The sequence below is a fragment of the Phyllobates terribilis genome, unplaced genomic scaffold (assembly GCF_046119375.1).
Source record: "Phyllobates terribilis strain yellow unplaced genomic scaffold, ASM4611937v1 Scaffold_5__5_contigs__length_657084704, whole genome shotgun sequence".
Lineage (NCBI taxonomy): Eukaryota > Metazoa > Chordata > Amphibia > Anura > Dendrobatidae > Phyllobates > Phyllobates terribilis.
In genome coordinates this window covers 106,141,391-106,424,733 of record NW_027362765.1, presented here as the reverse complement: position 1 = coordinate 106,424,733, position 283,343 = coordinate 106,141,391, and the positions used below count along the sequence as shown (strand labels likewise).

At 46.1% G+C, this 283,343-nt stretch overlaps 1 protein-coding gene across 2 annotated transcripts; it reads left to right on the top strand.

Moving 5' to 3' along the window:
• The first annotated feature begins 163,330 nt into the window (after positions 1–163,330).
• KCNG1 (potassium voltage-gated channel modifier subfamily G member 1) lies at positions 163,331–281,848 on the top strand. Of its 2 annotated transcripts, none has more exons than XM_073682729.1 (3): positions 163,331–163,505; positions 264,593–265,400; positions 280,112–281,848. In XM_073682729.1, exons 2-3 carry the CDS (start codon positions 264,639–264,641, stop codon positions 280,868–280,870), a joined length of 1,521 nt encoding a protein of 506 aa, XP_073538830.1. In that variant the 5' UTR covers positions 163,331–163,505; positions 264,593–264,638; the 3' UTR covers positions 280,871–281,848. The 2 variants fall into 2 exon arrangements, with proteins under 2 accessions (XP_073538830.1, XP_073538829.1); XM_073682728.1 differs by lacking the exon at positions 163,331–163,505 and adding an exon at positions 169,625–169,643.
• Positions 281,849–283,343: the final 1,495 nt, after the last annotated feature.

Below are 283,343 nucleotides of genomic sequence, written 5' to 3'. Positions count from 1 at the left end.
GCGTCTACTTTTGTAACCAAAAATCAAACTTCCCAAAATTTCAAAGCAGAGATGGACTGCAAGTCGAAACACGTAGGTCAAGACAGCTGTGATTATTGTGTTCACTAAGGCTGTGCGCCACGATGCAGAAATGAAGCGGAAAATTTCCGTTTCATTTCTGCATGTCCTTGCCTGGAAAAACGCATGCGGAATTTCACACGCGTTTTTTGTGTGTTTTTGAAGCGTTTTGGACATGCGGAATTGCCTTGCGTTTTTCTAATGCATTGAAGAAGGCAATTCCGCATGCGTAAACGCACAAATAATGGACATGCTGCGGATTCTTCCGCACATCAAAAACGCTGCGGAAAATTCCGCAGCATGGGCATTGAACTTGCGGAATGTCATTGGGGACCATGGGGGACGGATTACCAAGCGTTTTACAAGCGTTTACGCTGCGCAAATTCCGCAGCAAAAACGCTTGAAAAATGCATCTTGGGCACATACCCTAAGACTTATTATGGTGGTAGCAGCATTTTTTAATGACTCAATAAAAGATATGTTTTATTCAAGTTTATAGCCTGATACGCTGGATCATTCCTTTTATTTTCTGATTGTTAACTTTAAGCCTTTCAGAGATCATTTCATCTTCAACTTGCTTAAAGGGGTTTTCCCACTAACAAAGTTTAATTTTAATCAATAGATCTTGGAGTAATAATAAATTACACAATTGGATGTGTTTAAATAAAATGTCCGTGTGCTGAGATAATCTTATAAATGTGTCCCTGCTGTGTACTGTGTAATGGCTGTGTCTTACCGTACAGGAACATGGTCTGATCATACCACAGCTCCTGGGCAGGGAGGACGCAAAAGAGTATACAGACATTACAGGATAGGATCACAAATTATTTTCTTTCTTTCAGGTAAAACATAGTTTAAAAACAGGCAGTGAGAAATGTTTTGTCTCACAAAAAGAATCAGCTACGATCCCCTGCTGTAATGTCTGTATACTCTTCTGCTTCCCCTCTGCCCAGGAGCTGTGGTATGATCAGACCATGTCCCTGCACTGTCAGACACAGCCATTACACAGTACACAGCAGGGGCACATTTATAAGATTATCTCAGCACAGGAACATTTTTTTAACATATCCAATTGTGGAAGTTATTATATTATTCCAAGATCTGTTGATTAAAATTTACTTTTGTTCATGGGAAAACCCCTTTAACTGATCACTATTATATAACAGTCATTTTGACCAGGGGTGTCCAACCTTTTACATACCACTGTACTGAGTATTGTCTATACTGGATAAATATCCCTCAATTATTAGCATAGAAATAAGAATGTATCCATTCACTTACAGCAACAATGATGATTAATAAGAAAAATAAACAAACTAGATTTTAGGTATTCAGAACTTTTCATTATACTATGATTATGGGGTATAGTCAGCTGCACATATACAGTGGGTACGGAAAGTATTCAGACCCCTTTAAAATTTTCACTCTTTGTTTCATTGCAGCCATTTGGTAAATTGTAAAAAGTTCATTTTTTCTGTCATTAAAGTACACTCTGCACCCCATTTTGACTGAAAAAAAAACGGAAATGTAGAAATTTTTGCAAATTTATTAAAAAAGAAAAACTGAAATATCACATGGTCGTAAGTATTCAGATCCTTTGCTCAGTATTGACTAGAAGCACCCTTTTGAGCTAGTACAGCCTTGAGTCTTCTTGGGAATGATGCAACAAGTTTTTCACACCTGGATTTGGGGATCCTCTGCCATTCTTCCTTGCAGATCCTCTCCAGTTCCGTCAGGTTGAATGGTGAACGTTGGTGGACAGCCATTTTCAGGTCTCTCTAGAGATGCTCAATTGGGTTTAGGGCTTTGGCTGGACCAGTCAAGAATGGACAAAGAGTTATTCTGAAGCCACTCCTTTGTTATTTTAGCTGTGTGCTTAGGGTCATTGGTTTGTTGGAAGGTGAACCTTCGGCCAAGTCTGAGGTCCAGAGCACTCTGGAAGAGGTTTTCATCCAGAATATCTCTGTACTTGGCCGCATTCATGTTTCCTTCAATTGCAACCAGTCATCTTGTCCCTCTAGCTGAAAAACACCCCATAGCATGATACTGCCACCACCTTGTTTCACTGTTGGGATTGTATTGGGCAGGTGATGAGCAGTGCCTGGTTTTCTCCACACATACCGCTTAGAATTATCACCAAAAAGTTCTATCTTCATCTCATCAGACCAGAGAATTTTATTTCTCATAGTCTGGGAGTCCTTCATGTGTTTTTGAGCAAACTCTATGCGGGCTTTCATATGTCTTGCACTGAGGAGAGGCTTCCGTCGGGCCACTCTGCCATAAAGGCCCCATTGGTGGAGGGCTGCAGTGATAGTTGACTTTGTAGAACTTTCTCCCATCTCCCTACTGCATCTCTGGAGCTCAGCCACAGTGATCTTGGGGTTCTTCTTTACCTCTCTCACCAAGGCTCTTCTCCCACGATTGCTCAGTTTGGCTGGACGGCCAGGTCTAGGAAGACTTCTGGTGGTCCCAAACTTCTTCCATTTAAGGATTATGGAGGCCACTGTGCTCTTAGGAACCTTGAGTAATGCAGAAATTCTTTTGTAACCTTGGCCAGATCTGTGCCTTGCCACAATTCTTTCTCTGAGCTCCTTAGGCAGTTCCTTTGAGCTCATGATTCTCATTTGGTCTGACATGCACTGTGAACTGTGAGGTCTTATATATACAGGTGTGTGCATTTCCAAATAAAGTCCTATCAGTCTAATTAAACAGCTGGACTCCAATGAAGGAGTAGAACCATCTCAAGGAAGATCACAAAGAAATGGACAGCATGTGACTTAAATATGAGTGTCTGAGCAAAGGGTCTGAATACTTATGACCATGTGATATTTCAGTTTTTCTTTTTTAAGAAATTTGCCAAAAATTCTACTTTTCTGTTTTTTTTCCATCAAGATGGGGTGCAGGGTGTACTTTAATGAGAAAAAAAATGAACTTTTTAGAATTTACCAAATGGCTGCAATGAAACAAAGAGTGAAAAATTTAAAGGGGTCTGAATACTTTCCGTACTCACTGTAGGCTTAATCTGCAGGTAATATAGCGTTAAAATCATGTTTACCTGCCGTACTGCAAAAGAAGCTACAGGGAGAAAATGAACTTATATCCTACCTGTGGCTGCTCACTTCCCGTCATAGCAGGGGTGTACGGAGCATTTAACGCCGTAATCACAACCCGGGACTTTCATTGGCAGCCTACCCTTCAAATACACGTTGAACACACATACTGCTGAGCTGGCTATTGAAGTCCCAGGGAGTGATTGTGGAGTGCTCATTTTATAGTGAACGATGACTGTAATGGCTCTCTGTACCTCCCCTATGACTGGAAACAAGCAACTGCTGAGAGGATATAAATTATTTTCTCCCTGTAGCCACTGATTTTATCACTACTTACATGCAGATTAATCCCATATCTGCAGGTAATTAGCATTTTTGTTCCCTTCAAAGTTATCACCTATCCACAGGATACGTTGCTGATCACGAGGAGTGTGACCACTAGGACTCGCACAAATCACAAAAGCAGGACTCTGCAGGTTGCGAGGTGGTCAAGCATGTGCATCACCACTCTATTTACTGTCAATGGGACTGCCAAAGGTAGGTGGTAACTTTGAATGTTGGTACAAAACCTAAAAAAAACTGGATGGATCTTAAAAAGTAAACCTACATGTTTATTGGTTCTTTGCAAATTAACTCTTCTCCAGAAGAGGGCAAAGGGGCATCTTCTAGGCGTAGAGAAAATAAGGTTTAATCATCACCACAGACGGCGATTCTTTTCTGTGCGATCAGGGAGGCAATGGAACTCTTTAATGGAGTAATGGATGATTCACTAAAAAAGTTCAAGAAGGGCATTGAAGCCTTTCTTGAAAATTATAATATGAGGAGTCAGGAAGGAATTTTTCTTCTATTATGGGGCAATTAGTATCTGCTTCATGGGGTTTTTGCCTTTCTCTAGATCAATATGCTAGGTTATAGGTTGAACTCGATGGACTTGTGTCTTCTTTCAATCTTAAAAATATATGAGAAGGAAGAAAACAGCTTCTTTAGTTCTACGCGTAGTTGACAAATTCCAACTCATTAAAGAAAAAATGACTTGGGATACCAAACCATAGACATTCTTCTACAGACAGCAATGTTTAATAGTTATGGCTCATTTTCAGTACGGAGAAGAGTGATGGCTGGCCAGATGAAATGCTTTTCATGCAGCGTTTGAGAGGTACTGGTTCTACAGTCATGGCCAAAAGTATTGAGAATGAGACAAATAGTAATTTTTCCAAAGTTTACTGCTTCATTTTTTGTAATGGCAATTTGCATATACTCCTGAATGTCAAAGAGTGATCAGCTTAACAGCAATTACTGTACTTGCAAAGTCAATATTTGCCCAGAAAATGAACTTTAACCCCCAAAACACATTTCAACATCATTGCAGTCCTGCCTTAAAAGGAGCAGCTAACATCGTTTTAGTGATTGATCCATTAACACAGGTGTTGGTGCTGATGAGGACAGGGCTGGCGATCAATCAGTCATGATTAAGTAAGAATGATATCACTGGACACTTTAAAAGGAGGCTGGTTCTTGGTATCATTGTTTCTCTTCAGTTAACCATGGTTATCTCTAAAGAAACACGTGCAGCCATCATTGCACTGCACAAAAATGGCCTAACAGGGAAGAGTATCGCAGCTACAAAGATTGCACCTCAGTCAACAATCTATCGCATCATCAAGAACTTCAAGGAGAGAGCTTCCATTGTTGTCAAAAAGGCTCCAGGGCGCCCAAGAAAGACCAGCAAGCGCTAGGACCGTATCTTAAAACTGTTTCAGCTGCGGGATCAAACTACCAGCAGTGCCGAGCTTGCTCAGGAATGGCAGCTGGCTGGTGTGAGTGCTTCTGCACGCACTGTGAGGCGGAGACTCTTTGAGCAAGGGCTGGTTTCAAGGAGGGCAGCAAAGAAGCCACTTCTCTCCAGAAAAAACATCAGGGACCGACTGATATTCTGCAAAAGGTACAGGGAGTGGACTGCTGAGGACTGGGGCAAAGTCATTTTCTCTGATGAATCCCCTTTTCGATTGTTTGGGACATCTGGAAAACAGCTTATTCGGAGAAGAAGAGGTGAGCGCTACCACCAGTCTTGTCTCATGCCAACTGTAAAGCATCCTGAAACCATTCCTGTGTGGGGTTGCTTCTCAGCCAAGGGAATCGGCTCACTCACAGTCTTGCCTAAAAACACAGCCATGAATAAAGAATGGTACCAGAATGTCCTCCAAGAGCAACTTCTCCCAACCGTCCAAGAGCAGTTTGGCGCCCAACAATGCCTTTTCCAGCATGATGGAGCACCTTGCCATAAAGCAAAGGTGATAACTAAATGGCTCATGGAACAAAACATAGAGATTTTGGGTCCATGGCCTGGAAACTCCCCAGATCTTAATCCCATTGAGAACTTGTGGTCAATCATCAAGAGACGGGTGGACAAACAAAAACCAACAAATTCTGGCAAAATGCTAGCATTGATTATGCAAGAATGGACTGCTATCAGTCAGGATTTGGTCCAAAAGTTGATTGAGAGCATGCCAGGGAGAATTACAGAGGTCTTGAAGAAGAAGGGGCAACACTGCAAATATTGACTTGCTGCATTAACTCATTCTAACTGTCAATATAACCTATTGGTACTCATAATATGATTGCAATTATATTTCTGTATGTGATATAAACATCAGACAAACACTAATAAAAACCAGAGGCCAGCAGATCATGTGAAAATATAATTTTGGTGTCATTCTCAAAACTTTTGGCCATGACTGTAGATGGTGTAAGGAGTTGTACAGGCAACGCTGAAGGCAAAATGTGAGCAAATTAGATTTTCCTTCTAGACATTAATGGTGTGTTCACACTGAGTTTTTTTCAGGAGTATTTGTAGCAGAAACTGAGCGGAAAATCTCCAAATCCTCCTTCAATTCTCAAAATACAAAAGATAAATCCTGCTCCAAATCTCAGCATACCCCCAAAAAGTGTAATTTAGAGTAATGTGGCTAGGCTATCCTTTATCTTTGACTGCATTCAACTTGTGAGGTAAAATGCAGCTCTATATGACTTGAATTCAGATTTGTCCTATCACCTTGTGTTACTTTTGAAGACGCCAGCGCCACCACACATTTTATTTATGCTAAACACAAAAGTATTTCTTTCTTAATGCTGTCAGCAATTGAATCTCACTGTCCTGGATGCTTTGTGAACCATTTCACGTAGATCAGAATTTCCTTTTAAGAACTAATCATCAGATTAGCGGGATATGCCAAGTACAGAATATCTATCTGCCAGCTCGACAAATTCTGAAAGCCTCATCACTGTGGAAATGAATGGAAAATGTCACTTTGCGCTAAGTTAACTTCCTGCAGAAGCCTCTTCTATTTCATCAGCATAAAATACTGACAAGCTCAGAGTGTGTCTACTACAGCAGATCTACAGTAAAAGAGGGATGCGATCAGGAGTGATGGACAGCTACTCCTCTACAGGTAGAATCTTTACTGTGTGATATATGTCTTGTGCTATGTTCAGACTAGGCATTTTTTCAGAGTTTTTTTTCTGCAGCAAAACCTGCTCTCTTGGCAGGAAAGAAGCAGCATCAAAAACACAGGTTTTGATGCGTTTTTGGTGCATTTTTGGTGCGTTTTTGGTGCGTTTTTCAGAATCCCAAAGTTCACAGGTCACCAATGCAAGACATATGTTCATGAAAAAAAACACATTACAAATGTAAGCGGGGGGAGGTCAATTGTTCAGGAATAGTTTACCCAAGACATTAGCAGTGCATTGAGTTTGTAGGACACAGTTTACTTTCACACTTTGGTCTGCTATTGAGTTGCTCAGGCATTGTTCAATCTCACACCTTAGTCAGCCAATGTTTACTTTTACTCAACACTAATTTAAACTGTAGTAATCCAAACTACCATCTCAGATGACCAAGACAAGCTTGTTACTGCAAATCCGCCTCCCATTCAGTTGAATAGGAGGTGGATGTGCAGTACCCCGCGGCGGCCACTACAACTTGATGGCCAAGCACCACAGGTAAGCACTTCAGGCCGGCGGCAGCCGCCGGCACCAGTGACAGCTGATCGGCGGTACCCTGGCCGATCATACATTGATGCCCTATCCCATGGATAGGGCATCAATGTCAAAGTAGTGGACAACTTCTTTAACTTCATTGTCTGGAACCTGGAAGAGGAGGAGCTGCAGCAGAGAACAGGACTGATTGGCTGACCAAGCTGGGTAAGAAGGGAGGAGGAGATGAAACCAGGGAACATGAGGTCTATAAGCTATTACTGAGAGGAGACAAGAGGAAAACAGAAACAGAGAATTGCTACATTAAAGAGTGAGTAGCTCGCTGGGATTTGTGGTTCCACTGGGGACAAGTGTTTAATAACTTTCTATAAGGGAGCATTGCTGAGACTTGTGGCTCAACACACTTGAAGTTATAATAGGACTAGCTGTGAAGGAGATCTTGTTTCTATGGCATTATATGCACCAAAAAACTCTTCAAGAGCTCCATCACCCACGGCATCCGGGCCCCAACATTGAACTTTGTTGTTTTCCCTGGCTGAAGCCCTTTATTGTTTAAGCAGTATTAGTTAGGAGTGTGCTTGTTGATATTTAAAAGGGAAGTGTTATCCCTAACATTCAGGATAACTGCAAAGCCTTAAATGTTTTTGTACTTGTAGATTGTGAATATTGTTTGTTTTATTGTTACTTGCCATTCCCTTTACCATATTCACCATTTACCTCTTTCCACAATAAACCTGTTCATTTTTCAACCTCATCTCTTGTGAGTGTGTATGGAGTGCGGACAGGGGCTTTCCAAGTCGACCTCTGGCATTAGAGGAAGACCCTGCTGCATCCCACTACAAACTCCCAGCAAGATGCGGGTGGAGGCACTGGGCTATACTGAGGTGAGAACTACCGAACACCCTGCCTACGGAGGCGGCTTAAAGTGGTGTTACATAAGCAATCATTTGATTTTGCAGAACAGCTGTTTCACATTCAAAACGACATGGCTATTCAGCCCAAACTGTCAAGACAACTTCTTCCATCCATAACATGTCTCTGCTGAATGTAACACACAGACATCTTTGGATCATCACTTTTCCAGTCCAATGCCCACTTTTCCAAACCTCAATGCATACGCCATACTGCTATAACCATTGTAAGGTGTCTACTCACTAGGGTGCATCGTGAGGCAAACAGGAAGCGTTTTCATTTAAATGTCCATGCGATTAAAAGGAAAACAAACATCCTTTACTGCAGGCAAAACACAGTATATAGTCCTTTAGACAAAGTCTCTGTGGACACACAGGTTGGATAGCATCCAGTACATGGGCTCTGTCTGGAGACAACAACACACAGAAGGCCTTCTCCCTCCAAACACAGACTATGTGCCAAACAACGGTCTCCATTTTAACTGGTTAACTACACCCAGAGATGAGGTATGTGGGAAACAAGACCCGCCCGTGTCTCAAGTTGCCCATAAAACCTGGACCCGGATACACCAAACAATCCTCTTAGTGCTTATGTGCACTAGAGCAACATTCCAGGATTACATCAGAGAGGGCAACCATCTCTGTGATACATACCTCCCATTGATTATGTGTCTGTGAGCTATCTTACACCATCCATAGAGCCATAGCCCATGATAACGACCCCTCCTAGTGCCCCAGACAGTAATACTGCCCCCTTTGTTCAGCCACACAGCAATTTTGCTCATCTCAATGCCTCATTATATTATAAGTGCCACCTGTGTGCTTCTGCGTGGTAATAAAACTCTATTGTGCCTCCATATAGTAATAGTGACCTCCACTGTGCTTCTACTGGTGAACCCTTCCTACATACAATTGTTTCCCCTCTTCAAATCCTACATGGCCTTGGCAATATAAAAAAATACACTGAAGCTTATCCCACCCACTCCCATGACCAATGTTTGTGGCCTACTCTTTCTAATCTGCATTCTGCAACCCGGCACTGACTTTGCGATGAAGTGATGTAATTATTACACCGCTTGACGCCACTGGGCAAATACAACCTCTTCTAAGCTGCAGGCTTCAACGTACCTGTGGTTTGCCAGAGTGAGTGGAGAATCGGGGAGCTAATAGCTCTCCGCTTCGCCACAGGTTTGTTATGGTTTCTATATCCTGAGTGAGGCAGTGACCGGGTTCGTATACAAGGGACGTTATATATCCCCCAGAATGTGTAGAGACCTATTAAATCCATTGGAGTGCATTGCAGTCACAAACTCACCTGCGGCTGCAATGCAGGAATGAAAGTGAGCATTGACCTGGTCAGGCTATCTGGCTAAGGCAGATTAGTAAAACCGGGCAGGGCCTTCATTTCTTAGAGGAGGCTACAGGAAGGCAGTGGGGCAGCCTCCTCCCTCCAACCCAGGTTTTCCAGTGGCTCTTGCCACAGGTCCTTTAAAAACCCTGCATTAAGGATTAGTGTTGTTCAGTGTTGGGACCTGCTAGGAACATAGCAGGAAATCTTGGCAGGTCTTGTGTAGCTGAACCCATGCCTGGGAAGGCTCTGCACCCGTCAGGCTCTGAGCGGCCCGGCGTGGCCGTTGCCCCCGGCAACCGTTGTTATGGACTTGTGTTAACCCGGCTGCGAACCGGAGGACTTTCTGTTTTACACGTGAGTGCTGAATAAAAGCTGCTTATGTTGGACTTGCTTGGGTCACTGCACGTTGTGAACACTGCCGCCTTACAGTTTGGTGGAGAATGCGGGCATTGTGACTGAGGCATACCCCACCGGCAGCTGCATGACCACAATCTGGCCGGCCACCTTTCAGCCCAAACCCGTGGACAAATGGAGGAGCTGTTAAGGCAATTGGTCCTCATGCAGCGGCAGCAACAGGAGCAGTTAAAGCAGCTGCAGGACACCAATGAGCTGATCGTGCAGCAGCTCATCGCCCTGCGGGAGACGTCGATGGCACCAGCCCCGGAACGTCGAGAGGCCCGGGACAAGGTTCGCTAAGCATTCAGGAAGATGGGACCGGAGGACGACATGGAAGCCTTCCTGTTCATCTACGAACATACAGCAGAGCGGGAAAACCTACCAGAGAGCCAGTGAGCGGAAGTGGTGGCTCCGTTTTTGGTCGGCGATGCCCAGAAGGCCTACTTCGACCTTAGTCGGGAGGACGCCCAGGACTACAAGAGGCTCAAAGGTGAGATCCTTGCCCGATTGGGGGTCAATACATACGTGCAGTCTCAGCGCGTATTTTCATGGGCCTATGTGGAGACCCGCCCGGTCTCAGGCTTATGACCTTTTGCAGCTGGTAAAGAGGTGGCTCCAGCCTGAGTCTTTGACTCCAGCCCAGATGGTGGTGAGGGTGGTGGTCGACCGGCTAGTGAGTACTCTGCCAGCTGGGCAGATGGGTAGGGCAAGTGGACCCCGGCACCTTCGACCAGGTGGTCAGCCTGATCGAGCGCTACTCAGCCACTCAGGACTCTGCCCCCTCGCGGCTGTCACGCCGATCCCTGCCAACCCAGGAATCGGGAAAGGGGTCGCGTCCCTCTGCTGAGGACAGTCAGCACCGTACCCGTGCTGAAGAGGTACCTCCGAGTGAGAGTGGCAGGAGACCGGTTCCCTCCCAAATGGTCATAAGACCTAACAGTACCTCCACCATTAGGTGCTGGCGGTGTCAGGGGCCGGGACATGTGGTTGCTACAGGGAACCCATGGACTGCGGGTATAACCGCCGGGTCTCAATGTACGCCCAGATCGTCTGCACTGCGAATGCCGACCCCTCGGACAGTGAACCTCAACTGTGCCAGGTACTGGTTAATGAGTACTCCACGGAGGTCCTCCTAGACTCGGGGAGCCTAGTGACTTTGGTACAAGGGTCGCTGGTGGCAGGAAACAACTCCAGTGGACGGACAGTCGGGGTTGTGTGCATCCATGGGGACCTCCGAGGGTACCAGTGCCGTAACTACAACCGGGGCAGCCGGGGCACTGCCCCGGGGCCCCAACCACCCAAGGGGCCCCAAACTGATGGTAAAAAATTGTATTTTAATACTTTAATTTCTCATAAAATACCCAGCTCCTATATTCCTGTCAGACAATGTCACCCGGAGGACAGGAGAGACTATAATTTCAATAATTTCCAGGAGTTCTGCCAGCTGTCAATGAATGGAAACCTGCACTGGCCTGGAGAGTCTCATAGCACAAGATTTGTAACAATATGTTAGTCTGGAGATCACAGAGAGTTGGCAAGACAGGCACAGTACACACTGACTGTAACAAACTCTCAGCATCATTGAGAGGAGACAGTCTCAGCAGACACAAATATCTCTGTGACAAACTGTGAGAAGCCCTGCTATTTAATAAACATATACAGTTATTTGAAAATTGTGCAATATTTGGAATTATTCACCTTATTAATTTTCCAAACATATTCACTGAATATTTAACTTCTAAAACTTGCATCATAAACAACAAAATTTATTAAAGGTCTTGCGGAACGTGGTGAAGCCTGTGTGTTGTATACAACAATGCGTAGCAGGCTTCACCACGTTCCGCACAACCTCTAGTGATTGAAATGTTGAGGGGCCGCACTATGAAGTTTTGCCCCAGGGCCCCGAAGTTTATAGTTACGGCACTGGAGGGTACCCAACCACAGAGTTAGTTTTGTCCACGCCATATGGCGACATAAAACATGTGGTGGGGGTGGTAAAAACTCTTCCCTATGGGACTGTGTTGGGAAGAGACTTGCCCCTGTTCTGGACTCTGTGGAAAAACAAAATACACTCTCCCCCGGTAAATTAGTTACAGGCGCTGTACCCGACGAACCCGAGTCAGGGGTACCTGCCGTAGGGGTGTCCAACCTAGGGACAGAGTGTGACCCCGATAGGTCTCCCCTAGAGGTGCTGGCAGGTGAGGTCGAGGAGACCCCATCGATCCCCGAACTGGAAGCGTCCCGGGACACATTTGGGACAGCTCAGCTACAGGATCCCACCCTGACTCGGGCGTGGGAAAGGGTGTTAGAGGTAAATGGCATAGCTCAACAGCCCGGTGCAGATACTACAGTCATGGCCAAAAGTATTGAGAATGACACCAAAATTATATTTTCACATGATCTGCTGGCCTCTGGTTTTTATTAGTGTTTGTCTGATGTTTATATCACATACAGAAATATAATTGCAATCATATTATGAGTACCAATAGGTTATATTGACAGTTAGAATGAGTTAATGCAGCAAGTCAATATTTGCAGTGTTGCCCCTTCTTCTTCAAGACCTCGTAATTCTCCCTGGCATGCTCTCAATCAACTTTTGGACCAAATCCTGACTGATAGCAGTCCATTCTTGCATAATCAATGCTTGCATTTTGCCAGAATTTGTTGGTTTTTGTTTGTCCACCCGTCTCTTGATGATTGACCACAAGTTCTCAATGGGATTAAGATCTGGGGAGTTTCCAGGCCATGGACCCAAAATCTCTATGTTTTGTTCCATGAGCCATTTAGTTATCACCTTTGCTTTATGGCAAGGTGCTCCATCATGCTGGAAAAGGCATTGTTGGGCGCCAAACTGCTCTTGGACGATTGGGAGAAGTTGCTCTTGGAGGACATTCTAGTACCATTCTTTATTCATGGCTGTGTTTTTAGGCAAGACTGTGAGTGAGCCGATTCCCTTGGCTGAGAAGCAACCCCACACATGAATGGTTTCAGGATGCTTTACAGTTGGCATGAGACAAGACTGGTGGTAGCGCTCACCTCTTCTTCTCCAAATAAGCTGTTTTCCAGATGTCCCAAACAATCGAAAAGGGGATTCATCAGAGAAAATGACTTTGCCCCAGTCCTCAGCAGTCCACTCCCTGTACCTTTTGCAGAATATCAGTCGGTCCCTGATGTTTTTTCTGGAGAGAAGTGGCTTCTTTGCTGCCCTCCTTGAAACCAGCCCTTGCTCAAAGAGTCTCCGCCTCACAGTGCGTGCAGAAGCACTCACACCAGCCTGCTGCCATTCCTGAGCAAGCTCGGCACTGCTGGTAGTCCGATCCCGCAGCTGAAACAGTTTTAAGATACGGTCCTGGCGCTTGCTGGTCTTTCTTGGGCGCCCTGGAGCCTTTTTGACAACAATGGAAGCTCTCTCCTTGAAGTTCTTGATGATGCGATAGATTGTTGACTGAGGTGCAATCTTTGTAGCTGCGATACTCTTCCCTGTTAGGCCATTTTTGTGCAGTGCAATGATGGCTGCACGTGTTTCTTTAGAGATAAGCATGGTTAACTGAAGAGAAACAATGATACCAAGAATCAGCCTCCTTTTAAGTAAGAATGACATCACTGGACACTTTAATCATGACTGATTGATCGCCAGCCCTGTCCTCATCAACACCCACACCTGTGTTAATGGATCAATCACTAAAACGATGTTAGCTGCTCCTTTTAAGGCAGGACTGCAATGATGTTGAAATGTGTTTTGGGGGTTAAAGTTCATTTTCTGGGCAAATATTGACTTTACAAGTACAGTAATTGCTGTTAAGCTGATCACTCTTTGACATTCAGGAGTATATGCAAATTGCCATTACAAAAAATGAAGCAGTAAACTTTGGAAAAATTACTATTTGTCTCATTCTCAATACTTTTGGCCATGACTGTATATTTCCACGCATGGTAGTCCACGGTGAGTTGCTCTATAGGGTAGACAAAATCAGGGATGAGGTCATGGAACAGTTAGTGGTACCCCAGTTGTACCGTCGGGTGGTTCTTGAGATGGCACACACACCTGCTGGATGGACACTTAGGGGTTAAAAAGACGCAAGAACGTATCTTGCAGCAGTTCTTTGGCTGGGGATTTACACGGAAGTCCAAAAGTACTGCAAATCCTGCCCCGAATGTCAACTGACCACACCCACCGCCAGTTTCTTTTGAACGGATTGCAATGGACTTGGTAGGGCCCATTGTAAAATCCGCTCGTGGCCACCAACAAATACTTGTGGTGGTCGACTATGCCACCCGGTACCCGGAGGCTGTAACGCTACACCACACCTCGGCGAAACTGATTGCACGGGAGCTGTTTGCCATGTACTGTCACCTTGGGCTACATAAGGAGATCCTGACGGATCAAGGGACCCCTTTTATGTCCAAGGTGACGAGGGAACTGTGCAAACTGCTAAAAATAAAACAATTGCGCACCTTGGTGCACCACCCTCAAACCAACGGGCTAGTAGAACGGTTCAATAAAACCCTCAAGTCCATGTTAAAAAAGGTGGTTTCTAAGGACGGAAGGAATTGTGACATGTTGCTACCCTATTTGATGTTCGCCGTCCATGTGGTACCCCAGGCTTCCACAGGGTTCTCTCCCTTTGAGTTATTGTATGGCAGACACCCTAGTGGTCTGTTGGACGTAGCCAAAGAGATGTGGGAACAAGGCCAACTCCACATAGGAGTATACTTGAACACATGGCTAGTATGCAGGACCGGATCGCGGCGGTCATGCCCATCGTGAAAGAACATCTGTTAGATGCCCAGGCAGCACAGAAGCGTACATATAATAAAAGAGCCACGGTCAGGTCTTTTAACAAGGGCGATCGGGTGTTAGTACTGGTACCCACAGCGGAGAGTAAGCTCATGGCCAAGTGGCAAGGGCCATATGAGGTTCGAGAAAAGGTGGGGGAGGTAAATTACCGGGTATGTCAGCCCGGAAGGAGGAAACCTGTGCAGCTTTATCATGTAAACCTGCTAAAACCTTGGAAAGATCGAGAGTGTTTAGTTACAGACGTCACTCTGGTCATATCGCCAGAGAGTTCTCTACCTTCAGCCAGGGATGCGTCCGGGGAAGAGGTCAGGATAAGTGATGCTCTCACTAAACACCAGCGATGGGAGGCTCGCTCGCTGGTGCAGCAGAATACCGACGTGTTCTCAGAGCTACCGGGTAGGACTACGGTTCTCCAAAATGACATTGTCACCGAACCTGGGGTAAGGGTACGAATGAGACCGTACCAGGCACCCGAAGCCCGGAGGCAAGCCATCACAGCTGAGGTAAAACAAATGCTCCAGTTAGGTGTCATCGAGGAATTATGGAGTGAGTGGGCTAGCCCCATTGTACTGATTCCGAAACCAGACGGATCATTACGCTTCTGTAAAGATTTCCGGAAATTAAATGAAGTGTCGAAATTTGATCTTTATCCAATGCTCAGGGTGGATGAGCTGATTGAGAGACTGGGGCAGGCCCAGTACTTTACCACGCTTGATCTCACCAAGGGTTACTGGCAGGTACCTCTCACGAAATCGGCAAAGGAAAAGACCGCCTTCATAACTCCGGAGGGTCTATATCACTATGTGGTCTTACCTTTTCGGTTACATGGGGCCCCGGCTACATTCCACAGGCTGATGGACATAGTGCTCAAGCCTCATCAGGAGTACGCGTCCACGTACCTAGATCATATTATCATCTTTTTTTTTAAGTCAGATACATTTTTATTAAACATAACAAAACTTGGAACAGATATTACATGACAATATGCGTTTTACAATATTACAGTAAGTTCCCCCCCTTCCCTTACCCCTCCACCCCCCCATGGAGACCTTTCTCTTTTTTTTTTTTTAAATTTATTCCCTCCCTTCCTTCCTTTCCTTTTCTTCCATTCTTTACTCCTTTTCTTTCCTTCCCCCTATTCCCTTTCCTTCTCTTCCCCTTTTCTTCTTTCCTTCTTTCCTCTCCACTCCGCCATGCAGTTTACCAAGAGTTTTACTCTACAGTAGTATATATAGGTGTACTTTAATTAATAGTATCCAACCATGGCTGCCATAATTTATTCTACGCTGTGATTTTAGTGCGCAGTCTTTGTAATAAAGGGCATGTATTAAGCTCCTCAAATGTTGTCAATGGAAGAGCTATATGAATCCCTAAGTACTTAAATTGTTGGACCACCTTTAATTTGGTGAATAGTTCCACCTCCCCGTTACAGTCACCCTTTCCATCTATCGGCAAAATACACGACTTATCCCAGTTAATGAATAGTCCCGATATCTGTCCAAATCCCTCAATTAGTGTCACTACATTTCTCAAGGCTTCCTCAGGATTTTCCAAAAATAGTAGAATATTGTCGGCATATAAAGCTATCTTCTCCTCTGTTTTCCCATATACAAACCCCTTCACCTCCTGCGATCTTCTTATTTTGGCAGCTAATGGCTCCACAGCTAGGGCAAATAGCCGCAGGGACAACGGACACCCCTGTCTCATACCTCTAAACAGAGGGAAGCTTTCCAACAGTTTGCTATTCACTTTAATTCTGGCTGTTGGAGAGGAGTACAGCAGTTTTACCCATGAGGTAAACACTGGCCCGAACCCAAAGCTACTCAGCACCGACCACAGGTAGTTCCATTCCACACTGTCAAAGGCTTTATGTGCATCTAGAGATACCACCACTCTCTGACCTGCATATTCAACTGGAATTTGCATGTTTAAGTACAGCCTCCTTAAATTGACAGCAGTGGATTTATTTGGCATGAAGCCATATTGGTCCGAGTGGACTACCTTGTCTATTACCCGGATTAGTCTGTTCGCCACAGCCTTGGCCAGTATTTTGATATCTGCATGCTGTCCCCGCATCATCCCTGCAGTAACAAACCTACAACTCCCAGCAGGCCCTGAAGGATTAAATCTGACAGTGCATGCTGGGAGTGGTACATATCAGAGGGTAAACCACTCAAATGATTATTATTTTACATCTTATTTTAGCAGTGCGGTGTGTATATACAGATACTGAGAATTACACCCAGTATACAGGACAGGAGAATTGGTTCTATCCGGTGTATATACAGAATAATACATACACAGAGAATTACACCCAGTATACAGGACAGAAGAATTGGTTCTATCCGGTGTATATACGGTATATACAGAATAATACATACACACAGAAATACACCCAGTATACAGGACAGGAGAATTGGTTCTATCCAGTGTATATACGGTATATACAGAATAATACATACACACAGAAATACACCCAGTATACAGGACAGGAGAATTGGTTCTATCCAGTGTATATACTGTATATACAGAATAATACATACACACAGAAATACACCCAGTATACAGGACAGGAGAATTGGTTCTATCCAGTGTATATACTGTATATACAGAATAATACATACACAGGGAATTACACTCAGTATACAGGACAGGAGAATTGGTTCTATCCGGTGTATATACTGTATATACAGAATGATACATACACAGAGAATTACACCCAGTATACAGGACAGGAGAATTGGTTCTATCCGGTGTATATACAGAATAATACATACACACAGAAATACACCCAGTATACAGGACAGGAGAATTGGTTCTATACGGTGTATATACTGTATATACAGAATAATACATACACTGAGAATTACACCCAGTATACAGGACAGGAGAATTGGTTCTATCCGGTGTATATACAGTATATATAGAATAATACATACACAGGGAATTACACCCAGTATACAGGACAGGAGAATTGGTTCTATCCAGTGTATATACAGAATAATACATACACAGAGAATTACACCCAGTATACAGGACAGGAGAATTGGTTCTATCCGGTGTATATACTGTATATACAGAATAATACATACACAGGGAATTACACCCAGTATACAGGACAGGAGAATTGGTTCTATACGGTGTATATACTGTATATACAGAATAATACATACACAGGGAATTACACCCAGTATACAGGACAGGAGAATTGGTTCTATCCAGTGTATATACTGTATATACAGAATAATACATACACACAGAATTACACCCAGTATACAGGACAGGAGAATTGGTTCTATACGGTGTATATACTGTATATACAGAATAATACATACACTGAGAATTACACCCAGTATACAGGACAGGAGAATTGGTTCTATCCGGTGTATATACAGTATATATAGAATAATACATACACAGGGAATTACACCCAGTATACAGGACAGGAGAATTGGTTCTATCCAGTGTATATACTGTATATACAGAATAATACATACACAGAGAATTACACCCAGTATACAGGACAGGAGAATTGGTTCTATCCGGTGTATATACTGTATATACAGAATAATACATACACAGGGAATTACACCCAGTATACAGGACAGGAGAATTGGTTCTATCCGGTGTATATACTGTATATACAGAATAATACATACACTGAGAATTGCACCCAGTATACAGGACAGGAGAATTGGCTCTATCCAGTGTATATACTGTATATACAGAATAATACATACACAGAGAATTACACCCAGTATACAGGACAGGAGAATTGGTTCTATCCGGTGTATATACTGTATATACAGAATAATACATACACTGAGAATTGCACCCAGTATACAGGACAGGAGAATTGGCTCTATCCAGTGTATATACTGTATATACAGAATAATACATACACAGAGAATTACACCCAGTATACAGGACAGGAGAATAGGTTCTATCCGGTGTATATACTGTATATACAGAATAATACATACACACAGAAATACACCCAGTATACAGGACAGGAGAATTGGTTCTATCCAGTGTATATACGGTATATACAGAATAATACATACACAGAGAATTACACCCAGTATACAGGACAGGAGAATTGGTTCTATCCGGTGTATATACTGTATATACAGAATGATACATACACAGAGAATTACACCCAGTATACAGGACAGGAGAATTGGTTCTATCCGGTGTATATACTGTATATACAGAATAATACATACACACAGAATTACACCCAGTATACAGGACAGGAGAATTGGTTCTATCCGGTGTATATACTGTATATACAGAATAATACATACACTGAGAATTGCACCCAGTATACAGGACAGGAGAATTGGCTCTATCCAGTGTATATACTGTATATACAGAATAATACATACACAGAGAATTACACCCAGTATACAGGACAGGAGAATAGGTTCTATCCGGTGTATATACTGTATATACAGAATAATACATACACAGAGAATTACACCCAGTATACAGGACAGGAGAATTGGTTCTATCCAGTGTATATACTGTATATACAGAATAATACATACACAGAGAATTACACCCAGTATACAGGACAGGAGAATTGGTTCTATCCGGTGTATATACTGTATATACAGAATAATACATACACAGAGAATTACACCCAGTATACAGGACAGGGGAATTGGTTCTATCCAGTGTATATACTGTATATACAGAATAATACATACACACAGAATTACACCCAGTATACAGGACAGGAGAATTGGTTCTATCCAGTGTATATACTGTATATACAGAATAATACATACACAGGGAATTACTCCCAGTATACAGGACAGGAGAATTGGTTCTATCCAGTGTATATACTGTATATACAGAATAATACATACACAGAATTACACCCAGTATACAGGACAGGAGAATTGGTTCTATCCGGTGTATATACTGTATATACAGAATAATGCATACACACAGAGAATTACACCCAGTATACAGGACAGGAGAATTGGTTCTATCCAGTGTATATACTGTATATACAGAATAATACATACACACAGAATTACACCCAGTATACAGGACAGGAGAATTGGTTCTATCCGGTGTATATACTGTATATACAGAATAATACATACACAGAGAATTACACCCAGTATACAGGACAGGAGAATTGGTTCTATCCAGTGTATATACTGTATATACAGAATAATACATACACAGAGAATTACACCCAGTATACAGGACAGGAGAATTGGTTCTATCCAGTGTATATACTGTATATACAGAATAATACATACACAGGGAATTACACCCAGTATACAGGACAGGAGAATTGGTTCTATCCGGTGTATATACTGTATATACAGAATAGTACATACACAGAGAATTACACCCAGTATACAGGACAGGAGAATTGGTTCTATCCAGTGTATATACTGTATATACAGAATAATACATACACAGAATTACACCCAGTATACAGGACAGGAGAATTGGTTCTATCTGGTGTATATACTGTATATACAGAATAATACATACACAGAAAATTACACCCAGTATACAGGACAGGAGAATTGGTTCTATCCGGTGTATATACTGTATATATAGAATAATACATACACAGGGAATTACACCCAGTATACAGGACAGGAGAATTGGTTCTATCCGGTGTATATACTGTACATACAGAATAATACATACACAGAGAATTACACCCAGTATACAGGACAAGAGAATTGGTTCTATCCAGTGTATATACTGTATATACAGAATAATACATACACAGGGAATTACACCCAGTATACAGGACAGGAGAATTGGTTCTATCCGGTGTATATACGGTATATACAGAATAATACATACACAGAGAATTACACCCAGTATACAGGACAGGAGAAATGGTTCTATCCGGTGTATATACTGTATATACAGAATAATACATACACAGAGAATTACACCCAGTATACAGGACAAGAGAATTGGTTCTATCCAGTGTATATACTGTATATACAGAATAATACATACACAGGGAATTACACCCAGTATACAGGACAGGAGAATTGGTTGTATCCGGTGTATATACGGTATATACAGAATAATACATACACAGAGAATTACACCCAGTATACAGGACAGGAGAATTGGTTCTATCGAGTGTATATACTGTATATACAGAATAATACATACACAGGGAATTACATCCAGTATACAGGACAAGAGAATTGGTTCTATCCGGTGTATATACTGTATATACAGAATAATACATACGCTGAGAATTACACCCAGTATACAGGACAGGAGAATTGGTTCTATCCAGTGTATATACTGTATATACAGAATAATACATACACTGAGAATTACACCCAGTATACAGGACAGGAGAATTGGTTCTATCCAGTGTATATACTGTATATACAGAATAATACATACACAGGGAATTACACCCAGTATACAGGACAGGAGAATTGGTTCTATCCAGGGTATATACTGTATATACAGAATAATACATACACAGAGAATTACACCCAGTATACAGGACAGGAGAATTGGTTCTATCCGGTGTATATACTGTATATAAAGAATAATACATACACAGGGAATTACACCCAGTATACAGGACAGGAGAATTGGTTCTATCCGGTGTATATACTGTATATACAGAATAATACATACACAGAGAATTACACCCAGTATACAGGACAGGAGAATTGGTTCTATCCGGTGTATATACGGTATATACAGAATAATACATACACAGAGAATTACACCCAGTATACAGGACAGGAGAATTGGTTCTATCCAGTGTATATACTGTATATACAGAATAATACATACACAGGGAATTACACCCAGTATACAGGACAGGAGAATTGGTTCTATCCGGTGTATATACGGTATATACAGAATAATACATACACACAGAAATACACCCAGTATACAGGACAGGAGAATTGGTTCTATCCAGTGTATATACTGTATATACAGAATAATACATACACAGAGAATTACACCCAGTATACAGGACAGGAGAATTGGTTCTATCCGGTGTATATACGGTATATACAGAATAATACATACACACAGAAATACACCCAGTATACAGGACAGGAGAATTGGTTCTATCCAGTGTATATACTGTATATACAGAATAATACATACACACAGAAATACACCCAGTATACAGGACAGGAGAATTGGTTCTATCCAGTGTATATACTGTATATACAGAATAATACATACACAGGGAATTACACCCAGTATACAGGACAGGAGAATTGGTTCTATCCGGTGTATATACTGTATATACAGAATAATACATACACAGAGAATTACACCCAGTATACAGGACAGGAGAATTGGTTCTATCCAGTGTATATACTGTATATACAGAATAATACATACACAGAGAATTACACCCAGTATACAGGACAGGAGAATTGGTTCTATCCGGTGTATATACTGTATATACAGAATAATGCATACACACAGAAATACACCCAGTATACAGGACAGGAGAATTGGTTCTATCCAGTGTATATACTGTATATACAGAATAATACATACACAGGGAATTACACCCAGTATACAGGACAGGAGAATTGGTTCTATCCAGTGTATATACTGTATATACAGAATAATACATACACAGAGAATTACACCCAGTATACAGGACAGGAGAATTGGTTCTATCCGGTGTATATACTGTATATACAGAATAATGCATACACAGGGAATTACACCCAGTATACAGGACAGGAGAATTGGTTCTATCCGGTGTATATACTGTATATACAGAATAATACATACACAGAGAATTACACCCAGTATACAGGACAGGAGAATTGGTTCTATCCAGTGTATATACTGTATATACAGAATAATACATACACAGGGAATTACACCCAGTATACAGGACAGGAGAATTGGTTCTATCCGGTGTATATACGGTATATACAGAATAATACATACACAGAGAATTGCACCCAGTATACAGGACAGGAGAATTGGTTCTATCCGGTGTATATACTGTATATACAGAATAATACATACACAGAGAATTACACCCAGTATACAGGACAGGAGAATTGGTTCTATCCGGTGTATATACTGTATATATAGAATAATACATACACAGGGAATTACACCCAGTATACAGGACAGGAGAATTGGTTCTATCCAGTGTATATACTGTATATACAGAATAATACATACACAGGGAATTATACCCAGTATACAGGACAGGAGAATTGGTTCTATCCGGTGTATATACGGTATATACAGAATAATACATACACACAGAAATACACCCAGTATACAGGACAGGAGAATTGGTTCTATCCAGTGTATATACTGTATATACAGAATAATACATACACAGAGAATTACACCCAGTATACAGGACAGGAGAATTGGTTCTATCCGGTGTATATACTGTATATACAGAATAATGCATACACACAGAAATACACCCAGTATACAGGACAGGAGAATTGGTTCTATCCAGTGTATATACTGTATATACAGAATAATACATACACAGGGAATTACACCCAGTATACAGGACAGGAGAATTGGTTCTATCCAGTGTATATACTGTATATACAGAATAATACATACACAGAGAATTACACCCAGTATACAGGACAAGAGAATTGGTTCTATGCAGTGTGTATACTGTATATACAGAATAATACATACACAGAGAATTACACCCAGTATACAGGACAGGAGAATTGGTTCTATCCGGTGTATATACTGTATATACAGAATGATACATACACAGAGAATTACACCCAGTATACAGGACAGGAGAATTGGTTCTATCCGGTGTATATACTGTATATACAGAATAATACATACACAGAGAATTACACCCAGTATACAGGACAGGAGAATTGGTTCTATCCAGTGTATATACAGTATATACAGAATAATACATACACAGAGAATTACACCCAGTATACAGGACAGGAGAATTGGTTCTATCCGGTGTATATACTGTATATACAGAATAATACATACACAGAGAATTACACCCAGTATACAGGACAGGAGAATTGGTTCTATCCGGTGTATATACGGTATATACAGAATAATACATACACACAGAAATACACCCAGTATACAGGACAGGAGAATTGGTTCTATCCAGTGTATATACGGTATATACAGAATAATACATACACAGAGAATTACACCCAGTATACAGGACAGGAGAATTGGTTCTATCCGGTGTATATACTGTATATACAGAATGATACATACACAGAGAATTACACCCAGTATACAGGACAGGAGAATTGGTTCTATCCGGTGTATATACAGAATAATACATACACACAGAAATACACCCAGTATACAGGACAGGAGAATTGGTTCTATCCGGTGTATATACTGTATATACAGAATAATACATACACAGAATTACGCCCAGTATAGAGGACAGAAGTGGTACTCTGCAATATGTATATATTATATATACAGACACACACATTATACAGTATATACATATACACTGTGTTCAGGAATATAGAGTGGAGCAGTGTATATACTATATAATGTATAGATATGGCAGTGAATAGAATGTGGATTCCACACTATATACGCAGCACCATACTATCTAACCGTCTGTACACTATATACTGCATATAGTAGCATATATAGACCCTTGTAGCATCTGTGTGCACACCCTCCATGCACTTAATAGGCCTCTGTGTCCATACACATACTGGCTGGTGACCGGTTCATGCAGCGTTATGTGCAGACCCTATTTAGTGTATAATGACTGTATCATACAATATATGCACATTTTATCATTTACCTGTCATGTCTCCCTATTTCCTCATAGATTGTAGCTTGCAAGCAGCAGGGCCCTCCCTCCTCTTGGTATCTGAGTTATGTTTATTCTGTAATGTCTTTATTGTCTGTACAAGTCCCCTCTGTAATGTAAAGTGCTTTTTTAATAAATTTGCAAAAATTTCTACATTTCTGGGTTTTTTTCAGTCAAGATGGGGTGCAGATTGTACTTTAATGAGAAAAAAAATGAACTTTTTAGAATTTACCAAATGGCTGCAATGAAATATAGGAGGCCAAATTCATTGTATATGTCATATAGGAGGCAGAGAGTGCGGTCTGTTTGTCATATATGAGGTAGAAAGTGCGATCTATACATCATATAGGAGGTATGAAAAAGACAGCACTAACCAATGGATGCCAAAAAAAGATCCTTTTATTTCAGATTCAGCATACAGACGTTGCGGCTGGTTCAGGGGTGCGGGGGTGAACCATACTGGACCCTTGGTGGTGCTGTTTGTAAGCGAAACAGCCGTCGTCCTTTTTTCACCCCCGAACCCCTAAACCAGCCACAATGTCTCTATGCTGAATCTGAAATAAAAGGATCTTTTTTTGGCATCCATTGGCGAGTGCTGTCTTTTTCATACTTCCTTGGACATTTGATTAGCACTGCTTATTTAGACATTGCACCTACTGATGGGGATAGCCGAGGGCTAAAAAAACAGTCATAGAGGTTTTTTGACTAAACAGGCAAGATTTGGGAACTGATGCTGGCATACTTCACTTCTATCATCATATAGGCCCCACACATGACATATATCGCACTCTCAGCCTCCTATATGATGTACAGACCGCACTTTTGGTCTCTTATAATATATACTTTATATATCAGGCTGAGTGTTTTGTATACGTCATATAGGCCCGCACTCTCAGCCTCCTATATGACATACACTGTATATGTCATAAGAGGCCAAGAGTGTGATCTATATTTCACATAGGAGGTAGAGAGTGTGATCTATTATGTCATATAGGCCCCATATATAACGTATACCGAACTTTTGGTCTCCTATGTGACATACTGACTCTCGGCCTCCTATATGGCATAGGGCTCTTTCACACATCCGGATATTTCCGGTACTAGAAAAAACAGTACCGGAGATATCCGTGTCTGTGTGGCATACTTGTGCTGCATCAGGATCACACATACCATACCGGCGCCTGGGAATCAGCAGTACAGTTTGTGCTGTTCCCAGGCACCGGGTGCTGAAGGAATCGCTCATCACTGTCCCCTGCCGGCGCTGCAATCAGTGTTAGCAAGGGACAATGAAGAGACAATGTTGAGAGTAGTATTCACCCTCAAATGTCTCCAAAACCTGTAAAAATAATACTAAAATAAAAAAAAACATTATACTCACCTGGCTTGAAGTGACCACACACGCTGAGGAGCGGAGGAGAATGACTTGCTGCAGCGAGCGGGCCCCCGACCTGTGCTGAGCTCAGTGAGCGATGTCCTGTCACTCAGTGAGCTTAGCGTAGGGGCCAGCTCGCTGCAGGGAGTCATTCTCCTCAGCGTGTGTGGTCGCCTCAAGCCAGGTGAGTATGTTTTCTTTATTATATTTACAGGTTTTGGCGACATCGGGAGGTGAACCTACTACTCTCAACATTGTCCCTTGCTAGCACTGATGGCAGCGCCGGCAAGGGACAATGATGAGTGATTCCTTAAGCACCTGGGAACAGCATGAACTGTACTGCTGATTCCCACGAGCCGGTATGTGTCACACGGACGACACACGCATGTCATCTGTGTGTCATCAGTGTGCTCGTGTGTGGGACATTTTTTGGCCTGTGCAGTGTATAAAAAAAACTGACATGTCAGCATGTTTTGCCCATGGACACACGGTCCGTGGAAACACTGACATGTGCACAGACCCATTCATTTGAATGTGTCTATGTGTATATGTGTTTCCAGTGTGGAAACTGTCACCACATGAACTAGAAACACAGATGTGTTAAAGACCCTTTATAGACTATATATGTCTTATAAGAGGCCAAGAGTGTGATCTATATTTCATATAGGAGCTAGAGAGTGTGATATATAGATCATATAGGCGGTGACTCCATAAATGACTTATACTGCACTCTCTGCCTCCTATAGTCTATACTTTACTTTATATAGGAGGCCGAGTGTGTTGTACATCATGTAGGCCCGCACTTTAGGCCTCATATAAAACGTATACCGCACTTTCAGCCTCCTATAGTCTATACTTTATATAGGAGGCTGAGTGCGTTGTACATCATGTAGGCCCGCAGTCTAGGCCTCATATAAAATGTATACCGCACTCTCAGCCTCCTATATGGCATATAGACTGATATGTCATAACGAGGCCAAGAGTATGATCCACATTTCATATAGGAGGCCTAGAGTGCTGCATAATGTAAATTGTATTATTGTTGGCCAATGCTGAGAACACTCACCCATAAAATCTTTATTGAATATCTGGCACAGCGCACTTGACTTGAAAGTGAAGCAGTGAGAGCTGTAGGCCTGCAGCCTTGTTTCCAATTCCAGGCCTGGTTGGAGAGTTGAACTGTAGAGTGCTGCAGGTCACCGTCCACATATCCAGCCCCGGAGCAGGTATAAAAAAGCCGAGTCAGAGCAGGAGAGAAGAGGGCGGTGCGCCGGTGCCGCCACCCGGTCCGGAGGGGAGCCGGAGTTGGAAGCAGGCCAGGGCAGGCAAGGAGCCGGGATGGGACTGTATAAGAAGCCCGGGAGCAGGGAGAGCAGAGCGAGACTTCTGCTTCGGTGGCGCCGGTGTATCAGAGGCCGGCCCTGGAGCAGAGAGAGAGCACTGCAGAGCGCGGCCGCTGCGTATCAAAGGCCAGGAGAGAGCGGCGTCAGCGTCAGTGTCACCTGACACCACACCAGTCTGCCTGCCAGCGGGAAAGCAGAGCGCGGTGCGTGTCACCGCCCAGAAAGAACTTCCGTCCTCTCAGTGTCACGGACTCACGTGGTAAGTATGCGGCATGCACGTCACTGCAGTCCCGCTGTCACCAATGAATGTGCCGTGCGCACGATGCTACATTTGCTTCAGCCGCACTTTTAAAGGGCCAGCACTTTTAAAGGGCCCCCGCCACCAATTCTCTCACTCTCATATCGGGGCCCACCGGGAAATTTCCCGCCAGGCCAGACCGACCCTGGATGCGGGTAACACTTCCCTCTTAAACGCTTTATCAAATACCCCTAACAATTTAGTTATTATTTCCTCTTTGAGGTTTTTGTATACTTCAGCTGGGATGCCGTCTGCCCCCGGTGCCCTGTCCCCCGCCATGGATGCCAAAGCCTCTCCCAATTCCTCCGCTGAAAGCGGTTCGTTTAGCTGTTCTCTGTCTTCGTTGCTTAACTTAGGTAGGTGAGCCTCCCCTAGGAAAGCATCAATCTCGCCTTCCACCTGCTGCGACTGCGAGGAGTATAACTTCCAGTAAAATCCCCTAAAGGCTTCCAAAATTTGCTCCCGCTGAGTAACTACACTGCCATTCTCTTGTTTTAATGCATATACATGTGCTGAGTCCCGCTGCGCAGAAGCCACCACTGAGAGCAGATGTCCAACTTTTTCACCCTCTGCATAGAAAGCTTCTTTTTGAAATGCCCTCAACCTTTCTGCCTTGTGCAAATGTAGTTTATTTACCTCTTCCTGAGCAGCCTTCATAAGGTTCTGGTTACTCAGCGCTCCCTCCGCTGCCCTCAATTCTTCCATTACTGCTATATCCTTGTTCTGGATGTAGTCTTATGCCTTGATATGTCTCTGAACAAAATCCCCCTTAAATATGCCTTCATAGTGTCCCAAACAATGTGTTGCTCTGCACTACCCTCGTTAAGCCTAAAAAATTCAGCGACCTCATCACCAATCTTCGCCATGTCTAGGAGTTGCAGCCAAAAAGGATGAATCTTCCATCCCTACCCCGATTTACTCCCCTGGTCCTCAATTTGTAGTAGCACCACTAGCGGACTGTGGTCCAACACCACTCTTGGTAAATACTCCACATCCTGTACCAAATTATCCATCCATTCATTTCCTAGGGCTACGTCTATATGGGACAAAGAGCCATATGCGGCCGAGTAGCAGGAGTAGCAGTACGTATCCACATTTCGTACCCACGATAGATCTGTCAAGGCTACTTCCTTTAAATAGTTACCAAACGCTGTCTCATTCCCCTCATTCCTCAACAAGGCATGTCTTCCTTTATCCAAGTGGTCATTGACAATATTGTGTACATCACCCACTATAAGCATAGGAACCCCTACCCATCTACCCGATATTTCTAGAATTTCCTGCATCTTTTTCCCCGAGTATGGCGGAGGGATATATACAGACACAATGCATAATAGTCTATTGAAAATCTTACACACTACAAATACATATTGACCATCTTTGTCTATCGACACCTCTACCTCTACAAACGGCGTGCTTGAGTGTACCAGTATTGACACCTCTCTAGCGTAGGCTGTTATTGTCGAGTGATATGCCTTCCTCACCCATCTCTTCTGTAGCACAGCTATTTTTTCACTAACCAGATGTGTTTCCTGAAGGCATATCACCGAGGGCCTCTGTTGCATAATATATTGCAGTATTGCTGTTTGTCTCGTGTTGTTAGATACGCCTCTAACATTCCAGCTCAAAATTTTAACTCTTCCTCCCATCATAGTCAGTGATATCAGTATTACCCCCCCCATTGGTCTCCACCCCCCCAGTACCCTCCCTTCTCTAACACCTACCTCCCCCCGATTCCCCATTTCAAAACTCAACTCAAACTACCCCTCGAACTTCCCCAACCCTTTCCCCACTGGAACTTTATCAACCTTTTGTTTTAATACCTATACCGCACTCTCTATACGAGAAAGGATAACGCCTTTCCACAACCTAGCAATTATTAGGGTTTGAGATTTCGGACACTTTACTACTCTTCTAGTTAACTCTCCACCCCTTCGTCTCTCCCGCCCACCAATGACAGAATAAAATGCCTGTTGTGCTGCCGAACACAACCATTATAAACATTTTCGTCCCGCAGTACCAAAGGACAATTATTCTATAACCATTCAAATTTTACAATCTTAATAACAGTTAACCCTCGAACAACCAGAGCCTTCTTCAACGGGCCCCATCAGCTCTGATACGTGTGCCATTCTGATCTAGCCAAATTGTCACCTCCTCAGGGGTCTGAAAAAAGTGTACCCCTCCCAGAGCCACCACCCTTAATTTGGCCGGATATAGCATTGAGTATGCCAAACCAAGTCCCCATAGTCTCCTCTTGACCTCTCCGAATTTCATTCTGAGCTTTTGAACTGCCGCGGAATAGTCTGGGTATATAGATATCCAGTTGCCATCAATAGTTAAGTCTACCATGTCTCTGGCCCTTCTTAGTAGGAGATCGCGGTCCCGGTAGTTTAGGATTTTTGCCAGGATAGATCTCGGGGCTGACCCTATGGGTAAGGGTCTTGATGATACTCAATGAGCCCTCTCCACTGCGAACAATTTTGTAAGGCTGTCTCCTCCCACTTTGGTTTTCAGCCATAATTCAAAATAATCTGTGGGGTTGTTCCCTTCTACCTTTTCAGGCACTCCAATTATTCTTAGATTGTTCCTACGGGAACGGTTTTCAAGATCGTCTGTTTTAAATTCCAGCTCCGAAATGCGCTGGACATATTTTTTCTCCCTTTTTAACAGTTCAGCAATCTGATCTTCAGCACTGCCTACACGCTCCTCCACTGCCTCCGTCCTCTCCTCAGCTTTCTGCATGGCAGTATGGAAATTAGACATTTCACCCTTTAAGCCATCAACCTGCAGGGTCAGGGCTGTGAGTGCAGATTTGCAAAATGTCACTACTGAGAATACATCCTTCAGTGTTGGTTCATTCACAGATGCTTCACATGAGTCTACAGGCTGTTCACTGTGTGCAGGGGCTTGTGAGGTTGCTGCAGTGGGGGATGTGTCACACTTATCCTTTGAATTATCAGCATGCATGGGGATCTGCTGAGTAATGGGGCTGTACTGTGCCTGGGACTGCTCTGTGTTCAACTCCCCTGTGTCCTCTACACCTCCAGCCTCCTCACCTCCAGCTCCCTGCGGCTGCCTCTCTGCTCCCTCCGCTCTGGCAAACTTCTCCAGCCTGGAGATCACTTCCATCTTCCTCCTGTATGCAGCACTTGCCTTGGCCGCCTCCTCCTCTGCTGATCCAGCTCCATCTTGGGTCCGGGTACTCCCCTCTGTCCCCGGCTATTTCTGCCTCCTGCGAGTCATCTGGATCTCGGATGTAGCCTCCGGCGGGTTCCTCAAGCTCACCGCAATCTCGGGAACCAGAGCAGCTATCTCAGGCGTTCGGCGGCGCCTCCGTTCAGCCCTGTATTCGGTATGTGCAGCGGGAGAGCTCCAACACACGTCCTCTCACATGCCCTGCTAGGCCACGCCCCCATATAATCATCTTTAGCACCGAGTGGCAGATACACCTATCCCATGTACAAGCAGTGCTGCATTCTCTCAGAGCCACGGGGTTAACGGCAAACCCAAAAAAATGTGCGATAGGGCTAGAAGAAGCTCGATATTTGGGGTATGTGATTGGCCGAGGAGTTATCAAGCCCCAAATCAACCATTAAGTACAAAACAGGTGAGGGCGTTCCTTGGCATCCTTTAGTATTACCATCAGTTTATACCTAATTTTGCGGGGAGAACGGCGGCCCTGACTGATCTCTTGAAAGGAAAAAAATCGGTAATGGTTCGGTGGAACCCTCAGGCAGAAGAAGCTTTTCAGTCCATGAAATTGGTCCTGTGTGGACAGCCGGTCCTCATCAGTCCCAACTTCAAGGAAACCTTCATTGTACAGACAGATGCCTCGGAGGTAGGCCTCGGGGCGGTATTGTCACAAAAAGTGAATGGTGAAGAGCACATGGTCACCTACTTGAGTAGAAAACTTATCCCGGCAGAGAAAAACTATAGCGTGGTAGCGAAGGAATGTTTGGCTATTAAGTGGGCCTTGGAATCGCTATGTTATTATTTACTCGGGCATCAGTTCCGCTTGGTGACGGACCACTCACTCTTGGTATGGATAAGGAACGCCAAGGAGAGGAATGTGCGAGTCACCGGGTGGTTTCTGTCACTGCAAAATTTCAGTTTCTCTGTAGAACATCGCCATGAGAAGTCACAGGCAAACGCGGATGCCCTGTCCCGGGCACCCTGTATGGTGACAAATGTTCAACCACACAAGTTTGAACAGAAGGGGGGGGATATGTGAGGCAGTGACCAGGATCGTATACGAGGGACGTTATATATCTCCCAGAATGCGTACAGAGATCTATTAAATCCATTGGAGTGCATTGCAGTCACAAACTCACCTGCGGCTGCAATGCAGTAATGAAGGTGAGCATTGACCTGGTCAGGCTATCTGGCTAAGGCAGATTAGTAAAAGCCGGCAGGGCCTTCATTTCTTAGAGGAGGCTACAGGAAGGCAGTGGGACAGCCTCCTCCCTCCAACCTGGGTTTTCCAGTGGCTCTTGCCACAGGTCCTTTAAAAACCCTGCATTAAGGATTAGTGTTGTTCAGTGTTGGGACCGGCTAGGAACATAGCAGGAAAGCTTGGTGGGCCTGTGTGTAGCTGAACCTAAGCCTGGGAAGGCTCTGCACCCGTTGGGCTCTGAGCGGCCCGGCGCGGCCATTGCCCACAACCGTTGTTATGGACTGATGTTAACTCGGCTGCGAACCAGAGGACTTTCTGTTTTACCCGTGAGTGTTGAATAAAAGCTGCCTATGTTGGACTTGCTTGGGTCACTGCCTCAGTTACTGCATGGTGTGAACACCGCTACCTTCTACCTGAAAATATAAAGTGATATAGATCTAAGCGGCTCACTGCCGGTACAAGTTGGGCAGTCCAACCCTGTTGTCTCCCTCTTCTTCTGCTGACTACATGGCACCAAGGGCAGATGCCAAAATGCCCCCATCTAGGTTAGCCGCTGGTTGGGAGGTCTCTGCTCTGGTTGCTGTGCTGTCGGAGGGTTGGGGTAAATACTTGGCGGGACCCATTAAAAAATTAGATTGGAAAACAAAGGCCTTCCCTTCTGCATTGAAAAAAAGTTGTGATATATTTTAATGACTAAACATCTTTAGGTTAAGAATTTCTTATGTGAATAGTAACAATTTCATATTTCTGGGATTATTGCAAGATGTAATAAGAAGCCTGACATTAGGAGCCATCTTTCAGAAAAGTAGCACATCAAAATAAAATGTGCATGCTTTTCTGCTGTAAAATGAACACGATATTTCACACTTTACGACTTTCCACATTTAAGATATTTTTAATGTGAAAAATAAAATGTTTTCAATGACTTTTCCATGCTGTAATCACCATAAAAGGCTCCCAGCTCTGTACTTTATTCTAATCATTATCATCTCTAAAAACAATATTGTCTTAGCACAGTAAAGCAAGCAAAGTCATGTCTGGAAATAATAGGAGTCCCATGTTTCCCACCTTTCCGGCTGCATTCTGAAAGTATTATACAGATCTTTAGAAATCCTATCAGCAGGATCCCGTGGGAGAGGGATCAGGGGTTAATTAGACACCCCTCGTCAGTCAGGCAGTGGATGTTTGGTTCCATAAAAATGTACAAGGAAACCTGTGCAAGTACACCGTTTACCATCGCCAGAGTCATCGGAATATTCATCTGTTTCTGGCATAGGATCATTCATATAGAGGAAAGTGAGAACATCGTTGGCAAAACCATCAAGAGTGACCAATACAACACAGGAAATCTGCCGGCTACTCTGTGGAAATGAAAGATGAATTAAAGGGGTATTCCCATCTCCAAGATCCTATCCCAATATGTAGTAGGTGTAATAATAATAATAATATTAGCAAATACCTCCAATTAGAAATGTATAGTTTTTCTGATTCGCTATGTCTCTTTCCTTATGTGCAGGCATTGCAGGACCTTATGTATCCATGGTTACGACTACTGATATAGTGACAGTTAGTTAGCTAGTTGCTAGTGGTCGTAACCATGGATACCTAAGGTCCTGCAATGCCTGAACATGAGGAAAGAGACATAGCGAAAGAGAATGCTTTCTCTTCTGAAATCTCATAGACTTTGCTGGTACTGTAAAAATTTTAACAGCAACAGTATCCGACTTGGAAATTGGAACTAAGCTAAATTTATTCCATCTGTCAGTGTCTCTGAACTTGAGGAAATTGGCCCAGAATTTATCCAGATTAGACACGAGCTTAAAACTGACATCATAGCCCTGTTTATCTGGTAGATTAATTACTTCCATGATGTATACTAGCACAAAAACCTCTCTGGTAGCCCAGAAGTTCTCGGACAATAAACCTCCAGACTCCGGTTGTTGGGGCAGCTGAAGCAGTGTTTCCATCCTCTTCAAAACAATCACTTGCTGTTTGCAGCACTGGTCTTATCCACTCCCCAGACCCATCTTGCACAATGTCTGACTCATTCATCATCAGAGGATTTGGATTCTAAATCAAAGTTCTATCTGTATGTAATGAAGCATTCCTGGTTTCGAATCCCAACCACTCGGTTACGAATCCCAACCACTCAACGACCGTCTTTTTCACCACTTAATAATTTTTGCTATTGGGTTTCATTACAAATGTTGCACCATGTGGCTTTTACACACTCTTCATTCCCCTGCACATTCAGCTTTGATGTAGTGTGTGGTCATAAATCAGCTGAGAGGAGTTCAGAAAAAGACAGACAAAAAAAAAGTTAAAAACTTTTCTGTTAGACTGTCAAAATTAGTTCACTGACGTATTCTCAGGTAAAGTGGTCTGCCACTTTTTCTTGTTAGTGCAGCTTTTCTTACAAGCTGACCAGCACTTCTGTCCATACAATGGCTGCTGGTGGAGGAGCATGTGACCAGACCTGTCCATCAGACTCCGCCAATGAAAAGTAGCTTTGCCATATGATGTGTTTTGCATTTGGAGTTCATTTAAATGCTGCTGTCAATATCTGACCGAGGAATTTAAATGACATCAATGATGCACCATCTCTCTTTGCTATTATTATCCCCATATATATAGGGACATTTTCTGAGCATTAGTACATTACTCCCGAGGAAGCCACTTTGTTAGTGGCGATACAAGTGGGGTGTTTGTCTACCCAGCACATGTTTTAGCCTTCTCCATGATTTTTACTTACTCCACATCTAATGGTCACCATTATTTTCTCTTTAGCACTCAGGTTGTACACTTGCAGAATTGTTTCGAGAACACGTACTCTATTATATCTAAATCAACTCTCTTATATACAGTGGGGAAAATAAGTATTTGATACACTGCCGATTTTGCAAGTTTTCCCACCTACAAAGAATGGAGAGGTCTGTAATTTTTATCGTAGGTACACTTCAACTGTGAGACAGAATCTAAAAAAAAATCCAGAAAATCACATTGTATGATTTTACATAACTCATTGTCACTTTATTGCATGAAAAAAGTATTTGATACAATAGAAAAACAGAACTTAATATTTGGTACAGAAACCTTTGTTTGCAATTACAGAGGTCAGAAGTTTCCTGTAGTTCTTGACCAAGTTTGCACACACTGTAGCAGGGATTTTGGCCCACTCCTCCATACAGATCTTCTCAAAATCTTTCAGGTCTCAGGGCTGTTGCTGGGCAACATTGAGTTTCAACTCCCTCCAAAAAATTTATTTTGGGTTCATATCTGCAGACTGGCTAGGCCACTGCAGGACCTTGAAATGCTTCTTACGAAGACCCTCCTTAGTTGCCCTGTGTGTTTTGGGTCATTGTCATGCTGGAAGACCCAGCCACAATCCATCTTCAATGATCTTACTGAGGGAAGGAGGTTGATGGCCAAAATCTCACGATACATGACACATCCATCCTTCCTTCAATACGATGCAATCGTCCTGTCCCCTTTGCAGAAAAACACTCCCAAAGTATGATGTTTCACCCACAAAATCCATGGCTGGGACGGTGTTCTTGGAGTTGTACTCAACCTGCTTCTTCCTCTTAACATGGCGAGTGGAGTTGATACCAAAAAGTTCTATTTTGGTCTTCTCTGACCACATAACCTTCTCCTATGCCTCCTCTGGATAATCCAGATGGTCACTGGCGAACTTCAAACGGGCCTGGACATGTGCTGGCGTGAGCAGGGGGACCTTGCGTGCGCGGCAGGATTTTAATCCATGGCGGCGTAGTGTGTTACTAATGGTAATGTTTGAGACTATAGTCCCAGCTCTCTTCAGGCCATTGACTAGGTCCTCCTGTGTAGTTCTGGGCTGATTTCTGACTTTTAGCAGAATCATCCTTACCCCATGAGGCGAGACCTTGCATGGAGCCCCAGACTGCGGAAGATTGACAGTTATCTTGTGTTTCTTCCATTTTCTAATAATTGTGAAAACAGTGGTTGCCTTCTCACCAAATTGCTTGCCTATTGTCCTGTAGCCCATCCCAGCCTTGTGCAGGTCTACAGTTTTGTCCCTGGTGTCCTTGGACAGCCCTTTGGTCTTGGCCATGGTGGAGAGGTTGGAGTGTGATTGATTGATTGAGTGTGTGGACAGTTGTCTTTTATACAGGTAACGAGTTCAAACATGTGCAATTAATACAGGTAGTGAGTGCAGAGTAGGAGGGCTTCTTCAAGTAAAACTAATAGGTCTGTGATAACCAGAATTCTTGCTGGTTGGTAGATGATCAAATACTTATTTCATGCAATAAAATGCAATTTAAGTATTTAAAAATCATACAATGTGATTTTCTGATTTTTAGTTTTAGATTCTGTCTCTCAAAGTTGAAGTGTACCCACGATAAAAATGATAGATCTCTCCATTCTTTCTAGGTGGGAAAACTTGCAAATTCGGCAGTGTATCAAATACTTATTTTCCCCACTGTATTTTTTGCCCACTTTTAAAGCTTGCCTACACTGGCATATATCCAATGTTTTATCAGATAGCACTCGGCCCAATGTTATACTGATGTTGTGAGAATCCGATCCCACTCAAATGACACACTCAGATAATTAGCATAATCGGCCCCGATTCTCTTGTATGAGAGAATCTACACTAGTGTAAGAGTACCCTTATAGTGGTGCCTTTTTGCACTATCACTGTATTTTTTACTTTATCCATAATATTTTGTATTTCTCTTTTTAAGGTGAATCACATATATTTTACTATTGTTCTGATATATTAGCGCTGGTTTCTCAATTCTTGCATATTATAAATCCTGCACTTTATTCCTTATGCACATATATTAAGGTTAGTATAACTTTATAATAAATACATGCAAAGTAATAATTCCATATAGTTAATACTAACTTTAGCACATTTAGCGTTTTAGTAAATTTACCTAAGAATTTAGGCACTGTATTGTAATGCAGAGCAGGAGGAAGTGTTCGCTCATTCCAGGGGACCCTGGTTAGAACTAGTCAGTTGTGACTTTTTACATGTTTTTAATTGTTTCTTTGTCTTGGGATGCTTAATAAATACTATGTTTTTACTGGTGATCCTTCCTGTTAGTGTACTGCTTTTTCTTCATTTTTGCTTGATTTTTTGAGTTGATCCCATTTTCTCATTTATTATTCTTCAGGTGGGGCCAGCCCTTTAGCATTTTGCATCAGTTCTCATTCTCCCCTTACCACAAAGTGATCAAGAAGGATCGATGGGATACTATAGTAGCCAAAGGCCTGTGAAGACCCCTGTTACTGTCATGTTAGTCCTCCTATGAAGCTTAGCCATAGGCTAGATTTTGCTTTATACTGTAATATATTATATTGCAGTATATAGTATTAGCAAACTAAGGATCACTGGTTCAAGTCCCCTAAAGAGACTAAAAAATGAAAAATGAAAAAAACAAAAACAAAGCCCTTTACACCCTTAAAAAATGAAAACATTTTTAAGAAACAAACATATTTGGTATCAGTATGGTATGATTTGTCAAAATATAAAATTATTTAAACGGTATGTTACAATCTGAAAAGGAAAAAAATTTGAACTCCAGAACTACCACTTTTTTGGTGGCTGCACTTGTCCCCAAATATTCAATAAAAAGCAATCAAAACTTAATACATACCCCAAAATTGTATCAACCAAAAAAAAACATGAGCTCAGAGTGCAAAAAACAAGCCCTCATCTAGCTTCATGGAAGAAAAAATAAAGAAGTTACAGGTCTCGAGAAAATGGCGACACAAACTTTTTTTTTTTTTTTCAAACGTCAACATTTTTTTTTACCACTAAAATAAGGAAAAAACTGGTTTGTTATCGCCAGACTCATACTAACGTGTTGAATAATATTGCCAGGTCATTTTTACTAAATAAAAAAGGCTGTAAAAATAAAGCCCAAAAAAAACAATTTTTTTTTTTTTAAATTCCACTGGAATTGGATTTTTTTCTTAGAGGAAGATTGGCCAGGGGTGATACTGATGCAATCTGTGTTCTGGGTAACAACAAAATAACTTTCTGTAATGTCTTGGTTGATATGCTTAGAATTAGTGCGCTGTATGGCTGTAACATTTCTCTGGTTTACTTGTTTGCAAATGTATTCTAATGCTCTGACCATTGCGATTTCACATGCATAGATATATGGTTACTATGACTTTGGGTTGTCTGCACACAGAACAATGATCATATCAAAATTGATATAGAATGATTATTTTCTTTGAACAAATTTCATATTTTCTAAACATATTGATCTTTGTCATGTGTGCAGTATACATCAGGGAGATATTCCAACACCTCTCAGCATTTAATTTTGTCTGTCAAGTAGATTATTTTTCTGCTGCATGTTGCACTTTTGCTACTGGCACCTTTTATGAATCTACCTCATCATGTTGATCTATGCACTTTATATTTATTTACCCCATCTATAATGAGGATTATAACTTACATCGTATTTACTATAATGTATGTTTAAAAACTTTATTCAGTTATTTGCTATGACTATCTTTGTATTCTACGGGTGCAGATAATTTCAATCCTGACTGTTATATATATATATATAGGCACTTTAGTAACATGAGATCATTCTCCTTGGTTCCCATATATATACTTTTACAGTACTAAGTAAAATTGGCCATACTAATTAATCCCAGACACATTTCTGTTCACTTTTTCATTTTTGTCTACCGTATTGGCATCTCCTTATTTTATGTTTTTTTATCAAAATCTTTCTGTGTCAATAAAATTTATTCATTTAACCTTGATGGTTGTTGGAGGAATTTTTGTCTTTGTAGGCTGTTGTGTTGTTATTCGGCCTTCGTACTATTGCCAAGAGCTTCATGGATGCCGATACAGTTAAAAGCAATGATGAAGGAGGAAGCTGCCATCTGACGCTCCCTCCACCATCATTCTCCCTGTGCGTCTGACGTCTCAGCGCAGCGGGTGCATTTAAGTCACTACAACGCGCCCGCCGTGCCGAGTAGTGTAGAGATTCAGAGAGCTCGCTGCCGAGACCGGAGCAATAAATGACGGGGAGATGTGAGTATTTTTTTTTTATTTGGCACCATTATACTGTATGGAAGGCAATGCAGGACCCATTATACTGTATGGAGGACTATGTGGGGCAATTATACTGCATGGAGGACTATGTGGGGCGATTTTATTGTAAGGAGCACTATGTGGGGCCATTATACTGTATGGAGGACTATATGGGCCTATTATACTATATGGAAGGCAATGCTGCGCCCATTATACTGTATGGTGGACTATGTGGGGCCATTATACTGCATGGAGGACTATGTGGGGCGATTGTACTGTATGGAGGACTATGTCGGGCCCATTATACTGTAAAGAGCACTATGTGGGGCCATTATACTGTATGGTGGACTATGTCTGGCCCATTATACTGTATGGAGGACTATGTGACGCCAATTATATTGTATGGAGGACCATCTGGGTCCCATTACACGTGTAGAGGAAGGACTATGTGGGGCCATTATACTGTATGGAAGGCAATGCAGGGACCATTATACTGTATGGAGGACTTTGTAGGGCCACTATACTGTATGGAAGGCAATGCAGGATCCATTATACTGTATGGAGGACTATGTGGGGCCATTGTATGGTATAGAAGGCTGTGGAGAATATGGGGGGGATTTAATGTCATGCCCATCAACTGTATCATATCCGGTTCGAGATTACAACCCTCCTTCAAAATGTGAAGCTGAAACATGACACCTGGCTCAGCATGTGGTCCAGCCTTGAGAGCTTCAAAAGGAAAAACTCACACCCCACCAGTTTAGCCAGTACCCAGCTTTCTTGACAGGATGACCCCCTGCCACACGCTGTGTAACTGCTTTAATCAAATTCCCCAGTCAGATGGGAATTACATGAGATTATGGAGTTATTGTACATCCTAGCTGTATAACGGTTACGTTTTCGAGATCTTTGAAACGGGCCAAAAGCCTGCCTTGGTCTCGATCCGTTCTAGCCCCCATGGATGGGGAGATATGGATAGTAGAAGCCAGGTAGCAAAGCTGTGTTTGGTCTCCAAGTGTAACGGGGGCCCGGCTGGATCCGATGGCGCCAAAACAGTCACCCTATGACCTTCAGTTGAGAAGTTATGACCCATCATAGGTTTTGGAGTTTCAGCTGCCAGAACCCAGGGGTGGGGGGGACTAGGACCTTCCTGGGGGCAGGAAAGGGAGTGACCAACCAAGGGGTTAAATGCTTGGGTGAGGCCGTGTGGCTCTCACTCTTTCTTACTGTTCTCTTCTGAGGGGGGTCACGATGGGCATCATGTTGGAAAGAACCAGAAATAGCTGGCACCCCACACCACCCTCACAAGGCCGAACATCAAGCCAGTAACTGACATGTTTCTTTTGCTTATACCTTTTGTACTACCACCTGTATTTGTACATCTGACCATTGTATGTGTATATCCATTGTGTATATAGTGTTTTGTCTAGTGTGTACTTAGGCAATTCAATATCTAATTTAACCTTGGGCTGCTCTTTTATCTCGATCCACGAATCCACTAGTGAGTCCGTGTTCTTGGCTTAACTTCACATGCTACCGGGCCTGGTTTCTGGCCCAATATAATTCCGTTAACAGACCGGGCTTATATCTATCGAGGAACTGGCAAGGCTCTGTTTCATTGTGCTAGTGAAAGGGGCCTGTCAAGGTTGTGAGCGAGTGTTGTGCCTCTCCAGCAGCTGCATGGGCCACCCTCTCTCACTCCCCTTGCCTCCCTGCGCCCGTGTGGACAGGGAGTGTCTGTGTAAAACTGTGCCAAGCTGACTTTACATGTGTCCAGGGGGTGTGGAACGTCTCGTTGGTGAAAGTAAGGAGATGGCTCACAGAAAAGGACATGAATTCAAAAAACATCACAGAAAAAAAAGCAGCTTTACCAACACCAGATCAGATTACCAATGCACTAGCAGGATGCAGCAGACCCTCGTGATAAAGGTGGGGCAAGCGCAGGTGCAAAATACTGAAGTGACAGCCACCCCCTCCATGAATTGGCATATATGTGAGTGAGTGTGTAGTATTACAAATGAACTCAGATGGGGCTTGCATAGGACGCCAGTTACACAGATACATGTGATGCACAGTGTCTGGCTTACAGCCTATTAATGACGATCATAATTTTAAATCAAGCGGGCTGTCCAGCACTATATACGTGCACACACCAGACAGATGCCCCAATTCACCCAACCAACACTAAAGGGCCTGGCTGCATCCAGCAAAAAATGGAAAACGTGCAATAAAAAATAATGTATAAGATGTATACATTGCATGAGGTATATATATGTATGTATATATATATATATATATATATATATATATATATATATATATATATATATATATATATATATATATATATATATACACTGCTCAAAAAAATAAAGGGAACACTCAAATAACACATCCTAGATCTGAATGAATGAAATATTCTCATTGAATACTTTGTTCTGTACAAAGTTGAATGTGCTGACAACAAAAGCACACAAAAATCATCAATGGAAATCAGATTTATTAACCAATGGAGGCCTGGATTTGGAGTCACCCCCAAAATGAAAGTGGAAAAGCACACTACAGGCTGATACAACTTTGATGTAATTGTGTCACCCTGGCCTGGATGCCACAAGTGTAATTAAAGCTGTGTCTGAGAGCAAGGGGGAGGTCGTCTAGTCAGGGGAACATTAGCATGCAATGCCTCCTGTCTCAGGCCAGTAGGGGGAGCAGGCTGCCCCTATAAAAGCTGGTACTGGGGGCTGGGTTAGGGAGAACTTGATGGCCTGTCTCAGCACTGAGACTTGTCCCAGAGCAGAGCAGGGACAGACAGTTGCACTGCACCTAAGAGGAAGTGTGGCAGGAGGAGAGCCACAAGCCAGAGACAAGCCTGTCTTGGCAGATAAGAGACTGACTTTACCAGACTTTGGTGTCTGAGGCTGGGAGGATTCTACATCCTCCAGCCGATAACCAGTTCGCAGGGGACTGTATATTCCTTGGCCTAAGAAGCCTGGAGGCCCTGCCACAACCGAAGGGACCAGTAAAGCCGTACAAGGCTGGGAGCAGAAAGGAACCCACGTCGCAGGCCATACAGGCGAGAATACACGGAAAGCTCGGAAACGTGGGCTGTTACCCTATAACGAGGAAAGAGCCAGAAGGAGCGCAGAAAGCACGGTAGGCCTACACCCTCACCCTGACCAGGGCCAATTTCCCCGTTGCTCTCAGACATCCAGGTCCCCTCCTAGCTGGGACTGTTTATGGGTCAGTTTACCTATTTCAGTAAAGACCCTGGACTGCAGCCTATTGTCTGTGTGTTCCTTTGCGCCTCCAGCACTACCGGTACTGGGACTCTCACCACCATCACTCCCACCATCCACTACACTGCCCTGGGGCCGCACTCTTCCCGTGGTGAGTCACACCATCCCAGCTGCACACCTCATCAGCCCCAGCGGTCTGCCTTGCAGCGGCGGTACCTAATGACCGCAAATCCACGGGTGGCGTAGTCGGACATAATCAATAGCACTTAACGGACTACCACTGGCCTGACCACCCTGAGCCATGGAACCGGGTTGCCACTACTACTTCCATCGTTCCCTATTGCCCGGATCCGAGTGCCCCACGGCCCAGGGGGCGAGTCAGCTTTGGCGTAGTCGGCAGGATTTCGTGCCCGCAACCACCGGGTACTGCGTGCCTGAAAAAGACTTTTGTAACTTACCTGTGGCGAAGTTTCCCGCCGTCCGGAGTCGTTTCCCGCCATCCGGAGCCGATTCCCGCCATCAGACGCCATCTTGGACCATTTCCCGCCGTCTTCTGCCGTCTTCCCGCCATCCGCAGCTGCTTCCCGCCATCGGACTCCATCTTCAGGACGCCGCGCGGGAAGAAGAGGGGCGTGGACGTCAAAACCGCGCGAGATCCGAAGCTCCGCCCCACGCACCGACGCTGCGCAAGGTCCTGGAAGGGAGAGAGAGCAACGCTGTCATCATCAGGACGCGACGCAAGGTCCTCGTCAAGAGCAGCAGCAGCGGAGCCGCGGCCTACAGAAGAGGATCGTCGGAAGGTAGGCCACGCTTGACTAGGGGGGAGGAAGATGTCGGACACAGAGGCCCCCACTACCACCAACGCAGCTGCAGCAGCGGTGATGCCCTTTTCCCTGCCCTACATCCCTGGAGCGGCCTGGCTGCCCAAGTACTCAGGGGAGCCCCATGCCCTAACTGACTTTAAGGAAAGGCTGTACAGTTTGTTCCAGGTTTACCCCCTGACAGAGGAACAGAAGGTCAGCATATTAACAGGGCAGTTAACTGACGCAGCCCAGAGGGAGGTAAAATCATGGGCCACTGAGGAGAAAAGGACTGTGAAGGGTATTCTGGCCCGGCTGCGGGGTACCTTTGACACACGCACCTCCGCTGAAATTAAAATGAGGTTCTATGGATGTAAGCAGTGGGCACAGGACAGCATCAGAGACTATGCCCTAAATCTGCAGGAAGCCCTGAGGGCTATTCAACAAACTGACCCTGGCAGTGTGCAGGAAACGGATAAGCTGCTAACAGAACAATTCATAGAAGGTCTGCTGTCTAGCGCCCACAGGGCCCAACTGCGCCTCATGTTCTTTCAGAACCCCGACCTGACCTTTGCCCAATTTAAGGACAGGGCCATAAGGGTGCTCCGTGAATCTGCAACTAGTGGCGCTATAAACCCCCGGCGCCCTGCTCTCACCAACCACCAGGAGGCGGCGCCCTCCTCTATGGATCCCGTGGGGGCTGATGCACAGGCCCTGAACCAAGCCCCGTCGAAAGACCTGCACCACCAAGTCCAGGAGCTGACCAGGAGCGTCGCAGCATTGACCAGGACCGTCCAGGCGTTGCAAGTGGACCCGTCAAGACCCATCGAGCTGGCTTCAAGTCCGGAGGATGTCCCGTGGCGTCGACAGAGGAGGATCCCGTCGTTCCGAGGGAGGCCCACAGACCGCTACGCAGAGGATGGAAAGCCCATTTGCCGTCGATGCTACCAGCCCGGACACATTTCCAGGTACTGTAATTTAAACGGGTCCAACCTTGGGCAGAGGGCCAAAACCCAGGCATAAGATCACCAGGCCCTTACAATTGGCATAATAAGTACGTTGGGGGCGCCCGGTTTTACCCGTGGTGCTGGACGTTATCCCCATGAGCGCCTTGCTGGATACTGGGTCACAAGTAACCACTATCCCTTATGTACTTTTTAAGCAGTATTGGACTGATGCTGATATCACACGGTATCCAGACAGTAACTTGAGCATCATCGCCAGTAATGGCTTACCCGTGCCGCAGATGGGGTTCAATGAGATGACCATTAAAATTGGTAAAGTTGAACTACCGGCACAGGGAGTGATTATTGTGGACAGTGACCGTCGTGAAAGTCACCCTAAAATAACTGTGGGTACTAACGTAATTGAAAATTGTCTTTCAGAGGTAATTGTAATCTTACAACAGGTGGCGGTGAATGCTAGTTCCAGCCAACAGAGAGTCCTCAACAAGGAGATAAAAGCCCTGATGAGACGGCAGCAGGTAGAACTGTCTGGTGGTGAGATCGGTAGCGTAAGACTGAGTGACCCATTCCCCATTTCCATGCCTCCCAAAAGTGAAATGATGATCTGGTGTCGGACTGCAATCGGGTTGAGAGGTAGAGACTACCAAGCCATGGTAGAACCCGTGTACTCAGACAGCAGGCCCACCATTTTGACAGCCAGGGGGGTGGTTGATGTCCGTCATGGGAGGGTGCCCGTCCGCATCCTCAACATTGGGGAGAGGGAAGTACACTTACCCAGGTACGCTACACTCGCCAAACTGTTTGTTGTCGAACACAAAGCTATCAGGGCCGTGGAACCCTTGCCTCCATCTCCTCAGGCGGAGGGTAATGGCTCCCAGAAACAAAAGGAGGACTGGTGCCAGAAATTCCATGTGGGTGCTGACTCCACTCCCCTGCACCAAAAACAAGGAGTCTACCGGGTGGTACAGGAGTACGAGAGAGTCTTTAGTAAGCACCCGCTAGACTTCGGCAGAGTAAAAGGGATAGAACACCACATCCCCACAGGGAGCCACCCACCAATAAAAGAGAGGCACAGACCTGTACCCCCTGCACATTATCAGAACGCAAAGGGCATGCTAAGAGAGGTGAAAGAAGCTGGGGTCATTAGAGACAGCTGTAGCCCCTGGGCAGCCCCCTTGGTTCTGGTGAAAAAGAAAGACGGTACCATGAGAATGTGCGTGGACTATAGACAAATCAACCGTATCACCCACAAAGACGCATATCCGCTGCCTAGAATAGAGGAGTCTTTAGCCGCACTAAAATCTGCTAACTTCTTTTCTACTTTGGACCTTACTAGCGGGTACTGGCAGGTTCCTGTGGCAGAGGCTGACAAGGAGAAGACCGCCTTCAGCACCCCGATGGGACTGAGTGAGTTCAACTGTATGCCTTTCGGGCTCTGCAACGCACCAGGGACCTTCCAGCGGCTGATGGAATGCTGTCTAGGGCACCGAAACTTCGAGACGGTCCTCCTTTACCTGGACGACGTGATCGTCTATTCGAAGACCTACGAGGACCACCTAAAGCACCTGGCCGAGGTGTTCGAAGCCCTGGCAGGCTATGGCCTGAAGGTAAAACCATCGAAGTGTCACCTGCTGAAACCAAAGGTCCAGTACCTAGGGCACGTGGTAAGCGCGGAAGGAGTGGCCCCCGACCCTGACAAGGTCACGGCAATCAAGAGCTGGCCAAGCCCCTCGAACATCAAAGAGGTGAGACAGTTTCTCGGGTTGGTAGGCTACTACCGAAGGTTCATCCCCGGGTTCACTAAGATGGCAGCTCCTATGCAGGACCTCCTGATCGGACAGTCTAAGTCCAGAAGTCAAAAGCCACCCTTCAAGTGGGATAAACCGGAAGAGGAGTCCTTCCGCCAGCTAAAGATGGCCCTCACGGGGGATGAGATCCTGGCCTGCCCTGATTATGGCCAGCCTTTCATTCTCCACACAGACGCCAGTAATGTGGGACTGGGAGCCGTACTGTCCCAAAACCAACAGGGCAGAGAACGGGTGATCGCATACGCCAGCTGGAAGCTGAGGCCCACCGAGAGGAACCCGGAGAATTACAGCTCCTTCAAGCTAGAATTCTTGGCAGTGGTGTGAGCCGTGACGGAACGCTTCAAGCATTACCTGGCCTCCGCAAAGTTCACCGTGTACACGGACAACAACCCGTTGACACACCTGGACAATGCAAGACTGGGTGCCCTGGAACAGCGGTGGATGGCCCGCCTCTCCAACTATGACTTCGTGATCAAGTACCGGGCCGGCAAAACCAATGCCAACGCTGACGCCCTATCGAGGATGCCTCACTTACCTGAAGGTGACGAAGACCCAGAAGAGCTGGAGGAGGTAGAACTCCCCGCGTTTCACCGGTATGGAGCCGCTCAATACTCCCACCGCGTGAAGGAGGAGGATCTAACAACCGTGATGATCAATCCCCTACCTCACCACAGCTGGGCCGAGACCCAAGATAGTGACCCTGCAATCCGCCTGGTGAAAGATCTGCTGACCCGGGAAGACGCCCGCTTAGATCCAGATGCCCCAGAGGAAGCCAAGCAGCTATGGAAGGAGAAGAGCAAGCTGTTCCTCTACGAAGGCAAGTTGTGCAGAAGGACCTGGCAAGTCGTGGTCCCAAGGCGAGATGCAGCTATGGTCCTAGGGGCTTACCATGACAGAGCGGGACACTTCAGTTGGAAGAAACTGGAGTTCCTACTAAGAGGAAGGTTCTTTTGGGTCGGCATGAGAGGAGCTGTAGAAAAGTGGTGCAGAGACTGTGGCCCTTGTCACCTGAGGAGGAAGGACCGCACCAGCCAGAAGACACCCTTGAGGCCCATCGTCACCACGCAGCCTCTTGAGATGGTAGCTCTGGACCACGTCAAATTGGCTCCAAGCCGGTCTGGATACATCTATGCCCTGACAATCGTGGACCACTATTCCCGTTTTCTAGTGGTGGTCCCGGTAAAGGACTTGACAGCCCAAACAGCGGCCAGAGCCTTCCAGCAATATTTCTGCCGTCCACACGGGTATCCGGAACAGGTCCTGACAGACCAGGGTCCAGCGTTCGAGGCTGAAATCTTCCAGGAGTTCTGCAACCTCTATGGCTGTAAGAAGATTCGGACAACGCCTTACCATCCACAAACCAACGGGATGTGTGAGAAGATGAACAATATAGTCATTGATCTCCTGAAGACGTTGCCCCTGGAGGAACGCAGCCTGTGGCCAGAAAAACTGCCGGACCTGATAGACCTATACAACAATATCCCGGTGAATGCTACAAACTGCACCCCGGCTTACCTGATGCGAGCTAGACCAGGTAAGCTGTCCGTAGACCTGGAGATGGGAGTCCTAATACCTGAGGACACCTCCCCGGATGCGGACTGGGATACGGAAAGGCAACTGCAGTACAAGAAGGTACAGGAGAGTGTGGAGAGGAGCTTGGCCCAGGTGAGAGAGAGGCAAGAAAAACTCTTCAATCAACACGCCCCTGCTGGTCCCCTAGAACCTGGTGAGCAAGTCCTAAAGCGAAAAAGAAGGCTACACAAGCTGGACCACCAGTGGGAAAGGGAACCCTACACCGTACTGCAGTCTGACCACGACAACCCAAAGGTGTGCGTAATCACCAAGGACGGAGGAGAAACCACTAGCACCGTCTCCAGAGACCACCTCAAAAGGTGCCCCGAGCAACTCCGTAGTGCAGAAGAGGATCAGAGTGACCTTGAACCCGCAGAGGACAAGGAAGAAATGATCAGCACCGTTCTCGGAGAGTTCCCTCAGTCCTGGACTCGCATAAATGATGCCATAGTGGTACCCGTCCTGCATTTCCTGCAACCGGCACAGCAACAACCAACACCAGAGGCGGAAAGTGAAGAGGAGCAAGCGGTTCCAGAGGCAGAAGAGCCTGTACCAGCAGCCCAGGAGAGTCAACCCTCTGCTGACAGTGAGCCTGCCATGCCTGCGGTAAGCCAAAGGACCCGCAGACAGCTGCCTGCCCTACCTTTACACCCAGCTGGTAGCTGTACCCCTAACGCTAGTGGGGAAAGCCAGGTTGGTCCACCACCAGACAGTGGGTTAAGGAGGTCAACCAGGAGCACAAAGGGGCAGATACCCGCTCGCTGGAGAATATAGGGTGCACTAAGATTGCAAATGACCCTGTTGCCAAATGTTGAATTGTTTGCCAAGTTACATGCTTGTTTGGTAATTCTGTGTTTCAGTTTCTTGCAGCTACCGTAAGGACTCAAAGGTTATGTACTTTTTATAACTGGGACCTTGTATGGACTGCGTTCGGAGCCTAACCCAGGAATGAACTAAGACTGTGAAGGACTTGGGGTAGGACAGACCCCCACCTGGTTAAGGCTCCCCGTTGTGCTGGTGATATGGACACCCGGTCACAGGCCACACTGTGACCTTAAGAACTCAAGCTGTGCGTCGTCTGTCTGTTATTGTTTTATGGTTATGCATATTGTCTTTGTTTATTGTTTAGTCCCGGAGTACTAAATTTCACTAGGGGGGAATGTGTCACCCTGGCCTGGATGCCACAAGTGTAATTAAAGCTGTGTCTGAGAGCAAGGGGGAGGTTCTCTAGTCAGGGGAACATTAGCATGCAATGCCTCCTGTCTCAGGCCAGTAGGGGGAGCAGGCTGCCCCTATAAAAGCTGGTACTGGGGGCAGGGTTAGGGAGAACTTGATGGCCTGTCTCAGCACTGAGACTTGTCCCAGAGCAGAGCAGGGACAGACAGTTGCACTGCACCTAAGAGGAAGTGTGGCAGGAGGAGAGCCACAAGCCAGAGACAAGAGGCGAAGCAAGCCTGTCTTGGCAGATAAGAGACTGACTTTACCAGACTTTGGTGTCTGAGGCTGGGAGGATTCTACATCCTCCAGCCGATAACCAGTTCGCAGGGGACTGTATATTCCTTGGCCTGAGAAGCCTGGAGGCCCTGCCACAACCGAAGGGACCAGTAAAGCCGTACAAGGCTGGGAGCAGAAAGGAACCCACGTCGCAGGCCATACAGGCGAGAATACACGGAAAGCTCGGAAACGTGGGCTGTTACCCTATAACGAGGAGATAGCCAGAAGGAGCGCAGAAAGCACGGTAGGCCTACACCCTCACCCTGACCAGGGCCAATTTCCCCGTTGCTCTCAGACATCCAGGTCCCCTCCTAGCTGGGACTGTTTATGGGTCAGTTTACCTGTTTCAGTAAAGACCCTGGACTGCAGCCTATTGTCTGTGTGCTCCTTCGCGCCACCAGCACTACTGGTACTGGGACTCTCACCACCATCACTCCCACCATCCACTACACTGCCCTGGGGCCGCACTCTTCCCGTGGGGAGTCACACCATCCCAGCTGCACACCTCATCAGCCCCAGCGGTCTGCCTTGCAGCGGCGGTACCTAATGACCGCAAATCCACGGGTGGCGTAGTCGGACATAATCAATAGCACATAACGGACTACAACTGGCCTGACCACCCTGAGCCACGGAACCGGGTTGCCACTACTACTCAAATCGTTCCCTATTGCCCGGATCCGAGTGCCCCACTGCCCAGGGGGCGAGTCAGCTTGTCCTTAAAACAAGTCAAAATGAGGTTCAGTATTGTGTGTGTCTTCCACGTGCCTGTATGACCTCCCTACAACGCCTGGGCATGCTGCTAATGAGGTTGCGGATGGTCTCCTGTGGGATCTCCTCCCAGACCTGGAATAAATCATCCGCCAACTCCTGGACAATCTGTGGTGCAACGTGACGTAGATGGATGGAGCGAGACATTATGTCCCAGATGTGCTCAATCAGATTCAGGTCTGGGGAACGGGCGGGCCGGTCCATAGCTTCAATGCCTTCATCTTGCAGGAACTGCTGACACACTCCAGCCACATGAGGTCTGGCATTGTCCTGCATTAGGAGGAATCCAGGGCCAACTGCACCAGCATATGGTCTCACAAGGGGTCTGAGGATCTCATCTCGGTACATAATGGCAGTCAGGCTACCTCTGGCGAGCACATGGAGGGCTGTGTGGCCCTCCAAAGAAATGCCACCCCACACCATTACTGACCCACTGCCAAACCAGTCATGCGGAAGGATGTTGCAGGCAGCAGATCACTCTCCACCGCGTCTCCAGACTCTGTCACGTCTGTCACATGTGCTCAGTGTGAACCTGCTTTCATCTGTGAAGAGCACAGGGTGCCAGTGGCGACTTTGCCAATCCTGGTGTTCTGTGGCAAATGCCAAGCGTCCTGCACGGTGATGGACTGTGAGCACAACCCCAATCTGTGGATGTCGGGCCCTCATACCAACCTCATGGAGTCGGTTTCTAACCGTTTGTGCAGACACATGCACATTTGTGGCCTGCTGGAGGTCATTTTGCAGGGCTCTGGCAGTGCTCCTCCTGTTCCTCCTTGCACAAAGGCGGAGGAAGCTGTCCTGCTGCTGGGTTGTTGCCCTCCTACGGCCCCTCCACATCTACTGGTGTACTGGCCTGTCTCCTGGTAGCGCCTCCAGCCTCTGGACATTACACTGACAAACACAGCAAACCTTCTTGCCACAGCTCGCATTGATGTGCCATTCTGGATGAGCTGCACTACCTGAGCAACTTCTGTGGGTTGAAGAGTCCGTCTCATGCTACCACGAGTGTGAAATCACAGCCAACATTCAAAAGTGACCAAAACATCAGCCAGAAAGCATTGGTACTGAGATGTGGTCTGTGGTCCCCACCTGCAGAACCACTCCTTTATTGAGGGTGTCTTGATAATTGCCAATAATTTCCATCTATTGTCTATTTCATTTGCACAACAGCATGTGAAATTGATAGTCAATCAGTGTTGCTTCCTAAGTGGACAGTTTGATTTCACAGAAGTTTGATTTACTTGGAGTGATATTCTGTCGTTTAAGTGTTCCCTTTATTTTTTTGAGCAGTGTACATATACAGTACAGACCAAAAGTTTGGACACACCTTCTCATTTAAAGATTTTTCTGTATTTTCATGACTATGAAAATTGTACATTCACACTGAAGGCATCAAAACTATGAATTAACACATGTGGAATTATATACTTAACAAAAAAGTGTGAAACAACTGAAAATATGTCTTATATTCTAGGTTCTTCAAACTCGCCACCTTTTGCTTTGATGACTGCTTTGCACACTCTTGGCATTCTCTTGATGAGCTTCAAGAGGTAGTCACCGGAAAGGAACACACCAGGCAGGTCAGAGATATTGTTGTGGCGAAGTTTAAAGCCGGATTTGGATACAAAAAGATTTTCCAAGTTTTAAACATCTCAAGGAGCACTGTGCAAGCGATCATATTGAAATGAAAGGAGTATTAGTCTACCAAGACCCGGCCGTCCCTCTAAACTTTCATCTCGAACAAGGAGAAGACTGATCAGAGATGCTGAGGTGGAAGAATCTGTCCATAGGACAACAATCAGTCGTACACTGTACAAATCTGGCCTTTATGGAAGAGTGGCAAGAAGAAAGCCATTTCTCAAAGATATCCATAAAAAGTTTTGTTTGAAGTTTGCCACAAGCCACCTGGGAGACACACCAAACATGTGGAATAAGGCGCTCTGGTCAGATCAAACCAAAATCGAACTTTTTGGCCACAATGCAAAACGATATGTTTGGCGTAAAAGCAACACAGCTCATCACCCTCAAAACACCATCCCACCTGTCAAACATGGTGGTGGCAGCATCATGGTTTGGGATTGCTTTTCTTCAGCAGGGACAGGGAAGATGGTTAAAATTGATGGGAAGATGGACGGAGCCAAATACAGGACCATTCTGGAAGAAAATCTGTTGGAGTCTGCAAAAGACCTGAGACTGGGACGGAGATTTATCTTCCAACAAGACAATGATCCCAAACATAAAGCAAAATCTACAATGGAATGGTTCAAAAATAAACATATCCAGGTGTTAGAATGACCAAGTCAAAGTCCAGACCTGAATCCAATCGAGAATCTGTGGAAAGAGCTGAAAACTGCAGTTCACAAACGCCTCCATCCAACCTCAATGAGCTTGAGCTGTTTTGCATGGAAGAATGGGCAAGAATTTCAGCCTCTCGGAGTGCAAAACTGATAGAGACATACCCCAAGCGACTTGCAGCTGTAATTGCAGAAAAATGTGGCGCCACAAAGTATTAACTCAAGGGGTCAGAAAATATTGCATGCCCCACTTTTCATTTTTTTAAAAAAGTTTAAAATATCCAATAAATTTCGTTCCACTTCACGATTGTGTCCCACTTGTTGTTGATTCTTCCCAAAAAAATTAGAATTTTATATCTTTATGTTTGAAGCCAGAAATGTGGCAAAAGGTAGAACAGTTCAAGGGGGCCAAATACTTTCTCAATGCACTGTATATATACATATATGTGTATATATATATATATATATATATATATATATATACTGTATATACACTAGCTATTGAAGCAGTTCTATGCTGGATGGCGAGCATTTTTATTGGTATATGGACCCCCATCCTGGTCCATGCTCCCCCATCCTGTTATGTGCTGCCCCCATCCTGCTTCCTCATCCTGGTATGTGCACCCCCATCCTGTTATGTGCTCCCCAATCTTGTTATGTGCTCCCCCATCCTGGTATACGCTTCCCCATCCTGTTAAGTGCGCCCCCATCCTGTTATGTGCTGCCACCATCCTGTTATGTGCTGCCCCCATCCTGTTATGTGCTCCACCCATCCAGTTTTGTGCCACCCATCCTGTACCCCGTCCTGTTTAGTGCGCCCCCATCCTGTGCCTCCATCCTGTTTTGTGCACACCCATCCTGCTCCCCCATCCTGTTTTGTGTGCATCCATCCTGTTTTGTGCACACCCATCCTGTTTTGTGCGCACCCATCCTGTTTTGTGCACACCCATCCTGTTTTGTGCACACCCATCCTGTTTTGTGCGCCCACATCCTGTTTTGTGACGAAACAGGTAACAGTATTATAGTAGTTATATTCTTGTATATAGGATGCAGTATTAAAGTACTTTATTTTTGTACATAGGGACAGTATTATAATAGCTATAGTCTTGCAAATATAAAGCAGCATTATAGCAGTTATGTGCAAGAATATAGAGAGCAATACATAAGGATAAGTCTGAAAGAGAATAGGGAGCAGGGATTATGAATTTCAATGGATGACTAAATAGATACATAGCTGCCAAATATGGCTGATGTCACATAGCTAAATCCTGTTCCCAGTTACAAGAGAAGGAAGAGGTCAGAAACAGATCTGTCTGTCAAGACACAGTTTCCATTGATAAAATAAAAAGAGATTTCAGTGCAATTTTGTTTTGAGTTTTAAGTAAAGATGTGCATCAAGGATTTTATGAAACACTTTCATGAGTCTTCAACTTTAATACTTCACATCTTCAGCATATGCCAATCATCTTGAAGTGTTGTGCATGATGCCTCTTCATTTAAACACCATTATACATAATTAGCTTAAATACAGTAACAAACCCCGGTAATAGAAAGATCAAATCTAAATGGAACATATCATTTTCAGACTTCCTAAAATATACTAAATTACAGATTAGAGAAAAAACATTTTACCAAGAATATTTAGGGAGAAAGATACATCACTGCCATGCGCAGACTAAAAATGGTGGCATTTGGAGGGAGGAAAAACCGATTATAATGGGGGTTTTTTGTAGGGATTGAGAGGTGTAAGTGAGATACAAATGAAAGTCATTGAAACTTCAGGCCGCTTTAGATACGTATTTACTAGTTAGTGCAGTTTTAAAAATGACAAAAAGCATGATGAACAGTCAACATTCAGAACAAGATTTTTTTTATGCATTTACATAAGTAATTGTTAACATTTTTTTCTCCAGATGGTAGTGTCCCTTTGTCTTCCATGAAACAGCTTTTGACTTTATTTTTTATATCGACCATAAAAGTACTTATAAAAGACAATCATTTCTTCTCAAGACTAAATAAATCTATTTCCTTTCATTTTTAATCAAAAGATCCTCAATGCCCTTATCAGTCAGCTTTTTGGCTTTTTCTAACTATAGGGCAAGGGTGGGGAACCTTTTTTCCGCCAAGGGCCATTTGGATATATATACCATCATTCAAGGGCCAAACAAAATCATCAACTTAAAAATTATCCCACTATATTTAGTCAAACATTTAATTAACTCACCTTTAATGTGATGGCTGCTTTATCTGGTTTGTGTTGTTCTTTTGAAAAGAACTCGCAGAAGTAAGTTGTTTCAAATACAGATGCATAATTCACTGCATGTCTCCTAAAAGTGGGAAATTCATAACTGGTCATGTAACATTTATAGAACTCAAGAAGTCTGCACTATACATCATATCAGAGACAAAAAGACTGCTGTGTACATCACATAGGAGATACCGCGACTGCAGTATGCATTACATAAAAAACACTGAGACTGCTGTATATAAATTACATATGATACACTAAGATCCTGCTGTATATATCATATAAGGGACACTGAAGCTACTTATAACATAGGAGACACTGATACTGCTGTATATACTGTACATCACATAGGAGAGGCCAAGACTGCTGTATTTACATCACCTGGGAGACACTGAGATGGCTGTATATATATCACACTAGATGGTGGCCCGATTCTAACGCATCGGGTATTCTAGAAGCAATCAGCAGAGCGGTGTTTAAATTTGGCGCCAATATCGCTGATTGGTCGCGGCCGGGACTTATCAGCAGACCGTGTTAGTGAGGACCGGAGAGCGTGTTTATATTTGGCGTCAAAATCGCTGATTGGTCAGCGACGGCGACCAATCAGCAGAGCGGTGATTAAAGTTGGCGCCAATATCGCTGATTGGTCGGCGACCGCGACCAGTCAGCAAAGCGGTGTTTAAATTTGGCGGCAATATCGCTGATTGGTCGCGGCCGCCAGCCGCGACCAATCAGCGAACCGTGTTGGTGAGGACCGGAGAGCGTGTTTAAATTTGGCGCCAAAATCGCTGATTGGTCTCGGCCGGCGACCACGACCAATCAGCAAAGCGGTGTTTAAATTTGGCGCCAATATCACTGATTGGTGAGGACCGGAGAGCGGCACTGTCTGTGCGGGTACTTCCGCTGCGAGCAGCCGGGAGATGAGCTTCTGCTCGCAGCAGAAGTATCCCGACCGGCGGCGCCGCTCCCCGGTCCTCCCTTCACACTTGCCGTCGGGAGATCAGCGGCCCTAGCCGCTGATCTCCCGACGATAGCCGCATGGAGGTCAGCGGCACCGCCGGTCGGGGTACTTCTGCTGCGAGCATCTCCCAGCTGCATCGCCGCTGACCTCCGTGCGGCAGATAAGCCGCTAACGGCCGCCATCTTTTTCTGAAATCCCGAGTCGCTGATTGGCCGCGGCCGGACCAATCAGCGACGCGGGATTTCCTGGACAGAAGCACAAAATTTCCAGCGGGTATGAATCACAAAAGTGATTTATATTATATATATTAGTTTCTTTGCACGATCTCCAGGGAATCAATTTTACATAGGAAAAAAGTAAATGCTAGTTCTGATAACCAGAAAAATCTCATTACTTTCAGTACTGCATACAGTAGGCAATTTCATGAGATTAAAAAGATTGTTTTCAAATACCTCCCTATCATAAATCAAGATCCTATACATAGAGAAATCTTCCGGGGGGGGGGGGGTGTAACTTTGTGGCCAGAAAAGGTAACACTTTAGGAAGCTTACTATTGACACCGAGCTATCAAAATCACTTGGATTTCCACCACAGGTTTTTATAGATGCTCAGCCTCCAGTTGTAATATGTGCAAGTTTACAGAGGATAAAAAGAAAAAAGTGTTATTATCAGATGGTTCAGATTTTTGCTTGCATTCTTTTATGAACTGTAATTCTCACCACATAGTGTACTGTGTGGAATGTCAGGCTTGCAATGTGAAATATTTAGGGTGCACAATACGGAAAGTAAAAAAAAGTTTGTCCGAACATATTAAAAACATTAAGGACAAAAATGCTTCTTATTCAGGGTGTGCAAAACACTTTGTGAATATACATAATGGGGATGTGACCAATTTAAAAATGTTTGCAATAGTGAAGGTATTTTGCCCTGTTCGTGGAGGGGATTGGCATAAAAAGCTTTTGTTGCGAGAAGCCTTTTGGATCCTGAAATTGGGCACAAAATTTCCAGCGGGTATGAATCACAAAAGTGATTTATATTATATATATTAGTTTCTTTGCACGCCTGCCCTTTGTTACCGGTCACCTGTGGTGATTTTTAACTGCAAGATATGTATTAGGAATATATGATATGACAACCTTAATGATTATTTCAGATTTCTCCTGTTTTATATATGTCTTTGTGATGTGATACTGGTTCATTGATTAAGTCCATCTCGATACATATTTTATTTGTTTATGATATAGGGAAAATATATATTCTTGTACCGTGTTAGCCAGTAGATAGAAAAATATTTAGATTTGAGAGTCCTCAGTGGTTGATACCTTTTAATGGCTAACTGAAAAGATGGTAACAAATTGCAAGCTTTCGAGACTACGCAGGTCTCTTCATCAGGCTAATTTACCACAAAATCTGAAGAGTCACATATTTATACACAATAAGACACACAAAAATGCAATAGGTAAGACAGGTGATGGAAAGCAGAGTTATTATGGCCTCTGGCCTACTATCGTTTCATTGACAATATTTTAATCATCTGGACGGGGTCTGAGCAACTGCTGAAGACGTTCCATGAACACTTTAATAGATTTCATCCCACCATCAACCTAACACTCCACTACTCCTGTACTGAAATTAACTTTTTGGACACCTTCATTAAGCTACAGAACAATGAAATAGAGACATCCTTGTACCGGAAAACAATCGACCGTCCTACATACCTTAAATGGGACAGTTTCCATCCAAAACACATAAAAAACTCTATTGTTTACAGCCAAGCCATCAGATACAATTGGATATGTTCCAACCCTATGGATAGAGACAAACACCTTGATGGCCTTAGAAAGACCTTTTTGAAATAGGGCTACCATCCAAGAACAATTGAGAACCAGATTATAAGAGCCACCAGAATATCAAGGAATCATCTTCTACATTACAAAACCAAACAAGAAAACAACCAGGTGCCTCTAGTAGTCATGTGACGCCCATCTACGCTTGGTATCACAGATCCTAGAAGTGTGTATTGATGGATTCCTCCACAAGAGGCCCCCATAACCATTCACATATCTCCACCTTCCACCTCAGACCACCAGAGGGAGCCCGTTAGGGATAGATAAATAGGGAAGGTGGAGCCAGGCAGCAGTTAGTCTAGATTGGAGTCGACAGAGAGCCAAACCTGTTGAGAGAGTTCCTGCAGTCAAGAAGCCTGAGAGAGGTCAGTCTGCAGTGGAGCAGAGTCTAGACTCAGTGTAGCTCAGAGAAGTGAGCTTTAGGTGTGCCGGCGCCATAAGATCGGTGAAGCGCAGCAAGCTGCCGTTAGTGTGAGTAGCCTAGTGAGGGCCCGAGTAGGCCGAAGGCGAGTGGAGAGTTAGTACATAGGGGGCAGAGGAGCCTAACTTGCTCACCCCGAAGCATTTACCGGACACCGGGTCCGAAGTTTACCGGGATCTCTATGACCCAGTAAGATATAACCGGAATCCCTGGGGAACTACAAGTCCCGGGATAGCTAAAGTGCTGATACATAACAGAGCCAGGAGACACATAGGCCCCGCAAGCTGAGGAGCGTGTACTCCAAGGAAAGGCCCCACCACAAGGTCAGCCAGCGCAGGACAGAGACAAAGTTAGGCCTAGCTCCAGGCAGGTCAGAAACTTACTACGCAGAGGCAAGAAACAGGAGGCCCAAAAACCCGCTCATTGGGGAGGATCCTGACATGCACCCTTCACCCTACAGTGCTCCGGGACGTGCCTGAATTTCCATGAGTAAAAGGTACTGAAGTGACTATCGTGTCTGTCCCTGTTCTTGCTCTGACCCGGCTCGGTCTCGCCTGTCCTGCATTCCCCGTCATACACTGCCCTGAGGCCTAGCTCCACCTGTGGGGAGCTATACCATCGAGTTGCCTTATCATCGGCCTCAGTGGACTGCGCAGCGCTGGTGATCCTCACCAGAAGCCACAGGTGGCGTCACGAACTCTTTAATAAATTAAACAACCATAAACGCTTTTAAGGAGCAACCCCCAGGGTAAGGGCCCGGGAGCCGACCACAGCGACATCCCTAAAAGGCCAGGCTAAAGGCCCGGGTACCGAGTCATCCCCATTCCCCTGGGCGAGTCAGTCACCTACAATCCAAATCTGGAGGCGATAAGAAGAGCTGCACGTAAACTACAACCCTTACTACAAAAAGATGCCCGATTAGAATCCATATTTCCCGACCCCCCACTTCTGTGTTTCAGGCAGCCCCCAAATCTAAGAAACATCATTGTCAGAAGCTCCCTGTCATCTCCTCCAGCTACAGGTACCATTCCTTGCAACCAGAAAAAATGTAAAACCTGTCCGTTTATAACGACCACAGACAAGATAAAGATCCCCAATTCACATCAGGACTATAAGATCCCAGGTACTTTCAGCTGTATCACATCTAATGTAGTGTACTTAATTATATGTACCAAATGTCCAGCTGGGGGTCTTTATGTAGGGGAGACAGGGCAAAAACTTAGAACAAGGATGAATCATCATCGCCACACAATAAAATAAAAAAGAATAGATCTGCCTGTAGCCAAGCATTTTTGTTCCCCTGATCACAGCATAAAAGACATGAAATTACTGGTATTAAAAGGTAACTTCAAATCTCAAAGAGAAAGAAGAATCTCAGAATATAAACTGATGGTGACCTTTAACACTTTCAGAGCAGGAATGAATGTGTCGCATGGATTTATGTCATTCTACATCAACTAAGGAATGTGCCCTCAGACTTGTGAGGCCATCATAACCCTGGACCTAGTCACAGGACAATAAAACCTTCACACTCCTTATCTATTAACTGCTAAAATATTTATAGCCAGAACTGTTTATCTCTTCCATAATAACTCTGCTTTTCATCACCTGTCTTACCTATTGCAGTTTTTGTATATCTTATTGTGTATAAATATGTGACTCTTCAGATTTTGTGGTATATTAGCCTGATGAAGAGACCTGCGTCGTCTCGAAAGCTTGCAATTTGTTACCATCTTTTCAGTTAGCAATTAAAAGGTATCAACCACTAAGGACTCGCAAATCTAAATATTTTTCTATTTGTTTAAGAAAATATATGCATGACTTGTACTATATTAAACTTCAGCTTTCACAGGTATAATATAAATAATTAATGAATTGTTCCTCCTCCCCTTTAAGGGTTGGGATTGCCATGTCATGGATTTTAAATCTCACTTGAGCACTGTTCACCTTTATGCTATGATTAAGGGCGCCGCTGCGCCAGAAACGTCAGTTGTTTGTAACATGTGGCTGTATTCCATTATCTAGTCATGGATTAATAAACAAGCACTTTGGAATTTTATTGACTGGTATGAAGTGCCGTCTTTTCCTATTTATATATTTTTTCTTCAGAGGAAATTTAGATTGTGAGCCCCAATGGGGACAGTGATAATAATATATGTAAAGTGCTGCAGAATATGATGGTGCTATATAAGAAAAGCATAATAAATAAAATACCAATACTGCTGTTCATATATTACATATGTGGCACCCCAGGGGTCTGGTTTCCACAGTAACAAGCAATGTTATGTCTGAGAGCAGGTGGGAGGTCTCTTGGCCAGGGATCCTGTGCATGCCACACCTCCTGCCCAGTCTTGGGAGGGGAAGACCTTCCCCTATATAAACCCGGGGCGGAAGCAGGGTTAGTCAGTCAAGGAGAGTAGAGACAAGAAACAGTCACAGGAAGAAACAGCAGAAGCTCAGTGGGAGCAATACTACTACAAGTCAGGGGCTGGCAGCTGCAGAGCTCGCCCTGACTGAGAAGCTTTCTTACCGGACCCGGCGTCCGAGGCTGTGGGGACTAACTCTTACCCAGCAGCAGAAGCCGACCGGCAGGGGATTTCAGGTCCTCAGGCCCAGAAACCCGAAGGCACGGTCACACGCGTGGGACCAGCGCCGCCATCGTGGAGCGGAAGCCATTAGAAGGCCCCGAGTCACCGGCCATACGGGTGAGCACCACACGGTACACTCAGGGACGTGGGCTACTTATATCCGCTTCTAGCAAGGTAGCCAGAAGAGTACAGTCAGTTTGGGAGGCCTACAACTCCGCCTGGCCAGGGGAGATCCCATCTGCTCAAGGACTGACCAGGCCCCGTTCGCTAGCAAGTACTCCGGGAGGGTCTATCGTTGTTACCAGTAAAGACCCTGAATTACACCGCACCGTCTCTGAGTGGTTCCTGCTACCCTCATCTTCCACGTCGGCTGCCCTGAGGCCATACCCCTCCCGTTGGGGGTTATACTATCACGCTGCACAATTCTACACCGGCCTCAGCGGTCTGCCCTGCAGCGGCAGCTCCATAGCTGCAAATCAACGGGTGGCGTAGTCGACACTCAAATAACATCTATCAAGACTGCCACACACTGAGTTGACTCCCTGGGCACGGACCGGGTCCCCGCCACTCGGAGACTACAACCCTCATCTGATCCGGTTCCGGGTAAGCCCCCGTGCGCGAGACGCTGCGCGACACAGCAGGCCCAGGGGCGCGTCAACTTTGGCGTAGTCGGCAGGATTTCGTGCCCGCAACCACCGGGTACTGCGTGCCTGAAAAAGAGACTTTTAAAACTTACCATCCGTGAAGTTTTCCCGCCATCGGTGAAGATTCCCGCCATCCGGCGCCATTTTCAGCCTTCTTCCCGCCATCTGTGAAGATTCCCGCCATCCGGCGCCATCTTCAGCCTTCTTCCCGCCATCCGTGGAGTTTTCCCGCCGTTGGACGCCATCTTGAGGACGCCGCGCGGGAAGAAGAGGGGCGTGGACTCCGAAAGCGCGCGAGAACTGAAGCCCCGCCTCACGTCCGGACGTTGCGTAAGGTCCTGGAAGGAGCCCAGCAGACGCTGACGTCACCGGAGCGCGACGGAAGGTCCTCAACCCTGACGATCTACTGCAGAGCCGCGGCCTACGGAACAGGATCATCGCAAGGTAGGCCACGGTCCACTAGGGGGGAGGAAGATGTCGGATGCGGAGGAGAGCTTCATTGCCTCAACCCCCGCCAGCGCCACCGCTGCTGCAGTTATGCCCTTCACCATGCCCTATATCCCGGGAGCAGCTTGGCTACCCCAGTACTCAGGGGAGTCACATACCCTGCATGACTTTAGAGAAAAGCTGGATAGCCTCTTCCAGGTGTACCCCCTCACAGAAGAGCAAAAAGTGAGCATCCTGGTGGCCCAACTAACCGGGGCAGCCAAAAGGGAAGTAAAATCCTGGCCACCTGGGAGGAAGACTGTCGCAGGGATACTAACCTGGCTGAAGGATACCTTTGATACCCGCACCTCAGCCGAGATTAAGCTTAGATTCTACGGGTGCAAGCAGCGAGCGCATGAGAGTATAAGGGACTATGCACTAAACCTACAAGAGGCCCTGAGGGCCATTAAGCAGACCGACCCTGATGGAGTGGGAAACGAGGACAGGCTGTTGACCGAACAATTTATAGAGGGACTATATTGTAATGCCCACCGAACCCAGTTGCGGGCGATGGCCTTACAGGATCCCCATCTGGGCTTTGCACAGTTCAAGGACAGAGCCATCCGGGTGCTCCGAGAACCGGCACCGGGTGGCGTTGTGACCCACAGGCGCCCAGCTATCACTTACCACCAGGAGGCGGCGCCCTTGTCGGCAGGGCCTGTGGGAGCTGATGCGCAGGCTTTGGACAATGACCCGGCTCCAGACCTACACCATCAGGTCCAAGAGCTAGCTAAGAGCGTTGCTGCGCTAACCCGAACTGTGCAGTCTTTACAGGTTTCCACCCCAGGGAAGATCCAGCTGGCATCCGGACCGGAGGACATCCCGTGGCGTCGACCAAGGAGGACCCCACCGGCCAGAGGAAGACCGAGTGACCGATACAGCGAAGACGGACGACCCATCTGCCGCCGCTGCAATCAACCCGGACATATGGCAAGGTACTGTTCTTTAAACGGGCACAACCTGGGGTAGAGGGCCAACCCCCAGGAAAAAGATCACCAGGCCCATCGAACTGGCGCGACAGATATGTGGGAGGACGTCCAGTCTTGCCTGTGGTACTGGATGGCATTCCCATGAGTGCCCTACTGGACACCGGGTCACAGGTCACCACCATCCCGTACGTGCTCTTTAAGCAGTACTGGAATGACTCGGATATTACCCGCTACCCTGACGACGACTTGAGTATCATCGCCAGCAATGGCCAGCCCGTGCCACAGATCGGATTTAAAGAGGTGACCATCAAAATCGGTAGAGTCGAACTGGCAGCACAGGGACTGATCATTGTAGATATTGACAAACATGAGAGTCACCCAAAAATAACTCTAGGAACTAATGTAATTGAAAATTGTCTTGCAGAGGTGATTTTCCTTTTACAGCAGGTTGCCAAGAACGCCAGCTCCGGCGAGCAGCGGGTGCTCCAGAAAGAGATCCGGGCACTGATGCGACGGCAACAGGTGGAACTCTCCGGCGGTGAGATTGGTAGCGTAAGAATGTGTGACCCTTTTCCTATTGCCATGCCCCCAAAAAGTGAAATGATGATTTGGTGCCGGGCAGCTATTGGTCTGAGAGGTAGAGATTACCAGGCAATGGTAGAACCAGTTTACTCAGACAGTAGGCCCACCATCTTGACAGCACGGGGGGTGGTTAATGTACGCCATGGGAGGGTGCCCGCTCGCATAATCAATATCGGGAAGAGGGAAGTGTACCTGCCCCGGTATGCCACGCTAGCCAAATTATATACCATTAGCCAAAATGCTATACAATCTGTGGAACCCTTGCCTCCATCTCACCCGGAGGAAGGTAACGGCTCTAAGAAAACAATGGAGGACTGGTGTCAGCAACTACATTTGGGTACTGACTCCACTCCCTCACATCAGAAACAGGGAGTCTATCGGGTGGTTCAAGAGTACGAGAGAGTGTTTAGTAAACACCCGTTAGACTTCGGGCGAGTCAAGGGGGTAGAACACCACATCCCCACGGGAGACCATCCTCCCATAAAAGAGAGGTATCGACCCGTACCCCCTGCACACTACCAACACGCCAAGGGGATGCTTAGAGACATGAAGGAGGCTGGGGTGATCAGGGATAGCTGTAGCCCCTGGGCAGCTCCACTAGTCTTAGTCAGAAAAAAGGACAACACCATGAGGATGTGTGTAGATTACCGAAAAATCAACCGTATCACACACAAGGATGCGTACCCCTTACCAAGGATAGAGGAGTCATTGGCTGCTTTAAGATCTGCTAACTTCTTCTCTACCTTGGATCTCACTAGCGGGTACTGGCAGGTTCCTGTAGCAGAGGCGGACCGGGAGAAGACCGCATTCACCACCCCGATGGGACTTAGCGAGTTCACCTGCATGCCGTTCGGACTCTGCAACGCACCAGGAACCTTCCAACGACTAATGGAGTGTTGTCTGGGCCACAGAAACTTCGAGACGGTCCTGTTGTACCTGGACGATGTCATCGTATATTCCAAGACGTATGAGGACCACCTGAAGCACCTGGCGGAAGTGTTCGAAGCTCTGGCGAGTTACGGCCTAAAGGTGAAACCCTCCAAGTGTCACCTCCTGAAACCAAAGGTGCAGTACCTGGGACACGTGGTGAGCGCTGACGGAGTGGCTCCCGACCCTGATAAGATCACCGCAATTAAGGAATGGCCAAGCCCCTCCAGCGTAAAAGAAGTGCGGCAGTTCCTCGGGTTGGTAGGCTACTACCGAAGGTTTATTCCCGGTTTCACCAAAAAGGCAGCACCTATGCAGGACCTCCTGATAGGCCAGTCCCGGAAGGCCAAGAACCAGAAGCCGCCCTTCAAATGGGAGGAGCTGGAAGAAGAGTCCTTCCGCCAGCTGAAGATGGCCCTCACGGGGGACGAAATCCTGGCGTACCCGGATTATAGCCAGCCCTTTATCCTCTACACCGACGCCAGTAACATCGGGCTAGGAGCCGTACTGTCCCAGATCCAGCAGGGGAAGGAACGAGTAATTGCCTACGCCAGCCAAAAGCTGCGACCCACCGAAAGGAACCCCGAGAATTACAGCTCATTTAAGCTAGAGTTCCTGGCCGTAGTATGGGCAGTCACCGAGCGCTTTAAGCATTACCTCGCTTCTTCCCGGTTCACCGTGTACACGGATAACAACCCGTTGACACACCTGGACACGGCAAGACTCGGTGCCCTGGAGCAGAGGTGGATGGCCCGTCTGTCCAACTACGAGTTCACAATCAAATACCGGGCCGGACGCTCCAATACCAACGCGGACGCCCTGTCCAGGATGCCCAACCTGCCGGACGAAGGAGAAGATCCGGAGGGACTGGAAGAAGTTGAACTCCCTGCGTTCCACCATCATGGGACTATCCAGTACTCCCACCGGGTAAGGAGTAAGCAGGCTGCTACGTTGAACCCCTTACCTCACTACAACTGGGCGGAAACGCAAGACAGCGACCCTGCCGTCCGACTGGTGAAGGAGATGCTGACTCGCCCGGAGGCTTGCCTTGAACCAGACGCTCCGGAGGAAGCCAAACAACTATGGGCAGAGAGGAGTCGACTGTTCCTTTACAAGGGGAAGTTGTGCCGCAGAATGGTTAACTCCCGGACGCATGAACTACTCTGGCAAGTAGTGGTGCCACGAAGAGACGCAGCCATGGTGATGGAGGCATACCACGACGGAGCTGGACACTTCGGGTGGAAGAAGCTGGAGTTCCTGCTGCGCGAGCGATTCCACTGGGTAGGCATGAGGGGAACCATTGAGAAGTGGTGCAGAGACTGTGGCCCGTGCAACCTAAGAAGGAAGGACCGTGCCAGCCAGAAGACTCCCCTGCAGTCCATCGTCACCCGGCAGCCGTTGGAACTGGTAGCCTTGGATCATGTAAAACTGACCCCAAGCAGAAGTGGCTACGTCTACGCACTAACCATCGTGGATCACTACTCCCGGTTCTTGGTTGTCGTCCCCGTCAAGGACTTAACAGCTCGAACAGCAGCGAGAGCCTTCCAGCAGCATTTCTGCCGTCCACACGGGTACCCGGACCAAGTGTTGACAGACCAGGGACCTGCCTTTGAAGCGGAGGTCTTCCAAGAATTCTGCACTCTGTATGGCTGCCGGAAGATAAGGACGACACCCTATCATCCGCAAACTAATGGACTTTGTGAGAAAATGAACCAGGTGGTAATGGATCTTCTGAAAACGTTGCCCCTGGAAGAACGCAGTCTGTGGCCTGAGAAGCTGCCCGATCTGGTGGACCTATACAACCACATCCCGGTAGGTTCCACCAACTGTACCCCGGCTTACCTAATGAGGGCAAGACCTGGTAAGTTACCTGTTGACCTGGAAATGGGAGTCCTGACACCCGAGGACACTTCACCAGAAGCAGACTGGGACACAGAGAGGCAGCAGCAGTACCGGAGAGTACAGGAGAGCGTGGAGCGAAGTCTCTGTCAGGCTAGGGAAAGACAAGAGAAAACTTACAACCAGTATGCTCCCGCTGTTCCCCTGGTACCCGGAGAGCAGGTCTTGAAGAGGAAGAGACGGCTCCACAAGTTGGACGACCAGTGGGAGAAGGACCCGTACACCGTACTGCCCTCAAGCCACGAGAACCCGAAGGTTTGTACCATCAGTAAAGACGGAGGGGAAACTACAGCCATTGTATCCCGGGACCACCTGAAGAAGTGTCCCGAACAACTGAGGAACCCTGAAGAGGAACAAGAAGACCATCGACCCGTAGAGGAAAGGGAAGATATGGTTAGTACTGTGCTCGGGGACTTCCCTCGGTCTTGGACTCAAGTCGATGGTGCAGTTGTGGTACCCATACTCACCTTCCTCCAACCAGCATCCCAAGCACCTACGGAGCAACAGGTAGAGCTGGAAGAACAGCCGGTCCAGGAGGCTGAAGACCCCACACCCGCAGACCAGGAGGATCAACCCTCTGCTTGCAGTGAGCCTGCCATATCCCTAGTGAGTCAAAGAGCCGGTAGACAGCTGCCCAATTTACCCTTGACAGCTCCTACACCCTGTAGTTCAGGGCTAGACAGTCAGCTCCGTAGGTCCACTAGGGCCACTAGAGGCCAGTTACCCGCACGCTGGAGGATTTAAAGTGCATAAATTGTTTTATTTATGTTTACCTGTGTATTGTTGCTTGTGTATAATTTTGTGTTTCTAGTTATTTTTAGGAATCCTTGGTGGATCTACCGGGAATCCTTGTACAATTAGTTGGAGCGTAACCCAGGATGGACTAGAGACTGTTAAGGACTCGGGGTAGGACAGACCCCTACATGGTTACGTCTCCCTGTTTTGGTGAAATGGACACCTTTGTTTCTTCAAAGACTGCACCCGGTTACGGACATGCCGTGACCACCTTTATGTGTTTCTTTATTGTATTGTTATTGTTATATCTTGTTATGTTTTTCTAAAATATGTTTAGTCCCGGAGTACTAAATTTCACTAGGGGGGAATGTGGCACCCCAGGGGTCTGGTTTCCACAGTAACAAGCAATGTTATGTCTGAGAGCAGGTGGGAGGTCTCTTGGCCAGGGATCCTGTGCATGCCACACCTCCTGCCCAGTCTTGGGAGGGGAAGACCTTCCCCTATATAAACCCGGGGCTGAAGCAGGGTTAGTCAGTCAAGGAGAGTAGAGACAAGAAACAGTCACAGGAAGAAACAGCAGAAGCTCAGTGGGAGCAATACTACTACAAGTCAGGGGCTGGCAGCTGCAGAGCTCGCCCTGACTGAGAAGCTTTCTTACCGGACCCGGCGTCCGAGGCTGTGGGGACTAACTCTTACCCAGCAGCAGAAGCCGACCGGCAGGGGATTTCAGGTCCTCAGGCCCAGAAACCCGAAGGCACGGTCACACGCGTGGGACCAGCGCCGCCATCGTGGAGCGGAAGCCATTAGAAGGCCCCGAGTCACCGGCCATACGGGTGAGCACCACACGGTACACTCAGTGACGTGGGCTACTTATATCCGCTTCTAGCAAGGTAGCCAGAAGAGTACAGTCAGTTTGGGAGGCCTACAACTCCGCCTGGCCAGGGGAGATCCCATCTGCTCAAGGACTGACCAGGCCCCGTTCGCTAGCAAGTTCTCCGGGAGGGTCTATCGTTGTTACCAGTAAAGACCCTGAATTACACCGCACCGTCTCTGAGTGGTTCCTGCTACCCTCATCTTCCACGTCGGCTGCCCTGAGGCCATACCCCTCCCGTTGGGGGTTATACTATCACGCTGCACAATTCTACACCGGCCTCAGCGGTCTGCCCTGCAGCGGCAGCTCCATAGCTGCAAATCAACGGGTGGCGTAGTCGACACTCAAATAACATCTATCAAGACTGCCACACACTGAGTTGACTCCCTGGGCACGGACCGGGTCCCCGCCACTCGGAGACTACAACCCTCATCTGATCCGGTTCCGGGTAAGCCCCCATGCGCGAGACGCTGCGCGACACAGCAGGCCCAGGGGCGCGTCACATACAGCAGGAGACACCAACACTGCTCTACTACATTTCATAGGAGATACCGAGACTGCTGCATACACATCACATAGGAGTCACTGAGACTTTTTTTCTTCATCGGTTCTACAATAGCTGAGCTATACCAGCAGGAATTGGCATCCATTCATCAACTTTCCAGTGTATCGCGAACAACATTGGGGTGGCGAACTTCTTTTTTTCTACAAGACTGCTGCATATACACCACAAAGGAGACACTGAGGCTGCTGTGTGCACATCACATAGCAGACACTTAGACTTATATATACATCTCATAGGAGATACTCCGACATTACTGTATATAAATCACATGAGAGACACTGAGACTTCTGTATATACAGTACAGACCAAAAGTTTGGACACACCTTCTCATAGTCCAGAGGGAGACCCAGCCATGTAACACGCACCACATACGGACAGGAGAGGACCTAGTGGGAAAGTCTAGGAACACTCTGGTGCAGGGGGTCCTGATTGATGCGCCCGAACTACCCGGAGTGTGCTGAACCCCTTTCTGGTGGCCGCAGCGCACCTTGAGGAGCAAGGAGAAGCCTTGCAGCTGACACCTAACAACGTGAGTAAAGCTTGGAAGACTGCATCCACTGCCTCCTGTTCCTTATTCCAGCACGGCACCACACTTCACCACACCACCCACTACTACTCCCCTGATCCGTCTTCTCTGCCCTGAGGCCCTGCTCCGCCTGTGGGGAGTAGTATCATCTTCTGCTGCCACTACATCCCGCCTCAGAGGACTGCCGCAGCGCTGGTGGAAGATCACCAGAAACCACAGGTGGCATAGTCATTTAATCCACTCGATTAACACCAACCCTGAAAGCCCATTAAACCTTTTATGTGACGGCCCTGGGCACGGAACGGGTCCAGGCCACGGCTGCAACCCCCCAAACATCTGACCCGGCTCCGAGTACCCCCATCTCCCAGGGAGGGCTGCGAGCGTCACACTTTGATGACTGCTTTGCACACTCTTGGCATTCTCTTGATGAGCTTCAAGAGGTAGTCACCGGAAATGGTCTTCCAACAATCTTGAAGGAGTTCCCAGAGATATTTAGAACTTGTTGGCCCTTTTGCCTTCACTCTACGGTCCAGCTCACCCCAAACCATCTCGATTGGGTTCAGGTCTGGTGACTGTGGAGGCCAGATCAATTGGCGTAGCACCCCATCACTCTCCCTCTTGGACAAATAGCCCTTACACAGCCTGGAGGTGTGTTTGGGGTCATCGTCCTGTTGAAAAATAAATGATGGTCCAACTAAACGCAAACCGGATGGAATAGCATGCCGCTGCAAGATGCTGTGGTAGCCATGCTGGTTCAGTATGCCTTCAATTTTGAATAAATTCCCAACAGTGTCACCAGCAAAGCACCCCCACACCATCACACCTCCTCCTCCATGCTTCACGGTGGGAACCAGGCATGTAGAGTCCATCCGTTCACCTTTTCTGCGTCGCACAAAGATACGGTGGTTGGAACCAAAGATCTCAAATTTGGACTCATCAGACCAAAGCACAGATTTCCACTGTTCTAATGTCCATTCCTTGTGTTCTTTAGCCTAAACAAGTCTCTTCTGCTTGTTGCCTGTCCTTAGCAGTGGTTTCCTAGCAGCTATTTTACCATGAAGGCCTGCTGCACAAAGTCTCCTCTTAACAGTTGTTGTAGAGATGTGTCTGCTGCTAGAACTCTGTGTGGCATTGACCTGGTCTCTAATCTGAACTGCAGTTAACCTGCGATTTCTGAGGCTGGTGACTCGGATAAACTTATCCTCAGAAGCAGAGGTGACTCTTGGTCTTCCTTTCCTGGGGCAGTCATCATGTGAGCCAGTTTCTTTGTAGCACTTGATGGTTTTTGCAACTGCACTTGGGGACACTTTCAAAGTTTGCCCAATTTTTCGGACTGACTGACCTTCATTTCTTAAAGTAATGATGGCCACTCGTTTTTCTTTACTTAGAATTTGTATTATGGCAAGAAAAAAGCAGCTAACAGTCTATTCAGTAGGACTATCAGCTGTGTATCCACCTGACTTCTGCACAATACAACTGATGGTCCCAACCCCATTTATAAGGCAAGAAATCCCACTTATTAAATCTGACAGGGCACACCTGTGAAGTGAAAACCATTTCCGGTGACTACCTCTTGAAGCTCATCAAGAGAATGCCAAGAGTGTGCAAAGCAGTCATCAAAGCAAAAGGTGGCTACTTTGAAGAACCTAGAATATAAGACATATTTTCAGTTGTTTCACACTTTTTTGTTAAGTATATAATTCCACATGTGTTAATTCATAGTTTTGATGCCTTCAGTGTGAATGTACAATTTTCATAGTCATGAAAATACAGAAAAATCTTTAAATGAGAAGGTGTGTCCAAACTTTTGGTCTGTACTGTACATCACATAGGAAATGCTGAGGCTGCTGTATATACATCACATAGGAGACACTGAGGCTGCTGTATAGACATCACATAAGCTACACTGAGGCTGCTGTGTATACCACACATAAGCTACACTGAGACTGCTATATATACATCACATAGCATACACCGAGACTGCTGTCTATATACCACATAGGATACACGGACACTCCTGTGAACACATCACTAAGGATACACTAACACTACTGTACTGTATATACATCACATTTAAAACACAGACTACTGTATACATCACATAGGAAACACTGAGACTGCTGTAAATAGATCACATGAGAGACACTGAGACTGCTGTATATCCATCACACTGGAGACACAGACTGCTGCATGCATCACATAGGAGACAATGTGACTGCTTCAACAGAGGCAGGAGTGGGACAGGAGTGCAGAGCATGCTAACTCTGCTTACAAAGAACGTCCTGATGTTAGCACTGGCCAATGTCAGGACGTAATCCAGCATTGCGTGCACTACAGCAGTACTCATTAGTGAATACTGCGGGCATGTGCGCTAAACAGAAAAATGAAAGGGTGGTGGCCAGAAAAATGCATTTGGTCCACCATGGATCTCCCCAAGGGTCAGACCAAATGTCATTCTGGACTGTAAACAGCCTGTGGGGTAGTGGTTCCCCACCCATTCTCTAGAGCACTTATCAGCAAGTAGTTGATAATTACCCACCTGTTCTGTTGTGTGCCGATCACTCCCATCTCAGAGTGGTCACAGAACTGGTCCTGGTGGTGATTCTCCCACTTCCTGTGACATTATCCTAACAGGGCCATTCCTTTTTTTTTCACTCTGGTCTGTCGATGGGGCGTCACTACCAGGGTCATGTTGGTCGTCAGCTGGCTCCTCACTGTCAATCTCAGCATAGGTGTTCTGTGTTAGGCCACGTCCCCATCTTCAGTATTTGGACAGTATTTCACATCAGTATTTGCAAGCCAGGAGTGGAAAAATCAAAGGAAAAGTATACTAGAAACAAGTCACTCACCACTTCTACATTTTTCACCCACTCCTGGTTTTGGCTTACAAATACTGATGTGAAATACTGACCAAATACTGAGGTGGCCTTAGTGTGATTTACATTTCTGGAGCTGGCACATCAAAAGTGCAAAGAACTCCAGTGCCTACATTGGGTATCAGTGTTACTAGCAAACTTATCCCACTAAACTGCTCATACACCAGCTCATGCAATGCAAATCACACTAACTCAGCGCAAGGTGACGATTGTCAATCAACATGATGTCTCCAGTGAAGCTAAATCTACAGAGCAGAATGGAAGAGAAGGAACTTCTCTGTCAACAAGTTGTCACAGGAAAAGGGAAAATCACTACCAGGAGTGATTCTGTGACCACTCTGAGCCGGGAGAAATTGATGCATAGCAGAACAGGCAGGTAGTTAGCAAACTACCTGCTAATAACTGCTTAATCCCATAGTAAAAATAGAAAAAAAGTTCCAGATAATCTCTTTAACTATCTCTGTGTATCGATCCTATGATTTCCATAATAATTTCTATAATTACATAATAATTATAACAGTAGATACTTTAAAGTGAGTCCGTAAAGTGGAACAGGAAAGTGAACAATCCCCAGTCCTCAGTACTATAATAGTATTAGGACACATACAGAGACTAATGTTATTATAACACTAATAACATACTATGGAATTATTATTTAACCCCTTTATCCCCGAGGGTGGTTTGCACGTTAATGACCAGGCCAATTTTTACAATTCTGACCACTGTCACTTTATGAGGTAATTACTCTGGAACGCTTCAACGGATTCCCCTGATTCTGAGATTGTTTTTTCGTGACATATTGTACTTCATGATAGTGGTAAAATTTCTTCGATATCACTTGCGTTTATTTGTGAAAAAATCGGAAATTTGGCGAAAATTTTGAATATTTCGCAATTTTCAAAATTTGTATTTTTATGCTCTTAAATCAGAGAGATACACTACCGTTCAAAAGTTTGGGGTCACCCAGACAATTTTGTGTTTTCATGAAAACTCATACTTTTATTTTTCAAATGAGTTGCAAAATGAATAGAAAATATAGTCCAGACACTGACAAGGTTAGAAATAATGATTTTTATTTGAAAGAATAATTTTCTCCTTCAAACTTTGCTTTCGTCAAAGAATGCTCCCTTTGCAGCAATTACAGCATTGCAGAACTTTGGCATTCTAGCTGTTAATTTGCTGAGGTAATCTTGAGAAATTTCATCGAAAGCTTCCTGAAGCCCCTCCCACAAGTTGGATTGGCTTGATGGGCACTTTTTCCGTACCATACGGTCAAGCTGCTCCCACAACAGCTCAATGGGGTTGAGAGCTGGTGACTGCCCAGGCCACTTCATTACAGATAGAATACCAGCTGCCTGCTTGTTCCCTAAATAGTTCATGCATAATTTGGAGGTGTACTTTGGGTCATTGTCCTATTGTAGGGTGAAACTGGCTCCAATCAAGCGCCGTCCACAGGGTATGGCATGGCATTGCAAAATGGAGTGATAGCTTTCCTTATTCAAAATCCCATTTACCTTGTACAAATTTCCCACTTTACCAGCACCAAAGTAACCCCAGACCATCACATTACCTCCACCATGCTTGACAGATTGCGTCAGGCACTCTACCAACATCTTTTCAGTTGTTCTGCATCTCACAAATGTTCTTCTGTGTGATCCAAACACCTCAAACTTTGATTCGCCTGTCCATAAAACTTTTTTCCAATCTTCTTCTGTCCAATGTCTGTGTTCTTTTGCCCATATTAATCTATTCCTTTTATTAGCCAGTCTCAGATATGGATTTTTCTTTGCCACTTTGCCCTGAAGGCCAGCATCCTGGAGTCACCTCTTCACTGCAGACGTTGACACTGGTATTTTGCATGTACTATTTAATGAAGCTGCCAGTTGAGGAGCTGTGAGGCGTCGATTTCTCAAACTAGAGACTCTAATGTACTTGTCTTGTTGCTCAGTTGTGCAGCGGGGCCTCCCACTTCTCTTTCTACTCTGGTTAGAGCCTGTTTGTGCTCTCCTCTGAAGGGACTAGTACACACCGTTGTAGGAAATCTTCAGTTTCTTGGCAATTTCTCGCATGGAATAGCCTTCATTTCTAAGAACAAGAATAGACAGATGAGTTTCACATGAAAGTTCTCTTTTTCTGGACATTTTGAGAGTTTCATAAAACAAACAAATGTAATGCTCCAGATTCTCAACTAGCTCAAAGGAAGGTCAATTTTATAGCTTCTCAAATCAGCCAAACCGTTTTCAGCTGGGCTAACATACTTGTGCAATGGTTTTCTAGGGTTTTCTAAACATCCATTAGCCTTCTTACACAGTTAGCAAACACAATGTACCATTAAAACACTGGAGTGGTGGTTGTTGGAAATGGGCTTCTATTCACCTATGTAGATATTGCAATAAAAACAAAGACGTTTGCAGCTAGAATAGTCATTTACCACATTAACAATGTATAGAGTGTATTTCTGATTCATTTAATGCTAGCTTCATTGAAAAAATAATGAAATTTCTAAATGACCCCAAACTTTTGAACGGTAGTGTATGTTACACAAAATAGTTAATAAATAACATTTCCCACGTGTCTACTTTACATCAGCACAATTTTGGAACCAAAATTTTTTTTTAGTAGGGAGCTATAAGGGTTAAAAGTTGACCAGCGATTTCTCATTTTTCCAACAAAATTTACAAAACCATTTTTTTAGAGACCACATCACATTTGACGTGACTTTGAGGGGCCTTTATGACAGAAAATTCCCAAAAGTGACACCATTCTAAAAACTGCACCCCTCAAGGTGCTCAAAACCACATTCAAGAAGTTTATTAACTCTTCAGGTGCTTCACAGGAATTTTTGGAATGTGGAAGAAAAAAATGAACATTTAACTTTTTTCACAAAAATGTTACTTTAGACCCAATTTTTTTTATTTTTGCAGGGCTAACAGGAAAAAATGGACCCCAAAATTTGTTGTGCAATTTCCCCTGAGCACGCAGATACCCCATATTTGAGGAAAAAACACTGTTTGGGCGCACGGCAGGGCTCGGAAGGGAAGGAGCGCCATTTGACTTTTTGAGTGTAAAATTTGCTTCAATAATTAGCGGACGCCATGTTGTGTTTGGGGAGCCCCTGATGTGCAGGAAACAGTGGAAACCCCCACACATGACACCATTTAGGAAAATAGACCCCCCAAGGAACTTATCTAGATGGGTGGTGAGCACCTTGAACCCCCAGGTGCTTCACAGAAGTTTATAATATTGAGCCGCAAAAATAAAATGTTCACATTTTTCCAACAGAAATGTTTTTCAGCCCGCAATATTTCATTTTCACAAGGGTATCAGGAGAAATTGCACCATTCAATTTGTTGTGTAATTTCTCCTTAGTAAGCTGATACCCCATATATGGGGGAAAACCACTGTTTGGGCACATGGCAGGGTTCGGACGGGAAGGAGCGCCATTTGACTTTTTGAATGTAAAATTTGCTTGAATAATTAGCGGATGCCATGTTGCGTTTGGGGAGCCCCTGATGTGCCTAAACAGTGGAAACCCCCCACAAGTGACACCATTTTGGAAACTAGACCCCTTAGGGAACTTATCTAGATGTGTGGTGAGCACCCTGAACCCCCAGATGCTTCACAGAAGTTTATAACATTGAACTGTAAAAATAAAATTTTAAAATTTTTTCAACAGAAATGTTTTTCAGCCCCCAATTTTGCATTTTCATAAGGGTAACAGGAGAAATTGCACCATGCAATTTGTTGTGTAATTTCTCCTGAGTAAGCCGATACCCCATATGTGGTGGAAAACCACTGTTTGGGCGCACGGCAGGGTTCAGAAGGGAAGGAGCGCCATTTGACTTTTTGAATGTAAAATTTGCTTGAATAATAGCGGACGCCATGTTGTGTTTGGGGAGTCCCTGATGTGCCTAAACAGTGGAAACCCCCCACAAGTGACACCATTTTGGAAACTAGACCCCTTAGGGAACTTATCTAGATGTGTGGTGAGCACCCTTAACCCCCAGATGCTTCACAGAAGTTTATAACATTGAACTGTAAAAATAAAATTTTCTAATTTTTTCAACAAAAATGTTTTTCAGCCCCCAATTTTGCATTTTCATAAGGGTAACAGGAGAAATTGCACCATGCAATTTGTTGTGTAATTTCTCCTGAGTAAGCCGATACCCCATATGTGGGGGAAAATCACAGGGTTCAGAAGGGAAGGAGCGCCATTTGACTTTTTGAATGTAAAATTTGCTTGAATAATTAGCTGACGCCATGTTGTGTTTGGGGAGTCCCTGATGTGCCTAAATAGTGGAAACCACCCCCCTCCCCCCAGTGACTCCATTTTGGAAACTACACCCCTCCAGGATTTTATCAAGGGGTATAGTGAACATTTTGAACCCAGAGGTACGACACAGTATTTGATAACATTAGGTCATCATATTGAATAAGTTGTCATTAGTCTTGAGTGCAAGTGCTCGCTATTTGAGTTTGCATTGGGTGCTCGGGTATGCACCAAGTATCGCGGGTGCTCAAGTGACATGCTCGAGTCCCTGCCCCACATGTTTCAAGGTTATTAGACACCCAAAAAAAACATGTGGGGATCGCTCATGCATGGCAGGCAATCCCCGCAAGGTTTTTTTGGCTGTATAATAGCTGTAAAACATTTGGGGTGGAGACTCAAGCATGTCACTTGAGCACCCGCTATACTCGGTGCATACCCGAGCACCCGATGCAAACTCAAGTAGCGAGGACTTGCGCTCAACATTAGTCGCCATATCGACCTTAGCCCAACCCTAACCCTAGCCCAACCCTTGCCCAATTCTAACCCTAGCCTAACCCTAACCTAACCCTAACCTTAGCCTAACCCTAGCCTAGCCCTAACCCTAGCACAACCCTAACCCTAGCCCAACCCTAACCCTAGCCCAACCCTAACCATACCCTAACCCTAGCCCAACCCTAACCCTACCCTAACCCTAGCACAACCCTAACCCTAGCCCAACCCTAGCCCAACCCTAACGCTAGCCTAACCCTAACCCTAGCCCAACCCTAACCCTAGCTCGACCCTAACCCTAGCTCGACCCTAATCCTAGCACAACCCTAATCCTAGCACAACCCTAACCCTAGCACAACCCTAACCCTAGTACAACCCTAACGCAAACCATAGCACAACCCTAACCCTAGCAAAACCCTATCCCTAACCTTAGCACAACCATAACCCCTTTTTGCAAAGACTAGTTTTTGCATCGCCATATTTTGAGAGCTATAATTTTTCCATATTTCGATTGACAGAGTCATGTAACGGCTTGTTTTTTGCGGGACAATTTGACGTTTTTATGTGTACCATTTTCGAGCACGTGACTTTTTTGATCACTTTCTATTCTGATTTTTAGAAGGCAGAATAAACAAAAACAAACAATTCAGGAATTGTTTTTTTGGTTTCTTTTATGCCGTTCTGCATGTGGTAAAATTGATAAGGCAGCTTTATTCTTCGGGTCAGTACGTTAACAGTGGTACCACAATTATATTTTTTTTAGATTTTGGGGCTTTTACACAATAAAAACTATTTTATAGAAAAAAGAATTGTTTTTGAATCGCTTTATTCTGAGAGCTATAACTTTTTTATTTTTCAGTTGTTGGAGCTGTATGGATGACGTTTTCAGCGGTACCATTTTTATTTACATTCGTCTTTTTGATCGCGTTTTATTCCATTTTTTGTTTGGCGGTATGATGATAAAACATCGTTTTATGTTTCGTTTTTTAATTATTTTTTTTACCGTGTTCACTAAAGGGGTTAACTAACAAGACAGTTTTATAGGTCAGGTCGTTCTGGACGTGGCAATACCAAATATGTGTACTTTTATTGGTTTATTTTTTTTCATAAGATTATTTATTTATGGGTACAATATATTTTTATTTATTTTTTTATTATTTTTTTTAAATATTTTTACAATTTTTTCTTTTAAATTTTTTTTCATTTTCTGACATTTTTATTACTTTTACACTTTGTCCCACTATGGGACTTTCACTTTTGCAGCCTGATCCACTGCATAGCACAGGAATGCAGCACCATCCCTGTGCTATGCAGCCTGTCAGCGCTGCACAGGGAGAAGTTACTTTGGTCATGCACTGCGCATGACCAAAACAACTTCCTGCCTCCAGGTGACCCGGATGTTGTCATGATGACATCGGATCACCATGGCAACATCCGGGACCGGACTCAGACGCCGCGGGACGCCGGCAGAGAAGGTAAGTATAGCGCTTACCTCCTCTTGCCACCGGAATGCTGCGATCGATTTCGATCGTAGCATTTCGGGAGTTGATGTGCAGCGAGCGGTACAGGACCGCTCCCTGCTCATAGCACCGGGTGTCAGCTGTAACAATCAACCCGGCCCAGTTGTGTGCGGGCGAAATCGCCAGGGCGTACTAATAAGTATCAGGCCCATAAGGCCCAGGGCACAGATACGTATTAGTACGCCCTGGGCCAGAAATGGGTTAAGCAGTTGTATTACATGTTTCTCTTAAGTTTCATAGAGACTAGAGACTAGAAGCAACAACTGTCCGATCGCCTCTGCTACATAGAGGTGATCAGCAGATCACCTCTATGTAGCAGAAATGCTCCTGTACTATGAGCGCCGACCACTAGGTGGCGCTCATAGTAATCTTTACATGACAACCACTGGAGTCTGCTGCAGACCCAGGGTTGTCATGACCACCTATCGTGACCCGCGATCACGTGACGGCGTCACTGATGGGCGGGGCAAATGCCGCGCTTCCTGCGCGGCGATGTTAAATGCCGCTGTCAGAGATTGACAGCAGCATTTAACATGTTAACAGCCGCAGGTGGATCGCAATTCTACCCGCGGCTGTTGTGGGCACATGTCAGCTGTAATAATCAGCTGACATGTGCTCGGTTCAGTGCGGGGCTCAGCGCAGGAGCCCTCACTGAACCGGGGGTGATGGAATGGGGCGTACTAATACGCCCTGGGCCAGTAAGGGGTTAAAGCTGCAATGCTCCTGTGGGAAATATGCAAATTGTCTCTTCAGAGAGGAAGAGGACCAAAACTCTCTTAAATTTGACAAAACTTACCTTAAACTTTATATGAACTTTTTATAACTTTTAGACCATTATTAATGCTTCACTTTTATCATAGCTTTTTTTAATCACAGCTTTTATCATACATTGGTCTTTTTATTTATAGAAACAAGAAAAAAAGTTAAAGGCAGGACAATTAGTCTTACTGATTATTATGTAACCTTGAAAGTCCTAAAGGTCCCTCTCCTAAAAACATTTGACTTCTAATAATGAGATGAGTTGATCCAGTCACAGGCTGCACTAATAGTGTAATTAATCTGCGTGAGCGGCTTGTTGTACAGTAGTCAGTGCTTCAGTCACCAGGGGCCATACAGGTTCTGCCATCATTAGCACGTTCAGAGAAATTCTATGTAACCCCAGAGGATAGTTTCTTTCTGGAGAAATGACACATAAGGTGCGAGGGTAATCTCCCAGCACGGCACAGGCTGTTCCACTGACTGTTAATAATTCAGAGAGAAATTCCCTTGTACATTAACAAGACGTGAGACAGATGGAAACAAAATATCTTTACTTAAGAAGATCTCAGCTTGGAAGGAAGCAAGAAAAGCAATTACAATAAATATCAAAAATCATTTTATCCCTTGGATGTGGGGGCTAGTCCCACAGCAGATATTACGGTGCTAAAATGTAGCAGAAGTACATTCTGCACAATAGAACCAAAAACACAGATTATGAGGTCATCCCATCTCAATGTCATTTTTTAATAATAACATTTATCACTGTTCACACTTTACTGATCTGCTCAAAATAGCTATAGGAGTGGTGGAGGCAATAGTCTGCTTCCTGACACTCTGAAGGGTTAAAGTTGTGTTTCTGTAGGTAGAACCCTCTGGGGCTGCAGCTTAGCCTGGGTAGGGTTATCTGTAACGGCTGGCCCAGTTGAGGGAGAGGGGGATCTGAGCGTTAGTGTGAAGTTCAGGAAGTGACAGTCAGTGAGTGAGTAGAGAGAGGTGACAAGCAGCAGGCTTGATTCAAGGGCTGCTAGGGACAATGTGGGCCTAAAATCCCGGGAAGTGGATTGCCTGAAAATCACTCCGTACAAGTCCCCTTGCCGGCCTGGGAACCTCGAGGCCTGGGGGCACATTTTGTCTGCGAAGCTGCAGAACATATCGGCCTCAATCTCTCAGAGGTGGAGTGAGATGGAATCAAAATATACAGCCAGTGGTGGAGAAGAAGCCCTAGGGCTAGAGAAGTTAGCAAGAGGGATGTTCCACCTAGATCGGGAACCAGGGCTGAAGCTGTATCCGGTACCTGTGGGAAAGGTGACAACCCGTTGTGCCTTATCCTTTACACCTGCCTGTAAATACTGTAAATACTGCCAGTCACCAAGTAAAAGTTCAGTTGTTTTTATAAATCTTGTGTCCCCTGGATTGATTGCTGCCCTGGTTCCAGAAGAGGAATTCCTGGTGTCAGGAGAGGCCTGCCGGACAGAAGTAAGTGGGAAACACCACATACATAGCAGCACACCTGGATGGGCACACACTTTGTCTGTCGAGCAGAAGTGACAGCACGCCCACGACTACCTCGCTTGGGCACCTTACATAGCCACCACAGGTATGTGAGATGTCAACCCTAGGAACAGAAATCAGCACAGGACTGGTGGTAGGAATAGTGAGAAAATGATAAGGTGGTAACGAATTTGATAATGTTTGCACTTTTAAGCCCAAAAACAAAATTACAACAAAACTTTTCATCTGCATAAAAATTTTAATAATTGCGTAATAAAAAGTTCTCCAAATTTTAATATACATTGGGCCTGATTGATTATTGCACTCACGCCTGTTTTAGTGTTTTGCGCCTTTTTTTGTTTGTGCCTTATTCATATTTCAATCTTATTCAACTTTCACATTTTTAAAGTTACTTTTTATGTGGTTGTTTGGGGTTTTTTATGTTTGCCACTTCAGACGGAATGTAGGATTTCCAGATTTTTTCCCTTGTTTCATCATTTGCGACTTGTAAAAAAATTGCTAGATTTGTTGCCACCCCCAACTGGAGTGATTTTATGCACGTCCGAAATTTTGGCACAAATTTTGCAACACTTACCGGAGTCTGACTTGTTGTGCTAAAAAGATGTAAAACAGGTTAAAAACAGAAGTAAAATAGCATTTTTTTATTTTGTGCTAAATTCATGAACTGAAAGCGCCATTTTCATTAAATTGGTGCAAAAAAAAATAGCACACTATGAATAAAGCATTTATGTTAAATTTTTTTTACAGTTTTGAGGGTCTTGGTGCCATGAATAAGAACATTTATGATTTATTTCCAGAAGCTCACAACTGTGCCTGTTTCCCAGCTGTAGTTTGTTTTTAAAAAAACAAGCTGTACTTTACTCACCCTCCCCAGGTCTGAGTATTCGCTACTGCTTCTGGTGTCTGTTATTGCCTGCAGCTCCTTCATCACGACTAAATCACTGCAGCCAATCAGTGAGCTCAGTGGGTCGACCTATCAACTTGTCTGAATGAGGCCTTAGAGGAGAAAGTGAATGACATGTGTCAATACAGGCAGGACCCTGGTGAACGCCATCATTTTTTACACTGCTAGCTGCATACAGACAACTGGAAGATGTATAATAAAAATAAGGTTAATATTAGAAAGCGACCAAATAGAAAAGTTTAGATTCCCTTTTGACATGTATTCTGGTTTCAGGAAACAAATATATATATACATAAAGTACACTGGAATATTGTACAACTTTTCATGATATAAATGTGAACTATTACTTGCCAATTCCCTTTACAGATAGGCTGCTGTCTCTTCACTAATTAAAATGCAGTATATGGTAGGTATGTTCATTACAGGATCTTCTGAAGTCCAGCTGAGCCCCCTGGTGATTGGACAGCTTTGCTTTGATCATTTTAAGTCAATGGCACATGTAAAGTCTTATACTTTAATTCTCAAAGGATCTTCGAGCTTCAACTTTAAAGGGGTTGCCCAGGACTATTTTATTTTTTTTAATATGGGCCTAAAAACTAACAGGTAGGTAGATGATAGATTTGAGAGGCAACAGAGGCAACTACCAGCCTGTTGTACCAGGCGTTGACTAAGAGTGGTCACTGACCGCTCCTGTCGATGATTCAGCCAGCCACCTTCAAATACAGCGCTAATGATGTGCCGACACAGGAAATGTTTGGAGCAGCCGTACCAGAAACTGAGGCTACAAGGCAAAGATGAAGATATCATTGATATAAACGTACTGTATGTTCTTTGGAATCCTAACACGCACACATCTACAAGTACTTTCTTGTTAGTAGACAATCCCATTAGGCCATAGGTTAACAGACATTTTGGTACAGACATTTAACATCCCAGAGATAAGTTGGAGACATGTTGACCCTTAGAAGACAGGTGTAAAGTTGTAGCATGCAAGATTCATAACCAGTCTATGATCCGACCTCTGCTCTGTACATGTCCTCCATACAAGAAAACTGAAGTATTGATGAGAAATTGGGCGGGTTTGTTTCACAATGAATAAGAACGAGCAGGTTTCCTTGACAGATTCACCCCCGAGCATCTTATCTCCCATTCAAATAACAGAATACATAGAAGGAGCGATTCTCAGGAGGACAAGAAAATAAAGATGGGATTAAGCCTTCTCTTCCAGTCGAGCGAATCCTTAGGAAGAAAATCAATACCGGCGATTGCTATAATTTCCACTCATTAAAAGAGCAGTTTCTTTATCTAAAAGACAAACCTATGGGTAGGATTACTACATGAAAGCCCAGTGCTGGGCATTGTTTGCATTCAATTAAACACAGATTAGCAAAATGACATCCTGCAATGACTTCTCAGCTACAAATCAATAACAATTCCTAAAGATCAAGGTGACCGGAGGATGTAAGAAAGTTAACAGGTATTTGTGATCTTTTTTGAGAAAATAGGAGTTATTACATGGTGCCCATTCAAATGTTGCATGCAGTGGCTTTTCGCTCTGAAAAATGAGAGGGGGTTCACAAGTGAAAGACACTCACTTTATCACATCAATGTACCCCAATAGAGCATTTAAACAGTTGTCATACTTGAAATGTCTGTGTGAAGCCAACTTTCTTTAAAGAAACTTGTCTGATAAAACATGCTACCTCTGTTAAGATCATTGCCCCGTGATGAAGTGTGGCGAAACGTACATAGTGGTATTCCGCCACCAGAATGTCTGTATGGATATCCTATCACTATGACACATTTCTGATTATTTTGCTATCATCAACCATCTTCAGTGGTGGGTTCATCTGGTATACTGTTTAGTATCTGATAAGATGGGGGTTACTATTTACATTATAGTGCATTAGGCCGGTTATTTGTAAGCTTTATTCTTTATAGTATCCTACCCTAGTGCTTATTAATGCACATACTACTGTATGTTTTCTAGTGGTCAGTTGTGGTTTACAATATTATTTAATCTTCTGTATTTGTACTATGTATCCTATGCAGCCCTTTGGTGGTTCCCTTGGGGTCTAATTCTCCCAATTTTATATCATGTTTTTTTATTATTATTATTCAAAAATACCGATGAGATCAATGCATATATAGTGGGTACGGAAAGTATTCAGACCCCTTTAAAATTTTCACTCTTTGTTTCATTGCAGCCATTTGGTAAATTCGAAAAAGTTCATTTTTTTCTCATTAAAGTACACTCTGCACCCCATCTTGACTGAAAAAAAAAACAGAAATGTAGACATTTTTGCAAATTTACTAAAAAAAGAAAAACTGAAATATCACATGATCATAAGTATTCAGACCCTTTGCTCAGTATTGAGTAGAAGCACCCTTTTGAGCTAGTACAGCCATGAGTCTTCTTGGGAATGATGCAACAAGTTTTTCACACTTGGGGATTTGGGGATCCTCTGCCATTCTTCCTTGCAGATCCTCTCCAGTTCCGTCAGGTTGGATAGTGAACGTTGGTGGACAGCCATTTTCAGGTCTCTCCAGAGATGCTCAATTGGGTTTAGGTCAGGGCTCTGGTTGGTCCAGTCAAGAATAGTCACAGAGTTGTTCTGAAGCCACTCCTTTGTTATTTTAGCTGTGTGCTTAGGGTCACTGTCTTGTTGGAAGGTGAACCTTCGGCCAAGTCTGAGGTCCAGAGCACTCTGGAAGAGGTTTTCATCCAGGAAATCTCTGTACTTGGCCGCATTCATGTTTCCTTCAATTGCAACCAGTCATCCTGTCCCCGCAGCTGAAAAACACCCCCATAGCATGATGCTGCCACCACCATGTTTCACTGTTGGGATTGTATTGGGCAGGTGATGAGCAGTCCCTGGTTTTCTCCACACATACCGCTTATAATTATCACCAAAAAGTTCTATCTTCATCTCATCAGACCAGAGAATCTTATTTCTCATAGTCTGGGAGTCCTTCATGTGTTTTTGAGCAAACTCTATGAGGACTTTCATATGTCTTGCACTGAGGAGAGGCTTCCATCAGGCCACTCTGCCATAAAGGCCTGACTGCTGGAGGGCTGCAGTGAAAGTTGACTATGTAGAACTTCCTCCCATCTCCCTACTGCATCTCTGGAGCTCAGCCACAGTGATCTTGGGGTTCTTCTTTACCTCTCTCACCAAGGCTCTTCTCCCACGATTGCTCAGTTTGGCTGGACAGCCAGGTCTAGGAAGACTTCTGGTGGTCCCAAACTTCTTCCATTTAAGGATTATGGAGGCCATTGTGCTCATACTAACCTTGAGTAATGCAGAAATTCTTTTGTAACCTTGGCCAGATCTGTGCCTTGCCACAATTCTGTCTCTGAGCTCCTTGGGCAGTTCCTTCGAGCTCATGATTCTCATTTGGTCTGACATGCACTGTGAGGTCTTATATAGACAGGTGTGTGCCTTTCCAAATCAAGTCCTATCAGTTTAATTAAACACAGCTGGACTCCAATGAAGGAGTAGAACCATCTCAAGGAGGATCACAAGGAAATGGACAGCATGTGACTTAAATGTGAGTGTCTGAGCAAAGGGTCTGAATACTTATGACCATGTGATATTTCAGTTTTTCTTTTTTAATTTGCAAAAAATTCTATATTTCTGTTTTTTTCCGTCAAGATGGGGTGCAGAGTGTACTTTAATGAGAAAAAAATGAACTTTTTAGAATTTACCAAATGGCTGCAATGAAACAAAGAGTGAAAAATGTAAAACTTTTTGACAGTTAGGGTGATCAATGAGTGGAACAGGCTGCCACGAGAGGTGGTGAGTTCTCCTTCAATGGACGTCTTCAAACAGAGGCTGGACAGACATCTGTCTGAGATGATTTAGTGAATCCTGCTTTGAGCAGGGGGTTGGACCAGATGACCGAGGAGGTCCCTTCCAACTCTACCATTCTATGATTCTTAAAGGGGTCTGAATACTTTCCGTACCCACTGTATACTTTTGTGATCCTAATTGTTTTTTGACTTACTCTCTTGAGACCAGTCTCACACATTTGTATTTCACGGTCCAAATATGGACTACAAAGCTGTTGGGTTTATATCAGGAGACACTAAAGTGGCAGCATATAATCAGCAGAAAAGTGTCATCATTCTGTATATGAATTGTGGGAAATATGCACTAATACAATTACTTTAGTTCTAGTACAAACACTTTTAAGCACTTTTAATCCATGGTTAAGGACAAATTCAGACGTGAGTGAAACATGGCCCGAGGATGGACTGCAATGTATAGACTGGTCGCCAGTCTCATGACCAGAATTCGACAGGCGTGCCATAAAAAGTTGCAAATTATTAGTTGTAAACATCTGGAAACCGTAAACCCCGCCCACAGTGCAAACATAAAAAAAAAGAAAAAGAAAACAAAGGCATATAACATAGGCTTAAAAAAAGGTGTAAATGGAAAGATAAATAAATAAATGAATGAATGAGTCAGGCCCTTGTGTTTCTCTTCGAATCGCTTTTAGAATTAGCAGTCTTGTGTCCCTGGGTGTTATGGCAAATGTGGGAATGTTTTTTGTAAAATGATAAATAAAGATTATTGGTGAAAAAAAAGTCCAATCTGTGCTCATGTCTAGCTCTTTGTAGCACATAAGGGCCTTATGTACAGTTGTGCTCAAAAGTTTAAATACATCGGCAGAATTTTTCCTTTCTTGGCCTTGTTTCAGAGAATATGAATGATAACAAAAAAACGTTTTCTCCACTCATGGTTATTGGTTGGGTGAAGCCATTTATTGTCAAACTACTGTGTTTTCTCTTTTTAAATCTTAATGACAACCAAAAACATCCAAATGACCCTGATCAAAAGTTCACATACCCCAGTTCTTAATACCGTGTATTGCCCCCTCTAACATCAATGACAGCTTGAAGTCTTTTGTGGTAGTTGTGGATGAGGTTCTTTATTTTCTCAGATGGTAAAGCTGCCCATTCTTCTTGGCAAAAATCCTCTAGTTTCTGTAAATTCCTGGGCTGTCTAGCATGAACTGCGCGCTTGAGATCTCCCCAGAGTGGCTCAATGATATTGAGGTCACAAGACTGAGATGGCCACTCCAGAACCTTCACATTGTTCTGCTGTAGCCAATGACAGGTCGACTTGGCCTTGTGTTTTGGATCGTTGTCATGTTTGAACGTCCAAGTACGTTTCATGCACAGCTTCCGGGATGATGAGGGCAAATTTGCCTCCAGTATTTGCTGATAACGTGCTGCATTCATCTTTCCTTCAACTTTTACCAAGTTTCCTGTGCTTTTGTAGCTCACACATCCCCAAAACATCAGCGATCCACCTTCGTGCTTTACAGTAGGAATGGTGTTCCTTTCATCATAGGCCTTTTTGACCTCTCTTCAAATGTAACGTTTATGGTTGTGGCCAAAAAGTTCAATTTTGGTCTCATCACTCCAAATTACCTTGTTCCAGAGGTTTTGAGGCTTGTCTCTGTGCTGTTTGGCGTATTATAAGTAGATACTTTGTGGCACTTGAGCAGTAATGGCTTTCTTCTGCCGACTCGACCATGCAGCCAATTTTTTTTCAAGTGCCTCCTTATTGTGCATTTTGAAACAGCCACAACGCTAGTTTTCAAAGAGTCCTGAATTTCAGCTGATGATTTTTCTTTGCATCCTGAACAATTGTCCTGGCAGTTGTGGCCGAAATGTTTGTTGGTTTACCTGACCGTGGTTTGGTTTTTTATAGAGCCCCTGATTTTCCATTTGGTAATCAGAGTTTGAACGCTGCTGACTGGCATTATCAATTCCTTGGATATCTTTTTGTATCCCTTTCCTGTGTTATACAGTTCAGCTACCTTTTCCTGTAGATCCGTTGACTTTTGCTTTCCTCATTACTCACAATCCAGAAACGTCAGTGGCTGGATGAAATATGCAAGAGTCTGTCTGGATCCCAGAAACTCACTTAGCTTTTATGCACACACACTGATTACAAGCAAACAGGTCATAGGTGAGGATGTTACCTTTAGTAGCCATTCAAACCCATTTGCGTCAAATTCTGTGCATTTTATCAGGCCAAAATCACCAGGGTATGTGAACTTTTGATCAGAGTCATTTGGATGTTTTTTGTTGTCATTAAGATTTAAAAAAAGAAAACACAGTAGTTTGACAATAAATTGCTTCACCCAACCAATAACCATGAGTGATGAAAAAGTTTTTTTGTTATCATTCATATTCTCTGAAACAAGGCCAAGAAAGCAAAAATTCTGCCGGGGTATGTAAACTTTTGAGCACAACTGTACATGACTGTATGACAGCTCTAAGAAGGCCAGGCCATTGATGTGCATGGTGAATTGTAGGATGCTCCATCCCCAAAAAATATTTCAGGAGGGGAGGAGTAGTATATTTACCCAATATGGTGTCCCATAGAGGATCCATACTGCAGCACACAGAGTTCCTATGGCTCAGTAAGTTGAAACTAGGGATTCTCTGGGCTGCTGTATAGATGACAATGCACAATAGGTCATAGGAGCCATTTCTTCAGGAACCACCAATTATAAAATTTCAGCATCCTCAGGAAACAGCTACGTTATATAATGAAAACCTCAACCAGGCTTCTTTGTTTCAGCTACTGCTCTTAATGTGGTATTACATGGCGTCCATTTAGGTGATGGACCATGCATGGAATACATTTGAGTTCACCAGAACGGGATTTTCTTGTAAGGCAAACTTTTATCGATCGGTGGTCGTTTGAATGCCTGTTTACACAGACAGACTAAAGTAATCAATGCATACTGAGCGATCTATACTAGATAACTCAGTGTGCATAGGCTGCCATAGTTCTCGGCAGTGTGAGTCCTGTTTTCACAGGATGATGCGCCACTGAGAACGATGATCTTTTATGCTGCATAAATGATCATTTCACCAGATGTACAAGTGTTTTGCTTGTTCATCAAGTGATCGGCAGACTGTTCATACGGAAAGATAATTGTGAAACGAGCAGTTATAACAACGCTTGTTCATCATTGCCTTGCTGTATAAATGCCCCTTAACTAAACTTTTGATCATTTTTTAATATCTGCTTGCAATAAAATAACAAAAAAAAAAATATATAGAAAATTTTAGCAAAGGTTTAGTCACTCTTTAATGACAAACATCTATTTTCATTTTTTTCATCAACCCATTACAGGGGCCATCATTTTTTGTTCATTTTCTTCATCGATGAAGGTGTATGATGGTTTTGACACTTACAGGATGAGTTGAATTTGTCAGTGACAACAATTTCGGGTACTTATTACTTATTAATTAACTTATTAACTTTTTATAGGGAATGATGAAAAAACAGCAATTATTATGGTTTTTCAAACTTTTATTTTTTTGCGCTATTTATCATGCTGCATAAATAAATTGTGAACTTTATACTGGGGTCAGTAAGATTATGTCAATGCCAATTTTAGAGTGATACAAAAGATTCAGTTTGAAAATGAATCATTTTTTTTCGTGTTGCCATTGTGATATTGCCTTTTTTTTTACACCTTTCACTTTGTGGGATTCATAATGATAAAGTTCTATAGTATGCGTCGATACAATTATGGAGATTCCTAAGTTATGTAGTTTTTTCTGTTTTATTACTTTTGAAAAAAAAATCACTTATCATATATATTGTCAAATCCTGAGACTTGTAACTTTTTTTTTGCTTTCAGAACTGTGCCAGGGCTTGTTTTTTGCATAATGAGCTGTGCTACTATTTGAAGCTTTGGAATACATATAACTTCATCACTTTTTTTTTTATTATTTTCTGTGAGGCAGGTAGAACAAAACAGCAATTCTGGTACAGTTTGTCTAAATAGGTTTTGCTGTGTTCACCAGGCTGGATAAATAATCATATAGTTTCATAGTAGCAAAAATGGAACCTTTTCCTCCATTCACGGGGCAGCAGCAGCTTTTCATGCATTTATAGGCGTTGTGCTACAATCGGACTATGGACTATTTGATACTAAATAAATGTCTTTTTTGGGGTGTTTGTCATTTCAGATTAAACAATGCTTTATTGGGAAAATGGGAATTTTTCTTTTATGCAATATTTAGTAGCTTCACAAGGGTTCTTAAACATGCTTTCCATTGCTCTCATAAGCAATACAATGCACTACTCAAGTAGTGCAGTGTGTTATCCCAGCCTCAGTAGCGTAGCTACCGGGGGGGGGGGCAGAGGGGGCGGTGGCCCTGGGCCCCGCGCTCTCAGAGGCTCATCCGGAGCTAAGCTAGTGCAACTGTATGGGTGTGCGCAGCACGCTGATACAGCTACACTCTGGGGCAAAGCAGGGACACTCAATGTCCCTGCACTGCCAGGCGGCTGCTATGGGGCCTTTGAGCAGGAATAGGGGGCCCCCCGGTGCCATAATCTGGCCCCCAGCCAGTCACCCCAAGTTCAATGATGAGAGAGGGAGCAAGACCCCTCTCACATCAGTCTCCTGATGCAGACACTGTCCGGGCGCGATGACGTCATCACTTGGCGCCCGCTGTCCTGAGATGTGCGGGAGCTCGGACAAGAGCGGGAAACGAGGAGGAGAGGTGAGTATTGTATTTATTTTTTTTTTTATGGGGGTGCATTATACTATATACTCTGCCTATGGGGGTGCATAATACTGTAGACTCTGCCTATCAGGGTGCATTAAACTACATACTCGGCCTATGGGGATGCATTATACTATAGACTGTGCCTATGGGGGTGCATTATACTATAGACTGCCTATTGGGGTGCATTATACTATAGATTCTGCCTATGGGGATGCATTATACTATATACACTGCCTATGGGGGTGTATTATACTATATACTCTGCCTATTGGGGTGCATGATACTATAGACTCTGCCTATGGGGATGCATTATACTATAGACACTGCCTATGGGGGGTGCATCATACTATATACTCTGCCTATGGGGGTGCATCATACTATATAGACTGCATATGGGGGTGCATCATACTATATAGACTGCCTATGGGGGTACATTTTACTATAGACTCTGCCTATGGAGGAACATTATACTATATGGAGGCCTATGGGGGTGCATTATACTATAGAGGCCTATGGGGTACTCAGCTAAGAATTATACCAGAATTGAACCAGAAGGTAACTGAAGGTGACTGGATACTTAGTCACAGTAAACAATGTTCCTGTTTGTTTTCACTCTCTCCTCTGTAGTCCTTCACTTTCTACTAACCCTTCTAATCCCTACTTCTACTAAGGAACTGGTCATCTCTCCCTCCATTCTCCCCATCCATCTCACCTCCTCCTCAGAACTGTTCCTCAACATGCAATCCTTTGTCTTAAAACACAGACAGCCACCTCATGCTCTCTCCTGCTCCCACCTGATAAACACTTTCTCTGCTCCTCCTCACTGCCGGCGATACATCTCCAAATCCCGCCCCTCCCCACCACATCCCCACAGTCACGTCTACCTCTCAACCTAGATCTATCACACATTTCAGCAACCTTTCTAACCTTATACCCATCCGCCCAGCCCCGCTTCCCCAGTCCCACTAACAGGAGCTCTATGGAAAGCTTGCTCCGTCTGCAACAAACTTTCCTACATCTATGATCTTTTCATTACCAGCAAACTTTCCTTCCTCGCCATCACCGAAACCTGGCTCACCCCCTCTGACACAGCCTCTCCAGCTGCACTCTTGTTGGCGTATTCAACCTCTCCCACACCCCCCACCCCAGCAGCAAGCATGGCGGAGGAGTTGGCTTTCTTCTGTCAGATAGCTGCTCCTTCTCAAATATCCCATTGCCACCCTCCATTACCCCTCCCTTTTTTGAGGTGCACTGTGCACGCATCTACTCCCCCTCCAACTGGCTGTCATTTATCGCCCCCCAGGGCCAGCTACCACCTTCTTATACCACTTCACCACCTGGCTACTCCATTTCGTTTCCGCTGACATCCCCACTATCATCTTGGGTGACTTCAATATCCCCATTGACACTTCCCACTCATCTGTCTCTAAGCTTCTATCCCTCACTTCCTCCTTCGGCCTCACTCAGTGGTCTTCCGCAGCCACTCACACAGATGGACGCACACTGGACCTCATCTTCACCTGCCTCTGTTTCCTATCCAACTTCTCTAACTCACCTCTCCCTTTTTCTGACCACAACTTACTCTCATTCTCTTCCCTCTCCTCTCCAGGTCCGCAATCCCCTATCCAGAAACTTGCACATCCTCGCAGAAATCTCAAACACCTTGACCTACACTCACGCTCTGAATCCCTTCTCCCTCTTACAGACATAAATTCCTTACACAATGCAGATGCTGCTGCTTTATATAACACCACAACAGCTGCAGCCCTCAATTTAGTGGCCCCCCTCACACTTACCAAAGCTCACACAATCAACAGGTAACCCTGGCACACCAGCCTGACTAAAGAACTGAGACGGGCTTCCAGAGTTGCTGAACGGAGATAGAAAAGGTCCCACTCCAATGAGCACTTCATCGCATTCAAACAGTCCCTCACTACTTTCAAGTCTACACTAACTGCAGCAAAACAAACCTGCTTCTCATCGTTCATATCCTCCCTGTCTCACAACCCTAAACAGCTATTCAATACTTTCAATTCTTTCCTCCGTCACCCAGCTCTCCCTCCCTTCCCACTCATCTCAGCTGAAGACTTTGCCTCATTCTTCAAGTAGAAGATTGACCACATAAGGCAAAGCTTAGGCCATAAGTCCCTACAGCCCCTTCTCATAACTACTCAACTCTCCTCCTCCAAAACCAGCTTCTCCACCATCACGGAAGATCAACTTTCCTCTTTACTCTCCAAGTCACATCTCATCACCTGTCAACTTGACCCAATCCCATCCCACCTCATCCCAAACCTCAACGCAGTCTTCATCCCAACCCTAACTCACCTCTTCAACCTGTCACTAACAACTGACGTCTTCCCCTCATGCTTCAAACATGCCTCAATCACACCCATCCTCAAAAAGCCATCCCTTGACCTATCCTCTCTGTTTAGCTATCGCCCCACATCACTTCTCCCCTATGCCTTAAAACTACTGGAACAACACATCCATTTTGAACTGTCCTCCCACCTCTCCTCCTGCTCCCTCTTTGACCGCTTACAATCTGGCTTCCGACCGCATCACTCCACTGAAACTGCCCTGGCTAAAGTCACCAACGACCTACTGACCGCTAAATCCAAGTGACACTACTCTGTCCTCCTCCTCCTGGATTTGTCCTCTGCCTTTGGCACAGTGGACCATTCCCTCTTACTACAGACCCTTGGCCCTATCTTGGATCTCCTCATACCTAACAGAATGGACATTCAGCGTCTCCCACTCACACACCACCCCCTCATCTCGCCCCCTATCTGTCGGTGTCCCCCAAGGTTCAGTTCTAGGACCCCTGCTCTTCTCCATCTACACCTTTGGCCTGGGACAGCTCATAGAGTCTCACGGCTTCCAGTATCACCTCTATGCTGATGACACACAGATCTACCTCTCTGGACCTGATATTACCTCCTTACTAACCAGAATCCCACAATGTCTGTTTGGTATTTCATCTTTCTTCTCTGCTAGATTCCTAAAACTTAATATGGATAAAACCGAATTCATCATCTTTCCACCATCTCACTCAACTCCCCCACCTGACCTATCTATCAAAGTCAATTGCTGTCCACTCTCCCCAATCCCGCAAGCTCGCTGCCTCAGGGTAACCCTTAACTCTGATCTCTCATTCAAACCTCATATCCAAGCCCTTTCCACTTCATGCCGACTCAAAAATATTTCCTGGATCCGTACATTCCTCAACCATTAATCTGCAAAAACACTAGTGCATGCCCTCATCATCTCTTGCCTTGACTACTGCAACCTCCTCCTCTGTGGCCTCCCTTCTACCACTCTCGCACCCCTGCAATCTATCCTAAACTCTGCTGCCCGACTAATCCACCTGTCCCCCTGCTATTTCTCTGCCTCTCCCCTCTGCCAATCCCTGCACTGGCTCCCCATTGCCCAGAGACTCAAGTTCAAGACTTTAACCTTGGCATACAAAGCCATCCACAACCTGTCTCCTCCATACATCTGTGATCTAGTCTCCCGGTACCTACCTGAATGCAACCTCCGATCCTCACAGGACCTCCTTCTCTACTCCCCTCTGATCTCCTCTTCCCACAATCGCATACAAGATTTCTCCCGTGCATCCCCCCTACTCTGGAACTCTCTACCCCAACACGTAAGACTCTCGCCTACAGTGGAAACCTTCAAAAGGAACCTGAAGACCTACCTTTTCCGACAAGCCTACAACCTGCCGTAAACCTCGCTGCACGACCAGCTGTGCCCTCAACTACTGTATCCTCACCCCCCCTTCTAGATTGTGAGCCCTCCTGTACCAGTGGGTGACTTGTTTTTGTTAAAACTATTGTACTTGTTGTCTGCTATGTATACCCCTTTTTCACATGTAAAGCGCGATGGAATTAATGGCGCTATAATAATAAATAATAATAATAATTTTACTATACAGAGTCTGCCTATGGGGGTGCATTATACACTATATGGAGGCCTATGGGGGTGCATTATACTATATAGAGTTTGCCTATGGGTAGTGCATTATACTATAGAGGCCTACGGGTAGTGCATTATACTATATTGGGGACTATCTGGTGTATTATACTATATGTAAGCTATTTAGGGGGCCATCATACAGTGTGGGAGATAATGTGGGGTCTTAGTATAGTGTGGGGGCCATCATACAGTGTTGGTGCCATCAGTTTGGAGGCTACTAAGGGGTCAGTATACTGTGTGGGGGGTACTATACAGTGAGGGGGCATTATACTATGTATAGGACAGCATCATACTGTGTAGAGGGGAGCTGTACATGGGGGGAGACTCAGGACATTATTAAATGTTAAGTGGGCACTTATCGTTATAGCGGAACTCAGGTTATTATGACTGTCAAAGGGGTAAACAGAGGGCACTATTACTTTCTCGGGGGCAAAATGTGAGCTTTGTTTTTTAGGGCATTTCTATAGTCTAGAGGTTTGTTTTACCATTTAGAGGGCACACAGTACCACACAGCAGGTGCAGTAATAGGGACACAGCAGCAGTGGCTCAGTATTGGGGTATAGCAGGATGTGGAGTTTGTGCAGGTTGGGAATAGATGGGGACGGTGCCTGAAATGTAAGGAGTCAAATGTGTCTTTGCTGTAATCTCTGTAGACGAGTCCTTGATAGAGAAGTTGTCGTGTCAGTCTGGGCCAGATGGAAAAGACGGGAAAACTGAACGATTTCATCAGAAAGAACGTCACCTGTAAGGTACTACATATAACTGTACTGTAATCTCTATAGTATTCTGCAGGACTGGTATCTACCACTATATGGTCACAGTATAGCGATAATATCAATGTTGGTCTTTGTATAGAGATTTTTTTTAAGTAACAGTGCAGTCATCTGCTGAGGTTCTCCTACATCCACTATCCCTTTAATACTGATGAAAATCACCTATTCACTATAATATCATATTTTTGGACTGTAAGACCCACTTTTTAGCAAGAAAAAATCTTGCTAAAAAGTTTGTGCATCTTACAGTCTGGAGACTGTTTCCTCTGATCGAAAAGAAAGCTAACACAGCGTCAATCCCAATCACAAAGAGAACTGTTCTCTCTCCTCCTGCCCCACACTGATATATCTGCACATCCTGAGTAGCTGAAGATGTGGTAATGTATATGACTCGCCCCCTGGGCCGTGGGGCACTCGGATCCAGGCAATAGGGGAACGATGGGGGGTAGTAGTGGCTAACCGGTTCCGTGGCTCAGGGTGGTCAGACCAATGGTAGTCTGGGACGCGCTGTTGGTGTGTCCGACTACGCCACCCGTGGATTGCGGTCAGTGCGGACCGCCGCTGCCAGGTAGACCGCTGGGGCTGATGATCTATGCAGCTGGGATAGTGTGATTCCCCACGGGAAGAGTGCGGCCCCAGGGCAGTATAATGGAAGATGGGGGTGATGGTGTAGGGCGTCCCAGTACCGTTAGTGCTGGAGGAGCAAGGAGCACACAGACAACAGGTTGCAGTCCAGGCTCTTTACTAGAACAGGTGAACTGACCCACAAACAGTCCCAGCTAGGAGGGGACCTGGATGTCTGAGAGCAATTGGGAAATTGGCCCTGGTCAGGGTGAGGGTGAAGGCCTACCGTGCTCTCTGCGCTCCTTCTGGCTATCTCCTCCTGGTAGGGTAACAGCCCACGGTCCCGAGCTCACCATGTCCTCTCGCCCGTATGGTTTGCAACGTGGGTTCCTTTCTACTCCCGGCCTGGTACGGCTTTGCTGGTCCCTTCTGGTGTGGCGGAACCTCCGGGCTTCTTAGGCCAAGGAACATACAGTCCCCTGCGGACTGGTTATCTGCTGTAGGACGTGGAATCCTCACAGCCTCAGACACCAAAGTCTGGTAAATTTGGTTCTTTATCTGCCAGGACAGGCGCACTTCACCTCTTGTCCCTGGCTTGTGGCTCTCCTACTGCCACACGTCCTCTTAGGGTGCAATACAACTGTCCCTCTCTGCTCTGGGACACCTCTCAATCCAGAGACAGGTCGTCCAGTTCTCCCTAACCCTGCCCCCAGTTCCAGCTTTTATAGGGGCAGCCTGCTCCCCCTACTGGCCTGAGACAGGAGGTATTGCATGCTAATGTTCCCCTGACCAGAGAACCTCCCCCTTGCTCTCAGACACAGCTTTATTATATTTGTTGCATCCAGGCCAGGGTGACACATTCCTCCCTAGTAGAATTTAGTACTCCGGGACTAAACAAGAAACAAGAACAATATGCATAACCATAAAACATTAATAGACAAACGACGCACAGGTTGAGTTCTTAAGGTCACAGTGTGGTCTGTGACCGGGTGTCCATCTCACCAACACAACGGGGAGCCTTAACCAGGTGGGGGTCTGTCCTACCCCAAGTCCTTTACAGTCTTAGTTCATTCCTTGGTTAAGCTCCGAACGCAGTCCATACAAAGTCCCGGTTATTAAAAGTCCATAACCTTTGAGTCCGTACGGTAACTGTAAGAAACTGAAACACAGAATTACCAATCTTGCATGTAACTTTGCAAACATTTCAACACTTGGCAACAGGGTTATTTACAGTTTTAGTGCACCCTATATTCTCCAGCGAGCGGGTATCTGCCCCTTTGTGCTCCTGGTTGACCTCCTTAACCCACTGTCTGGTGGTGGACCGACCTGGCTTTCCCCACTAGCGTTAGGGGTACAGCTACCAGCTGGACTTACAGACAGGGCAGGCAGCTGTCTGCGGGTCCTTTGGCTTACCGCAGGCATGGCAGGCTCACTGTCAGCAGAGGGTTGATTCTCCTGGGCTGCTGGTACAGGCTCTTCTGCCTCTGGAACTGCTTGCTCTTCTTCACCTTCAGGCTCTGGTGTAGGTTGTTGCTGAGCCGTTTGCAGGAAATGCAGGACGGGCACCACTATGGCATCGTTTATTCGGGTCCAGGACTGAGGGAACTCTCCGAGAACGGTGCTGATCATTTCTTCCTTGTCCTCTGCGGGTTCAAGGTCACTTTGATCCTCTTCTGCACTACGGAGTTGCTCGGGGCATCTTTTGAGGTGGTCTCTGGAGACGGTACTAGTGGTTTCTCCTCCGTCCTTGGTGATCACGCACACCTTCGAGTTGTCGTGATCAGACTGCAGTACGGTGTAGGGTTCCCTTTCCCACTGGTCGTCCAACTTATGTAGCCTTCTCTTTCGCTTCCGGACCTGCTCACCAGGTTCTAGGGGACCAGCAGGGGCGTGTTGGTTGAAGAGTCTTTCTTGCCTTTCTCTCACCTGGGCCAGGCTCTTCTCCACACTCTCCTGTACCTTCTTGTACTGCAGTCGCCTCTCCGTATCCCAGTCCGCATCCAGGGAGGTGTCCTCAGGTGTTAGGACTCCCATCTCCAGATCTACGGGCAGCTTACCTGGTCTAGCTCGCATCAGGTAAGCCGGGGTGCAGTTTGTAGCATTCACCGGGATATTGTTGTATAAGTCTATTAGATCCGGTAGTTTTTCTGGCCACAGGCTGTGTTCCTCCAGGGGCAACGTTTTCAGGAGATCAATGACTATATTGTTCATTTTCTCACACATCCCATTGGTTTGTGGGTGGTAAGGCGTTGTCCGAATCTTCTTACAGCCATAGAGGTTGCAGAATTCTTGGAAGATTTCAGCTTCGAACGCTGGACCCTGGTCCGACAGGACCTGTTCCGGATACCCGTGTGGACGGCAGAAGTATTGCTGGAAGGCTCTGGCCGCCGTTTGGGCGGTCAAGTCTTTTACCGGGACCACCACTAGAAAACGGGAATAGTGGTCCACGATTGTCAGGGCGTAGATGTATCCTGACCGGCTTGGAGCCAATTTGACGTGGTCCAGGGCTACCAGCTCAAGAGGCTGCTGGGTGACAATGGGCTTCAAGGGTGACTTCTGGCTGGTGCGGTCATTTCTCCTTATGTTACAAGGGCCACAGTCCCTGCACCACTTCTCTACAGCCCCTCTCATGCCGACCCATAAGAACCGTCCTCTTAGCAGGAACTCCAGTTTCTTCCAACCTAAGTGCCCCGCTCTGTCATGGAAAGCCCCCAGGACCATAGCTGCATCCCGCCTTGGGACCACGACTTGCCAGGTCAGCTCGTGTGTCCGGTGGTTGACAAGTCGTCTGCACAGCTTGCCTTCATAGAGGAACAGCTTGCTCTTCTCTTTCCATAGCTGCTTGGCTTCCTCTGGAGCATCCGGACCTAAGCGGGCGTCTTCCTGGGTCAGCAGATCTTTCACCAGGCAGATTGCAGGGTCACTATCTTGGGTCTCGGCCCAGCTGTGGTGAGGTAGGGGATTGATTATAACGGTTGTTAAATCCTCCTCCTTCACATGGTGGGAGTAATGAGCGGCTCCATACCGGTGAAACGCGGGGAGTTCTACCTCCTCCAGCTCTTCCGGGTCTTCGTCACCTTCAGGTAAGTGAGGCATTGTCGATAGGGCGTCAGCGTTGGCATTGGTTTTGCCTGCCCGGTACTTGATCACGAAGTCATAATTGGAGAAACGGGCCATCCACCGCTGTTCCAGGGCACCAAGTCTTGCACTGTCTAGGTGTGTTAACGGGTTATTGTCCGTGTACACAGTGAACTTTGCGGAGGCCAGGTAATGCTTGAAGCGTTCCGTTACGGCCCACACCACCGCCAAGAATTCTAGCTTGAAGGAGCTCTAATTCTCCGGGTTCCTCTCGGTGGGCCTCAGCTTCCGGCTGGCGTACGCGATCACCCTTTCTCTGCCCTGTTGGTTTTGTGACAGTACGGCTCCCAGTCCCACATTACTGGCGTCTGTGTGGAGAATAAAAGGCTGGTCATAATCAGGGTAGGCCAGGATCTCATCCCCTGTGAGGGCCATCTTCAACTGGCGGAAGGACTCCTCTTTCGGTTTATCCCACTTGAAGGGTGGCTTTTGGCTTCTGGACTTAGACTGTCCTATCAGGAGGTCCTGCATAGGAGCTGCCATCTTAGTGAACCCGGGGATGAACCTTCGGTAGTAGCCTACCAACCCGAGGAATTGCCTCACTTCCTTGATGTTCGAAGGGCTTGGCCAGCTCTTGATTGCCGTGACCTTGTCAGGGTCGGGGGCTACTCCTTCCGCACTTACCACGTGCCCTAGGTACTGAACCTTTGGTTTCAACAGGTGACACTTCGATGGTTTCACCTTCAGGCCATAGCCTGCCAGGGCTTCGAACACCTCGGCCAGGTGCTTTAGATGGTCCTCGTAAGTCTTCGAATAGACGATCACGTCATCCAGGTAAAGGAGGTCCGTCTCGAAGTTTTGGTGCCCTAGACAGCATTCCATCAGCCTCTGGAAGGTCCCTGGTGCGTTGCAGAGCCCGAAGGACATACAGTTGAACTCACTCAGTCCCATCGGGGTGGTGAAGACGGTCTTCTCCTTGTCAGCCTCTGCCACAGGAACCTGCCAGTACCCGCTAGTAAGGTCCAAAGTAGAAAAGAAGTTAGCTGATTTTAGTGCGGCTAAAGACTCCTCTATGATAGGCAGCAGATATGCGTCTTTGTGGGTGATACGGTTGATTTGTCTATAGTCCACGCACATTCTCCTGGTGCCGTCTTTCTTTTTTACCAGAACCAGGGGGGCTGCCCAGGGGCTACAGCTATCTCTAATGATCCCAGCTTCTTTCATTTCCCTTAACATGCCCTTGGCATTCTGATAATGTGCAGGGGGTACAGGCCTGTGTCTCTCTTTTATTGGTGGGTGGCTCCCCGTGGGGATATGGTGTTCTATCCTTTTTACTCTGCCGAAGTCTAGCGGGTGCTTACTAAAGACTCTCTCGTACTTGTGTACCACCCAGTAGACTCCTTGTTTTTGGTGCAGGGGAGTGGAGTCAGCACCCACATGGAGTTTCTGGCACCAGTCCTCCTTTTGTTTCTGGGAGCCGTTACCCTCCGCCTGTGGAGATGGAGGCAAAGGCTCCATGGCCCTGATAGCTTTGTGTTCGACAACAAACAGTTTGGCAAGTGTAGCGTACCTGGGTAAGTGTACCTCTCTCTCCCCAATGTTGAGAATGCGAACGGGCACCCTCCCATGACGGACATCAACCACTCCCCGGGCTGTCAAAATGGTGGGCCTGCTGTCCGAGTACATGGGTTCTACCATGGTTTGGTAGTCTCTACCTCTCAACCCGATTGCAGTCCGACACCAGATCATCATTTCACTTTTGGGAGGCATGGAAATGGGGAATGGGTCACTCAGCCTTACGCTACCGATCTCACCACCAGACAGTTCTACCTGCTGCCGTCTCATCAGGGCTTTTATCTCCTTGTTGAGGACTCTCTGTTGGCTGGAACTAGCATTCACCGCCACCTGTTGTAGAAGTACAATTACCTCTGAAAGACAATTTTCAATCACGTTAGTACCCACAGTTATTTTAGGGTGACTTTCACGATGGTCAATGTCCACAATAATTACTCCCTGTGCCGGTAGTTCAACTTTACCAATTTTAATGGTCATCTCCTTGAACCCCATCTGCGGCAAGGGCAAGCCATTACTGGCGATGATGCTCAAGTCACTGTCTGGATACCGTGTTATACCAGCATCAGTCCAATACTGCTTAAAAAGTACATAAGGGATAGTGGTTACTTGCGACCCGGTATCCAGCAAGGCGCTCATGGGGATACCGTCCAGCACCACGGGTAAAACCGGGCGCCCTCCAACGTACTTATTACGCCAATTGTAAGGGCCTGGTGATCTTATGCCTGGGTTTTGGCCCTCTGCCCCAGGTTGGACCCGTTTAAATTACAGTACCTGGAAATGTGTCCGGGCTGGTTGCATTGACGGCAAATGAGCTGTCCATCCTCTGCGTAGCGGTCTGTGGGCCTACCTCGGAACGACGGGATCCTCCTCTGTCGACGCCACGGGACATCCTCCGGACTTAAAGCCAGCTCGATGGGTCTCGACGGGTCCACTTGTAACGCCTGGACGGTCCTGGTCAACGCCGCGATGCTCCTGGTCAGCTCCTGGACTTGGTGATGCAGATCTTTCGACGGGGCTTGGTTCAGGGCCTGTGCCTCGGCCCCCACAGAGTCCATAGAGGAGGGCGCCGCCTCCTGGTGGTAGGTGAGAGCAGGGCGCCGGGGGTTTATAGCGCCTCTTGTTGCGGGTTCACGGAGCACCCTTATGGCCCTGTCCTTAAATTGGGCAAAGGTCAGATCAGGGTTCTGAAAGAACATGAGGCGCAGCTGGGTCCTGTGGGCGCTAGACAGCAGACCCTCTATAAACTGTTCTGTTAGTAGCTTATCCGTATCCTGCACGCTGCCAGGGTCAGCTTGTTGGATGGCCCTCAAGGCTTCCTGCAAATATAGGGCATAGTCTCTGATGCTGTCCTGTGTCCGCTGCTTACATCCATAGAGCCTCATTTTAATTTCAGCGGAGGTACGTGTGTCAAAGGTACCCCGCAGCCGGGCCAGAATACCCTTCACAGTTCTTTTCTCCTCAGCGGGCCATGACTTTACCTCCCGCTGGGCTGCGCCAGTTAACTGCCCTGTCAGTATGCTAATCTTCTGTTCCTCTGTCAGGGGGTAAACTTGGAATAAACTGTACAGCCTTTCCTTAAAGTCAGTTAGGGCATGGGACTCCCCTGAATACTTAGGCAGCCAGGCCGCTCCAGGGATGTAGGGCAGGGAAAATGGCATCACCGCTGCTGCAGCTGCGCTGGTGGTAGTGGGCGCCTCCGTGTCCGACATCTTCCTCCCCCCTAGTTAAGCGTGGCCTACCTTCCGACGATCCTCTTCTGTAGGCCGCGGCTCCGTTGGTGCTGCTCTGAACGAGGACCTCGCGTCGCGTCCTGGTGACGTCAGCGTCGCTCTCTCTCCCTTCCAGGACCTTGCGCAGCGTCAGTGCGTGGGGCGGAGCTTCGGGTCTTGCGCGGTTTGGATGTCCACGCCCCTCTTCTTCCCGCGCGGCGTCCTGAAGATGGCGTCCGATGGCGGGAAAACGGCTGAAGATGGCGGGAACCGACAGAAGATGGCGGGAGACGGCTGAAAATGGCGGGAAACGGCTCCGGATGGCGGGAAACCTCTTTTCAGGTGCGTGTACAGTCTCTTTCAGGCACGCAATACCCGTTTGTGGCGGGTTGGTTACTATCCTGCCGACTACGCCAAAGCTGACTCGCCCCCTGGGCCGTGGGGCATTCGGATCCGGGCAATAGGGGAACGATGGGGGTAGTAGTGGCTACCCGGTTCCGTGGCTCAGGGTGGTGAGACCAATGGTAGTCTGCGATGCGCTGTTGGTGTGTCCGACTGCGCCACCCGTGGATTGCGGTCAGTGCGGACCGCCGCTGCCAGGTAGACCGCTGGGGCTGATGATGTATGCAGCTGGGATAGTGTGACTCCCCACGCGAAGAGTGCGGCCCCAGGGCAGTATAATGGAAGATGGGGGTGATGGTGTAGGGCGTCCCAGTACCGTTAGTGCTGGAGGAGCAAGAAGCACACAGACAACAGGTTGCAGTCCAGGCTCTTTACTAGAACAGGTGAACTGACCCACAAACAGTCCCGGCTAGGAGGGGACCTGGACGTCTGAGAGCAATTGGGAAATTGGCCCTGGTCAGGGTGAGGGTGTAGGCCTACCGTGCTCTCTGCGCTCCTTCTGGCTATCTCTTCCTGGTAGGGTAACAGCCCACGGTCCCGAGCTCACCGTGTCCTCTCGCCTGTATGGTTTGCAACGTGGGTTCCTTTCTACTCCCCGCCTGGTACGGCTTTGCTGGTCCCTTCTGGTGTGGCGGAACCTCCGGGCTTCTTAGGCCAAGGAACATACAGTCCCCTGCAGACTGGTTATCTGCTGTAGGACGTGGAATCCTCACAGCCTCAGACACCAAAGTCTGGTAAATTTGGTTCTTTATCTGCCAGGACAGGCGCACTTCACCTCTTGTCCCTGGCTTGTAGCTCTCCTACTGCCACACGTCCTCTTAGGGTGCAATACAACTGTCCCTATCTGCTCTGGGACACCTCTCAATCCAGAGACAGGTCGTCCAGTTCTCCCTAACCCTGCCCCCAGTTCCAGCATTTATAGGGGCAGCCTGCTCCCCCTACTGGCCTGAGACAGGAGGTATTGCATGCTAATGTTGAGCTGAATGTGTTGTAGGCAAGCTGTATCGGTTTTGATGTAACTGAGAGTGCTGTATTTGAGCTGTGTGTATATTGATTATTTAGGCAAGTTCAGTGTGTGTTGTAGCTGAACTGTGTGTTTTGATCATGTAGATGAGTGTGGTATTGCTGAGTCGGGTGTGTTTTGATAATGTTGTTGTTGACCTGTATGTGTCTTGAGAATGTAGCCGAGTGTGTTGCAGCTGAGCTGTATGTGTGTTTTGATTATGTAGCTGAGCATGTTGATGTAGGTCAGCTGTGTGTTTTCATGTAGCTGAGCTGTGTGTGTTGATGTTACAGAGTTGTGGGTGCACTCACGTAACAGAGAGATGTGTGTGTAGCAGAGCTCTGTATGTGTATACCAGAGCTGTGTGTATATATACAACAGAGCTAAGTGTGCATGTACTGTGCATGCAGCAGTGTTGTGTGTATGTGTGAGCTGCAGACGTTGTACATATTGCTGTAAGGCTATATGTGTTTAATACACATTCTGCAGAGAAAAACTAATATCTATTACGTCCTTATCATATTCTACTGCATTAAAATGAATGAAAGTGACCACTCCACTTATTAACACCGCTCTAGGGACATTCTATTTAGTAGGAAATATGTTTTCTAATATTTTCTGCTGTCAAAAACTGGGGTGCGTGTGATAGTAAAGTGTGTTGTAAAGTCTAAAAAACACAAAATATTATTTCTATACATTTTAAAGCCATGCACATTTCTTTCTGTAGCATATTCTGTGTCTTTACAGAAAGAACTCAATCTGAACTCAGATTCTGCTGTTTACTCCGATGCCCTGAGGATGAAAAAAAACTCATTGCCTTAAAGCAAAATTTAAATCAATCTGTTTTTTAACAAACCAGCACTTTCAAGAACATAAAGAAGCGCATGGCGTCCATAATGTAAATGTCTCATTATTCCTGAATGGCGACTGCCTCAATTTTATTTTTATCAAATAGATAGATTGAAAAAAAGAAATAAAGGGAAAACGTAATCTTGGCAGTGTTCCCAGAATGCGGTTCATTGGCTCTTATAGACTTCCAATGTCCCATTAAACCGCAGCAACGGGTATAAAATCGACATGCAGTATAATCAGCAAGCATCTCACCATCATCCTTCTCATGCATATTACATGATTAGACTGTTAGGGCCGTATTTACACTGCATGTGTTCTCAGCCAATAGCGTCAATAAACTTACCTTCTTATGTATGTATTTACTTTATGATCCTATAAATGTATCAATGCAATAATAGAAAAATGCAAAGGACCCCTCCAACCTCTACAGCACTCAGCACAGATATATACTGTTGAAACCAGAAGTTTACGTAAACTATATAAAAATGCACATACATGGGCGTACCCAGGATCAAAACTAGGGGGGGGGGGGCAAAAAAAAAAAATCAAATACTCACCTCACGTCTCACCTGCTGCCGCTGCTCCGGACTCCTCAGCGTCGCCGGCCTCATCCCGCTCTGCGCTGTGACTGCTCAGGAGAGAGCGCGGTGTAAAGACGTCACCGCGCCCTCTGACCTGAGACGTCATACAGTGCAGCAGCCGCGGAGGATGCAGGACCTGCTGCGGAGGCACGGGGAGAGGTAAGTATTGAGCCGGGTGCCGGGGCCCTGAGCAAGAGGGGGGAGCGGGCGCAGACGGTGAGGGGCCCCCCCGCCTGCTCACGGCCCTGACATTTGCCCGGGTGCGCCGGGTGCTGACGCCGGCCCTGGTGTGCGGAGTGCGGCCCTGCTTCTAGGGGGGGGCAGCTGCCCCCCCTGCCCCATGGTGGGTACGCCCATGTGCACATATGCATGTTTTTCTCAATATCTGACATGAAATCAGAATAAACCTTTCCCATTTTAGGACAATTAGCATTACCATCATTTTTAATATTTGCCAAATGCCAGAATAATGAGAGAGAGAGAGAATGTTTTAAGGCATTTTTATTACTTACTGCAAAGTCAAAAGTTTACATACATTTCATTAGTATTTGGTACCATTGCCTTTAAACTGAATGACTTAGGTCAAACGTTTGGGATATCCTTCCACAAGCTTCTCACAGTAGTTGGTCGGAATTTGTGCCCATTCCTCCTGACAAAACTGGTAACTGATCCAGGTTTGTAGGTCGCCTTGCTCGCACCTGCCTTTTCAGCTTTGCCCATAAATTTTCAATAGGATTGAGATCAGGCCTTTGTAGTGGCCACTTCAAAACATTGACTTTGTTATCCTTAAGCCACTTTGTTACCATTTTAGCATTTCAGGTCATTGTCCATTTGGAAGACCCATTTCCGCCCAAGCTTTAACTTCCTGACTGATGTCTTGAGATGTTGCTTCAGTATTGCCACATAATCTTTTCTCATGATGCCATCTATTTTGTGAAGTGCACCATTCCCTCCTGCAGCAAAACAACCCCACAACATGATGCTGCCACCCCCGTGTTTCACAGTTGGGAAGGTGTTCTTAGGCTTCCAAGCTTCTCCCTTTTTCCTCCAAACGTAACGATGGTTATTATACCCAAAAAGTTCAATTTTAGTTTCATCAGATCAAAGGACATGTCTCCAAAAATCAAGGTCTTTGTTCCTGTGTGCATTTGCAAACATTAATCTGCCATTTTTTATGTTTTCTTTTGGAGTAATAGCTTCTTCCTAGCAGAGTGGCCTTTCAGCCCATGTTTATACAGTACTTGTTTCACTGTGGATATTGACACAATCTTACCAGCTCCGCCATAACCTTCACAAGGTCTTTTGCTTTTGTCCTTGGGTTGATATGCACATGTCGGACCAAAGCCCGTTCATCTCTGGGACACAGAACACACCTCCTTCCTGAGCAGTATGATGGCTGGACATTCCCATCTTGTTTGTACTTGCGTATAATTGTTTGCATAGATGAACGAGGCACCTTCCTGTATCTTGAAATTGTACCCAAGAATGAGCCAGACTTGTGCAAGTCCACAATTGACTTTGCAGTAAGTAATAAAAATGCCTTAAAACATTCTCTCTTATTATTCTGGAATTTTGTAAATATTAACAAATTATGGTAATCCTAATTGACCTGAAACGGGAAAGATTAATTCTGATTTCATCTCAGATATTGAGAAAAACATGCATTTGTGTCTTCTTATATAGTGTATGTAAACTTCTGGTTTCAACTGTAAGTGCATCACTCGACTTCACACAGCGGTAAGACCCAACGATATGGTCACAATAGCGCTTGACAAAAGAAGGGTGTTGGCCAGTTTGGTGGAATTAGCATAATACATTGATGCAGCTCAAAGGAGACTCAGGATACTTCTCTTTCTTCCCCTTATGTTATGTTTGATATATAAGCAGGACCATATTTTGAGCCAAAAATGGTGCTAATTTATAGTAAAAAAAATAGTGCAGACAATGAATTTGTCTACCTCACCCCCTTGATTCTTCATATCTGTTGAAATGTTACAGAAGAAAAGTGGCACGAGTCTTTTATGGATGCAGGAATGAGCTGCGTGTTGTGTTTTTGATGATGTTACCGAGCTAAGTGTGTTGTAGCTGAGCTGTGTGTGTTTTGAAAATTTGGCTGAGTATGTTGTTACTAGATGGTGGCCCGATTCTAACGCATCGGGTATTCTAGCATATGTCTCCCGACCCTCCTTTATAATGACCCATGCAGGAAGTCACATCCCCCGTATATAATACCCCATGCATATAATACCCCATGCAGGATGTCACATCCCCCGTATATAATACCCCATGCAGGATGTCACATCCCCCCTATATAATGCCCCATGCAGGAAGTCACATCCCACTATAGTGCCCCATGCAGGATGTCACATCCCCCCTATATAATACCCCATGCAGGATGTCACCTCTCCCCCATATAATGCCCCATGTAGGATGTCACCTCTCCCCCCATATAATGGCCCATGTAGGATGTCACCTCTCCCCCCATATAATGCCCCATGCAGGCTGTCACATCCCCCCTATATAATACCCCATGAAGGATGTCCCATCCCCCCCATAGTGCCCCATGCAGGTCCCCTATGGCCCCATACAAAAAAAAAAAATCCAATACTCACCTCACTGCTTCTCTGGACTCCAGCGTAGCTGGCATCTTCACGCTGTGCGCTGTGACCGGTCAGGAGAGAGCGCGGTGTAAAGACGTCACAAAACAAACTAATGTCATTCTGATTATCACAATTCATGCTTAGAAAAACACCGTTTGTACGATTTTCTGTTATTTGTGTCATCAGAACTATTATGATGGAGGCTTTAGCAGTAGTCCGCCATCATATCTCTGACCTATCAGTCTTGATACTTGCTCTCCATTAACTTGATATCCTGATGTAATTTTTCTCCTGGTTTTCCAGTAAAATCACCAAGATTTAGAAATCTACATCTCCATCTATGGAGAAAGTGTCCCTCTATGCTCATTTTCATGCACATTTTAGGCATGCTTTGCTCCAAGACTTCATAGTTCTCTGAAGACGTTCTTGACAGCTGAGACAGCTGCAGCCGGCAGAAGCTTCACATCATTTGTAATGTGAATCATTGATGAATTTACGAATTTGAAGACAATCAGGTTCCTGCCTTTAGTTGTTCATTATTCAGTCCAGGGAACGATCTACAAATGTAATTGAAGCATTTGTCATCTTTATTCAAGGCCTTAACAACCTGCTCCCTCAGTCCCAGCTTTACATGGAGAAGTGGGAGATTGATTTTACTCACTCATCCTATGGCTTATTACGTTAGTGATGTTCTCTGCACCTACAATTAGGTCTTACCTTGAAGGCGTAGTCCTTTTTTAATGATCTTGCTTTACTCTATTATACAAGCAGATGATACAAGGGCACTTTATGCATCCAATGTGGTGCCCAAGCAAAAAGCAGCGGAGCTCCTGATGGCAAATTGCAGAACTCAAGACCATTGTGATATTTTCATATGCTTCATTACATCTTGTTGAGTAAGCAACTGGAATAGATGTATAAAGTCAAAATTAGCCGTATCCAGTATACTGTACAATAAATCAAAACCAATTCGGTAACACTAACGTCATTTTTGGATTCTGCATCCCCAAAGTACACGAAACTCATCCAAATATCTTCTAATTTATGTAACATATCTACAGATTACATTCTTACCTTTGGCCATATCCATGTGCAGAAACATAGGAAAGCAAAAAAAAAACAGAAAAACCCTTACTATTAAGAAGATCCAAAGTTGGCCGAGAACCAGAGTTGTCAGAACATCTTCTCTTCATGTGCTGACAGTGTTTTATATTCTTTTCTTGTGCAGGCAGGCATCTTATATAAATATTTGTCTCCCAATATTGAGGATCATGTCAGAGATTATCCACTTTACTTGCTGCCATTCCAGAAGTTCTGTCTTCTGCTGGTGACACCAGGACTTGGTGACAATACGCATCATTTCAGCTTTTAATCACAATTTAGAACTGTGAAACACAATGATACCAATATCGATGGAATTATTGCATTATGCAAGTTCTTGTCCCCTTGCTGAAACTTGGAAGTATCTTCTAATTTTACCATTCATATACAGATTTTATGGTAATTCTGCTAATAGGGAATATTTTCCTACAGGATGAAGATTTCTGCAAAGACAGTAGGTAATGATTACAGATGTAATCAACGAGTATTGAGTCTGGTTATTGTCTGCTAGCGCCCCTTCTCATAACTAGTGTTGAGCCACCCCCGTAGTGTTCGAGTTCGGTTCGGTTCGTCGAACACCCGTGTGTTCGCCGAACTGTTCGTCGAACTGTTCGTCGAACACCTTCGAACACCGTTAAAACCAATGGCAGGCAAACAAAAACACATAGAAACACATAGAAAACACCTTCAAAGGTGTCCAAAAGCTGACAAACTGCTCAGAAGACATAACTAACACATGGAAAAGTGACAAGTACATATAGTCATGCGAAAATAAAAGAGGTGGAGGAGTAAAAGGAGGGGGAGACACAGATATAGGCATGTCATGCCCTTCTAAAATCCAAAAAGTGAGAAGCCGACACGGCCAGTCCGCTCCTGCCTGTGCCACCTCCGTGTCGCCGGGTTTGTGCCAGAGCCGCGGTGAACCCTGACGGCCAGCCCCCCTCTCCCAATACTGGTGCCTGTCCGCTGGTGGGTCGAGCGAGCCCCCCTGTGGTGGAGGCAGCTCTAAGCTTTTTAATTTAAATTGTCTCTCTAATTTGAATGAATACACTTTAAATCCATTTACAAGGATCTATTGGAGGGCAAGTCTCATGCCAGCAGCGCGGTAATTCTAGCTCCAGTAGCGTCCACTAAAGCTGCTGCAGTTAAAAAGCTTTTATAAGGATCGAGCTCGGCTGTCCACCGCAAGGCATCCTACTGCCAGTCCCAGCCCCTATGCCTTGGGGTGCCTCCTGATGCTCTTCACTAAGTATCCCATGGTCCCGAAGCATTTCCTTTGAAAAAATTAAGTGTCTAAACTACAGGTGGTGCAGCTTGCTTAACAGCCGGGATAATCCGCTCACTAGCAGACACTGCTACTAGGCACAAAGTATTTCCTGGGCTAGATGCAGTTAAAAATTTGTAATTAGATACTCTCGTTGGATGCTGAGAAAGCATTCCATAGAGTCTCCTGGCACGCCATATATGATTCTCTTAAAAAGCTTGGGGTAGGGGTCTAGGGGACCCTTTTATAGCCAAAATCACGGCCCTGTATCGCAATACGTCACCTAGGCTGAAGATAAATGGAACTGTAGCACCCTGAGGGCTCGGTTGCTACAGACGTATTGCACCTCACCCAGAGGTGTGATATCTCACTCTCAGGTAAGGATGGAGTGTGGATCAGGACCCGACACCTGCATGCATTACACCACATTGCCGTGGGGCAGGGCGACCAATATGCCCCTGAGATGGGCATGACAGTCCCTGTCCCTGGCTGGAGTGGGGGGAGGGAACACTGAGGAAGGGGAACCCTGTAGTGCAGGAGCAGGGAGGAAGCAGTTCCTGGGTGCATTGAGAAGGGAGTATAAAAGGTGGGCACCATCTTAGTTCAGTGCAGAGAAGTCTGAGCAGAAGTGGCAGGGAGCAGGGGCTCTGCATGAGCTCTGCTCCGGAGGCGGGCCTAGTAACAGAGGCCCAGGCCTGGAAGAGGGAGAAGGAAGGAAGAGGAGCGGAGAAGGCTCCAGGAACGAGGAATGAAGGGATCCCAGGGGTGCGGACGGGCGAGTCGCCACCGCACGCCCGAATCCACCTGCGTGGAGGGGTCAGGCCAAAGGGGGAGACCGGTCCCCGAACTAGTGGAGGCAGGAAACGACCCTCAGCTAGAAACCGGAGGCTCTGACATTTTATGTGGCGCAGCCCCTCGCTACACCCGCTAGGAAGGCACCACATAGGGTCAGGGAAACTGGCGCCAAGTTTACCAAGAGGAGGCCCGAGGCAGCCGGACAGAAGTGTTGGTAAGAAAGGCCAGACAAAGGACACACAAAGGGGGTCCTGTGAAGTGCTCCAAAGTTATCTGGGAGTTGTCTGAGCCCCTCACCTGGTGAGCACAGTACGACGTGGGCAGCCGTTACCTGCAGACGTGGTCTGGATAATAAGAACTGTGAGTAAAGGCCCTGAACTGCATCACTGACTCCGTGTCGTTACTGCTGCTGCCCTGCACCATCACCCCCATCCTCCGCATACACTGCCCTGAGGCTATACTCCTCCCGTGGGGAGTTATGCTACGCTCTGCTGCACCCACAACACCAGCCTCAGTGGTCTGCCCTGTAGCGGCGGTTCACTCTGACCGCAATCCACGGGTGGCGTAGTCGGACATTTAAACATGAAAACCACATAAATAGTTCCGCCACTGGTTTGACCGCCCTGAGCCACGGAACTGGGTCGCCGCCACGAAGACTACAACCACCAGCATCCACCAAAAAGGGTCCGGCTCCGGGTGTCCCAAGGCCCAGGGGGTGCGTCAGAACATTTTCATCACCTTTCACAATCACCAATGGGACAAGGCAGTGATGTCCTCTGTCCCCTCTCTTATACATCCTAGTGACGGAGCACCTGCTCTCATCAATTCGCCATAACCCCAATATTAGGTGGATTGAGGTGGGAGGCACCGAGTACAAGTGCTCTCTATTTGCTGATGATGTCCTAGTATATATCACTCAATCACATATATCCATCCATGCTGTTATGGCTGAAATAGATCACTTTGTTACATGGTAAAATTTTAAAATCAATGCAGCGAAGTCTGAGGCCCTCGATGTCTCCCTCCCCAAATCCATATAGGATTCCATCCAGTCCAACTTTCCCTTTGCCTGGCCCTCACAGGGTATCAAATACTTAGGAATTCCTATTCATAGAGACCTCTCCCATCTATGTTATCTTAATTTTGGGCCCTTTATTGAACAACTCCATACAGACCACGGTTGGCAAGGTAGAACTGTAAGATTCACTACGTGAACCACTGGTGTTTTGTGGAAAAGCACATGTACACTGCGTTCCAAATTATTATACAAAAAGTGTTTAGGAGTGATAAGGGAAGAATTTGTTTGTTTGTCAGTTAAACTCATTGATGGTGATGTGTGTCAGGGCTCTTTATATCACTGTAAGCAATTGCAGACACCTGTGCTAATTAGTTTGGCAGGTGTGTCCAATGAAAGGCAAGACTACTTAAGAAGGCTCTCTCACATTATTAAGCAGCCTACATTTTCTGCCAAAATGGGAAAGAAAAAGGATGTGTCGGCTGCTGAGAAGCAACAAATTGTGGAGTGTTTAGGTCAAGGCATGACTACAATCAACATTGTGCGATGATCAGGATGAAGTGTCTTGGCAATCAAGAAGTATGTAGCTAATTCACAGTACACACGTGTGCGTGCTGATAAGGGCAATTGAGGACTCTTTCCTACAGGCAATTACGTCAGGTTGAAAGAGCAGCGGCAAAAAAGCCTTGTCATAGCAGCAGACAAGTTTTTGAAGCTGCTTGTGCCTCCAACGTCCCCCGAACAACAAGATGCAGGGTCCTTCAGAGGTTTGCAGCTGTGCATGCGCCATCCTGTCGACCTCCTCTATCCACTTCACACAAGCAGAAACGGCTCCAGTGGGCCAAACATTACATGAAGACTGATTTCAAAACTGTTTTGTTCACGGATGAGTGCCGTGCAGCGCTCGATGGTCCAGATGGATGGAGTGGAGGATGGCTGGTTGATGGACACCCCACGCAAACACGGCTACAGCGCCAACAAGGAGGAGGTGGAGTAATGTTTTGGGCTGGAATCATGGGGAGAGAGATTGTCGGCCCCTTTAGGATCCCTGAAGGCGCTAAAGATGAACTCCATAATGTATGTGGATTTTCTCAAACAGCACTTCCTGCCATGGTTCAAGAAGAAGAACCGTGTATTTCACAGCAAGATCATTTTTCTGCATGATAATGCACCATCTCATGCTGCACATAAAACATCTGCATCTCTGGCTGATATGGGCATAAAAGGGGACAAACTTATGGTGTGACCCCCATGCTCCCCTGACCTCTACCCCATTCAGAACCTTTGGAGCATCATTAAAAGGAGTGTCTATGATGGCGGGAGGCAGTTCACATCTAAGCAACAGCTCTGGGAGGGTATTCTGTCCTCATGCAAAACAATTGAAGCAGAAACCATCCAAAACCTGACAAATTCAATGGACGAGAGAGTTCAGAAGCTCCTTTCGAACAAGGGGTCCTATGTGAAAATGTAACATCACCTAGAATAAAGTTTTGAGTTGAAAACTGTTTGATTTCAGTTTCTAACAACCTGCTAATGCTTATAATTTCAAAAATGACCATTTTTTTGGTCTTTATTAAAATGAAAAGGTTGATCGAAAAGTTTGGGGGATCTAACAGTGTGGCAACCCAGTAGTCAGGATTATTTCTAATTCTCACAATTCGAGGGTCATGTTGCAGGTAGTGCAGCAAGAAGGCACTCATGTGTGTTGCGCATCCAGGAGCACCAAGTCCCTGTTGTGTTGGTGGCGAGGTAACAATCATGCTTCCTTCCTCTGTCCTCTCCCCCCAACCTCGCACAACAGAAATGTGATCAAGGTCTCCCTCATCTGATGAGTCTTCCATCAGTTCGTCCTCCACTTCTTCCTGGGCTCCTGCACCTTCCTCACTAGTTTGGCTGCTACCATGCGCCCTGGTAAAACCATCTCCCCCACCCTCACATGCCTGCCGCCTTGGTGCTGCCGACCGTCTGGACCTTGCAGATGTTAGCCCTTCCGCATACAACTCCTCCTCCTCTACTTCCTCCACCTCCTCTTGTGCCACCACCTGACTCCGAATTCTGTTTAACATGTGCTCCAGCATGTAAATCACCGGAATAGTCATGCTGATAATGGCATCGTCAGCACTAAACATCTTCGTCGCCATTTCAAAACTGTGCAGAAGGGTGCATAGGTCCCTGATCTGAGACCACTCCTCCAGCGTGATTTGCCCCACCTCTGAATCTCGTTGGCCCAGGCTATACGTCAGAACGTATTGCACCAGGGCTTGTCGGTGCTGCCACAGTCGCTGCAACATGTGCAGAGTTGAATTCCACCGGGTAGGCACATCGCATTTTAGCCGGTGAAGTGGCAGGCCCAACGACTTCTGTAGAGATGTAAGTCGCTGAGCTGCGGGATGCGAACGGCGGAAGTGAGCACACAGCGACCGTGCCCTCTGCAGAAGGCCATCTAGTCTGGGATAGTGGGCTAAAAATTGCTGGACAACCAGGTTCAACACGTGAGCCATACAAGGCACGTGTGTGACATTGCCCCGGCGAAGGGCCGCACCCAGGTTTGCAGCATTGTCGCACACGGCCTTCCCTGGTTTCAGGTCCAGTGGAGACAACCATTCATGAAATTGGTTCTCCAGAGCTGACCACAACTCCTCAGCTGTGTGACTCACATTTCCCAGACATTTCAATGTAAAAACCGCCTGATGACGTTGAGCCCTACTGCCAGCATAGTAAGGAGGTGTGCAGGATCCCTTCTGCGCAGTTAGAAAGCTTGTGGCATGACCAGACAGGCTTTGGGTGCAGGTGGAAGACCGAGAGGAGGTTGAGGAGGCAGAAGCAGTGGAGGAACTTTGACATAAAGAGGATTGACGCACAACTCGTGGGGACGGCAAGACTTGGACAGCAGCCCCTTGTCCTGCTGTCACCATAGTTACCCAGTGCCCAGTCAGCGACATGTAACGCCCCTGTCCATGCCTACTCGTCCAAGTGTCTGTGGTGAAATGCACCCTGTCACACACAGAGTTTCTCAAAGAAGCGGTGATGTTGTGTGCGACATGCTGGTGGAGAGCAGGCACACCTTTCTTTGAGAAGTAGTGCCGACTGGGCATCTGGTACTGGGGCACTGCGACGGACATAAGGTCTCGAAAATCCTCTGTGTCCACCAGGCGGAAAGGCAGCATTTCTATAGCCAAGAGCTTGCAGATGGTGAAATTCAACCTCTTAGCTTTCTCATGGCTAGGAGGAAATGGTCTTTTACTTGTCCACATCTGAGGGACCGAGGGCTGGCTATTGTGCTTAGACGGGGTTGATAAGGGTGTCCCCGGCAAACTGCCGGTCTGTGAGGAAGATGCAGGCGGACATGTTAGGTTGCCTTGATCCAAAGGTGGTGCTATCGATGTCGGACAGCGCTCAACACCAGCTGGTGTTACCACCTCCAAAGAAAATGATGACCTGCCAATCACGCTGGCTGTTGCGGGTAAAGAGGTGGCAGGTCTGCGCCCCAAAACAGGTGTGACTGCTGTCCCCCCAGTCACAGAGGATGAAGAGGCCGCGGATGCACAAGATATGGCAGACGGTGATTGGCCCGGCCGGCTAGGCCGCATTGTAGCACACTGAGCTTCCCACTGCAACTTATGCTTCATGTCCATGTGCCGGTTCATGCATGAAGTACTCAAACTATGTATTTTTTGGCCTCTACTTAGCTTTTGCTGACAAATGTTACAGATAACACGAGTTGGGTCATCTTTATCGATCTGAAAAAATGCCCAGGCTATGCAAGGCTTAGCACCCATGCGACCTGAAGAGCCACCACGACTTGTGGTGAGAGGCAGAGTTGTGTTTGAGGATGCAGTTGTTGACGTGCTTCCAGTACTACGTCTCTGTCCAGGAAGGCGCAACCTGACCTCGTCGTCACTAGCATCTTCCTCCACCTCCTCTGCTGACCTCATCTCTTGGCTGACTGTGGGTTGACAGTAAGTGGGATCTCCGACCTCATCATCATCACCCTGTGCGTTATCACACCCGTCGTCCTCAGAGCCAACCTGTTCCTGCCCTGACAAAAAACTAAAGTTGTCGCTCCAATCAGGTATTTGAGTCTTATCATCGTCTTCCTCATTGTCTCCACCAACAGGAGTTACAGTTTGGGAATGAGGGTCTACATTATGGTCAGAACCTTCTGCGTCTGGTCCTGGATCCGACTCATAAAGATTCTGGGCATCAGTGCAGATCATTTCCTCGTCTGGATTCACAGAAGCGCTGGAGTCGACCTCTGATTCCCAGGCTATAGTATGAGTAAACAGCTCTGCAGACTCAACCATCTGTTCTACCTCATACTCAGACGGGCAGCTGGAGATTTGGGAGCTGTGAGGAAGCAAGTGCGATTTGGGTGACACCTTTGAGGACTGGAGTATTTGTGATGTTGAAGTTGATGTGGAGGAGAGCCCACTTAAAGGAGCACTTGATATCCGTTGAAGCACCTGCTGTTTTTGTGCCTCATCTGGAATTTGTAGCGATTGGCGTGGCCGTAAGAAAGGGATCTTATCACATTGTCCGCTAAAAGAAGTAGACATTTTAGTTTGGCTGGAAGATGGTCTTTCTTCTGCAGATGTTACTGTTGCTTTAACACCTACCCCACGGACACAACCTTTTTTCCCCTTCCCAACACGCCTATTCCCCTTTCCACCAGCAGCAGGCCTTTTTCCACTCATTTTGGTGGTTAACTAATTCACAACTCTGGAGTTGTTTGCACAAAAAAACAATGGATGGTAACCGAGCAGAGCTGAGTGGCCAAACTGTGGTATTAGGCCAAAACTATTGGCTGGGTTAGATGCAGAAAAAAATTATTTTGAATTTGCAACCTGATGGAGGTCAGTATAGATGGACTAATACAAATAGTCCCACACACTGCTAGAAGCCCAAATATTTTTTCAGAGGTACTGTAGATGCAGATAAAAATTATTTTTAATTTGCAACCTGATGGAGGTCAGTATAGATGGACTAATAGACCAAGTCCCACACACTGCTAGAAGCCCAAATATTTTTTCAGAGCTAGATGCAGAAAAAAATTATTTTTAATTTGCAACCTGATGGAGGTCAGTATAGATGGACTAATAGACCAAGTCCCACACACCGCTAGAAGCCCAACTATTTTTTCAGAGCTAGATGCAGAAAAAAATTATATTCAATTTGCAACCTGCTGGAGGTCAGTATAGAAGGACTAATAGAACAAGTCCCACACACTGCTAGAAGCCCAAATATTTTTTCAGAGCTAAATGAAGAAAAAAATTATTTTTAATTTGCAACCTGATGGAGGTCAGTATAGATGGACTAATAGACCAAGTCCCACACACTGCTAGAAGCCCAAATATTTTTTCAGAGCTAGATGCAGAAAAAAATTATTTTTAATTTGCAACCTGATGGAGGTCAGTATAGATGGACTAATAGACCAAGTCCCACACACTGCTAGAAGCCCAAATATTTTTTCAGAGCTAGATGCAGAAAAAAATTATTTTTAATTTGCAACCTGATGGAGGTCAGTATAGATGGACTAATAGACCAAGTCCCACACACCGCTAGAAGCCCAACTATTTTTTCAGAGCTAGATGCAGAAAAAAATTATATTCAATTTGCAACCTGCTGGAGGTCAGTATAGAAGGACTAATAGACCAAGTCCCACACACTGCTAGAAGCCCAAATATTTTTTCAGAGCTAGATGCAGAAAAAAAATATTTTTAATTTGCAACCTGATGGAGGTCAGTATAGATGGAGTAATAGACCAAGTCCCACACACCGCTAGAAGCCCAACTATTTTTTCAGAGCTAGATGCAGAAAAAAATTATATTCAATTTGCAACCTGCTGGAGGTCAGTATAGAAGGACTAATAGAACAAGTCCCACACACTGCTAGAAGCCCAAATATTTTTTCAGAGCTAAATGAAGAAAAAAATTATTTTTAATTTGCAACCTGATGGAGGTCAGTATAGATGGACTAATAGACCAAGTCCCACACACTGCTAGAAGCCCAAATATTTTTTCAGAGCTAGATGCAGAAAAAAAATATTTTTAATTTGCAACCTGATGGAGGTCAGTATAGATGGACTAATAGACCAAGTCCCACACACTGCTAGAAGCCCAAATATTTTTTCAGAGCTAGATGCAGAAAAAAATTATTTTTAATTTGCAACCTGATGGAGGTCAGTATAGATGGACTAATAGACCAAGTCCCACACACCGCTAGAAGCCCAACTATTTTTTCAGAGCTAGATGCAGAAAAAAATTATATTCAATTTGCAACCTGCTGGAGGTCAGTATAGAAGGACTAATAGACCAAGTCCCACACACTGCTAGAAGCCCAAATATTTTTTCAGAGCTAGATGCAGAAAAAAATTATTTTTAATTTGCAACCTGATGGAGGTCAGTATAGATGGACTAATAGACCAAGTCTCACACACCGCTAGAAGCCCAACTATTTTTTCAGAGCTAGATGCAGAAAAAAATTATATTCAATTTGCAACCTGCTGGAGGTCAGTATAGAAGGACTAATAGAACAAGTCCCACACACTGCTAGAAGCCCAAATATTTTTTCAGAGCTAAATGAAGAAAAAAATTATTTTTAATTTGCAACCTGATGGAGGTCAGTATAGATGGACTAATAGACCAAGTCCCACACACTGCTAGAAGCCCAAATATTTTTTCAGAGCTAGATGCAGAAAAAAATTATATTCAGTTTGCAACCTGATGGAGGTCAGTATAGATGGACTAATAGAATGATGCTATGCCCAAAAGATTTTACTTCACTAGGTGCAGTAAAAAAATTGGTATTCTATACACAGGTGTTATATCTTGCAACACAGATAGGCTACTCCACTGACTAACACACTCTGCAATAGGCCAAAAAGGATTAGCTTTGCTAGATTCAGCCAAATGCTGTGAAAAAAACTTGCACAGCACTGGCACAGACCTGCCTGGCAAAAACTGATAGGAACTCATGTAACCTAGTCCTGAAAAGGACTCCAATTACAATTAGTCTTTACTCCCACAACCTATCTATTTAAGAGCACAGACCAGCCTGATAAAAGTCGTAGGAAATGCTGTAACCTAGTCCTTAAAAGGACTGCAATCACAACTATTCCCTACTCCCAAGCTATCTGTATATTTGTGCGAAAATTGGCTTGAAATTAACAAGGTATAGCGCACACAGCAACAGCGGTGCCGTCTAACACGCAGCTGCAGCAGTGAGAAAATGGTGGCGACGGGGAAAATGGCTTGGTCTTATAGGGCAAGGACATGTGACATACACTGCCAATCACACATGCCCTTGCTTGTGTGAAAAAAAGCACTTCGCTCCGTGTGTGCGCTGCTGATAGGCTGACAGATTGCACCTCCCCACTGCAAATGCGGGAAAGAGAAAAAAAATGGAGATCTTCATTGTTCCTGCAGAGATCCATCCCCTGCCCCTCCCCCCACCCCGCTGTACACTCAAACTGCGTATTAACATTAATTTTCATCATTACTAAGAAAAAATCCAGTTATGATTTTGGTGCACGAACAGTTATCGAACATAACCTCGAACAGCCGAATTTTTCTCAAATTGTTCGTGTTCGCCGAACGGCTCGAACACCGCCCAAAACAGCTCGAATTTGAGATTGGCGAACAGTTCGAGTAGAACAACGCTCATCTCTACTCATAACCATTGTGTATGAACATTTCTATAATTCTTGGTCCCAGATAATCCTGTCTAAAAATAATAAATAAATGTGCTATTATGGACATATTAGATCAGAGGTCCCTAACCTGTACCTCGGGAGCCACATGTGGCTCACGGTCCCATGAATTGTGGCTCGCGGCTGTCTGACAGCTTGGTGCATTAGCTCCAGGTCTAGCAAATAGGTATAAAGAACACGTCTCAAAATGGTGAATTTTGTGAGTAGACCTGCACAGAAGAGCAGATCTGGATGCACATATACTGGTCTTAGGGGTTTAGAGATAATTTAAGTACACTGGAGACAGGATGATACTACCTGACAAAGGAGGTGCTTGAAGCTGGATGCCACAGTGTGATGGGAGTGTTTGAAGCAAGAATACTGAATGAGGGTATAGTGGAAATCCTGTATCTTGGTATACTGCCTCATTGTGATTTCCGTGGAAAAGCTTTGGTCATCATTATACCCGTAATGGTGGCTTTGGTTGCCACTTTTGTGAGGGGGCAGGAGCTGGATGTGGTTTGCGACCCTCTCGCAGAGCTGAATGTGGCTCTCAAGGTCAGAAACTTGGGGACCACTGTATTAGATCATATGATTTGCTTGATTTTTTTCAAGAGCTCTACTTTCAGTCATTTTTTTTTCCACGAAGGCTGAAATGCATAAAGATATAAAACTTCACAGAGATGAGGGTTTGTTACAATTGTATCCAGTCTAGAAGCCACCCAGACTGATACATTTTCTATGCACTGATACACTGTAGCAGACTATCAGCACTGGAGTGAGATCATTGTCTAGACTGGATGTAATTGAAGCAAACTCAACAGTGAGAAGTATTAGGAAGTGTTCACACAGGTCAGATACACAGGGGATTAATATTATTATTATTATTTATCAACTGAATATACCATCGATGGACAGCAGATATGAATCCTACTAATTGGACCTACACCTGTCTCAAGAACCTGACATCTGCCGCTGTCAATATAAAGGTGGTTGGATTCCCCATTCATTTTTAAGGGAACTGCACCCTCCTCTTCACTGACAGTTGTATGTGACGGGCACCATTCTTGAGATATTTGCAGGTACCATTGGTGAAATCCATATCTACTAATCATTTATGGCATGTATGAGATGGGAATATCGCATTAAATTGATACTTGATGTCAGCCTCTTAATGTAAATAAGAACATCTAATTCACTGATGGCAAACAGAGGTCTTCAAAAAATATAGCAAAATGTATATAAGAAAGGTACAGAAATTTTCCCTATATGTATCACAGTTGTTTTTTGAGAATCTAACAAACCTCTTTTAATGACATTCATGTTTTAGGACTTATTGATCCAGGGGGAAAAATTGTTCCTTGGACTCCCTATCCTTCCAACACAAAGATAATGAAGGCAGGCAATTATATATACAGAACGTACTTCCCCTTTAAGGGGTCAGATTCATTCCAGTTTACTTAGCTAATTTTAATTAAGCTTCTTTAACTATCTCAGCACTGGATAAATGAATGCACAAAAACCAACTCCGTCTTTATAAACACGAGATACGTCATTCGCATTAACATGTGCCCTAAGTTACTAAGCAACTAGTGAATTTCACAAAGATGATCACGTTATTTCATGGGAATTAATTTCACCAAGATGAAAGGACTACTGTCACCTTCCTGGAGCTTCCATCTACGAGATGTATCCCTGCTGCGCTGCTACAGGATGTGGACTGATCTTTACATCTGGACATGTTATTATTGTGCAGTGTTATTGTTTGTGATGGAAAAGTCAGGAGGGGGGATTGGAAGTGTTTACATCAATTCCTAATATTTGAAAAGTTGCCAATAACCATATGGTGTTTAGGAAGGATGCAAAAAGCTGCCTCCTGAAAAACTGGAGGCTGCAAAGTCTAACATCAGGGTATGCCATGCTGAACGAAAAATGTGCACCTGCCACCAGCTATGGGATGCTAGGAGGGCTCATTGGGTGTCCTACATTTCACAATGAAGGAAAATACTAATATGTGAGCTCTCTAGGTTTATTCCAATATATAATGGTGGAAAATTAGTCATTAAAATAACCTGTCACCAGGACATCTTGAAGGTCTCTTCGGCTAGGGTCACACGACCAATTTTCTCTCGTCCGAGAACATTGGGCCGATTATGCTAATCACACTCTGATCAAACTATAATCAGAGTATGATCACAGTGTGATCCTTTTTTCTCAAATGTGGGGAATAAAAACATACCTAAATACATTTTTGTAAGACCGCACTCGCATGCCGTTTGAGTGTGGTCCAATTGTTTCCATGGACCTGTGGCGCCCCTGCGGGTTCAGTCGCCACAGAGGTACTGCATCTCAACCAGAGATGTGGTGCCCCACTCTCAGGTAAGGAGGGAGTACTACCCGGGATCCACCCACCTGCATCCAACACTACACCATTCCAGACCAGCAAGCAGGGGCAAGATGCATGTGTACAATGCTGAGCCCTGTCCCTGGTTGGAAGTGGGGGAAACCGAGAGAGGGGGAACCATGTAGTGGGTGTGGGTGGAGGAAGCAGGACAGGGGAGCACCTTCAGTAGGAGTATAAAAAGGGGAACCATCTTTAGACAGGAGTCCAGTCAGTGAGTTCAGTCTGAGGAGAGAGTGTTGGGAGCAGAAGCTCTTTAGGAGCTCTGCTCAGAGGAGCGGGCCCAGAGTAAGGGGCCCAGAAGGACTGGCAGGACGAGGAAGGGAGCAGAGGAAGGCTCCAAGACGAACCGAAGGGATCCTAGGGGCACGGGAAGTGCGGATGCCACCCATGCGCCCGAATCTGCAGGAACGTGGAGGGATCAGGCCGCAAAGGGGACCGGCTCCCAACTAGTGGAGAACTACAATGCTCAGCTAGAAACCGGAGGTTTCTGTACTTTCAGGGTGCAGTTGCTCACAACCACAACTACATCGCTAAAAAGGTAGCCACATAGGATTCAGCATGCTGCATTTGGATCACACGCACCCATATAAGCCTATGTGTGCGTGTAAAACATCATACTGCACTCGGATATCACCCAAGTGCAATGCGATTCCCGCCGATGCCAGCAACAGAGGAGATGGAGAAATTACTTTCTCCGTCCCCTCCGCAGCTATACTTCGATCTTCTCTGTGCGAGAGGATTGGAGCACGGAGCACTGACATTCGGCTCCCGCTCGCAGCAGAGCGGGAGCCGAATGTCATTAGCATATCGCATCTGATGCCATACGCTACTGGGACCCCGGCCTTACTATTCACATGATAAGTATCCTCATCACAGATAACAAAAAGGGGCATGCAAATTCTTTGTGGGGGAATCCATTTGGAAACCGCTCCATTCTTGGCACGGTTACATTAAAAGGCTGAATTACTCTGTTGCTCTTACAGAGTTGTAGGGAACAATTCATTAAAGGGGTTGTCCGGCCTTAGAGTATAAGTTTGCAGTGACTATGTGACTGCAAACTTGTGAATCCTCACAGCGTGTGCACTGCGTGCTATGAGGATTCTCCGATTTGCATACCTCCGGCCACATTCCAATTAGACATGTCTGACCTCGCTCAATACACATGCACTAAGTGAGGCCAGATGCATCTAGTCGGCACGTGACTGCATGTATGCATGTCACATTCTTATGGACACATGACCGCTGCTCCCAGCGTTGGAGAATCTTCACAGGGCACAGCTCGCTGTGCACACGCTGTGAGAATTCACAAATCTGCAGTCACATACAGTGACTGTAGACTAGTAGCCTAATGCTGAACAATCCATTTAATACTGAAGTTTTGCATGACAGTCTCAAAAGGGAACCTGTCAGGTGAAACATGCTGCCTAAACTGTTGGCAGCATGTATCAGCCACTGGCTCTACCATCTCTCTGAAACACTGTGGAGTTTCAAAGAAAAACACACTTTTAATAAATGTGGGGGACCAAGTCGTGTGGCTGACTGGTTGTACAGGCGGGACCCTGACAGCTTCTCCAGCCCACTGACAGTGCCTGACAAGCCTCTGCCTACCTGTGCGTAGAAGCTGCTGGGGACCCGCTTTTACGACTAGTCAATAGTACGGCTTGGTACCTGTCAGCTATTAAAAGTATGTTTTTCTCTGAAACGCCGCAGCGTTTCAGAGACAAACATACATGTCTATGATCGTACAGCCAGTGACTGATACGTGCTGTCCACGGTTTGGGCGCATGTATCAGTGGAGGTGCATCTTACTAGAAGGTGCCTTTGCTAGAAATATTACTCCAGTCAGGGACTGGTGTAAGGAATACCACAACTTTTCAAGAATTTGTCAGGTGGGCTTAAAAAGGTAAAAAGTGTTAAAAAATGTTCAACTTCGCTTTTCACTAAAATTTTGTGACATTTGAAGTCGTTCATGATTTGGGTTCCCAGTTTTATGAGCTAGAAAGCCACATATTGGAAACAAGAATATACATGCAACTCCCTGACAGGTTACGTCCACACGTTCAGGATTTGATGTGGATTCTGCACTTAAAAATTCAGGAAAAGGTAGAAAATATGTGGTCTAGTATATAATATCCAAAAATTTATTTTATAATCATTAAAAAAGAAAAAGTAAAAATAAAAACCACACACAAAGTCAGGACATATGGCACCTTACACGTTTCGGACAGTAGTCTTTTTCCTTAAAATTTGAGGGTGAAGCATCAAGTATATTCCACACATAAAGCCAAAGATTAGCGTAATGACAATAGCAAATTGGCTGGCACTTCTATGGCAAAAATCCAAGTATCAGCTTTGGATTTTTGCTACAGATCCTTTGTAAAATACATGCCAAATCCTGAATGTGTGGGCATAGTCATACTTTTATTAGGTGAAAGGCAGCCAAGTCATTTTTCATGAGTTTAGTTAAAGGGACTTTGTCACCCCCAAAATGTAAATGAAACTAGTTCAACTTATATAGGGGACTTAGCCCCTATGAAAATAATATAAGCAGACCAAATTTAATAGTTGGTGTAATTATTTTTAAAACTCGTTATATTCCATATGCAAATGAGGGGTCTTTGTTGAACCCTTGGTGTCGCCAAGAGCTCGGTAACTGACTGACAGCACTCGCTCTAGACAAGCAAGCAGCAGCCGCTGTCAAAAGTCAATGATGAAAGAGTGGCCTACCTCAATACTCTGTGCATGCCGCTGATTCCTCCACAGTGTGAACATGTGACGCGCCCCCTGGGCCATGTTCTGTAGCGTTGCGCACGCGGGGAATACCCGGAGCCGGATCTGTTGGGGGGTGGTAGTCCTCGTGGCGGTGACCCGGTCCGTGCCCAGGGTGTCAAACTAAGTGGCGATGTTTTTAGTGGCAGATGTGATATTGTTCGACTACGCCACCCGTTGAATGCGGTTACGAAACCGCCGCTGCAGGGCAGACCGCTGAGGCCGGTGGTACGGTTGTGCAGCGTGGATAGTATAACCCCCAACGGGAGGGGTATGGCCTCAGGGCAGCGGACGTGGATGATGGGGATGGCAGAATTGCACGCAGGCACCAGGAACCACTCAGAGACGGTGCGGTGTAGTTCAGGGTCTTTACTGGTGACAAAGGTAGACCCTCCCGGGAGTACTGGCTAGCGATCGGGGCCTGGTCAGTCCGTGAGCAGACAGGATCTCCCCTGGCCAGGCGGAGTTGTAGGCCTCCCCAACTAACTGTACTCTTCTTGGCTACCTTGCTAGAAGCGGGTAAAAGTAGCCCACGTCCCTGAGTGTACCGTATGGTGCTCACCCGTATGGCCGGTGACTCGGGGCCTTCTGGTAGCCTCCGCTCCACGACGGCGGTGCTGGTCCCTTGCGTGTGACCGTGCCTTCGGGTTTCTTGGCCAGAGGACCTGAAATCCCCTGCCGGTCGGTTTCTGCTGCTGGGTATGGAACAGTCCCCACAGCCTCGGACTCCGTGTCCGGTGAGATCTCTTCAGCCAAGGCGAGCTATCTAGCTTCCAGCCTCTGGCACTCACTCCTGCTCCTACAGAGCTCCTGTTGTCACTTTCCCTGCAACTGCTCCACACCAGACCAGACTGTGTCTCTGTCTCTGTCTGTGTTCTTTTCTAACCCCACCTCAGCCCCAGTTTATATAGGGGAAGTTCTTCCCCTCCCAGGACTGGGCAGGAGGTGTGGCATGCTTAGGATTCCTGACCAGGAGACCTCCCACCTGATCACAGACGTAATATTGCTATTACTGTGGTAACCAGACCCCTGGGGTTCCACATTCCCCCCTAGTAAAATTTAGTACTCCGGGACTAAACATATTTTTTTGAAAACATAACAGGGTATAAACAGGAACAATACAATAAGGAAAAACATGTTAAAGTGGTCACGGCGTGTCCGCAACCGGGAGCAATTTTTGAAGCAAAAGGGTGTCCATTTCACCAAAGAACAGGGAGCCGTAACCAGGTAGGGGTCTGTCCTGCCCCGAGTCTTTAACAGTCTTTAGTCCGTTCCTGGGTTACGCTCCAAACATATATACAATAGAGTTCTAGTAAATCCACAAAAGATACCTATAAAATAACTGGAAAAACATAATTATTTACAAGCAACAGTAAACAGGTAAATACCAATAAAACAGTCTAAACACTTTAGATCCTCCAACGTATGGGCAACTGGCCTCTAGTGGCCCTAGTAGACCTACGGAGCTTACTGACCGGTCCTGAGCTACAGGGTGTAGGAGCTGTCAAAGGTAAGCTGAGCAGCTGTCTACGGACTCTTTGGCTCACTAGGGGCACGGCAGGCTCACTATAAGCAGAGGGTCGATTTTCCTGGTCTGCTTGTGTGGGGTCTTCTGCCTCCTGGACCGGCTGCTCTTCCAGCTCTACCTGTTTTTCCGTAGGCACTTGGGATGCTGGCTGGAGGAAGGTGAGGACGGGTACCACAACAGCGCCATTTACCTGTGTCCAAGACCGAGGGAAGTCTCCGAGTACAGTACTGACCATCTCTTCCCTTTTCTCTGCGGGTCGAGGGTTTTCTTGATCTTCTTCAGGGTTTCGTAGCTGCTCGGGACACTTCTTCAGGTGATCTCGGGAGACAATGGCTGTGGTTTCTCCTCCATCCTTACTGATTGTGCAGACTTTCGGGTTTTCATGGCTTTATGGCAGTACGGTGTACGGGTCCTTTTCCCACTGGTCGTCCAACTTGTGGAGCCGTCTTTTCCTCTTCAAGACCTGCTCTCCAGGTACCAGGGGAACAGCGGGAGCATACTGGTTGTAAGTCTTCTCCTGTCTTTCTCTTGCTTGACAGAGACTTCGCTCAACGCTCTCCTGTACTTTCCGGTACTGCTGCTGCCTCTCTGTGTCCCAGTCTGCTTCTGGTGAAGTGTCCTCGGGTGTCAGGACTCCCATATCCAGATCAACAGGCAGCTTACCAGGTCTTGCTCTCATTAGGTAAGCCGGGGTACAGTTGGTAGAACCTACAGGGATGTGGTTGTATAGGTCCACCAGATCAGGCAGTTTCTCAGGCCACAGACTGCGTTCTTCCAGGGGCAATGTTTTCAGAAGGTCTATCACCACCTGGTTCATCTTCTCACAGAGTCCATTGGTTTGCGGATGATAGGGTGTTGTTCTTATCTTCCGGCAGCCATACAGAGTGCAGAACTCCTGGAAGACTTCCGCTTCAAAGGCAGGTCCTTGGTCCGTCAGCACCTGCTCTGGGTATCCGTGTGGACGGCAGAAGTGCTGCTGGAAGGCTCTAGCTGCTGTTTGAGCCGTTAAGTCCTTGACGGGGACTACAACCAAGAACCGGGAGTAGTGATCCACGATGGTTAACGCATAGACGTAGCCACTTCTGCTGGGGGTCAGTTTTACATTGTCCAAGGCTACCAGTTCCAACGGCTGCCTGGTGACGATGGACTGCAGGGGAGTCTTCTGGCTGGCACGGTCCTTCCTTCTTAGGTTGCATGGGCCACAGTCTCTGCACCACCTCTCGATGGTTCCTCTCATGCCTACCCAGTGGAACCGCCCGCGCAGCAGGAACTCCAGCTTCTTCCATCCGAAGTGCCCAGCTCCGTCGTGGTATGCCTCCAGTACCATTGCCGCGTCTCTTCTTGGCACCACTACTTGCCAGACCAGTTCATGCGTCCGGGAGTTAACCATTCTGCGGCACAACTTTCCCTTGTAAAGGAACAGTCGACTCTTCTCAGCCCACAGTTGCTTGGTCTCCTCCGGAGCGTCTGGGTCAAGGTGGGCATCTGGCCGAGTCAGCATCTCCTTCACTAGTCGGACGGCGGGGTCACTGTCTTGTGTTTCCGCCCAGTTGTAATGAGGTAAGGGGTTGAACGTAGCGGATTGCTTACCCCTTACACGGTGGGAATACTGGGTAGTCCCATGACGGTGAAACGCGGGGAGTTCAACTTCTTCCAGTTCCTCTGGATCTTCCCCTACGTCCGGTAGGTTTGGCATTCTGGACAAGGCATCCGCGTTGGTATTGGAGCGTCCTGCCCGGTATTTGATCGTGAACTCATAGTTGGACAGGCGGGCCATCCATCTCTGCTCCAGGGCACCAAGTCTTGCAGTGTCCAGGTGTGTCAACGGGTTGTTATCCGTGTACACGGTGAACCGCGAAGAGGCGAGGTAGTGCTTAAAGCGCTCGGTGACTGCCCACACCACTGCCAGGAACTCTAGCTTAAATGAGCTGTAATTCTCAGGGTTTCTTTCGGTGGGTCGCAGTTTTCGGCTGGCGTAAGCAATTACCCGTTCTCTCCCCTGCTGGATCTGGGACAGTACGGCTCCTAGCCCGATGTTACTTGCGTCGGTGTAGAGGATAAAGGGCTGGCTGTAATCAGGGTACGCCAGGATTTCATCCCCCGTGAGGGCCATCTTCAGCTGGCGGAAGGACTCTTCTTCCAGCTTCTCCCATCTGAAGGGCGGCTTCTGGTTCTTGGCCTTCCTGGACTGGCCTATCAGGAGGTCCTGCATAGGAGCTGCCTTTTTGGTGAAACCGGGAATGAATCTTCGGTAGTAGCCTACCAACCCGAGGAACTGCCGCACTTCCTTTACGCTGGAGGGTCTTGGCCATTCCTTAATCGCGGTGATCTTATCAGGGTCGGGAGCCACTCTGTCAGCACTCACCACGTGTCCCAGGTACTGCACTTTTGGTTTTAGCAGGTGACACTTCGACGGTTTCACCTTCAGACCGTAGTTTGCCAGGGCTTCGAACACTTCCGCCAGGTGTTTCAGGTGGTCCTCGTAGGTTTTGGAATAAACTATAACATCGTCCAGGTACAGCAGGACCGTCTCAAAGTTCCGGTGTCCCAGACAGCATTCCATCAATCGTTGGAAGGTTCCTGGTGCGTTGCAGAGTCCGAACGGCATGCAGGTAAACTCGCTAAGTCCCATCGGGGTGGTGAATGCGGTCTTCTCCCGGTCCGCCTCTGCGACAGGAACCTGCCAGTACCCGCTAGTGAGATCCAAAGTGGAGAAGAAGTTAGCAGATTTTAAAGCAGCCAAAGACTCCTCTATCCTTGGTAAGGGGTACGCATCTTTGTGTGTGATACGGTTGATTTTCCGGTAATCTACACACATTCTCATGGTGTTGTCTCTCTTTTTAACCAAGACTAGTGGAGCTGCCCAGGGGCTACAGCTATCCCTGATTACCCCAGCCTCCTTCATGTCTCTAAGCATCCCCTTGGCGTGTTGGTAGTGTGCAGGGGGTACGGGACGATACCTCTCCTTTATGGGAGGATGGTCTCCCGTGGGGATGTGATGTTCCACTCCCTTCACTCGCCCGAAGTCTAGCGGGTGTTTACTGAACACTCTCTCGTATTCCTGGAGCACCCGGTAGACTCCCTGCTTTTGGTGAGCGGGTGTGGAGTCAGTACCCAAATGCAGTTGCTGACACCAGTCCTCCATTTGTTGTTTAGAGCCGTTACCTTCCTCTGGATGAGATGGAGGCAAGGGTTCCACGGACTGTACAGAATTTTGGTTGATGGTATACAATTTGGCTAGCGTAGCATACCGGGGCAGGTACACTTCCCTCTTCCCGATATTTATTATGCGAACGGGCACCCTCCCATGGCGTACATCAACCACCCCTCGTGCCGTCAAAATGGTGGGCCTACTATCTGAGTAGACTGGTTCTACCATTGCCTGGTAATCTCTACCTCTCAGACCAATAGCTGCCCGGCACCAAATCATCATTTCACTTTTCGGGGGCATGGCAATAGGGAAAGGGTCACACATTCTCATGCTACCAATCTCACCACCGGAGAGTTCCACCTGTTGCCGTCGCATCAGTGCCCGGATCTCTTTTTGGAGCACTCGCTGCTGGCCGGAGCTGGCGTTCTTGGCAACCTGCTGTAAAATAAGAATCACCTCTGCAAGACAATTTTCAATCACATTAGTTCCTAGAGTTATCTTTGGGTGACTCTCGCGCTTGTCAATGTCCACAATGATCAGTCCCTGTGCTGCCAGTTCGACTTTACCGATCTTAATGGTCATCTCTTTAAATCCGATCTGTGGCACGGGCTGACCATTGCTGGCGATGATACTCAAGTCGTCGTCTGGGTAGCGGGTTATATCCGAGTCATTCCAGTACTGCTTGAAGAGCACGTACGGGATGGTGGTGACCTGTGACCCGGTGTCAAGTAGGGCACTCATAGGAATGCCATCCAGTACTACAGGCAAGACTGGACGTCCTCCCACGTATTTGTCACGCCAGTTCGATGGGCCTGGTGATCTTATTCCTAGGGGTTGGCCCTCTACCCCAGGTTGTGCCAGTTTAAAGGACAGTACCTTGCCATATGTCCGGGTTGATTGCAGCGGCGGCAGATGGGTTGTCCGTCCTCATTGTATCGGTCGCTGGGTCTTCCTCTGGCCGGTGGGGTCCTCCTTGGTCGGCGCCACGGGATATCCTCCGGTCCGGATGCCAGCTGGATCTTCCCTGGAGTAGAAACCTGTAAAGACTGCACAGTTCGGGTTAGCGCGGCAACGCTTTTAGTTAGCTCTTGGACCTGATGGTGCAAGTCTGTAGCCGGGTCATTGTTTAAAGCCTGCGCATCAGCTCCCACAGGCCCTGCCGACAAGGGCGCCGTCTCCTGGTGGTAAGTGGTAGCAGGGCGTTTGTGGGTCACAGCGCCACCTGGTGCCGGTTCTCGGAGCACCCGGATGGCTCTGTCCTTGAACTGTGCAAAGTCCAGATGAGGGTCCTGTAAGGCCATGGCTCGCAACTGGGTTCGGTGGGCATTACAATGTAGACCCTCTATAAATTGTTCAGTCAACAGTTTGTCTTCGTTTCCTATGCCGTCAGGGTCGGCCTGCTTAATGGCTCTCAGGGCCTCTTGTAGGTTTAGTGCATAGTCCCTTATATTCTCATGTGCTCGCTGCTTGCACCCGTAGAATCTAAGCTTGATCTCGGCTGAGGTACGGGTATCAAAGGTGTCCTTCAGCCGGGCTAGTATCTCTGCGACAGTCCTCCTCCTCCCAAGTGGCCAGGACTTTACCTCCCTTTGGGCGGCCCCTGTTAATTGAGCCACCAGGATGCTCACTTTTTGCTCTTCTGTGAGGGGGTACACCTGGAAGAGGTTATCCAGCCTTTCTCTGAAGTCATTTAGGGTATGTGACTCCCCTGAGTACTGGGGTAGCCAGGCTGCCCCCGGGATATAGGGCATGGTGAAAGGCATGACCGCCGGAGCGGTGGCGCTGGCGGTGGCTGTGGCAGTGAAGCTCTCCTCCGTATCCGACATCCTCCTCCCCCCTAGTGGACCGTGGCCTACCTTGCGATGATCCTCTTCCGTAGGCCGCGGCTCCGCAGTGGATCGTCAGGGTTGAGGACCTTCCGTCGCGCTCCTGTGACGTCGGCGTCTGCTGGGCTCCTTCCAGGACCTTACGCAACGTCCGGACGTGAGGCGGGGCTTCAGTTCTCGCGCGCTTTCGGAGTCCACGCCCCTCTTCTTCCCGCGCGGCATCCTCAAGATGGCGTCCAATGGCGGGAAGACTCCACGGATGGCGGGAAGAAGGCAAAAGATGGCGTCGGATGGCGGGAAAACTCCACGGATGGCGGGAAGAAGGCAAAAGATGGCGTCGGATGGCGGGAATCTTCACCACAGGTAAGTTTAACAGTCTTTTTCAGGCACGCAGTACCCGGTGGTTGCGGGCACGAAATCCTGCCGACTACGCCAAAAGTTGACGCGCCCCCTGGGCCATGTTCTGTAGCGTTGCGCACGCGGGGAATACCCGGAGCCGGATCTGTTGGGGGGTGGTAGTCCTCGTGGCGGTGACCCGGTCCGTGCCCAGGGTGTCAAACTAAGTGGAGATGTTTTTAGTGGCAGATGTGATATTGTTCGACTACGCCACCCGTTGAATGCGGTTACGAAACCGTCGCTGCAGGGCAGACCGCTGAGGCCGGTGGTACGGTTGTGCAGCGTGGATAGTATAACCCCCAACGGGAGGGGTATGGCCTCAGGGCAGCGGACGTGGATGATGGGGATGGCAGAATTGCACGCAGGCACCAGGAACCACTCAGAGACGGTGCGGTGTAGTTCAGGGTCTTTACTGGTGACAAAGGTAGACCCTCCCGGGAGTACTGGCTAGCGATCGGGGCCTGGTCAGTCCGTGAGCAGACAGGATCTCCCCTGGCCAGGCGGAGTTGTAGGCCTCCCCAACTAACTGTACTCTTCTTGGCTACCTTGCTAGAAGCGGGTAAAAGTAGCCCACGTCCCTGAGTGTACCGTGTGGTGCTCACCCGTATGGCCGGTGACTCGGGGCCTTCTGGTAGCCTCCGCTCCACGACGGCGGTGCTGGTCCCTTGCGTGTGACCGTGCCTTCGGGTTTCTTGGCCAGAGGACCTGAAATCCCCTGCCGGTCGGTTTCTGCTGCTGGGTATGGAACAGTCCCCACAGCCTCGGACTCCGTGTCCGGTGAGATCTCTTCAGCCAAGGCGAGCTATCTAGCTTCCAGCCTCTGGCACTCACTCCTGCTCCTACAGAGCTCCTGTTGTCACTTTCCCTGCAACTGCTCCACACCAGACCAGACTGTGTCTCTGTCTCTGTCTGTGTTCTTTTCTAACCCCACCTCAGCCCCAGTTTATATAGGGGAAGTTCTTCCCCTCCCAGGACTGGGCAGGAGGTGTGGCATGCTTAGGATTCCTGACCAGGAGACCTCCCACCTGCTCACAGACGTAATATTGCTATTACTGTGGTAACCAGACCCCTGGGGTTCCACACATGCGTGCCGCGGTTAGGGTTCAGTCAGTGTTTGCAATAATGAGCTATATACTTTTAGAGGGGATAAGTCCCCTATATAACAGTTTAGTTAGCTTAATTTGCATTTCAGCTGTGACAGACTCCCTTTAAAGGCTATGGATACCTTTCACATGGAAAAAAAAAATCTTACAAATGTTGATGGTTATGTGGCACCCCAGGGGTCCGGTTGCCACAGTGGCATTGCCTCCCTTAAAAGAGGTAATGCGATGCCTGGAAGCAAGCAGGGGTCCCCTAGTCAGGTATACTAAACATGCAACACTTTCCTGTCTCCAGACCAGCAAGGGGAGCTCCTCCCCTTGGCAACTGGTATCTGGGGGCGGGGTTAGTGAGTCTTAGTGTGAGGAGTTGAAGCGAGGACGTCGAGGAGAGAGGAGCTGGGGACTGGAGCTGCGCGGCAGCTCACCCCAGAAGTACCGCACAGAAGAACCGGACACCGGAGTCCGAGGTTGTGGGGCACTGAAGGCCCAGCCGCAGAAACCGGAGGGCTGGAGACTGCAGGTCTCCTGGCCCCATCAGACGCCCGGAGGCTCAGCAGCACCGCAGGGTCCAGCACCGCCACGAGGGAGCGACGCACCAGCAAGACCCAAGCTGCCTGCCATACGGGTGAGCACAGAAACGCCGCACTCAGGGACGAGGGCCACCGCATCGCTACAAGTAGCAGGGCCAAATAGTTTAGCAGAAAGGGAAGGCCTCCAACTTCACCTGACAAGGAGGATTTTTTACTTGCTTCCAGGCTGCCCGGGCTTCCACTTCTAACCAGTATCCTAGTCCAGGCTTGTTTAATTAGCACCAGTAAAGACCCTGGGACTGCACTTCCTTGTCTCTGTGTTTCTTGCTGCGCCATCAACCCCTGCACTACAACGCCCAGCACAACCTGCAACATCATCTACACTGCCCTGGAGCTAGCTCTTCCTGTGGAGAGCCACACCATCCCTGCTGCAGTAACATCAGCTTCAGAGGACTGCTCCACAGCGGCAGCTCCCTTTAGCCGCATTCCACAGGTGGCCTCACAAACTTTAATATAAACTATAAAAATCCCCTGTAAATATAACCCCTTTTATTGACCGCCCTGGGTCACGGACCGGGTCACCGCCACTGTGACATTCCTCAGCATCCACCGGCCCGGCACCGGGTACCCCACGGTCCAGGGGGCGCGTCAGTTACCTTTACTAAGTTTCCATCTGAAATTTTTATTCCTTCTTTCATTTTCCATGCAAACTGATATGCAGCTTGCAGCATGATCTACATTTCTGGATTTTACTTTTATGGGAGTGTCCCTTTTAGTAATAAAGGCTGGATGGAAGCTCTGTGTGTACTCAAAGTGTTACTGTCTTCTTTAACGCATATATTAGCACAGCATTCATCCTGTACTTATTTCCTCCTTTTATTTTTCTCTCCTTATTTATATCCTGTTTTCTCTGCCCTCCCTGAGACTGTAACTGCTTACTTTCATTTACACAATGTGGATATCTGCATACAACCACAGCCATGCTGCCAGAAGAGAGGGGGACAGCAGAGAAAGCTGTCAGAACCAGTAGCAGGAACTTTAATGAATTTATAAAAATTTTTAAAATCACTCAGATAGATAAAAGGACTGACAAACAACTGCAGCAGCACAGTGGTAGGGAATTTTTAATGAAGACTAGTTAGAAAATTGCTTAGATTTGCATATAGGAAATGAACAATGCAAAAAAATGTGCAATGGTGTTCATAGACTCATTTACATTCATACGAACGAACGCTCATTCACATTCATCAGCTTTGCTCATCAGCTTGTTCGTCAGCTGATTGAATAGTTTATGCCGATATAAAATCATTATTTTTGGCAGCACATTTCAGGGGATGCCAACAACAAACAGGGTAAACAGGGGATACACTGATGACAACACAAACACTGTATGGGGACTGAACAACCATATAAATTATTGTTTTTTCCCCAAACGGTTGACTTGTACACAGCCGATCTGTGCTAATTTACGGTAAATGGGCCTTTAATCTATACAGGTCATCTATCATAAGTTTTATTCAGATTGATGTAACACCATCGGTACAATATGTCCAAATAGGCGGGGCCTAAAGCTGCAGGCAGTGTCGAACTTGAGATGCCACCGGTCCACTTTGATTTTGAGGACCATTGTTCAGTTACATGCAAATATTAGATTATCCTCACTCATAAAATTATCTCTGCTCTATGTAATAGTAAACTAGATAGTTTGTTAAATGATGAGATGCTGCCATTGTCTGTACATGGTGAATCCAGTATTTTGTGTGAACTTCTGCCCGTATAGGGGGCTAAGGCGCACACTAGTGCAGAGAGGCCCACCAGGAGATTCTCCTGTGGGCCAGTTTGAGCCTGGCTGGAAGGAATTTCATCCCCATTGTCTTTAGATGAAGATTAGTTTCAGCAGGAGCAAATCTACTAATGAATGTACATTAGATAATTTTGATTAATACGTCTCCCTAATAACCTAACCTGTCGTTTCTTTAACTCTATAGCCCCCGTCACACTAAGCGAGATCACTAGCAAGATCGCTGCTGAGTCACAAGTTTTGTGACTCAACAGCGACCTCAGCAGGGATCTCGCTACGTTTGACACGTAGCAGCGACCAGGTCCCTGCTGTGAGATCGCTGGTCGTGTTGAAATGGCCTGGACCATTTTTTGATCGTTGAGGTCCCCGCTGGGTAGCATGCATCGGTGTGTTTGACACCTTACCAACGACCTCGTTGGCGACTCAGAACTGAGAAGTCGTCCCTCATTGAGGTCTGAATCGTCACAGGTCGCTACAGGTCGCCGTATCGTTGCTGCGTCGTTGGGAAGATCTGACTGTTTGACATCTCACCAGCTACCACATAGCGACGCAGCAACGATCCCTGCCAGGTTGTATAGTTGTCGGGGTCGCTGTAGCGTGGCTAAGTGTGACGGTACCTTATAGTCAGCGAAGGTAGTATCCATCGTTATCATTAACTTTTTTATCTTTTCATTTAGGCTAGGATTACATGATGAATTTGGTGGTGCAACATCCAGACCACAAATTCAATCCACTGAGATAGCAACTAATGACTGAGAACGTGGTGGTCTTAAAATCTAGCAGGTTTGGACTTTTGGCGACTGTCGTCAGTCGCAGACATGTTATCTCACTGGTTGTAATGCAACCACATTCATCAGTTTGGGGCGGTAGCAGTGACCCAGGACATGCCATCATGAATGAGTACTAATCCGTTTACTATCTATGGTATTGCTGTATATTATATACGTATTTGAAATAAAAAAAAGGAAAATAATCGCCATCAATTGATGTCAGCTTTGGGGTTATAGCTGGACTATAGATCCGGACTCCATTTTCTTGAAAGCACTCTGCAGTTTATTTGTTCCTATTGCATTTAAGTGATTGTTGTAATCTTTTGAACAATAACAAATTAAATAAGGATTGGTACTCTCCAATGAGGTCTATGTCGAACATAGTTAGGTCCATACATATTTGGACAGAGACAACATTTTTCTAATTTTGGTTCTAGACATTACCACAATGAATTTTAAACAAAACAATTCAGATGCAGTTGAAGTTCAGACTTTCAGCTTTCATTTGAGGGTATCCACATTAAAATTGGATGAAGGGTTTAGGAGTTTCAGCTCCTTAACTTGTGCCACCCTGTTTTTAAAGGGACCAAAAGTAATTGGACAATTGACTCCAAGGCTATTTCATGGACAGGTTTGGGCAATCCCTTCGTTATGTCATTCTCAATTAAGCAGATAAAAGGCTTGGAGTTGATTTGAGGTGTGGTGCTTGCATTTGGAAGGTTTTGCTGTGAAGTAAACATGCGGTCAAAGGAGCTCTCCATGCAGGTGAAACAAGCCATCCTTAAGCTGCAAAAACAGAAAAAACCCATCCGAGAAATTGCTACAATATTAGGAGTGGCAAAATCTACAGTTTGGTACATCCTGAGAAAGAAAGAAAGCACTGGTGAACTCATCACAGTGGTGGATGATCGCAGAAGAATCTCCATGGTGAAGAGAAACCCCTTCACAACAGCCAACCAAGTGAACAACACTCTCCAGGAGGTAGGCGTATCAATATCCAAATCTACCATAAAGAGAAGATTGCATGAAAGTAAATACACAGGGTTCACTGCACGGTGCAAGCCACTCATAAGCATCAAGAATAAAAAGGCTAGACTGGACTTTGCTAAAAAAAAAACATCTAAAAAAGCCAGCACAGTTCTGGAAGAAGATTCTTTGGACAGATGAAACCAAGATCAACCTCTACCAGAATGATGGAAAGAGAAAAGTATGGCGAAGGCGTGGTACAGCTCATGATCCAAAGCATACCACATCATCTGTAAAACACGGTGGAGGCAGTGTGATGGCTTGGGCATGCATGGCTGCCAGTGGCACTGGGTCACTAGTGTTTATTGATGATGTGACACAGGACAGAAGCAGCCGAATGAATTCTGATGTATTCAGAGCCATACTGTGTGCTCAGATCCAGCCAAATGCAGCCAAACGGATTGGTCGTTGTTTCATACTACAGATGGACAATGACCCAAAACATAAAGCCAAAGCAACCCAGGAGTTTATTAAAACAAAGAAGTGGAATATTCTTGAATGGCCAAGTCAGTCACCTGATCTCAACCCAATTGAGCATGCATTTCACTTGTTAAAGACTAAACTTCAGACAGAAAGGCCCACAAACAAACAGCAACTGAAAACCACCACAGTGAAGGCCTGGCAGAGCATCAAAAAGTAGGAAACACAGCGACTGGTGATGTCCATGAGTTCAAGGCAGTCATTGCCAACAAAGGGTTTTCAACCAAGTACTAGAAATGAACATTTTATTTACAATTATTTAATCTGTCCAATTAATTTTGGTCCCTTTAAAAACAGGGTGGCACAAGTTAAGGAGCTGAAACTCCTAAACCCTTCATCCAATTTTAATGTGGAAACCCTCAAATGAAAGCTGAAAGTCTGAACTTCAACTACATCTGAATTGTTTTGTTTAAAATTCATTGTGGTAATGTCTAGAACCAAAATTAGAAAAATGTTGTCTCTGTCCAAATATATATGGACCTAACTGTATATAGGTCACTGATTGATGATATATCATCTATGTGATTTATTCCTTTAGTCTTGGAGGTTTGATTTTTGTATTAGTGGTAGTGGCTCCCTACATATGCTATCTGAACATTTACTAGCTATAGGGACCACCAGGGCTACTCAGGGACAGCCGCCGAGGAGCGGAGGCGCCACAACGCGTTCCCCTGGGGTGCCAACCTCTGCTGGTAGGCAGGATAAATATAGGAAGAATCTAGGGCTACCAAATCTAGACATTCATGGTAGTATAATTCTTGGTATCTTTTGGGGTTGTTAATGTGTTTTTTGTTTGTTTTGTCTTTTATGACTTTTTAAATTGGTTTAAATAAAATTAGTTTTTTTTAGCTGTGTAGATCTTTATATGATTTCTATACTAATTGAGACCTTATAGACATTGGCTTCTTCTACAAACATTCATCAGTTGCAATTTAGCTGCAAAACATTATGATCTTGATGTCACGTAGCCAAAGCAGCTGCGTCTCCCTGTTTTTTTTGTTTAGCTTATTTGCAATAAAAAAAAAGTAATATCAAGATGTTAGGTGGATACATTTTGTTTTTTTTATTTTAATTGACCAATTAACATATTCAAATAAAAATAACTGTAGTAATAAGTAATACCCTTTTATACCTACATTAACATTGAACAACGGATGAACCATACTGACCGTGACAAAGCTGTATGTAGGATGCAGTTGAGTTAAACATGGTGATTTATTTTTGACACCATTATTTCACCTCTCAAACTATTTAAATGTGCATGTGGATCTTTGAAAGACAAGTACAGCAATACCTTTACATGCCCAGTCCATTCCTCTGTTACTGAGAAATCAGTGTGTGAATTGATATGCAAATGAGGCTGATGTGCTATTTTCAGATCTGAAGCCTCTGTCACTCCAGCTCTATTTCCATCGAAGCCTCATGCCTGACTGATGGCTCTTTTTCCTTAGGTCACACAGCATAGTGGCTGTTGGTGAAGTGAGAGGCGCTGGCTGAGGAATAGAGCTGGAGTGATCATCAACCTCATCTGCATATCAATTCAAATTCTGGTTTCTCAATAATGGGGGAAGGGACATGCCATGTAAAAGTATTGTTGGACTTGACTTTGAAAGATCTATATGTGCATATTATTATGCTGGCCACTTGCAAGCCTTCTAAGCGCCGCCCTACTCATTGTGTGTTTCGCTCTGCTCCATCCAGTACCTGATCATCCTCTAACTTTCATTGTACTAGTTGTGAGTCATAGGGGGGAGCGGCAGAACTCTGCAGGAATTTGTATCCACCCTGTCCTGAAGAGATTCGTTCCCCAGCCTATCACCTGCTAGCAAGTGATATATCAGATGACCCCACCATCCATTCCTCACCCGAACGTTAGTTTCTAGTAGTGTTGAGTGAATTTGTTCGGCATTTCAAATTCGGGTTCGTGTTCGTGTTTCTGGCTTGTTCGCGCAAAAAAAATTGGCTCCGCTCAAGAACATCCCTGATTTTTCACGCTGTCACGCAGATGGAGGAAAGGAGGTTCCTGCACCAGCATAGAAGGGGATTCTTTACGGTCAGAGCCGTGAGACTCTGGAACTCTCTGGGAGAGGAAGTGGTGATGTCCAACTCACTTAATGAGCTCAAGAGAGGCCTGGACGCCTTTCTTGAGAACAATAAAATTACATCTTATGCTTAGTGATAGTTAATTAATCCAGGGATTTAATCTGACTGCCAGATTGGTGTCGGCTAGTGAATTTTTCCTCAATGATGTAAATTGGCCTATACCGCATGTTTTTTTTTTTTGCCTTCCCCTGGATCAACGCTGCGGAATAGCTGCAGTGCACAAGAAATTGTTATGTTCTGCTACCAGAGCTAAGGAAAGAGAGGAGATCTGTCCCTACGATAGAACTCAGCTTTATCCCTACGATGTAACAGGGGACCTGATCCTGCGATCAGACCTGCTAAAGTCCTAAGCTAGTCTGTACGGAGACCTATAGATGTGGGGAAGGAATCCCTACAAGTACTAAGGACTGGGAGGAAAATGGGACACCTCCTAACAGAAATAGTAGCAGACAGACAAACAAACAAAATATATAGAACACTGAGGTCCGTAGACCAAGCAAACTAACAGAGTTAGATACAGAGCACAGGCTAGCTAGAAAGTAGTTATACAATGAAGTCCAGCAAAGCCAGAAGGGCGGAGCAGGATTAAATAGGCCAACAAGGTCATGTGACCAGCAAAGGAAAAAACCTAAGAGCAAGGTTCTAACAGAAATAGGCTGAACTGGATGGACGCTTGTCTTTTTTCGGCCTTATAAACTATGTAACTATGTTCAAGCCAATTTTTTGGCGCGAACAAGCCGAGAACCTTGAACACGAACCTGAATTTGAAATGCCGAAATGCCGAATTCGCTCAACACTAGTTTCTAGCATATTGTTTACGCATTCCTCCATATTCTATCACTGTTACGCTCTCGCCTGAATCTGGTTAGTGGTCCCACTAGGCCACGAACTGAGGAGTGCCTGGAGGAGTGTAACTAGGGGCCTAGCCCAGACGAGAGTGAATAAGAGCAACAGTCAGAGTTTTAGCAGTTTCAAAGGTGAGAAAAGGTCAGATTCTGGAGATGTTTTTAAGATGCAGGTGACAAGAGCGAGTGAGTGATCGGATATGGGGAGTAAAGGAAAGGTTAGTGTTGAATATGACCCCAAGGCAGCGGGCATGCTGCTTGGGAGTTATGGTTGAACCCTCCAAGGTAATTTCGATGTTAGGTAGAGTTGGGTTAGTAGAGGGGAGAAACACAAGAAGTTCAGTTTTAGAGAAATTCAGTTTAAGATAGAGGGAGGACATGATGTTGGAGGCAGCGGACTGACAATCCTTGGTATTTTGTATTAGGGTAGGGGTGATGTCAGGTGAAGAGGTGTATAGTTGGGTGTCATCAGCATAGAGATGATACTGGAACCCAAATCTGCTGATTGTTTGTCCAATATGGGCAGTGTGTAGAGAGAAGATGAGGGGGCCTAGGACTGTGCCCCGCGGGACCCTGATAGTAAGGGGACGAAGAGAGGAAGAGGAGCCGGCAAAAGATACCGTGAAGGAGCGGTCAGAGAGGTAGGAGGAGAACCAGGAGAGAACGGTGTCCTTGAGGCCTATAGAGCGGAGCATAGTGAGGAGGAGCTGGTGATCCACAGTGTCAAATGCGGCAGAGGGATCCAGGAGAATCAGTAGGGAGCAGTGACCTTTGGATTTAGCTGTTAGTAGATCATTAGAGACTTTAGTGAAGGCAGTTTCAGTGGAGTATAAGGAGCGGAAAGCAGATTATAGAGGGTCGAGGAGAGAGTTGTCTGAGAGATAGCAGATTAGACAGGAGTGGACCAAGCGTTCCAGGAGTTTAGAGATTAAAGGAAGGTTAGAGACAGTTCTGTAGTTAGCAGTGCAGTTCTGGTCCAGGGATGGCTTTTTAAGTAAAGGGGTTATGATGGCATGTTTAAATGAGGAGGGAAAGATACCTGAAGAAAGAGAGAGGTTAAATATTTTAGTCAGCTGAGTGGTGACCACCGGTGAGAGAGACTGCAGGAGATGTGAAGGAATGGGGTCACTGTTGCAGGTTGTAGGTCGAGAATAAATGAGGAGCTGGGTAACTTCTTCTGTAACAGGCTCAAAGATGGCTAGTGAGCTTGAAGTGCGGCAATGAAGGGGAACCAGGCACTGAGGAGATTGGGCTGAGATGTCCTGATGGATGTGGTTGATTTTTTCTAGGAAATAAGTGGCCAGATCCTCCCCGCTGAGGTTGGTGGTGGGGGACTGAGCTTTAGGTTTCCGCAGGGAGTTTAAGGTTTCAAAAAGTCGTTTTGGATTGTTGGACAGTGAAGTGATGAGAGTGGTGAAGTAGGATTGTTTGGCCAGATGAAGGGTAGAGTTATAGGTTTTGAGCATGAATTTATAGTGGATGAAGTCCTCTGCTAAAAGAGATTTTCTCCACTGACGCTCAGCACACCTTGAGCAACGCTGAAGAAAGCGTGTTTGTATTGTGTGCCAGGGCTGCCATTGTCTGTGTCGGGTCTTTCTGCGTGTAGAAGGTGCTGCTTCATCTAGGGCGCTCTTCAGTGTATTATTGTAGTGTGACAATGCTAAGTCTGGGCAGGAGAGGGAGGAGATGGGGGCTAAAGATGTGTGGAGATTGTCCATAAGCTGCTGGGTATTAATGGTACCTGTATTCCTAGAAGTGTGGTAAGTGGGGGAGTCCCGGGTGAGGAGACAGTACTAGACAGAGAAGGAAAGAAGGTTGTGGTCCGAGAGCGGAAGAGGGGAGTTAGTAAAGTCATGCAGCGAGCCTTCGAGAGTAGGAGAATTAGTAAATTGTGAGAGGCCTAATGAGGAGGTTAGAGAAAGTAGATGAGACAACAATATTTAATTCCTTACATCCATGGTTTTATAACAATTCCAGGTAAAATGGACAAAATACATTACTCTCAGTCCACAAGTTTCCAGCCTGGGATCGGTAGTCCCAATTTCCCCTTACCAGGCGATACTCACTGTCTCCCAACTTTTGGTTGGCCCACAGATTTCGTATCTCCCGCCAGTATAGTCTGTAGCCACAGTCCACGCTCCTCCAGACGAGAGATAACACAACTGAAGCCCATGTATCAAGCAGCCATAGATTTAAGATAGTTGACAAATCCCACAATTGTAGCACGTGTGTCCAGACCATCCAGCAACCGATCTCCACATTCCATAGGCCATCCATACATGGCTCCAGGTTTTCAGCCTAGATTCTCTTTTTTCTATGTCATTGCACCAACTCCTCACTAAACATGTGGCTTCTTTTTCTCCTTCACTGGGATCAGCCCCCTTAAAGAAGTTGTCCACTACTTTTTTGAATTGCCCCAATGTATTTAGCATGTGGCAATAAGTTTTATTGTAAATACCTTTAGTTGTATGTATTGCCTGTGAACAATAAGCATAAGCATCACATGACCCCCGGCTGCAGCCGACTCTGACATCTGCTTATGTCACGTCAAGTTCCGGCTGCAGCCGGATGTGACTCAGTGCTGCGTTCCACGGTGAGTGATGGGCTGTGGGCGGGGTTACCCCGCACATCACACCCAGCATCCACCGCGCGATTTCCCTCTCCTCATTCATTGGAAAAGCGTGCGGTGGATGCTGGGTGTGACGCAAGGGGTAACCCCGTCAGAACCCAGCATCCACTACAGGGACTGCGTCACTTGACGTGACATCAGCGGAAGAAAAAGCCGGAGGTCACGTGATGCCTGTGAGCGGCCAGTGATAGCGCTAGAGCGCTTTCAGGCAATACATAGAACTAAAGGTATTTACAAAAAAACTTATGGCCACATGCTAAATAAATTGGGACAATTCAAAAAAGTAGTGGACAACTCCTTTAAAGCTAAGTGTGCATTGGTGGAGGTATTTTTTCTCAAGACAAACTCATCACCTGGGACTGCATGTGAGACTCCCTGTGATGAATGCTCCACTGGATCTACTTTTGCCACTCACAGAATGGACCTAGTTGCTGTCTGAACAATGACTTAAGGCTCCTGAGATACTGATAAGATTTCTGGAATGCGGGACACGTTACAAGTGAAATTAGTGCACATAAACTGACGAGCAAGCAGAACATTAATAAAACATAGCAAGCAAATCTCTAATAAAACACAATAATAATATAGACAAAAATGGTGCTCCGTTCTGGAAAAGTCTGATAGTCTTTAGCAAGTGGCCATCTCCTCATACTATTTTTTGGGGTTAACACAATATAGTTTTTAAATAAAATGATTACCGTAAATAAATGATTTGTTTATTTATCACATTATCTATCAAATAAGTTCTAAACTTCGAAAAGTCATCCCCTTAAAACCTATAGCAACTACAGTATTATTGCAGCAGAATAGTGATCTACATTAGCAACATATGCTGTCTGGAGAGTTCCGATTGGTACAATGTTTCAACAGTCACTATTTTATTCCCCCTTTAATAAATAACTCTCAATGCATCCCTACATCATAACAATGAATTGAAACACCATCCATATTGCAAAAATATCTCTGTATTTTTGACTCCAGCAGAGGAAAATTTCATAAATCTTCAGACGGGATTATTAACAATAATAAAATGTCAGGAATGTGTAATAAAACTCATTGTAGGCGCTGCCTGAAATCTCAGAGCAATATATTTATTGGACAATGTGTTTACTTTAAAAGTAAAAGTGTTTCATAGATTAGCATTCTGCCTGAGATCTGCACATTCATAATGCCAGGGGGAGCGCAGTACTGAGCTTTCATACTATTTTCTACCTTGGCTCAGCTTACTTTTCAGGGGATAAAAGGATCACATCTACTCGGGATGACAAAGAGACAAGGAGCTCCAAGTGTGTTACCTTCAGTATAAGACACAGCGAGCAAAGGATTGTATATGCTCACCTGCCTGAGTTTGATCTGGCACAACTTCAAATGAAGGGCTGTTTCTCTGACCACTTTCCTACACGCCAGTGGGAAGAAACGTATTCAAGCCAAACAATAATAAAGATTCAGAGAACATATACCCTTGTCCTCACTCTGTGGCAGCGCCTGGGAATCAACGCTCTTTTTCCTGTTTGGTTTGAATATCTACCCGGGATGGAAAGGAAAAAAAAGGATAGAATGAGGGCTATAAATATTAAGAGCAATAGGTACTCTAGATCTTGGGGAGCACATAACAAAGAAGCAACCGGTAGCGCTTTGCACCATGATAGAGATCTACCCTCACACTGGGGCTTAATTTCTTGAAAAGCTGCAATGCTAGCTAATGAGGTTGTGGGACCCTTCAGGGAAAGACCTAATGCTGATCCCTCCAAGGAGCAAGGAGTGTGGTAGTGAAAGGAGGTGAAGTGTCACCCACATTCCCCCTTGAAGATATGTAAAATAATGGTGTTTAATATGTTCAATGTTTAATATTGTTGGTAATGGAGTTTTGTTCTGCCCAGCACTAGGAAACCTATTGGGACAGAAGGAGTTAACAAATGGGACTAGCCCAGGGGGAGGAGCTTATCATGGGCACAATGGAGAGTTTCCTAGGAGAAAGCCAGATAGGGATGAGCCTGCAGCTGTAGTGTAGTGCCGGCGTCCCTGCCCTCTGCTAGGCAGGGACGCTGCTCCCCTCACCGCTCTGCCCCGTGCCCGGCGTCCCTCTCCCGCTCTGCTGTCAGCGCGCGCTCCTTCCCGGCGTCCTCCTCCCGCTCTGCTCTCAGCGCGCGCTCCTTCCCGGCCCCTGTGCTTAGGGCGCGCGCGCGCTCCCCTCCTCTTAAAGGGGCCGCGCGCGCCGTCCTAAGGAGTCCCCGGCCAATGGCCGGAGGACTTCATCATATATAAGGCACCTCCTCCAAAATGGAGGTGCCCGAGCAATGTTGTTTGCACCTGTGTCTCACCTGTGCTTCAGCCCTCAGGTCCCGTTGCCAGTTACCTGCCAGTTACCTGTCAGATTCCTGCCTGATTACTTGCTACCTGTCTGCTAGTCTGAGGTCCGACGGTCTGCCTTACTACTCCTGTCAGTCTGTCTAAGGACCAGCCTGCCCGCTCACCTGGGAGCGCACCTCAGCTACCTGCCTGCTTGCCTGAGGTCCGACGGTCTGCCTTACAACTCCGGTCAGTCTGTCTATGGACCAGCTTGCCCGCTCACCTGGGAGCGCTTCTCCGTTACCTGCCTGCTTGCCAGCCCGGAGGCTCCGCTGTCACGTGCTGTGACCACCAGCTATTCCAGACTCTTGCCCGCTCACCTGGGAGCGCTTCTCCGCTACCTGCCTGCTTGCCTGCCCGGAGGCTCCGCTGTCACGTGCTGTGACCACCAGCTATTCCTGAGACTCTTGCCCGCTCACCTGGGAGCGCTTCTCCGTTACCTGCCTGCTTGCCTACCTGGAGGCTCCGCCGTCACGTGCTGTGACCACCTGCTATTCCAGAGACTCTCGCTTGCTCACCTGGGAGCACACATTCTCCATCTGCCTTGCTAGCCTACCTGGAGGTTCAGCCATCACAGGTCGTACCTACCCTTTACCCAGAGACTGCCCCGATCACTTGCCGTGTCCTCCTGCCCGTACACCCAGAGACTGTCCTGGTCACCTCCTGTGACTACCTGCCTGGTCGCCACCCGCTCCCTTACAAGGACCGCCCCCTTGTATTGTAGCCCAGAGGTTCCGCCTCCCAGACCCGTTACAGTTTGCTCGGGCCATGGAACCCGGTGGCACCCAAGCTCCCTCGCTCTCGGACCTCTGTCTTGAACTGTCACGTCAGAGGTCCCAACAGGAGTCCATCATGGGTCACCTGCGGAATGTCAATACTCGCCTGAACACTCTGTCTGATCCACCAACAACCTCCGCCAGTGCCATATCTTGCAATCCGGCAGCTCCGCTGCCCACTAATACCATGGTATCCTACCCCGGACCCCGGCTTTCTGCACCTCCTCGCTTCGGAGGCGACTCCGTCCAGGCTCGGGGCTTCTTAAATCAGTGCACCCTGCACTTTGAACTTTTGTCCCACCAGTTTAACTCCGACCGGGCCAAAATTGCCTTCATCATGTCCCATCTCACCGGGGAGGCCCTGGCCTGGCTAAATCCTCTATGGGAGAGAGGAGACCCCCTGGTGTCCAACTTGCCTGCTTTTCTCACGGCTTTCCGGAAAGTCTTCGACGAACCCGGACGGAAGACCTCATCTGCATCATCGTTGCTACGCCTCCGTCAGGAGAGTCTCACCGTGGGCCAATATGCCATACGGTTCCGTACCCTTGCCTCGGAGCTGGCCTGGGATAACGACGCTCTGGTTTCAGTCTTCTGGGAGGGTCTGTCCGGCCGTATTAAAGATGAACTTGCCGGTCGGGACATTCCTACCACTCTCGATGACTTAATAACTCTTGCCACCCGGATTGACCTACGGTTCCAGGAGCGTGCCAGAGAGGTCACCCGTGAGAGGAGGTTACCACGTCTAGCTCCTACTTTTCAGAAACCCGTCACTCCTTCTGTCTCTAACCAGGTACACCCTCCTGAGCCTATGCAGGTCGACCAGACCAAGATGGTCAAGACCCGTCAGGACTTACGCCGTGCCGAGGGGACCTGCTTCTACTGTGGCAGTAAGGAGCACCGGATTCATGCCTGCCCGGAGAGGTCGGGAAACGCCTGTGTCTAGGTTCGCTCAGAGAGGTCCACCTAGACAAGAATAAATCCTCTCCATCCCTGCTGTTGTCAGTTTCAATCGTCTACGGGGAGAACCGTTATTTCGAACTAGCCCAACTGGACTCTGGAGCAGCCGGGAATCTTATTTCACAGTCCCTGGTAGAGAAATACCGCATCCCCACCAAACCTCTGGCTGTACCCTTGTCTGTGGCTGCCGTGGATGGGGGGCTCTTACCACGCCCCATCCAACTCATCACCGAATCCATTACTCTGCAGGTGGGAATGCTGCATTCTGAAAGTATCTCCTTTCATGTTCTGCCTGGACTCTCTCACGCCCTCTTGCTAGGTCTGCCTTGGCTCCAGAAACATGCACCCGTGCTTGACTGGCAAACCGGAGAAGTCCTTCGCTGGGGACAAGACTGTCATAAGACCTGCCTGGTTCCCGTCCATCCCGTCCGTCCCTCTCCTACCCCAGCTAATCTACCTGGACTTCCAATTCCTTATTGGTCTTATGCTGATGTCTTTAATAAAAAGGAGGCAGAGACATTACCCCCTCATAGACCATACGACTGTCCCATCGACCTGTTACCCGGTACTACTCCTCCCCGTGGGCGTATTTATCCTTTATCCGCTGCTGAGACCCGGTCGATGTCCGAATATATTGAGGAGAATCTGGCCAGGGGATTCATCCGGAAATCTACCTCCCCGGCGGGAGCAGGCTTCTTTTTCGTCAAAAAGAAGGACGGCTCTCTCCGTCCCTGTATAGACTATAGAGGCCTAAACCAGATCACGGTGAAGAATAAGTACCCCCTTCCGCTCATTCCAGAATTATTTGATCGTCTGAGGGGGGCTAGAATCTTCACCAAACTAGACCTCCGTGGGGCGTACAACCTGGTTCGTATCCGTCAAGGGGATGAATGGAAGACGGCATTCAACACCCGGGACGGCCACTATGAATACCTGGTAATGCCCTTTGGTCTCTGTAACGCTCCTGCCGTCTTTCAAGAGTTGGTCAATGACATCTTCCGGGACCTTCTCTACTCCTGCGTAGTGGTGTACCTGGACGACATCTTGGTCTTCTCTCCGGATCTCCAGACTCACCGGAGGGACGTTCGTCAGGTCCTGCTCAGGCTCAGGCAGAATCACCTCTTCGCTAAATACGAGAAGTGCCTCTTTGAGCAGACCTCGCTTCCGTTTTTGGGCTACATTATTTCTCAGACCGGCCTACGAATGGATCCAGAGAAACTGTCTGCCATCGAGAAATGGCCCCGACCGGAGGGGTTGAAGGCCATTCAGCGGTTCCTGGGCTTCGCCAACTACTACCGCCTCTTCATACCACACTTCTCTTCCCGGACTGCCCCAATTTCCGCGCTCACCCGTAAGGGTACTAATCCCAAAGAGTGGCCGCCCGAAGCAGAAGAAGCCTTTCTTTCCTTAAAACAGGCCTTCTCTTCCGCCCCGGTGCTGCATCGCCCGGACGGCAACAAGCAGTTTTTCCTGGAAGTGGACGCCTCCTCCTCTGGAGCTGGAGCGGTACTTACTCAAAAATCTTCTTCCGGGAGGATGGTAACTTGCGGCTTCTTCTCTAAACTCTTCTCCTCCTCTGAGCGCAATTATTCCATAGGAGATCGAGAGTTATTGGCCATCAAACTGGCATTGGAGGAGTGGCGTTACCTGCTTGAGGGGGCTCTTCACCCGGTAATAATTTACACTGACCACAAGAACTTGGCTTACCTCCAGCATGCCCAGAGACTTAACCCGCGCCAAGCCCGGTGGTCCTTGTTTTTTGCTCGTTTTGATTTTGTCCTTCATTTTCGCCCGGCTGACAAAAACGTCAAGGCGGACGCCTTGTCTCGATCCTTTCTGGTATCTGATCTCGAGGAAGATCCGAAACACATCATCGATCCCGCCAGAGTAATGCAGGTGGCTCCCGTGAGTCTAAATCGTCTCCCTCCCGGAAAGACGTTCGTATCAGTACCTGATCGGGAGAAGATCCTTCACTGGGGTCACTCGTCTAAACTGGCTGGCCACGCTGGTCAGAAGAAGACCCTCCAGCTTATTTCCCGGCACTACTGGTGGCCTACCCTGCACAAGGATGTAATAGACTTTGTTTCTGCCTGTGTGTCCTGCGCCCGCAACAAGGTTCCGAGACATCTGCCAGCCGGTCGCCTCCTTCCGCTCCCAGTACCTGCTGCCCCCTGGCAGCATATTGCAATGGACTTCATAACTGACCTCCCACTCTCTGCCGGTTGTACGGTCATTTGGGTGGTCGCTGACCGCTTCTCCAAGATGGCTCATTTCGTTCCCCTGCCAGGCCTCCCGTCTGCACCCGAGCTAGCTAGAGACTTTATTCGTCACATCTTCCGTCTTCATGGCCTGCCCCTCCACATCGTGTCGGATCGTGGGGTACAGTTCACCTCACGCTTCTGGAGAGCCACTTGTAAACTACTAGACGTCACCCTGGACTTCTCTTCCGCTTACCACCCACAGTCCAATGGTCAAGTGGAGCGGATCAATCAGAACCTGACCAGTTACCTCCGGCACTTCGTTAATGCCCACCATTCTGACTGGGTGGATCTCCTACCATGGGCCGAGTTCTCTTACAATAATCACGAGAGCGAATCCTCCTCCAAATCCCCGTTTTTTGTAGTCTTTGGTCAGCATCCTCGGATTCCTTTTCCTGTCTCCACCTCGGTGGACAACCCGGCTGCGGAATCTCTCGTTAGCAAATTTTCCTCCATTTGGGAGAGTACCCGATCCGCACTCCTTCAGTCGTCCGAGCGGATGAAAAGACACGCTGACAAAAAACGCCTGGATCCTCCTCAATTTCGTCCAGGAGATAAGGTCTGGCTCTCATCTAAATATGTTCGACTCAAGATACCCTCTTACAAGTTAGGGCCTCGGTTCATCGGACCTCTGGAGGTCACCAGTCAGATCAACCCGGTGGCCTATAAATTGAAACTCCCGGCCAACTTACGGATCCCTAACTCCTTCCATGTATCTCTCCTCAAACCTGTGGTACTTAACTCTTTTTCCAAGTCTACAGGTACGCCTCCTGCTCCGGTTTCTGCTGAGGACGAGTTTGAGGTAGAGAACATTCTTGCCACCAAAAGGGTAAGAGGAAAGACCTTTTTTCTGGTAGATTGGAAGGGGTTTGGTCCTGAGGAGAGAACGTGGGAGCCCCGGGAGAACATCCATGCCCCTCTCATCCTAGCTAAATTTCTGTCTGGCCTAAAAAAGGGGGGGCCTAAAGGGGGGGGTACTGTAGTGCCGGCGTCCCTGCCCTCTGCTAGGCAGGGACGCTGCTCCCCTCACCGCTCTGCCCCGTGCCCGGCGTCCCTCTCCCGCTCTGCTGTCAGCGCGCGCTCCTTCCCGGCGTCCTCCTCCCGCTCTGCTCTCAGCGCGCGCTCCTTCCCGGCCCCTGTGCTTAGGGCGCGCGCGCTCCCCTCCTCTTAAAGGGGCCGCGCGCGCCGTCCTAAGGAGTCCCCGGCCAATGGCCGGAGGACTTCATCATATATAAGGCACCTCCTCCAAAATGGAGGTGCCCGAGCAATGTTGTTTGCACCTGTGTCTCACCTGTGCTTCAGCCCTCAGGTCCCGTTGCCAGTTACCTGCCAGTTACCTGTCAGATTCCTGCCTGATTACTTGCTACCTGTCTGCTAGTCTGAGGTCCGACGGTCTGCCTTACTACTCCTGTCAGTCTGTCTAAGGACCAGCCTGCCCGCTCACCTGGGAGCGCACCTCAGCTACCTGCCTGCTTGCCTGAGGTCCGACGGTCTGCCTTACAACTCCGGTCAGTCTGTCTATGGACCAGCTTGCCCGCTCACCTGGGAGCGCTTCTCCGTTACCTGCCTGCTTGCCAGCCCGGAGGCTCCGCTGTCACGTGCTGTGACCACCAGCTATTCCAGACTCTTGCCCGCTCACCTGGGAGCGCTTCTCCGCTACCTGCCTGCTTGCCTGCCCGGAGGCTCCGCTGTCACGTGCTGTGACCACCAGCTATTCCTGAGACTCTTGCCCGCTCACCTGGGAGCGCTTCTCCGTTACCTGCCTGCTTGCCTACCTGGAGGCTCCGCCGTCACGTGCTGTGACCACCTGCTATTCCAGAGACTCTCGCTTGCTCACCTGGGAGCACACATTCTCCATCTGCCTTGCTAGCCTACCTGGAGGTTCAGCCATCACAGGTCGTACCTACCCTTTACCCAGAGACTGCCCCGATCACTTGCCGTGTCCTCCTGCCCGTACACCCAGAGACTGTCCTGGTCACCTCCTGTGACTACCTGCCTGGTCGCCACCCGCTCCCTTACAAGGACCGCCCCCTTGTATTGTAGCCCAGAGGTTCCGCCTCCCAGACCCGTTACATGTAGCAGACCTCAGGTCTGATTGAGAAGCAGAACCACATGCAGTGGGTGTCCTGTGGCAAAAGAGAGAGAGACGACCGAGCTGAGTAAGATCCTACAGAGAAGGGAGTCGCTGTCCGGAGTCGGTTCAGAATAGAAGAGAGGAAAATAAGAAGTATCGAGGCCTGGGGCACTAAGCCTAGAGGGACGGAACAGTTGTCAGTCAGTCAAGCACCAGGACGGAGGAGAGATGAGTGACACGAAGATAAAAGCCCTGTGTTGTGGTCCAGAAGCGTCAATAGAGCAAGAAGTAAAGTAGCAGCCATATTGGCATAGAAAACTCTCCTGAGGGGTGTAAGACGCGGAACCGCGGATGGAAGTATAGGAGTCTTGCTTACTGGACTGTAGTAATGTTATTGGGGATGAGGCGACTCCCTGGTAGTGTGCTGGGCTATGTTTAGACAGAAGAGCTAAGAGAAATGGAAAGCTAGAGTAACTCCAGGAGAAATGAAGAAGTATGTGATAATGTACCATGTCATAATTGAAACGTCAATGAAGATGAATGCCTACTATCTGCAGTATACAGTTCCTCAGAAGTTATTTTTCAGTAAAAATATGTTTATTTATGGACTATAGTCTCTCTCAGTGAACTCTGCAACACCTGGTCCTGGCCGGCCGTAAACAACGGCACCATGTAGTCTGCAAGGGCTTCTCGCCATCACAGCTAAAGTCCACACATCCAGCCAGGACCCCCAATTTCATGCAGCGTGCCTGGGGCATAAAACATGAGTACCTCGCTGTCAAGCAAGTAGTGGGAAATACAGTTAGGTCCATATATATTTGGACAGAGACAACATTTTTCTAATTTTAGTTCTAGACATTACCACAACGAATTTTAAACAAAACAATTCAGATGCAGTTGAAGTTCAGACTTTCAGCTTTAATTTGAGGGTATCCACATTAAAACTTGATGAAGGGTTTAGGAGTTTCAGCTCCTTAAGCACTTCGCGCCAGAGCCTGTTTTCGCCTTCGTGACCAGGCCAATTTTTTCAATTCTGACCACTGTCACTTTATGAGGTAATTACTCTGGAACGCTTCAACGGATCCCCCTGATTCTGAGATTGTTTTTTCGTGACATATTGTACTTTATGATAGTGGTAAAATTTCTTCAATATCACTTGCGTTTATTGGAGAAAAAATCGGAAATTTGGCGAAAATTTTGCAATTTTCAAACTTTGAATTTTCGTGCCCTTAAATCAGAGAGATATGTCACACAAAATAGTTAATAAATAACATTTCCCACATGTCTACTTTACATCAGCACAATTTTGGAACCAACATTTTTTTTTGTTAGAAGTTCTAAGGGTTAAAAGTTGACTAGTGATTTCTCATTTTTTCAACAAAATTTACATTTTTTTAGGGACCACATCATATTTGAAGCGACTTTGAGAGGCCTTTATGACAGAAAATACCCAAAAGTGACACCATTCTAAAAACTGCACCCCTCAAGGTACTCAAAACCATATTCAAGAAGTTTATTAACCCTTCAGGTGTTTCACGGGAATTTTTGGAATGTGGAAGAAAATAATGAACATTTAACTTTTTTTCACAAAAATGTTACTTTAGACTTAATTTTTTTATTTTCACAAGGGTAACAGGAAAAATTGGAATACACAATTTGTAGTGCAATTTATCCTGAGCACGCTGATACCCCATATGTGAGGGAAAACCACTGTTTGGGCACACTGCAGGGTTCGGAAGGGAAGGAGCGCCATTTGACTTTTTGAATGTAAAATTTGTTTGAATAATTAGCGGACGCCATGTCGCATTTGGGGAACCCCTGATGTGCCTAAACAGTGGAAACCTCCCACAAGTGACACCATTTTGGAAACTAGACCCCTTAGGGAACTTATCTAGATGTGTGGTGAGCACCTTGCACCCCCAGGTGCTTTACAGAAGTTTATAATATTGAGCCGTAAAAATAAAATTTTCACATTTTTCCCACAAAAAAATGTTTTTCATTCCCTAATTTTGCATTATCAGGAGAAATTGCACCATGAAATTTGTTGTGCAATTTCTCCTGAGTATGCCGATACCCCACATGTGGGGGAAAACCACTGCTTTGGTGTACGGCAGGGTTCGGAAGAGAAAGGAACGCTATGTTGGCTGGGATAGGTGGCAGACACCATGTCACATTTGAAGAGTCGCTGACATGCCGAAACAGCAGAAACCCCCACAAGTGACCCCATTTTGTAAACTACACCTCTCAAGGAATTCATCTAGGGAAGTAGTGAGTATTTTTTACTGCGATCTTTGGGAGACATAATAAACAAATCAGTACCAGGTGAAGAATTGGTTTTATTTATTTTTTACGCCGTTCCTCGTGCGGTATAACTGATTAGATTACTTTATTCTTCGGGTCGGTGCAATTACAGCGATACCAGATTTATATTGGGTTTTTATGATTGACAGCTGTCACACACTAAAAGACGCTTTTTTTTTTGCAAAATCTAGTTTTTGCATTGCCATATTTTGAGAGCTATAATATTTCCATATTTCGGCCGACAGAGTCATGTGAGGGCTTGTTTTTTGCAGGACGAGTTGACATTTTTATTGGTACCATTTTGGGTACGTGACATTTTTTGATCGCTTTCTATTCCGTCTTTTGGGAGGTAAAATGAACAAAAACCAACAATTCAGGAATTGTTTTTTGAGGGTTTTTTTTTATACCGTTCTGCGTGTGGTAAAAGTGATAAGGCAGCGTTATTCTTCGGGTCAGTACATTTACAGCGATGCTGCACTTACCGTATATATTTTTTTATGTTTTGGCGCTTTTACACAAAACTATTTTATAGAAAAAATATTTTTTTTACATCGCTTTATTCTGAGAGCTATAACTTTTTTATTTTTCGATTGATGGAGCTGTATGGCTTTTTTTTTTTGCAGAACAAGATGATGTTTTCAGTGGTACCATTTTTATTTGCTTTTTGATCACATTTTATTCCACTTTTTGTTTGGCGATATGATGAAAAAGCATAGTTTTTTGCTCCGTTTTTTATTTATTTTTTTTACGGTGTGCAAAGAAGGAGTTAATTAGTGTGACAGTTTTATAGATCGGGTTGTTTCGGACGCGGCGATACCAAATATGTGTACTTTTTTTGTTTTTGCATAAATATACGGATTTATTGGTTTAATATTTTATTTATTTTTATTTATTTTGTGATTTTTTTAACAGTTTGAAAACATTTTTTAGACTTTTTTTTACATTTTTACTTAGTCCCTGTATGGGACATTAATTTTTATTTTTCTAATCACTGTTCTCATGCTATGCAATAGACATGTATTGCATTGCATGAGAGATCTGCTGACAGTGTAAAACTGTCATTATCTCCTGCTAGACTCAGCTGCAGGCTGAGCCTAGCAGGACTCCGTACATGGCAGACCCGGAGGCGGTCATCTGACCTCCGGCTGCCATGACAACGGCAGGTCCTCTCAGACATCAGGGGGCCGTCGGAGAGGTAAGTGGACGACCCCCTCTCCTCTATCTTCTAAATGCCGCGATCACTATAGATCGCGGCATCTAGAAGATAGCAAAGGGTTAACATCATTGGGACCTGATCCCCTGTCAGAGCTTTCGCTCTGCACCGCACCCGTAGCGCTTGCAGGACCCTGGGGGTCCTCAGCACTGCGGGACCGCCAACTGTTTATAAACGTTGGCGCTGCACAGAGCCCAGGCAGCGTCGATGTTTATGTACAGTGGGCGGTCGGGAAGCGGTTAACATGTGCCACCCTGTTTTTAAAGGGACCAAAAGTAATTGGACAGATTAAATAATTGTAAATAAAATGTTCATTTCTAGTACTTGGTTGAAAACCCTTTGTTGGCAATGACTGCCTGAAGTCTTGAACTCATGGACATCACCAGACGCTGTGTTTACTCCTTTTTGATGCTCTGCCAGGCCTTCACTGCGGTGGTTTTCAGTTGCTGTTTGTTTGTGGGCCTTTCTGTCTGAAGTTTAGTCTTTAACAAGTGAAATGCATTGGGTTGAGATCAGGTGACTGACTTGGCCACTCAAGAATATTCCACTTCTTTGCTTTAATAAACTCCTGGGTTGCTTTGGCTTTATGTTTTGGGTCATTGTCCATCTGTAGTATGAAACGACGACCAATCAGTTTGGCTGCATTTGGCTGGATTTGAGCACACAGTATGGCTCTGAATACATCAGAATTCATTCGGCTGCTTCTGTCCTGTGTCACATCATCAATAAACACTAGTGACCCAGTGCTACTGGCAGCCATGCATGCCCAAGCCATCACACTGCCTCCGCCGTGTTTTACAGATGATGTGGCATGCTTTGGATCATGAGCTGTACCACGCCTTCGCCATACTTTTCTCTTTCCATCATTCTGGTAGAAGTTGATCTTGGTTTCATCTGTCCAAAGAATGTTCTTCCAGAACTGTGCTGGCTTTTTTAGATGTTTTTTAGCAAAGTCGAGTCTAGCCTTTTTATTCTTGATGCTTATGAGTGGCTTATGAGTGGCTTGCACCGTGCAGTGAACCCTCTGTATTTACTTTCTTGCGTAGATTTGGATATTGATACACCTACCTCCTGGAGAGTGTTGTTCACTTGGTTGGCTGTTGTGAAGGGGTTTCTCTTCACCATGGAGATTATTCTGCGATCATCCACCACTGTTGTCTTCCATGTGCGCCCAGGTCTTTTTGCATTGATGAGTTCACCAGTGCTTTCTTTCTTTCTCAGGATGTACCAAACTGTAGATTTTGCCACTCTTAATATTGTAGCAATTTCTCGGATGGGTTTTTTCTGTTTTTGCAGCTTAAGGATGGCTTGTTTCACCTGCATGGAGAGCTCCTTTGACCGCATGTTTACTTCACAGCAAAACCTTCCAAATGCAAGCATCACGCCTCAAATCAACTCCAGGCCTTTTATCTGCTTAATTGAGAAAGACATAACGAAGGGATTGCCCACACCTGTCCATGAAATAGCCTTGGAGTCAATTATCCAATTACTTTTGGTCCCTTTAAAAACAGGGTGGCACATGTTAAGGAGCTGAAACTCCTAAACCCTTCATCCAATTTTAATGTGGATACCCTCAAATGAAATCTGAAAGTCTGAACTTCAACTGCATCTGAATTGTTTTGTTTAAAATTCATCGTGGTAATGTCTAAAACCAAAATTAGAAAAATGTTGTCTGTGTCCAAATATATATGGACCTAACTGTACTAAGTGCAACACGAAGGGAAGAGGGGGAGGAAGCCCAAACACTGGGGAAAGGGTGAGTGGAGACCCCTAAGCAAATCTAATATCACCATTGTAACGGGTCCGGGAGGCGGAACCTCTGAGCTACTATACAAGGGGGCGGCCCTTGTAAGGGAGCGGGTGGCAGTCTCTGGGTGAACGGACAGGGAGTTACGGCAAGTGATCAGGGCAGTCTCTGGGTAAGGGGTAGGTACGACCTGTGATGGCAGAGCCTCCGGGTAGGCTAGCAGGCAGATGGTAGATGTGTGCTCCCAGGTGAGCAAGCGAGAGTCTCTGGAATAGCAGGTGGTCACGGCACGTGACGGCGGAACCTCCGGGCTGGCAGGCAGGTAGGTAACGGAGAAGCGCTCCCAGGTGAGCGGGCAAGAGTCTCTGAAATAGCTGGTGGTCACCGCACGTGACAACGGGACCTCCGGGCTGGCAAGCAGGCAGGTAACGGAGATGCGCTCCCAGGTGAGCGGGCAAGAGTCTCTGAGATAGCTGGTGGTCACAGCACGTGACAACGGAGCCTCCGGGCTGGCAAGCAGGCAGATAACGGAGAAGCGCTCCCAGGTGAGCGGGCAAGCTGGTCCATAGACAGACTGACCGGAGTAGTGAGGCAGACCGTCGGACCTCAGGCAAGCAGGCAGGTAGCTGATATGCGCTCCCAGGTGAGCGGGCAGGCTGGTCCTTTAGACAGACTGACAGGAGTAGTAAGGCAGACCGTCGGACCTCAGGCTGGCAGACAGGTAACAAGTATTCAGGCAGGAATCAGGCAGGTAACTAGCAGGAAACTGGCAGGAAACTGGCAGGTAACTGGCAACGGGACCTGAGGGCTGAAGCACAGGTGAGACACAGGTGCAAACAACATTGCTCGGGCACCTCCATTTTGGAGGAGGTGCCTTATATATGATGAAGTCCTCCGGCCATTGGCCGGGGACTCCTTAGGACGGCGCGCGCGGCCCCTTTAAGAGGAGGGGAGCGCGCGCGCGCCCTAAGCACAGGGACCGGGAAAGAGCGCGCGCTGAGAGCAGAGCGGGAGGAGGACGCCGGGAAGGAGCGCGCGCTGACAGCAGAGCGGGGAGAGGATGCCGGGCACGGAGCAGAGCGGTGAGGGGAGCAGCGTCCCTGCCTAGCAGAGGGCAGGGACGCCAGCGCTACAGTACCCCCCCCTTTAGGCCCCCCCTTTTTTAGGCCAGACAGAAATTTAGCTAGGATGAGAGGGGCATGGATGTTCTCCCGGGGCTCCCACGTTCTCTCCTCAGGACCAAACCCCTTCCAATCTACCAGAAAAAAGGTCTTTCCTCTTACCCTTTTGGTGGCAAGAATGTTCTCTACCTCAAACTCGTCCTCAGCAGAAACCGGAGCAGGAGGCGTACCTGTAGACTTGGAAAAAGAGTTAAGCACCACAGGTTTGAGGAGAGACACATGGAAGGAGTTAGGGATCCGTAAGTTGGCCGGGAGTTTCAATTTATAGGCCACCGGGTTGATCTGACTGATGACCTCCAGTGGGCCGATGAACCGAGGCCCTAACTTATAGGAAGGGATCTTGAGCCGGACATATTTGGACGAGAGCCAGACTTTATCCCCAGGGCGGAATTGAGGAGGGTCCAGACGTTTTTTGTCAGCGTGTCTTTTCATACGCTCGGATGACAGAAGGAGTGCGGACCGGGTACTCTCCCATATGGAGGAAAATTTGTTAACAAGAGATTCCGCAGCCGGATTGTCCGCCGAGGTGGAGACGGGAAACGGGATCCGAGGATGCTGACCGTAGACTACAAAAAACGGGGATTTGGAGGAAGACTCGCTCTCGTGATTGTTGTACGAGAATTCGGCCCATGGCAGGAGATCCACCCAGTCAGAATGGTGGGCATTAACGAAGTGCCGAAGGTAACTGGTCAGGTTCTGATTGATCCGCTCCACTTGACCATTAGACTGTGGGTGGTAAGCGGAGGAGAAGTCCAGGGTGACGTCCAGCAATTTACAAGTGGCTCTCCAGAAACGGGAAGTGAACTGTACCCCACGATCCGACACGATGTGACGGGGCAGGCCATGAAGACGGAAGATGTGGCGGATAAAGTCTTTAGCCAGCTCGGGTGCAGACGGAAGACCTGGCAGTGGAATGAAGTGAGCCATCTTGGAGAAGCGGTCAGCGACCACCCAAATGACCGTACAACCGGCAGAGACGGGTAGATCAGTAATGAAGTCCATCGCAATATGCTGCCAGGGGGCAGCAGGTACTGGCAGAGGTAGGAGGCGGCCGGCCGGCAGGTGTCTCGGAACTTTGTTGCGGGCGCAGGACACACAGGCAGAAACAAAGTCTATTACATCCTTGTGCAGGTTAGGCCACCAGTAGTGCCGGGTAATAAGCTGGAGGGTCTTTTTCTGACCGGCGTGGCCAGCTAGTTTAGAAGAATGACCCCAGTGTAGGATCTTCTCCCGATCAGGTACTGGTACGAACGTCTTACCAGGAGGAAGACGATTTAGACTCACGGGAGCCACCTGCATTACTCTGGCGGGATCGATGATATGTTTCGGATCCTCCTCGAGATCAGACACCAGAAAGGACCGAGACAAGGCGTCCGCCTTGACGTTTTTGTCAGCCGGGCGAAAATGAAGGACAAAATCAAAACGAGCAAAAAACAAGGACCACCGGGCTTGGCGCGGGTTAAGTCTCTGGGCATGCTGGAGGTAAGCCAAGTTCTTGTGGTCAGTGTAAATTATTACCGGGTGAAGAGCCCCCTCGAGCAGGTAACGCCACTCCTCCAATGCCAGTTTGATGGCCAATAACTCTCGGTCTCCTATGGAATAGTTGCGCTCAGAGGAGGAGAAGAGTTTAGAGAAGAAGCCACAAGTTACCATCCTCCCGGAAGATGATTTTTGAGTAAGTACCGCTCCGGCTCCAGAGGAGGAGGCGTCAACTTCCAGGAAGAACTGTTTGTTGCCATCTGGGCGATGCAGCACCGGGGCGGAAGAGAAGGCCTGTTTAAGGGAAAGAAAGGCCTCCTCTGCTTCGGGTGGCCACTCTTTGGGATTAGTACCTTTACGGGTGAGCGCAGAAATTGGGGCCGTCCGGGAAGAGAAGTGTGGTATGAAGAGGCGGTAGTAGTTGGCGAAGCCCAGGAATCGCTGAATGGCCTTCAACCCCTCCGGTCGGGGCCATTTCTCGATGGCAGACAGTTTCTCAGGATCCATTTGTAGGCCGGTCTGAGAGATAATGTAGCCCAGAAACGGAAGCGAGGTCTGCTCAAAGAGGCACTTCTCAAATTTAGCGTAGAGATGGTTCTGCCTTAGCCTGAGCAGGACCTGACGAACGTCCCTCCGGTGAGTCTGGAGATCCGGAGAGAAGACCAAGATGTCGTCCAGGTACACCACTACGCAGGAGTAGAGAAGGTCCCGGAAGATGTCATTGACCAACTCTTGAAAGACGGCAGGAGCGTTACAGAGACCAAAGGGCATTACCAGGTATTCATAGTGGCCGTCCCGGGTGTTGAATGCCGTCTTCCATTCATCCCCCTGACGAATACGAACCAGGTTGTACGCCCCACGAAGGTCCAGTTTGGTGAAGATCCTAGCCCCCCTCAGGCGATCAAATAATTCTGGAATGAGCGGGAGGGGGTACTTATTCTTCACCGTGATCAGGTTTAGGCCTCTATAGTCTATACAGGGACGGAGAGAGCCGTCCTTCTTTTTGACGAAAAAGAAGCCTGCTCCCGCCGGGGAGGTAGATTTCCGGATGAATCCTCTGGCCAGATTCTCCTCAATATATTCGGACATTGACCGGGTCTCAGCAGCGGATAAAGGATAGATACGCCCACGGGGAGGAGTAGTACCGGGTAGCAGATCGATGGGACAGTCGTATGGTCTATGTGGTGGTAATGTCTCTGCCTCCTTTTTATTAAAGACATCTGCATAAGACCAATAAGGAATCGGAAGTCCAGGTAGATTAGCTGGGGTAGGAGAGGGACGGACGGGATGGACGGGAACCAGGCAGGTTTTATGACAGTCTTGTCCCCAGCGAAGGACCTCTCCGGTTTGCCAGTCTAGCACGGGTGCATGTCTCTGGAGCCAGGGCAGACCTAGCAAGAGGGCGTGAGAGAGTCCAGGCAGAACATGAAAGGAGATACTTTCAGAATGCAGCATTCCCACCTGCAGGGTAATGGATTCGGTGATGAGTTGAATGGGGCGAGGTAAGAGGCCCCCATCCACGGCAGCGACAGACAAGGGTACAGCCAGAGGTTTGGTGGGGATGCGGTATTTCTCAACCAGGGACTGTGAAATAAGGTTCCCGGCTGCTCCAGAGTCAAGTTGGGCTAGTTCGAAATAACGGTTCTCCCCGTAGATGATCGAAACTGACAACAGCAGGGATGGAGAGGATTTATTCTTGTCTAGGTGGACCTCTCTGAGCGAACCTAGACACAGGCGTTTCCCGACCTCTCCGGGCAGGCACGGATCCGGTGCTCCTTACTGCCACAGTAGAAGCAGCTCCCCTCGGCACGGCGTGAGTCCTGACGGGTTTTGACCATCTTGGTCTGGTCGACCTGCATAGGCTCAGGAGAGTGTACCTGGGGAGAGATGGAGGGAATGACGGGTTTCTGGAAAGTAGGAGCTAAACGTGGAATCCTTCTCTCACGGGTGACTTCTTTGGCACGCTCCTGGAACCGTAGGTCAATCCGGGTGGCAAGGGTTATTAGATCATCGAGAGAGGTAGGAATGTCCCGACCAGCAAGTTCATCTTTAATACGACCGGACAGACCCTCCCAGAAGACGGATACCAGAGCGTCGTTATCCCAGGCCAGCTCCGAGGCAAGGGTGCGGAACCGTATGGCATATTGGCCCACGGTGAGACCCTCCTGACGGAGGCGTAGCAGAGAGGATGCGGATGAGGTCTTCCGTCCGGGTTCGTCGAAGACTTTCCGGAAAGCCGAGAGAAAAGCAGGCAAGTTGGACACCAGGGGGTCTCCTCTCTCCCATAGAGGATTTAGCCAGGCCAGGGCCTCCCCGGTGAGATGGGACATGATAAAGGCAATTTTGGCCCGGTCGGAATTAAACTGATGGGACAAAAGTTCAAAGTGCAGGGTGCACTGATTTATGAAGCCCCGAGCCTGGACGGGGTCGCCTCCGAAGCGAGGAGGTGCAGAAAGCCGGGGTCCGGGGTAGGATACCATAGTATTAGTGGGCAGCGGAGCTGCCGGATTGCAAGATATGGCACTGGCGGAGGTTGTTGGTGGATCAGACAGAGTGTTCAGGCGAGTATTAACATTCCGCAGGTGACCTAGGATGGCCTCCTGTTGGGACCTCTGACGGGACAGTTCAAGACAGAGGTCCGAGAGCGAGGGAGCTTGGGTGCCACCGGGTTCCATGGCCCGAGCAAACTGTAACGGGTCCGGGAGGCGGAACCTCTGAGCTACTATACAAGGGGGCGGCCCTTGTAAGGGAGCGGGTGGCAGTCTCTGGGTGAACGGACAGGGAGTTACGGCAAGTGATCAGGGCAGTCTCTGGGTAAGGGGTAGGTACGACCTGTGATGGCAGAGCCTCCGGGTAGGCTAGCAGGCAGATGGTAGATGTGTGCTCCCAGGTGAGCAAGCGAGAGTCTCTGGAATAGCAGGTGGTCACGGCACGTGACGGCGGAACCTCCGGGCTGGCAGGCAGGTAGGTAACGGAGAAGCGCTCCCAGGTGAGCGGGCAAGAGTCTCTGAAATAGCTGGTGGTCACCGCACGTGACAACGGGACCTCCGGGCTGGCAAGCAGGCAGGTAACGGAGATGCGCTCCCAGGTGAGCGGGCAAGAGTCTCTGAGATAGCTGGTGGTCACAGCACGTGACAACGGAGCCTCCGGGCTGGCAAGCAGGCAGATAACGGAGAAGCGCTCCCAGGTGAGCGGGCAAGCTGGTCCATAGACAGACTGACCGGAGTAGTGAGGCAGACCGTCGGACCTCAGGCAAGCAGGCAGGTAGCTGATATGCGCTCCCAGGTGAGCGGGCAGGCTGGTCCTTTAGACAGACTGACAGGAGTAGTAAGGCAGACCGTCGGACCTCAGGCTGGCAGACAGGTAACAAGTATTCAGGCAGGAATCAGGCAGGTAACTAGCAGGAAACTGGCAGGAAACTGGCAGGTAACTGGCAACGGGACCTGAGGGCTGAAGCACAGGTGAGACACAGGTGCAAACAACATTGCTCGGGCACCTCCATTTTGGAGGAGGTGCCTTATATATGATGAAGTCCTCCGGCCATTGGCCGGGGACTCCTTAGGACGGCGCGCGCGGCCCCTTTAAGAGGAGGGGAGCGCGCGCGCGCGCGCCCTAAGCACAGGGACCGGGAAAGAGCGCGCGCTGAGAGCAGAGCGGGAGGAGGACGCCGGGAAGGAGCGCGCGCTGACAGCAGAGCGGGGAGAGGATGCCGGGCACGGAGCAGAGCGGTGAGGGGAGCAGCGTCCCTGCCTAGCAGAGGGCAGGGACGCCAGCGCTACAACCATGCCTACCCTACCATCCCTATATAGGTTCCACACCTATCACCGAGCAGGACCCTAAGCCCTGGATGTCCCTAGAGCTTGGCCCTAGATAGGGAGGGGGAGGGGTGAGCACTGATCAGGCCCCACTACAAACTAAAGACAACAAGGTAGACAAACAAAGGGGATAAACTTAGCTTGAGCAGACACTAGAGGAGAAACGCCAACTGTCCTCCAAGGGCACCAGAGAAGAAGCTAGCTGACTGCTAGTGCTCCAAGGCTACACAAAGGTAGAAAGAAGTATCACCGGCGAGTCCCTGGAGCAAACTGAGTGCTTTTAACTCCCAGGCAAGGGTGTGTCAATCAGCAGTAGGAGGGAGGTCGCTGCTGGGTCCAAAAGGAAGGATTAAGAAGGCGTCTGTAATGCCAAGCGCAGTGACCTTCTACAGCCAGATCCAGAAGGACTATCTATTACACCTGGCAAACCCGTGACACTCGCCCACGGCTACCGTCCCACACCACGTTACAGTAGTGTGAACCTGCACTAGCCAGCAGGTCCCCTCTTCACTGTATATATATACCACTGTACAAATCTAAAAGAGGGTTACGTGGGATGGTTGGTGGTATTAAATGATGTTTGTTGTAGTTTTCATTTTAACAGCTGATGCCTGTGGCTCCTTTGGGGGTTTTGTGTTTATGTCAGGGTTTACAAGTCCATGATTGTTAGGCTCACCAGGTAAGGTGGATCCTCTAAGCCTCAGGTCCAGATGGGCACATGGACCCCAGGCATTGATGCAGCAAACAAGAAGGCATGTGGGCAGTGAGGTTTGGGCACACTCAGGAATCTCAGAAGCAGCAGGATGGATGAAGTGGAAACCAGGCGGCATGGAAGCCCATAAGGCACAGTATGGACAGAAGGTTGAGCAGACTAAACATAGCGGTCTAGAGTCTCACTCCCAAGACAAAAATGTGTATCTAAATGGGCATTAAATACACTGTGTGCAGAATTATTAGGCAAGTTGTATTTTAGAGGATTATTTTTACATCAGTCAGCCCAGTGTGAGTGACAGCCATCAGTCAGCAGTGTAAGTGACAACCATCAGTCAGCACAGTGTGCGTGACATACATCAGTCAGCCCAGTGTGAATGGCAGCCATCAGTCAGCACAGTGTGAATGACAGTCATCAGTCAGTGCAGTGGAAGTGCAGCTCTCAGTGAGCAGTGTGACAGCCATCAGTCAGCACAGTGTGAGTAGCAGCCATCAGTCAGTGCAGTGGGAGTGACAGCCGTCAGTCAGCACAGTGGGAGTGCAGCTGACAGTGAGCACAGTGTGAGTGACAGCCATCAGTCAGCACAGTGGGAGTGCAGCTGTCAGTGAGCACAGTGTGACAGCCATCAGTCAGCACAGTGGGAGTGCAGCTGTCAGTGAGCACTGTAACAGCCATCAGTCAGTGTAGTGGGAGTGACAGCCGTGAGTCAGCACAGTGTGACAGCCGTCAGTCAGCACAGTGGGAGTGCAGCTGTCAGTGAGCACAGTGTGAGTGACAGCCATCAGTCAGTGCAGTGGGAGTGACAGCCGTGAGTCAGCACAATGTGACAGCCGTCAGTCAGCACAGTGGGAGTGCAGCTGTCAGTGAGCACGGTGTGAGTGACAGCCATCAGTCAGCACAGTGGGAGTGCAGCTGTCAGTGAGCACAGTGTGAGTGACAGCCATCAGTCAGTGCAGTGGGAGTGACAGCCGTGAGTCAGCACAATGTGACAGCCATCAGTCAGCACAGTGGGAGTGCAGCTGTCAGTGAGCACGGTGTGAGTGACAGCCATCAGTCAGCACAGTGGGAGTGCAGCTGTCAGTGAGCACAGTGTGACAGCCATCAGTCAGCACAGTGGGACTGCAGCTGTCAGTGAGCAGCCTGTGGCACATATGGCGCACACACAGTATACAGGACACATGTGCACAGTCCCGGTTCTATCAGCTCCTCTTTTGCTGGGGTACTTTTAGCACCTTGCAGTTTTCTTCTGCTCAGGCCCCTCCTCGGAGCTCAATGATGGCGCCTCCTCCCTCTCCTCTGCCTCACAGAGCACTGGCTTCGGCACTGCTAGCATCGCTTTCCCTGCAACCACCTGCATTGGGCGCACGGGCAATGTGTGCAGCAGCCTCCCTGGTACCGCCATCCACAGCCGCCGGCATCGGGAGCTGCCAGTGCTGAGAAGTAAGTTCAGTTGTGGACACGTGTTGCTCTGATGGAGAACGCCTGCTAACTTGGGGCAAGGAGTAGCCCAGATTAGCTATACCATGGGATGCCAGGCTCTAAAAGCAGGTGGTTTGAGGTCATCAATTCATGTACAAGTGAGGTGCAGGGCATAGGGGACTGGTAGGGTTGTATGGGAACTTTAGTGCCAAGTTGGCACGTAGCAGCTGTGTGGTGCCAGGGACAGGTTGTTGCTGTGTAATTCACGGTGCTCAGTCTCTGTATCGCTGGAAGGTGACTTTGTCCTCAAAGCAGCAACATTGTAACTGTGGGTATAAAGGGCGAAATGGTGATACTTGCGATACTGGTTCCCCATCCCGGGGCTGCCACATCAAACAGATGGAAAACTTGCGGACAGGTCATGAGATGAGGCATAAAATCACTGGGCACATCTCTAGCAGATGTCCTCTATGTCCTGCAAGCTAGAGATGCAAGGGTGTGAGACTGGGAGATGTCTATACTGGGGTGGGGCAGGGAAGACCAGGGCTCAAACTGGGAATATATAGTGTAAACAGGGATTGTGTAGTGAATACTGGGATCATACTGGGATTGTATATTGCAATACTAGGATTATGTAGTGAAGTACTGGGATCATACTGGGAATGTATAGTGCAAACTGGGATTGTGTAGTGAATATTGGGATCATACTGGGATTGTATATTGCAATACTGGTATCATATAGTAAAGTACTGGGATCATACTGGGATTGCATAGTGCAATAATGGGATTGTATAGTAAAGTACTGGGATCATACTGGATAGGCATAGTGCAATAATGGGATTGTATAGTAAAGTACTGGGATCATACTGGATAGGCATAGTGCAATATTGGGATTGTATAGCGAATTACTGAGATCATACTGGGATTGTATAGTGCAATATTGGGATTGTATTGTAAAGTACTGGGATCATATTGGGATTGTATAGTGAAGTAGTTGGAGCATACAGTGCAATACTGAGATTTTACGGGGATTGTATATTGCAATACTGCGATTTATTTATTTATTCTGCATTGTTTATATAGCGCAATCATATTCCACAGTGCTTTACAGCGATTGTATAGTAAAGTACTGGGAACATACTAGGATTGTATAGAAAAGTACTGAGATCATATTGGGATTGCATAGAGAAGTACTAGAAGCATACCGTGTAATACTGAGATTTTACCGGGATTATATATTTCAATACTGGGATTGTAAAGTAGGGGGGTCATACTAGGATTGCATAGCGCAAAATGGGATCATACTGGGACTGTATACTGTAATACTGACATTGTATAATGGAGTACTGGGATTGTATACTGTAATACTGACATTGTATAATGGAGTACTGGGATCATACTGGGATTGTATACTGTAATACTGAGATTGTATTATGGAGTACTGGGATTATACTGGAATTGTATACTGTAATACTGAGATTGTATAATGGAGTACTGGAATCATACTAGGATTGTATACTGTAATACTGACATTGTATAATGGAGTACTGGGGTCATACTGGGATTGTAAAGTAGGGGGGTCATACTAGGATTGCATAGCGCAAAATGGAATCATACTGGGATTGTATACTATAATACCGAGATTGTATAATGGAGTACTGGGATCATACTGGGATTGTATACTATAATACTGAGATTGTATAATGGAGTACTGGATCATACTGGGATTGTATACTGTAATACTAAGATAGTATAATGGAGTACTGGGGTCATACTGGGATTGTATACTGTAATACTGAGATTGTATAATGGAGTACTGGATCATACTGGGATTGTATACTGTAATACTGAGATTGTATAATGGAGTACTGGATCATACTGGGATTGTATACTGTAATACTGAGATTGTATAATGGAGTACTGGATCATACTGGGATTGTATACTATAATACTGAGATTGTATAATGGAGTACTGGATCATACTGGGATTGTATACTGTAATACTGAGATTGTATAATGGAGTACTGGATCATACTGGGATTGTATACTGTAATACTGAGATTGTATAATGGAGTACTGGATCATACTGGGATTGTATACTATAATACTGAGATTGTATAATGGAGTACTGGATCATACTGGGATTGTATACTGTAATACTGAGATTGTATAATGGAGTACTTGATCATACTGGGATTGTATACTGTAATACTGAGATAGTATAATGGAGTACTGGATCATACTGGGATTGTATACTGTAATACTGAGATTGTATAATGGAGTACTGGGATCATACTGGGATTGTATACTATAATACTGAGATTTTATAATGGAGTACTGGATCATACTGGGATTGTATACTGTAATACTGAGATTGTATAATGGAGTACTGGATCATACTGGGATTGTATACTATAATACTGAGATTGTATAATGGAGTACTGGATCATACTGGGATTGTATACTGTAATACTGAGATTGTATAATGGAGTACTGGATCATACTTGGATTGTATACTGTAATACTGAGATTGTATAATGGAGTACTGGGATCATACTGGGATTGTAAACTGTAATACTGAGATTATATAATGGAGTACTGGGATTATACTGGGATTGTATACTGTAATACTGACATTGTTTAATGGAGTACTGGGGTCATACTGGGATTGCATAGTGCAAAATGGGATCACACTCGAATTGTTTACTATAATAATAAAATTGTATAATGGAGTACTGGGATCACACTGGGATTGTATAGAGGAGTAATGGGGAAATACTAGGAATGTATAATGCAATATTTGGACTGTACACTGAAGTACTGGGATTTAACTGATAATGTATAATGAAGTACTGGGATTATACTGGCATACCATAGTATAGTACTGAATCATATATCGTGTTGTTTATATAGCACCAACATATTCCACAGCATTGTAGATTGGCATCACTTATCTCTATTGGTGCTCACAATCTTTTCTCCTATCTCATACGCCCTTGTATTAGAATCAGTTTCATAGGATGCCAGAAAACCTACCAATGGATGGAAACCAGAAAACCTGTAGGAAACCAATACAAACACTGGGAGAACATATAAACTCTATGCAGATGTTGACTTTGGTTGGATTCCAATCCAGGACACGATTGTTTAGAAGAATACAGGGATTGCCTTTTGAATGGTATAATGCAGGAAGGATTGTAGAGAGGCTTTAGAAGGATATTTGAATTATATACTTTAGTACTGTGGACATACCAGGGTTATATAATTCAGTAAAATGGAGTTACAGTGGGATTATATAGTTACATCCTGGGAAGACAGTGAGACGTTAATAAAGTGGTATAAAGTGCAATGCTGAGTGATAGTACAACTGTATATTGGAGGACTGTATGGGTACTAGGACTGTGTAGTGGACAGGGCTGTGGAGTTGGAGTCGGAGTTGCTGTCCATTTTGGTGGAGTCGGTATAAAATGGTCCGACTCCTAAAATATATAATAAATTGGGTACAGTAGTTCAAAGTAGTTTGTGGGGAATATTTTTTCATAAGAATTTGGGAAAGTTATGAAATGTCCTATTCCTGATCTAAGGGTCTAGACTTTTAGCTGAGATAAATCTGTGCTGAAGTTTATGTACATGATAAGTAGTGAAGTTCCTCTTCTACAGATAAGGGGAAAAAAACAAATAGGGAAGGAATGCCTGCACTCATCTCAGAACTGCTGGAGTGAACACAAGCAGGATTAAGAACAAAAAAGAACAGGTTCTTGCTATTATAACTGATAATGCTTCAAACATGATAAGTACAATTAAACTGATGAATGAGAATAATGAAGGTGAACAGCAGCTAGAAGAACATTTCAGATTCAGTATGTTGGAGGTCATAGTCCTGTTCCCATTTTGAGGAACAAACAGATATTACTACAGAAGAACAGCAAAATGATTCTTTACAATTAGATTATCTTGTTGAAGCTGCTTCACACCTCTCTCCTATTCATCACATGCGCTGTGTTGTGCACGCTGCAGCTGGCAATAAGAGATAGACTGCAAGAGGGACATGCTGCAACTCTGATTAGGAAAGTGAGGAAGTTAGCTATTGCTGCCAGAACCCCTAAAATTGATTCCATCTTGAAGAGACTTGCTGGAAAAGGGGCAATTGTGGAATTACAAAATGTTTCACTTGCTCTCAAAGAAGTAGAAGAGTTCAATCGTTCATCAAAACTGACTGTGCATGAGTCAATTCCATCATACCCTGAAATTGTTAGAGATGTTGCCCATTTGTTTACTGCTTTGCCACCAACCCAAGTTAGTGTAGAGAGGTTGTTCTCTACCCTTAAAATAGTTAGGTCAGATTTGAGATAATCTATGAAGGAGGATCTGATGGAGGCGATACTATTTCTCAGAACAAATTCATAGACTGCACAAATGTTATTCAGTACGTTTTTGTTGAAAACTGATTTTTTTCCACTTACTGCACAGTGTATAATAAATTGTAAATATGCAAAAGTTTTTTGTTCTAAAGTTGTATTCCAATAAATATATTTTATGGTCTATCTAAATAGCTTGATTATTGTATCATAATAATGATTAAAAGCCTGATGTTACCATTTTACTACGGTAAATTTATCACTTAAACTTAGCCATGAGCCATGTATGAGGGAGTCGGAGTCGTGAAGTCGAAGTTGGAGTCGGTGTCATGGAAATTAAGAAGTCGGAGTTGGAGTCAGAGGTTTGGCTCCACAGCCCTGGTAGTGGAAGACTATATTGATACTAGGACTGTATGGGTACTAGGACTGTATAGTGGAAGACTCTATGGATACTAGGACGGTATAGCAGAGAACTGTTTGGATACTAGGACTGTATAGCAAAAGACAGTAGGATAGTATAGCAGAGAATTGGATACTAGGACTGTATAGCGGAGAATTGTATGGATACTAGTATTATATAGGGGATACCTGTATTGACATTGAGAGTGTATAGTGGAGTATATAGTGGAGGCGTGTATGGATACTAGGACTGTATATTGGAGGAGAGTATAGATAAAAAGACTGTATATTGGAAGACAGTATGGATGATTGGATTGTATGGTGGATGATTGGAGGACTGTATGGAAACTATGATTGTTTATTGGAGGACTGTATGGAACCTGGAATTGTTTATTGTAGGACTGTATGGATGATATGACTGTATGGTGGGAGATTGGGACTCATATGATGTAAAAGTCACAAAGTTTTGCAGCATCTTACAAAACATCTAGAGACAACACTCAGTGAGAATAACACCTGCAGCAGAGAGATTTATCCTAAAGCATCACAAACAGGAGGCTGAGTAGGACTAAAGCTTGCTTTGTACATGAAAGAAAAACTGTCAGTATTTTTTTTCCCCTAAACCCTCCTAATTATGTATGTGATGTAGTGCAAGCGTATTAAGATACTTACTGATCGCCGTCTTCCCTGGTTTCCAGCACGCTACAGTACGCTTCTGACCCACCGAACCTGAAAACAGACTGGCTCAGACAGGAGTATATGTGGAACGGAAGTAACCTTCCTTAGTGTGCCACTGTGGAGCCTTGTGTTGGTTCTCATAGGCTTACATTGGAAAATAAGCACAGCTCCACAATCTGAAAACCTATCACGTGGGCCAGAAGAGAATCAGAGTGGCACTGGCAACTAAGGAATATGGCTATGGGTAAGTATTTTAATACACTTGCACTACATCATGTCACAGCGGTAACCCACACGCCTCCTCAGTGCCGCACTACTCACCGTGGTCACCTCATGACTTCTCCTCATGTCAGGCCGTCCCTCTGAGTTTAGCTCTTAGGCCACGGCCCCGCTATCAGTATTTGTTCAGTATTCGGTCAGTATTTTTTTTCAGGAGTGAGAGCCAAAACCAGGTGAGGAACAATCAGAAAAAAAGATATAATAGAAACAAGTGCACAAATTCTGCAATGATTAAGGACCTGTGAGTCTGAAATGCGTTTGTCATCTTTACCTCCCCCCAATGGGATTGTGACTATTCATGTGATTTATTATACGTTCACATTTTAAATATTTTCTAAATAAAGGATTTTTGGATTTTATGGAGACGTCTGATGCTGGATTTTCCTCACCTGGTTGCAAAGTATCCCCTGGAGCACTGCCGGTCTTCCGTGCATCTCATGTCTGAGTAAGTGAGCTGACCCTTTTTTTCTTCTGTTTCAAACACTATTGTTGATCATGGCTTTTTCAATGAGTGCTCATTCCTCCAGAGCTTATTGTAAATGAAAGGGGGCATTACCAGTGTGAGACATGTAAATCAGGAGAGCAGATTGTCAATCATTACATGTCTCACACTAGTAATGCCTCTTTCATTTAATAATCACTGGAGGCAGATTCTCAAATTTTTTTTCACCTCGTTTGAGAAAAACTGATAGACCACACTCTGATCAAACTTTGATCAAAGTCTTATCAAAATAATTAGTCTGTTTTTCTCATTCATGTAAAATACTGATATGTGAATGAGGCATAACACTGATTGTGCTCATTCAATTTACAATATTAAACATCTTGGAATAATTATTTGTTATATTTTCTACTTCCAAGCAATGTCAGGTTTGATTATCACATTGATACGAACACTCGGCTATATATACTTAAAGTGCTGGGTCATTGCAAGTGCTGTTTGTCAGTAATTGCTTGTGATTGATTCCAGCGATGAGCAGCAGGTCTCAGATCTGAAGCATGAATAAGTATCATTTTATCAGTGTGCATCACTCCAGATCATCTACCCCTGTAAAGATGAACATTTCCATCTCATTTGACTTTACAAAATATAATCTCATGCACAGGTTTGTTTTGCATTTACCTGAGGAGTCAGTGCAGAGTAGCCAGGTGTGTGCTGTTTGGACGGAGGAGTTCATAACAAAATAATGAGCAAAACAGCAATCAGTGGTCCCTCACCAGCAATTTATTATTTATTTATTATGCATTTCTTATATAGCGCTATCAAATTCCGCAGCACTTTACAGACATTATCGGCACTGTCCCAAATGGAGTTTACAATCTAAATTACCTATCAGTATGGCTCCAATGTGTGACACTATTTAGGCCTTTATATGGAATAGTGCAGTCTTCTACACTACTGCCAAACATGCTAAAAAGATGCTCTTTTGGGTCAGTGGGACCCTATGGATACATTCAGGGTATGTGACAAGTGCCTTCCCTGAACATAAAGCCAATATATTGGTAAAATGTGATATGAATGTATCCTTAGGGCCTGAATGCACATTAGTTTAGTTTATAGTTTTTAAAGCTGAAAGTAGTCATAAGTCAATCGAGTTCAACCTATAACCTAACATGTTGATCCAGACGAAGGCAAAAACCTCATGAGGCAGATGCTAATTGCCCTATATTAGGCTATGTTCACACTAGGCGTTTTTTCAGCGGGTTTTTTATGCATTTTTTTCTGCTCATTTTCAGCTGCGTTTTATAGTACCAACAAAGTCTATGAGATTTCAGAAATCTCATGCACACACATTGGTTTTTTGCTTTTTGCTTTGCATGTTTTCTTGCACACCCATGGAAATCAATGGGTGGTGAAAAAACATAGCTATCAGGATTTGCTGCATTTGTAGTGAAAAAAAGCAAGTACAGGTGTGTATGAAACTCATTTATTTTTGTGATTTTACCATCTTGTCTTTGTCACCTGAGATGGCAGTTTAGATTAGGACAGTTTAATTAACTTAGTGATGTGTACAATGTAACCATTGGCTAACCTAGGTGTGAGATTGAACAATACATGTGGCCTGCGGAGGTGTGAAATTGAACAGTCCCTGACCAAGTCAATGACAGACCATAGTGTGAAAATAAATAGTGCCCTACAAACTCAATGCACTGCCATTGAGTTAGAAAAACTATTCCTGAACAATTCTCCTTCCCCACTGTTACATTTGTAATTCTGGTTAATATGGTTTCACATATGTCTTGCATTGGTGACCTGTGTTCATGCTTCTGTGGTGGAAGCAAAGCTAAACTTTGGGATCCTGAAAAACGCACCAAAACCTGCGTTTTTGACGCAGCTTCTTTCCTGCCAAGAGATCAGGTTTTGCTGCAGAAAAAAACGCTGAAAAAATGCTTTGTGTGAACATAGCTTTAGAGGAAAAATTCCTACCCAACTCCACATATGGTCATCAGAATAGTTCCCTGGATCAACGTCCTATCTCCAAAATCTAGTACCCATAACCTGTAATATATTTATCAAGAAAGACATCCAAGCCCTCCTTGAACATTTTTAGTGAGAATTACATCAAGTGATAGAGCGTTCCACAGTCTCATTGCTCTTACAGTAAACAATCTCTTGCTGAAAATAATTTTAACCTTCTTTCATCTAGACATAGAGGATGCCCCTTATGATTGTTGCCGGCCTATGTGTTAAAAGCTCATTAGAACAATCTCTGTTCTGCCCCCTCATATATTTGTACATTGTAATAAGATCGCTCCTAAGCCTTAATTTCCCCAAAATTAATAACCCCAAGTTTGATAACTTGTCTTGTTGCTGCAGCCTACCCATTCCCTTAATAACCCTGATTGCTCTTCTCAGGACCTGCTCTGCTTCAGCAATTTACTTCTTATACACTGTAGACCAAAATTGTACACAGTATTGTAAGTGTGTCCGCACTAGTGACTTGTATAGAGGCAAAACGATGTTCTTGTCATGAGCATCAATGCCTCTTTTAATACATCCCTGGAACAGGTCGCTAAAGTTGAGTTTGCTGTCCACCCATACACCAAGTCTTTTTCAGTGACAGTTTTAGCCAGTGTTTTAGCATTTAGTACATAATTATACATTGTATTTCCTCTGCCTAAACGCAGTGACCTTACATTTATCTACATTAAACTTCAATTGTCACTTGTCAGCCCAAGCCTCCAGCTTACATAAATCCCTCAGTAATATTAAATTATCATTCTCTGTGGTGATTACCTTCCAAAGTTTAGTGTCATCTGCAAATATTGACATTTTATTCACTAAAAGGTCATTAATAAATATGTTAAAGAGAAGAGGGCCCATTACTGACTCCACCGTTATCTGTAACCTAAACAGATAGTGTGCTCTATTAATAACAACACTCTGTTTTCTTTCACTGAGCCAGTTGTTAACCCAATTACACATATTTTTCCTAGTGCCATTGCTCTCATTTTATGCGCCAACCTTTTATGAAGCACTGTATCAAGCGCCTTTGAAAAGTCTGTAAACTGATCAGATTAATTTGACAGGATCAATCCGTCATAAACTCATGTTGATATTGGGTCACAAGTTTTTTTTTATTGAGATACTCAAGTATAGCATTAAAAACCCTTAAATATTTAGCCCACAGTAGAGATTAAGCCAAAAGAGCAGCGCTGGTAAAAAAGATTATCCCCTATTCCAGCACACTGACTAATACATGAGATAGATGGATGGGGAGAGAAATATGAATGTATTCATAATATAGGAATACAGAAGAGTGTATACATTACACAGAGTACAGAGCAGTGTGTGCACATATATATACACCCTACTGTATACATAACGATACAAGGCAGAGCTATGTTTGCAGGGAGAGCTGTGTCTGCAGCAGCATGCACAGGAGCAGCATAAGCTCTGCTGAATGGAGCCCCACCCACCACAAAGCAAGCCACACCCACTTGTCAGTTTCCAGCTCCAGATCTTAGGGAGAAATTGACATGACATCACAGGAATCACCATAGATCATGTGACCAGCTCAGATTACAGAAGGATTTCAGAAAACCAGGTATTTACAAAAGTGATTATCTATGGCATTTAGTTCACATGAAAGCGATTTTTAAAGTGGTGGCCAACCCTTTTAAAGGTAATCTGTTAGCAGGTTTTTGCTATGTAATTTGATAGCAGCTTGAGGTAACAGCTGAGACACTGAATTCAGGAATGTGTCATTTATTAGGCTGTGCTGTTGTTTACTTACAATGAAGGTTTTATCACTAGGAGACTATCATTGCCCTGACAATAAGGAGCTCCCTGTTAGTATACTATGTACACAGACAGCTGTGGTGTGGGCGGGGGCAGCTTTCTGAACTCTGCTGCATGCTACATCTAAAAACTCTGATTGGGTCACAACTGCTGCACCCAGTAAACTAAGTGATACATCTCTGGAATCAGGGTCTCTTTTCCTACATTGTGCTGCTCTCAAGCAAGGTAGCAGAAACTTGCTGACAGATTCCCTTTCATGAAGACAAGGACTGGACTCATTCCTGGAGCCAGGTCTCCAGTGTTTGGTATTGACTACTGTATATATCTGAGATCATGATTGCACAGCCTCCTTAAATAAACTCTTTCCATCAACTGCTAGTTAGAGCATGCAAGGAAACAAAGCAGCAGTGGTGGTTGCTATAGGGAGGATAGGGCTGGGGGAAGTTTTCTTGGGGAGGGTTTATGCACATTTAGTATTTGCTGCGTTTTTTTTTCTGCTCAGATTTGTCACAAAAACTGAAGGATTTCCTAGTGCCTCCAAAGTGATTGAGATCCCTGAAGTCTCATGCACACGTTGCTTGTTTTTTCCTTGCAGACTTGAAGCAGTTTCATATTTGCAGCATAATTATTTCAGCATTTTTACAACTTTTTTCACCTATTCTAATGAACGGTGAAAACGTACATAAAAATGCTCATATTTTATGCTGTGTTTTTCCTGCCAACACATCAGATTTCGCAGCAGATTTTTCTACTGCAAATACTGATCATGTACACATACCCAAAGGGTGTAAGCAAGGCTGAGCATAATTCATCCTTCCTTTAGTCTAGGGCTATACAGCGACGAGTCACACGACACTGAAATCGCAGTGACACATTGCAGCACTGGATGTAATGATTTCCTATGGTGTCACAATGTGACCTGAGACGTACTGCGACACAGAATCACATGTTTCCAAATGTGTTGGATTTTCTGTTGCAGGTCGCAAGTTGCACTTGCCACAAACTTAAGGGCAAGTCGCACGTGACATGCGACTTGCCTGTTTTATTTATGCCTAAATCAGTGCTTTAACCCCTTAACAACTGCCGGTAAACCTTTTAACGGTTACAGTTAAGGGTACTTATTCCTCAGCATCGCTTTTAACGGCGCTGAGAAATAAGGGTATAACGCCCCCCCAGCGTCAGAAAATCTCCTGGGTTTCGGCTACTGGGGGTAGCTGAGACCCTGGAGAACATGATCAGGGCCAGTTTTTCCGGTCCCCGGTTCAATCAATAACGGCGATCAAGTAAAACAAAAGTGTGCTGCTGTTACAATTATTTTTCTCTCTTCTGACGTGATATACATGTTAGAGGGGAGAGAAATTATGCCCCCCAAGCCACCCTGGTACCTCAACCATACCTGAGCTCTCTTGATCCGTCCCCCGGCCCTCCACGTCATCTTCTTAAAAAAAATAGAGGTTGCATGCGCAGTGTCCCCGCCAAGATCTGCTGGCCGGTACCTAGCAACAGCAGATAATTTTTTCTATTGGTTCCTTTTGATTACTGTGATAGACCCTATCACAGTGATCACAAGCCAACAATTAGTTAATCAAATCCCCCTTTGTCATACCCTTAGTCATATAAAAATTCACTTGTGGGGGGTTTCCACTGTTTAGGCACATCAGGGGCTCTCCAAACGAGACATCTTAAACGGTTCTCTTTCCTTTCCGAGCCCTGCCGTGCGCCCAAACAGTGGTATTCCCCCACATATGGGGTATCGGCATGCTCAGGAGAAATTGCACAACAAATTTTAGGGTCCATTTTCTCCCGTTACCCTTGTGAAAATAAAAAAAAATGGGTTTTAAGTAAACTTTTTGTGAAAAAAGTAAAATTTTTTCCTTCCACATTGCGTCAGTTCCTGTGAAGCACGTGAAGGGTTAATAAACTTCTTGATTGTGGTTTTGAGCATTTTGAGGGGTGCAGTTTTTAGAATGGTGTCACTTTTAGGTATTTTCTGTCATATAGATCCCTCAAAGTCACTTCAAATGTGAAGTAGCCCCTAAAAAAATGGTTTTGTAAATTTTGTTGAAAAAAATGAGAAATCGCTGGTCAACTTTAAACCCTCATAACTTCCTAATAAAAAAATTATGTTTCAAAAATTGTGATGTAAAGTAGACTTGTGGGAAATGTTATTTATTAACTATTTCATGTGGCATAGCTCTCTGGTTTAAGGGCATAAAAATGTAAAGTTTGAAATTGCAAAATGTTCCAAATTTTCGCCAACTTTACGTTTATTTCACAAATAAACGCAACGTCATATCCTACAAATTTTACCACTATCATGAAGTACAATATGTCACAAGAAAACAGTCTCAGAATCAGTGGGATCTATTGAAGCGTTCCAAAGTTATTACCACATAAATTGATACTGGTCAGAATTGTGAAATTTGGCTGGTCATTAAGGTCAAAATTGGCTCAGTCACTAAGGGGTTAAAATAGTCATGTAACTGAAAGTTGCAAATTTTTTTTTTGCAACTTTTCAGAAAATATGTCGCAGTGTATACCAACATCTTAATTATACAGTTTGGTAAGAATAATTCCTACATTTCCTATCCCAAGCCTCGGATTCTGGATCCGGATCCACATTCCTACATTTTATATTCGTCTTTGTCACTCTTGTTTATTGAAATAGCATTTGCTTAAACAGTGAAAAAAGTTTGTGCTGAAATGGTGGCGTAAATCTTCATGGCTCCTATGGCCAATGTTTAAACTCTCCTGTTATATCTGCGCTCTTCATCTCAATGCTTTCTCCCAGTTTATAATATTTCACTGCTCTACTTGAGATCAAGTAAACAGGGCTCAGGTATGAGATGGCGCCCAGAGTTTAATTCTTCTAGCTGTCAGTGTCACTAATACACTATTATGGCTGTTTATGGGAATCATAACAAGTTTAATGACATGATTCAATGAAACAAAATGAAATCAAGTTTTTTTCTGTGTTCTCTCCCACGACGAGCTGTCAAAACACAACAATTAATGTGACACTGACCAGAATATAACACTGTGTGATCCATTGGGTTGATCTGATAACGTGCAAGAGACCCTGCTGAGCCTTACAACGTGGAAATAGTTCAAGTGTACTGTAACCCAGTATTTATAGAGTAAAGTAACCCAAAGGAAAAACACAAATATATCACAATGTGTTTATCAGATTATAATGCAATAATTTATTATCCAGTTCTTATGATGTTGTCAGAGCCGTGTCCCCTTTATACTCACTGACCTCTCCAGCTGGGGATTCTGTGGCTTCCGCTGACGTCACATCGACAGAACAGCGGCTCCTCTTTTGCTCTGTTGATGAGTGTGACTGCTGATGTTATGCTGATTGACAGTGGCTCCCTTCTGCATAAGTCAAAAAGCCAGGTGTCAATCTGCATGATGTCGGAAGTCACATGACATCAACAGAGCAGCGTGAAAGAAGAATAGCTGCTCTGTTCGTGGAATTGCCAGAAGGAGCGGTCAGTCACCCCTCCGAGCTGGCGGCCATACATTGATATTTCTCCTTCGTACAGTTTTTTATCCTGCTTCCCTTCACACCTACAGTGAATGACAAAACTACCGTCCTGAAGCCACCATTACAGGGAGCTCACTGTATAAGAATGTGAACAGCTACCATTGAACTCAATGTTAGCTGCAAAGTCCTTTATTCACCAACCTAACCCTAAAGACAGTTGCAGAAAAATACTTTGGCTCTACATTGGAAAGCAGGAATACAAAGATTGTCCTTTTTTTCAAAATGGGCCTCACTGAGGTGATCTGCATCTATGGTGAGTTTTCCCCTATCCAAAATAGTCTCTAGATTCATTACAAGCCTGCTTTACAGTCTAGGAGCTGAACCAAAGCAGAAAAAGACTAAGAGGGTTGAAGATATTAGAAAGCAACTGGTGATTGGTGGCAATGAGTTAAAGGGTTATTCCCAGAATTTATTTTTCACAAAGCTCAGTAAATGCATAATTATTGTTAATATTCAGACTAAGCTCAACACAGTGGCGTACCGCCTAAGGTGGCAGGCCACGGCACTGCTATGGGGCCCATGAGCCGGGGGGGGACCTACACCGGGCCATCACCGCACTGGCTCTTACCGTAGCGGGCCCTGCCTCTGCCCGTTAGCACCCATACTTCCCGGCCGCACGCACAGAATGATGAGGGTGGAAGTGTTGGCTGACGCTCCCTCCTCCTTCATCATTTCTTGTGCTGACAGCTGGAGGAGGGGCCCAGTGCGAGCAATGATGATGGAGGAGGGAGTGTCAGCAGACTCTTCCACCCCCATCATTCTTCCTCTGTCTGATATCTCAGAGCAGCGGGCGCGATGACGTCATTATAGGGCGCCCGCTGCTCTGAGATGTCTGGTGCTTTACACAGCATGTTCAGGACACTGGAGCATCGGGTGGAACCAGGAGAGGTGAGTATTGTATTTATTTATTTTTTAAATCAGTGACCGGTGGCCATAATATAGTATGGGGGTGCATTATATTGTGTAGGAGACCATGGGGGGTGCATTATACTGTATGGAGGACCATGGGGGTGCATTATACTGTATGGAGGACCGTGGGGGTGCATTATACTGTATGGAGGTCCATGGGGTTGCATTATACTGTATGTAGGACCATGGGGAGAGCATTTTATTATATGGAGGATCACGGAGGTTGCATTATATTTTATGGAGGACCATGGGGAGTGCAGTATACTATATGCAGGATTATGGGGGGCGCATTATACTATATGGAAGGCTATGTATGGCCATTTTAATATGTGGGGATCCATTATACTGTATGCAAGCAATTATACAGTGTGAAGGTTTGTGTGTAGTCCATCATACTGTGTGGGAGCCGTTATACTGTTTGGAGGGTGAGTGCGGGCCATTATACTGTATGTAGGCCCATTAATGTGCATGAAGAGCTGTGTGGGGGTCACAGTTGGGGGATCATACTGTGTTGGGGTCACCATATGTTGCCTTGGGAGTTGAGCTGGGGTACAGTAGCGTCATTATACTGTGCATGTGGAGGAATTCACCATGGGGGTATCATACTGTGTTTGGCAGGCACTTTTGTTTGCATAATAATAATAAAAATAATAATCTCTATTTTTATATAGCGCCAACATATTCCGCAGCGCTTTACATACATTATCATGGCTGTCCCCATTTGGGGTCACAATCTACATTCCCTATCAGTATGTCTTTGGAGTGTGGGAGGAAACTGGAGAACCCGGAGGAAACCCACACAAACACAGGGAGAACATACAAACTCCTTGCAGATGTTGTCCTTGGTGGGATTTGAATCCAGGACCCCAGCGCTGCAAAGCTGCAGTGTTAACCACTGAGCCACCGTGCTGCCCCAATACTTTATGGGAGCAATAAAAGTGTAATCTAGGACTTCAGCAGGAGGAAAATTACTATGTAAAGGCTGGAAAGTTGTGAGATATGCTCTTCTGTGACCCCAACAATTCTTTATTTTTTTTTGGGGGGGGTGCCCAATTAGAACTTCTGCTATGGGGCCACCATGATTTCTATCTACGCATCTGGCCCAACATAAAGTTTCTTTCTTGTACCTTTGTGGTTTTTTTTCATCTCTGTCTTCCCCGCTGTGCATCCATCTTCACATAGCTGAATGGGTGGTCCTTTTCTTATCCGCTAAAAAAATACATTTCCCAGCAGCACTTGCTTTTGCTCGGTACTGCAGACCCCTCCCCTCTCTTCTGTGTGCTCCTGACCAACTATAGCTGGTTATAATCAAGTTAATCTAAGTGTAGAATTAACCTTATGATTTTGTGCACTCTCTTCATGTACAGTACCCAGCCTGACCGATTATATCTTCTGTCATCTACAACAGCATAGCTGCCTGTGTGGTTTTACATAATTGGTCGCTGTCAGAGCTCAACTCTTCTGCACTCATCCGAAATGTCAGTGTACAGCTGTAATTGTTACTGATGACAGATCAGTTTATTGTGAAACTGTAAAAGTCGGTCTATTGATGCATATGGTAGAAGATAATCCTATGCCTTATGCATCAAGAGAGTGTGGCACCCCAGGGGTCTGGTTTCCACAGTAACGGCAGTGTTATGTCTGAGAGCAGGTGGGAGGTCTCTTGGTCAGGAATCCTATGCATGCCACACCTCCTGCCCAGTCCTGGGAGGGGAAGAACTTCCCCTGTATAAACCTGGGGCTGAGGCAGGGTTAGAGAGTTGAGAGGGAGAGTTCAGCCAGGAGGGCTGACAGGGAGCTGTGGCTCCGGCTGGGCCCAGCTCCTGGGCCATGCCAGCAGTAGAGAAGAGAAGCAGCATAGGAAGAAACAACAGGAGCTCTGTGGGAGCAGTGTTACAAAGAGTCAGGGGCTGGCAGCTGCAGAGCTCGCCCTGACTGAGAAGATTTCTTACCGGACCCGGAGTCCGAGGCTGTGGGGACTAACTCCTACCCAGCAGCAGAATCCGTCAGGCAGGGGATTTCAGGTCCTCTGGCCAAGAAACCCGAAGGCACGGTCACACGCATGGGACCAGCACCGCCGTCGTGGAGCGGAAGCTACTAGAAGGCCCCGAGTCACCGGCCATACGGGTGAGCACCACACGGTACACTCAGGGACGTGGGCTACTTATACTCGCTTCTAGCAAGGTAGCCAGAAGAGTATCGTTAGTTTGGGAGGCCTACAACTCCGCCTGGCCAGGGGAGATCCCATCTGCTCAAGGACTGACCAGGCCCCAACCGCTAGCCAGTACTCCGGGAGGGTCTATCTTTGTCACCAGTAAAGACCCTGAACTACACCGCATCGTCTCTGAGTGGTTCCTGCTACCCCCATCATCCACGTCGGCTGCCCTGAGGCCATACCCCTCCCGTTGGGGGTTATACCATCCACGCTGCACCATCCTTCCACCGGCCTCAGCGGTCTGCCCTGCAGCGGCAGCTCCATAGCTGCATTCAACGGGTGGCGTAGTCGTCCATCATCTACCGCTGATACAGCGCCACTTAGTCTGACTCCCTGGGCACGGACCGGATCACCGCCACGAGACTACAACCCTCAAGAGATCCGGCTCCGGGTAAGCTCCCGCGTGCGCAACACAGCGCGACACAGGCCCAGGGGCGCGTCAACTTTTGGCGTAGTCGGCAGGATCTCGTGCCCGCAACCACCGGGTACTGCGTGCCTGAAAAAGACTGTTCAAACTTACCAGTGGTGAAGATTCCCGCCATCCGGCGCCATCTTCTGTCTTCTTCCCGCCATCCGCGAAGTTTTCCCGCCATCCGGCGCCATCTTCTGCCTTCTTCCCGCCATCCGTGGAGTTTTCCCGCCGTTGGACGCCATCTTGAAGACGCCGCGCGGGAAGAAGAGGGGCGTGGACTCCGAAAGCGCGCGAGAACTGAAGCCCCGCCTCACGTCCGGACGTTGCGTAAGGTCCTGGAAGGAGCCCAGCAGACGCCGACGTCACAGGAGCGCGACGGAAGGTCCTCAACCCTGACGATCCACTGCGGAGCCGCGGCCTACGGAAGAGGATCATCGCAAGGTAGGCCACGGTCCACTAGGGGGGAGAAGGATGCCGGATACGGAGGAGAGCTTCACCGCTTCAACCCCCGCCAGCGCCACCGCCGTTGCGGTCATGCCTTTCACCATGCCCTATATCCCGGGGGCAGCCTGGCTACCCCAGTACTCAGGGGAGTCACATACCCTGCATGACTTTAGAGAAAAGCTGGATAGCCTCTTCCAGGTGTATCCCCTCACAGAGGAGCAAAAAGTGAGCATCCTGGTGGCCCAATTAACCGGGGCAGCCCAAAGGGAGGTAAAGTCCTGGCCACCTGGGGGAAGGACTGTCGCAGAGATACTAACCCAGCTAACCGAGGAGGAGCTGCAGTACTACCAATACGAGGAAAGCCAAGAGGACCCGGACGGGTCTGAGGACTACCCTCAGGAGGGAGCACAAAGAGGACATAGCTACTGAAGGGAAGTAGCGTGAATAAAGAGCTGTAAATAGTTACCCGTAAGGGTACAAGGACTGCTGCTAATTAAAATATGGTCCCCGTTGGGATTAGTGAATTGTTCCCCATGTGCCCCTATCTTAAACCAGGGTGAGGACTGTGAGCAGCCATTCCTTATCCCCACTGGCCGAGGACTGAGAGCGGCCATATCCTGTAAATAATTATGTGTTTCTAGTAATTTATGGGAGTCTTTGGTGGATTTACCGGGAATCCTTTGTACATGGTTGGAGCGTAACCCAGGAATGGACTAAAGACTGTTAAGGACTCGGGGCAGGACAGACCCCTACCTGGTTACGTCTCCCTGTTTTGGTGAAATGGACACCTTTGCTTTTCTTCAAAAACTGCACCCGGTTGCGGACACGCCGTGACCATCTTTATATGTTTTTCTTATTGTACTATTATTGTTTATACCTTGTTATGTTTAAAAATATGTTTAGTCCCGGAGTACTAAATTTTACTAGGGGGGAATGTGGCACCCCAGGGGTCTGGTTTCCACAGTAACGGCAGTGTTATGTCTGAGAGCAGGTGGGAGGTCTCTTGGTCAGGAATCCTATGCATGCCACACCTCCTGCCCAGTCCTGGGAGGGGAAGAACTTCCCCTGTATAAACCTGGGGCTGAGGCAGGGTTAGAGAGTTGAGAGGGAGAGTTCAGCCAGGAGGGCTGACAGGGAGCTGTGGCTCCGGCTGGGCCCAGCTCCTGGGCCATGCCAGCAGTAGAGAAGAGAAGCAGCATAGGAAGAAACAACAGGAGCTCTGTGGGAGCAGTGTTACAAAGAGTCAGGGGCTGGCAGCTGCAGAGCTCGCCCTGACTGAGAAGATTTCTTACCGGACCCGGAGTCCGAGGCTGTGGGGACTAACTCCTACCCAGCAGCAGAATCCGTCAGGCAGGGGATTTCAGGTCCTCTGGCCAAGAAACCCGAAGGCACGGTCACACGCATGGGACCAGCACCGCCGTCGTGGAACGGAAGCTACTAGAAGGCCCCGAGTCACCGGCCATACGGGTGAGCACCACACGGTACACTCAGGGACGTGGGCTACTTATACTCGCTTCTAGCAAGGTAGCCAGAAGAGTATCGTTAGTTTGGGAGGCCTACAACTCCGCCTGGCCAGGGGAGATCCCATCTGCTCAAGGACTGACCAGGCCCCAACCGCTAGCCAGTACTCCGGGAGGGTCTATCTTTGTCACCAGTAAAGACCCTGAACTACACCGCATCGTCTCTGAGTGGTTCCTGCTACCCCCATCATCCACGTCGGCTGCCCTGAGGCCATACCCCTCCCGTTGGGGGTTATACCATCCACGCTGCACCATCCTTCCACCGGCCTCAGCGGTCTGCCCTGCAGCGGCAGCTCCATAGCTGCATTCAACGGGTGGCGTAGTCGTCCATCATCTACCGCTGATACAGCGCCACTTAGTCTGACTCCCTGGGCACGGACCGGATCACCGCCACGAGACTACAACCCTCAAGAGATCCGGCTCCGGGTAAGCTCCCGCGTGCGCAACGCAGCGCGACACAGGCCCAGGGGAGCGTCAAGAGCAGCATTTGCAGTTTGCACATCACTAATCTCTCAGCATCAGGCAACAAACCCAGCTCAACTAATCCCTGCCCCTATATACAGTCACAGCCCAATCCTGCAGAATATCCTCTCAGCCATCCTATAGCCATCCTGTAGTATACAGTATCTCTTCTTTCAGCCCTTTATACACAGCCCCATACTGCAGTATATCTCACCTCTCAGTCACTTTTTATATATCCCTATTCTGTAGTATATCACTCCTGTCAGCTCCCTGTATATAGCCCTATCTTGCACTATATTTTCCCTTTCAGCCCCTGTATACAGAGCCCCATCCTGCAGTACATTGCACCTCTTAGTTGCCTACATACAGGCCACAGGCACATCTCAGCTTCGTGGTATGAGCTGTACACTGTAATAAAGTAGGTTACACACCTTTCTGTGGCATCATCCCCCACAGTAGAAGCACCATTGTAGGCACATCCCAGAGCAGAGAGAATCTGCACTGCGCATAACCGACCATGAGCATTTGGACCCCAACAAAGTGGTTCCAATAGCAACTGGAAAATAAATAGAGCCTGGAGGGTCACCTTTACAGGGGAGGGGGGGATGATGTGTGCAAAATTGGGCAGATTTAAAAATGGGTTATCTTGGCACAAATGCATAAATATATGTGTACATTATTAAGACCACATTGTAAATCTGGGAATAGCCCTTTAAGTTGTTCGGGAGCTGGAGTTGACTGAGTGTGGTCTTTAGAAGATGTGAGAGCTGGCTAGAGACTTCTGCAAACAGCTGATTTCCTTGGGGAATTATTTAGCTGTTGAGGGACAAATGGAATGCATAGCAAGTGCGGGGACCCCCACTATGATATTGACATACCCTAATAGACATCATCTTTAGGCTAGAGTTGCAAGACCATTTTTCTCTTATCCGAGTAGATCTATCCGATTATGCTAATCACACTCTGATCAGACTGAGCAGAGTTTGATCAGAGTGTGATCTGATATTTCTTGGTTGACTTCTCCATCTTCTGCATTTAGTCTGTCCATGAAAATTAGACCATCCTCAGATATCATCTGAGTGCCGTTAGGTTTTTTTCCTCAGAGCCATATTCATGAATGGCCAAGTGCGATCCGATAAACAAAGGCAAGTCGTGTATGCTGCTACTTTTTTCCTCACACCAACTCGGTCCAAGAAAAAAATTGTACATGTGCATGGTCCCATAGGAACACACACATAGGGACAAATGCTATCTGTTAAAACAATGGATAGCACTCGTCCAATTTTTACGGTGATGTGCACGAGCCCTTATTATCTATGGACCATTAGTCATCATCATGTTCTTCTACCTACTAATATATTTTGAGTGAGATTTATTATACAACTTGCATCAGGTTTTCTGTAGAAAAAAATGCGACTTTCTGTTAGTTTTTATGAATTTTCAGAAAAGCTGGTGGGACATTTGCTAGGGACATGACCACTTCATATAATTTACACCAGATCCTGTGGAACATTTTACACGATGGCAACTTGTGGGGCAGCAAGGTCCGATGCCTGTTTGTATGCTGCAGTCATATTCATGTGGTTCACCCTCTTCTGGCGGCTTAGAGATGATGTATTTTCCCATTTCTGTGCTCATTTGAAGTGTATAATTAAATTTTTTCAAATTTAAATCATTTCCTCATTACTGACTGCAGTTTATTGCATGTATAATTGGAATCACTTGAAGCTGTGTTACTTGCTGGAAATGTCTTGTTGTCAGTCGAAATTTTACTTAGTGTGTTATTATACTTGACACATTGACGACCCTCACATCAGTGGGTGCATTGTGGAAAGTTTCGTGTTTTTGGATAGTTTCCTGCAACTTGTGGCTCTTTACCTGTTGCAAGAATACAGCTCCCAGTGTCGGAAGGGCATGCTGAGCTTTGTAGTTTTTCAGCTACTTGGGGATAGTGCAGGCAAAGCTCTGAGAGCACAAATGATTCAGACATTAATGGGTAAAACCAAAGTATTTATGTTCCTTGTGATGAGGACAGTTGCCTTGGAGATAGGAAAAACAGTGACAAGAAAATGAGAACATGCTAAACCAGATTAGGAAAGCTATGTGGAGTGAGGAGCACCTGTTGTCGCTGTGCACACCTTGCCTTTTGTCTTTGGAAATTTCTACATTTGACTTGGAGCAATTCATCCATACTCTCATCATAACCAGTATTACAATGTAGCAAGTGAGGAATCATAAGTATAGCTGCAGAGATAATAATGTAAATGGTTTATCGCAGGGAACAGTGACATCACTTAGTGAACAAGATGACATCACTTTCTGTTAGATGATTAACCATGTAGACCATCATACGTCACTGGCCTTTAAAGAGAGTCTATTACCAGGTTTTTGCTACCTAATCTCAGAGCAACATGATGTAGGGACAGAGACCCTGTTTCCAGCGATGTATCACTTACTGGGTTGCTTGCTGTAGTTTTGCGTAAAAACAGTTTTATATAACTTCTGCAGATCTAGCAGTTCTTTAAATGCTGAGCTGTGTATAACCCCTCCCACACCACTGATTGGCTGCTTTCTGAGCACACTGTGCGTAGGCAGAAAACTGCCAATCAGAAGTGGGGGAGTGGTTAGACTGCCTGGCAGCAGGTTTATTAGTCTTCTACTGATGATTTTTTTCCGATAAAACAATGATTTTATAAAAACTACACCAAGCAGACCAATAAGTGACATATCGCCAGAACCAGGGTCTTTGCCCCTACATTATACTGCTCTCACATTATGTATCAAAAATCTGGTGACAGAATACCTTTAAGTATTAGATAGCTATTTTTTTCTTTAGTTTCGGGTGCTCTGTAGCTGTGGTCAGCAGCTCTGGTTCTGGTGCATTGAGATTGTCGTAACTGCACCTGCATGAGAGGATCAGGCTGGAGTTATATCATCATGCTTTACACTGCAAGCTTTCTTGCTCAGATAAGCAGGTAACATTTTCAGAAAATGTGCAGTTGTAAGGTGCCCCAGCGAGGTAGTCGTGGGCGAGCTGTAGTCCCCACTCGCTATGGCACCCTACAGACAATACATGTCCTCCCTCTGAAGTGTGGCTGTGTATGTGTTGCTCTTCACTTACTTCAAGCCATCCGATCGCGGCTGTCTCCAGGCATTTCTCTTCTGGGACCAGGGCAGCAAGAACTTCAGAGGACACGAGGTTCTTAACCAGAACTTGGACTTTACTTGGGAAAGAGGGATATATACAGTATTTACAGGCAGATATAATGGATAAGGCCCGACAGGCTATCATCTCTCTCACAGGCACTGACAACATCTTCAGCCCTGGTTCCCTCTTTAAGTGAAGCATCTCTGTGACTCTATCTCTAGTCCACGAGACTCTTCTGTAACATTAACAGTGACCTGGATCAAATATCTCCCCCACGTCCTAGCCTGGAGTCCTATTTATCTTCTTCTGCTTCCTGCAGACTAGAAGTGCCTCGGGTCCTCACTACCTCTGATGAGTTTCTCCGACCAGCTCACAGGACTCTTGCTCTTGCGTGAGAAGACTTGCACAGTAGTGATCCCACTGTCTGAGGGTGTAGAGCTCCCGTCTACCCTAGCAGCCACTATAGTCAGGCTGCCTGCACGATTCCCCGTACTGTCTCTTACTGAGTGACTCCTCCTGCTTTCTAGACACTTAAGCAGGAATCTTCCTAAAGTGCCCACCCTCGGTGAGCTGTCATCACACAGCATTAACTCATCACTGCCTGTAACCCTGCTAGCAGACTCAACCTGACATCTGCACCCAGAACAGTGGCATCTTGTGGCTGTTTACAGGTACTGCAGCCCACAATGAATTATGCCAGGAACAAGCTCTATATCACTCAAGGCTTGATCCGTGCACTAAGTTCCCCCTTTACTCTACTGACTGGACCACTAAAGCTAACCCCTAGCTTGGTCTACCAACAGTTCAGAGAGGTCTGACTTTAGGAACACTTCCTTTAACTATCTCAATACCAAGGGAAGGCTACGCCCTTCCCCACTATTACACAGTCACAAGCAAACCAATAAAATAAATTCTCTTAAAAACACAAAGCAGCTATCCCATATATATGTGTAGAGAATTACACTGCAGATGGGTTACACAGAGGCGGACAGATCAATGGTGCAACCTGTGCAGCCGCACAGGGACCCAAGAGGCAAGGGGGCCACTTCTACCTCCAAAACAAGTTTAATTGTTCATTATGAGGAGCTATTGGGCTGCAAAGGGTCCATATATTGTTCTTGCACAGGGGACCTTTTCTGTCTGTGTCCGGAAGTGCGGTCATGGGTTGTAGAAATCAGATCAGTGCCAAATATTCAGAACTAGGATGCCAGCGGAAGAGAAGATATACAAACCATTCAATTACATTCCCCAGGCATGCAGTAATAGAAGCTAATAAATAGACAATGTAAGATATGTAACCAGTCCTGAAGGACCGAGCTCTATAACATTCCAGCGATTACAGTAGAGCAATCTCCCTAGTAAATCCTTCCTCCGACTCATCTTCTATTGATTTTTAGCTGCAGGATGTGTTCTTCTACATTCATAACTAAAAGTTTAATTCTGAAACCTGCTAAATTTACTTTTACAAAGCAGTGGGACATGGTGGGACCTAAGACAACAGTAGGTCACATGTCTGTCAGCAGCGTGAAGTAACACTGTCGTCTGTTTCTCAGGGCAATCAAGTCTTTTAAAATCCAAAAACTTGTATAGCCTTGCGCTATGGTACCGATATGGATCTAGGTATCAATATTACAAAACTGACCTGGAGATATGTGGCAAAAACGTGCCTGCTGCACTTTGAAGATAAGGTGTATTTCTATGCAGTAAAGTTTTTGAATTCAATGGTGGTAGGTGGTAATCATTAGTTCATAATAGATTAGGAGCGCATGTTAGGCTATGTGCCCACGATGCAGAAATGCTCCAGATTTTTCCTGAGCGTTTCTGCATCTCCCCTGGCAGAAAAAACGCATGCGGATTGTACATGCGGATTGTACATGAGTTTTTCCTGCCAGGGACATGCGGAAGTGAAGCGTTCTTCACTTGCATTTCCGCATGCGGGTTGACAAGCGCTTTCCAAGCGATTTTAGCACCACTTGGAAAGTGCTTGACAACTTGGTCACACTATATAAATCCATGCAAACGGCATGGATTTATATAGTGTGACCTGAGAGAATGTAAAAAAATAAAAAATAAATCTACACTTACCTTCCGATGGCCCCCGCAGTCTTGATTCACTCGGTGCTGACTGCCGTCAGATCGCGGTACATTGCACTAAAGGACCTGCCGACGTCAGCGTCGCGTGACCCGTCACATGACTATGACGTCAGCGCAGGTCCTTCAGTCCATCGCAATTTGCCGGCATGAGAGGAGGAGCGCACCGCGGGCCGTCAGAAGGTAAGTATCATATTTATTTTTTATTTTATTCTTTTTTTTACAGTTTGTATGGTACCCGGGTCCGGAGGAGAGTCTCCTCTCCTCCCCACCCGGGTACCATCCGCATATTAGAACGCATGGAATGTTCATATACAGTGATGCATAATCCATGCGTTTCAATGCAAGTCAATGGTGGCGAAAACGCAGCACTTCCGCAAAATAATTGGTAGTGCTGCGTTTTTTTCCGCAATGATAATCCGCAGTGTAAATTTCCGCAGCATGTGCACAGCACATGCGGATTATCATTGGGGGACATGGCAGGCCTTCTACCATGCATTTTTTAAGCGTTTCTGCCGCGTTTTTGCCGCTGCGGAAACGCTTAAAAAACGCATCGTGGGCACACAGCCTACAGCTCACCTTTTCTGTGTATAATGCCCCCAGCAAGAGTTGATGTAGTTCTTATCCCACTAAGTCAGAGATGCAAATTCAAAAAATTCTGTTTCAATCTGTACATGGAGCAATCCCATTTGAGCGAGCGTGTTGAAGATTAAAAATTAGAATTATAGCCGTAGTTTACACCACGCTATCTGTATTAGTAAAAAAGCTCCAAGATCGTGGTGCCAGGTTAATGGCTCTTTAACACGTCCTGATATTTCTGGTACTGGAAAAAACAATTCCGGTGATATCCGTGTCCATGTGTTGCATACGTGTGGTAACCGTTTGATGCCCGTGTGCCGCATCATATCACACGTACTGGCACAGTTCGCGCTGTTCCCAGGCACTGGGCGCAGAAGGCAGCTCACATCATCGTCGCCTGAGATCGGCGTGACCAGGCGACAATGATGGGAGTTGTAGTCCTCACCCGCAGTGTACATTGTGTCTAAAATCAAGAATTAAATAAAAGAAACTGAGTGGATTCCCACCGATTTTTCACAACCAGCAGAGGGAAAGCCGCTCGCTGGGGGCTGATATTACTTGCCAGGGAAAGGGACCTTAGCGCGAAATGTAAGAGCTCACAGCTGTTTGGGTAGCGTTTACTGGCTAGTTTACAGGGGGACCCCAGAAAAAATTGACGCAGGGTTCCCCTTTAAATTCTAACCAGCAAAGGCTAAACAGACAGCTGTGGGACGATATTAACAGCCAGGGAAGGGGCTGATAACATCAGCCTTCAGTGGCCCCCGATGTGGTGCATCAATAAGATGCGCCAATTCTGGCGCTTAGCCTCGCTGTTCCCACTTGCCCTGGTTTGTTGCCCTGGGGTTGATGTTAGATTTGTATTGGCAGCTGACATCAAGCCCAGGGGTTAGTAATGGAGAGGCATCTATACAACGCCACAAATAACTAACCCAAATGTCATATTGTAAATAAAAAACACCCAGAATAAAGTTCTTTATTTGAAATAATGACACAAACTCCATTATTGAAATAAACACTCCCCTCTTTTACTCATTTATTACGGACAAATTAAAAATAAAAAACAACCATATTTCTCACCTGTCATCCATCTCTGCGATATCTGGAATTCATGACTGAGAGTTGGCAAGATGTGACCGTTCAGTTATGAATCCAGAAAGACACTGAGCTGCACTTGGGACGCAGCTTTAATGACCTGTGGTGATGTCATTGAGGTTACCGCAGGTCATTGAAGCTGTGTTTCCCACGGGCAGCTCAGTGTTAGCTGCCCAATGAACTGCGGTGACCTCAATGAGATCACAGCAGTTCACCGTGAGAAAATTATCACCGTGCTAGAGGTGAACTCATAGAGGTGCTAGCGGTGATCTCATAGAGGTCACTGTAGTTCACCATGAGAAAATTCTCATGGTGCTAGCGGTGATCTCATTGAGGTCACCATAGTTCATCGGGCAGCTCACACTGAGCGGTAACCTCAATGACGTCACTGCAGGTCATTGAAGCTGCATCTCAAGTGCAGCTCAGTGTCTTCCTGGATTCATGACTGAACGGTCGCATCTTGCCACCGCTCATTCATGAATTCCAGATGTCACAGAGATGGATTACGACATGGGACCAAATAAAGGACTTTATTCTGGGTGTTATTTTATTTACAATATAACTATGGGGTTAGTAATGGGGGTATCTCCATTACTTAACCCTGGGCTTGATGTCAGCGGCCAATACAAAGCTGACATCAACCCCAAACCTATTACCCCACTTGCCAATGCACCAGGGCAAGTGGGAAGCGCGAGGCTAAGCTCCAGAATTGGTGCATCTTATTGATGCGCCCTTTCTGGGGCCACTGAGGGCTGATGTTATCAGCCTCAGTGGGGGCTAATATCCATGGCCCCTTCCATGGCTATTAATATCAGCCCACAGCTGTCTGTTTAGCTTTTGCTGGAGCCCACCCAGGTTTTATTTAATTCTTGATTTTACACACAACGTACACTGCATGTGATGACTACAACTCACATCATTGTCACCTGCTTTCGCTGATCACAGCGAGACCAGGCGACAATGATGTGAACTGCCTTCATTACCCGGAGCCAGGGAACAGCGAGAACTGTACCGCTGTTCCCCAGGCGCTGGTACATGTCACACTGATGACACAAGTCGTTTTGCGGCCCGTGCTGAGTGCAAAAGACGGACATGTAAGCGTGTTTTGTCCACGGATACACGGTCTGTGGAAACACACTAACATGTGCGCAGACCCATTCATTTGTGTAAATGTCTCAAGTACGTGTGAATACTGTCACCACATGTACTGGAGACACTGACTTGTGAAGGAGGCCTAAACCAGTGTGCTGGCAGGTAAGGCTGATACAGGCTTGATCAAACTTGGATCAGCCTGACGACAGGCATGCTGATTTACTCTGGCACCACAATCTTGGAGCTTTTTTACTAATACAGAGCGCATGGTGTAAACTATAGCTATAATTCTAATTTTTAACCTTCAACACGCTCTCTCACATGGGATTGCTCCATGTATAGATTGAAATGGAACTTCATGAATTTGCATCTCTGACTTAGTGGGATAAGAACTACAGCAACTCATTAAACCTGGGGGTATTATAAACAGAAAGGTGAGCTGAACATTCGCTGGACATCTATTATGAACTAATGATTACCACCTACCACCATTGAATTCAACAACTTTACTGCAGAGAAATACATCTTATCTTCAAAGTGGAGCAGGATCGTTTTTGCCACATATATCCAGGTCAGTTTTGTAATATTGATACAGTAAGGTGGCTAATGGTCGCGTAGTCGATGGGAGGTATGTATCACAGAGATGGCTAGTCTCTGTGATGTAACCCGGAGTATTTTCTCTAGTGCACGCACGCACTAAGAGAACTAATTGGTGCACCTCGGACCGGGTTACCTGTAGCTGTGAAGAGTTGGGCGGGTCTAGCTACCCACATACCTCACCTCTGGGTGTGGTTAACAGCCTATATAATGGAGGCTGTTGTTTCTCACATTGGCTGTGTTTGGAGGGAGAAGGCCTCCTGTGTGTTGTCTCCAGACTGAGCTGTGGGCTGGACACGTACCCACCTGTGTTACCACAGGCCGGCTTACCAAGAGACTTTGCTTAAAGGACCGTTTTCTTTGCTTTTGCCTGCACTAAAGGCTGTTTGTTTGCATTTTGCTTTTGTCGGTTTATGAAGTTAATAAACCGCTATGGACATTTAAAGGGGCATGCCTCCTGTTTGCTTCAAACTGACCTGAGTGAGTATAATCCCTACAATTGGTGGAGAATGCGGGCAGCGTTCCCAGCAGACACATGTGACTGCATGTCCTGGGTGAAGTCTGCCATAAGCCAGCAAGTGGCACCGGACAAGATGGAGGACCTGCTTAAGCATCTGTTGCAGGCGCAGCATCAACAGCAGATGGAGCAACAGGAGACCACCAAATTGCTTATGCAGCAACTCCAGCAGCAGGCCCAACAGGACCAGTGCTGACAACCACAGCAGCAGATCGATTTGCTAGCAGAGGCGATCTGTGGCTCGGCAACAGCTCCGATGACAAGGTCAGTGGGCGATTTTTCTATCCGGAAGGTGGTAAGAGGAGCCCTGCAGAAAATGACCCCGGGGGGATGATATAGAGGCCTTCCTGACGGTGTTTGAAAGGGTCGCCGGGAGTGTCATGGTTGTGTCGCCACGAAGATCGTCACGATTGCACAGCCTGACTTCTCGCAGCTGAGTTTTTGGTGCTTTGTGCTTTTCGGCAGTGAGGGAGTTAACTCTCTCTCTCTGTGCTAGACAAGGTCCAGCCTCGCCCAGCTGCAATCAATTCTGCTGTAGTGAGATTCCTTCATATGTCTGCTGCTCTGTTAGGGAAGTGTCGGTGAAAGCATTTCATGCAGACTAACAGAGCGGATCGTGGTATTTGGAGTTTCAGAGATAAGTGTATTTGGAGTGTTTTTTCCCTTCCTCGCTTTATCATTTATCTCCTTTCCCGTTGGTGTTCCCTCTGTTGTAGTTGTGTAGTTTTTGTATGCAAGGTGGTTTTGGTTTTACCCTTGTACTGTCTCGTTCGTCTAAGTACTGAGTGTTGGCATATTATTACCTGTCCCCTTTTGTTGTGATCGGGGTCCTTCTCAGGACTAGATTACTTAGGTGCAGGGATCCTCAGGAGGTAGGGGATATGCTGGCGGCCTGGACCTCTGTACCTTTAACAGTACCTCCAGGTAGAGGGATTAGTCAGGGCCCCAGCTCAGGGTCAGCTTAGGCCCCCTACCTCCAGTACACAGAGACAGCGAGACATTTTCACCGACCCCCTTAGATTTTCTCCAGCTACCATGGATCCAGTAGCCGGTCTAGCTCGGCAGTTGCAGAGTTTGTCCATGGAGCTGGCGGACGTTAGGTCCAAGGTTTTGTGTCCCCAGGAGCAAGCTGGACCAGAACCTAAGGTAGCTCTCCCTGACAGGTTCACTGGGGGGCGGGACAAGTTTTTTGTTTTCCGAGAGGCATGCAAGTTGTACTTTCGGCTGCGGCCTCGGTCATCGGGGAGTGAAGAACAAAGGGTGGGAATTGTCATCTCGCTCCTACAAGGGGACCCACAATCTTGGGCGTTCTCTCTTCCCCCGGGCTCCCCAACTCTCCAGTCAGTGGATAGGTTTTTTGCTGCTCTGGGTCTTGTATATGATGACCCGGATCGGATCTCCCTTGCTGAATCTAAGTTACGTAGGATCCAGCAGGGAGATCGTCCGGCGGAGGAATTCTGTTCGGAGTTCCGTAGGTGGGCCACTGACACCCAGTGGAATGACCCGGCTCTTAGGAGCCAGTTTTGTCAAGGTTTGTCCGACAAATTAAAGGATGTGTTGGCACAGTATGACTCTCCCGCGTCACTGGAAGCCGCTATGGCCCTTGCTATTCGCATTGACAGACGGCTTCGGGAGAGGTGCGGGATAACTCCACCCCCTGTGATGACTCCACCTCCTACAAGGTCCCCTCATTTGGTGGTTCCCCTGGTCAGTCCAGAGGAGCCTATGCAATTAGGAGGGACATCATTTCGGGGGAGGGGACCGGTAGCACACCACAAGACTGGAAGGTGTTTCTTCTGCGGGAGAAAGGGACATTTTATTGGGGGGTGTCCATCCCGTCCTTTGCAGAGTAAAGAGTCGTCGGAAAACTTTTAATCCCAGGTTGTGTGGTGGACGGCAATCTGGGAGTAGGTATTTCGTCCCTGGGGTCATCTCAGTTTCTCGTACCGGCGGAGGTGGTGGTGGGTATGAGAACTGAGAAGATATCTGTTCTTTTAGATAGTGGGGCTGGGGCTAATCTGGTGGACGCTCGGTTTGCCCGGGTTCAAGGTATGCATTTGAGTGAGTTGGCTAAACCCATCCCCATATTCTCGATCGATGCCAGGCCCCTCGGTCAGGGAAGTTTTTTGCATGTTGTGCATAACGTAAAACTTCAAGTGGGGGCGATACATAATGAACTGTTGTCTTGCTACGTGTTGGAGGGTCTTCCCACTCCTATAGTGTTGGGCCTTCCTTGGTTAACTAAGCATAACCCGGTTATTAATTGGCAATCCAGAGAGATAAGCCAATGGAGTAATTTCTGTAATAAAAACTGCATGAATACGGTCATCGGTGCTGTCACTCCTAGGGTCTTGCCTCCATTTTTGGTGGACTTTGAGGATGTATTCTCGGAGAAGGGGTGTCGGGAACTACCTCCTCATCGCGAGTATGACTGTTCTGTTAAACTGCTCCCTGAGGCCAAGTTACCTAAATCTAGGTTGTATAACCTTTCTGGTCCTGAGAGGCAGGCCATGAAGGATTATATTTCTGAAAGTCTGGCTAAGGGGCATATTAGACCTTCATCTTCCCCGGTGGCCGCGGGGTTCTTCTTTGTGAAGAAGAAGGATGGAGGCCTACGCCCTTGCCTGGATTTCCGTGAACTTAATCGGATTACGGTCCGAGATCCGTACCCGCTCCCACTTATTCCCGATCTCTTTAATCAGATCGTGGGCGCCAAATGGTTCTCTAAGTTGGATCTCAGGGGGGCGTACAATCTGATTAGAATGAAGGAGGGGGATGAGTGGAAGACGGCGTTTAACACTCCGGAGGGGCATTATGAGAACCTTGTCATGCCATTCGGTCTGACTAATGCCCCGGCGGTGTTCCAACACTTTGTTAATGACATTTTTCGCCGCCTGGTTGGACAGTTTGTTGTCATATATCTGGATGATATCTTAATTTACTCGCCTGATCTGGTGTCTCATCAGGAGCACGTTAGGCAGGTGTTACAAATCTTGCGGGATAATAAACTGTATGCTAAATGGGAAAAGTGTGTGTTCGCCGTACAGGAACTCCAGTTTTTAGGTTTCCTGGTTTCAGCGTCTGGTTTTCGTATGGACCCTGGGAAAGTGCGGGCAGTTCTTGAGTGGGATCTGCCTGAGAATCTTAAGGCACTACAACGTTTCCTGGGGTTTGCTAATTATTACCGGAAGTTCATTCGTAATTTCTCGTCCATGGTTAAACCTCTCACTGACATGACAAAAAAGGGGACGGATTTTTCTAGGTGGTCTGACAAGGCTTGTCAAGCTTTCTCCTCCTTGAAAAAATGTTTTGCCTCAGCACCCATACTCATTCAACCTGATGCGTCACAGCCATTCATTGTAGAGGTAGACGCTTCCGAGGTAGGGGTGGGAGCAGTGTTGTCACAAGGTTCGTCCCCTGGTAAGTGGCATCCGTGCGCCTTTTTCTCTAAAAAATTGTCGTCCGCCGAGAGGAATTACGATGTCGGCAATAGGGAACTCTTGGCCATTAAGTTAGCTTTTGAGGAGTGGCGCCATTTTTTGGAGGGGGCAGTCCATCCGGTCACCGTCATCACCGATCACAAGAACCTGCTTTATCTGGAGTCTGCAAAACGTCTGAATCCCAGACAAGCCAGGTGGTCGTTGTTTTTTACCAGGTTTAATTTTGTCGTTACGTTTCGTCCTGGGTCAAAAAATGTGAAGGCGGATGCCTTGTCTCGTAGTTTCCCTGGGGCTGGGAATACGGATGACCCGGTTCCTATCCTTCAAGAGGGGGTGGTGGTGTCGGCAGTATGCTCTGAGCTTGAGGAGGAGGTATTGGAGGCTCAGGGGGACGCCCCTGTTGGACCTCCAGGGAGACTGTTTGTTCCAGATCAGCTACGACAAAGGGTGATCGAGGCACACCATAACTCAGCTTTAGCAGGACACCCAGGGAGTAAAGCAACTGTGGATCTCCTCTCGCGTCGATTTTGGTGGCCTAACTTACATAAGGAGGTGGTAACTTTTGTTATGTCCTGTGGGGTTTGTGCGCGCTCTAAGACCCCACATACCCGTCCGTCTGGGGCCCTCTTACCTTTGAAGATCCCGGAGCGTCCTTGGACTCATCTGTCTATGGACTTTATTACGGACCTCCCGCCGTCTTCGGGTAAAACTGTCATTCTCGTTGTAGTAGACAGGTTCAGCAAGATGGCACATTTTATCGCTCTTCCTGCTCTTCCTAATGCTAAAACTCTTGCGCAGGTGTTCATTGGGGAGATTGTGAGGCTTCACGGGGTACCCTCCGATGTGGTGTCGGATCGGGGGTCTCAGTTTGTGTCCAAGTTCTGGAAGGCATTTTGTACTCGGCGGGGGATGCATTTGTCGTTCTCATCGGCTTTTCATCCCCAGACCAATGGTCAGACGGAACGTCTGAACCAGAGTTTGGAGACATATCTCCGGTGTTTTGTGTCAGAGAACCAGGAGGACTGGGCTTCTTTCTTACCTCTGGCGGAGTTTGCTCTTAATAATAGGCGGAGCGAGTCCACTGGTAAGTCCCCGTTTTTTGGGGCATATGGTTTTCACCCCCAGTTTTGTACTTTCAGTAGAGGGGGCTCTTCGGGGGTTCCTGAGGAGGAACGATTTTCGTCATCACTCGCTTCTGTATGGAGAGGGGTACTGAATAATCTGAGTACTATGGGGAACCGTTACAAACGTATGGCTGACAGGAGGAGAGTGTCTGGTCCGGACCTAAGTGTGAACGATCTGGTATGGTTGTCTACTAAGAATATAAAACTTAAGGTTCCTTCCTGGAAACTGGGTCCCAGGTTCATCGGGCCGTACAGGATCAGTTCTATAATTAATCCGGTGGCATTCCGTCTTGATCTCCCCCCTACGTTTAAAATTCACAACGTGTTCCACAGATCGTTGCTTAAGAGGTATGTGGCGCCGGTGATACCGTCACCTTTACCTCCGCCTCCAGTGGTGGTCAATGGTAACTTGGAGTTCCAGGTATCGAAGGTCATCGATTCACGCTTTAATCGTCGGTCCCTTCAGTACCTGGTTCATTGGAAGGGGTATGGTCCTGAGGAGAGGATGTGGGTTCCTGCGTCAGATATTAACGCAGACCGGTTAATTCGGGCCTTCCACACGACTCACCCGGATAAACCTGGCCCTGAGGGTCCGGAGGCCCCTCGTAGAAGGGGGGGTACTGTCATGGTTGTGTCGCCACGAAGATCGTCACGATTGCACAGCCTGACTTCTCGCAGCTGAGTTTTTGGTGCTTTGTGCTTTTCGGCAGTGAGGGAGTTAACTCTCTCTCTCTGTGCTAGACAAGGTCCAGCCTCGCCCAGCTGCAATCAATTCTGCTGTAGTGAGATTCCTTCATATGTCTGCTGCTCTGTTAGGGAAGTGTCGGTGAAAGCATTTCATGCAGACTAACAGAGCGGATCGTGGTATTTGGAGTTTCAGAGATAAGTGTATTTGGAGTGTTTTTTCCCTTCCTCGCTTTATCATTTATCTCCTTTCCCGTTGGTGTTCCCTCTGTTGTAGTTGTGTAGTTTTTGTATGCAAGGTGGTTTTGGTTTTACCCTTGTACTGTCTCGTTCGTCTAAGTACTGAGTGTTGGCATATTATTACCTGTCCCCTTTTGTTGTGATCGGGGTCCTTCTCAGGACTAGATTACTTAGGTGCAGGGATCCTCAGGAGGTAGGGGATACGCTGGCAGCTTGGACCTCTGTACCTTTAACAGTACCTCCAGGTAGAGGGATTAGTCAGGGCCCCAGCTCAGGGTCAGCTTAGGCCCCCTACCTCCAGTACACAGAGACAGCGTGACAGGGAGAGGGAGACTTCCGCCAGAGCAGTGGGCAGAGGTGCTGGCGCCATACTTGACGGGGGAGCCCCAGAAAGCATTCTATGACCTAGCTTTGCAGGACGCTAAGTAGTATAGCAAGCTAAAGACCGAGAATATGGCTCACTTGGGAGTGACAATGACTGTCAGGGCACAGCGGTCCACCACTGAGCGTATTACCAGGATAAACCCCCTCACTCCCAAATGTTTGACCTATTGCACCTGGTCCAGAAGTGGCTGCAGCCGGAGTCCGCTACGCCTGCACAGATGGTGGAGCGAGTGGTAATGGACAGGTTTGTGCACTCACTGCCGAGATCAATGCAGACTTGGATTGCCCAGGGTAATCCCCGGAACGCCGATGAACTAGTCAGACTGGTAGAGAGATACTAGGGGGTTGAGGGTTCTTTGGGAAGGCAGCCCACTCCATACTGGGGGTCCCAACAGGGGGCGGAGGCCCAAAAGGGGGTGGGGCATCCAAGGTCCAAATGGGCAGGGGAGGTTGTGCCCAAGGTACCTACGGGTGATGTGATCTGCTGGAGGTGCCATGGCCCAGGCCATATAGCCGCCCGTTGTCCCCTGACCCCCGAGAAGATGGACTGCAGCATGGGACGTTGCTGTTCATATTACGCGTATCCAGCCTGCCGTGTGAACTGTCCGTCCAGCAAGGGGCCACAAGCATGTCCCGTGAAAGTGAACAGGCGGCACGTAACGGCGCTGCTAGACTCTGGGAGTCTGGGCCACTCTTCCTCTCCAACTGATCCCCGGGAAAAAAGTCGGCGTACGGTGCAATCATGGCGATGCTAAGGACTCTCCTATGGCTAGAGTGGACATTGAAATGGCCCACGGTACTGAGTCCCACGAGGTCGGCGTCATTCGGGACTTATTGCACCCTATCATTACAGGCCAGGACTTTTGTTTATTTTGGGATCTGTCGGGGAAGGGTTCAGGGTTCACTGGCATGGTGAAGAAACCAGGTAACCTTGAAGAGGTATCACCACACCCAGAGTCAGATGGGTTTCCCTTTTGTGTCTTTGTGGTGGATGAGGAGGTAGTGTCCCCTGAGTCTGACATTCCTGAGTTAGGGGTGACCAGCGAGAATTTTGGGTCTGCCGAACATAGGAACCTAACTCTGAAGGAAGCCTTCAATAATGTCACGGTCATAAATAGGATGGCACCGGAGCCCGGGGCTGACAACAGTGTTCCCTATTTTATGATAAGTGGGGAATTGTTGTACCTGGTCACGAAAGTGAGGGAAGAGCTGGTGGAACAGTTATTGGTGACAGAGTCCTCGTTCTAATACCTACTGTGGAAAGCAAGTTCTTGGCCAAGTGGCAAGGACCGTATGAGGTGGTGGAAAAGGTTGGCGAAGTGAATTATAAGGTTCACCAACCGGGACGACGTAAGCCCTACCAGATGTATCACGTCAACCTCATCAAGCCGTGTCAAGATAGAGATGCGGTGGAAGCTCCATGTTTCCTGGTCAAACCAGAAGGTGAGGTTGGGAGGGTCGCAATAGCGGAGACACTAACGAAGGAGCAAAAACAGCAGTGTCGGGAGTTGCTGCAAAAGAACAGGGACCTGTTCTCAGAATTGCTAGGCTGCACAGGCGTCTTAGAACACGAGGTTCTGACGGAGCCTCATGTGCAGATGAACTTGAAGCCCTATCGGATACCTGAGGCCCGACGTGAGTTGATCTCTAAAGAGGTGGCTCGTATGCTGAAACTCGGTGTCATTGGAGAGTCCAAGAGCAGTTGGTCGAGCACCATTGCCCTGGTCCCAAAACCCAATGGCAAGTGGAGACTCTGCAATGGCTATCGGAAATTGAATGAAGTCTCCAAATTCAACGCATATCCAATGCAGCGTGTCGCTGAGCTGATCGAGAGACTTGGGCCAGCAAGGTACATAACCACCTTGGATTTAACGAAGGGATATTGGCAGATCTCCATGGCACAGGGAGCCAAGGAGAAGACTGCGTTTTCTACGCCGGACGGATGCTTCCAGTATGTCCGGATGCCGTTTGGACTGCAGGGGGCCCTTCAACCTTCCAGAGAGCTATGGATCGAATCCTTGCACCCCATAAGCAATACGCCGCAGCATACCTGGACGATATTGTTATCTTCAGCCCGGACTGGGAGAGTCATCTGGAAAAGGTCCAGGCGGTGTTTGATGCTCTAAAGAAGGCGGGGTTTTCAATACACCTGAAGAAATGTGCCATGGGGAAAGAAGAAGCCAAGTACCTGGGTTATGTAGAGGGGAGAGGCGAGATCAAACCCCAAATCAGTAAAGTAGAAGCAATCCAAACCTGGCTGAAACTGCTGTCAAAGAAACAGGTAAGAGCCTTCCTGAGGATCATGGGATACTACAGGAGGTTCATCCCAAACTTTGCCATGATGGCTGCACCCCTGACTGACCTCCTTAAAGGGACGAAATCGGCTATGGCCAAGTGGACTGCCGAGGCGGAGTCGGCATTTCAAAAAATGAAGGTGAAGCAGTGTAAGCAACCGGTACTAGTGGCCCCCGACTTTAAGAAAGAGTTTATACTCCAAACGGACGTCTCAGATGTCGGTTTGGGAGCAGTCCTTTCCCAGGAGATACACGGGGAGAAGCACCCTGTTCTCTACCTGAGTAGGAAGCTGTCGTCATGTGAGAAGAATTATTATTATTATCATAGAGAAGGAGTGCCTGGCCATAAAGTGGGCGGTGGACACGTTATGGTACTATTTATTAGGTAGAAAATTTAGATTGGTATCCGACCATGCCCCACTCAGATGGATGAGGGAAACAAAAGGGAAAAATGCCAGGGTCACTCGCTGGTTTTTAGCCCTACAGGATTTCAACTTCCATGTAGAACATAGAGCAGGGAAGCTACATGGTAATGCCGATGACCTCTCGAGAATTTCCTCTCTGGTAGTAGAAAGTGCCAAACCCCACGGCTTTAGGCAGAGGGGGGAGGTATGTAAGGTGGCTAATGGTCACGTAGTCGATGAGAGGTATGTATCACAGAGATGGCTAGTCTCTGTGATGTAACCCGGAGTGTTTTCTCTACTGCATGTAGGCACTAAGAGGACTAATTGGTGCACCTGGGACCGGGTTACAAGTAGCTGCGAAGAGTTGGGCAGGTCTAGCTACCCACATACCTCACCTCTGACTGTGGTTAACAGCCTATATAATGGAGGCTGTTGTTTGTCACATTTGGCTGTGTTTGGAGGGAGAAGGCCTCCTGAGTCTTGTCTCCAGACTGAGCTGTGTGCTGGACACGTACCCACCTGTGTGACCACATTTCCGGCTTACTAAGAGACTTTGCTTAAAAGACCATTTTCTTTTGCTTTTGCCTGCACTAAAGGCTGTTTGTTTGCATTTTGCTTTTGACAGTTTATGAAGTTAATAAACCGCTATTGACATTTAAAGGGACATACCTCCTGTTTGCCTCACACCGCACCTGAGAAAGTATAATCCCTACAATACCTAGATCCACATCGTTACCATAGCGCAAGGCTATACAAGTTTTCACATTCTTAGTATTAAAAGCACACGGACAGATTGTGCCATTAGCTGGTGTTGCTTTGTTTTACCGATAAGAACTTTTTTGTAGGGGAAGCGATGGTGTTTTTATTTTAATTTTATTTATCAAAGTATTTTAAAATCATCTTCCTATTGTCAAAAAATGTTGCAGGATCCAGGAGACTTCTACAACCATTGCTAGACTCTGCAGCATTATTAGGCTATGTTGACTCTTTTTTGCACCATTTTTTTCAGCACCTAAAAGCTACTCACTTGACCGTAAAAACGCTGCATTCAAAACACTTGTTTTTCAATGTTTTCCGATGCTTTTTTTATGCAGGTTACTTGTGTGATTTGTCTACAGTACATCTTTAACAAAGTTAGTTTTATTCACCAATAATGCTGGAAAAACGTGTTTTTGCACTTTATCATTGTTTTCTATGGTTGAAAAAATGCTGCAAAAACGCTGAAAGAATTGACATGCTGCAGATTTCAAAAAAGCTGCCAAAAAAACAAGCATGTTCATGAGATTTGTGAAATCTCATAGCTGTAAAAAGCAGTTTCTGAAATCTCAAATCAACTTTTGTTGATACTGTAAAAGGCGTTTTTTAATTTGCATGACAAAAATCCTGCAAATACTCAACTTGTGAACACAGCCTTAGGGTTTGTTCACTCTGCGTCTTTTTCTGGCGGTCAAAAACGTCAGTTTTTCAAGCAAACAACATTTCTCCTTATCTCTGAAGTTTTAGAAACCTGAAGTGCCTTTTGGTTGTTTCCTGAGCACTTTTTTTTTTAAATTTTTTCTAATGCCATTTACGTGTCCTTAGGCATTTATTTTGCCATTTATTTTGGCAGTTTCCGGATGTTTTTAAATCAGTTACACAATGAAGAAAATGCTAATGTTTTTTGAAGCAACACCGTTGACAAAACATTCAAAAAGACACTTTGGCATCTACTGGGGGTCTTTTTTAGCCTTCCCATTGATTTCTACTGTAAGGTATTGAGTATCTTCCCAGTGGAAAATGCCAGAAGAATGGTCATCTTATTTCTCTTAAACACATGGTGTCTATGAAAGTCTGAATCATTTAAAAGACGTTCAAAAGCCTGAACATATGAACAGCGAGTCGTTTTACCATACAAATTAATAGGACTATTTTTTTTAATTGTTTTATTAGCACTTTTTTTGTTTTTATTTTGGGCAAACCTGCTAAAAAAAATGACGGAAAAAGACGTAATGTGAACATACCCTTTTTGAGAGAGCGAGAAAAGGTGATAACTTTATCTTTTCAGTACAGGTACTCTCCAAAATTCGTAGAGAAGCCCTATAGGTCCTTGTTACAGACCTGTAGGCATCTGATGAGGTGGTGTGGTAGATTGACTCACTCGGCTTTTTAAAGAGGCAGACACAGGAACCGTTTCTATTTAAAGTGCGGCTGGTTTATTACAATCCTGATAAACCACGTCACCAGAAAACATGAATACAGCCTTTGTCGGGCGGAAGGTAAAACATAAGATAACAAGTCCATACAATAGTGCTGGTTAGCCCACCTGGCTTAGAGTCCAGCTTCCATGTCCTTTAACCCAGGACATTCAGTCCAGCAGACCTGGAATTTCCATACATCCATCATGTGTAAAACAGACAGCTCAGAGCTTTCACCTCCAGGTCCGCCCCACACCAAATGCTCTAAAGGCTGTGAATTTTATTCTCTGACCTCCTCCCTCTCTACAGGGGTTCAATCATCATAGCAATAAAGATGGCTGATTAACCCCTTATTCCTTTGTGTGCTGGAACCTTTTCCTATGTTTAATTACTGGAGCTAACAATCTCAGTGCTGCATATCTCCCCTCCAGTACTTTGCCAGTGACTATGTCACAGTCGTCTATCATCTGGAATTAAAGGGAACCTGACAGCTGATACATGTTGCTTGATCCAACATAGTTTAGAAGCTAGTCAGACAGGCAGGTCCTCTGTGGCTTCTCCCTGCCCCCTTCCCTGGAGTGACAGGTCTCTCCCTGTACCCACATGCAGGGAGAGACATGTCAGTCACTGGCAACGGGATGGGAGAAGCCGCTGGGGATCTGCCTGTCTGGCGGCTTCTAAAGTGTGTTTTTCTATGAAATGCCACAATGTTTCAGAGTAAAACATACCTGGCTGAAATCACATAAGTGCCTGATATATGCTTCCCACGGATCGGGCAGCATGTATCAACAGTCAGGATCCCTTTAATGTCTTCACGGAAGCAGATTAAGATACTTCTTTAGAAGTACCGTATTTTTCGGACTATGAGAAGCAATTTTTTCCTCCAAAGATTTGGATGAAAGTGGGGGGTGCGTCTTATAGTCCGAATGTGGTGTGTGTAATATACAGTGGGGGAAATAAGTATTTGATCCCTTTTAAGTTTACCCACTGACAAACATGAAAAGTCTATAATTTTAAGGGTAGGTTAATTTTAACATTGAGAGATAGAATATGCAAAAAGAAAATCAAGAAAATCACATTGTATAAATTAGATACATTTTTTTGCAGTGAGAAATAAGTATTTGATCCCTCTGGCAAACAACACTTAATACTTGGTGGCAAAACCCTTGTTGGCAAGCACAGCAGTCAAACGTTTTTTGTAGATGATGATGTTTGCGCACATGTCGGGAGAAATTTTGGCCCACTCCTCTTTGCAAATCATCTCTAAATCATTAAGATTCTGAGGCTGTCGCTTGGCAACTGGGAGCTTCAACTCCCTCCATAAGTATTCTATGGGATTAAGGTCTGGAGACTGGCTAGGCCACTCTATGACCTTAATGTGCTTCTTTTTGAGCCACTCCTTTGTTGCCTTGGCTATATGTTTTGGGTCATTGTCTTGCTGGAAGACCCAGCCATGACCCATCTTCAATGCTCTTACTGAGGGAAGGAGGTTGTTGGCCAAAATCTCGCGATAATCTCGCGATACATGACTCCATCCATCTTCCCTTCAGTATGGTGCAGTCGTCATGTCCCCTTTGCATTAAAGCACCCCCAAAGTATAATGTTTCCCCCACCATGCTGCACGGTTGGGATGATGTTCTTAGGGTTGTACTCATCCTTCTTCTTCCTCCAAACACAGCGAATTGAGTTTATGCCAAAGAGCTCAATTTTTGTCTCATCTGACTACAGCACCTTCTCCCAATAACTCACAAAATCATCCAGGTGTTCATTGGTAAACTTCAGATGCGCCTGCACATGTGCCTTCTTGAGCAGGGGGACCTTGCGGGCACAGCAGGATTTTAAACCTTTAAGGCGTAATGAGTTACCAATGGTTTTCTTGGTAACTGTGGTCCCAGCTGCCTGGAGATCATTAACAAGTTCCCCCCGTGTAGTTTTAGGCTGATCTCTCACCTGCCTCATGATCAAGGATACCCCACAAGGTGAGATTTTGCATGGTGCCCCAGATCGATGTAGATTGACAGTCATTTTGTATTTCTTCCATTTTCTCACTATTGCACCAACAGTTGTCTCCTTCTCAATCAGCTTCTTACTTATGGTTTTGTAGCCCATTCCAGCTTTGTGCAGGTCTATGATCTTGTCCCTGACATGCTTAGAGAACTCTTTGGTCTTGCCCATGTTGTAGAGGTTAGAGTCTGACTGATTGAGTCTGTGGATAGGAGTCTTTTATACAGGTGACTATGTAAGACAGCTGTCTTTAATGCAGTTAAAGAGTTGATTAGGAGCGTCTAACTGGTCTGTAGGAGCCAGAACTCATAATGGTTTGTAGAGGATAAAATACTTATTTCTTACTGCAAAATGCAAATAAATTTATCTAATTTATACAATGTGATTTTCTTGATTTTTTTTGGATATTCTATCTCTCAATGTAAAATTAACCTACCCTTAAAATTATAGACTGTTCATGTCTTTGTCATTGGGCAAACTTACAAAAACAGCAAGGGATCAAATACTTATTTCCTACACTGTAGTTGGTGGGGGGAGCGGCAGCGGCGGAGGAGTGGGGCACAGGAGGTAGGAGCACAGCTGCAGCTCCTGTGTGTGCCTGCTGCTAAAGAAAATAAATATTCACTGCTCCCCACGCACACAGTCCCGGCGTGGGGAGCAATGACTATTCCGGCAGATCATCTCACCTTGTGGGGTGCCTTGTATACCAGGATAGGGATGAGGAGGGCCTTGTATACCAGGATAAGGATGAGGGGTGACGTGCATACCAGGATAAGGATGAGGGGTGCCTTGCACACCAGGATAAGGATGAGCGGTGTCTTGCATACCAGGATAACGGTGAGGGATGCCTTGCATACCAGGATGGAGATCAGGGGTGCGTGCCATGCATATCAGGATGGGGATCAGGGGTGCCATGCATACCAGAATTGAGGGGTGCCATGCATGCTAGGATGAGGGGTGCCATGCATGCTAGGATGAGGGGTGCCATACATGCTAGGATAAGGGGTGCCATGCATACCAGGATGAGGGGTGCCATACATACCAGGATGGGGATCAGGGGTGCTATGCATAACAGGATGGGGATCAGGGGTGCTATTCATACCAGGATGGGGATCAGGGGTGCTATGCATACCAGGATGGGGATCAGGGGTGCCATACATACCAGGATGGGGATCAGGGGTGCTATGCATACCAGGATGGGGATCAGGGGTTCCATGCATACCAGGATGGAGGGTTCCATGCATACCAGGATGGAGGGGTGCCTTGCATACCAGGATGAGGGGTGCCATACATACCAATATGGGGATCAGGGGTGCTATGCATACCAGGATGGGGATCAGGGGTGCTATGCATACCAGGATGGGGATCAGGGGTGCTATGCATACCAGGATGGGGATCAGGGGTGCTATGCATACCAGGATGGGGATCAGTTGTGCTATGCATACCAGGATGGGGATCAGGGGAGCCATGCATACCAGGATGGAGGGGTGCCATGCATACCAGGATGGAGGGGTGCCATGCATACCAGGATGGAGGGGTGCCATGCATACCAGGATGGGGATTAGGGGTGCCATGCATACCAGGATGGGGATCAGGGGTGCCATGCATACCAGGATGGAGATCAGGGGTGCAATGCATAACAGCATGGGGATCAGGGGTGCCATGCATACCAGGATGGGGATCAGGGGTGCCATGCATACCAGGATGGGGATGGGGGCCACATATAATAGGAAGAGGGGGGCCATACATACCAGGATTAGGGATATTAACAGAATTGGGGGACTTTACCTCTATAACAGTGTCAGCAAGTAGCAGACCCCCTCCCCCTTAACAGTGCATCATGACCATATTTTTTGCTTCAATTTTTTTTCTATTTTCCTCCTCTAAAACCTAGGTGCGTCTTATAGTCTGAAAAATACGGTAATATTTTTCAGCTTTTTTTTCGAACAAATTTTTAATGTTATTTTTTTTTTGCAAAAAAAAAAAACTTAGCTAAAAGTCAGTAATTTAACAAAACATGCCGAACTAACAATGGTCTTTTTTTGAGCTGTTTGCATTCCTTTTTGTTTATTTTTTTGGGTTCTTTAATTATAGCATGCTATAGTTATGGCATTTTCTGTGTGTTTTCTATTATGCTTCTCCATAGAACATCAAAAATATAAAAAAGCTTGTTAGAAATTTCTGAATAAAGAGGGAAGCTACAAAAAATGCTTGTAAAACAAAAACATGACTTTTAAGGCATTTTTTTCAAGAAAAAACAACACAGAAAAATTTGTTTATGAAGGAAGCCTCATGAGCAAATCTATGATTTTTGACATTTACTTTCGTTCAGTACTTTCCCATTAACGCTTTAACAGTCTACCGATGAGTTTTGTGAAATATTTTCTACCTCTAGGGCATGTATGTCAAACTCCGGCCCGTGGACCAAATCTGGCTCGCAGGGAGAATATATTTTGCCTGTGATGCCATTATACTGTATGGAGCACTTTTTGTGGCCATTATACTGTATGGAGGACTATGTGGGGCCATTATACTGTATGGAGGACTGTGGGGCCATTATACTGTATAGAGCACTATGTGGGGCCACTATACTGTATGGAACACTTTTTGCGGCCATTATACTGTATGGAGGACTGTGTGGGGATTACAATTGGAGAATCATACTGTGATGGGGTCACCATTCTTTGTCGGGGGGACTGACAGAGGGGGGCTACTGTAGGGTCATCATACCGTGTGTGTGTGTAGGGTACTGTGGAGGAATTCGCTTAGGGAGTATCATATTTTTGTTTGGGGGCACTTTCTTGCCATCATATTCTATTATCTGTATTATTCAAGGTATTTTATCCTTTGTTATTACTTAGTTAAATTAGGCCATTGGGCTATATGCTTTTTACTGCTGTTACTTAACATATTATATTACTACAATATTTTATTATAAAATTTATTAATTCAATTGTACAGTACTTTGTTCGTGGGACAACCCCTTTAAGTTTGTTTCTATTTGAAAAAGTTCATTGTTATATTTGATGATAAGAAAAAACTTCTTCAATTGTAGACATTTTTTTTATAAATATCAGGCTTGGCCTGCGACTTTGTCCAAGCTTTTAATTTTGACCTTTTGTGTATTTGAGTTTGATTTCCCTGCTCTAAGGTGTGAATAGTCTTATTGGAAGCGCCATAATTTCCCCATCGCTTACTTTCCTATTCTCAGATAATTGTGTTTTATACAGGGCAGGAGCGAGGCAATCAGGCTGCCCTGTATAAAACACAATTTACCGCTGGTGTGGACAGGACTAGACATCCCACACAAGATCACATTTTACGCATCTTTGGCTCCCGGTTCATTATGCTGCAAACGTCGTTTCTCCGCACAGTTGAAATGATTTCTTCTTTTCTATTGGAGCCGTGTGCCAAGGACATAGAAGGTTAAACAGCTCTTAATCTCCAGAATTAAACCTCTGTCAGGCTGCTGTGTACAGCTGAAGCATTTCAGAGGCGTTTTCTAATATAAAAGTTATGGAACACAGCGGCCGATTGATTCCTTGTAGTGAAAAGGAATTTATTAATAATTTTTAAATGATTGCCTGCCACATTTCTTGCAGGTTGTCCTTTGTTTCTCTGAGATCTAACTGCTAAGTATTTTTATGCGGCTTCTGTATCAGTTTCAGGCCAAGTTCACATGACCATATTTTAGGTCCAAGTGCTGTCTGTGAAAAACAGACAACACTCAGACCAATGTTACTCAATGGAGCAGTGCAGAAAAGCAATTTGGTTCACGGACTGAATCTGCGTGTGAAAAAAATAACAGCATTCACTAGTTTCTTCCATGTGTCGGATGATACTTGCCATTCAAGTCTATGGATGCGCAGAAAAAAAATGGATTTTATATGGAGCCACAGTTTAGCACCCGATTTTTACAGATACAGAGCAAACTATATTTAGTCTCGTAAATTTTTAATAAATGCTGCTGTATAAAAATGGATTGTATACAGATGACAAATGGGAAAAAATCAGCCCAGTTTTCTGGATGAAGCTCAGATGATTTTTTTATAAGCGCATGTGAACTTAGCCTTACAGTGTGCTGAGACGCAAAGGCGTAACATGAACTTAACATCATAAAGAATCATGATAGAATTTAAGCTAGTTTAGAGGCGAAAATAAGGTTTTAAATTTCACTGCTTGCACTTTGGTGCTGCAGAATTTGAGGCAGCACTAGAAATGCACAGCATCGGGAGACCCGTTATAGAGGCAGAGATGGCTCAGGTTGCATTCATACGATCGTGGGACTCCTGACCTAAACACCTCATATGCCATACATGTCCATGTCAGGAAGCATTTCGGCCATAACACAGATAGTAAAATATGGTAGCATAAATGCACCTTTATGTACAGTATGATACTGAGTTCCTGATTGCTCAATATATGGGGCTCGTGCATGCTTAGTACATAATGTATAAAAACAAAAACTTGGACCAAAAATGGATGACTGTCGAATAAAAAAGACTGATTAAAAGCAATCTGTTTTTCTCTTACAAAAAAATAAAAGACTTCTGAATGAGTCCTACCGGTAGAATAATTTTTATTTCTTTGCATGGATGCAAGACTAAGGCCATGTTCATACATTCAGTATTTGGTCAGTATTTTATATCAGTATTTGTAAGCCAAAACCAGGAGAGAAACAATCAGAGAAAAGGTATAATAGAAACACGTCACCACTTCTGCATTTTTCTCCCACCCCTGGTTTCGGCATACAAATACTGAGGTAAAAAATTCACCAAATACTGAATGTGTGGACTTGGGCTAATGATAAAATTCATGCACAGAGCAAAAATCCAATCCAGCATAACAATGAAAATTGGTCATGTATATGAAAAAAAACCTGTGTGAATGAGGCCTTAGTCAAAATCTGATCAAAACAGACAATTTTAACCAAAAAAGTTAATTTGTTGGAAACTTAACAAAAAAATTAGACTTTCAGCTAATTAAACAGTTGTCGTCATAAGTAATCCATAATACTTAAAACAGCAAAAATTATCAACACAATCCCAAATAACACGGGTTGTCATAAACCAAAGAACAATAAGATATGATAACAAATAGGTGCGCACTGTTTCTCTTCCCCTGATGACGCCGTGTAAACGGTGAAGCATGTAAGGGGGACTATATTTTAATAGTTTGCCCTGTTTTGCATATAAACTATGGCACCCAGGATGCCATTTATTCAGGAATAGTAGCAATAATTGCTCAATATAAAAGAGTCTAATTTGCAAACTGGAGGCAAAGCAACTTTTAATCAGTTAATTTTTACACCCTCATTTATGTATAAAAATAAAAGTTAAGTTTTAGATCCTGTTAGTGAGGGATATTTAGTGGGGGTTCTACCCTTTTGGTATGTGCAGATATATAAAGTACTTATTTTACCAACGCGGTTCCACCCTCTCTGTACTCCTGCGAGGGATTCTTCAAGGGATCTGATGGGTCAGAAGTCTGTTAGTGGTAACCAGCGGCAAGCCATGATGTATGGTCCATTTTCCAGTTGCAAGCAAAGATATACACCAGTGAATGTAGCGACTTGCATTCCACGTGAACTGCGCTTGTCATAAGGAGTGGAAGATGTGAAGAATTACTGAGATTCCTCCCCTCCCTATGACGTCCCTTAGACATGTGATAAGCTTCTTAATGCAATGTAATGCGTCCTAACTCCCCATGCCACAAAGGCCGGTGATGTTTCTGTAGGATACTGCACAATGTGATGAAGCTCAATGAGGAGTTACCCTTGTGTCATGGCAATCGGCGCCCCAATCACATGACCAGGCAGTCCCACCAAATGCCTGGGGCCCCAAGGTGACAGTTTCAGTAGGTACTTTATCTGTTAGGGAGTACAACTATGAGCTCCCCGAAATAAAAGCACATGCTAGGGGTAAAATTCAGGCATTTGATAACAATATCTCCTAATATATCCAAGAACACTCAACTTCTATTCAGGTCAATAGCATTAATCGCAAGTGGCTCCCAGGAGAAACATCAAACATCGACCCAGGGACAACCAGTGATAAACTGTACAAAATAGGTTTACAGTAATGTTATTAGACACACAAAGAGATTATTAAGACAACGTGTGGTGAGACGTCTGCATAAAAGACATTCCCAAAACCACTAAAGGGAAAGTGTTACTAACTATAGCAAAAATAAGAGAGGGAGAGGGATGGCATTCTCAGGACAAATACCCAAATTGCAAGTTTTCACTGTAGTCCCAAAAATAAGATTCAGAACTAAATTTGTAAATATGTTGTCACTATTTAATAAAGGGGTAATGTCTAGAATAAATGCCACATAACACAACTGTAATTAAGCTGTTCATTCAAATCGTTAATTTATTCAAAGTCTAGGAATACATTGGGTCTCTCGCTGTAGGATCTTCTTCTTATTCCAGTCACCCCTCCCGCCAGTGGGGGCACAGTTTCAATCACTACAAAACAAATCGATTTGAGATCACCCTTATGTATTTCATGAAAAAGCCTAGAATTAGGAGTATCTCTGAAGGATTTCTTGAATGTGAAATGGTCTGGTCACTTGTAATATTTGAAAAGATTTTGCTTGGCTTCCCAAAAACGGCAGTATTCACACTGCCCACATCTGAACATCCCAAAGATTTTTCTGTCTAAACAAATGTCCTGTTTTCTGTATCTAACATGACAGTATATGGCTAACTCTGTCCTGAAATTGGGGGAGATCCTTGAAGCTACAACATCTGGCACATGTAAAACAAAGTGTTTTCCAATAGAATTATTTTACCCTGAGCCATAACCCCCAGCTTGAGTGCACCAAACCTTCATCAGGGGTAAATGAACACCACCACTGGCTCCCAGGGTACACCCCCGTCCAGAACAACACTAAGTGCCATATCAGCTGATCAGAATTCCATCCTAAAGGGAACCATCCATATAAATTCCCCCATACCAAATTTCACCAACTCCAAGGACCCCCAACACCACCGTGACCCATAGTAACAAATTCTCAAGTGTTAACTAACGAGCCAAACAGTCCTAATTATATATATATTCTTTATAACAGTATATGAGTTGGTCATTTAAAGAGGGTCCCCTCCTAAAAGTGACATAATGAGTCTCAGTTTTACCTACCTAATGTCAGGGTCTGCCCCTAGGATGCACCAGTATTTTTGAAATATCGGAGGGAAGGAATCTCGGTGTTACGTCAAATCCGCCGCTCCCTATGACAAGTGCAGTTTTCGTGGAACGCATGCCCCTGCATTCACTGATGTCATACAGCTGTATTTCTTGGCTTGCAACAGGAAAATTGAGCCATACATCATGGCCTGTCTCTGGTAACCACCAACAGGCTTCTAGCCTTTCAGATCCATTGATGAATATCTGTCAGGCAAGGTGTGAGAAAGACTTAGTGCAACACAAAGGGAAGAGGGAAAGGGGGGAAAGTGGAGACCTCCTAGGTTGATCTAGCATCACCCTGTCTCCCCTAACGTCCCTGTATTGGCTCTTAACCAATCGCCTTAGAAAAAGCCGGTATACCGGCGAAACGTGCGTCAGGGACTTTGTCCCGCGTTACAGTAGTAGTGTTAGGCTATGTGCCCACGATGCAGAAATGCTCCGGATTTTTCCTGAGCGTTTCTGCATCTCCCTGGCAGAAAAAACGCATGCAGATTTTACAGGCATTTTTCCTGCCAGGGACAAGCGGAAGTGAAGCGATTTTCACATGCATTTCCACATGCTTGTTGTGAAGAGCTTTCCAAGCGATTTTAGCATCACTTGGAAAGTGCTTGACAACTTGGTCACACTATATAAATCCATGCAAACGGCATGGATTTATATAGTGTGACCATAAAAGAATGGTAAAAAATATACATTATACTTAACTTCTGCTGGCCCCCGGTCTCCATAGTGATCCGTCCTGGCTTGCCGGCAGCTCGCGGTGGACTAAAAGGACCTGCGGTGACGACATTTATTCATGTGATGGGTCACGCGACCGCCGACGTCAGCGGTCACGTGACCTGTCACATGATTAAATGACGTCACCGCAGGTCCTTTTAGTCCACCGCGAGCTGCTGGCAAGCCAGGACGGATCGCTATGGAGACCAGGGGCCAGCAGAAGGTGAGTATAATGTAATATTTTTTATTTTATTCTTTTTTTTACAGGTACTATGGTACCCGGGTCTGGATGTGAGTCTCCTCTTCTCCAAACCCGGGTACCATCCGCATATTGAATCCGCATGATATCCGCATGTGCCGATGCAGTGATGCGGATGTCTTGCGGTCCAACGCAAGTCAATGGCGGCGAAAACGCAGCAATTCCGCAAAATAATTGGTAGTGCTGCAGATTTTTCCGCAATGATAATCCGCAGCGGAAATTTCCGCAGCATGTGCACAGCACATGCGGATTATCATTGGGGAACATGGCAGGCCTCCTGACAAGCGTTTTTTAAGCGTTTCTGCAGCGGAATTGCCGCTGCGGAAACGCTTAAAAAACGCATAGTGGGCACACAGCCTTAGGAGGGAATAATGGAATAGCCCTATGATAGTGCTTTTAGCCGCGGTGCTTCTATCAATAGCAGAGCCGCCGGAGTGTTCTAAGCCATAGCGATCAGCTGCGCGAGTCGGGCACGCCGACCGCATGTGAAGGCAGCGGGATCAGAGGTGTATGGAGTTGTAGGCTACACTACGGACCACTCCTCACCCCGATACCATATCACTGCCGTTCAATGTCCAGCAGCTAGGTGATCACCTCTCACCGGCGGTGATCAGCTGTGTCAGCCTGGTAGGCTGACACATGGTATATGCAGTAGCGTATCCACACTGCATAAGGCTGTGTGCCCACGATGCGTGTTTTAAGCGTTTCCGCAGCGGCAAAAACGCTGCAGAAACGCTTAAAAAATGCATGATAGAAGGCCTGCCATGTTCCCTAATGATAATCCGCATGTGCTCTGCACATGCTGCGGAAATTTCCGCTGCGGATTATCATTGCGGAAAAAAACGCAGCACTACCAATTATTTTGCGGAAGTGCTGCGTTTTCGCCGCCATTGACTTGCATTAGAACGTGCCAATTCCACAAGACTGCATCTGTACTTGCGTAATTGGCGCGTTCTAATGTGTGGATGGTACCCGGGTGTGGAGGACAGGAGACTCTCCTCCGAACCCAGGTACCATTAAAAGCTGTAAAAAAAGAATAAAATAAAAAATAAAGATTATATTCACCTTCCGACGGCCCACGGACTCATTCCCTGTGCTTGCCTGCAGATCGCGCAGGACTGAAGGACCTGCGGTGAAGTCACAGTCATGTGACGGCAGGTCCTTCAGTACAGCGTACCGCTATCTGCCGGCAGCCAGCACAGGAGCGCAGAAAGACTGCAGGGGCCATCGGAAGATAAGTATAGGTTTATTTTTTATTTTTTGACATTCTCTCGGGTCACACTATATAAATCCATGCCGTTTGCATGGATTTATATAGTGTGACCGAGTTGTCAAGCACTTTCCAAGTGATGCTAAAATCGCTTGGAAAGCGCTTGTCAACCCGCATGCAGAAATGCAAGTGAAGAACGCTTCACATCCGCATGTCCCTGGCAGGAAAAACGCATGTACAATCCGCATGTACAATCCACATGCTTTTTTTTCTGCCAGGGAGATGCAGAAACGCTCAGGAAAAAATCCTGAGCATTTCTGCATCGTGGGCACATAGCCTAACCCGTTACCTCATTGGCCCATGTCTTACAATAAACCTATGTACATAATTATTAAGCACCTTTATTTGCACTTACAACCACACAATTAATTAACCTGGGCAAAGATTGATAGTGGTTTAAGTCTATTATATGGGTGTTTCACTTGTGGGCTATACTGTGGCTATCATTTCGCTATTTATGGGACCAATATGAAAAGGTCTGTTGTCCTATGTGATCCACAGGTGATACAATTTAAATTTGATCTTTATTAATGGGGATAAATTCTACTATCTATCTAATGGGAACTCCATGTATACTATACAGCTATAACCCAACTAATTAAGGGACTGGGTTTTAGCATTCCCAATTTGAACTCCAACACACTATGTAACCGGGTCTATCAGTGAGTACCGTCTATAAAAACAATATGATGGTTACCCTATATGCATCTGTGGATGCATGAGTAATACTCACTTATTATCTATTTTAACAATCTAATAAAGTATTTACATTTTAAAATATTTATATATTCACACCTTTTTTCCCGTCCCTCCCCCCCTTTTTGATATGATTTAATCGGTGGTGTACATCTGTGGATATAGGTCTGATGAGATTTGACTTTGTTTTAGGGTGTTAATTAGCCAGAGGGAAGTAGTCGCTGGGTCCTAGAGACAGCCTCTAAGAAGATGTCTGTAATGGCAAACGTAGAGATCTCCTGCAACCAACTGCAGGGCGACTGTCTGTCACATCTGACACACCCGTGACAATACCTGACAGGAGCATAGAGAGGGGGGAAGTGCTTTGTTCAGTCAAGTAAATTTTTTATCCGATAATACTTTTTTAGGGACCAGCTGTAGACTTGGGCATTTGGCAGATGGTAAGCCAACGTTGCGCAGGAATGCCAATATCGCTTACCTACCGTGTTAGGTAGAGTTCAGTTCTCTAACTAGGGTGAGTGTAGTATTTGGCCAATGAATGAATTATATTGTTTTGTCTGTTTTTATGTTTGTGTCAATAATTTTGCTATTAAGGATTTTTCAGTCAATAACTGTTTGTAAAAATTATGGTTTAGTTCTATGGTATGCCTTGTTTAACAAGCCTTTGCTCTCTACCCTTTGGATTTTGTTGTACATGTGTTTAAAGATCACCCTGAAAGAACTTTGTTATAAAAAAATGTGACTGTCATGATTCAACCACTCACTGTCACAGTGAGTGACAGCTCAGCTGCCCTATAGAATCAGGGTGGTGCTGAGCTGTCAGTATTGTGAGTGACAGCTCAGCCATCCAATCTGGGGTAGGGGCGTATTGAGCTGTCATTATTGTGAGTGACAGTCTAGCCGCCATCAGGGCAGGGGCGTGCTGGGTTTTTTACATGTGTTTCCCGTTCTTGGTGATTACCTGGCTATTTAGCTGGTTGTCAATGTCTGATTGTTGCCAGTTGTAGCCTTAGCTTGGTGGTGTATGCGTGCCTTGTTTTCCAGTTCTCTTTTTCTGATCTTTTGCTGCCCAAACTTGGACCTTGCCTTTGACCATTTGTTTGCCTAGCCCCTTTCTCTTGATCCGCTACCTTCCTGGAATTCTGACATTGGACTGTGACCAGACTACGCCTTTGTCTTACTTCTCTGTTTATGATAAGCTCTCTTGGTATCTGACCCCAGACCTCTTGACTACCCTATCTTACGGCTTGTCCGTGAGTAGTGACTCAGCGTCACAGTGACATTGGTAAACACATCATTGACTGCCTGCTCAGTGCACAGCATCAGTTTGGCAAAAAGCTATGCAATTATAGCCAGAAACTTGGCTATATTTGTACACATGGTGCATTATGTTGATGTTTAAATTAAAAAAAATCTCCATTGCAATCAGAGTGCTGTTCTTCATTGAATCGATTTTGTTGTGATCTGCAACAAGAACTAAGGAAAGAAAGGGGAAAGCTTTCCTTACAGTAATACTAAGCTAAATCCCTACGATGTTGCGGGCTGCCTGTTCCTTGCGAGCAGACCCGCCTTAGTCCTCAGCTAGTCTGAATGAAGATAGCATAAAGGAAGGGGTTCCTAAAAGAACTAAGGACTGGAACAAAAATGGGACACCTCCTGAACAGAGAAGGTTGTTGCAGAAAACAAAAAGATAAACTGACAAAAAAGGTACTAGAGGTCCCACAAGGACCAAGCAAACTGACAGAGATAGGCACTGAAGCACCTGGCTAGCAAAATAGTCAAACAACACTGAAGTCCAGCACAGCAAAAAGGGCAGAGCTGGAATATATAGGCAGATGGTCACGTGACCGCAAAACACAAGATGGAAAAAACAAGCAGGAGGGATCTAACAGTACCCCCTCTTTTATGAGGATCCTCCAGGCCTATCCGGAAACCTCTTGTGGAAAGCTATAACAAGCCTAGGAGCAGAGACATCATCCGCCCTTACCCAAGAGTTATCTTCGGGACCGAAACCCTTCCAGGAGACGAGATACTGTACTCTCCCTCTATGCCATCTAGAATTCAAGATACAAGAAATTTCATATTCGCCGTCTTCCACCACAGGAGGAACTGTGACCGTGGCATCCCTATCTGATACAGCAGCCTTTTTCAACAAGGAAACATGAAACCACAGGATTAATCTTCCAGAAAGTAGGGACATCCAACCTAACCGCAGATGGGTTAACAACCTGAAGCACTTTAAATGGACCCACAAACTTAGGACCCAGTTTTTTAGAGGGAATCCTCAACCACAAGTTCCTTGAGGACAACCAAACCATGTCACCCACAGTAAACAAAACCTCCTTACGTTTCCTGTCAAAATACTTCTTGGACTTCTTGTTAGCCTCTTTAAGGTTGCAACGTACATTAGTCCAAACTCTCTCCAAATCACCAGAAAAATTCTCCACCTCCGGCACCGCCGACTCCAATTTGGAGAACAAACCATAAGACGGATGTCTCCCAGTACAACAAAAAAAAGGAGAACACCCAGCTCAGGAGGATGTATGATTGTTAAGAGAAAATTCTGCGAGAGGCAGAAACTCAGACCACTCCTCTTGATTGTCCGCCACAAAACTGTTCTACATCCTGGTTCTTTCTTTCAGTCTGTCCATTAGACTCTGGATGATACCCAGACGAAAATGACAAATGGACTCCCAACGTGTCACCCTGTCACAAAAAGCACGCCAAAAACGAGCCACAAACGGAGGTCCTCTATCAGAAACAATATCCGTGGGAACGCCATGAAGCTTGACAATCTCCTTAACAAACGCCTTAGCGAGTGTCTTGGCGCAGGGCAACTTAATGAATAGAACCAAATGACACATCTTACTAAAACGGTCCACGACCACCCAGATGACAGTAAAACCCTCGGACACAGGCAGATCAGTAATAAAATCCATTTTGAGATGCGTCCAAGGCGTACTAGGAACCTCCAGAGGGCAAAGCAACCCCGCAGGAGGAGTATGTGAAGCCTTTGACCTAGCACACACAGTACATTGACGCACCCACTTGATGACTTCCTTCTGCCATCCAGGCTACCAAAAACTGCGACTGATAAGTCTCTTAGTCTCAGAAATTCCTGGATGACCTGCCAACCGAGACTCATGACACTCCACAAACAAATCTCTCCTAAAGGTTCTAGGCACGAACAACCTCCCATGGGGAGTGTTAGATGGAGCATCATCTTGAGCTTTCAGAATCCCATTCTCCAAAACGGAGTCCAAAGCCGCCACTACAACTCCTTTCAGTAAAATGCTCTCCTCCTCCTCGGCACTGACCGTAGGAGAGAAGCTGCGAGATAAAGCATCGGCTTTAACATTCTTAGTACCAGGGATATAGGTAACAGAAAAATGAAACAGAGAAAAAAAAAGTGGCCACCTAGCTTGACGGGCATTCAAGCGCTTGGCAGCATCCAGATAGATCAAATTCTTATGATCTGTGAAAACCTGAATAGGAAATCTAGCGCCTTCCAAAAAATGATGCCAGTGTTCAAACGCGAGTTTAATAGCCAGCAACTCCCGATCTACAACATCATAATTCAGTTCGGTTTCCGAATTTTTTTTCGAAAAGAAGGCACAAGGATGTACTCCATCCTTGTTCTCCTGAGACAAAACTGCTCCGACCCCCCACCGATGAAGCATCGACCGCAACCAAAAAAGGCTTGGTCTCATCAGGCTGCATAAGGATAGGGGCAGAACTGAACCTCTCTTTGAGATACTTAAACGCTTCAATGGCCTCAGTAGTCCACTGGACCGTATTCGCACCTTTCCTGGTGAGATCGGTTAGAGGCTTAACAATTACAGAAAAATTCTTAATGAATTTCCTGTAATAATTGGCAAAACCCAAAAATCTCTGTATAGACTTCCTGCACAGCCTGAACCTTCACCCGGTCCATCTCCAAGCCCTCGCTGGAGACAATGTAGCCCAAAAAACTAATATTTTCTGCACAGCGAACTCACATTTCTCCAGCTTAGCAAAGAGTGAATTATCACTCAATAACTGCAAAACTTCACGTACACTCTGCCAATGGGACTCCAGATCTGGCGTATAAATCAAAATGTCATCTAAATACACAACCACATTCTTACCAATCAAAGGTCTCAAGATGTCATTAATAAGGTTCTGAAAAAATGCAGGTGCATTGGTAAGACCAAAAGGCATCACCAGATTCTCAAAATGACCTACCGGAGTGTTAAAAGCAGTTTTCCATTCATCACTCTCCTTCACTCGTAACAAATTGTATGCCCCCCGGAGATCAATCTTAGAGAACCACTTGGCCCCCACTAACTGGTTTAACAAGTCAGGAGTTAACAGAAATGGGTAGGAATTACGTACGGTAATCTTATTAATTTCACAAAAATCCAGACATGGACGTAAACCCCCGTCCTTTTTTTTAACAAAGAAAAATCCAACTGCCACAGGCGACTTAGAAGGTCTAATGTGACCAGCAGCCGGGCTAGTCTGTATGTATTCCTCCAAGGCCTTTCTTTCAGGGATAGTCAGATTAAACAAGCGACTCTTGGGAAGAATAGCTCCTGGAACAAACTCAATGGCGCAATCATAATGCCTATGAGGAGGTAAAACTTACGACTCCTCCTCCAAAAAAACCCTGCAAAAATCTTGAATAGGTACAGGTAATTCCCCTTTTTCCACAGCTGCAATGCGACCATTACAACATTTATCATAGCACTTCAGACTAGAATTTGTATTATGGCAAGAAAAAAGCAGCTAAGTAAAGAAAAATGAGTGGGCATCATTACTTTAAGAAATGAATGTCACTCAGTGCGAAAAATTGGGCAAACTTTGAAAGTGTCCCCAAGTGCAGTTGCAAAAACCATCAAGCGCTACAAAGAAACTGGCTCACATGAGGACCGCCCCAGGAAAGGAAGACCAAGAGTCACCTCTGCTTCTGAGGATAAGTTTATCCGAGTCACCAGCCTCAGAAATCGCAGGTTAACAGCAGCTTAGATTAGAGACCAGGTCAATGCCACACAGAGTTCTAGCAGCAGACACATCTCTTCAACAACTGTTAAGAGGAGACTTTGTGCAGCAGGCCTTCATGGTAAAATAGCTGCTAGGAAACCACTGCTAAGGACAGGCAACAAGCAGAAGAGACTTGTTTGGGCTAAAGAACACAAGGAATGGACATTAGACCAGTGGAAATCTGTGCTTTGGTCTGAGTCCAAATTTGAGATCTTTGGTTCCAACCACCGTGTCTTTGTGCGACGCAGAAAAGGTGAACGGATGGACTCTACATGCCTGGTTCCCACCATGAAGCATGGAGGAGGAGGTGTGATGGTGTGGGGGTGCTTTGCTGGTGACACTGTTGGGGATTTATTCAAAACTGAAGGCATACTGAACCAGCATGGCTACCACAGCATCTTGCAGCGGCATGCTATTCCATCTGGTTTGCGTTTAGTTGGACCATCGTTTATTTTTCAACAGGACAATGACCTCAAACACATCTCCAGGCTGTGTAAGGGCTATTTGACCAAGTAGGAGAGTGATGGGGTGCTACGCCAGATGACCTGGCCTCCACAGTCACCAGACCTGAACCCAATCGAGATAGTTTGGGGTGAGCTGGACCGCAGAGTGAAGGCAAAAGGGCCAACAAATGCTAAGCATCTCTGGGAACTCCTTCAAGATTGTTGGAAGACCATTTCCGGTGACTACCTTTTAAAGCTCATCAAGAGAATGCCAAGAATGTGCAAAGCAGTCATCAAAGCAAAAGGTGGCTACTTTGAAGAACCTAGAATATAAGACATATTTTCAGTTGTTTCACACTGTTTTGTTAAGTATATAATTCCACATGTGTTAATTCATAGTTTTGATGCCTTCAGTGTGAATGTACAATTTTCATAGTCATGAAAATACAGAAAAATCTTGAAATGAGAAGGTGTGTCCAAACTTTTGGTCTGTACTGTACATTGATACATCTGCGCCACTGCAGCTTCTAAGCCTTTCATAATTTGTAGAAACTGGCAGAATAAGGCAGGCAAAGGAAAGGTGGCAATGTTATTTGTCATAGCGGTCAACTTCGTGCACAGTATGAAAAAGTTATTTAAAGCTATAAGCGTTGCAGCATAGCGTTTGGGGCTAAAGAATTAGCAGTGGCACCCCGATAATAGCACTTTAAATGTCAGCATGTGGGACCCTGGTACATATTTTTCTTTCGGGTTAAGAAACTTCAAGTTACAACTCTGCAAGTAATTAAATGCAACGTATTACCCCCAAAAAATCCAACTGTCATATTGTCAGGTCCTGAGCAGGTTATACACAGAATTAGCTCTCCTTTTCTCCCAGTAAAATTCATGTGAAATTCATGGTGATTCATATTCTGGATTGAGTTCAACTTTCTGATAATTGGACGCACTGACTGTAAACATTGCGAGATTGTGGGAAATCTTGTCATCCCTGGCTTTCTCTATACAAACTAGGTCCAAACTCATTGTCAGCACTGCTCTGTGCCAACCTGGTGCATGATGCTTGAGAAATGACAGTTTGCCTAGAATGTCTCGGATCCAGATTCTGGAATTGGAAACTGCAGAAAAAAAATTCCAAAACATTCTGTCATCAGTATGTATCCAAACGATCCTTTTTTTCCTGTTATTCTGACTTATAATTATCATGTTTTTGTAAGAATAAATGAATGAGTCCCTAAAATGCAGCCACAAATTCAGCATGACTTAATGATTGGTGACAACTCAGCGCTACATTGATTTAGTGGAGGAACCAGTGGTATGGCCATTTCTCCAAAGTGTCCCATGAGCCGTTTTTCAATACAACAAGGCCAGGCAGCACATTGCTTGTGCTACTGTGATCAACCTGCTTGGCCTTAATATGCTTTCATGGCCTGCAGCGTCTCTGGGATTGTCTCCCATCGAGCACATCTAGACGTCATCGGTCGGAAATTGCAAAGGGAGCTGCCAGCTTCAGATCTTGATGATTTGCCTAAGTGCATTCAGCGCGGAACATTGATCAGACAATCATTACTAACCCTATTGATATCAGCCAAGGCTATAAGCTCTGGGATTTTCGCATATGGTGCAGAATATTAAACAAAGTTTTGAAATATTTGTTTCCATTAATTTATTATTTGCATATCATTAAAATGTCTATTTATCCTGTGATTTCCATAAGTCCACGACTTTTCCATCTTGGTGTTGCAATTTCAATGTTGAAGAGTATAGTTTGTAAAGAAGATACAGTGGGTAGTTGCAGTGTTTGTTCAAATTACAATGTCAGAGAAGAGTTTGTTATACTTGCAGGCAGATGAAGGGATAATTACATGTCTGACTCAAGAAGTAAACAGTTTGTAAAAACAAACAAGAGTTGCTGAGATGATTGCCATCTAATAGAACTGGAAGGCAACTCAAAAGCACAAGGTAACTGAACACAAAGCAGGAGTATCCAAGTCAGCCTTCAAGGGCTTTGAGAGAGGGAGCAAAGCCCATCCCTGGAGCCGGGACAGGTGCATAACAATAGTGAGTGCAGCTCTGGAGTATAATACAGGATGTAATTAGAATCAGTACAGAATAAGTAATGTAATGTATGTGCACAGTGACTGCACCAGTAGAATAGTGAGTGCAGCTCTGGAGTATAATACAGGATGTAACTCAGGATCAGTACAGGATAAGTAATGTAATGTAATGTATGTACACAGTGACTCCACTAGCAGAATGGTGAGTGCAGCTCTAGAGTATAATACAGGATGTAACTCAGGATCAGTACAGGATAAGTAATGTAATGTAATGTATGTACACAGTGGCTCCACTAGCAGAATGGTGAGTGCAGCTCTAGAGTATAATACAGGATGTAACTCAGGATCAGTACAGGATAAGTAATGTAATGTATGTACACAGTGACTCCACTAGCAGAATAGTGAGTGCAGCTCTAGAGTATAATACAGGATGTAACTCAGGATCAGTACAGGATATGCAATGTATTTACAAAGTGACTGCTTTTTTATGTAGACTACTGACAAGCTGCAACACTACAGACATTCAGATCTTCTCGCTCAATTGATCTACTGATACATCTCTAATTCTTGCTTCTCCACCACATATCGCATCGCTCGACTGCCTACACTTACTGTGTAAAAGAAGTCAATGATTTGAAGAAAACAATGAAAGCTGGAAATTAACAAATAGTGAAAACTCTTTAATCTGCATCCTTTTCTCTTCACAACCAGGAGCTAATTTGCACAGTGTACGGTCCAGTGTCTCTATGACCGATCCTTCCCTGCTGCATTATGACAGGGGGATTTGAATGGTAAAGCCAGACTCCAGATTAGAATAATAGGATTTTTGGCTGAATATGCCATGTAGTATCATTAAAACCTCGATTCTGACAAAGCATTTACAGCTGGGGCACAGTTAATATTCTAGGCATAAATGAAAAGATATGTTCGCCTCCAAAGAAGCTCAGTACTTCAGACTAAGAATAGTTGCTTGACGGTCGGTCATCAAAGTTTAAAGTGTTTTTTTCACCATAAATTGTATATTCATTAAAAATGAAATTATGAAGAATAAAAGTGGATTTTTTTTATGAAGAGTGATTGAGATGTTTCTTATCAGAGACATGTATTCATTTCATAGACCATAACATTTTAACAAGTGGGTATTCTACTGCCCAAAATACCCACATATCCTGCATATAGGGGGTGTCAGGTGCCAGTGTGGAAGAGGTGCACGCACATGTGCAGTCACGCTCTATTAAACAAATTGAGAAACATAGAAAAACACCATGTTCATTTATTGTTCAATATTTTTTTATTAAAGCATTGCATGCAGGGGTGGATTAAGAGTAGCAAGGGCCCCGGGCAGTTTAGAAGGCGCGGGCCCCCCCCACCCCACACACACCTGATTTATCATGTGACATGTCACATGATCCCCTGTGATAGATCATGTGATAGTTCACGTGAAATTAATTTGGCACAATATTAATTATAATATTTTTTTTTAGGCTGTGTGCCCACTATGCGTTTTTTAAGCTTTTCCGCAGCGGCAATTCCGCTGCAGAAACGCTTAAAAAGCGCTTGGTAGAAGGTCTGCCATGTTCCCCAATGATAATCCGCATGTGCTGTGCACATGCTGCGGATTTTTGAGCGCAGCATAAACGCTGCGGAAAAATCCGCAGCATGGGCACAGCACATGCGGATTATCATTGGGGAACATTGCTGCCCTTCTACCATGCGTTTTTAATGCGTTTCCGCAGCTGCAAAAATGCTGCGGAAACGCATTAAAAACACATCGTGTGCACACAGCCTTACATTAATTGTATGACTCAATATTGAGCACACATAGCCATCTATACACAGCAGGAGGCCGCACGTAGCCATCTATACACAGCGGGAGGCCGCACGTAGCCATCTATACACAGCGGGAGGCCACATGTAGCCATCTATCCACAACGGGAGGCCGCACGTAGCCATCTATACACAACGGGAGGCCGCACGTAGCCATCTATACACAGCGGGGGGCCGCACGGCGCCATCTATACACAGCAGGAGGCCGCACGGCGCCATCTATACACAGCAGGAGGCCGCACGGCGCCATCTATACACAGCAGGAGGCCGCACGGCGCCATCTATACACAGCAGGAGGCGGCACGGCGCCATCTATACACAGCAGGAGGCCACACGGCGCCATCTATACACAGCGGGAGGCCACACGGCGCCCCCCCAGAGACAGCAGGAGGCCGCACGGCACCATCTATACTCAGCAGGAGGCCGCACGTAGCCATCTATACACAGCAGGAGGCCGCACGGCGCCATCTATACACAGCAGGAGGCCGCACGGCGCCATCTATACACAGCATGAGGCCACACGGCGCCATCTATACACAGCGGGAGGCCGCACGTAGCCATCTATACACAGCGGGAGGCCGCACAGCGCCATCTATACACAGCAGGGGGCCGCACGGCGCCATCTATACACAGCAGGAGGCCGCACGGCGCCATCTATACACAGCAGGGGGCCGCACGGCGCCAACTATACACAGCAGGGGGCCGCACGGCGCCATCTATACACAGCAGGGGGCCGCACGGCGCCATCTATACACAGCAGGGGGCCGCACGCCGCCATCTATACATAGTGGGAGGCCGCACGCCGCCCCCCCCCAGAGACAGCAGGAGGCCGCACGGCGCCAACTATACTCAGCAGGAGGCCGCACGCAGTCACGCATGTAGTCACGCACACACACAAACATATACAGACATATACATACACGCATAAACACATTTGAAACACAAAAATACATATAAATAGACATCACGCAATGATATCTGCCTGCACACACACACATACATACATACACACACACGCACACACATACACACACACACACACATATACACACACAGACTCACCATCCCCCGGCTTCATTCCTCCTGCCTGCTCTGACTTCTCCGTTGCAGCAGTGCAGGCCGGGCGCGCACTGCGTGACTTCACAGCTAGGAGACACGGCCGCGCACAGGGCCGTGTCTCCAAGCAGTGACGCGGCCGGGCCAGCACAGGGAAGTTAACTGCTGCAGTGCTGGCCCGGCCGATGAAGAAGTAGCGGCCGTGTGCCGCTGCTGGGGGAGCGGTCCGGGGCCCCCCCTCCCGCCACTGCTACCGGTATGTGCCGCGGCGGCCCGCACATATCATGAGGGCAATCCGGCATTAGACACCCCGCCCTGAGCCGCGGGCCCCCTGCAGGCTCGGGGCCCCGGGCGGTAGCCTGGATTGCCCTCATTATAATCCGCCTATGATTGCATGTCAGGCAAAATACCAACATGAAAGCCACAATAATGCCAGGAGGGAGAGTCTCCAGCTCCATACATTTCAGATATATGACATTGGTAAAGGTTTGGTATATTGATATATTGTCTTGTGCCCATATTAAGTTTATATAAACAAACCAATGAAAGGTAGAAAGAGATACAGAAGAGGGGAGGGGAGAGAAGCAGAGTTAGATAAAAGAATAAAAAGGTAGGGAAGAGGGCTAGTCTATGAGTTTTGGCACACTATAAATGACTCTTAGGGTGTGAGAGGAGCACAATAAAACAAAAAGGTTAAGCAAAAAGAGTACCTTGAGATTGCCATGTTGAAAAATCTGGAGACTTCCTAAATTACAACCAGTAGGACAATATTGCAAACCATTCAGATTCTGATTTGCTCTGATATACTCAACATGGGGAAATGACTGCATACCCCTTATCCACATTATCCTATTTGGTGGAGATGATGACTTCCAAAGCCTAGGAATAATCTGACGAGTGGGTGGAATAAACCATCTTAATTGGCCTTTTTTAATATTTGATACCAGTCCTGGAAACATGATTAAGAGAGTTAATTCTGGTGACATCTGCACATGTGATTTGCATAAAGAATTAAAAAAGAGAGAATATGTAATTTCAGAGAAGTTGTGCAGCATTATACTGGGAGCCGAAGATACCCCCAAGAAACATCTGTAACAGAAGGATATAGCCTATAGTGTTTCACAGGTGTACTATACTATGGCTCAATACCTTGTAATTTAGTTGTTGTAGTCTACAAGATAATGACAGTCTATGAGTAAAGAGAAATGATTTGGCCCATAGCGCATCTAATATGTTTTGGTCCAGTTCTGTCGTATTTGTCCTCTGCCAATTCTGATACTATAAGGGCTTAGATAAAAAATGGCATGCATCATTGCCTCCGAGATGCAAAGCCTCTCAAAAAGAAGTAGTCATGGAATGAAGATTGAACCCAGGTCTCAGGGAATTATTATAGATGTGAACCTGAAAGTATCTCATCCAAGAACCTAATATTCCCTCCAAAAGTGCATCAAGAGATTTTAAACCTAGTGAATCAAGTATATCACATACGCGAATGTAGCGCCCCGAGGGTTCGGCCGCTACAGAGGTATTGCATCTCATCCAGAGGTGCGATATCTCACTTCCAGGTAAGGATGGAGTGTGGATCAGGACCCCGACACCTGCATGCATTACACCACATTTCCGGGGGGCAAGGCGACCGATATGCTCCAAGTAGAGTACGACAGTCCCTGTCACTGGATGGAGTGGGGGGAGGGAACACCGAGGAAGGGGGGACCCTGTAGTGCATAGGAGGGAGAGGGCAGTTCCTGGGTGCACTTAGAGGGAGGTATAAAAGGTGGGCACCATCTTAGTTCAAGGAGAAGTCAGTCAGTTCAGTAGTTGGGAGAGAAGGAGGCTGGGAGCAGAGGCTCTGCATGGGCTCTGCTCCGCAGGCAGGCCGGAGAGAGCGGCCAGGGCCTGGAGGAAGGAGAAGGAAGGAAGAGGAGCGGAGGAGGCTCCAGGAACAAGGAACGAAGGGACCCCAGGGGTGTGGACCGGCGAGTCGCCACCGCACGCCCGAATCTACCTGCGTAGGGGGGTCAGGCCAAAGGGGGAGACCGGTCCCCGAAACTAGTGGAGGCGGGGAACTACCCTCAGCTAGAAACCGGAGGCTGTGACATTTCAGGTGGTGCAGCCCCTCGCTACACCCGCTAGGAAGGCACCACATAGGGTCAGGGAAACAGCGCCAAGGTTTACCAGAGAAGACCCGAGGCAGCCGGACAGAAGCGAGGTCACTGGCGGGGTATGACAGGCCAGAGAAAGGACACACAAAGGGGGTCCTGTGAAACGCTGGTGAACACAGTGCGCCGTGGGACGTTATGACCAGCTGTAGTAACGTGGATAAAGAACTGTGAGTAAATAGCCTGGACTGCATTACAGGACTCTGTGTTGTTACTGCTGCTCCCGCGCACCAGCACCCCCAACATCCACACTTTCTGCCTTGAGGCTATACTCCTCCTGTGGGGAGTTATACTATCCTCTGCTGCACTCGCAACACCAGCCTCAGCGGTCTGCCCTGCAGCGGCGGTTCACTCTGACCGCAATCCACGGGTGGCGTAGTCAGACATTTAATCGCAAAACCCTATAAATAGAACGCCATTTGGGTTGACCACCCTGAGCCACGGGACCGGGTCCCCGCCACGCAAGGACTACAACCCCCAGCAACCACAACGGTTCCGGGTATCCCCACACACACGCGGCCCAGGGGGCGCGTCAACTTTTGGCGTAGTCGGCAGGATTACGTGCCCGCTACCACCGGATACTGCGCGCCTTCATAGACTGATACTTACCGTGGTGAAGGTTTCCCGCCATCCGCAGCCGTTTTCCCGCCATCCGCAGCCGTTTTCCCGCCATCCGCAGCCGTTTTCCCGCCATTGGACGCAATCTTCAGGACGCCATGCGGGAAGAAGAGGTGCGTGGACGTCGAAAGCGCGCGAGATCTGAAGCCCCGCCCCATGAACTGACGCTGCGCAAGGTCCTGGAAGGAGTCCAGCGAGCGCTGACGTCAGCAGTGCGCGACGCCAGGTCCTCAACGCAGACCATCGCCTGCGGAGCTGCGGCCTACGGAGGAGAAAGAAGAGAAGGTAGGCCGCGGTTCACCAAGGGGGAGGAAGACGCCCAAGATGGAGGGAACTTCAGCCGTAGGCGCGGCCACTGCCATGGTAAGGCCGTTCTCCATGCCGTGTACACCGGGGGCGGCGCTGCAAGTGATCGGCGGCGCCCAAGCCCCGGCGAAGCTTCTCATGGATCAGGAGGTGATAGGCTGAGCTGAAGCGGTCGCGGGAGCAGGTAGGAGTGATATCCCTGTCCCGGACGCAGCCGGCGCTGCACCGTCCCTGGTTCCCCTGCCAGAACTGCTTATCCGGGGAGCTCGCGCCCCAGACCTATACCCTGGTGATCAAGTCATCTACACCAGGCACAGAGGTGAGAGGGGCTGGTATGGCCTGAATGTCCACAGGGTGGAGACAAAGAACAGTCCTTCACCCTACAGCGCTGAAGACCCGGCTGGGCCAGCCTACAGTGGACAAGAGCCTCCCCGGAGGGAGCACCACTACTGAAGTATAGTAGTTGGGGACTGAACTGTAAATAGTTACCCGCCAGGGTGAAGAGTTTCAGGACACGCCTTTTTCCGGATTATGAGAAGTTTGCCCGGTTAATGGTTGTTGTTCATTTGTTTGGTTAAAGTTACCCGGAGACGGGTCAGTAATATCCGGCTGAGGACTGGGAGCAGCCAACTTTCTGTGAACTATCCGGCTGAGGACTGGGAGCAGCCAATCCATGTAAATAGTTGCACTTCCTAAAGTGCCCTCTATTGGTTTTATAAATATTGCAACAACAGACCTAAGAACACAAACGCGTTTGGCATGGCAGAAGACGTGGTCCAACTCCGGATCACCTGTACCCTGCAGCCACGCCCAGGGCCTACGTTGAGGGTGTGTGAACGGGTCCCTCATGTTCAAAAGTTTTGCCAAGTTTGCACCTTAAGAATGGACACCTGGTCGCGGAAAGAACGGTGACCTGTTGAAAAGAGACGTTGCCGTTGATATGCTGCTGATGATGTTTTATATGTTTGCTACTAAAAAGAATGTTTTATATATTGGTGAAAACAGAAAGTGTTTCCCATAAAGGGAAGTGATATGCAGTTGGCAGTTTAAAAAAAAATATATATTTGCATGTCCTAATTTGCATTGTCTTTTGCTTTGTTCCAGCCCGCGGACGTGCTGTGATTTACCAGGGGGAAATGTAGCGCCCCGAGGGTTCGGCCGCTACAGAGGTATTGCATCTCATCCAGATGTGCGATATCTCACTTCCAGGTAAGGATGGAGTGTGGATCAGGACCCCGACACCTGCATGCATTACACCACATTTCCGGGGGGCAGGGCGACCGATATGCTCCAAGTAGAGCACGACAGTCCCTGTCCCTGGCTGGAGTGGGGGGAGGGAACACCGAGGAAGGGGGAACCCTGTAGTGCATAGGAGGGAGAGGGCAGTTCCTGGGTGCACTTAGAGGGAGGTATAAAAGGTGGGCACCATCTTAGTTCAAGGAGAAGTCAGTCAGTTCAGTAGTTGGGAGAGAAGGAGGCTGGGAGCAGAGGCTCTGCATGGGCTGTGCTCCGCAGGCAGGCCAGAGAGAGCGGCCGGGGCCTGGAGGAAGGAGAAGGAAGGAAGAGGAGCGGAGGAGGCTCCAGGAACAAGGAACGAAGGGACCCCAGGGGTGTGGACCAGCGAGTCGCCACCGCACGCCCGAATCTACCTGCGTAGGGGGGTCAGGCCAAAGGGGGAGACCGGTCCCCTAAACTAGTGGAGGCGGGGAACTACCCTCAGCTAGAAACCAGAGGCTGTGACATTTCAGGTGGCGCAGCCCCTCGCTACACCCGCTAGGAAGGCACCACATAGGGTCAGGGAAACGGCGCCAAGGTTTACCAAAGAAGGCCCGAGGCAGCCGGACAGAAGCGAGGTCACTGGCGGGGTATGACAGGCCAGAGAAAGGACACACAAAGGGGGTCCTGTGAAACGCTCCAAAGTTATCTGGGAGTAGGCCGAGCCCCTCACCTGGTGAGCACAATGCGCCGTGGGACGTTATGACCAGCTGTAGTAACGTGGATAAAGAACTGTGAGTAAATAGCCTGGACTGCATTACAGGACTCTGTGTTGTTACTGCTGCTCCCGTGCACCAGCACCCCCAACATCCACACTTGCTGCCTTGAGGCTATACTCCTCCCGTGGGGAGTTATACTATCCTCTGCTGCACTCGCAACACCAGCCTCAGCGGTCTGCCCTGCAGCGGCGGTTCACTCTGACCGCAATCCACGGGTGGCGTAGTCGGACCTTTAATCACCAAACCCTATAAATAGAACGCCATTTGGGTTGACCACCCTGAGCCACGGGACCGGGTCCCCGCCACGCAAGGACTACAACCCCCAGCAACCACAACGCGCCCCACACACACGCGGCTCAGGGGGCGCGTCACGAGGGATTGACTCCTTGGGTAGGAAAAATAGAGTAGACCCGAGGGAAACTGAGGATTTCCGCCCAAAAGTGTAAGATGGCCTGGAATGTGAACAAGACAAAGGCACTTCGCAAATCTCCACGGTTTAATTATGTTAAGACGAGTGAATCACAGATTCATGGTCCTCAAGGTTGTTTCTAGAGTTAACCAAAAGAGTCCCTGAGCTTGAGCTGAAAAAAAACATATCCTCTATAAATCACTTGTAAGGCCAAATCTTGAATATGGGATTCCGCTTTTGGCTCCACATTTTAAAAAGGATATTAAAAAGTTAGCGTCACATCAATCGCGGGCAACTAGGTTCAGTGGCAGACACAGACAGAGAAGAGCCCCTGTGAAAGAACAGTATATAGGCCCTTTGCAGTACAATAGTATTGTCTAAGAGAGTAACAGCGTGCTGATTTGGAGGTAGTAGCCCCCTTACCTTTTTGCACAGGTTGCAGCAATGATATAGCCGCCCATGACTAGGTTATTACATGAGATGGAAGGCCTCTCTTATGACGAGAAGTTGGAAATGCTGAATTTCTTTAGCTTAGAAAACAGACATCTGAGAGACTTCATTAGGGCTTAGCTTTCTGCTCACCCTGAATTGTGTAAAAATGTAAAGTAAGATTCTACTCATGCAGTTCTAGTATTAAGGAACTAAGAAACCCATGAAGGATTTACAAATTATAAAGTTTTTTTATTTCATGTAATATTTGGAAGAAAGATAGAAAATGCAATCTAGATTGTAACATTGATAGGGGTTTAGTTATTATTATACAAAGCAATAATATGATAATATTGCATTGTTTAATAGTGAAAACTTAAAATAAAAGTATAAAAAACCAAACCTTTTCCTGGAGCTCGTGCCCATTCAAGATCACTTCTGGTGATGCCACTTATAGATCTAGACATTTTACTGCAGTTATCAGAACAGCCATGTCAGCAGTACCCCGGTATTAATCACTGTATTATGGACAACATCTTGTACTGTTGGTGGAGACGTCCCACTCATAATTATTTCAGTTTTGTGGCTAATGGCCAAAAACTCTTGGCTAAAGTGATAATGTAATAAACAGATTTGTCTCCCCAGTAAAATACTGCTGAATACTTGGTGCTCACCCAGTATCTTCCCTCATCCGTATCATCTGAGTTTCATTACCATTGCTTTTTCATCTCAGGATCCTTCATAAATAATCATGCTTTGAGTGTCTGTCAATGCCTGCACATCTGAGCAGTCATCTTAATCATTGTAATGCTGTCACTTTGGGGTTAATGCGTTTAAAGTGCTGTTGGTACTGACTGGCTCCTTACCTTGGCTTTCTGTAGTGAAATGAATAGGGGGGGTTTACTTTTTAATTGTCATATGTAAGACAGTATATTTCAAGGGAACTGCTTGCATGACAATTACTTTAAGTTATTCTTTAAGAGTAGACTTTTTTAAATTATTAAATCAACCTTTGCAATATTGTGAATCTTTATAATGTACACCATTACCTTATTTTGCTTCCTTCTCTCCCAAACATCATGCTGAAAGTGCTGGTTTAACTGCCAAGTTCATGTTCCTTTAGCTCAGTGATAACCTTTTTTACTTTGACAGCCACATTCAGCTATGAGAGAGGGTCATGAGCCAGATCTAAATCCTACTGAGTAGTGACATCCAGCGTTCGCTTCCACTACCCAAACAGTGGTGACGCTCATAGCCCCAATTACCAGTATTATGACAGCCAAAGCTTCCCCATAGAAATCACGCCGAGGCAGTATATTTAAATCCAGTGGTTCCTACTTTACCCCTATTTGGTATTCTTGTATCGAACACTCCCATCACACTATTGCATCCAGCTTCAAGCACCTCCTGTGACTGGCAGTATCATCCTTTATTCAGCGTACCATACTAATTTTATCTCTCCACCTCCAAAGACAGCATATATGCATTCACATTTGCTCTTCCCTGCACAGGTTACTCACAAAAGTCATCATCTGGAAATCTGCTCTTCCTGTTTGCTATACCTGGTGCTAATGCACCAAAGTGGCAGATAGCCACGAACCACTCATCATGGGCCCGTGTGCCACATATGGCTCCCTATCCTCACGATGGGGACCTCTGCTTTAAATTGCTGCTCCTGTAAGAATCCCTCAAACACTATTTACAAACACTATCACTGCCAAAGCACGGGGGAGCAGAAAAGCTCATAAAGGGAAAGTGTATGTACATAATGTTTGACAATGGATTCTTGCTAGAGCAGCAGCTCAAAGCAGCTACTAAAGCATGAAGCGGGCAGTTAAAACAGCACTTTCAGCATGGTATGTCAGAGAAAGAGAAGCAAAATAAAGCAATGGCGTATATTACAAGGATTCATAACTTGTCAATGTATGTAGGATAATATATATATATATATATATATATATATATATATATATATATATATATATATATACACAGTACAGACCAAAAGTTTGGACACACTTTCTCATTTAAAGATTTTTCTGTATTTTCATGACTTTGAAAATTGTACATTCACATTGAAGGCATCAAAACTATGAATTAACACATGTGGAATTATATACTTAACAAAAAAGTGTGAAACAACTGAAAATATGTCTTATATTCTAGGTTCTTCAAAGTAGCCACCTTTTGCTTTGATGACTGTTTTGCACACTCTTGGCATTCTCTTGATGAGCTTCAAGAGGTAGTCACCGGAAATGGTTTTCACTTCACAGGTGTGCCCTGTCAGGTTTAATAAGTGGGATTTCTTGCCTTATAAATGGGGTTGGGACCATTAGTTGTGTTGTGCAGAAGTCTGGTGGATACACAGCTGATAGTCCTACTGAATAGACTGTTAGAATTTGTATTATGGCAAGAAAAAAGCAGCTAAGTAAAGAAAAACGAGTGGCCATCATTACTTTAAGAAATTAAGGTCAGTCAGTGCGAAAAATTGGGCAAACTTTGAAAGTGTCCCCAAGTGCAGTTGCAAAAACCATCAAGCGCTACAAAGAAACTGGCTCACATGAGGATCGCCCCAGGAAAAGAGGACCAAGAGTCACCTCTGCTTCTGAGGATAAGTTTATCCGAGTCACCAGCCTCAGAAATCGCAGGTTAACAGCAGCTCAGATTAGAGACCAGGTCAATGCCACACAGAGTTCTAGCAGCAGACACATCTCTTCAACAACTGTTAAGAGGAGACTTTGTGCAGCAGGCCTTCATGGTAAAATAGCTGCTAGGAAACCACTGCTAAGGACAGGCAACAAGCAGAAGAGACTTGTTTGGGCTAAAGAACACAAGGGATGGACATTAGACCAGTGGAAATCTGTGCTTTGGTCTGATGAGTCCAAATTTGAGATCTTTGGTTCCAACCACCGTGTCTTTGTGCGACACAGAAAAGGTGAACGGATGGACTCTACATGCCTAGTTCCCACTGTGAAGCATGGAGGAGGAGGTGTGATGGTGTGGGGTGCTTTGCTGGTGACACTGTTGGGGATTTATTCAAAGTTGAAGGCATACTGAACCAGCATGGCTACCACAGCATCTTGCAGCGGCATGCTATTCCATCCGGTTTGCATTTAGTTGGACCATCATTTATTTTTCAACAGGACAATGACCCCAAACACACCTCCAGGCTGTGTAAGGGCTATTTGACCAAGAAGGAGAGTGATGGGGTGCTACGCCAGATGACCTGGCCTCCACAGTCACCAGACCTGAACCCAATCGAGATGGTTTGGGGTGAGCTGGACTGCAGAGTGACGGCAAAAGGGCCAACAAGTGCTAAGCATCTCTGGGAACTCCTTCAAGATTGTTGGAAGACCATTTCCGGTGACTACCTCTTGAAGCTCATCAAGAGAATGCCAAGAGTGTGCAAAGCAGTCATCAAAGCAAAAGGTGGCTACTTTGAAGAACCTAGAATAGAAGACATATTTTCAGTTGTTTCACACTTTTTTGTTAAGTATATAATTCCACATGAGTTAATTCATAGTTTTGATGCCTTCAGTGTGAATGTACAATTTTCATAGTCATGAAAATACAGAAAAATCTTTAAATGTGACGGTGTGTCCAAACTTTTGGTCTGTACTGTATATATACACTGCTCAAAAAAATAAAGGGAACACTTAAACAACAGAATATAACTCCAAGTAAATCAAACTTCTGTGAAATCAAACTGTACACTTAGGAAGCAACACTGATTGACAATCAATTTCACATGCTGTTGTGCAAATGGAGTAGACAATAGATGGAAATTATTGGCAATTATCAAGACACCCTCAATAAAGGAGTGGTTCTGCAGGTGGGGACCACAGACCACATCTCAGTACCAATGCTTTCTGGCTGATGTTTTGGTCACTTTTGAATGTTGGTTGTGCTTTCACACTAGTGGTAGCATGAGACGGACTCTACAACCCACAGAAGTTGCTCAGGTAGTGCAGCTCATCCAGGATGGCACATCAATGCGAGCTGTGGCAAGAAGGTTTGCTGTGTCTGTCAGCGTAGTGTCCAGAGGCTGGAGGCGCTACCAGGAGACAGGCTAGTACACCAGGAGATGTGGAGGGGGCCGTAGGAGGGCAACAACCCAACAGTAGGACCGCTACCTCCGCCTTTGTGCAAGGAGGAACAGGAGGAGCACTACCAGAGTCCTGCAAAATGACCTCCAGCAGGCCACAAATGTGCATGTGTCTGCACAAACGGTTAGAAACCGACTCCATGAGGGTGGGATGAGGACCCGACGTCCACAGATGGGGGTTGTGCTCACAGCCCAACACTGTGCAGGACGCTTGGCATTTGCCACAGAACACCAGGATTGGCAAAGTCGTCACTTGCTCCCTGTGCTCTTCACAGATGAAAGCAGGTTCACACTGAGCACATGTGACAGAGTCGGGAGACGCCGTGGAGAGCGATCCACTGCCTGCAACATCCTTCAGCATGACCAGTTTGGCAGTGGGTCAGTAATGGTGTGGGGTGGCATTTTTTTGGAGGGCTGCCAAGCCCTCCATGTGCTCGCCAGAGGTAGCCTGACCGCCATTAGGTACCGAGATGAGATCCTCAGACCCCTTGTGAGACCATATGCTCGTCTGGTTGGCCCTGGGTTCCTCCTAATGCAGGACAATGCCAGACCTCATGTGGCTGGAGTGTGTCAGCAGTTCCTGCAAGATGAAGGCATTGAAGCTATGGACTGGCCCGCCCGTTCCCCAGACTTGATCCGATCTGGGACAACATGTCTCGCTCCATCCACCAACGTCACGCTGCACCACAGATTTGTCCAGGAGTTGGCGGATGCTTTAGTCCAGGTCTGGGAGGATTTCCCACAGGAGACCATCCGCAACCTCATCAGGAGCATGCCCAGGAGTTGTAGGGAGGTCAGTGCGCCAGTGGCGACTTTGCCAATCCAATTTGTTATGTGGCGAATGCCAAGCGTCCATCACGGTGTTGGGCTGTGAGCACAACCCCCATCTGTGGACGTCTGGCCCTTATACCACCCTCATGGAGTTGGTTTCTAACCGTTTGTGCAGACATATGCACATTTGTGGCCTGCTGAGGGTCATTTTGCAGGGCTCTGCCAGTGCTCCTCCTTTTCCTCCTTGCACGAAGACAGAGGTAGCGGTCCTGCTGCTGGGTTGTTGTCCTCCTAAGGCCCCCTCAATCTGGGACATCATGTCTCGCTCCATCCACCAACGTCACGTTGCACCACAGACTGTCCAGGAGTTGGCGGATACTTTAGTCCAGGTCTGGGAGGAGATCCCACAGGAGACCATCAGCAACCTCATCAGGAGCATGCCCAGGCATTGTAGGGAGGTCATACAGGCACGTGGAGACCACACACAGTACTGAGCCTCATTTTGACTTGTTTTAAGGACATTACATTAAAGTTGGATCAGCCTGTAGTGTGTTTTTCCACTTTAATTTTGGGGGTGACTCCAAATCCAGGCCTCCATTGGTTAATAAATTTGATTTCCATTGATGATTTTTGTGTGATTTTGTTGTCAGCACATTCAACTTTCTACAGAACGAAGTATTCAATGAGAATATTTTATTCATTCAGATCTAGGATGGGTTATTTGAGTGTTCCCTTTATTTTTTTTGAGCAGTGTAATATATATATATATATATATATATATATATATATATATATATATATATATACACTGTGTGCAGAATTATTAGGCAAGTTGTATTTTAGAGGATTATTTTTATTATTGATCAACAACTATGTTCTCAATCAACCGAAAAGACTCATAAATATCCAAGCTTAATATTTTTGGAAGTTGGAGTGTTTTTTTTTTAGATTTGGCTATCTTAGGAGGATATCTGTTTGTGCGGGTAACTATTACTGTGCAGAATTATTAGGCAACTTAATAAAAACCAAATATAATTCCATCTCACTTGTTTATTTTCACCAGGTAAACCAATATCAGTGCACAAAATTTAGAAATAAACATTTCTGACATGCAAAAACAAAAACCAAAAAAATTAGTGATCAATATAGCCACCTCTCTTTATGATGACACTCAACAGCCTTCCATCCATAGCTTCTGTCAGTTGCTTGATCTGTTTTCGATCAACATTGCGTGCAGCAGTCACCACAGCCTCCCAGACACTGTTCCGAGAGGTGTACTGTTTTCCCTCCCTGTAGATCTCACATTTTATAATGGACCACAGGTTCTCTATGCGGTTCAGATCAGGTGAACAAGGGCGCCATGTCATTATTTTTTCTTCTTTTAGACCTTTACTGGCCAGCCACACTGTGGAGTAGTTGGATGCATGTGATGGAGCATTGTCCTGCATGAAAATCATGTTTTTTTGAACGATACCGACTTCTTCCTGTACCACTGCTTGAAGAAGTTGTCTTCCAGAAACTGGCAGTAGGTCTGGGAGTTGAGCTTCACTCCATCCTCAACCTGAAAAGGTCCCACAAGTTCATCTTTGATGATGCCAGCCCATACCAGTACCCCACATGCACATTACTGGCGTCTGAGTCGGAGTGGAGCTCTCTGCCCTTTACTGATCCAGCCTCTGGCCCATCCATCTGGCCCATCAAGAGTCATTCTCACTTCATCAGTCCATAAAACCTTTGAAAAATCAGTCATAAGATATTTCTTGACCCATTCTTGACGTTTTATCTTGAGTTTCTTGTTCAAAGGTGGTCGCTTTTCAGCCTTCCTTACCTTGGCCATGTCCCTGAGTATCGCACACCTTGTGCTTTTTGATACCCCAGTAACGTTGCAGCTCTGAAATATGGCAAAACTGGTGGCGAATGGCATCTTGGCAGCTTCATGCTTGATTTTCCTGAATTGATGGGCAGTTGTTTTGCCCCTTTTTTGGCCAACACGCTTCTTGCGACCCTGTTGGCTATTTGCCATGAAACGCTTGATTGTTCGGTGATCACGCTTCAAAAGTTTGGAAATTTCAAGACTGCTGCAACCCTCTGCAAGACATCTCACAATTTTGGACTTTTCAGAGCCCGTCAAATCTCTCTTCTGACACATTTTGCCAAAGGAAAGGAAGTTGCCTAATAATTAAGAACACCTTATATAGAGTGTTGATGTCATTAGTCAACAACCCTCCTCATTACAGAGATGCACATCACCAGATTTACTTAATTGGTAGTTGGCTCTCAAGCCTATGCAGCTTGGAGTAGGACAACATGTATAAAAAGTATCAAAGTGATCAAAATACGCATTTGCCTAATAATTCGGCACGCAGTGTATATATATATATATATATATATATATATATATATATATATATATAGTAAGATGGCCGACGGTCAAGTCCTTGAGGGGAGATTTGTATCACCCAGGTAGGTAGCTTCGGTGATGTAAAACCGTGAAAGCATGCTCCAGCACACACAGTGCTGAGAGGGTTAATAGGGCATATCAGGTCCGGTTTTTACAAGCAGTCATAAGAGTTGGGAGGGATTGGCTGCTCACATATCCCCACCCCAGGGCGTGTATATAAAATGAAGACCGAGTGTCTCCTTCAGTGTCTGTGGCTGGAGGTGTGGAGACCTCCAGCGTGTCTGTGCTAAAAGACACTGACTGTGAGAGGGCGAACCCGCAGTACTATATGGACTGTTTAATTTGCTGTTTTGTTACTCTGACGAACAAGGCTGTGTGTTGTTTGCTTTGAAAGTGCGGTTTATGGAGTCCGAATAAACCTGCCTTGGACATTTTAAAGAGACAGTGTCCTGTGCCTACCTCTAACGCGGCTGAGTGAGTACAAAACCGTACAATTGATGCTAGAAGCATGGGCACTAATCCCAAGGGGCAGTGTGACTGCTACCAGAGGGACTGTATGTCCTGGGTGAAGTCTGCCACAAGCCAGCAAGTAATGTCAGACAAAATGGAGGACCTGCTGAAACATTTGGTGCAGGCGCAGCAAGCACACCAGCAATTATTGCAGCAGCAACAAGAGACCAGTAAGCTGCTGATGCAGCAGATCCAGCTCCAGAGAGCAGCAACAGGATCAGCATTATCAACATAGCAGCAGATCGAGTTACTTGCAGAGGCGGTCCATGGCACGGCGACGGCTCCGACAAGTCCAGGTGATAACTCACACATCAGGAGGAAGGTAAGGAGAGCGTTACAAAAGATGACCCTGGATATTGACATCGAGGCGTTCCTGACTGTATTTGAAAGGTTGGCGGAACGGGAGAAATTGCCTCTGGAGCAGTGGGCGGATGTGCTGGTGCCTTATTTAACAGGAGAGCCGTCGAAGGCCTATTATGACCTGGTCTTGCAGGACGCGAATGAGTACGCCAAATTAAAAACTGAGATTTTGGCGCGCTTGGGAGTGACTCTGACTGTCAGGGCACAACGGGTGCACCACTGGGCCTATTGCAATGACAAATCTCCCCGGTCCCAAATGTTCGACCTCCTACACCTAATCCAAAAGAGCTTGCATCCTGAATCTTCCTCCCCAGCACAGATGGTGGAGAAAATTGTCATGGACAATTTCATACACTCCCTTCCGAGGTCGGCGCAATCCTGGGTTGCCCAGGGAGATCTCCGTAATGCCGATGAATTGGTGGGGTTGGTGGAAAGGTACCAGGCGGTTGAGAGTTCCTTGGGGAAACAAGGGGTCGTAGCGTCTCCATACTGGGGTTCCCAAAAGGGGGCGGACACCCAAAAGAGGGGAACTAGAGCCACACCTGGGGGGCGTCCTAGAGCTCAGGAGGGGTCTGAGTTGCTGCCAAAGGTCTCGCCCCATAACATAGTATGTTGGAGATGTCACACCCCAAGTCACATATCCACCCATTGCCCGTGACAAATGAGCCAATGGACTGCAGCACAGGACAGCGCTGTTCATACTTTGCATATCCTGCCTGCAGTGCTGTCCCTCAACCAGGCGGGGGACCGCAGGCATGCCTCATGTCAGTGAATGGAGTGCAAGTGACTGCTCTATTAGACTCAGGGAGTTTGGTAACCCTAGTGAGGGCCACAATTCCTCACCGGCTGGTTCCGGGGAAAAAGGTCAGCGTCCGTTGTACCCATGGGGACGCTAAGGACTACACTCTGGCCCGAGTGGTCATAGACACAAACTATGGCAACGAGTCCCATGAAGTGGGCATAGTCAAGGACCTATTGCACCCTGTTATAGTAGGGCTGGACTTTGCCTTGTTTTGGGACTTGTGGGAGAAAGGGAGGAAGCCAGATTGTCCGGACAACAAGCAGGTCGCTCCTCAAGAAACCTCATTGCAGGCTGCCACCAACGGGTTTCCTTTTTGTGTGCTGGTTGGGGAGGAGGATGAGACAGCATTCCCGGAGGCCAACATCGTAGAACTGGAGGTATCCGGAGGAAACTTTGGAACCGCCCAGCTCAGGGACTTAACTCTAAAAGGGGCATTTGATAATGTAACTGTTCTTAATGGTGTTGCTCAAGAGCCGGGGGCTGACACCCGATATCCGCACTTTGCCGTAAATGGGGAGCCGTTATATCAGGTCACCAAGCTCAGAGAGGAGGTAATCGAGCAGTTACTAGTGCCAGGGCCATAAAGATGCAAGGTGTTAGGTGGCGAAGTCGGAAGCCGACGTGGGAGACTTCAAGTTGGCAGAATCGCTGTCACGTGCCCAAAAGCAACAATGCCGAGAGTTGCTGCAGCAAAATAAAGACCTTTTCTCGGATGTACCGAGGGGTACTCAGATCGTAGAACATGAGGTGCTTACGGAGCCTCATGTCCGAGTGAACATGAAGCCATATAGGATTCCTGAAGCCCGCCGAGAAGTAATCTCGAAGGAGGTGAAGCACATGCTGAGTTTAGGTGTCATTGAAGAGTCCAAGAGTGGCTGGTCCAGTCCCATAGTCTTGGTGCCAAAATGAGATGGAGAATGGCGGTTCTGCAATGACTATAGAAAACTAAATGAGTTTTACTAATGAGTAAAGTTTGATTCGTGCCCAATGCAAAGGGTAGATGAAAGGCTAGCTTTGGTACATTACAACCCTTGACCTTACAAAAGGGTATTAGTAAATTCCTATGTCCCAAGAGGACAAGGAGAAGACGGCCTTTGCAACGCCGGATGGGTGTTTCCAATACACCAGGATGCCGTTTGGGTTGCAAGGAGCTCCAGCTACCTTCCAGAGAGCCATGGACCGGATTCTAGCTCCCCACAAGAAGTATGCAGCGGCCTACCTGGATGATATCCTGATCTACAGCCTGGATTGGGGAAGCCATCTGAGCAAAGTCCAGGCGATATTCAATGCTATGGAAGGTGGGGTTTTCCATCAAGAAATGTGCCATTGGCATGGAGGAAGCAAGATATTTGGGCTATGTCGTAGGCAGAGGCGTGATAAAGCCCCAAATAAATAAAATTGCTGCGATCCAGGGTTGGCCACAACCTCTCTAAAAAAAAACTGGTCACAGCCTTCCTGGACATCATGGGCTACTACCGCCGGTTCATCCATAACTTCACCATAATAGCTGCCCCTTTGACAGACCTCCTTAAAGGGACAAAGTCGGCTATGGCTAAGTGGTCTCCAGAAGCTGAGACGGCTTTCCGGGAACTGAAGCAGGCTCTGTGTAAACAGCCAGTGGTGGTGGCACCGGATTTCTCAAAGGAGTTTGTGGTCCAGACGGACACGTCAGATGTCGGACTGGGTGCTGTCCTATCACAAGAGGTGAACGGGGAAGAGCACCCCATAATGTATTTAAGCCGGAAGCTGACATGATGCGAGAAGAATTACTCCATAGTGGAGAAGGAATGTTTGGCCATCAAGTGGGCGTTGGACACTCTAAAATACTACCCCTCTTAGGCAGGAAGTTCAGGCTGGTATCAGACCATGCCCCACTAAGGTGGATGAGTGAGAAGAAGGGGAACAATGCCCGAGTGACCAGGTGGTTCCTAGCCCTTCAGGACTTTAGCTTCCATGTAGAGCATAGGCCTGGGAAACTGCATGGTAATGCTGACGCATTGTCGAAGGTCCACTGTTTGTTAGTGGTAGGTGCCAAGCCCCCCGGCTTTGGGCAGAGGGGGTTATGTAAGATGGCCACCGGTCAAGTCCTTGGTTGAGATATGTATCACCCAGGTTGGTAGCTTCGGTAATGTAAAACCGTGAAAGCATGCTCCAGCACACATAGTGCTGAGAGAGTTAATAGGACATATCAGGGACGGTTTTTACGAGCAGTCATAAGAGTTGGGAGGGATTGGCTGCTCACATATCCCCACCCCAGGGCGTATATATATAAAATGGAGACCGAGTGTCTCATTCAGTGTCTGTGGCTGGAGGCATGGAGATCTCCAACGTGTCTGTGCTAAAAAACACTGACTGTGAGCGGGCAAACCCACAGTACTATATGGACTGTTTATTTTACTGTTTTGTTACTCTGTGCCAGACAAGGCTGTGTTTTGTTTGCTTTGAAAGTGTGGTTTATGGAGTTTGAATAAACATGCCGTGGACATTTTAAAGAGACAGTATCCTGTGCCTACCTCTAATGTGGCTGAGTGAGTACAAAACCCTACAATATATAGTTATTTTTGTTCATATTTTATTATTGTAAAGGTATGGAAATAAGATACAAACTTGCCCAACAATTCTAACGCCTTTTGGTTACAATGTAAATACAGCACAACATCAACAAACTACACACTATAACCTACAGTCATAAAACTGTAACCATGTACTTTGTCATAGTAAGGGCCAAACCACTAAGGGGATGGATTCTGATGCTAATAAAATATTGCTTAATTTCTGTTCATGTCCTAACCTAATTTGTGGCCTTAAATAGGATAAGTCAAAAGTAGTCAGTTTTTCTCTTTATTCTCACTGCCCCATTCTGTTTATTTAATCCGCTGTCACGATCCCACCATTCGCTGTGTCCTAGGGACGCTGCCCAATGGATAGCAGGGGCATGTCAGACCGTCAGTGTTGTGTTTGGGTTTCCCCCAGGTGTTTTCCTTTCCGGAAAATTGCCAGGCTATATCTGGCTGACAATAATAATAATTTTTAATAATATTTATTTATACAGCGCCAACATATTTCGCAGCATTTTACAATTAAGCGGGGACATGTACAGACAATAAATTCAATACAAGGTAAGACAGTTTAAACAGTTACATTAGGGGTGAGGTCCCTGCTCGCAAGCTTACAATCTACAAGGAAATGGGGGGACACAATAGGTGAAAAGTGCTTGTTATTTCAGGTCTGGCAATTATAATAAATAGGGATTTTCATATAAGGCTTCATGATCCGGTCATCAGCCTGTATGTTTAAGTGCAATACTCAAGTACCGAGTGAAGTTATCTTGTGCATGGAGAGTGTACAGACAGATGAATAATAGGGAGCAGATTCTGAATAATATTTAGAAGGAGGGAACAGGGGAAAGTTAGTTTACTGAGTAGTTGAGGTGGTAGGCTTGTTTAAAGAGATGGGTTTTGAAAGCGCGCTTGAAGACGTGGGGGCTAGGCATCAGTTGGATCGTCTGGGGTAGTACATTCCAGAGAACTGGCGCAACACAAGAGAAGTCTTGGAAACGGAGGTGCGAGGTTCAGATTTTGGGGGATGTTAGTCTTAGGTCATTTGTAGAACGGAGGGCACGTGTAGGGCGATAGACAGAGATGAGAGAGGAGATATACAGTTATATGAAAAAGTTTGGGCACCCCTATTAATCTTAAGCTTAATGCTTTATAAAAAATTTTGTTTTTGCAACAGCTATTTCAGTTTGATATATGTAATAACTGTTGGACACAGTAATGTTTCTGCCTTGAAATGAGGTTTATTGTACTAACAGAAAATGTGCAATCTGCATTCAAACAAAATTTGACAGGTGCATAAGTATGGGCACCTCACCAGAAAAGTGACATTAATATTTAGCAGATCCTCCTTTTGCAAAAATAACAGCCTCTAGTCGCTTCCTGCAGCTTTTAATGATTTCCTGGATCCTGGATGAAGGTATTTTTGACCATTCCTCTTTACAAAACAATTCCAGTTCAGTTAAGTTTGATGGTCGCCGAGCATGGACAGCCCTCTTCAAATGATCCCACAGATGTTCAATGATATTCAGGTCTGGGGACTGGGATGGCCATTCCAGAACATTGTAATTGTTCCTCTGCATGAATGCCTGAGTAGATTTGGAGCGATGTTTTGGATCATTGTCTTGCTGAAAGATCCATCCCCTGCGTAACTTCAACTTTGTCACTGATTCTTGAACATTATTGTCAAGAATCTGCTGATACTGAGTGGAATCCATGCTTCCCTCAACTTTAACAAGATTCCCGGTGCCAGCATTGGCCACACAGCCCCAAAGCATGATGGAACCTCCACCAAATTTTACTGTGGGTAGCAAGTGTTTTTCTTGGAATACTGTGTTTTTTTGCCGCCATGCATAACGCCTTTTTGTATGACCAAACAACTCAATCTTGGTTTCATCAGTCCACAGGACCTTCTTTCAAAAAGAAATTGGCTTCTCCAAATGTGCTTTTGCATACCTCAGCCGACTCTGTTTGTGGCGTGCTTGCAGAAACGGCTTCTTTCGCATCACTCTCCCATACAGCTTCTCCTTGTGCAAAGTGCGTTGTATAGTTGACCGATGCACAGTGACACCATCTGCAGCAAGTTGATGCTGCAGCTCTCTGGAGGTGGTCTGAGGATTGTCCTTGACTGATCTCACCATTCTTCTTCTCTGCCTTTCTGATGTTTTTCTTGGCCTGCCACTTCTGGCCTTAACAAGAACTGTCCCTGTGTTCTTCCATTTCCTTACTATGTTCCTCACAGTGGAAACTGACAGGTTAAATCTCTGAGACAGCTTTTTGTATCCTTCCCCTGAACAACTATGTTGAATAATCTTTGTTTTCAGATCATTTGACAGTTGTTTTGAGGAGCCCATGATGCCACTCTTCAGAGGAGATTCAAACAGGAGAACAACTTGCACGTGGCCACTTTAAGTAGCTTTTCTCATGATTGCATACACCTGGCTATGAAGTTCAAAGCTCAATGAGGTTACAAAACCAAAAAAAGTGCTTTAGTAAGTGAGTAAAAAGTAGGTAGGAGTATTTAAAACAAGAAAATGATAAGGGTGCCCATACTTATGCACCTGTCAAATTTTGTTTGAATGCAGATTGCACATTTTCTGTTAGTACAATAAACCTCATTTCAAGGCAGAAACATTACTGTGTCCAACAGTTATTACATATATCAAACTGAAATAGCTGTTGCAAAAACACCAATTTTATAAAACATTAAGCTTAAGATTAATAGGGGTGCCCAAACTTTTTCATATAACTGTAAGGCGGTGCAGAACTGTGGAGAGCTTTGTGGGTGAGAGCGATGAGTTTATATTGAACCCTGTAGCGAATGGGTAACCAGTGTAATGACTAGCACAAGATGGAGGCATCGGTGAAGCGGCTGGACAGAAATACGACCCTGCCTGCCGCTTTCAGGACGGATTGGAGAGGAGAAAGTTTGGTAAGAGGGAGACCGATCAGAAGAGAGTTGCAGTAGTCCAGACGAGAGTGAATGAGAGCGACAGTCAAGAGTTTTAGCAGTTTCAAAGGTGAGAAAAGGTCGGATTCTGGAGATGTTTTTAAGATGCAGGTGACAAGAGCGAGTGAGTGATTGGATATAGGGAGTAAAGAAAAGTTTAGTGACGAATATGACCCCAAGCATGCTGCTTGGGAGTTATGTTTGAACCCTCCAAGGTAATTTTGATGTTAGGTAGAATTAGGTTAGTAGAGGGGAGAAACACAAGAAGTTCAGTTTTGGAGAGATTCAGTTTAAGATAGAGGGAAGACATGATGTTAGAGATGGCAGACAAACAATCCTTGGTATTTTGTATTAGGGTAGGGGTGATGTCAGAGGAAGAAGTGTATAATTGGGTGTCTTCAACATAGAGATGATACTGGAACCCAAATCTGCTGATTGTTTGTCCAATAGGGGCAGTGTATAGAGAGAAGAGGAGGGGACCTAGGATTGAGTCCTGCGGAACCCCGATAGTAAGGGGACGAGGAGAGGAAGAGGAACCGGCAAAGGATACAGTGATGGAGCGGGCAGAGAGGTAGAAGCAGAACCAGGAGAGAACGGTTTCCTTGAGGCCTATAGAGCGGAGCATAGTGAGGAGGAGCTGGTGATCCACAGTGTCAAATGCGGCAGAGAGATCCAGGAGAATCAGCAGGGAGCAGTGACCTTTGGATTTAGCTATTAGTAAATCATTAGAGACTTTAGTAAGGGCAGTTTCAGTGGAGTGGAAAGAGCAGAAACAAGATTGTAGAGGGTCGAGAAGAGAGTTATCTGAGAGATAGCGGATTAGACGGGAGTTGACCAAGCGTTCCAGGAGTTTAGAGATGAAAGGAAGATTAGAGACAGGTCTGTAGTTCGCAGTGCAGTTGTGGTCCAGGGATGGCTTTTTAAGTAAAGGGGTTATGATGGTATGTTTAAATGAGGAGGGAAAGATACCTGAAGAAAGAGAGAGGTTAAATATGTTAGTCAGGTGAGTGGTGACCACCGGTGAGATAGACTGCAGGAGATGTGAAGGAATGGGGTCACTGTTGCAGGCCGAGAAGAAGTGAAGAGCTGGGTAACTTCTTCTGTAACGGGCTCAAAAATGGCTGGTGAGCTTGAAGTGCGACAGGGAAGGGGATCCAGGCACTGAGGAGATTGGGCTGAGATGTCCTGATGGATGTGGTTGACTTTTTCTAGGAAATAAGTGGCCAGATCCTCACCGCTGAGGTTGGTGACGCGGCCTGTGCTTTAGGGCAAAGGAGGGAGTGTAAGGTTTCAAAAAGTCTTTTGGATTGTTGGATAGTGAAGTGATGAGGGTGGTGAAATAGGATTGTTTGACCAGATGAAGGGCAGAGTTATAGGTTTTGAGCCTAAACTTATAGAGGATGAAATCCTCTGCTAAAAGCAATTTTCTCCACTGACGCTCAGCACACCTTGAGCAACGCTGAATAAAATATGTGTTTGCATCGTGTGCCAAGGCTGCCGTTGTCTGTGTCGGGTCTTTCTGTTTGTAGAAGGTGCTGCTTCATCTAGGGCACTCTTCAGTGTATTATTGTAGTGTGACAATGCTAAGTCTGGACAGGAGAGGGAGGAGATGGGGGCTAAAGATGTGTGGAGATTGTCCATAAGCTGCTGGGTATTAATGGTACGTGTATTCCTATAAGTGTGGCAAGTGGGGGTGTCCGGGGTGAGGAGACAATTCTTGACAGAGAAGGAAAGAAAGAAGGTTGTGGTCCGAGAGCGGGAGAGGGGAGTTAGTAAAGTCATGCAGCGAGCAGGGACGGGAGAAGACCAGATCCAGAGTATTCCCGTCTTCGTGCGTAGGAGAATTAGTAAACTGTGAGAGGCCGAATGAACAGGTTAGAGAAAGTTTATGAGAGGCAGATTGGGAGAGGGGATCATCGATGGGGATGTTAAAGTCTCCCATGATGATGGTGGGGATGTCACAGGATAGAAAGTGAGGAAGCCAGGTGGCAAAGTGATCCAGGAACTGGCAGGAGGAGCCTGGAGGTCAATATACAACCGCCACACACAGGGAGAAGGGTTTAAAGAGTCTGATGGTGTGGACTTCAAAGGAAGGAAACATAAGTGAGGGCACCGGGGGGATGACCTGGAAAACCATTGTGATGAAAGGAGCAGACCAACACCTCCACCCTGTCTGTTCCCAGGTCTGGCGGTATGTGAAAATTTCAGCCCACCAAACGACAGAGCAGCAGAGGCAGTGGTGTCTGACTGCTGGATCCAGGTTTCTGTAATAGCCAGAAGGTTAAGGGAATTAGAGAGGAAAAAATCGTGAATGTAAGTTAGTTTGTTACACACAGACCGTGCGTTCCAGAGAGCACAATGGAAAGCAATAGGAGAGGGCAAACACTGAATGTTGATAAGATTAGCAGGGTTTCTATATGCAGCTGGAGGAGAATAGTGTATGCTGGTGGAGGGAGGCCTCTGATTGGGGGAGATGTCGTCTGTGACTAGTAAAAGGAGAAAAAAGTGAGAGCAGGTGGTGCAATGATTTGTATGAACGTTTTGAGTGCTGTATGGAGGTAGTGGATGGTTTGGAGTGGGTGAGAAATGTCAGTAGAGCCTCAGAGGTATACATGTGAGAGGGGAGAAGGGAGGGGTTGATATGGAGAGAGTGCACAGAATGTGTTAAAGAGCGGGCGAGTTGCAATGAAAGCAGAAGTTAAAACAACTAAGAAGCAGATTGATATGACTAATGTATAATGCAATACAACTGACCAAGAAAGATGTTTGTTTGAATGCCTTATGCACCTTACCTGTCTCCAGCCCTGTCCAACTGCCACTGCATAACTGCTAAAAGCATTTTAAACTATTGGACTTAATCTATTGCACGCGTGCTATCCCTAGCCAGAGCTGAATATATACACGGTCAAAATTGTTGGTACCCCTCGTTTAATGAAAGAAAAACCCACAATGGTCACAGAAATAACTTGAATCTGACAAAGTAAAAATAAATTAAAAATCTATGAAAATGAACAAATGAAAGTCAGACATTGCTTTTCAACCCTGCTTCCACAGAATTTTTAAAAAAAAATAAACTCATGAAATAGGCCTGAACAGAAATGATGGTACTCTTAACTTAATATTTTGTTGAACAACCTTTTTGAGGCAATCACTGCAATCAAATGATTCCTGTAACTGTCAATGAGACTTCTGCACCTCTCAACAGGTATTTTGGTCCACTCCTCATGAGCAAACTGCTCCAGTTGTCTCGTGTTTGAAGGTTGCCTTTTCCAGACGGCATGTTTCAGCTGTTTCCAAACATGCTCAATAGGATTTAGGTCAGGGCTCATAGAAGGCCACTTAAGAATAGTCCAATGTTTTCCTCTTAGCCATTCTTGGGTGTTTTTAGCTGTGTTGGGTCATTATCCTGTTGCAAGACCCATGACCTGCGACAGAGCAAGCTTTCTGACACTGGGCAGCACATTTCTCTCTAGAATCCCTTGATAGTCTTGAGATTTCATTGTATCCTGCACAGATTCAATACACCCTGTGCCAGATGCAGCAAAGCAGCCCCAGAACATACCAGAGCCTCCTCCATGTTTCACAGTAGGGACAGTGTTCTTTTCTTGATATGCTTAATTTTTCCGTCTGTGAACATAGAGCTGATGTGCCTCGCCAAAAGCTTCCATTTTTGTCTCATCTGTCCATAGGACATTCTCCCAGAAGCTTTGTGGCTTGTCAACATGTAGTATGGAAAATTCGAATATGGATTTTTTATGATTTTTTTTTTCAACAATGGTGTTCTCCTTGGTCGTCTCCCATGAAATCCACTTTGGATCAAACAACGACGGATGGTGCGATCTGACACTGATGTTCCTTGAGCTTGAAGTTCACCTTTAATCTCTTTAGAAGTTATCCTGGGCTCTTTTGTTACCATTCGTATTATCTGTCTCTTTGATTTGTCATCAATTTTCCTCCTGCGGCCACGTCCAGGGAGGTTGGCTACAGTCCCTTGAATCTTAAATTTCTGAATAATATGTGCAACTGTAGTCACAGGAACATCAAGCTGCTTGGAGATGGTCTTATAACCTTTACCTTTAACATGCTTGTCTATAATTTTCTTTCTAATCTCCTGAGACAACTCTTTCCTTTGCTTCTGGTCCATGTTGAATGTGGCACACACCATGTCACCAAACAGCATAGTGAGTATCTGTAGCCCTATATACAGGCCCACTGACTGATTACGAGATTGTAAACACCTGTGATGCTAATTAGTGGACGCAACTTGATTTAACATGTCCCTTTTGTCACATTGTTTTCAGGGGTATCATCATTTCTGTCCAGACGTATTTCATCAGTTTAATTTTTTTTTTTATTCTGTGGAAGCAGGGTTGAAAAGAAAGATCTGACTTTCTTTTGTTCATTTTCATAGATTTTTAATTTATTATTACTTTTGTCAGATTCAAGTTATTTCTGTGACCATTGTGCGTTTTTCTTTCATTAAACGAGGTGTACCAACAATTTTGACCACGATTGTGCATGAAATGAAATGTTTGCTAGAATCCATGACCAATTGGACACACTGAGTAATTAGCCAATTAGCACAAGGCCAGAGCAGGCATTACTATGCAGGATAAACAAACAAATGTACAACAGAGGACCATAAAACAGTGAAATAGATAGCTTTAAACACTTTAAAACAGATCATTGTCAATTGTAGCTTCAGCTCAGTGGTGTGTTTACTCTGTTCTCTGTATTCTGATCTTTTGTTGCTGCACCTTGGATTTTCCTTTTGACTACACATTTGTATAACCCCTTGTAACGGGTCTGGGAGGTGGAACCTCTGAGCAACTTATACAAGGGGGCAGTCCTTGCAAGGAAGCGGGTGGCGACCAGGGAAGACAGGCAGGCGGTCACAGCAGGTGACCGGGACAGTCTCTGGGTAAACGGGCAGGAGGTCACAGCAAGTGACCGGGACAGTCTCTGGGTAAACGGGCAGGAGGTCACAGCAAGTGACCGGGACAGTCTCTGGGTAAACGGGCAGGAGGTCACGGCAAGTGACCGGGACAGTCTCTGGGTAAACGGGCAGGAGGTCACAGCAAGTGACCGGGACAGTCTCTGGGTAAACGGGCAGGAGGTCACGGCAAGTGACCGGGACAGTCTCTGGGTAAACGGGCAGGAGGTCACGGCAAGTGACCGGGGCAGTCTCTGGGTAAACGGGCAAGAGGTCACGGCAAGTGACCGGGGCAGTCTCTGGGTAAACGGGCAGGAGGTCACGGCAAGTGACCGGGGCAGTCTCTGGGTAAACGGGCAGGTACGACCTGTGACGGCTGAGCCTCCAGGTAGGCTAGCAGGCAGATGGCAGGTGAGCGCTCCCAGGTGAGCGGGCAGAAGTCTCTGGACTGGCAGGTGGTCACAACACGTGACGGCGGAGCCTCCAGGTAGGCTAACAGGCAGGTAGCAGATGAGCGCTCCCAGGTGAGCGGGCAAGAGTCTCTGGACTGGCAGGTGGTCACAGCACGTGACGGCGGAGCCTCTAGGTAGGCTAACAGGCAGGTAGCAGATGAGCGCTCCCAGGTGAGCGGGCAAGAGTCTCGAGACTGGCAGGTGGTCACAGCACGTGACGGCGGAGCCTCTAGGTAGGCTAACAGGCAGGTAGCAGATGAGCGCTCCCAGGTGAGCGGGCAGAAGTCTCTAGACTGGCAGGTGGTCACAGCACGTGACGGCGGAGCCTCCAGGTAGGCTATCAGGCAGGTAGCAGGTGAGCGCTCCCAGGTGAGCGGGCAGAAGTCTCTGGACTGGCAGGTGGTCACAGCACGTGACGGCGGAGCCTCCAGGTAGGCTATCAGGCAGGTAGCAGGTGAGCGCTCCCAGGTGAGCGGGCAAGCTGGTCCATAGACAGACTGACAGGTGTCGGAAGGCAGACCGTCGGACCTCAGGCTAGCAAGCAGGAAAGCGGATGACAGGCAGGAATCAGGCAGCAAACTGGCAGGAGACTGGCAGGTAACTGGCAGGTAACTGGCAACGGGACCTGAGGGCTGAAGCAGAGTAGTGAACAGTGCAACAACATTGCTCGGGCACCTCCATTTTGGAGGAGGTGCCTTATATATGGAAGGATCCTCCGGCCATTGGCCGGGGACTCCTTAGGACGACGCGCGCGGCCCCTTTAAGAGAGGGGGAGCGCGCGCGCGCCCTAAGCACAATGACCGGGCGAGAGCGGGCGCTGCAAGCAGAGCGGGAGGAAGCCGCCGGGCACGGAGCAGAGAGGTGAGGGGATGTCACGCTGTCTCTGTATACTGGAGGTAGGGGGCCTAAGCTGACCCTAAGCTGGGGCCCTGACTAATCCCTCAACCTGGAGGTACTGTTAAAGGTACAGAGGTCCAGGCCGCCATCGTAACCCCTACCTCCTGAGGATCCCTGCACCTAAGTAATCTAGTCCTGAGAAGGACCCCGATCACAACAAAAGGGGACAAGTAATAATATGCCCACACACAGTACTTAGACGAACGAGACAGTACAAGGGAAAAACCAAAACCACCTTGCATACAAAAACTACACAACTACAACAGAGGGAACACCAACGGGAAAGGAGATAAATGATAAAGCGAGGAAGGGAAAAAACGCTCCAAATACACTTATCTCTGAAACTCCAAATACCACGATCCGCTCTGTTAGTCTGCATGAAATGCTTTCACCGACACTTCCCTAACAGACCAGCAGGCATTTGAAGGAGTCTCACTACAGCAGCATTGATTGCAGCTGGGCGAGGCTGGACCTCGTCTAGCACAGAGAGAGAGAGAATTAACTCCCTCACTGCCGAAAAACACAAAGCACCAAAAAGTCAGCTGCGAGAAGTCAGGCTGTGTAATCGTGACGATCTTCGTGGCGACACACCCGTGACAGTACCCCCCCCTCTACGAGGGGCCTCCGGACCCTCAGGGCCAGGTTTATCCGGGTGAGTCGTGTGGAAGGCCCGAACTAATCGGTCTGCGTTAATATCCGACGCAGGAACCCACATCCTCTCCTCAGGACCATACCCTTTCCAATGAACCAGGTACTGAAGGGACCGGCGATTAAAGCGTGAATCGATGACCCTCGATACCTGGAACTCCAAGTTACCATTGACCACCACTGGAGGGGGAGGTAAAGGTGACGGTACCACCGGCGCCACATACCTCTTAAGCAACGATCTGTGGAACACGTTGTGAATTTTAAACGTAGGGGGGAGGTCAAGACGGAATGCCACCGGATTAATTATAGAACTGATTCTGTACGGCCCGATGAACCTGGGACCCAGTTTCCAGGAGGGAACCTTAAGTTTTATATTCCTGGTAGACAACCATACCCGATCGTTCACACTTAGGTCCGGACCAGACACTCTCCTCCTGTCAGCCATACGTTTGTAACGGTTCCCCATAGTACTCAGATTATTCAGTACCCCTCTCCATACTGAAGCGAGTGATGAGGAAAATCGTTCCTCCTCAGGAACCCCCGAAGAGCCCCCCCTACTGAAAGTACAAAACTGGGGGTGAAAACCATATGCCCCAAAAAACGGGGACTTACCAGTGGACTCGCTCCGCCTATTATTAAGAGCAAACTCTGCCAGAGGTAAGAAAGAAGCCCAGTCCTCCTGGTTCTCTGACACAAAACACCGGAGATATGTCTCCAAGCTCTGGTTCATTCGTTCCGTCTGACCATTGGTCTGAGGATGAAAAGCCGATGAGAACGACAAATGCATCCCCCGCCGTGCACAAAACGCCTTCCAGAACTTGGACACAAACTGAGACCCCCGATCAGACACCACCTCGGAGGGTACCCCGTGAAGCCTCACAATCTCCCCAATGAACACCTGCGCAAGAGTTTTAGCATTAGGGAGAGCAGGAAGAGCGATAAAATGTGCCATCTTGCTGAACCTGTCCACTACAACGAGTATGACCGTTTTACCCGAAGACGGAGGGAGGTCCGTAATAAAGTCCATAGACAGATGAGTCCAAGGACGCTCCGGGATCTTCAAAGGTAAGAGGGCCCCAGACGGACGGGTATGTGAGGTCTTAGAGCGCGCACAAACCCCACAGGACGCGACAAAAGTTACCACCTCCTTATGTAAGTTAGGCCACCAAAACCGACGCGAGAGGAGATCCACAGTTGCTTTACTCCCCGGGTGTCCTGCAAAAACTGAGTTATGGTGTGCCTCGATCACCTTTTGTCGCAACTGATCTGGAACAAACAGTCTCCCGGAGGTCCAACAGGGGCGTCCCCCTGAGCCTCCAATACCTCCTCCTCCAGCTCAGAGCATACTGCCGAAACCACCACCCCCTCCTGAAGGATAGGAATCGGGTCGTCCGTATTCCCGGCCCCAGGGAAACTACGAGATAAGGCATCCGCCTTTACATTTTTTGACCCAGGACGATATGTAACGACAAAATTAAACCTGGTAAAAAACAATGACCACCTAGCTTGTCTGGGATTCAGACGTTTCGCGGACTCCAGATATAGCAGGTTCTTGTGATCGGTGATGACGGTGACCGGATGGACTGCCCCCTCCAAAAAATGGCGCCACTCCTCAAAAGCTAACTTAATGGCCAAGAGTTCCCTATTGCCGACATCGTAATTCCTCTCAGCGGACGACAATTTTTTAGAGAAAAAGGCGCACGGATGCCACTTACCAGGGGACGAACCTTGTGACAATACTGCTCCCACCCCTACCTCGGAAGCGTCTACCTCTACAATGAATGGCTGTGACGCATCAGGTTGAATGAGTATGGGTGCCGAGGCAAAACATTTTTTCAAGGAGGAGAATGCTTGACAAGCCTTGTCAGACCACCTAGGAAAATCCGTCCCCTTTTTAGTCATGTCTGTGAGAGGCTTAACCATGGACGAGAAATTACGAATGAACTTCCGGTAATAATTAGCAAACCCCAGGAAACGTTGTAGTGCCTTAAGATTCTCTGGCCGATCCCACTCAAGAACTGCCCGCACTTTCCCAGGGTCCATATGAAAACCGGACGCTGAAACCAGGAAGCCTAAAAACTGGAGTTCCTGTACGGCGAACACACACTTTTCCCATTTGGCATACAGTTTATTATCCCGCAAGATCTGTAACACCTGCCTAACGTGCTCCTGATGAGACACCAGATCCGGCGAGTAAATTAAGATATCATCCAGATATATGACAACAAACTGTCCCACCAGGCGGCGAAAAATGTCATTAACAAAGTGTTGGAACACCGCCGGGGCATTAGTCAGACCGAATGGCATGACAAGGTTCTCATAATGCCCCTCCGGAGTGTTAAACGCCGTCTTCCACTCATCCCCCTCCTTCATCCTAATCAGATTGTACGCCCCCCTGAGATCCAACTTAGAGAACCATTTGGCGCCCACGATCTGATTAAAGAGATCGGGAATAAGTGGGAGCGGATACGGATCTCGGACCGTAATCCGATTAAGTTCACGGAAATCCAGGCAAGGGCGTAGGCCTCCATCTTTCTTCTTAACAAAGAAGAACCCCGCAGCCACCGGTGAAGATGAAGGTCTAATATGCCCCTTAGCCAGACTTTCTGAAATATAATCCTTCATGGCCTGCCTCTCAGGACCAGAAAGGTTATACAACCTAGCTTTAGGTAACTTGGCCTCAGGGAGCAGTTTTACAGAACAGTCATACTCGCGATGAGGAGGTAGTTCCTGACACCCTTTCTCCGAGAATACATCCTCAAAGTCCGCCAGAAATGGAGGTAAGACCCAAGGAGTAACCGCACCGATGACCGTGTTCATGCAGTTTTTATTACAGAATTTACTCCATTGGCTTATCTCTCTGGTTTGCCAATTAATAACCGGGTTATGCTTAGTTAACCAAGGAAGGCCCAACACTATAGGAGTGGGAAGACCCTCCAACACGTAGCAAGACAACAGTTCTTTATGTATCGCCCCCACTTGAAGTTTTACGTCATGCACAGCTTGCAAAAAACTTCCCTGACCGAGAGGCCTGGCATCGATCGAGAATATGGGGATGGGTTTAGCCAACTCACTCAATCGCATACCTTGAACCCGGGCAAACCGAGCATCAACCAGATTAGCCCCGGCCCCACTATCCAGAAGAACAGATATCCTCTCAGTTCTCGTACCCACCACCACCTCCGCCGGTACGAGAAACTGAGACGAACCTAGGGACGAAATACCTACTCCCAGATTGCCGTCCACCACACAAACTGGGATCAACAGTTTTCCGACGACTCTTCACTCTGCAAGGGACGGGATGGACACCCCCCAATAAAATGTCCCTTTCTCCCGCAGAAGAAACACCTTCCTGTCTTATGGCGCACCACCGGTCCCCTCCCCCGAAATGATGTCCCTCCTAATTGCATAGGCTCCTCTGGACTGACCAGGGGAACCACCATATGAGGGGACCTTGTAGGAGGTGGAGTCATCACAGGGGGTGGAGTTATCCCGCACCTCTCCCGAAGCCGTCTGTCAACGCGAATAGCAAGGGCCATAGCGGCTTCCAGTGACGCGGGAGAGTCATACTGTGCCAACACATCCTGTAATTTGTCGGATAAACCTTGACAAAACTGGCTCCTAAGAGCCGGGTCATTCCACTGGGTGTCCGTGGCCCACCTACGGAACTCCGAACAGAATTCCTCCGCCGGACGATCTCCCTGCTGAATCCTACGTAACTTAGACTCAGCAAGGGAGATCCGATCTGGGTCATCATATACGAGTCCCAGAGCAGCGAAAAACCTATCCACTGACTGGAGAGCCGGGGAGCCCGGGGGAAGAGAGAACGCCCAAGATTGTGGGTCCCCTTGTAGGAGCGAGATGACAATTCCCACCCTTTGTTCTTCACTCCCCGATGAGCGAGGCCGCAGCCGAAAGTACAACTTGCATGCCTCCCGGAAAACAAAAAACTTGTCCCGCCCCCCAGTGAACCTGTCAGGGAGAGCTACTTTAGGTTCTGGTCCGGCTTGCTCCTGAGGATACAAAACCTTGGACCTAACGTCCGCCAGCTCCATGGACAAACTCTGCAACTGCCGAGCTAGACCGGCTACTGGATCCATGGTAGCTGGAGAAAAACTAAGTGGTCGGTGAAAATGTCACGCTGTCTCTGTATACTGGAGGTAGGGGGCCTAAGCTGACCCTAAGCTGGGGCCCTGACTAATCCCTCAACCTGGAGGTACTGTTAAAGGTACAGAGGTCCAGGCCGCCAGCGTAACCCCTACCTCCTGAGGATCCCTGCACCTAAGTAATCTAGTCCTGAGAAGGACCCCGATCACAACAAAAGGGGACAAGTAATAATATGCCCACACACAGTACTTAGACGAACGAGACAGTACAAGGGAAAAACCAAAACCACCTTGCATACAAAAACTACACAACTACAACAGAGGGAACACCAACGGGAAAGGAGATAAATGATAAAGCGAGGAAGGGAAAAAACGCTCCAAATACACTTATCTCTGAAACTCCAAATACCACGATCCGCTCTGTTAGTCTGCATGAAATGCTTTCACCGACACTTCCCTAACAGACCAGCAGGCATTTGAAGGAGTCTCACTACAGCAGCATTGATTGCAGCTGGGCGAGGCTGGACCTCGTCTAGCACAGAGAGAGAGAGAATTAACTCCCTCACTGCCGAAAAACACAAAGCACCAAAAAGTCAGCTGCGAGAAGTCAGGCTGTGTAATCGTGACGATCTTCGTGGCGACACACCCGTGACAGGGGAACAGCGTCCCTGCCTAGCAGGAGGCAGGGACGCCGATGCTACAGTACCCCCCCTTTAGGCCCCCCCCCTTTTTTAGGCCAGACAAAAATTTAGCAAGGATGAGAGGGGCATGGATGTTCTCCCGGGGCTCCCCTGTTCTCTCCTCAGGATCAAACCCCTTCCAATCCACTAGAAAAAAGGTCTTTCCTCTTACCCTTTTGGTAGCTAGAATGTTCTCTACCTCAAACTCGTCTTCAGCAGAAACCGGAGCAGGAGGCGTACCTGTAGACCTGGAAAAGGAGTTAAGTACCACGGGTTTGAGAAGAGATACATGGAAGGAGTTAGGGATCCGTAAGTTGGCCGGGAGTTTCAATTTATAGGCCACCGGGTTGATCTGTTTGATAACCTCCAGTGGGCCGATGAACCGAGGCCCTAACTTATAGGAAGGAATCTTGAGCCGGACATATTTGGATGAGAGCCAGACTTTATCTCCGGGACGAAATTGAGGGGAATCCAGGCGTTTTTTGTCGGCGTGTCTCTTCATCCGCTCGGACGACTGAAGGAGTGCGGATCGGGTACTCTCCCAAATAGAGGAAAATTTGCTAACGAGAGATTCCGCAGCCGGGTTGTCCACAGAGGTGGAGACAGGAAAAGGGATCCGAGGATGCTGACCGAAGACTACAAAAAACGGGGATTTAGAAGAAGATTCGCTCTCGTGATTGTTGTAAGAGAACTCGGCCCATGGTAGGAGATCCACCCAGTCTGAATGGTGGGCATTAACGAAGTGCCGGAGGTAACTGGTCAAATTCTGATTGATCCGCTCCACTTGACCATTGGACTGTGGGTGGTAAGCGGAGGAGAAGTGCAGTTTACATGTGGCTCTCCAGAAGCGTGAGGTGAACTGAACCCCACGATCCGACACGATGTGGAGAGGCAGACCATGGAGACGGAAGATGTGGCGGATAAAGTCTTTAGCTAGCTCGGGAGCAGACGGGAGGCCTGGCAGGGGAATAAAATGAGCCATTTTGGAAAAGCGGTCAGCGACCACCCAAATGACCGTACAACCGGCAGAGACGGGGAGATCTGTTATGAAGTCCATAGCTATATGTTGCCACGGGGCAGCAGGCACAGGCAGAGGAAGAAGGCGGCCGGTAGGCAGGTGTCTCGGAACTTTGTTGCGGGCGCAGGACCCACAGGCAGAAACAAAGTCAATTACATCCTTGTGCAGGGTAGGCCACCAGTAGTGCCGGGTAATAAGCTGGAGGGTCTTTTTCTGACCGGCGTGCCCAGCTAGCTTAGACGAGTGACCCCAGTGTAGAATCTTCTCCCGATCGGACTCCGTTACGAACGTCTTACCGGGAGGGAGACGATTAAGGCCCACGGGGGCTACCTGCATTACTCTGGCGGGATCGATGATGTGTTTAGGCTCCTCCTCAAAATCAGACACCAGAAAGGATCGGGACAGGGCGTCAGCTTTGATGTTCTTGTCAGCCGGACGAAAATGAAGAATGAAATCAAATCGGGCAAAAAACAAAGACCACCGGGCTTGGCACGGGTTAAGTCTCTGGGCGCTCTGGAGATATGCCAAGTTCTTGTGGTCAGTGTAAATTATTACCGGGTGGAGAGCCCCCTCGAGCAGGTAACGCCACTCCTCCAGTGCCATCTTAATGGCCAACAATTCTCGGTCTCCTATAGAATAATTGCGCTCAGAAGAGGAGAAAAGTTTGGAGAAAAAGCCGCAGGTTACCTTTCTTCCGGAAGAAGATTTTTGGGTAAGTACCGCCCCAGCTCCGGAGGAGGAAGCGTCAACTTCTAGGAAGAATTATTTGTTGCCGTCCGGACGATGCAGCACCGAGGCGGAGAGGAAGGCCTGTTTTAAGGAAAGAAATGCATCCTCTGCTTCGGGCGGCCATTCTTTGGGGTTTGTACCTTTACGGGTGAGAGCAGAGATAGGGGCGGTCCGGGAAGAGAAGTGCGGTATGAACAGGCGGTAATAGTTGGCGAAGCCCAGGAACCGCTGAATAGCCTTCAACCCCTCTGGTCGGGGCCACTTCTGGATGGCAGACAGTTTCTCGGGATCCATTTGTAGACCTGTCTGAGAGATTATGTAGCCCAGAAATGGAAGAGAGGTCTGCTCAAAGATGCACTTCTCATATTTAGCGTAGAGGTGGTTCTGCCTGAGCCTGAGCAGGACCTGACGAACGTCCCTCCGGTGAGTAGGAAGATCCGGAGAGAAGACCAAGATATCGTCCAGGTACACCACCACGCAGGAGTAGAGAAGATCACGGAAAATGTCATTGACCAACTCTTGAAAGACAGCAGGAGCGTTACAGAGACCGAAGGGCATCACAAGGTACTCACAGTGGCCGTCCCGGGTATTGAATGCCGTCTTCCACTCATCCCCCTGACGGATACGGACCAGGTTATACGCCCCACGGAGATCCAGTTTGGTGAAGATTCTAGCCCCCCTCAGACGGTCAAATAATTCAGGAATAAGCGGAAGGGGGTATTTATTCTTCACAGTAATCTGGTTTAGGCCTCTATAGTCTATACATGGACGGAGTGAGCCGTCCTTCTTTTTGACAAAGAAGAAGCCTGCTCCCGCCGGGGAGGTAGATTTCCGGATAAATCCCCGGGCCAGGTTCTCCTCAATATATTCAGACATGGACCGGGTTTCAGCAGCGGACAAAGGGTAGATTCGCCCATGGGGAGGAGTAGAGCCGGGCATCAGGTCGATTGGGCAGTCGTATGGTCTATGAGGAGGTAAAGTCTCTGCCTCCTTTTTATTGAAGACATCCGCATAAGACCAATAGGGAACCGGAAGACCGGGCAGATTGGCTGGGGTAGGAGAAGGACGGGCAGGACGAACGGGAACTAGACAAGTCTTATGGCAGTCCTGTCCCCAGCGAAGGACCTCTCCGGTCTGCCAATCAAGCACAGGTGCATGTTTCTGGAGCCAAGGCAGGCCAAGCAATAGTGCGTGAGAGAGTCCAGGCAGAACATGAAAGGAGATGCTCTCAGAATGCAGCATTCCCACCTGTAGGGTCAGAGATTCGGTGATGAGTTGGATGGGATGTGGTAAGAGGCCCCCATCCACGGCGGCGACAGATAAAGGTACGGCCAGAGGTTTGGTGGGAATGTGGTATTTTTCTACCAGGGATTGAGAGATGAGATTTCCAGCAGCTCCAGAGTCAAGTTGAGCCAGTTCAAAATAGCGGTTCTCTCCGCAGAAGATAGAAACAGACAGCATCAGGGATGGAGAGGGTTTACTTTTGTCTGGGGCGACCTCTCCGAGCGATCCTAGACACAGGCGTTTCCCGACCTCTCAGGACAGGAGCGGATCCGGTGCTCCTTACTGCCACAGTAGAAACAGCTCCCATCGGCACGACGTAAGTCTTGACGGGTCTTGACCATCTTGGTCTGGTCGACCTGTATAGGCTCAGGTGAGTGTGCCTGGAGAGTGACGGGTCTCTGAGGTGTAGGGACTAGACGTGGAATCCTCCTCTTACGGGTGACCTCCCTAGCGCGCTCCTGGAACCGGATGTCAATCCGGGTGGCAAGTGTAATCAAGTCGTCGAGAGTGGTAGGAATGTCCCGACCAGCGAGTTCATCTTTAATACGGCCGGACAGACCCTCCCAGAAGACGGACACCAGGGCGTCGTTATCCCAGGCCAGCTCCGAAGCAAGGGTACGGAACCGTATGGCATATTGGCCCACGGTGAGACTCCCTTGACGGAGGCGTAGCAGAGATGAGGCGGATGAGGTCCTCCGTCCGGGTTCGTCGAAGACCTTCCGGAAAGCCGTGAGAAAGGCTGGCAGGTCGGACACCAGAGGGTCTCCTCTCTCCCATAGAGGATTTAGCCAAGCCAGTGCCTCTCCCGTGAGATGGGACATGATGAAGGCTACTTTGGCCCGGTCGGAATTAAACTGGTGGGACTGGTGTTCAAAGTGCAGGGTGCACTGGTTAATGAAGCCCCGAGCTTGAGCGGAGTCGCCTCCGAAACGAGGAGGTGCAGAAAGCCGGATTCCAGAGCAGGATACTATAGTATTGGTGGTTGCTGGTGGGGCAGTCAAAGTGTCCAGGCGAGTATTGACTTTCCGCAGGTGACCCCGGATGGACTCCTGTTGGGACCTCTGTCGGGACAGTTCATGACAAAGGTCCGAGAGCGAGGGAGCTTGGGTGCCACCGGATTCCATGGCCCGAGCAAACTGTAACGGGTCTGGGAGGCGGAACCTCTGAGCAACTTATACAAGGGGGCAGTCCTTGCAAGGAAGCGGGTGGTGACCAGGGAAGACAGGCAGGCGGTCACAGCAGGTGACCGGGACAGTCTCTGGGTAAACGGGCAGGAGGTCACAGCAAGTGAACGGGACAGTCTCTGGGTAAACGGGCAGGAGGTCACAGCAAGTGACCGGGACAGTCTCTGGGTAAACGGGCAGGAGGTCACGGCAAGTGACCGGGACAGTCTCTGGGTAAACGGGCAGGAGGTCACAGCAAGTGACCGGGACAGTCTCTGGGTAAACGGGCAGGAGGTCACGGCAAGTGACCGGGACAGTCTCTGGGTAAACGGGCAGGAGGTCATGGCAAGTGACCGGGGCAGTCTCTGGGTAAACGGGCAAGAGGTCACGGCAAGTAACCGGGGCAGTCTCTGGGTAAACGGGCAGGAGGTCACGGCAAGTGACCGGGGCAGTCTCTGGGTAAACGGGCAGGTACGACCTGTGACGGCTGAGCCTCCAGGTAGGCTAGCAGGCAGATGGCAGGTGAGCGCTCCCAGGTGAGCGGGCAGAAGTCTCTGGACTGGCAGGTGGTCACAGCACGTGACGGCGGAGCCTCCAGGTAGGCTAACAGGCAGGTAGCAGATGAGCGCTCCCAGGTGAGCGGGCAAGAGTCTCTGGACTGGCAGGTGGTCACAGCACGTGACGGCGGAGCCTCTAGGTAGGCTAACAGGCAGGTAGCAGATGAGCGCTCCCAGGTGAGCGGGCAAGAGTCTCTGGACTGGCAGGTGGTCACAGCACGTGACGGCGGAGCCTCCAGGTAGGCTATCAGGCAGGTAGCAGGTGAGCGCTCCCAGGTGAGCGGGCAGAAGTCTCTGGACTGGCAGGTGGTCACAGCACGTGACGGCGGAGCCTCCAGGTAGGCTATCAGGCAGGTAGCAGGTGAGCGCTCCCAGGTGAGCGGGCAAGCTGGTCCATAGACAGACTGACAGGTGTCAGAAGGCAGACCGTTGGACCTCAGGCTAGCAAGCAGGAAAGCGGATGACAGGCAGGAATCAGGCAGCAAACTGGCAGGAGACTGGCAGGTAACTGGCAGGTAACTGGCAACGGGACCTGAGGGCTGAAGCAGAGTAGTGAACAGTGCAACAACATTGCTCGGGCACCTCCATTTTGGAGGAGGTGCCTTATATATGGAGGGATCCTCCGGCCATTGGCCGGGGACTCCTTAGGACGACGCGCGCGGCCCCTTTAAGAGAGGGGGAGCGCGCGCGCCCTAAGCACAGTGACCGGGGGAGAGCGGGCGCTGCAAGCAGAGCGGGAGGAAGCCGCCGGGCACGGAGCAGAGAGGTGAGGGGAACAGCGTCCCTGCCTAGCAGGAGGCAGGGACGCCGACGCTACACCCCTTTTGACTTTGACATATTCTGACCTTAGTTACCAGACCCCAGACTTTGTACCTGACTATCCGTTTGTCTTATCCCTTTGTCTTGGACGTACCTTCTTGGCTTTTGACCTTGGACCACTTCACCACTCTGCCTCACGGCTTGGGTCACATTCACCATATGGTTCCAGAAATATGGGCCTTTTTATTTAGTGCTGCTGATATAGTCATTACTAAAAGGGCATGGCTCACAGGATTCTTTGGGGGACAAGTATTTAGGCTGCTCTACCTTACTACACTGTGAGTAACGTCTAAAGTTGCGCGAACGTGCTCTGATATGGCGTTATCCAAGCACGCTCGAGTCCTAATTGAGTATCTTCGGCATGTTCGAAAAATATGTTTGCGTCGCCGCAGCTGCATGTCTCGCGGCTGTCAAACAGCCACGAGACATGCAGGGATTGCCTGACAAACAGCCCATATCTCTGGTGGTGGATTAAAAAAATTATGGAGTACTCAGAATAGCAGTGGAAATAAAATAACAGCAAAAACTGGCCACTTTTTACCTGGTGACAAGTCCTCTATAATTAATTGGCTGCAGCTGAGCCTATAGGCTATTTTTGTATGGTTGTCCTGAGGAAGGAGTCGGTGGACTCTGAAACGCGTTGACAATAAACCTACCATTTTATCTATTCCAATCCAGTTACCTGGTTGGCTTGTTTGTTCATTGAGGAAATAAGGAATTGCACTTTTACTATAAGGTTCCCCTAAAAATTAATGCTGATTGCTGGAGGTCTCAGAAGTGGGACACTGTGCAGCCAGCTTACTGTTAACAAAATCGTATTGTCCATGGAAGAAAACAGCTTTAAAGGGAATGAATCACATTGTATATGCAGTCCTATCTGCAGTGTTATAGAACAGAAGGAGGTAAGTAGACTAATATATAGTTTAGTGGGAAAAAAATTCTGTCTGTCTAACTTGTATTTTAGTCATTTAAATCCCTGTTCTTTCAATGCTTAGGAGTCCAGTGGCTGTCCAAATCAGTGGTTGCCTACTTTACTTGTATAGAGTTATCGATGATTAAGTAAGCCCCCACTTCACTCTTATGTATACAAAAAAACGGTATTTAAATAAATGAATTACAAGTTGTACTAATTCTTTTCCTGCAGATCTATGAGGCTGATTCATTAAGACTGTCATTGTGCACACCAGTCTTAATAAATGGGCCTCCTGGAGTACAAAGAGCCTAATTCATTTGAGGTACAAGCCACTTAATGAAATAGGCGCATCTCTTAACTGGCATGCACCTTAGCCCATCAGCTGTAGTATACACCCAGTAGGTTGAAAGGAAAATGTGCACTTTTATTGCCAGGGCATAGCTTTTTTTAATGGAGGGGCACAGAAAAAAAAAGAACTGTTCCAGAATCAGTGGAGCAGCACCAACTGGAGGAGGTACTCAGAATAGATTTAAAAAATCCAGTGAAAGCTCCTCTTTAAAGTTGTAAAGGAAATGCAGTTTATTTTATGTTTTCTGTTGTAATATATAATACATAATTTAATGTATAAATCATGTTGTAATTTAGATTTTTTTTTTGCTTTTTGTCTCAATTGCAGCTTTCTCGCGGCAAAGTATCCACAGGATGTCACTGACGTGGCCATTATGACTCTTCTTGGAGGAGAGAATTCAGACTATGACTACAGTGCTCTAAGCTGCGCCTCTGACACATCTTTCAACCAAAACTTCTTTACTGAAACAGAGTCCTTAAAAGGGATATTTTACAAGAGGGCTAGGTTCATACATCCGGGAGAGGACCTCTTTCATAGTGTCCACCCAGAAGATCGCAAGCACCATGCCATTATAAATGTTGGGGGCATCAGGTATGTACTTCCATGGACAACACTGGAAGAGTTCCCACTGACGCGCCTGGGGCAACTTAAGCTGTGCAGCAACTTTGATGAGATTTTAAGCATTTGCGATGATTATGACGTGACCTGCAATGAGTTTTTCTTTGACCGGAATCCTGGTGCTTTTAGAACTATTCTGACGTTCCTGCGTGTTGGAAAATTGCGACTCTTGCGTGAAATGTGTGCTCTGTCTTTCCAAGAGGAGCTTCTGTATTGGGGCATCGAGGAGGACAGTCTAGAGTGGTGCTGTAAAAGAAGGTATATCCAGAAGATGGAAGAGTTTGCAGAGCTTAACCTACAGGAGGACGAGCTCCTTGAGACTGAAAATGGGTCATCAGAGTGTGAGGACGAGAGCAAGCTGAATATGTGCATGCGACATTTGCACAATATGGTGGAAAAACCACAGTCTGGACTACCTGGAAAAATCTTTGCTTGTCTGTCTGTTTTATTTGTGACAATCACAGCAGTGAATCTTTCTATCAGCACCATGCCAGATTTAAGGGAAGAAGAGGAAAAAGTAAGTACACTGTGTATTTGATAAATTACCAACTAAAGGATGAAAGTTGTAGAATGTCACAGAAAATAATGTTTTGAATATTAAACGGTCCTTAAAGGGGTTGTCTGCTTTGAAACATCCCTTTCTGTTAAAACAATATCTCGATAAGCTGATCACAAGTTGTCTTCCTGCTAGAACCACAAGTGATCAGCTGAAACCAATGGGTGAATCAATCAAAAAGTATTAAATTCTGCTGTAGCACCTCCACAAGGAAAATGAAGCATTACACACTCCTCAATGAAATTGTTTTTTCTGTATAATGAATGGTTCTCCAGATTTGAAGCTTTCTTTGTGGACGTTCTCCGCCCTGGCTAATTGATGGGGCTAATTACTTTAATATGATATTTAAAATTGAGTTTCCTAAAGTAGACAATCCCTTTAACCTCCAGACCCATCTAAGAGCCAGACTGTCCCCCTGTGTAAACTGGAATGATTATACAAAAATTAATTTTACATGGAAAGCAAGAGAGTTGTGATAGCTTATACTTCTCAGTTTGAGAAATTCATAACTCCTGTACCCTTCTCCTCCTCCAACTACAAACACGGTCGATTTTATGGCAGTCTGGGGTCCAATAGCCAGATACAAACTGCCAGAAAATGCAGTTGTAGTGGGAGGCTGCAGTTTATTATTAACAGAGCTGCAGTGTCGTAGAGTTATCATTGTTTTTACTCTTCCTGCAGTACAATATATTTACAGACAGTATCTAAAGGGGATTTATTGGACCTCAAAGGAAACCCCCAGAGTACCTCGAAGGTCTGCTAATTATAAGTGCTTATCTGCAATCTCCTGTTCTTATTTCCTGCTAAATCCACTTAGCAATCTTAGAAAATATGAGCCTCAGTAATAATTTCTATGGTTTCGACATGATAATCTTATTGCTTTTTTTTTATTAAAGGGGTTGTCCAGGCCTGAGATTAAAGTCTGCAGTCACTCTATGTGATTGCAGACTTTGGAATCCTCACTGCATGCTGTCAGGATTCTCCTGTGCCGGCGCCAGGAGCGGGCAGTCATGTGCAAGTATGCGATTTGCAATTTTCCTGCCGTCATTCCGACTAGATGTGCCTGGCCTTGCTCAATACAAGTGTAGCAAGTGAGGCCGCACATGTCTAGTTGGCTCATGACAGCATGTATGCAAATTGTATACTTGCGTTTACGTGCCTCCCTGCTTCCAGTACCGTCATCAGAGAATCCTCACAGTGTGTGCGCCATGTAGATGGAAAAGTCGGCAGTCACATAGAGTGACTGCAGACTACAACCTCAAGCCTGGACAACCCCTGTAATTACTGCTGCATTAAAGAATAAAAGAATAAGTGAGGCTGCAGATAAATGTCCCCCAAAGTATTTGTGCCTACGCCATATACAATGAAGTAGCATTACATGATACAATGGAAGGTGTTACAATATGTGCGTACATCATACACAGGGAAACATTGCTATCTGTACGTACATTGTCCATAAGGAGAGCTAATTCATCCTGTAGTAAAAATAATATATTATTCCATATAGCAAATTCTCCATCATACTACACACTCCATGTTCGGATCAGAAGACCCACAGCCATCCCGTGCATTGCAGTCCGATCTCGGACTGATTTGCACGGATGTCTGAATGCGCCTTAATTATCATCGTTTTACAGTTCACAGTGAATGCAGATAATGTCTTAATATAAAAATTATGGGCTGTAGACATATATCACTTAAAATCATAATAGTTTGTTATGGTTTTCGAATGTGTCTTTAAAAAAAAAAAGTTGGCAGGGATTTTTGGAGAAGCCGTCCACAAAAAGTAAAAAATACAGTTGGCAACCCTGTTGGATACTATACTAAGAGAGTTGATTAGTCCTGTACGGCCCTCGGCCGGCTTCTTCCTGCCCTGCTCCAGTTAATTGACAAGTATCTGGGAGACCTGTCAATCAACTGGAGTATGGCAGAGGGAAGTTGTCCGGTGGCCGCACTAGATTAGTGAGATCTCTCCCAATAGTCCCCGCTGCACACTGCAAGCTGTAACTGGAAAAATGCTGCATAATGGAAGTTTCAAGTGCAAAGCCATATTTCATAACTATACGTTACTGATCTTTATTACTGTGGTAAGCAAAAAGTCAGGGTGAAAAAAAAATTACAGCAACCTTATATGACTAAAGCTTATTCTTTTGTAATTTTTGCTGCGGTCTGCTTGAATTGAGGTACAGTATGACTCCGTCAGAAGAATAAGTGAACATCAGGGTTCTACTATTGCATCTTGCTTTCTATACTGAGATGTGTATAATATGGGTCATGGGGTTTCTGGTAATGCATACTGGCGCTTTTCACTTAGAAAAATGTATTAAAATGGCACTTAAGTGTTAGGTACGCTATTTGAGACATTATGATCTATTCACATTGGTTTAAATAAAGATAAAGTTGGAGTATTCAGGACACACACTCCCTCCCTAGAAAAAAAATCACAAAACACCGTTTTGAAAAACTAACAAGTAAACAATTACAAAAAAATGAATGGAAATGAGTGGAAGAATTGAATATAGATTTTCTTTTTTAGAAACATAAACCATTTAGGCTGCATGTCCACAATCAGGAATAGCAGCGTTTTAGACACAGCTCACTTGCGCTGCGTCCAAAACGCTGCGCTCTACATTAGAAGCACAGTGGATGGGACTTATAGAAATCCCATTCCCACTGTGCTTCTATTTGACGATGCGTAAACTCACTCGGGTTGACGACCCGCAGCATGTCAATTTCTGTTGTGGAGATGTAATGCAGGTGTCGGAATGCAACACACAGAGACACAAGGCGAGGACAGTCAGAGATGAATATAAACAGCTTATATATACTGTAGATATAACAGCTATTCTAAACAAGGGAATGGCAACAGGGGTAATGAATGGTTATTTGAAATATTAATAAAATGCGAAGTCTCTCAAGGTAGAATGGTGCACCCAATCATGGGAATCACCACGTCAGTTCTTTATCTCTGTATATGGCTCTAGCGGGGGTCACCGGTTAATCCCGCTAGGCCGAAAGTCTTTTCCGGACAAAATCAATGAAATCACGTTTAGCTTCTTCCACCCCAACCGTTCCCCTCCCAACCTGAGTACCTAAACCCAACTGGCCCCGGTATCGTGAGTGAACAGTAGAAGTGACGTCCCTGTTCACGTATACAGCTCCTCTGCTTTCACTGGCGTGACTTTCCTGGCACAGCTGTCTCCCAACTCCTCTCTTCCTGGCCGTTGGAGGCAGTCTCTCAAGCCGTGGATAGGGGGGTCCAGACCTCGTCTATCGGCGGGCGACATCGGGTTCCGCGAACTCACTCAGTACCGCAAGCAGATTCTGACTCTCCTCAGTAGGCACAGCACTCTGGGCACATCTGTGAGGGATCCTGAGCTCGTCCACCGGTGTCCGGCTGTGGCACCTCGCAGCCCTCTGGCTTAGGCCTGCCACGCGGGGCTTCTCAGCACGTAGGGAGCACGTCGGCTCCTCTCTGCTGCTTGGCGCCAAAACCACATCAGGCTTGGTGCGCTGGCCTCCTATACCAAGGAACTCCTTCCTGGAAGTCACCTGACTGGGTCCAGCATCTAAATCTGCTCCCCCTTCAACTTCCCTTGCACATCTTGGTTTCGCTTGACTGTGCCTGACCAGCAGATGGCAATCTCTCTCCATCTTTGAAGCATCCTGTAAGAATTCTCTTAAAGGCTCTCTTGCCACTACTACAGAGACGCTGGTCTCCGCAACAGAAATTTCCCCAATAGAATGTACTGGATGCGGTAAATCTGCATTGTTCAATGAACACATGCAGATTTACCTGCGTAATTAGAACGCAGCATTATGGAAGCAGCGAGCTTCCAAAACGCTGCTACTGCCTGTTCGTGGGCACATAGCCTTAGAGCTTGATCTGGCTCCGATCCTAATTAGTACTGCGGATTATTCCTCTGGTTTCCTCTTATACAGACTTCTCAGCTCCCGTAGGAGTCGTACCCAGATGTATACATAGCTCTCCCCCAATGATGGCATTGGCTAAATAATAATGTATCAAAGCAGTATCAAGTATGTTAAAGGGGTTGTCCAGGCCTGGGACAAAAAATTGCTGAATCATGATAATGTGCAGTGTGCACACTGTCAAGATTCCCCAGTATGTATGAGTTTTGCATATTTCCGGTCACGTGCTGACTAGATGTCTTCTGCTTCTCACAATAGAAGTTAAAGGGGTTGTCCAGTACTATTGATAATGCCCCAATGTATTTTTATGGTGAAAAGAAGTATCTTTGTAAATACCTTGTGCTGCTGTTTCTGTCTGTGAGCGGCGCTATAGCTGGCCGCTCACAGGCATCAAGTGACCCCCGGCTGATGTCACGTCAAGTGAGGCGTGACATCAATGACGCCGTCCCTGTGGTGGTTACTGGGTTGTGGGCGGGGTTACCCCCCACGTCACACCCAGCATCCACCGTGCGCTTTCCCAATGAATGAAGAGAGGGAAAGTGCGCAGTGGATGCTGGGTCTGATGCGCGGGGTAACCCCGCCCACAGCCTGGCATCCACCGTGGAACGCAGAAGACAGAGACACCCCCGGCTGCTGCCAGCACTTGTTGTGATGTCAGCGGATATCAGAGCCGGCTGCAGCCGGGGGTCACATAATGCCTGTGAATGGCCAGTGACAGCGCAATGTATTTACAAAGAAACTTCTTTTCACCATAAAAATACATTGGGGCATTATCAATGGTACTGGACAACCCCTTTAATGGAGAAAAGCAGGATGAAATTAGTCGGCACTTGACCTCAGGTATGCAAATCTTATACATGCAATCACTTGACCCTATGCTCTCACCAGGAATACTGGGGTATCGTGACACGGTGCACACTGTACACTGTCAATATTCAGGAGTCTACAATCACATTAAATGACTGCAGAACTTTGTCCCAAGTCTGAACAAACCCTGTAGGAGAAGGCAGTAAATCATTGATGCTGCAGGTTTCTTGGATACAAATAGCTGCTGTGATTCCACTACATAATCCACTTTCCAATAGTTAATAGTACAGAAACCTAAACTCATCTGATATAAGAGTTCTGACACTCATAAATTATGTCAGTCACATTCGTTCTTAACCCATTTGAGATGCCAGACGTTTTTTCTTTCCTTGCTTTGCAAGAGTCATACCTTTTTTATTTTTCCATCCACATAGCCATAATGAGAACATGTTTTGCAGGGATGAATTGTAGTTTTGAAATACACCATTCATTTTACCATATAATGTACTGAAAATGGGCAAACAATTATAAATGAGGTGAAATTGAGAGAAATATCAAATCCAATCCATTGTGTTTTGAGTTTTTACACTTTGATAAAAAATGACGTGGTAACTTTGTTCTATGGATCAGTACAGTTTTGGTGATACAAAATGTATATGGGGATTCATTTTTGTTTTACTACTTATGAAAGAAAAAATGTTTGGCTTCAGTTGCCATATTCTAAGAGCTATAACTTTTTGGTTAGTAGAAAGAGGGTTTACCTTAATTGTCGATGGGACTGCAGCAGCTGTAATATTCATGAGCTATTATTGAAGAGGTGACAATCACAACTTTACAGATGAGCAACTCCATAACTCCCTGTTCCTTTCAATATCACCTTATGTGCGTTTGTCTCCCCTCTTTTATTCTCATAACTTTTTTGATTGTAAAAGTTGTGTGAGGGCTGGTTTTGCATATTACCAAATTATCCAGAGGGTAAAAAAAAACCTGATTAAGGGATGTATTTAAAAAATGGCTTTTATTTATATCCTTAAAACGTGGTAAAGAAATTAATTAAAACTACACTGGTTTATCTGTGTATTTACTATACTGTTCAGTTTCTAGAAACTATATAGTACAAAGCTGAATCTGATATTGTTGAATCAATATATTCATCATAATCCCCCTCTATGACTGCAGTTCATAGATTTATCAGATTTTTATTTAGTAGGGCGCTCACAGATACCCTAGTGCTGCCTAAAACATACATAGCCACCCTAATAAGTTTCGCTTATATCTGGCTTCCTCAGGGGGCTGGGGCTATTATATGAACTGCAGTCATAGAGGGAGATTATGATGAATATATTGATTCAACAATATCAGATTCAACTTTGAAAACGTAATCTAGTCCTGCAAAAAACAAAACAAGCCGCCATACAGCTCAATCATCCGAAAAATAAAAGTTATAGCTCTCATAATAAAGCGATACAAAAAATTATTTTTTCTAGAAAATACGTTTTATTGTGTAAAAGCGCCAAAACATAAAAAAACAATATAAATGCGGTACCGCTGTAAACGTACTGACCCGAAGAATAAAGCTGCCTTATCAATTTTACCACACGTGGAGCGGCATAAAAAAAAACCCATAAAAATAATTTCGGAATTGCTGATTTTTGTTTATTTTGCCTTCCAAAAATTGGAATAGAAAGTGATCAAAAAATGTCACATGCACAAAAATGGTACCAATAAAAACGTCAACTTGTCCCTCAAAAAACAAGCCATCACATGACTCTGTCGGCCAAAATATCGAAAAATTATAGCTCTCAAAATATGGCGATGCAAAAACTAGCAAAAAAATCCCATGGGTTGGGTTGTAGTGAATATTCATGGTCTCCAATAGCGAGCACATAGACAGCAGAGCGGCAGCAGGAGCCGCGCTGTGGCTACAGTGTGCACGCTATGGAGGAGAGTGAATGGTCACTGCTCCCCACGCACACAGTCCCGGCGTTGGGAGCAGTGACTGTTCCGGCACAGCATCTCAGTGTGAGGGCGCATGGCAGTTACGCTGTGCGCAGCTCACACAGTGAGATCCCTGTCGGCAGCAGAGTGGGACGCAGCGCTGGAGGAGAGAGAGGAGGTGAGCATAATTGTTTATTTTTTTGTGTGCAGCATGATGGGGATCAGGGGGTGCCAAGCATACCAGGATGAGGGATGAAAGGTGCCATACATACCAGGATGAGGGATGAAGGGTGCTATACACACCAGGATCCGCGCTGCGGGTACAGTGTGGGCGCTGTTAAGGAAAATGAATATTCACTGCTCCCCACATCCAGGGGCGTGGGAAACAGTGAATATTCATTATCTTTAGCAGCGTGCACAGTGTAGGATGCCGCAGCCGGCTATTGCCTCCTGTGCCCCGCTCCTCCGCCGTTGCAGCTCCCCCCACACCCACAGACTATAAGACGCACCCCCCACTTTCCTCCAAAATTTTGGAGGAAAAAAGTGCATCTTATAGTCCGAAAAATACGGTAATAAGTTCATGTCTAAAGGGGTGTATACACTTCAGGGCTGGTTGTGGGATTTATACGACCTTGTGATTTTTGTTATTTTTCTGTTTTTTTTAGATGGTATGGCTAAACAACATTGATTCTGCAATAACGATTTTTTTCCAATTCAGTATTCACCATATGGGATAAATATTTTTATATTACATGTTAATTTTTTAGCTTGCATTATTTACATTTGACGAAAAAGAGATTTCAACTTTTATAGATATTTTTCAAAAATATTTTATATGTTTTGTATTCTTTCAATTAGTCCCCTAAGGGGACTTGTACCTGAGAATACTTGATTGCTTATAAAATACACAGCCCCCCTATTCCCAATCCCTTAAATGATGCTGCCATGATTGACAGTGGCATCTTAGAGGTTAAATCATTGTGATTGGAGATTCAATCGCAGCTGGTACTCTTGGGTGCTGGCTGTATAACACAGCTGTCACCCGTTCTGTATAGAGCAGGTAAGCTCCTGAAAGCGATCCATATAGTGAGTGCACATTTCTACACTACCTGTACGGAGTGTGTTTTTCAACTCTTTTTGGTAGAAGGGTCCCCAAAAACAAGCTGATATTTAGGAGGACAGCCATTCCAGCTGTAATCTGCAGGGAAGCCTGGCAGGAAGTGTTCAATTTCCCTGTAGCACCTCCACAGGATAAGTTAAGCATAACAATTTATGGACAAGCTGGGTCCTCCGCTGTTTCTGCTCTGTCCAATAGATGTGGGTCCCCTTACATGGACGTAATGCAATTTTTCCAACTACCAGTGACAACTAGTTTCAAAAATTGTTTCCAGTATGTACCGTAATTTTTTTATCATGTAAACACAGATTACCTTTTGCGTTAGGTCTGTTTGATGTATTTTCTAAACACAGCGGGTAAAGTCCAATATTTTGTTCCATCACTGTGATAACGTAGGAATAGAAAGACACAACCATCTTTGGTGCCAGCAAGTGATTGCAGATTTTGGCACCTGTGATTGGTTTCAGCATGGCTGTAATAAGTGGATCTCAATCCATCCAGGCTTAATTGCTGTCTGCCTTTAGTAACATTTCTTCCATCATGATTATTAATTACAACACACAAGTTAAAGAAGGAAAATCATGAGGTCTATAGCAAAACAAATGATTTATGGCAGGGTTAAAAAATTATGAGTTATGCTTCTTGTGAATTCCACTGACACAATGTGACACTTTCTGGTCTCTATATTTAGAAGCAGATACTTTATATTCACTTTACTCTGTGACATACTATAAAATGCAAAATAATAATAATAATAAAAATAAAATCACATAAATATATATTGTTAAGAATACTTTTAACATATTTTAATAAATGACAGATAACAATAATCCGGTGTAGAGTCAGAGCAGCCGAACCCTAGAAATAACATCGTTGCCTGCACTAATGAAAGAGGCAGCGCTCCGACAACCTCTTAGGCATTTTCTGTACTGTTATTGTGGTAGATAGACTGCAGGACAGATGGTCTCATAAATACTTGATCACAATTTCAACCAACAAGCTAAGTGCTAGGGGTAATAATGCATTTATATTTAGAAGGTTTGTAGTTAAAGAAATACCTTTTCTATATAAAAATTTGGCAAACATTCTCTACCAACAAAGCTCATGTATATAGCAGTGTATGGTGGTGCAGATTTGGACCCTGAAACACGGGGAACAAGACTCAGCAGCGCCATCCTGAATAGACCAGAGGTGTGCATGCTCGACCTCTGCTACGTTCACTGTCTTTATTGTCATTGGTCTACCAGAAATAGCAGAGCACTGTAGTTAGCTTTCACCAGCACTTCTATAGACAATGAATGGAGCCGAGGTCGAGCATACACACCTCTGACCCATTGAAAGTAGAGGTGCGGAGCCTTGCTCTCGGATCTCTGGTGGTCCCATTGGTCTGACACCCATTGATCAGCATTTATCTCCTATACTTTAGATAGGGCATAACTTGTTATTTTTAGAATAACCCTATAAGAGCTCACTCACAAAAGTGCATAACACGGCTGAGTGCTATCCAATGTTTTATTGGATAGCACTCGGCCCAATGTTATACTATGGGGCAGTGCCGATTCGCTATGAGAAAACAATTGCAGCATGCTGCGAGTGCATCCGATAATTGGATCACGTGCACCTGTACAAGTCTATGGGTGCGTGTGAAACATCGGACGTCATCAGAGTGCAGTCAGATTACTGCGGATATAGACAATGGAGAAGATAGAGGAATTAAGTTCTCTATCTTCTTCGCACATGTGATACGATTCTCTCATGTGAGAGAATAGGATCACACGCAGATGACACTCAGATCAAACTCTGATCAGAGTGTGATTAGCATAATCGTCCCAATTCTCTAGAATGAGAGAATACACGGTCATCTGCACCTAGCCTATGGGGCAAACTGGCTTGACATTGACATATGTGTTATTATCTTGCAATTGGCTGAACATATATTTCTACTTTGTGGGTGGTACTTTTGGAGGTTACCTCTAATTCTTCCAGTTCCCGCAGCTATAGTTTGTTTTAAAAAAACAAGCTGCGCTTTATCCACTTTCCCTGGGTCCAGCTCTACACCCAGTGTTTGCATTATTGACTGCAGCACTGGCCACAGCGCTGTCAACATTACGTCAATCAGTGAGGTCCCGAGATCTGATCATCTCATGTCACCAACTCAAGCAGATCCACTGAGCTCAATGGAGCTGAAGTTGATTAGAGACGCTGGGAGCAGCTGTGGAGACTCATTGCTGGACCCGGGGAGGCTAAGTTAGGCACCTTTTGCTTGTTTTTTACAGCAACTGCAGTCTCCAAAACTGGAAAACCCCTGTAAGACTACGTTCCTATGATAAATATTTGATGAGTTTTTGATGTTGCAGATTTTCTGCACCTATTGGGTAAATTAAGTTACTTTTTTTTACATACGGTTTTATTGCGTTTTTGACGCTGCTGTTTTTGTCTCTTTTTGGTATGTCATGTTTTAAATAAAGCTATTTTGTTTTTGACACTTTGTAGTATTTGGCTTTGACAAAACTTTATTGATACAGTCATGTGTGTATTACGTGTGTTTTTAGTGCACTTCCCCAGCAGATATGCATTAAAAAATGCATATGCATTTTTTACCTTTGGATTTTCGATATCTAATACAAGCCCATGGGGAAAATCAGTACATACAGTCATGGCCGAAAGTGTTGGCACCCTTGAAATTGTGCCAGAAAATGAAGTATTTCTCCCAGAAAATTATTGCAATTACACATGTTTTGTCATACACGTTTATTTCTTTTGTGTGTATTGGAATAACACAGAAAAACAGAGGAAAAAAAGGCAAATTGGACATAACTTCACACAAAATCCCAAAAATGGGCCAGACAAACTTGTTGGCACCTTTCCAAAATTGTGGGTAAACAACTTTGTTTCAAGCATGTGATGCTCATTCAAACTCACCTGTGGCAAATAACAGGTGTGGGCAATATGAAAATCATACATGAAACAAGATAAATTTGCATTGTGTTTCTGTGTGTGCCACACTAAGCATGGATAACAGAAAGAGGAAAAAAGAACTGTCTGAGGAATTGAGAACAAAAATTGTTGAAAAATATCAACAATCTCAAGGTTACAAGTCCACCTCCAGAGATCTTGATGTTCCTTTGTCCACACAGGATATTCCGGACGGTGGATAAGCAGCCCCAATCAAGTTCCAAAGAAATTCAAGTTGTCCTGCAGGCTCAGGGTGCATCAGTGTCAGCGCAAACTATCTGTCGAAATTTCAATGAAATGAAATGATTTGGTGGGAGTCCCAGGAAGACCCCACTGCTGACACAGAGACATTAAAAAGGTAGACTGCAGTTTGCCAAAATGTTTGTGAGTAAGCCAAAATCCTTCTGGGAAAGTGTCTCGTGGACAGATGAGACCAAGATAGAGCTTTTTGATAAATCAGTCAGTCTACTGTTTACCGAAAACAGAATGAGGCCTACAAAGAAAAGAACAGCACCTACAGTCAAATATGGTGTAGGTTCAAAGATGTTTTGGGGTTGCTTTGCTACCTCTGGCACTGGTTGCCTTGACTGTGTGCAAGGCATCATGATATATGAAGATTACCAAAGAATTTTGGGTCGCAATGTAGTGCCCAGTGTCAGAAAGCTGGGTTTGCGTCCTATGTCATGGGTCTTCTAGCAGGACAATGACCCCAAACATACTTTAAGAAGCACCCAGAAATGGATGGAAACAAAGAGAGGAGAATCTGAAGTGGCCAGCAAAGAGTTTGGATCTAAATCCCATTGAACACCTGTGGAGAGATCTTAAAATTGCTGTTAGGAGAAGGCACCCTTCAAATATGAGACCTGGAGCAGTTTTCTAAAGAAGAGTGGTCCAAAATTCCAGTTGAGAGGTGTAAGAAGCTTGTTGATGGTTATAGGAAGCGATTGGTTGCAGTTATTTATTTCAAAGTGTGTGCAACCAAATATTAAGTAGCACTTGCCAACAATTTTATCTGGCCCATTTTTACGTGTGAAATTATGTCCAATTTATCTTTTTTTTTCAGTTTTTTTGCATTGTTCCAATACACACAAAGGAAATAAACACGTGTATAACAACATGTGTAATTCCAATAATTTTCTATGAGAAATACTTCATTTTCTGGGACAATTTCAAGGGTACCAACACTTTCGGCCATGACTGTAAATCTCAGCGTACCAGCAAGAGAAATCGACATCTCATCCACTTTGCTTGAACTGTAAGACACTGCATTTTTTTTTTAAGCAGTGAAAATATGCAACATCAAAACCTAAAGCTAAAAGCTGAGCTTTGATTTGGTGATAAAGAAGCTTAAATCATCTTTCAAAAGATGAGAGCGAGGGGCTGCAGACTTGAGCTGTCAGACAAGCTCTTTGATAAAATAACCTTGATAACTTACTAATAGGTGGGGTCCAACAGCTGGGACCTGCACTGATAGGGAAAATTGGGAATATTTATCCCTGGCAAAGCACTTTTATACCCGTTACAAAATGATGTGGCAGATCAGATGCCCAACCGCACCTCTCTTCTTTTTCTATAAAGCTTTTAAAAAAAAGTCTGGAGGTTCACCATGGATGTTCACAGGGTGCCTTTTGAACATTGGAGATAAGTAACAGTGTGCGTTGGTCATTGCCTTTGTCAGGCTTCTCCGATGCTAGCAACGGGAGCGGGCAGTCATGTGACCGGTAGCGGGCAGTCATGTGCGCGCACTGTGACGATTCACAAGTCTGCAGTCACATACAGTGACTGCAGACTTATAGCCTAACAATGTTGATCCATTTGGGATCAGGAAGGAAAATTTGCTCTTTCAGATACCCCTCCCCTTCATTCAATATACTCTACAATCCCTCGATTGAACTTGATGGACATATGTCTTTTATCAACCATGCTAATAGGTTTTCATGAGGCAATTATAAGCCAAAAGTGTCCCTTTATAATATGCTAGACAAGTCTGCACAGCTGTATTTTAATACGCAATCACTTTGCCCTACAGAAAAAAAGCAGAGCAAGCCAAGAATATTGATAAGTATATACAATTACACTAAACTTTCTTCATAACAACCCGTCTTTAACTGATATGGACAGTGATTTCCCTGGTGCTCTCTGCCCTTAGTATGAAGAATGCAATCAATGAGGAGCCTTCAAAGGTTACAACATGAACGCATCGAACAAGTCATAAAAAAGTGATGTGAACATTAATCAAAACTAGTCACGTTGCCATTCACTGGCCTCTATAGCCCCAGGTCTAATCTCAATGTACAAAAATGAATTGCACTGATCACAGAGTAGGATAAAATAATCTTATACATGTCCCTGTCATGTGTCTCCAATCAAAGTATGATCACTGGGGTAAGAGCTGTATAAAATCTCAAAATGTAACAAAATGTTTACATCACTGGGGAAGGTGTTCTACATCCACTTGCAATTTAGTCCAAGACATGACAGCAGCTTGTTGGCAAATTAATTGTATCAGTCCTATCTATGAGCCACTCATACATCTGAAACATCTGGACAAGACATATGTAATTATAACATATGCAAAAAATTATTGACTGATGCATTCCTAATAAATCTGGTAAAATAAGGTGCCACTGTAGGTGAAGGCAACCAATTTTGGGTCCAGAAAGCTAACATATTGAAATATCGTCCTCTATATGCTACCATGTCAGTAGTCATTTAGTTTAAAGGGTAACTAAGGAGCGTAAGCAGGCTTATAGGCCATGCAATGCTCCTCTGAGAAATTAAATAAGCAAATTGTCTCTTCAGAGAGGAAGAGGACTGGACATATATTGCCATCTAGTGGAAGTAGCAATCCTAAAAGTCAATATTAACTCTTTAATGAGCCTTGCCATATGACTTAAGGCCCCGTCACACTTAGCGACGCTGCAACGATCCCGACAACGATACGACCTGTCAGGGATCGTTGCTGCGTCGCTATGTGGTCGCTGGTGAGCTGTCAAACAGGCAGGCTCACCAACGATCAGGGGAGCAGCGACATCGTGGAAAGAATCTTTCCACGATGTCCTGCTCCTGGTTACCAGCCTGCTGAAGCAGGAGCAGGCTGGTAACCATGATAAACATCGGTTTACTAGGGGCACACGCGCACCTAGTAACCCGTTGTTTATCATGGTTACCACTCTGCTACGGTGAGCGGGAGGTTACCGCTCACTTTAGCAGGCTCATAACCATGATAAACATCGGGTTACTAAGTGCGCGTGTGCCCCTAGTAACCCGATGTTTATCATGGTTACCAGCCTGATCGCTGCTCCCGCTGGTCACACACAGCGATGTGTGCTGACCAGCAGGAGGGCAACGACCAAAAAATGGTCCAGGACACTTTGCAGCGATCAGCGACCTCACAGCAGGGGCCTGATCGCTGCAAAGTGTCACACATAGCGACATCGCTAGTGAGGTCGCTGTTGCGTCACCAAAACCGTGACACAGCAGCGATCTCGCTAGCGATCTCGCTATGTGAGACGGGGGCTTTAGGATAAAAGCCAAACCAGACTATCTGTTTTCAGACAACGTGTTTCCGGGTGTTGGCCCCTACTCAGTGCAATGCAAAAAATCTGATTTGGCCAGATTAGAGGCCTCTGACGAGGATCTAAGAGGTAAAGTTTCCCCTTGTGGAGAGTGCCAAGCTGGCATAAGGAGATTTATAGGCCATGCAATTCTCCTCTGCCCCTGTCAGAGACCTCTAAGTGGTGCTAGAGTTCAAGTCCTCTTCCTCTCTGAAAAGACAGTCTGCATAATAATTTAGTAAAACACTAGGAGCCCCTAGGTAATAACTGGATGATGAATGATCATAGTTGTTTATTCAGTTACTTATGTTGGGTAATTACTGCATGACTTCTTTTCCTGCTTTTTGACTGTTTCCTCTTTTCTACAGGGTGAATGTTCCAGCATGTGCTATAACATCTTCATAGTGGAGTCGGTCTGTGTGGGCTGGTTCTCTCTCGAGTTTATTTTGAGATTCATTCAAGCTCCTAGCAAGTTTGCATTTTTGAGGAGGCCTCTGAACCTCATAGACATTGTGGCCATACTACCTTACTATATCACACTGGTCGTGGACAACACGTCTGTGGACCAGAAGAAGCCAGGATCAGGGAACACATATCTGGATAAAGTAGGCCTTGTACTGCGCATACTCCGTGCCTTGAGGATTCTGTATGTAATGCGCCTTGCTAGGCATTCACTAGGCCTGCAGACATTGGGCCTTACTGCCAGACGGTGCACTCGTGAATTTGGTCTGTTGCTGCTTTTCCTCTGTGTAGCCATCGCCCTTTTTGCCCCCTTGTTGTACTTGATTGAGAACGAAATGGCAGACTCTCAGGAGTTCACTAGTATCCCTGCTTGTTATTGGTGGGCAGTAATCACCATGACCACAGTTGGCTATGGTGACATGGTGCCCAGGAGCATACCGGGCCAGGTGGTAGCTCTCAGTAGCATCCTGAGTGGAATTTTGCTGATGGCCTTTCCGGTGACTTCTATCTTCCACACATTCTCTCGATCATACTTGGAGCTGAAACAGGAACAGGAGAGAATGATTTGCCGGAGGGCACAGCTGCTGAACAAGACACAGCTTGGCAACATGTCGCATGGAAGTGACATTGTATCCGAGAGCACGTCATCTGAGGCAAAGGACTAATACAATACCAGCCAAAATAGCTATAGAGGCTACAGCTGGAGTAATGGCTTCTTAAAGATGATTGTGACTGCTAAGTAGGAGCTTTCTTTAGAAATGACAAAACCGAAGGGGCACTGCTGCTTCCAATAACGATACTGGGTATCACCAAGTACTACCAGCTTATATGGTCAATAAAAAATAAATGTGTGTCTCCAAGGCAATCCCTACTAACTTGAAATCAAGATCCCTAATTTTTGAGGTATGAATTATAATTTAGCAAAATTCAATGTAATCCAAAACATATTAAAGGTAGTAATGTGTATATTTAACACAATGTTACAGTTTTTATATAGATTAAATAAAAAGTGGAGTTACTTTCTAAATCTATTCCATTAAATCTCATGTATTGATCCTAAGTCACAGTTGGGTTTACAACTCCATAGCTGAAATCTCCAATATTCAGGAGTATATTTCAGAATGTAAGTCAGGATTGGTACAGGATAAGCAATATATGTTGATAGTGACTCCACCAGCAGAATAGCGAGTGCAGCTCTGGAGTATAAGGCTATGTGCACACATTGAGTATTTGCAGAGCATTTTTCTGCAGCAAAAAACAGTGTTGGCAGGGAAAAATGCATAAATAACGGATGTTTTTGCATGCGTTTTTTATGTGTTTTTATTTGAAAAACGCTGCAAAAATGCTGAACCAATTGACATGCTGAACAGTTGAAGAAAATATTTAATGGTTCAAATCTGCAAGGAAAAAATAAGCAGCATATGCAGATTTCATTCACTTTGCTGGTACTGTAAAATGCTAAATTTTTTCCACAGCAAAAACGTATAGAAAAAAAAAATGCTGCAAAAACATAATGTGTGAACAAGCTCTAATACGGGTTCTCACGCAGGATCAGTACAAGAAATGCATTTACAGCAGCGATTCCATAGTTTATTTAGAAAAACATTTACTTATAAACTGTAAAAAAAAAAAGAAAAAGTGAGCCAATTAATTTAAACCATCACCACCTAGGTGGGAACAGGTCCCATATGCCTCCAACTCTACGGGCAGCTTGTTGGCTCAGTGGTTATCCCTGTTGCTTTGCAGCGCTGAGGTACTGGGCTCAAATCCCATCAAGGACAACATCTGAGGAGTTTGTATGTTCTTCCTGTGTTTGTGTGGGTTTTCACCAGGTTCTTTGATTTCCTCCCACACTCCAAAAACATACTGATATGGAATTTATATTGTGAGTCCCAATGGGGACAGTGATGATATCCATAAAGCACTGTTATTAATTAATGGCGCAATATAAACAAGTGAAATAAATAAACTCTACAATTGTAGAGTGTCACTTCATGTGATTTGAGCCATGCACCACAAAGTTCCTTACAGTTCTAATGATAAAGGAAATGACTATATACCACAACCAATCTCTGGAGTTAGGAAACGTATTAACCTATAGTTAGTATGGCTGGACATTATCAGCAAACGCTATCTGGCTTGAACAGTGTAACACATATGTGGTGTGGGGCTTTATTCATACTATTAGAAAAATCTTATTCACAAGATGAACACCATATAAACTGGGCTACAGCTTTGATGGAATTTCACATATTATATAGCTGGGATCATCACAATGGTGCCTGCAGCCTTAAAGGGAACCTGTCAGGAGATTCATGCTGTCTGAGCCACAGGAAACATAAATCAGACACGACTCCATTTTAGCAGCCAGGTATGTTTTACTCCAAAATGCTGTGAAAACATACAGTACAGACCAAAAGTTTGGACACACCTTCTCATTTAAAGATTTTTCTGTATTTTCATGACTATGAAAATTGTACATTCACACTGAAGGCATCAAAACTATGAATTAACACATGTGGAATTATATACTTAACAAAAAAGTGCGAAACAACTGAAAATATGTCTTATATTCTAGGTTCTTCCAAGTAGCCACCTTTTGCTTTGATGACTGCTTTGCACACTCTTGGCATTCTCTTGATGAGCTTCAAGAGGTAGTCACCGGAAATGGTCTTCACTTCACAGGTGTGCCCTGTCAGGTTTAATAAGTGGGATTTCTTGCCCTATAAATGGGGTCGGGACCATCAGTTGTGTTGTGCAGAAGTCTGGTGGATACACAGCTGATAGTCCTACTGAATAGACTGTTAGAATTTGTATTATGGCAGGAAAAAAGCAGCTAAGTAAAGAAAAACGAGTGGCCATCATTACTTTAAGAAATGAAGGTCAGTCAGTCCGAAAAATTGGGAAAACTTTGAAAGTGTCCCCAAGTGCAGTTGCAAAAACCATCAAGCACTACAAAGAAACTGGCTCACATGAGGACCGCCCCAGGAAAGGAAGACCAAGAGTCACCTCTGCTTCTGAGGATAAGTTTATCCGAGTCACCAGCCTCAGAAATCGCAGGTTAACAGCAGCTCAGATTAGAGACCAGGTCAATGCCACACAGAGTTCTAGCAGCAGACACATCTCTTCAACAACTGT

Excerpts from the sequence above, each read along its gene's own strand:
- KCNG1 (XM_073682728.1), top strand. Across the intron at positions 265,401-280,111 it reads TAAGGGAAGAAGAGGAAAAA|GGTGAATGTTCCAGCATGTG; the intron begins GTAAGTACACTG and ends TCTTTTCTACAG.